Here is a 243,793-nt window from a genome sequence, read left to right on the forward strand (position 1 = left end):
GTGGTCTAGTAATGACATCTTATCTGCTCAACTAGACAGTTTTTCAGGGCCACCACCATTGCTGGGTATGACTGGTTTGTGCTGCTTTCACACACCGGCCATGACAGATTGTGTGCATTAGAAATACACACACATATATACAGACATACACACGACCCGAGTATACCCTGATACTACGAGTTGTGGAGGTCCTCCGTGGGCAGAACCTCTGTGGAGACATTCAGCTGTTGTGGGTTAGTGTGGTCGTAAACACAAACTAGCTAACGCAGCAGGCTGGGACCTACACAGACAGGTGTCAGGGGAACACACACAGAGATATGTGGAAGTGGAGGAGAACGCCTCCATCAGAGCACCAAGGAATGTCCAGCTCACTTACACTATGGAGTGTCAAAACTGGCAATGAATACAATCCCAGTCAGAGGAATTCCACTTGTCTTGTACATTTGGGGTGATGGTACAGAGAGCTTAGCACTGTCTGGGTTATCTATTTCACTTGGCAGACAGTATCTGATGTCATTGATTGACAATAACTGGTCTTGGTGAATTATGTATCGAAATCATGTGTATTAAAAGATGCAGTCAGGGAACTTAAGCATAACAAATGTGTAACATATTGTACGAATTAGATTTATAACGTAGGTTATGCAATGCCTTCGGAAAGTTATATATATGCCGTGCCTTCGGAAAGTATTCAGACCACTTGACATTTTGTTACGTTACAGCCTTATTCTAACGTTGATTCAATTTTAAAAAATGTTCCCTCGATCTACACACAATACCCCATTATGACAAAGCAAAAACTGTTTGTTTTTTTAAATGTCCGCTAATATATTATAAATAAAAAACGGAAATATAACATTTACATAAGTTTTCAGACCCCTACACTCAGTACTTTGTTGAAGCACTTTAGGCAGCGTTTAAAACATTGAGTCTTCTTTGGTATGATGCTACAAGCTTGGCACACCTGTATTTGGGGAGTTTCTCCTATTCTTCTCTGCAGATCCTCTCAATCTCTGTCAGGTTGGATGGGGAGCGTTGCTGCACAGCTAATTTCAGGTTCCTCCAGAGATGTTTGATCGGGTTCAAGTCCGGGTTCTGGCTGGGCCACTCAAGGACATTCAGAGACTTGTCCCGAAGCCCCTCAGGCGTTGTCTTGGCAGTGTGCTTAGGGTCGTTGTCCTTTGGGAAGGTGAACCTTCACCCCAGTCTGAGGTCCTGAGTGCTCTGGAACAGGTTTTCATAAAGGATCTCTCTGTACTTTGCTCCATTCATCTTTCCCTCGATCCTGACTAGTCTCCCAGTCGCTGCTGCTGAAAAACATCCCCACAGCATGAAGCTGCCACCACCATGCTTTACCGTAGGGATGGTGCCAGGTTTCCTCCAGACGTGACACTTGGCATTCAGGTCAAAGAGTTCAATCTTTGTTTCATCCGACCAGAGAATCTGGTTTCTCATGGTCTGAGAGTCTTTAGGTACCTTTATGGCCACTACCATAAAGGCCTGATTGGTGGAGTGCTGCAAAGATGGTTATCCTTCTCCAAGGTTCTCCCATCTCCACAGAGGAACTCTAGAGCTCTGTCAGAGTGACCATCGGGTTCTTGGTCACCTCCCTGACCAAGGCCCTTCTCCCCCGATTGCTCAGTTTGGCCAAGTGGCCAGCTCTAGGAAGAGTCTTGGCGGTTCCAAACTTCTTCCATTTAAGAATGATGGAGGCCACTGTGTTCATGGGGACCTTCAATGCTGCAAAAATGTTTTTATACCCTTCCCCAGATCTGTGCCTCGACATAATCCTGTCTCAGAGGATGGGGGTATTTGTGTGTAGATTGCTGAGGAATTGTTTTTATTAATCAATTTTAGAATAAGGCTGTAACATAACAAAATGTGGAAAAAGTCAAAGGGTCTGAATACTCTCCGAAGGAACTGTATGTATAGTTGTTTTTTTGAGGACGTAAGAGATCATATGAAATGGATGACATAGTACACAAAAACTGGGACCCGTTTTGGCTTGTGAGCACAACTTCCATAACTACTGGCTGAAATTATACAAAAGATCTGGAGCGTCACATTAAGTGCCCTCTAGTACAAATGTGAACAAAAAATATGAATAATAATACGTCAATGAACAGTTACATAATTCCCATGGTTATTTTATACCACGATTACATAAATGTCTAAGCATAACATAAACATTCACGGTACAGTAACATCCCCAGGGTTATAACAGTGTGTCTTCTGCATGGCTGGAGAGCAGTAGGGAAAGAGAGCGTTTGTACTATTGGCCTTAGTTAGGATGATAGGTTGACAGATGCAGAGCCGTCGGAAAACGTGTGGGGAGGCGCCATTTACCACAGCATTTTTCAATTATGTGTGGCAGCGCCACACCACTATTGATTTAGTTTAACAAAATATATTGACGCAAACATTAAAATAGTTGTTTTTTTAGAATGATTTGCCTCATGATTTGTCAACTCAGACACAATTTCATCTGTCCTTCACATCAGAGTGTTGCTTGAGGTTCTTTGCAAGTCGTGGCCAATCAGATTCACAGAAATCGGTTGTGCAGGCCGGGCACAAAGCACAAAGCTCAAGGCGTGCTATTCACTTTCCTCCAGTATTTATTTAGCAAGCGTGATAACACATCACTCCCGACAAACACAAGCAAAAACTTCATACATCTAACACTAGAGATCTGAAGTATGGCATGGAAATGAGACTATTTTTCAGTCTGATCAACTGTAGGCTACTATCAACAGCAGCTGCATAGTCTAGCCTACTACAGTATGCGCCCTGTCCCTCTAGCCAGGGTAAACAAAGCGGTGACGCTGTGTATTTATAGTCCATTTGATTGTGAGAAAATGTGAATGGGATCAAATTTGGTTTAAATTCAAACATGGGCTGACTAGGCAACCTAGACTTTTTCAATCCAAAATGCTTAACTGGAATTAATCAATAATCACAATAGCTGACATAGATTGAGTAAATATTTATTAGGCCTACAGTTGCACAGGGCAGAACTGCACAATGTCAACCTGGATGAAGCAAGCTCAGCCCTGTGAGTTTTATTGTCCAATCATGATGCTTTCTCTGTGTATAGAAAACCCTGTTCTTTAAAATATAATTCATATGTACAAGTACAAAGCTGCTACAGTTTGACAGGGTTTTTATATTCCCCAAGGTGTGGAGTTTTTCTAAACCATGTGACCTGATTCTAAAAACTTTGGTCCCATCATAGCCCATATTAAACCTTTTTACAACAGATTAATCATGTCATACCATATAAGATCCAGGGTTTTACCTGGGTAGATTACCAGATCATGAAAATCTATTGGACCCAGAATAGTTTTTCCGCCACTAAGGCTGTAGCGGTCATGACATTTTGTCAGCCGGTGATTGTCATGCAAATAACTACCGGTCTCACGGTAATTGATCGTTAATTAACATAAACACGTTTAGCATCTCCTGGCTTCCATGCATAGCCTACAAGCCACAGAAGCACACCGTTGGAACATCTACATTTTTTACGTTTTTTAAAAAGCCTACACCATCACAATATATCCATGATTTATTTTAGGTCTAAAGAAACATGATATGAAGAAAATGTTGCCTATTTCAGAAGAACAGAATAGCATATTTTGAGTTGTCCTTATGTTAGGCCCTGATCTGGCTACGCCATATGGCTGTGGGCTACACTAGTTAATTTAGCTGACAAGATTTGCTTAGAATTCTGTGGCATTATTTTATAGTATGAATAATAGAATTGAACATAGCCAAATAAAATAGAAAGTATATTTTCTACAAATGATTTCTGAGGGAATGCGCACATGAGGCTATTCTGTGTTGAGCAGTTAACAGAGAAACAGATGCTGCTATATGCTTAATTTAGAGTTTGTCGTAGCTGAATCAGAATTAGTTAGGTAACATAGATAAATAAGATATTTTATTTACTTTCATACTATGCAGAATATCAGAAAGGGAGAAGGGCTCCACTATGTCTGTACGCTAGTCACTCCCTTCTTTTCCCATTGGGGGGAGGAGTATGGAAGTGTCTGGAATCATTGTATTTCCCGTCTCATACTGTTGAACTTATCTTTCATGGTATATGACCTAGAGAATCACTCCCCTTTCTGAGCTTGTCCAGGAGGGGGTGTATTTGAGATGGGAGTATCTAGAATTGACAATTGATATATGCCATTGGATGAGGTAATGTTTTGGTCCTAAGTGGTACCAAGAACGAGATTAGAACCTCGGTTAAAGAGACCAAACTGAACAATAATTTATAGCTAATGCTATAAATTATGGGATACTCCTCTTTCGAGTAAAAGGTTCTTTGTGAACTGTTCCTAAGATCTGTGTTTCGTCATGTGAGTTGAGATGGGTGTGTCTTGGCTATAAATGATACTAAGAATTGTTTTGTAGGGACTCTCAGAGAATTAATCTGAGGGTCAAAAGGGCTATGGTGAAGCTCATATACTTAAAGATTGACGTTATAATATAACTCTGACTTGTGTGTGGTTTGCTCTCTCATCACATAGTAATACAGGAAATTACCACAACAAGTTATTTATTTAACAAGTTATTAATCCCTGAGCTGACAAGGTAAAAATCTGTTGTTCCGTCCCTGAACAAGGCAGTTAACCCACTGGCTGCATAATGCGACGAGTGATGATTTGAAAAAAGTTGCATGAAAGACATGAGCTCTGCTCTGTTTCTTGTGCAGCCTGAACACCAGTGGAGGCTCCTCAGAGGAGTAAGGGGAGGACTTCTTAGTGAAATTCATAAAAATAAAAAGTTAAACATTAAAAAAGTTATTATTTTTAGATAAAACTATACTAAATATATTCAAGTAATCAAATAATTTTTTACGACACACTGTTTTGCAATGAAGGTCTACAGTAGCGTCACGACTTCCGCCGAAGTTGGTCCCTCTCCTTGTTCGATCCACTTTTCATTTTCCATTGGTTTTGTCTTGTCTTCCATCACACCTGGTTCCAATTCCATCAATTACATGTTGTGTATTTAACCCTCTGTTCCCCCCCATGTCGTTGTCCGTAATTGTTTATTGTAGTGCTTGTGCACAGTATGCTGGTGATTACCGGGTTTTGTTTGACCCATTTCATGTATTGTTCTGTTGACGGTGGTTTACGTTTATTAAACACCACTGTTGTAAATCAGTTTTCGCTCTCTTGCGCCTGACTTCTCTGCCGTCAGTACGCACCTCATTACAAGTAGCCTCAGTAGCACTCTGTAGGGTAGCACCATGGTGTAGTCGGATGAGAGCTAGCTTCTGTCCTCCTCTGGGTACATTGACTTCTATACAAAATCTAGGAGACTCATGGTTCTCAACCCCTTCCATAGACTTACACAGTAATTATGTCAACTTCTGGAGGACTTCAACCTATCAGAGCTCTTGCAGCATGAATTGACATGTCGTCCATCCAATCAAAGGATCAGAAAATTAATCTAGGTCTTAAACCATAAGCTACAGCTGGCTAGCACTGCAGTGCATAAACTGTGGTGAGTTGTTGATTTAAAAAGAGAAATACAGTAGTTAAAAAGTTTGAACAAGGGCCTCCCGGGTAGCGCAGTGGTCTAGGGCACTGCATCGGAGCACTAGCTGCGCCACCTGTCTCTGGGTTCGCGCCCAGGCTCTGTCGCAGCCGGCCGCGACCGGGAGGTCCGTGGGGCGACGCACAATTGGCCCAGATCGCGCTCCAGCGACTCCTGTGGCGGGCCGGGCGCGCTAACCAAGGGGGCCAGGTGCACGGTGTTACCTCCGACACATTGATGCGGCTGGCTTCCGGGTTGGAGGCGCGCTGTGTTAAGAAGCAGTGCGGCTTGGTTGGGTTGTGCTTCGGAGGACGCATGGCTTTCGACCTTCGTCTCTCCCGAGCCCGTACGGGAGTTGTAGCGATGAGACAAGATAGTAATTACTAGCGATTGGATACCACGAAAATTGGGGAGAAAAGGGGGTAAAATTTTAAAAAATATATAAAAAAAATAATAATAATAATAAGTTTGAACAAATTGACTTCTTCCTAAATTAAGGAGAAGCAAGAGAGAAAGAGCTATATTTGGATTTATTATTTTTATTTATTTGTACTTTCACTTAGCTAGCCAATTCAGCTAGCTAGTTTAGTCTACTCAAACACCCAGCTCAAACAGAGAGGGATACTATGTTAGCTAGCTGGCTGTGGCTATCCAACACTGGAACTCTTCCAAGTCATGGTAAGCTTTAAGTTTTATAAATGTATTGCCAAAGGGGCCCGCAGGTGTAACTGAAAAACTGTTTCTTACTGTACACTGTACTGCATGATTGTAGCGGGTTTACTAACACATTAGTTCTAGTAGTTCTAGTTGACTATGATGTGACAACTATGTAGGCTGTGTGTAGCTCTTAGCGGTCATGATATGAAGGTTTGGCTTGGAAAGTTGTTTTTTCGCCTGGTCAAAGATAGCGGATTTGTTGTGCACTGAAGTCCACAAGCGAAGGGAAAAGGTGAAAGGAGGAGAATGTGTAGATAGTTGTGAGAAGGAATTATATAAACAATGAGGAAAGGGATTGTGCTGTTTTTATGTGGCTGCTATGAAAGTGAACTGTTTACGTGTGATCAACGAAAAACATTTCTTAAACGGAAGCAACCGGAGTGAAAAAGGGATAAACATACCTGAATTTGTCTAATAGAAACTCTCATTTGCAACTGTTGGACTAATGATTACGTCCTAGATTAGCAGGCAAGCGTGTGCAAGGCAGTATTGAACATGTCACTGTCTGTCACCTTGATAACTCAAAATTCTCTTGACCTTTGCACCTACATTGTAAACTTTAATTATTAGGCTAGGTCGTAGCAACATCATGATGGGTACAGGGAAAATGTGAGGAACATGTAAGAGCCTAAACCTATTGATGTTACATTGAGAGGGGTGAATGGAATATGAATGACAGTCATTCAATACGCTGTGATAGAAATAAGGCCATGCTCATAAAGAAAATCATCTTAAAAGGCACCGACCACCACCGCTGCACAGACTTCATCAAATCAAATTGTATTAGTCACATGCGCCGAATACAACAGGTGTAGACTTTACAGTGAAATGCTTACTTACGAGCCCATAAACAACAGTGCAGTTTAAAAAAATACAGATAAGTATAAAAAATAAAAGTAACAAGTAATTAAAGTACAGCAGTAAAATAACAATAGCGAGACTATATACAGGGGGGTACAGACTCAATGTGCGGGGGCACCGGTTAGTTGAGGTAATATGTACACGTAGGTAGAGTTATTAAAGTGACTATGCATTGATGATAACAACAGAGCGTAGCAGTGGTGTAAAAGAGGGGGGGGGGGGGGGGGGGGGGGGCAATGCAAATAGTCTGGGTAGCCATTTGATTAGGTGTTCAGGAGTCTTATGACTTGGGGGGATAGAAGCTGTTTCGAAGCCTCTTGACCTAGACCTGATGCTCCGGTACCGCTTGCCATGCGGTAACAGAGAGAACAGTCTATGACTAGGGTGGCTGGAGGCTTTGACATTTTTCAGGGGCCTTCCTCTGACACCGCCTGGTATAGAGGTCCTGGATGGCAGGAAGATTGGCCCCAGTGATGTACTGAGCCGTTCGCACTACCCTCTGTAGCACCTTGCGGTCGGAGGCCGAGCAGTTGCCATACCAGGCAGTGATGCAACCAGTCAGGATGCTCTCGATGGTGCAGCTATAGATCCTCAAAAGTTTCTGAGGACCCATGCCAAATCTTTTCAGTCTCCTGAGGGGGAATAGGTTTTGTCGTGCCCTCTTCATGACTGTCTTGGTGTACTTGGACCATGTTAGTTTGTTTGTGATGTGGACACCAAGGAACTTGAAGCCCTCAACCTGCTCCAATGCAGCACCGTCCTGTAGTCCACAATAATTTCCTTTGTCTTGATCACATTGAGGGAGAGGTTGTTGTCCTGGCACCACACGGTCAAGTCTCTGACCTCCTGCCTATAGCCTGTCTCATCGTTGTCTGTGATCAGGACTACCACTGTTGTGTCATCGGCAAACTTAATGATGGTATTGGAGTCGTGCCTGGCCATGCAGTCATGAGTGAACAGGGAGCACAGGACGGGACTGAGCACGCACCCCTGAGGAGCTCCAGTGTTGAGGATCAGTGTGGCGGATGTGTTGTTACCTACCCTTTCCACCTGGGGGCGGCCCGTCAGGAAGTCCTGAATCCAGTTGCAGAGGGAGGTGTTTACTCCCAGGGTCCTTAGCTTAGTGATGAGCTTTGAGGGCACTATGGTGTTTAACGCTGAGCTGTAGTCAATGAATAGCATTCTCACATAGGTGTTCCTTTAGTCCAGGTGGGAAAGGGCAGTGTGGAATGCAATAGAGATTGCATCTGTGGATCTGTTGGGGCGGTATGCAAATTAGAGTGGGTCTAGGGTTACTGGGATAATGGTGTGATGTGAGCCATGACCAGCCTTTCAAAGCACTTCATGGCTACAGATGTGAGTGCTATGGGTCAGTAGTCATTTAGGCAGGTTACCTTAGTGTTCTTGGGCACAGGCACTATGGTGGTCTGATTAAAACGTTGGTATTACAGACTTGGACAGGGAGAGGTTGAAAATGTCAGTGAAGACACTTGCCAGTTGGTCAGCTCATGCTCGCAGTACACGTCCTGGTAATCCTTGTGAATGCTGACCTCTTTAAAGGTCTTACTCACATTAGCTGCGGAGAGCATGATCACACAGTCTTCCGGAACAGCTGGTGCTCTCATGCATGTGTCAGTGCCATTTGCCTCGAAGCGAGCATAGTAGTTTAGCTCATCTGGTAGGCTTGTGTCACTGGGCAGCTCTCAGCTGTGCTTCCCCTCATAGTCTGTCATGGTTTGCAAGCCCTGCCACATCCGACGAGCATCAGAGTCGGTGTAGTACGATTCGATCTTAGTCCTTTATTGACACTTTGCCTGTTTGATGGTTCGTCGGAGGGCATAGTGGGATTTCTTATAAGATTCCGGGTACGAGTCCTGCTCCTTGAAAGCTGCAGCTTTAGCCTTTAGCTCAGTGTGGATGTTGCCTGTAATCCATGGCTTCTGGTTGGGGTATGTACGTATGGTCGCTGTGGCGACAACATCATCAATGCACTTATTGATGAAGCCAATGACTGATGTGGTGTACCCCTCAATGCCATCGGAGGAATCCCAGAACATATTCCAGTCTGTGCTAGCAAAACAGTCCTGTAGCTTAGCATCTGCTTCATCCGACCACTTTTTTATTGATCTAGTCACTGGTGCTTCCTGCTTAAATTTTTGCTTGTAAGCAGGAATCAGGAGGATAGAATTATGGTCAGATTTGCCAACTGGAGGGAGCGCCGCCTCTGGGTGAGCGTCATCTTGTTTGCTTATGGCGGAATATAGCTCATTCAGTGCTGTGTTAGTGCCAGCCTCTGACTGTGGTGGTATGTAAAACAGCTACGAAAAATACAGATGAAAACTCTCTAGGTAGATAGAGTATCTCATGATAAACTGTAGACCACACTAACTCAGGCGAGCAATAGCTCGAGACTTCCTTAGATATTGTGCACCAGTTGTTATTTACAAAAATACATAGTCCGCCGCCTCTTGTCTTATCATACGCTGCTGTTCTATCCTGCAGGTACAGCGTACAACCAGCCAGCTGTATGTTGATAGTGTAGCTGTTCAGCCATGACTCCGTGAAGCATAAGATATTACAGTTTTGAATGTCCCGTTGGTAGTTTAATCTTCCGCATAGGTAATCGATTTTATTCTCCAAAGATTGCACGTTTGCCAGCAGAATGGAAGGAAGTGGGGGTTTATTCGATCGCCTACGAATTCTCAGAAGGCAGCCTGCCCTCTGGGCCTGTTGCCGAGAAAGTAGTATATCATTCGCGTCGGGCTCGTCAGACTCGTTAAAGGAAAAAAAGGATTCTGCCAGTCCATGGTGAGTAATCGCAGTCCTGATGTCCATTAGTTATTTTCGGTCATAAGAGACGGTAGCGGCAACATGATGTACAAAATAGGTAAAAAAATAAGTTACAAACATCCCAAATAAACAAATAAAAAAACACAATCGGTTGGGGACACGTAAAACATCTGCCTTCTTCTACGGCGCAATTTTATCAGTCTCTCATTCACAATTTGACAAGCACTTGATAATATTCTCACCCATCAGACTATTCTTAATTTAATCTGGTCTTTACATTTAGCCTATAGGTGGAATTATTTTTAATTTAGAATGGCCCACCTCTGGATGGATGAGAGAGCACACTAGGTTGACATGAGTTATGAATCATGGCACGACCCAGAAGACTACCTCTAATTATATACTGGGTGGTTCGAGCCCTGAATGCTGATTGGCTGACAGCTGTGGTATATCAGACTGTATACCACGAGTATGACCAAACATTTATTTTTACTACTCTAATTATGTTGTTAACCAGTTTATAATAGCAATAAGGCACCTTGGGGGTTTGTGATATATGGGTAATATACCATGCATGGCTAAGGGCTGTATCCAGGCACTACACGTTGCGTCATACATAAGAACAGCCCTTAGCCGTGGTATACTGGCCATATACCACACCTCCTCTGGCCTTATTGCCTAATAATAAACTGGGTGGTTTGAGCAATGAATGCTAATTAGCTGAAAGTCGTGGTATTTACCACAAGTATGACAAAACATATTTGTACTGTTCTAATTACATTAGCAACCAGTTTATAAGAGCAATAAAGCACCTAGGGGGTTTATGGTATACGGCCAATATACCACGGCTAAGGGCTGTATCCAGGCACTTTGTGTTGCGTGCATTAGAACAGCCCTTAGCCATGGTATATTGGCCATATACCTGTACCCCCACATGCTTATTGCTTAAATATACCAGTGACTAAACACAACAGTGATGAGAGACAGAGAACAACCATTTGAGCCATTGCAATGAGTCAAGTTCTGATTCTATGCCCATTCTAGAAAATATTACATAAATTAATTTACAAGTAATCCATGTATTGTACTTTATATTCCTTACTCTTCTACAGAAGGACTCAAATGATTACCCTGAGTAATGACTTCTGTTATTTACATGTTATTGTGGTTATCAGAAAAGTACTACAGAGTAGTAGACAAATGGTACATTTTGAATTAGTATAGTGATAAACTTTTTTTTTAAGTAAAATGGACTCCTACCTGGAAGAACAGAATTATGAAGTTATTCCGTCAGGTTTACTAGGGTCCACGGTCCAAGGAAGGCAAGTGTCAGATGAAGGCAGTGGCTGTCCTGAAGTTGAAGTTATCCTCTTGGTATCACCATCGCCAAGTTTGTTTCTCTATGTAAGAACAGTTTTCTTTAGAATTTGAACAATAAGTGGAAAACGCAACAACAAAAAATGGCAGAAAGAGAATTAAACCGCATTTTCTCACTAAAGCCTTCTAAACTATTCTTGTTGTTCAAGAAAACATTATCTTGAGTCTTGACGTTGAAATGTGGTTAAAATTCAATTATTGAAATATGCCTAATGTAAAGAACCTTGTAAATAACCCCAGGTTTCGCTATAAACTCGTCCCCAGACACTTCCGCTTTTCGGCGCAATAGCCTGGGGACGAGGTTAGTTGCACTTTAGTCATGACAAACGCAAACTACAGCATTATTTTGTCAACACCGATACAATGTAATGATAACGTCGAATGATGTTCGGAAGCAACAGTCATACATATCCACGTGTCCGTGCCGTCAAATAATTCAAACGTCCATCAGAAAACAGTTCAGCGGAATTCTCAAAGGAGATTAGATGCATGATGCTTTATCATTCCAGCATCCTCTTCTACTCGATGGGCGGAGCGTTCAGACGTCACCTGGACCTCAATAGAGTCCCGCGGCGGAGGTGTCATAATACCCATAAAACCTAGCAGTCAAACAGGGAAATGGTTCCAATCGTTTTTCCACCTTTAATTTTTCCCATAAGATATTTCAGAAACACTTAAATATAATGTCTGTGTTTCGTGTAGGCTTACCATGGCATGACGTTTTGACAACCATGTACTTCTCTCTTGGACAAGATTACTTTTATCAATATACTCAGCTCTATTTACTCTCAGATTTGAAAATGCTAATTGATATCAAAGTAGACATGCAAAACTACAAATCCCTGCAAGCTCCTGCACATGATCTCTAGCTGACACCTTTGCTAGCAGGTATTGTGTGAATGTAAAATTTGAACAAAACAGTTTACAGAATTGTCCATTTGAAGAAATGTTGCCAATTTATTAATTACTACATTTAGCTAACATTAGATAATTAATCCAGAGATTCTAACCTTTGCCTTGATTCAGCAGTCTCGAACCGATCATCATGGCATTTGTAGTTCTTTATGATAGCCACATTAGCAGCTAATCAGCTTTTCATTTTTGGGGGGTAAATACAGGTGAATATATTGATAAAAGTCACCTTGTCATAGAGAGATTCACACGGTTATCAAAACATCACGCCAGGGTAAGTCTACACAAAACACAGCCCTTATTTTAGTGTTTCTAAAATCCCCTATGGGAAAAATGAGTGTGGTAAAATGATTGGAACCATTTCCCTGTTTGACCACTAGGTTTTATGAGTATTATGAGTATTATTACCAAAATATTATTACCAAAATACTCCGAGTAATATTATTCATGGGCAATATTTTGGGTGGCAGGTAGCCTAGTGGTTAGAGTGTTGGGTGTTGGGCCAGTAACCAAAAGGTATCTGGATCAAATCCCCAAGCTGACAGGGTAAAATGTGTAATTTTGCCCCTGAACAAGGCAGTGTTCCCCGGTAGGCTGTCATTGTAATTAAGAATTTGTTCTTAACTGACTTGCCTAGTTAAATTTAAAAAATATTTAAAAAATTATGACTCATGTTGTGGTACTCTATGGCTTGGCAACATCTCTAATCTCAACGTGTGAGATAACAAGTGATGCAAATTATTTCATTTTAGTAGAACCCCCATTTGGAAGGTTCGATAACAAAAGTAAAAGCGGTTAGAAATGTTGCATATCTTTCCCAATTTGAATAACTAGTCCACATGATCGACAGGAGTCATGATTCATGTTTTTCTGCCTTCCCAAGCTTCGACCTCAGTCATTCGGATCATTTCTGCACATAAATAATCTCAAACGTTCCTGTATACGTCCCTACCATGGTCCCTACCCCCCACCTTCTCTCTTTCTCTCTAGCTCGCTCTCTCTCACTCGCACACACAGACACACACACACACATACACAGTATATGACTCCTTCTCTTCTCACATCAATACACGTACACTGAACAGTTTTCAGAGGGATAAAAGTGCATGTTTTCGTTCCACTCTTAGCAGTTACCTCTCAAATCCCCTTTGATGATCATCCATGTGAAGGGAAGCTTCTCTTCATGACATTTTAATCTAGTGAGAAACCTGAGAGCTCTCCGGTCTAAACGTTTACAACCAATAAACGAAGGGAAGAACTTACATTCGAATAGAAAATACAATCATAAAAATGGAGGTACTGTTGTGGGATCATGAACAGTACAATAAACCAAGTTATTCATGTTATGATATGTCTAATAAAATCTGTATAGTGGTCATGCATCACAATGACCACTAGGTGACAGTGTTAAGCTTCTGACATCGCCCCCTAGTCAGTCAGTCATCTCCCCATTCACTATCTTCAGCCCCCAACAAACTGTGTAAAGTGTGTCCCTTTATAAGGACTGAGGAAAATATTGGATGTTCATACCTAGAAGTTTCTCTGAAAACTGAGAAAAGCAATTGCTAGGGGCATCATATGTTTGTCCATTGTGATTATAACACTCCCAGGACCTCTATACCAGGAGCTGTCAGAGGAAGGCCCTAAAATTGGTCTAAGACTCCAGCCACCCAAATCATAGACTGTACTCTCTGCTGCCGCACAGCAAGTTGTACCGATGCACCAAGTCTGGAACCAACAGGACCCTGAACAGCTTCTACCCTCAAGCCATAAGACTGCTAAATAGTTAGTTAAATAGTTAACCAAATAGCTTCTTGGAGTATCTGCATTGACCCTATTTGCACAAACTTTTTTGACTCCTCACATATGCTGCTGCTACTGTTTATTATCTATCCTGTTGCCTAGTCATTCTATTCCTAGTTGTATATACAGTTGAAGTCGGGAGTTTACATACACTTAGGTTGGAGTCATTAAAACTCGTTTTTCAACCACTCCACAAATTTCTTGTTAATAAACTATAGTTTTGGAAAGTCGGTTAGGACATCTACTTTGTGCATGACACAAGTATTTTTCCAACAATTGTTTACAGACAGATTATTTAATTTATAATTAACTTTAACTGTATCACAATTCCCGTGGGTCAGAAGTTTACATACACTAAGTTGACTGTGTCTTTAAACAGCTTGGAAAATTCCAGAAAATGATATCACAGCTTTAGAAGCTTTTGATAAGCTAATTGATATTATTTGAGTCAATTGGAGGTGTACATGTGGATGTATTTCAAGGCCTACCTTCAAACTCAGTGCCTCTTTGCTTGACATCATGGGAAAATCCAAAGAAATCAGCCAAGACCTCAGAAAAAAAAGTGTAGACCTCCATAAGTCTGGTTCATCCTTGGGAGCAATTTCCAAACGCCTTAAGGTACCACGTTCATCTGTACAAACAATAGTACGCAAGTTTAAACACCATGGGACCACACAGCCATCATACCGCTCAAGAAGGAGACGCGTTCGGTCTCCTAGAGATGAACGTATTTTGGTGCGAAAAGTGCAAATCAATCCCAGAACAACAGCAAAGGACCTTGTGAAGATGCTGGATTAAACAGGTACAAAAGTATCTATATCCACAGTAAAACGAGTCCTATATCGACATAACCTGAAAGGCCGCTCAGCAAGGAAGAAGCCACTGCTCCAAAAGTGACATAAAAAAGTTAGACTACGGTTTGCAACTGCACATGGGGACAAAGATTGTACTTTTTGGAGGAATTTCCTCTGGTCTGATGAAACAAAAATATAACTGTTTGGCCATAATGACCATTGATATGTTTGGAGGAAAATGGGGAAGGCTTGCAAGCCGAAGAACACCATCCAAACCGTGAAGCACGGGGGTGGCAGCATCATGTTGTGGGGGTGCTTTGCTGCAGGAGGGACTGGTGTACTTCACAAAATAGATGGCATCATGAGGGAGGAAAATTATGTGAATTTATTGAAGCAACATCTCAAGACATCAGTCAGGAAGTTAAAGCTTGGTCGCAAATGGGTCTTCCAACTGGACAAATACCCCAAGCATACTTCCAAAGTTGTGGCAAAATGGCTTAAGGACAACAAAGTCAAGGTATTGGAGTGGCCATCACAAAGCCCTGACCTCAATCCTATAGAAAATGTGTGGGCAGAACTGAAAAAGCGTGTGCAAGCAAGGTAGCCTACAAACCTGACTCAGTTACACCAGCTCTGTCAGGAGGAATGGGCCAAAATTCACCCACCTTATTGTAGGAAGCTTGTGGAAGGCTACCCGAAATGTTTGACCCAAGTTAAACAATTTAAAGGCAATGCTACCAAATACTAATTGAGTGTATGTAAACCTCTGACCCACTGGGAATGTGATGAAAGAAATAAAAGCTTAAATAAATAATTCTCTCTACTATTATTCCAACATTTCACATTCTTAAAATCAAGTGGTGATCCTAACTGACCTAAGACAGGGATTTTTAAATAGGATTAAATGTCAGGAATTGTAAAAAACTGAGTTTAAATGAATTTGGCTAAGGTGTATGTAAACTTCTGACTCCAACTGTACATATCTACATCAATTACCTCGTACCCCTACACATAGACTCGGTACTAACCCCTGTATATACCAAAGTTATCGTTACTCATTGTGTATTGTATTTATTATTACGTGTTATTACTTTTCTATTATTTCTCTGTTTTCTTTCTCTGCATTGTTGGTAAGTGTAAGCATTTCGCTGTTTGTCTACTACACCTGTTGTATCAGACGGCTACAGTATCACGGTCCGCTAATACTAGTAATTGTTTTATTCTTCTAATTTTTCTGGTTTTTGCTGCAGCACTCTCAGCACCCCTACTTCCCGCGGCTATTAGGAAAGGGGAACTGGTTCTCATTGAGGCTGGCAGTTCATCACAGACACATACATTTACAGGCCAGAGCACACATGGATTCAGCCAATACATCTCTCTCTCTCTCTCTCTTTACATCATAAGTCAAATCAAACCCCCTAATAAACACTCTCACAACACCTACTGTCTGTCTGAATTGCATTTTCTGTTTTCATCTAATTGATTGATTGACTGACTGACTGACTGAAGGTGCATATATTTTCTCTGAGTATTTTGGTCTGCTGATGTGGCCTATAAACAGGGGGCTATTGTGAACTGAAGATTAAGAGGAGGAGGTAGAAAGGAGGGGAGAGGAGGGGCAGATAAGGCAGGATTGTAAGAATAGGAGATCAAATAAAAGGAGGGAGAAAGTATAGGCAGCAGAACTTAAAAACAGATACCTTTAAGGAACGGGTGTAAAGGAGAGGGAAAGATATGTAGCTGGCAAGACACAGAACAGCAAGCGGAATAGCAATAGAGGATAGAAGCAAGCGAAACTGGTAAGATTTCTGAAGCTGTCTGGGAAAATGACTTGTTCCATATAATGACTTCCTCTGTTGATGGCTAATGTCCTCCTGTCCATGTAACTCAATCTGTCTCCTACAGCACAGTAATTGGAAATGATTGCTTTCTTTTGACTGAGCCTCATTGTTTTTTTCTGGATTATTGGAATGACTGGTGAATAATGGAGGGAAATTACACCAAATAAGAAAATATGTGTATGTTGTCCAAGCATATATTGACAATCTCAAAGTTATATTTCTCTTTCACTCTTCCGTAAGGGTTATTTTACAGTGAATCACATGAAAGGAAATTGTTTTATTTAATTCATTTGATATACAAGTAGTATACATACATTGGCCATGTCACTGAAATAGTTCTGTTTGGTTTATTTCTCCTGCAGGACTGTTAGCAACTCTCTTCTCTCGCGTTCAGCCTGACTATGAACCTGCTCTACCTGCTGGCCCTGGCTTTTCACCCTGACCTGGCCATGGTGAGTATAACCTTTCTCCTCATTACATTAGGAGGCTGGGACCTGTTCAGGAGAGTGCAATGTTACAGAAGGTTCAGACAGAAATGTTACAGAAGATTGTAGAACAGATATAATTGTTTGTCTGTCACAGTCTATGGTCTGTCATGTCGAATAGTGAATGTTGTCAGCTCTATTCATTATATATCTATCTGCAACGTTCTACATTTTTGATCTCGTTAAATACGTCCCAAGTAGGACGGAAAGTTGGGACTTTTATACCTTGAAGAATGTTCATAGACGTCAACGCATACTTTTATATCCGGCCAGGCACCTGGTAAAAGTGTGTGTATAGCTGAGGAAATCACTTGGTATGTCAAAACAACTGAAGGAAAAATAGTAGGGCTTTACTGAAATAGGACAACCTTTCATGTAGCATACACATTGAGAAATTTTCCCACATGTTGGAATGAGTTGGAGATAAATCAACATTCCTCTGTTTGTTATTGAGATGGATTTGAGTTGGAGTTGTTAGGCAATAAATTCATGTTAAAGGAAAACTCCACCCAAAACTAGCTTTTGGTATTTGTGTAATTAGTCCAATGTTAATATAGTAAAAATATATTTTGCATGTCAGCAATCAAGTTTTCAAGATATATCACTTTCAAAATACAGAAATCATATGATGCTAAATGCATCATGCAAGCAGTATTTCTGTATTTTGAAAGTGATATATCTTGAAAACTTGATTGCTGACATGCAAAACATTTTGGGACTATATCAACAATGGACTAATGAAACAATTGGGCTTTGGGAGCTGAAGGAGCTAAAGGAGCTGAGGTCCCAGTATTTTGGGTCACAACCCACTGGGCACAGACGTCAACGTGCATTCCACATTATTTCAACGTAATTTCATTGAAATGACGTGGAAACAATGTTGATTCAACCAGTGTGTGCCCAGTGGGAATGCACCTGTTTCTTATCAGGTGCATTCAGGGCAGATGTGGGTCTGGATCAGACTACAAAGACCATAGTAGTGGATTGAGGATAGCGGGGAATTGGGGGGTTTGGAGCATCCCCCCTTGCAGTGGGGGCTGTTCTATGCCAGTCAGGGTTTCATACACTACAGAGGTTATAGAGGAGACAAGTCATCGATTAACATAGCTTCAATATGAACAGTGAAAGGACTTGAATTGGCTTGAAATTATTTGCTATCAGTGGCAGACTGTCAGGCATGTACAGATTTATCATGGTTGAAGATAAATCTGAAAATTTGGGAGAGGTTCTGACTGTTGCTTGGCCTCTATTTGTCTGAGAACCCAACCACCCAAAATATAATTCAACACAAAAGTCTGTATACAGAACAGAGCAGTTAAGTTGTCTACTCATGTTGAGTGGATAGGCCCTTCTAGAAGAAGAAGAAACGCACACCTATTTAGGCGAGGTGCTGGCTAGCGGAGTAGAACACTTAAAAATAAAGGAGAGCCGCACACTCTAGGAGCTCAGATGCAAAAATGTAATAACCAACGTTTCGACAGACAAGCTGTCTTCATCAGGGTATAATCACAAACACTGCGGGGTGACTCGTTTATATAGTGTCAAACAATATGCTGTACTAATACAGCATTTTCAAAAGAACACAGCATTAAAAGACAAACACATGTTCAAGGTTTATTCCATGTTACAAACTGATAACAGACTGGTCTGTCTCCTTTTGCTGCCGAATTCTATGTGTTTCAGGGTGGCAGAGCCCAGCGCAAACAATGGCAGGCTGAGAGCAGTCTGAGACCATATCTGGGTAGGGTGGACCCAGGTGAGATACAGTTGAAGTTGAAAGTTTACATACACCTTTGGCAAATACATTTAGACTCAGTTTTTCACAATTCCTGACATTTATTCCGAGTAAAAATTCCCTGTCTTAGGTCAGTTAGGATCAACACTTTATTTTAAGAATGTGAAATGTCGGAATAATAGTAGAGAGAACTTATTTCAGCTTTTATTTATTTCATCACATTCCAGGTGGGTCAGAAGTTTACATACACTCAATTAGTATTTAGTAGCATTGCCTTTGAATTGTTTAACTTGGGTCAAACGTTTTGAGTGGCCTTCCACAAGCTTCCCACAATAAGTTGTGTGAATTTTGGCTCATTCCTCCTGACAGAGCTGGTGTAACTGAGTCAGGTTTGTAGGCCTCCTTGCTCGCACACACTTTTTCAGTTCTGCCCACACATTTTCTATAGGATTGAAGTCTGGGCTTTGTGCTGGCCACTCCAATAACTTGACTGTGTTGTCCTTAAGCCATTTTGCCACAACTTTGGAAGTATGCTTGGGGTCATTGTCCATTTGGAAGACCCATTTGCGACCCAGCTTTAACTTCCTGACTGATGTCTTGAGATGTTGCTTCAATAAATTCACATAATTTTCCTCCCTCATGATGCCATCTATTTTGTGAAGCGCACCAGTCCCTCCTGCAGCAAAGCACCCCCGCAACATGATGCTGCCACCCCCGTGCTTCACGGTTGGGATGGTATTCTTCGGCTTGCAAGCCTCCCCTTTTTCCTCCAAACATAACAATGGTCATTATGGCCAAACAGTTCTATTTTGGTTTCATCAGACCAGAGGACATTTCTCCAAAAAGTACAATCTTTGTCCCTAGCAGCAGTGGCTTCTTCCTTGCTTAGCTGCCTTTCAGGTTATGTCGATATAGGACTCGTTTTACTGTGGATATAGATACTTTTGTACCTGTTTAATCCAACATCTTCACAAGGTCCTTTGCTGTTGTTCTGGGATTGATTTGCACTTTTTGCACCAAAGTACGTTCATCTCTAGGAGACAGAACGCGTTTCCTTCCTGAGCAGTATGACGGCTGCGTAGTCCCATGGTGTTTATACTTGCGTACTATTGTTTGTACAGATGAACGTGGTACCTTCAGGCATTTGGAAATTGCTCCCAATGATAAACCTGACTGGTGGTGGTCTACAATTTTTTTTCTGAGGTCTTGGCTGATTTTCTTTTTTTTCCCCATGTTGTCAAGCAAAGAGGCACTGAGTTTGAAGGTAGGCATTGAAATACATTCACAGGTACACCTCCAATTGACTCAAATGATATCAATTAGCCTATCAGAAGCTTCTAAAACCATAACATGATTTTCTGGAATTTTCCAAGCTGTTTATTAAAGGCACAGTCAACTTAGTGTATGTAAACTTCTGACCCACTGGAATTGTGATATAGTGAAATAATCTGTCTGTAAACAATTGTTGGAAAAATTACTTGTGTCATGCATGTTCTAACCGACTTACCAAAACTATAGTTTATGAAGTGGTTGAAAAACGAGTCTTAATGACACCAACCTAAGTGTATGTAAACTTCTGACTTCAACTGTAAGTCTGCCATCATTAACCCTAAAAGCGCCAAATTGGTAATGTTAGCAAAGAGCAAAGAGTCTGTCAAGCAGTAACACTTTCTCTTTTTTTTTTTTTTTTTTTTTTGTTGAAATTTGATGTTTAAAACACATTGACCTTGTTTGTTTAGACTGCAAATAACCCCATTGTAGTTCTGTATCGACTGATTTTATGTTCAAAGCATGAAGTCTCTTCCACCTCCCTCCCTTCCTCCCTCCCTCTCCATTTCTCCATCTATCCATATGCAAGTCCTACTATGTGAGCTTCTGAAGTGTCACAGTCCAATGGGTTCCTGGTGCCAGGTGGTGCAGGACAACGGAGTCCTCTTCCCAAAGTGTGTGTGTCCTAAGACCTGCCCACGGTAGGGCCACACCACAAACGTAATTAAGTTGTATTCAAGTGATAAAGAAAGGTGCCTTGCACTACAGTATGTCATTGTGCTTGTAATGACCTATGTGTGCAGGCAGGGGGCACCAGTGTGCAGTGTTCTGGGAAAGACCTATGGGAACGAGTGTCTGCTGCATAGAGAAGCCTGCCGCAAGAGACGTCACATTGGACTGGCTCATAAAGGGCCTTGTCTGGGTAGGACTCACAAACACACACAGTACTGCAGTACTATACCTACACAATAAGTCTTCTTCAAGACCAGGTTCCACTTCATGCTTGATTATACTTGTTTCCAAGTTTCCAAGGCAAACTGTACAGAGGAGGAGTATGGCCAGTTCCCATACCGCCTCATGGACTGGTTCCTCCTATTGAGTCGCATGGGAGAGTCCTACGCCCCCTACGCCCCGCCTCAGAGCTGCCTGAGCCACGCCCAGCGCTCCCAACTAGCCCAGGTAACAGACAAGACAGAGGAATAGGGCTGGGCTACTCTGGTCCTGGAGGGCTGCAGTGTCTGCAAGATCTACCGCACCTAATTACACTTATCATGAACTAACTTGAGGAGCATGAAGAGCACTTTGATTTGTGTTGTGGTGTGAAATTGTTACAGTTACCGGGAGCAGATGTCATTTAAGGTTTAAAAGATCCTGTGTAGCTTATTGTGTGGTCTTCCACTACTCAGAATGAGGGAGCATTCAGGAACCCCAGTATAAATAGACTTAGTCAATAATCACTAAATGATTCAATAAGAAAGATAACTGGGTGGTAATATTATATCCTCATTCCTGCCTTCCTGACCTCTAGCCCTCCCTTTATTTATTCAATTAAATACATCTTTAACCCAGCTTTGTCCTCCTTCCTCCCTCTCTAGACTCTGTCCATCCTCCTTTTAGGTAAATTGGCATTAGGAGTGCTGGGGTGAATAGCTCATTGTTGTCATTCAATATTCCTCTACTTCGATGTCTCCTCTCTCTCCTGAATTGTATAGCGGAGGTTTGGCCTGCTGGACAAGAACAAGGATGGAAAGCTGAGCCGGAAAGACCTGAGGAAGCTACGCTACAAAAGAATGCCTCTAGAGCACTGTGCTACCTCCTTCTTCCAGTGAGCCCCACTCTGAATACACACTTACACTTAATCTTTCTTGTCCTCTATGCACCACATACAAATGATGACATGTCCAAATCCCATTATGTTTATCCCTGTCTTTATCAGTTGCCAACTGTCAACATCCTTTAATCTCAGTCAATACAGGAAATTAATTCAAATTCAACTGATAATTTGAGAACGTTATGGAAAAATGTGAAATTGGGGGCAATGACCTATTTGTAAAGAGAAGGTCAAATGATGTCCTTAGTGTAAAGGATTAAAATGTCAATCGCCCCCATTCCATGTTGCACCTCCCATCCGCATGTTCTCTCTGCACCCCATCCTCAGCAGACATCCTCTGTGCCAACCCCCTTCCTGTGAGCCCCCCCTCTCCCTCTACTACTCAGCCAACCCACCTCCCCACTCATCACACTCTCCTCTCTATCTCATCCATCCCTCTAACACTCCCTCCTCCATACCCCATGTCCTCATCCCTCTCTTTCCTCCCTACTAAGTCTATCCTCTCTCTCTCCACCCCTCTCCCGCCTCAGTCATAAAGCTGGTGTGTGTTGCCAGTCTGCAGTGACAGGTTTTGTGGGAGTGGGGCTGGCTGGCTCAATGTCAACCTATTCCCAGCAATGATAATGTTTATTACCCACTGTGCTTCCCGCTGTGTGTGGATTAGCACAAATGGAAACGGTACCCTTCAAAGATAATGTTTCTGTGTGGGTGAAGACAAATGTCAGTCTGTTCATATTGTATGCAGATGTGTTTGTTTGCATAAGTCCTTTGTGTTTGTGTGTGTGTCTGCGTGTGTGCATGCATGCATGTGTGTGTGTGTGTGTGTGTGTGTATTTGCAATAGTATATGTTTGTTTGTGTGTATTTGTATTTATTAAGGATCTAAGGCAGCAGCTACTCTTCCTGGTGTGCAGCAACATAAAGGCAGTTATATACATTACATTTCATACCACTTTTCACGACATATTAAGTGTGTGCCTTCAGGCCACTACTCTACTACCGCATATCTACAATACAAAATCCATGTGTGCGTGTGTGTAGAGTGTGTGTGTTATCATGTGTATGCGTGTGTCTGTGCCTGTGTGAGCGTCTCTTCACAGTCCCCGCTGTCCACTGTGTATTTTTATCTGTTTTTGAAATCTGATTCTATTGCTTGCATCAGTTACCTGATGTGGAATAGAGTTCCATGCAGCCATGGCTCTATGTAGTACTGTGTGCCTCCCATAGTCTGTTCTGGACTTTGGGATTGTGAAGAGAACTCTGGCGGTATGTCTTGTGGGGTATGCATGGGTGTCTGAGCTGTGTGCTAGTAGTTTAAACAGACACCTCGGTGCATTCAGCATGTTAATACTTTTTACAAAAACAAGCAGTGATGAAGTCAATATTTCTTCCACTTTGAGCCATAAGAGATTGACATGCATGTTATTAATGTTAGGTCACTGTGTATATTTAAGAGCCATCTTAAATTAAGTTAAACATGTATTGTAAATGTTTATCAGCACAGCATTATGACAGCATTTTCTAAACTGCAGAGCCAATTATAATTTTCCTAAGTCCCTCTTTGTGGCACCTGACCACACAACTGGACAGTAGTCCAGGTGCGACAAAACTAGGGCCTGTAGGACCTGTCTTGTTGATAGTGTTGTTAAGAAGGCAGAGCAATGCTTTATTATGGACAGACTTCTCCCCATCTTAGCTACTGTTTCATCAACATGTTTTGACCATGATTGTTTACAATCCAGGTTTACTCCAAGCAGTTTAGTCACCTCAACTTGCTTAATTTCCACAGTATTCATTGCAAGATTTAGTTGAGGTTTAGGGTTTGGTAAATTGTTTTTCAAAATGGAATGCTTTTAGTTTTTGAAATATATAACTTATTTTTTGCCACCCATTCTGAAACTGACTGCACCTCTTTGTTAAGTGTTGCAGTAAATTCACTCGCTGTGGTAGCTGACGTATAAAGTATAGAGTCATCCGCATATATAGAAACACTGGCTTTACTCAATGTTATAAGTAAATATTGAAAAAGGTACAGAGCCTAGACAGCTGCCCTGGAGAATTCCTGATTCTACCTGGATTATGTTGGTGAGGCTTCCATTAAAGAACACCCTCTGTGTTCTGTTAGATAGGTAACTATTTATCTACAATATAGCAGGGGGTGTAAAGCCATAAAACATATTGTATGACCTTATATACTATATTAGGCCCAGCCTTTTGAACTTTGGTTTTCCTAGATATGGCTACTATATTTTGATCACTACATCTGATGGATTTGGATAACTTTAAAGCAAATTTCTGCAGCATTAGAAAAGATGTGATCAATACATGTTGATGATTTCATTCCTGTGCTGTTTGTAAATACCCTGGTAGGTTGATTGATACCCTGAACCAGGTTGCAGGCACTGGTTACAGTTTGAAGCTTTTTTTTGAGTGGACAGTTTGATGAAAGCCATTCAACGTTAAGGTCACTCAGAAAATATTTCTCTCTGTTGATATCACATACATTATCAAGCATTTCACAAATATTATCCAGACACTAACTGTTAGCATTTGGTGGTCTATAGCATCTTCCCACAAGAATGGGCTTTAGGTGAGGCAGGTGAACATGTAGCCATATTACTTCAACAGTATTTAACAGTAGATCCTCTCTAAGCTTCACAGGAATGTGGTTCTGAATATAGTCTGCAACACCGCCCCTATTGGCATTTCTGTATTTTTTATAACCATGTATTGCTACAACTGTATCATCATCACTGTAAACTCTCCTTCCAGACTCATATTAAACATCTCCAATCCAAAATTAAATCTAGAATCGGCTTCCGATTTCTCAACAAAGCCTCCTTCACTCACGGCGCCAAACATACCCTCGTAAAACTGACTATCCTACCGATCCTCGACTTTGGCGATGTCATTTACAAAATAGCCAATACTCTACTCAGCAAACTGGATGCAGTCTATCACAGTGCCATCCGTTTTGTCACCAAAGCCCCTTATACCACCCACCACTGCGACCTGTATTCTCTAGTCGGCTGGCCCTCGCTGCACACTGGCTCTAGGTCATCTATAAGTCTATGCTAGGTAAAGCTCCGCCTTATCTCAGCTCACTGGTCACCATAACAACACCCACCCGTAGCAAGCGCTCCAGCAGGTATATCTCACTGGTCACCCCCAAAGCCAACACCTCCTTTGGCCGCCTTTCCTTCCAGTTCTCTGCTGCCGATGACTGGAACGAATTGCAAAAATCGCTGAAACTGGAGACTTATTTATTTCCCTCATTTCCCTCATTAACTTAAAACATCAGCTAACCGATTGCTGCAGCTGTACATAGCCCATCTGTAAATAGCCAACCCAATCTACCTACTTTATCCCCATATTGTTTTTATTTACTTTTCTGCTCTTTTGCACACCAGTATTTCTACTTGAACATCCCCATCTATCACTTCAGTGTTAATTTGCTAAATTGTAATTGCTTCGCTACTATGGCTTATTTATTGCATTACCTCCTCATGCCATTTGCACAAACTGTATATAGACTTTATTTTTTCTCTATTGTGTTATTGACTGTACACTTATTTATTCCATGTGTAACTCTGTGTTGTTCTTGTCGCACTGCTTTGCTTTATCTTGGCCAGGTCGCAGTTGTAAATGACAACTCATTCTCAACTAGCCTACCTGGTTAAATAAAGGTGAAATAAATAAAAAATGTAAACATGTATTATTTAAGTGAGTTTCAGAGATAGTCAGAATATGAATGTCGTCAGTTACTAGCAAGTTATTAGTGCCATGAACATTGTTTCTTAGGCTACAGTATGTTAATGTGGGCTATTTTTAGCACTTTTCTGGGATGCTAGATTGTTTGTATTGCTTTACTGGGAAGCCTATCAGCAGTAGACATGACAATGTTATTTATGTTTGAGCTGATACTGCAGGGTGAACTGCACAGTGGGGCAAACCTCCTCAGTGCTGTCAGTATAACTCTGGTTCATAGGCACACAATTACTGTATACAATAGCTGTAGGATCGACAGAGGCATTCAGGGGAGTTAGAGGGACATAAATTAGGTTACTTACATTGTGACTGCCAACACCCCTGGGATAATGTACATTTGCTGCAGCATTACAACAACGACACAATGGTAAGGATTATCTGAGCTGGGCTTGGGTCATTGATAAGTCATTGTCTCAAAGCAGCCTTGAAATGGACAGATTCCAGGGGTCAAGATGATTTGGATGGACTCCGTCATTCCTGTAGAGCATCTTCTGTTTCCAAAAGGTGTCAAAATAAATGTTATTCCAACAGAGCTACAGTAATCCTTTATGTGGTATTGTGTATGTTTATTCTCTGCATACAGGTCGTGTGACCATAACAAGAACAGTAAGGTGACCCTGCATGAATGGGTGTCCTGTCTGGTGGATCGCTCAGAGATCTGGTTCCACAGCTTCATGTGTGGGTCCCTTAACTTCACTATCTAAACTATGCAACATTATCAAATCAAATTGTATTTGTCACATTCTTCGTAAACAACAGGTGTAGACTAACAGTGGAATGAGTACTTACGGGCCCTTCCCAATAACACGTAATAATACAAGTAATAATAAATACACAATGAGCAACGATAACTTGGCCATTACCCTTAAATCCTAGTGAGTCATCTGTTTCGTCTTTAATTGAACTAAATTTGATTACAGCAAATGCTTTGATTACAACAATTGATTATTGCAAATGCTTCTTTCTCTCTCTGACAGCTATGAAAATGGGATCCGGTAAGCTGTGTCCCATGAAGACTGACAACCACCTTTGACCTGGATATGAACACCTCTCCTATCGAATTGTGTATTTATTCCTTGTTACTTCTCATTTTTATCTCTCTGCATTGTTGGGAAGGGCCCGTCAGTAAGCATTTCAATGTTAGTCTACACCTGTTGTTTATGAAGCATGTGACAAATAACATTTGATTTTATTTTAATTTGATTTGTCTACATGTGCATCTGTTTATCAATGCTATCGACATTCTACAATCATCAGCATCAATTAATTATCCACTGCCAGTATCATATTTCCACTACTCCCTCTAACGGTCACACTCAGTACTGCATTTGTTTTTGATTAATGACATCATCTGTTTTGAGAAGTCCACTGTAGATTCGTCTGTGTGGAGAAATGGCCTGTAATAAATGTCTATGAGGCTTGGCTACCCTCTTAGTGTCTAGATGGGGATGGACGGAGGAGAGAGGGGCTCATTAAGAACCAGGAGGACGTGTTGCATGGATCAAGCATTCAATTACTGTGTAAGGAGAGATAGATGGTGAAAGCCTCACAGAGACAATGGGATACTGTGATGGAGGGAGGATGGAGGGAAGAGATAGAAAAGAGATGATGTAAGGAAAGGAAGCTTAGTGTGAGAAGCCGTTACCAGGGAAGGGAACAAGGGATAATAGGGGGAGACAGGGGAAGAAAGAGGAGTGTGGTAATGCACTGTAAACGAAGGAGGGAAATAAGAAAGTGTGTTTATGGAAGGGGGGGTAATGCACTGTATATGGGGAGTAGAGATGGCGGTGGGTAAAGTAATGCATGAAAAATGGATCAGAAATGAGAGAAAGAACAAAAGGGGGATGGAATAGTCTGAGAGAAGTGGGAGAAGAACTGTAACTGAGAAGAGGTTTTATGTTGTAGGAATAGTAGCCATGGCGTATGATATTTGTCAACAGGAAGCAGGAAATGAAGAAATAATGCCCTCTTGTAAGGTCAAAGAGCCAAATCATCAGCCCTTACACAGTCCAGTACATTATTTTGAGATATTTGATCTGATGCCTCAGCTTTTCCACAGCTCTCATTGTGTTTTGTTTCGTCTGTGCGTGTGTGTATTCTAAAAGTTCAATAGGGGATGTGCGTGGCCCGGGGTGGGTTCCTCGGTTCCACTGGTGTCTCTGGATTAATTACCCCTCACATTTTTCTTTGCCGGGAGGAGGAAAGATAGAGAGAGATATTTCAATATTCAACATTAGATACAGATGCTTCTCAGACACGGGGCAACAGAGGCTTGAGATGTGCAATGTGCCCAGATAAACCCCCAAAGAATCAAAACAAGATTTTTTTCCTGATGTCTCAGATTCATTCTCGTCACTTCTGATTAAAACGAGACCACTGGAGGCAGTATCAGAGTTTTAGAAAAGAAGAGAGGAAAAAACAGATGGTGAGAGGAGCTGTAAATGAACAGATATAGGAGCGTGATCGGAGATCAGCCAATTGAGAGCAGGCTGTATGAACTAATGAGTGACCTGCACATCAAGCTGTTAACACAGTCACCACGGCAAGTGGAAAGGAGCTCTGAATACAAATTCCACCCCCCCTTCAATTGCTCCCCATCCCAGGGGACTCGCTCCTTTATCTGTGAAAATGAAATGTGTTGTTGGGGCCACCCCTGGAGGTCCCTGCCTCCCTCCCTCTTTGCGTCTTCATCCCCTACATTAATAGATTCCCACTCATTACCTCAAGACCTCCTGCCCCACCTCCAACTCCACCACCCCCCATCCCCCACACCCAGGGGAGGGTAAAACTGATCCACAGGGCCCCCCTCCTGTCCTGCCCATTGTCTCTCCCCCCTCTATACTTAATCACACTCACCTACAATCTTCTTCTCCTCTTTCTGTTGTCACATGTTGGATGTTGTATAGCTAGATCTTTCACATCCCCCAACCTAACCTTCTCCCCTCCCTGTGGTGATCTGATCTGAGATGGTGAGATAGTGTATGTCTCTGTCTTCCCCCTCCCTCCCTCCCTCTCTCTCTCTCTCTCTCTCTCTCTCTCTCTCTCTCTCTCTCTCTCTCTCTCTCTCTCTCTCTCTCTCCTCTCTCTCTCTCTCTCTCTCTCTCTCTCTCTCTCTCTCTCTCTCTCTCTCTCTCTCTCTCTCTCTCTCTCTCTCTCTCTCTCTCTCTCTCTCTCTCTCTCTCTCTCTCTCTCTCGCTCTCTCTCTCTCTCTCGCTCTCTCTCTCTCTCTCTCTCTCTCTAGGGACCCTCCGCCAGCTCAGGAGCAGATGGGTGGCTGGTGATGATATGTTGTTAAAAATAAAGATTCCTGTTAACCCGTTGTCAGCTAGCAACCTCTCTCTCAATTCAATTCAATTCAAGGGCTTTATTGGCATGGGAAACACATGTTAACATTGCCAAATATCTCAATCTCAAACACTGGCCAGGCAACACTCCACAACACAGTGTGTTGCTACATCCAGTCACTCTACAAACAGTCACCATGCTGTTTGTCCCGTACAACTGAGCCCCCAACCCTAAAAATATTCCATTTAATACATGATCGTCATAAAGACGGTGCCTGCATTATGCATGACTTGTAAGCAGACATAAATAATGAATGAAAGTGGCAATTGTGCAGTTTCTTTCATGCAATTATTTAAATGAAATTTTCTCTCTTGGTTTTTGTTGCTCTCAGCGGACGGAGTTAGTCCAGTGACTGTTCGTTGCTAAATTATTAAGGGCAATATAAGAGAGGGAAAGCTGTGAGATCAAAAGAAATATCCAGGCCAGCTCTGATGGCGCAAACCCCACCAAAGAAAGAGAGAGAAAATGAGAGATGGAGAGAGGCTCTGCGTTTTGTGGGTGTCTGACCTGGTATACCTGTCATAGGCTAGCAGGCAAGCTGAGTTACCTTACAGATACAACGGCGGCAGAGGTGGATTCTGGAACAGGAATACTTACCTGACATTACTTTCGGAAATGCTGATCCATTTCCCCCCACTAAACAGCAGCACTGAAATAAATGTAATATGCATGCAGTCAGTTGTAAATAGGCTATAACCCCCAAAGGTCAATCAGAATCTAGCCTTCAAAGCATCAGCTATATCGTGCTCTGCCAGATTTTCAAAACTTTTAAAACTTCAGAGGGATTCTAAAGTGGGCCAGGGAGGGAGAAATACGGGGAGAGCTGATAGCTTTGAAAGAGTCCAGCAGCGGTGAGGGGTCCTTCCTAAAAAGGGTGACAGATTTTGATACTGCTTCGATCATTAATATTCTCATTAATACATTTGCAGGAGGTATTGCTTTCAGCCCCCATATTGCAGAGGGCTCTGAGGTTAGTGTAATGACAGACAATACCCCCTCTGGGTGAACTGGCTCCATTCAGAACTCCTCAATAGCCTTGCTGAAGTAGCTAAAGAATGGGTCAGAAAAGCCCTGGTGAGGGAAAAGAGAGGGGGGTAGCACACAATGCAAACGATATTGATTAAAGACCGGAGCAAAGAGTACCTACGTGAGGCACTCCATTGTGTGTCTTTGTGTGGAGATGAGAGGGAAGGCTGGGTGGGGTTGGAGAGCCACTGATATCAATGTGCTTCTTGCTCCTCTGAGAGCTGTACTTGTCCCCTACGTGGCTCCGTACCTCCTCCCACCACACCACTCCAACCTAGTTCCCGGCTTTAGACATTGCTTTCCCCACGCTATACTGTGTTGTGCTACTGTCACTGGCTGGTGTGGACACAGTGGTATTTCAATGACATTGTCTTCTGTCTGTTAAGCCGTTATTCTTGTGTTCATAGTCAATTAGAGGAACTCTTGGCACCAAATCAAATGCCAGAACAAGATGTGATCTCATGCTCCCAGTTCATAATCAAGACAGATCTTATCAGATCCTCCAGCGAATGGTTAATGTGGGCAAGTTTTGTATCATCACCCTCTCCCCATCCTCTGCCATTGCTCCTGACAACTCCCCCCCCCCCCCCCCCCCTTCTGCACACTCCCTTCACCACAACCCCCACTCTGCGACCTCACCATCCGTCCCCTCACTCTCACCCACTTACTCACTCAGTCACTCTCAGTCTGAACAGACACACACACACACACATTAACACTACACACGTGTGTCAACCTCTGTTCGATTTTTGCTGCTCACTTGCCAGTGAGCTTGGAACAGGACTGGAGAATAGGGGAGAAAAAGAGGAGAAAAGAGGAGAGGAGAAGAGAGGAGAAGAGGAGAAGAGGGGAGAAGAGAGAGAAGCTTTACTCACGGACTGGCTGACATTCACATAACAATCACAGATCTTCTAGGACACGTACAGAGCAAGGCTCCACGTGTGACTGAGTGGGACCTGCAGATACCCAATACTGTGCCTTGGGACCTGAACACACACATTGGGAGTTGTGCTGTGGTAGCCAGACACCTATTAAAGCAGAGAGGCAAACCCCAAGGAAGGGAAGGGGGCGTCCAACAACAACCTGAGTGTTGACTCGAGCTCCTCCTCCCGTCCGTCTCTCATCCTCCTCTTGTCCATCTCTCCTCTCATCCTTCGTATTCTGCTCTGGAGTGCCCTGTGAGGTAAGGACACGCATGTTGTCGTTGTCAAGTGCCTGTGTCTGCATCATCTTGAAATGTTCACATCGATAAACAAGCCTGGATGTTATTCAAACTTGATTTCTACATCAGAGCCTTTTTTCTCTCAGTCTCAGGAGGTTGGAGAAAGCTGTGTGGGGGTTTGGAGTACTTTGCATTTGTTGTCGGTGGGACAAATAGATGACGCAGATAGTGAAGCTTTTATGTAGTTCTTATTGTTTTTATTTATATCATTTTCTACATAGCTTTCCTCTAAACCATTGTATGTTTGACTATGACTGCTTGCCTGTTAATCATTTGTCTGGCTGTCTGTCCGTCAGACTGCCTCGTTCTCTATGTCTCTCTGTCAGCCTGTATCTCAGGCTGTTCCTCTAGTTCCCCAGAAGAGTTGTTAAGTGTGACTGTGTAGTGGGAAGTGATAGCAGAAAGAAAGATGACCTATGCAATGAAGATCCAGCAAGAATGTGTGTGTGTGTGTGTGTGTGTGTGTGTGTGTGTGTGTGTGTGTGTGTGTGTGTGCGTGCGTGCGTGCGTGCGTGCGTGCGTGCGTGCGTGCGTGCGTGTGTGTGTGTGCACATGTGTGCGTGTGTGTTACAGAGAGAGAGAAGGAGAGAGAAAGAAGGGGTGGTAGATGTGAGGGAGAGCGAGAAGGCTAACACACTCAGACACTAGCAATGGGGTAGAAAAAACAGCCGTAAAATCTTATCAAGGTCCAGCTCCCCCTACCCTCCACCTCCCACCCCCTCGCCATATCATGCACCCCCCCCCCCCCCCCCCCCCCCCATGCCATTTAATCTGTCCCTCCAACCCACTCACAGGAGGCAGATGGGACCCCTGAGTCTAGGACAGAAGGCATCTGACACCGTGTCCCTACTGATAACTTACAGTAGGACTGAGCACTCTGAAACTGACTCCAGGCCTGTGTGCACCAAGACTCAGTGAAGGCTGATTAGAGATAGTGGCTATACAAGAGAAAAGTAGAAGGATTTATGTAAATGTACATTTAGTGCTGAAAAACAAATGAAACAAGCAAAAATAAAGAAATTAGATAGGAGCGACTTACTGTAAGAGAGACAGAAATGAGAGATGGAGGAAGAAAGAGAGACATGATAATAAACGCAATGCCCTGTGTAAAGCAGTGTATTTATAGAGCGCTTTGGTTAAGTTCACTATGCTCTCTCTCTCTCCCCCTCTCTCTCTCTCTCTCTCTCTCTCTCTCTCTCTCTATCTCTCTCTCTCTCTCTCTCTCTCCCCCCCCCCCTCTCTCTCTCTCTCTCTCTCTCTCTCTCTCTCTCTCTCTCTCTCTCTCCCCCCCTCTCACACTCTCTCTCTACACTCTTAGAGAAAAAGGTGCTGTATAGAACCTAAAAGGGTTCTTAGGCTTTCCTCATAGGAGAACCCTTTGAACAACCCTTCCAGGAAATACCCGTTTGGTTCCAAGTAGAACCGTTTTGGGTTCTAACTCTTTCCACAGAAGATTATATTTAGACCCCAAAAGGGTTCTACCTGGAACCAAAAGGGGATTTATCTGTGACCAAAAAGGGTTATCCTTTTGGCTGTAATTTGCTGAGGAGACGTATGCATATTTTATCAGCAGGCACATTTAGAGAAAAAACAAGTCTGAATGAGAGAGAGAAAGACACAGAGAGACAGAAAGAGAGAGAAGGGGTGTGTGAGAGAGAAGAGGACAGAAAGAGAAAAATAGAGAAGGGGACAGAGGGGGGCAGAGGTCTGGTTTATAGTATGCATGTGGCATATTATAAATGCATGTGGCATGTAGTATGCATGTGGCACCAGTTATGAGCCCATTAGACATGGAGCTGTAGTAAACACCACTTAGCTTAATTTGTGTGCCTTCTTCCATCACACTTCTCTTATTTTCCTGTCACAGTCTCTCTCCATTTCTCGTTCTCTATTACTCTGGACCCCATGTCCTTACCCTCCTCTCATTCTCTATAACTCTGGACCCCATGTCCTTACCCTCCTCTCATTCTCTATTACTCTGGACCCCATGTCCTTACCCTCCTCTCATTCTCTATTACTCTGGACCCCATGTCCTTACCCTCCTCTCATTCCCTATTACTCTGGACCCATGTCCTTCCCCTCCTCTCATTCTCTATTACTCTGGACCCCATGTCCTTCCCCTCCTCTCATTCTCTATTACTCTGGACCCCATGTCCTTCCCCTCCTCTCATTCTCTATTACTCTGGACCCCATGTCCTTACCCTCCTCTCATTCTCTATTACTCTGGACCCCATGTCCTTCCCCTCCTCTCATTCTCTATTACTCTGGACCCCATGGGATTCCCCTGCTCTCATTCCCTATTACTCTGGACCCATGTCCTTCCCCTTCTCTCAATCCCTATTACTCTGGACCCCATGTCATTACCCTCCTGTCACGTTCCTGACCTATTTCTGTTAGTTTGTTGTATGTGTTAGTTGGTCAGGACGTGAGTTTGGGTGGGCATTCTATGTTTTCTGTTTCTATGTTGGTTTATGGGTTGCCTGGTATGGCTCTTAATTAGAGGCAGGTGTTTGGCGTTCCTCTAATTAAGAGTCATATTTAGGTAGGTTGTTTCACAGTGTTCGTTGTGGGTGGTTGTCTCCTGTGTCAGTGTTTGTCGCACCATACGGGACTGTTCGGTTTGTTTGTTCATCGTCATTTATGTGTAGGCTATTTTCCCTGTTCGTGCGTTCTCGTGTTTTATTGTAAGTTCGTATGTCCAGGTTTGTCTACTCCATTTTGTTAATTAGTCAAGTGTATTTCGTTTCGTGTTTTTTCCGTCTTGTTTATTAAAATCATGTCTTCACAATCCGCTGCATCTTGGTTCAATCACTACTCCTCCTTTTCGGTTGAAGAGGAGGAGGACCACCGTTACACCTCCTCTCATTCTCTATTACTCTGGACCCCATGGGATTCCCCTTATCTCATTCTCTATTACTCTGGACCCATGTCCTTCACCTACTCTCATTCTCATTCTCATGTCTTTCCTGTCCTCTCATTCTCTATTACTCTAGACCCCATGTCCTTCCCCTTCGCTCAATCCCTATTGCTCTGAACCCATGTCCTTCCCCTCCTCTCATTCCCTATTACTCTGGACCCATGTCCTTCCCCTTCTCTCATTCCCTATTACTCTGGACCCATGTCCTTCCCCTACTCTCATTCTCTATTGCTCTGGATCCCATGTCCTTACACTCCTCTCATTTCTCTCATTACTCTCTCTCTCTCACTCCCCCTCCCTCTGTCATTTATCTTTCTCCCCATCTCCCTCCCTCTCTGTAAAAGCTTTATGGGTTGCTCACTCCTCTACTGAGATAATGAGATCCTCCGTACTTTGTAATGATGCAGCTGTTGTTGGTGTGGAACTTGGAGGTCCCAGGGCCTGATCAAGACTCAGATTCATCTGCCTAGTGCCTATGTACGATTGTCATCTGATCTGCAGGGCACAGCCTTGACGCTGACAAACACACGCCAACAAGAGGATGGTTTTGAAGACTGTGACTTTGAACGAATGCATTTTCTCTCTGGAGACAAGAGCCAAGACCTGTAATCATATCTACAAATCATCACAACCGCGAGAACAGGAAAGAAAAAAAACATCCCAATCTGAAAACGGTTTCAAAGTTCTTGCAGCTTTTTTCAAAAGAATCTGGATTCCAATTGGATTATACTAAAGCACCTCCAGGTGTTGTTTACGTCAATCCAAAGTAAATTGGCTGCTTTTCTCCGATAACATGGGATGTAAAGACCATGAAAACATACCCTATATTTAGAGAACAAACCCATTTGAACTACCTTACTATAAATAGAGATATACAGTAAACTCAAAGGAATCCACTTCTGAGTGATATTTGCAATCCACTTCACACTTTGAAAGTCGTAAAATGAGGGATTTTGTGTCAAGCTGCGCCATACAGATCCAGAGTATTATAGCAAGACAGTTTGCTTTCCTGCATGAATAATTCTGTGTGAACAGCGGAAATGTTACCTCATATTAATGAATCATCTGCTGCTAGACCTCTTTAGTACTTGATGAATGGTAGGAGCAGAACTACGTGATGGAACTGATGGATGCTTTTGACCTTTCCCCTGTTCTTTCAGTTCCTGGGGGACGGCATAGTGGTGTCCGAGTGTGAATGATGGCAGCGATGGCCTGGTATCTCTGCCTGGCCGTGTCTCTCCTCTGTGGCACCCCCTGGCCCCAAGGACACTCAGCTCTGGCTCCTGAGAACGAGGTGCCACTCCGCCCCACCGCCTGGCTGCCTGATGGAAAGGTCACCACCATACATCTGCCCAAAGGACGCACCCGGAGGTACAGCACAGAGACCCCATCAGGGGAGGTGGATAGTATTGCACACTAAATGTTTATGTTCCATGTCCTGGACATAGATTGAAATACTTAAGAGAGGCCTCTGTTGAATATCCTGTCTTTGTCCAACTTTATACTGTCACCACAAAGGGCTATAATTACAAGTTACCTACATGGTGATTTCCTGTGTAATTCTTTATGGGTTTGAGCAACAACAATGATAGCCTTAATCTTAATAGCCATTCCTTTAGTTGCTGGAAAGGCAGCGGTTCAGTGCTGTGGCCCCATGGGCAGGAAGAGCAGCCCACTTGGCCCAGGCTCTGCTGATCAGTGCCAGTTGTAGAGCTCTAACACTGGGAGCTGTAAATTGGAATATGGGCATCCGTGTGAGCTGCAGTCTGTCCATTGATGCATTTGTGCATAATGAAACAAAATGTTTAGAAAATGAGAAAAAAATCTGCTAATGATGATTCTAATGAATCAATCAATTAAACCAAGTATTACCCCTCACAACTTTAGCATGCCACAGCTGTTGAGAAACAGCAGCACAGTAGCAGTTGATCCAGAACATACATGTAAAAGAAGGACGATACTTTTCAAAGGGCAAAGTAAATATTCTGGAGGCTGTGATAACATAGAGGTCAATTACATTACGTCTCGATATTGAATGACTCACCTTGATGAGTGATGTTGGTGATAGTACAAAGACGATCAAATAAGGATGTCAGAATCAGTCGGTGATAATGATGTAATGGTCAGTTGGTGAGTTTGAATCTAATTCTATTGTGAAGATGAACAATAAGCTTGTCGAAGGAGACTATAATGTCTAAGCACATAGATGTGGTGGGTCTAATGTGGAGATGTGAGCAAAGAGATCTCTATCTGTACAGCACAGGTCCATGGAAGCTCATCACAGATTGTTAGGTGACCTCTCCTTGTTAACTGTATGGGTTTATCAGTGTATGGAGAAAAAAGCTGATAGACATTTTGTAAAATTTTTTAATGCTTTGGTGGCTACATGTTACAGTACCTTTCTAAGTGTGGGATGAAAAAGGCATGAAAACATTTGAAGTGGAATCCCTTTTTTGTGTGGTACCTATCTTCGTGCAGGCTGTACTTCACACTGAAGAAGAAGGTTGCGATGATGTCTGTGACCGTCAGTCCCTGTGACCTCCCCATCGAGTGGACCCTTGAAGCCCGAACCCTGAAGGACAAACCGCCTAAGAGTCTGCACTGTGAGTGTGAAACACTGATAGACAATAAAAGCAATTACACACAACACCCTCTCACATGTCATTTCTATTCATATCAATTCGGGTTTCATTACACCACAATCCAATTCAAACTGGAGACATTTATTTTTGACATAGTGGCCATTAAAAGAGTAACCCTGGTCATAAATGTCTACAAGATAGGAGAGACTTAATCAATCCATTGGTCTTGTTCACTCTTTCCACATCTCTGTTTTCCTCTCTCCCTCTCTCTTACTCACACACACAGTACTGAGCCCAGGATACTGAATAAAACCGGTTTAGTTTATCACTGGACAATCTTTCCAAGCATTTTACCTTTTGCTTTCTTTAATTTCAAAGCAAGAAGGACAGTAATATATCTAACTGCCACACTTTTTTCCTGAATGTAAGAGAGATTAGACTGAAGTATTGCCAGTACTTGAGAATGAGAGAGTTAAAACATTTGCCATTTCAAATAAGACATACACTGAGAGCAAAATAGATAGGTTTGTACAGAACGGCATGCAAGTTATACCCTGTACAGTATAAACGGAAATTCAGCTTAAGTTAGACCTTTAGCATTCTATTGAAAATGCATCATATTCACGCCCAAGATCAGACTCTGCGGTTTTTATTTGTGATGCTATGGGCTAAGTGAAACCCGAAATAGAGCATATCTGGTGAAAACCTCTTCAAGAGTTGCAAAGATATAACTTGAGTGACAAAATAAAGAACAGATGAATCTAAGCTACATAACTACATTCATTTAAATGTTATAATAATCTATGGTTGTGCATTAAAAAAAAAGATTTTGTGCATCGATTAAACACAAAAGTTGCCTTTTTAGGCCAGCAATGAACATCCATCATGACCCTCACCAGCCTGCTTAGTTAAAATCAGTGGGTATTTTAGATGGACAGACAGCTTTATGAAGTCAACAGTGACACATACACTGAGTGTGCAAAACATGAGTCTTTTTCTGACGGCAAAGGGGGATGTAACTCAATACTATGAAGCCGTTCCTAATGTTTTGTACACTCGGTGTAAATCATTCAGTGTGTGAACCCAAGGCTTCCCAACCTCTGCCTAAATTATTCAGTTAGATTGTGTAACATTTGGTACCCTTTCATTTCCTTAATAAAAAGTAACTGCCCCTAAGAACCCAGCAATCCCTTTGAAAACAGTATGTGTGGCATTGATGTCAGAAACATTTATTCTAGTGTCAAAATTGACTAAAAAGTGTACATTGGATACATTTGGTAATAAAGTCAGTATCGTCTAAAACGGAGTTTGGAACCTCCGTGCTTCACAAGGAGTAAATGAAGGTTGGGTTTGGATTACGATGTCAACATATCATGCCCCCTTTTTCCAAGCTCCACGTGCACAACGCCCCTCCCCTCCTTGAATGTGGCTTCATTATTTCATCGCCCTCAACGCGTTCTAAAAATCACGGCGTGAAAAGACCAATACGGATTGCACAGCCAACAACTATGGTTTGCATGCCCTGCCGATGGACCCTATCACGCGGAATAGGTGGTTGGAGTTTATTGTGGTCTCCAGTGGTGGTGAGTATACCGTAGCTAGACCATAGACTGAAGGTGATGTATATTTTGATCATCATTATCACTGTGATCTCTAGCATAGCTGACTTTAGCTAACTAGTTAGGTACCAAGCTAACGTTAGCCTACATCAATACAACTCGGATTTGGCTTGGAAACACGATAACATTTCAAAAGAAGGCAAATAATTAGTAGCAACACCTTTTGTAATGATTCTGATGTCACCAGATAGCCAGCCAACTAATATTGAGGAAACCACCATATTTTAGCTAGCTAACGTTAGCATTAGCTATCTTTGACGATCTTTTCTAGTAACAGTAATGACAACATTGGCATCTCTCTAAAGTAAATTTGATGACATCATAATATGGCAAAGTTGTTTCCTAATAATTATTTGCGTACTTTAACAATGTCATCATATTTCCATGCAGCTCTAAATTAGTGTAATTTAGTCGAAACTGTCACATTAGCCTCCGAGGCGAGATGCAACCCATGTAGGGCACAAATAGATACTGAATGCAGCTAGTTATGGTGGTACATGTCTGACAACAACAGTGTAGTGACTAGCAGCAACAAACTCAAACCAACCCAGGGCCATAGCAAAATATGTCATAGTTGGTTGCATAGTGTAACGGCATCACTGCCCTGAATCTGATCCAATCTGGAGCCAGTCAGTTTACATCTGTAAAACATAGAATTACGATCCAAATGAAATGACGTTATTTTTCGAGCTCTGTTTATAATTGAGGGATGATGATAATCCTTGACCCTGTTTTTCTGTTAGATAAAGTGCACAGTTGGGTGCCAGACTGATCCCCTGGTCATGAATGGACCTACCAAAAGGAGCAAAGGTGGGTATCATAAAATGTCCAGCAATGGTTTAGAGACCTCCAAAAATAATTTAGTTCACTTGTTATTTTCACAGCTTGTAAGGTAAGACCTCAGAATAAAAGTTGTCATGCGACACAATTACTCTTGTGACACCTATGTTGCCATTCTCCCTCAACGATGAAAAGGACACGCCATCATGAGGCCTCTGCGTTACTGGACTGATGACACAGTCGGCTTCATCAACAACGACAGGGAATGTGTGTTATGTGAAAAGTTGTATTCAAAAATACACGGCTGGATAAACTAGTAGGCTTTTTTCCCTGACACCCAGCCAAGCAAATACAATTAGTAGAGACATTTTGATTAAGTGCATTAGCAAAAAGCTTTGTCCTTTCTTTAAGAATAAAATGCAATTTACTACTTGGCTGTCAATTATATCACCCTGTCACAGGCCCTCCCTGTCAACACAACCTCATAAGATTGCCTGCTACAGTTGTTCGAGAGCTGTCCAGTTTACAGCCAAACGTGCAGCATAGAGAAGACCAACAAGGGGGCCCTCATCAGCATCATGCAGACATGCCCTGGCTGTGAGCATTCCTATGAATGGAACAGTCAATCACATGTTGGCAAGTATCTGGTTAGCAACCTTCACCTATCGGCGGCAACTGCTTTCACAGGGTCACCTTCTGTACAAATACAGAAGGTAACTTATTTCATTACTTTGATACATTTGATAACCCAATTGTGAAACATAATTTATGTAAACTGATATTATTTGTTGCTTATTTTCTAATTCTTAGATGCATGTAGTGTCCAGGGCATAACCTAGCCTGGTGGAACCAGCCTGATCGCTGTTTTCATCATTCTACTTCACTTCACATTTTATGATATCTGAAGTGAAATAGAAAGGTGAACGCAGTGATCAGGTTGGTTCCACCAGGCTAGTCATAACCACCATTGATAATGTAATCGTGTGTGACCAACCAGTATCTTTGATAAGGGGCCAGGAGCTGTTCTATGCTGCTATGCTCATCAATAGGGCTCTGGCAAAGACCTCACCTCTTGCCTGCTCACCAACGGTCGTCGATGGCAAGACCAGACTCACGTAGGTTTAGTCTGACCTGTTCAGACTTCTACATAGTACCCTTTTGTGTGTCAGATGTGACCTATGTGTTCACAGAAACATGTATGGAGCCAGCACATGTAGACTTGCAAGATTATGTGATGAAGTCCAGACAGGCTTGATACTGATGTTTTTGAATGGAGACCTGGCACTCAGCATTAAAATGTAACTAGACAGAACTTATTTGTATTGTCTTTTTTGTTTGTTATTTAATGCTATCAGTCAATATGGGGAGAGAGAAACCTTGTGTATTTTGCACTGTGATCATGGAACTCCTGTTATATACAGTACAACACACAGGAAGGTATGACTATACTTGACATGTTTGCCAAGGTAACCCCATTACCACCAGACAAAATACCAATAGGCACAGTATCCGTTTCGCCTGGGAATGACAATGAAAGGTGTACATTGTTATGTTAGCTAAACACTGCTTCTATGGCAGTGGTATTAACTTTTTCAGCGGGGACACCCGCTGCCGACCCCATCTCACCCCAAATCTAATGACAACCTTAACAATCTGTAAAATTTGAGTTTCACAACAACAAATAACAAAATTGAGTACTGTTGCATACATTTACTCAATTGTATTTTTCAAATGATCTTCCTCTGGAAGGTTTGTATATTGTCCCATACAATAATCTGTACTCTGAATGTTTTATTTGTTATGTGAAGGGTTGTTTATTCTACATGGGCCTGTTACTACATATGAAAATGATCAAAACTCTTAGTTTAGAATATCTACATAAATTCAGCAATTGCATTCTTCCCATGTCACTCTGTAGGATACTGACCTATTCAAAACTTCCTCCAACATCTGACCATACATCTGCCTGTAGTTATTGAACTCAACCTGCAGGAGGTTTGGTGTGATTGAGTTTTGGGGAAACGGCTGCGGGCAAGGTTCTGTCAGATGGGTGTCTTGGTGGTGGAAAGGATACACCCACATCAAATGACACCTCCAAGCCAACTCATGTTTGGCTTCTGTCATGGCCGTCATCAATCACATTTATTTATAAAGCCCTTATTACATCAGCAGTTGTCACAAAGTGCTTATACAGAAACACAGCCTAAAAACACAGAGCAAGCAATGCAGATGTAGAAGCACAGTGGTTAGGAAAACCTCCCAAGAAAGGCAGGAACTTACAAAGAAACCTAGAGAGGAACCAGGCTCTGAGGGATGGACAGTCCTCTTCTGGCTGTGCTGGGTGGAGATAAGAGTACATGGCTATTAATGCCAGATCGTTTTTCAAGATGTTCATAGTTGACCAGCAGGGTCAAATAATAATCCCAGTGGTTATAGAGGTTGCAACAGGTCAGCACCTCAGGAGTAAATGTCAGTTAGCTTTTCATAGCTGAGCATTCAGAGGTCGAGACAGCAGGTGCAGTAGATTTTGGGGGGGTTCAAAACAGCAGGTCCGGGACAAGGCAGTGCGTCCGGTGAGAGAGATGGCAGAATTAGAGGGAGCATACCTAAGATCACACAAGACACCAGATAAGACAGGATAATTACACCAGATAGGACAGACTGACCCTTGCCCCCCAGCACATAGCCTACTGTAGCATTGATACTGGAGACTGCGAGGGGGGGGTCGGGGGAAACTGTGGCCCCTTCAGACAGGGCCAACCAGGCAGGATATAACCCCACCCACTTTTCCAAAACACATCCCACACCAAAGTGATATCACTAACTTAGTACCCTGAGACAAGGCAAAGTAAAGCCCACAAAGTTCTTCCCCACCGCATGAGCCAAAGGGGACGCAAAACCGGACAAAAAGATCACATCAGTGACTCAATGCCGCCAGCATTTCTTGAGGCGCAAGCCAAAAACCTAGGCCAAATCAGCAGGTGCAGTTCCCCTTTATGTCAGGAGAAACTATAAATGCTTATGGTGAAAAGGGGTTCATATGAATAAGGTAAACTCTTTTTAGCACTTCATTGATTATAGTTGAGTACTGTATGAATTAAAAGTAATCAAGATACATATTGAACTGTAAGACTCTTCAATGACTGTGAGAGCATGTTCTGTCTAGTTAGTGTAAGTCTGTGTGTGGCACTGTGTGCATGTGTGAGGCAGAATATTCATGACCTGTGGCTTAACTGTTTTCTGCACAGGGAGTACCAAGAAGAGTATGCCAGAGGTGTGGTGGAGAGGACCTGGAACTGAAGCCAAGATACACACCTACACTGGCAACGCCATGAACACCTACACAGGTCCTTCGTACGCACCAGTATCTATCTACATCCTCAGGCTGCGGTCCAAGGATCAGGACACCAGGGCTACTGTGTACCTCCATGAGGGCTCTGGGATCTCCTGGGCCTTTCCACAGCTTCCCTCTGACTCCCGTGTCCACACCCTGGGTGTAGGAATGACCAGTGTCACCCTCAGCTGGGCCCCCAGTGCCTCCCTCAAAAGGCTGCACACCCAACGCAGATATGACTACTGTGTCCTCGTAAATCGCAAACACAACTACCGCAACCTTTGTGCCGCCCAGGAGGGCATCAGGAAGGAGCGGGAGAAAGACAAGAAAAGGGAGAAGGACAAACAGAGGAAAGTAACTGTGTGGCCGATTCTCAAAGACTGGTGGTGGCAGCAGTGGGATGCTGACACTGAGCTCCGGTCACTCGCTGCGCTCCGTGACGACTATGGTCATCTCCAATGTGTTTGTAAGGGAACAGAGAGCGTGTGCACTGTCTCTGAGCTCGTCCCTGACACGCAATACTACTTTGACGTATTTTTGATTGACAGGCTAAATGGAACCAGTGCCGCATATACTGGAACATTCGCTCAAACACACGAGGAGGCCCGACCAGCTATCACACCACTTAGGGAAGGGGAGCTCCGGTGGGTGACCTTCCGGGATGGAGGCTCAACCTCTGGGGAGTTCTTTAGCTTCCGCCCCCGGGGCTGGCAACAGAGTGGCCTGCTCACTCTACAGAGCTGCGGAAGCAGTGAGAAGATCAACATCACCGTTTCCAGCAAGGGCAAAGAGCTGAGCTCCCAGGCTGTGGGAGAAAACCTGGCTCAGATCTGGCTCCAGGGCAGCCTTTCCTACCTCATCCACTTGGAGAAAGAGGGAACGGCGGCTCCGAGACAAGCTGCTCCAGGAGTACTGAAGGCCTCTGTTAAGATGCAGGCGTCCTCCACTTACCATCGTCAAGGGATACCTTCGCTCCCCTCCACTCTGCAGATAAAGTCTTTCAACAGGCTCAGGAGCTGTGAATCTGTCACCCTGGCCTGGATGGGCACAGAGGAGAGGAGCCTTTACTGCGTGTACCGCCAGAGGCTGGGTAAAGGGGGGGGTAAGAAGGGAGGCACGGCACCCTGCCTGGGGCCTGAGTCACGGTCGGACACTGAGAGAGTCCTGTGTAAATACTTCCAGGAGCTCAACCCTCGACGGGCTGTCACGACAGCCGTGATCGGAGGCCTGGAGCCTGGGGTGGCCTACATATTTGATGTCTATCTAATGAGACGCTGGGGGATCCCCATAAAGTACAGCAGCAAGACAGTGAGAACCAGGAAGGAGTGCTGAGCTGCTGCCCACTCCTAGTCTCAGTCTGCAGCAGCATTGGACTTAACAAAGAGGTGATTTAAAAAGACTTACCATGACAAAGTCATTCTACTACGAGGGAGACTGTTACGAAATGTGGTACACCCTCTGAAGAGTGGTCACATTTGAACACTGGTACTCATGGATTGGGTAGGAGTAGCAGAGGGGCGACTGCACACCAGCAAAATTCATTCCATTTCAGTAACCTGTGCTTTTTGTCTTTTTGTTTATAGTTGTTGATGTTGTGCCAGTTGTCCAGGTACTAATTGTGTGACCGAGTACAAAGGAGGATATGCGTTTTTGATTAATACAAATTTTCAGTGAAGACTGTGCCAAGAAATATGCAACAGAAGCAGATAGAGATTTGACTATACTTTGCAATGGGGAGAGAGAACTTATGGCAAGAACCTACAGTATATATTTAGTGCTGCAATGTTTTGTTTCAATATTCTATAGGCTTAAAAAACAGATAGGGTAATCTATTGATGCTTAGCGCAAAGTCAATGTGTATCTTGTGTTCTGCTTTCGCATGAAGTAGATCAAATTTGTTAGCGACTAGCTTCATTGTCGTTGATGTATTATTGTGCTATACTTCAAATACACCAATAAACACACATTAGGTATCTGTATCCTGGTATCAACATTCATCACTATCCTCTTTTGGTTGACTTGTCTCTTTGCTTAGTTAGTTGAGAAAACAAATTGAGAGATCAACGCACCCCTACCCTATACTAACTTGCATTTATTTATCTCTAGGCTACTTGGATGATTCCTACAAAACTAAAGAGTAAGACTAAAGATCATAAATGTATCATAACAAATATCTCAAATCTAAATAACATGATTTAAAATACTTTCGATTACAATATTATTGATATAGAGGCAATAATGATTCAGAGATCACTGCACTTCCTGATTTGACCTCATTAAGAAATGCTAGCGGCCATGACTGAATTCAAACTTGAGTTGGTTTTTGGGTGTGGTTTGATGTGGGTGTCTCTTGTGTGTTTTAAGGTGGGAACAGGTAGCCAAATTATATTGCCAGTTAGCTTCAGCTGGCTGGTGTGCAATAGTGTCGAAGTTGTTTGGACATTGGATAGCCTATCTCTGGGGATAGTTAGGAACTGTCAATAAATTACACAATGTAAATGTGACAATATTTTAATGTTGCACAACTTTTAGTTGACTAAATTATTTAAATTCATATATGAATTTCTGGTTTGATGTTTTTAGGTCATTGAAATTTGACTTTAAAAAATATTGTCCCATGTACATTATATAATTTACTTATGGTACCTAACTAGCCCCATAGGAATATCGAATGGTCCATGCCATCTGGAGTACGTCCCTACCCCATTGAAGTTGAAATTTAAAATGGTACGGGATGGTTAGGATTTAGGGTAGGTATGTCCCAAGGATCCCGGATAACACTGACAAATATCAAACAAAATTGACCATGGGCTTTACAATGGCATCGCCTGCAGCTACTCCGCATTGATGATTACTTGGGAGCTGCCAGCTGTGGGCAGGCTTAAATTAATCCAAGCCAAGGAAAACTGTTAGGATATTATGCTTCATTCCGTTACATTTTTTCCCCTATCAATCTCAGTTTTGGACAAGACTGACTTTATGACCAACATTTACCCATTTACACTTTGTAGTCAATTTTGACACTATAATAAATGTTTCTGACTCAATTCCACATAGGCCATTTTCAGAACGAGAAGTTTTGTAGGCTTAGTCGCTCTTTAAGTCACAGTTTTTTTTCACTGTAAAAAAAAAAAAAAAAAGTACTACTTTTTATCCCAAATTTCGTGGTATCCAATTGGCAGTTACAGTCTTGTCTCATCGCTGCCACTCCCGTACGACTCGGGAAAGCCGTGCGTCCTGCGAAACACAACCCAACCAAGTCGCACTGCTTTTTGATACAATGCCAGCTGAACGCGGAAGCCAGCCGCACCAATCGCGTTTTGAACGAAGTTGTTTGGACATTGGATAGCCTATCTCTGGGGATAGTTAGGAACTGTCAATAAATTACACAATGTAAATGTGACAATATTTTAATGTTGCACAACTTTTAGTTGACTAAATTATTTAGTGTGCTATAAGACCCAAACGGCGTTTCATACGACAGAGCCTGGACTCACTCGAACCCAGATTCTCTAGTGGCACAGTTAGCACTGTGATGCTGTGCCCGACCACCCCGCTACTCGTTGAGTCACTGTACCTGCTTCAACAGACAGAATTGGTGTTCATCAACCTGTGCCTGAAATGATTGACACAAATGGGTCGTCACTAGTTACCACGGTCACAAAGACCTAAACCCCGCCCATTAAAAAAAGTATCTTCTTAAAATGAGATTTGAAAGCTAACCTTCACCAAACTGTTAACTGTATGCCTAACACTAACCTTAAATTAAGACATATTAAGCACGTTTTTCATTATATTTTACGATAGACTTTGTGGCGGTGGTAACTAGTGAAAGCCACACAAATGTAACATACACTAAAAAACGTGACCAAGAGAGGTACGTTTACGCTACGTACACTCCGTTGACAGGACAGCGCGCCAAATTTTGTAAACAAAGCAAGTGAAGCTTTCAACCAGTTATCCACCATTTTGATAAAGAGGATTTCAAGGTAGGTAGAGGTTTTAAAACGCTATTACAAATAACGTTATGAATAATGTATGCAGACAATAATTGTTTTGTTATAATTTACAGGGGCTTTTTAAAAAAACAACAAAGGGGCGATATTGCCACTGTTTTAGTAAACAAGAGGGCTGGAGAAATGTAGCCAAGTAACGTTACGTAAGCGAACCACTCAAAATCCATGGACAAACCTAGCTATGCATGCATACATACAGTAACTACAAGGACTGAACATCAATGGGAATAAAATTGCAGTTTTAATCATGTTTTGAGGCTATATAGTGTTAGCCTAAAATGTCATTGTTTACAAACAATGGAGTTAAACAATTATTGTATGTTGGGTTCTGATGGGGTACAGCAGTTGAACTAAGCTCATTAGTGATTTATAATTTATATTCTTCAAGAATCATTGGCTATAACGTTATGTGGTTACATTTCTCCAGCCCTTAGTGTTATATATATATATATATATATAAATACACAGTTGAAGTCGGAAGTTTACATACACCTTAGCCAAATACATTTAAATTCAGTTTTTCACAATTCCTGATATTTAATCCTAGTAAAAAAATCCCTGTTTTAGGTCAGTTAGGATCACCACTTTATTTTAAGAATGTGAAATGTCAGAATAATAGTAGAGAGAATGATTTATTTCAGATTTGATTTATTTCATCACATTGCCAGTGGGTCAGAAGTTTACATACACTCAATTAGTATTTGGTAGCATTGTCATTAAATTGTTTAACTTGGGTCAAACATTTCAGCTAGCCTTCCACAAGCTTCCCACAATAAGTTGGGTGAATTTTGGCCAATTCCTCCTGATAGAGCTGGTGTAACTGAGACAGGTTTGTAGGCCTCCTTGGTCGCACACGCTTTTCCCACACATTTCTATAGGATTGAGGTCAGGGCTTTGTGATGGCTACTCCAATACCTTGACTTTGTTGTTCTTAAAACATTTTGCTTAGGGTCATTGTCCATTTGGAAGACCCATTTGCGACCAAGTTTTAACTTCAATTGTCTTGAGATGTTGCTTCAATACATCCACATAATTTTCATCCCTCATGATGCCATCTATTTTGTGAAATGCACCAGTCCCTCCTGCAGCAATGCACCCCCACAACACGATGCTGCCCTCCTGTGCTGCAAGTCTCCTCCTTTTTCCTCCAAACATAACAATGGTCATTAAGGCCAAACGGTTATATTTTTGTTTCATCAGACCAGAGGAAATTTCTCCAAAAAGTACGATCTTTGTCCCCATGTGCAGTTGCAAACCGTAGTCTGGCTTTTTTTAATGGTAGTTTTGGAGCAGTGGCTTCTTCCTTGCTGAGCAGCCTTTCAGGTTACGTCGATATAGGACTTGTTTTACTGTGGATATCAATACTTTTGTACCCGTTTCCTCCAGCATCTTCACAAGGTCCTTTGCTGTTGTTCTGGGATTGATTTGCACTTTTCGCACCTAAGTACGTTCATCTCTAGGAGACAGAATGCATCTTCTTCCTTAGCGGTATGACGGCTGCCTGGTCCCATGGTGTTTATATTTTCTTGCTATTGTTTGTACAGATGAACATGGTACTTTCAGGCATTTGGAAATTGCTCCCAAGGATGAACCAGACTTGTGAAGGTCTACAATTGTTTTTCTGAGGTCTTGGCTGATTTCTTTTGATTTTCCCATGATATTAAGCAAAGAGGCACTGAGTTTGAAGGTAGGCCTTGAAATACATCCACAGGTACACCTCCAATTGACTCAAATGATGTCAATTAGCCTATCAGAAGCTTCTAAAGCTATGACATAATTTTCTGGAATTTCCCAAGCTGTTCAAAGGCACAGTCAACTTAGTGTATGTAAACTTCTGACCCACTGGAATTGTGATACAGTGAATTATAAGTGAAATAATCTGTCTGTAAACAATTGTTGAAAAAAGGACTTGTGTCATGCACAAAGTAGATGTTCTAACCGACTTGCCAAAACTATAGTTTGTTATTAACAAGAAATTTGGGGAGTGGTTGAAAACGTGTTTTAATGACTCCAACCTAAGTGTATGTACATTTACGACTTCAACTGTATATACAGTACCAGTCAAAAGTTTGGACACACCTACTCATTCAAGTTTATTTTGTACTATTTTCTACATTGTAGAATAATAGTGAAGACATCAACACTTTCATTTTTTTTTTGTTGCTATTTTGCACACCAGTATCTCTACTTGCACATCATCATCTGCACATCTATTCCATCATTAGTCCTTTGTCCTTGTCTTGTCGTGTACCGTGTGTATATATGTATATTTACATATTTCTTCGCATATCTTTTATATATTTTCTTTTCCAAAAACTCAACTTCAAAACATTCCGCCTCACCAATTTAAAAAAAAAATATATATATATATATAGTATTTACCTCAAATCTGAAATCCACAATAGAAGCTAGCCAGTTTACTGGCTAACGTTAGTATTCAGCTAACCACGGTTTGTGGTCATCAGCTATCCTTTAGCTCGAAAAGCTATCGCCAGTTTTGTACAACGCGACTCAGACCGGAACATACTGGACCTATTTTTCTCTCCATATCCCCGGATTTCAACCGCAAGCTCTGGACATTTACACCTGGATATCGCAGCTAGCTAGCTGCTATCAGTGTGACTATTGGCTTACGTCGATCTCGGAGCAAACATCAATTATTCCGGAGCTAGCCAGCTGAAGAGTTCTATCAGCCACTCCTCCCTTATCCTATTCCTCCTCTGTTCCTCTGGTGATGTAGAGGTGAATCCAGGCCCTGCAGTGCCTAGCTCAACTCCTATTCCCCAGGCGCTCTCTTTTGATGACTTCTGTAACCGTAATAGCCTTGATTTCATGCATGTTAACATTAGAAGCCTCCTCCCTAAGTTTGTTTTATTCACTGCTTTAGCACACTCTGCCAACCCGGATGTTCTAGCCGTGTCTGAATCCTGGCTTAGGAAGACCACCAAAAATTCTGAAATCTCCATTTCTAACTACAACATTTTCAGACAAGATAGAACGGCCAAAGGGGGCGGTGTTGCAATCTACTGCAAAGATAGCCTGCAGAGTTCTGTCCTACTATCCAGGTCTGTACCCAAGGTATTTGAACTTCTACTTTTAAAAATCCACCTCTCTAAAAACAAGTCTCTCACCGTTGCCGCCTGCTATAGACCACCCTCTGCCCCCAGCTGTGCTCTGGACACCATATGTGAACTGATTGCCCCCATCTATCTTCAGAGCTCGTGCTGCTAGGCGACCTAAACTGGAACATGCTTAACACCCCAGCCATCTTACAATCTAAACTTGATGCCCTCAATCTCACACAAATTATCAATGAACCTACCAGGTACCACCCCAAAGCCGTTAACACGGGCACCCTCATAGATATCATCCTAACCAACTTGCCCTCTAAATACACCTCTGCTGTTTTCAACCAAGATCTCAGCGATCACTACCTCATTGCCTGCATCCGTAATGGGTCAGCGGTCAAACGACCTCCACTCATCAATGTCAAACGCTCCCTGAAACACTTCATCGAGCAGGCCTTTCTAATCGATCCTGGAAGGATATAGATCTCATCCCGTCAGTAGAGGATGCCTGGTTATTTATTTTTTTAAATGCCTTCCTCACCATCTTAAATAAGCATGCCCCATTCAATAAATTTAGAACCAGGAACAGATATAGCCCTTGGTTCTCTCCAGACCTGACTGCCCTTAACCAACACAAAAACATCCTATGGCGTTCTGCATTAGAATCGAACAGCCCCCGTGATATGCAACTTTTCAGGGAAGCTAGAAACCAATATACACAGGCAGTTAGAAAAGCCAAGGCTAGCTTTTTCAAGCAGAAATTTGCTTCCTGCAACACAAACTCAAAAAAGTTCTGGGACACTGTAAAGTGTACACCTCCTCCCAGCTGCCCACTGCACTGAGGACAGGAAACACTGTCACCACCGATAAATCCACTATAATTGAGAATTTCAATAAGCATTTTTCTACGGCTGGCCATGCTTTTTACCTGGCTACCCCTACCCCGGTCAACAGCACTGCACGCCCCACAGCAACTCGCCCAAGCCTTCCCCGTTTCTCCTTCTCCCAAATCCAGTCAGCTGATGTTCTGAAAGAGCTGCAAAATCTGGACCCCTACAAATCAGCCGGGCTAGACAATCTGGACCCTTTCTTTCTAAAATTATCTGTCGAAATTATTGCAACTCCTATTACTAGCCTGTTCAACCTCTCTTTCGTGTCGTCTGTGATTCCCAAAGATTGGAAAGCAGCTGCGGTCATCCCCCTCTTCAAAGGGGGGGACACTCTTGACCAAAACTGCTACAGACCTATATATATCCTACCCTTCCTTTCTAAGGTCTTCGAAAGCCAAGTCAACAAACAGATTACCGACCATTTCGAATCCCACCATACCTTCTCCGCTATGCAATCTGGTTTCAGAGCTGGTCATTGGTGCACCTCAGCCATGCTCAAGGTCCTAAACGATATCCTAACCGCCATCGATAAGAAACAATACTGTGCAGCCATATTCATTGACCTTGCCAAGGCTTTCGACTCTGTCAATCACCACATCCTCATCGGCAGACTCGATAGCCTTGGTTTCTCAAATGATTGCCTTGCCTGGTTCACCAACTACTTCTCTGATAGAGTTCAGTGTGTCAAATAGGAGGGCCTGTTGTCCGGGCCTCTGGCAGTCTCTATGGGGGTGCCACAGGGTTCAATTCTTGGACCGACTCTCTTCTCTGTATATATCAATGATGACGCTCTTGCTGCTGGTGAGTCTCTGAAGCACACCTACGCAGACGACACCATTCTGTATACTTCTGGCCCTTCTTTGGACACTGTGTTAACAACCCTCCAGACGAGCTTCAATGCCATACAACTCTCCTTCCGTGGCCTCCAATTGCTCTTAAATACAAGTAAAACTAAATGCATGCTCTTCGATCGATGCCTGCACCTGCCCGCCCGTCCAACATCACTACTCTGGACGGTTCTGACTTAGAATATGTGGACAAATACCTAGGTGTCTGGTTAGACTGTAAACTCTCCTTCCAGACTCACATCAAACACCTCCAATCCAAAGTTAAATCTAGAATTGGCTTCCTATTTCGCAACAAAGCATCCTTCACTCATGCTGCCAAACATACCCTTGTAAAACTGACCATCCTACCGATCCTCGACTTCGGCGATGTCATTTACAAAATAGCCTTCAATACCCTACTCAATAAATAGGAGTAGCAGTCTATCACAGTGCCATCCGTTTTGTCACCAAAGCCCCATATACTACCCACCACTGCGACCTGTACGCTCTCGTTGGCTGGCCCTCGCTTCATACTCGTCGCCAAACCCACTGGCTCCAGGTCATCTACAAGACCCTGCTAGGTAAAGTCCCCCCTTATCTCAGCTCGCTGGTCACCATAGCAGCACCCACCTGTAGCACACGCTCCAACAGGTATATCTCTCTGGTCACCCCCAAAACCATTTCTTACTTTGGCCGCCTCTCCTTCCAGTTCTCTGCTGCCAATGACTGGAATGAACTACAAAAATCTCTGAAACTGGAAGCACTTATCTCCCTCACTAGCTTTAAGCACCAGCTGTCAGAGCAGCTCACAGATTACTGCACCTGTACATAGCCCATCTATAATTTAGCCCAAACAACTACCTCTCCCCCTACTGTATTTATTTATTTATTTATTTTGCTCCTTTGCACCCCATTATGTCTATCTCTACTTTGCACATTCTTCCACTGCAAATCTACCATTACAGTGTTTTACTTGCTATATTGTATTTACTTCGCCACCATGGCCTTTTTTTTGCCTTTACCTCCCTTCTCACCTCATTTGCTCACATTGTATATAAACCTATTTTTCTACTGTATTATTGACTGTATGTTTGTTTTACTCCATGTGTAACTCTGTGTTGTTGTATGTGTCGAACTGCTTTGCTTTATCTTGGCCAGGTCGCAATTGTAAATGAGAACTTGTTCTCAACTTGCCTACCTGGTTAAATAAAGGTGAAATAAAATAAATAAATAAATCTATCACTCTAGTGTTAATGCTAAATTGTAATTATTTCGCCTCTATGGCCTATTTATTGCCTTACCTCCCTAATCTTACTACATTTGCACACACTGTACATAGATTTTTGTATTATGTTATTGACTGTACGTTTGTTTATCCCATGTGTAACTCTGTGTTGTTGTTTTTGTCACACTGCTTTATCTTGGCCAAGTCGCAGTTGTAAATGAGAACTTGTTCTCACCTGTCCTACCTGGTTAAAGAAAGGTGAAATATATATATTTTTTAAAAGATGGAATCATGTAGTAACCAAACAAGTGTTAAATAAAGTAGCCACCCGTTGCCTTGATGACAGCTTTGCACAATATTGGCACTCTCAACCAGCTTCACCTGGAATGCTTTTCCAACAGTCTTGAAGGAGTTCCCACATATGCTGAGCACTTGTTGGTTGCTTTTCCTTCACTCTGAGGTCCAACTCATCCCAAACCATCTCAATTGTTTTGAGGTCGGGTGATTGTGGAGGCCAGGCAAGTCTCTTCATATTATTGGGGACCTTTAGTAGTGGTTTCTCTGCAGAAATTTGACCATGAAGGCCTGATTCACGCAGTCTCTTCTGAACAGCTGATGTTGAGGTGTGTCTGTTACTTGAACTCTGTGAAGCATTTATTTGGGCTGCAATTTCTGAAGCTGGTAACTCTAATGAACTTATCCTCTGCAGCATAGGTAACTCTGGGTCTTCCTTTCCTGTGGCGGTCCTCATGAGAGCCAGTTTCATCATAGCGCTTGATAGTTTTTGCGACTGCACTTGAATACATTTCAAATGTTCTTGAAATTTTCCGCATTGGCTGACCTTCATGTCTTAAAGTAATGATGGAATGTCAGTTTAATTGTTCTTCGGTATTTTCTTAGGCACACACATACAAGTTCAAATCCTAAGCTACGCCTTGCTCAGACAGTCTGTTTTTCCACTATACAGATACATTGTTTAATCTAATCCTGACTAAAACTACACACATCATCAGATTATAATTTTATGATTCTAATCAATTATAAGGTTTCAGAGTGGAATTATTTACCAAATAGGGCTGTCTTCTGTATACCTGCCTACCTTGTCACAAGACAACTGATTTGTCTCAAACGCAAAGGAAAGAAATTCCACAAATTAACTTTTAGGAAGGCATACCTGTTAATTGAAATGCATTCTAGGTGACTATCTCACGAAGCTTGTTGAGAGAATGCCAAGAATGTGCAAAGCTGTCATCAAGGCAAAGGGTGGCTACTTTGAAGAATCTCAAACATTAAATATGTTTAGATTTGTTGTACACTTTTTTCGTTACTACATGATTCGATGTGTGTTATTTCATAGTTTCAATCGCAGATTTCCCTTTTAACCTAAAGTTGACAGATAGGGATGTGGCTACTCGACCAGTGTCAAGCACTGTTCAACACCTCCAGCCTCTATGGGGTGCTGGGTGTCTCCAAGGAGGCGACAGACGCAGAGATCCGACACAGCTACTACAAGGTGTCGCTCAGGGTTCACCCAGATCGTGCTCCCGAAGACCTGCAGGCAACAGAGAAATTTCAGGTGGGAAAGTGTCAACTAAAACACCTACTCAAATCTGCAGTTAACCTAGTTCACCTAGCTAACTGGTTAGAGTTGTATTTTACTGTATTTACCTAGCCCCTTTCTTTCAGGTGCTTGGGAAGTTATATGCAGTGTTGAGTGACAAGGAGCAGAGGGCAGTGTATGATGAGCAGGGACTTGTGGCTGAGGAATCTGACTCACTGCAGCAGGGCCAATGCTGGGAGGAGTACTGGAGGTTGCTGTTCCCTAAGGTAGCCTAACTATATAACTATCTAAAGCTGATTAACATCTTCACCATACACTGTATTTACTTTTTAGGCCCTCCTGAGAGAACTTTTCTTTTTCATACCGTAGCCATAAAATAGTCACTAGAAGTGTGTAATTTTGAGTAATGTACCTTAATCATTACAAGACTGTCATCAGCATCACCCAGTACCATCTTCCTCTGTATCTCCCCAGCTTCTTGACTTTCTTTATCTGCCTGGAAGTAAATAACAAACACCCAGTATAATGTCACAATTAGAATTTGTTATAACAACCATCTCTCCTTCATTAGATCACATTGGAGGACATCCAGGAGTTTGAGAGGAAGTACAAAGGCACGGAGGAGGAGAGGCAGGATGTGATGCAGATTTACCTGCAGCACCAGGGGGACATGGACGCCATCATGGCCTCAGCCCTGTGCTGCTCTCAGGAGGACGAGCCCAGGATCACAGCCCTTATACAGACAGCCATCCAGGCAGGGGAGCTCACGGCCTACCCTGCATTCACCCAGGAGAGCACCAGGAAGAAGAAGACACGCAAACAGAAGGTACAGTGTGCTTTATACAAATACTTGTACACACTCACTTCCTCGGTTGGTAATTTTTTTTAGTTCACATTTGTGAGAATACTTTTGTTATTTCCTTCCAGGCTGATGAAGAAAGACAAGAAGCTGAGGAGATGCAGAGAGAGATGGGACTCAATGATGCTGATGACAGTCTTGTACTGATGTTAAAGGTAAGTTGAATCACACAACCAAGATCTTAACTGGTGACTGTTTTAGGCGTTCAGGTAAGGCATTAATGGTGTGTATTTCTGTCTCGTTAACAGCAAAAGCAGAAGTCCAGAGAGCAGAATTTTAACTCTTTCCTGTCTGACCTGGAAGCCAAATACTCCAAGGGAGGAAAAGCCAAAGCAGGAGGGAAAGGAAAAAAGTGAAGACTTCAAACCCTTGAAGTTAAGACAAGGTAGAAGTTAAGGTCAAATTTGTATCAAAACTTGACACCTGCATGCCCCCTAGTCACACATCTATCATGTATTTCTATACAAATTATCTTCCTGATCTAAGCTCTGCTAGCACCTCTGCAGAAAGTAGAATATGGCTTCTACTGCAGTGAGGTGAATTGTCCCAGTACTTAAACAGCCCCTCTAGGGGCTGTTTAAGGTTTGTTAGGAAAACATCTAATACCTACCTTTTAGTTGGCGTCTCTGTAAGGCTTGTCTTTTCTCTTCCTGTTAAGGTATGCTATGTGAAACCCCAAAGTTTTGTGCTTGTCTTTTTTACATGGGAATATAAAAGTCATGTCCTTATAATAGTACAAAGCAGCCAGTCGAAGCATGTCAGTGTTCAAAAGGCTTTTGTTCCTCCCTGTATAGTTGGACTTGCCATTCGGGTCATCCTACGAAAATGGTCTTTCCTGTCCCCTGCCTTAACCACCAGGAAAACACTTATGTTAGATAATGACATGTTATTTTAATTTAAGTGTTTTGTTAATAAAACATATGTAATACAGATATTGCAAACTATTTATATATAGTGCGTTCGGAAAGTATTCAGACCCCTTGATTTTCCCCCCACAGTTTTACTTTACAGCCTTATTCTAAAATGTATTAAAAAACAAGTTTTTCCTCAATCTACACACAATACCCCATAATGACAAAGCAAAAACTGTTTTTTAGACATTTTTGCAAATGTATTTAAAATGAACTATCATATTTACATAAGTATTCAGACCCTTTACTCAGTACCTTGTTGAAGCACCTTTGGCAGCGATTACAGCCCCGAGCCTTCTTGGGTATGACGCTACAAGCTTAGCACACCTGTATTTGGGGAGTATCTCCCATTCTTCTCTGCAGATCCTCAAGCTCTGTCAGGTTGGATAGGGATCGTCACTGCACAGCTATTTTCAGGTCTCTCCAGAGATGTTCGATTGGGTTCAAGTCCGGGCTCTGGCTGGGCCACTCAATGACATTCAGAGCCTTGTCTCAAAGCCACTCCTGCATTGTCTTGGCTGTGTGCTTAGGGTCGTTGTCCTGTTGGAAGGTGAAGCTTTTCCCCAGTCTGAGGTCCTGAGCACTCTGAAGCAGGTTTTCATCAAGGATCTCTCTGTACTTTGCTCTGTTCATCTTTCCCTTTATCCTGACTAGTCTCCCAGTCCCTGACACTGGAAAACATCCCCACAGCATGATGCTGCCACCACCATGCTTCACTGTAGGGGTGGTGCCATGTTTCTTCCAGATGTGACACTTGGCATTCTGGCCAGAGTTCAATCTTGGTTTCATCAAGATTCATCTATAACGTAACAAAATGTGGAAAAGGGGAAGGGGTCTGAATACTTTCCAAGTGCACTATATATACATATAAATGTATATATATATATACATTTAAACTCAGTATTTCACAATTCCTGACATTTAATCCTAGTAAGAATTCCCTGTCTTAGGTCAGTTAGGATCACCACTTTATTTTAAAAATGTGAAATGTCAGAATAATAGTTGAGAGAATTATTTGTTTCAGCTTTTATTTCTTTCATCACATTCCCAGTGGGTCAGAAGTTTACATATATTCAATTAGTATTTGGTAGCATTGCCTTTTAAATTGTAAGCTGTTTTTGAAAAGCACATGGTGAGTCTGCAGTCTCTTCATGTTAGCAATTTGATCATTCATTTGGTAATTTCATGCGACGCTTTAAGATCGGTCTCTGGTGTTAGTTTATAGTATGGGGGAAAGGAAATTTGATTAAAATAATTTATCAAATCACATGATTTAAGTCATTTATTCACAATTTAAGAAGTGTGGTTTGAGCTACTGTGGCCACCATCTTAGATATTCTATTTTTTTTCACTGGTTATTGTTCCTGCTGTTTTTATTAGAACAGTCTGATGATTTGTCACTGGTGTTATAGAAGAATGTGTTTTGTTTAAAGAAAATATTTTTATTTTATCATTAACCTTTTTTGTCTTGGATTATATATGTAAAGTAAATACTCAAATTACATTCTGGAAAGCCTTAATTGTCATTAAAATATAGGGAACACCGGTGACAAAGGCAACACAAGCATTTTAATGTAATATACAACAACAAAAAATACGCTGTCATTTATTTTCATTAACGTTGTTACAGCATTAACTATTATCTGACTAATTTGTAAAAACTTTTTATTGGCTGGTCAAAAAGCCACCATTTTCGTAGAACGACTCATTCCCTGCATAGAATAATTTAAGAGTATAGAGATCAGAGAACATATACATTGACATATATCCATCCAAACATACCAACATACATACAGTTAGGTTTAATAAGACGGGTTACTGTTTTTGGCAGCCAGGTAAACAGAGTTCCAACATACAAAAATAGGGCTCTAGAAAAACAGAAAATAGCATCAAATAAAATCACCTAACAGTACAATGTGGAAATGTTCCTTGTTGTATAAAGTGTTGTTTGAAGGCCCCGTTGGGAGTGGCAGCAGGGCCTTGCATCCTGCCGGGCTGAGGTTGGTGGAGGTGGCCGAGGATGATAACCCAGCCACAAAGCCAAATTCCACTGCCAAAGTCAAAATTGGCAAAAAATGTATAGCTTTTTATTTTTTACTTTAAAGTTAGGCATATGGTTAGCAGTGTGGTTAGGTTTAAAATCATATTGTAAGAAGAGAAATTGTAAAAATGGGTGGGGTTTAATGATAATTATGACTTTGTGGCTGTGTTAACTAATGACAACCGGTTGAAGGTGCTACAACCCAGGTCTGCTACTGCGGGATGTGAAGCCCCCCCGGCTGTAGGAGCGTGCTGGGACTGACACAGGCACCAGTACAGCTGAGAAGAGAGGAGAGCAGAACAAAGATGAGTGTTTAATGAGCATTGATAGTTATTATTCAAATCATCTGTCTGAAAAGAATGACTTTTCTCGTTAGATAACCAGAGGCTACAACCGAATTCTCTCAAACCTAATTAGACCGCAACCCAGCGACATGTTTTATAAATGAGGAGGACCACAGATGGCTCCTACTGACCTGGGGGAGGGGCTTGTGTGTCAGGCTCCTCCTCATCCTTGATGGGGGAGTGGCCCAGAGGGTGGTGGATGAAGGAGTCCAGGAAGGAGGAGCTGCTGATGCCCAGACTGATGCCCAGACTGATGCCCATCACTCCGATGCCCAAAGAGTCTGCCAGTGTACCAGACAGACTCAATGAGTCAGCCACAAAAATTCACGCGTAGAAATTGTGTACAGTATTCAATGTAAAACGAGGTGCCCACCTGTACCCAAAGATTCTCTGCCAGGACGCCCCTGTCCAATGTTGTCCAGCACCGTGAAGGAACGGCGGTAAGGTGTGTCTGACTGCAACAGAACCCAGAGTTAAATCTCACGGACTGGGACGCAGGCAAACATATTCCATTACAATATAAACCTACAAAATATGCCTAAATCATTCTGTAGCGGTATAATAACTTTTACCGTGTGTGACTATAGCCATACCCTGTAGGTGTGGGTGGTGTTGGGGCGGGAGAATACGTCCAATTGATGAAGCCGATCCCGAGGAAGCAAACTACCAGCTTCATCTGTAACAGCACTATGGGCACGACTGGACAAGCCTCTATGCCGCTACACACACAAAATAAAATAGTGTTGTGTTATTAGCAGGTGATAGTATTAAGTGTTGTCAAGTCAGTGCAAGATGTACAACTAGTATGCAGAGTTCTACTCGTCCAATACCTGAGTAGGTCTGAAGTGCTGTCCAGAATGCGTGGGTTCAGCTTCTCCTGTGCCGATGGGGGGAAGGAGTGTGTTCCTGCTCAGAGGTATCAGAGGTGAGGCCAGGCAGTCACTGGCTGTGGGTCTGGAGAGAGTAACAGCCCCGTTCACTTTCCACACTTTCCATAAAGTTACACAAGTCCCTTTAACATGGAGCAGACTGAAATCATTCCACACGAGGGCAAATGATACTGTATGCTTCACACAGATCTTTAACTCAGGGTTCATTAAAAGTTCACCCGTTGGTACTTAATCTCACACAACTCCTTACATCTCTTCCACTTCCCTTCTGCTGAACAGAACGCCACAAGGCAAGAGTTAAACGGCAAACAGCTTTCAAAGTAATCTCTCTGCACAGACGGTTCTCCAGCTTCAGAGCAATAAATAAGACGGGAGTGAGGAGGGCGGCGATGTACATGGAAGAGGACAGGGACCAGATGGAGAATGGGTAACCCCGTTTAAGTTAACTCACAGGCGTGTCCCACGGATGACCTCCTCCATGGAGCCGGCGGCACTGAACTGTGTCAGGCAGGGAACCAAGGGCAGAAGGGTGCGTGGAGGGGGGTTACGGCGTAGCGCCGACTGGGGCGGACGGGACAGGGAGGAGGAGCTCTGCTCTAGCGCCCGGCGAGGACGGGGCTTGCTGGACGGGATCACGCTGGACCCTGGCCGATGGGTCACCACCACCCTCTCCTCAGGGTCCCTGAGAAGGAAGCAGTGAACCTTAACTCAAAGTAACATATGCACAAACCTACAAATCCATAGTTAATAACCGTTCCCTCTTCTCTTATTTAATGATAAGAGGTGAGTGGTTCACGGCTACAGTTAACTCCTTATGCTACACTCTACTAATAAAGATTGTTATAGTATCAGCATGAGTATGATCAGTCTCCATACTGGGCTCTCTCCATCACGCCCAGGTTCCTCTGCTGCAGGGGGATGCCGTGGATCACTATGAGGTCGTTGAGGTTGTGATGCGTCACCGCTGCCCCTACTGGTACCCGACTGGACTGTAGGAGGGAGGGGGGCAGAAGAAGATGCAGAGTTATACTAGGCAAAAGTGGTCATTCACCTAAAAAAGCTACAGCCACATCATCACTACGGACACTTGCACGTCACCACAGTCAGCTCCAACTTAGATTTTCTACATGCAACCGAGTGGAGACGACATACCACCACCCACTTGAGATGATTAGACAAAATAGCAAATTAAAGCGGGAAGTAAATAAAAGCATTCCAAAATGGTCATTATTGAATGAAATAAGAGACGTGTGTAAAAAAAATACTCAACAGTTGGTTAAGAAGTATGAAAGTGACTAAAAGTGGTATGGTTTGTGTTATTCAACAGGCACAAGCACATTCAGTCTAGGAGTGAATAATAACATGCCGCTGTGGATGGCGTCGATCGGCGCCATTTTGGCTCTGGGTGAGAGTTACATACAGTGGATGGCTTTTTCTGCTTTTTGGATTTCCGTCTGGACTTGTGCTTTGAGACCCTTGATTTTGTGGTCTTTGGGGGGAAAACGGATGACCAAATGAGAGAGAGAAAAGGAGAGAGTGAGGTGTACAGATACAAGGTTGTTGTTTGAAAGGTGTGAAACAGACCAAGGAACAAGACAGAGTAGGGGACAAAAAGAAGGAAGGAAAGAAAAAAGGATTAAAGTTAATGAATTGATAGCCTTCAAAACAAGAGTGAGAAGAACTACGGACAGCAGGGGAAAACAATTCAGCATCAGTGTGACTGTTTTCAGTTTGCCGAATTTGTCCTAAACTCTCAAACACATCTGAATGTTATTATGGAGTTCAATTACAGTGCTTATTAACATTTCTTATTGACATAAAACCTACATCCTAGGAGTAGGATGTTCCACTCTCCGAGGAGGTGGTCCTTTAACCCCCTCTCAGGGCACTGACCTGGGGTTGCAGGCTGCCTGTTAGCTGGGGCACCCTGATCTGGCCTAGCCTGGGGAGAAGGGTGGGAAGTGTGGACAGAAGCAGGAAAGAATTCTCAGCATCAGACTGTGATGGGCTGAAGTTCACTGCAGTCTTCTCATCATCTGTCAATAAGAAGGGGGCAGAATACTGTCAATTTGACAATAATGGAGTCAATGACAAGTCTAAAGTGCATATAAGACATAGCCCTGTGGTCCTACTTGAGACATAGCCCTGTGGTCCTACCTGAGACACAGCCCTGTGGTCCTACCTGAGACATAGCCCTGTGGTCCTACCTGAGACACAGCCCTGTGGTCCTACCTGAGACACAGCCCTGTGGTCCTACCTGAGACACAGCCCTGTGGTCCTACCTGAGACACAGCCCTGTGGTCCTACCTGAGACACAGCCCTGTGGTCCTACCTGAGACACAGCCCTGTCGTCCTACCTGAGACACAGCCCTGTCGTCCTACTTGAGACACAGCCCTGTCGTCCTACTTGAGACACAGCCCTGTGGTCCTACTTGAGACACAGCCCTGTGGTCCAACCTGAGACACAGCCCTGTGGTCCAACCTGAGACACAGCCCTGTGGTCCAACCTGAGACACAGCCCTGTGGTCCTACCTGAGACATAGCCCTGTGGTCCTACCTGAGACATAGCCCTGTGGTCCTACCTGAGACACAGCCCTGTGGTCCAACCTGAGACACAGCCCTGTGGTCCTACTTGAGACATAGCCCTGTGGTCCTACCTGAGACACAGCCCTGTGGTCCTACCTGAGACACAGCCCTGTGGTCCAACCTGAGACACAGCCCTGTGGTCCTACCTGAGACACAGCCCTGTGGTCCTACCTGAGACACAGCCCTGTGGTCCTACCTGAGACACAGCCCTGTCGTCCTACTTGAGACACAGCCCTGTCGTTCTACTTGAGACACAGCCCTGTCGTCCTACTTGAGACACAGCCCTGTCGTCCTACTTGAGACACAGCCCTGTCGTCCTACTTGAGACACAGCCCTGTCGTCCTACTTGAGACACAGCCCTGTCGTCCTACTTGAGACACAGCCCTGTCGTCCTACTTGAGACACAGCCCTGTCGTCCTACTTGAGACACAGCCCTGTCGTCCTACTTGAGACACAGCCCTGTCGTCCTACTTGAGACATAGCCCTGTGGTCCTACCTGAGACATAGCCCTGTGGTCCTACCTGAGACACAGCCCTGTCGTCCTACCTGAGACACAGCCCTGTGGTCCTACCTGAGACATAGCCCTGTGGTCCTACCTGAGACACAGCCCTGTCGTCCTACCTGAGACACAGCCCTGTGGTCCTACCTGAGACATAGCCCTGTGGTCCTACCTGAGACATAGCCCTGTGGTCCTACCTGAGACATAGCCCTCCCAATGCCGGCGGACCAGCTCCTCCATCCAGCCAACCAGCTCTCGCCACACGTCGTCAAAGAGCAAGTCCAGGGCCGCCTGTCTGCGACAGCGATAGGGAGAAACAGGAGGCAGGCAGTACCGCCGCCGACCAGCCCCCACCCACCCCCGCTCCCACTCGTCATCCCTGTAAAAGTCAAACCACAGATTAAACCATCAACACAACAGACCTTAAGCAAAATAATGTCAAAGCCTTTCAAATACTAAGCTTTGTTTTAGGTTACTTGGTACAATGGAACCCTTGGGATAATCCTAAAAGTAGGCTACAAGCTCAATCAAGTGCAACATACTTTAAAGTATTTGAAATGCCCCTATAGTTAAAGGGTCCTAAATAGGAGAGCTGGGTGGTGACTCACATGTCCCTGCTGTCAAAGGCCAGGTACTCTTCCATCAGGCCTTCAGCCTCGATCACCTTGGGCCGGTCATGACCTCTGGATCCACTGGGAGTACCAGGGGGGTGGTCAACTGCCACACAGGGCCTGGACAGCACAGCCCTTCTCCCCTGCACACACAGACTGGACACACAAACAACATGATTCACACTGACATCGGTTTCTCAACAGCATCAGTCCAAACTTTTTAGCTTGCCAAAGTAGACTAGCCAGTGCCAGTATGCCTTGTGTTACTTAGTTCACTTGCTGTTTGACAAGCCACACAGTATGTAGGTCACAAAACCACAAAGCTAACGGTAATCTATAATTGATGGGTTAACAGCATCAGTAGCCAGTGCTCACTCTGTGCTGGGGCCGGGCTTGTCCTTATCCTGGGGCTTGCTACTACTGCTGTCCTTCTGTCCAGCTGCAGTGGTGCTGGCGGGTGTCCCGGTCCCCTTCCCTGAGGTGGCGTACCACTGAAAGCCCTCGTCACTGGGACACACCAGCTGACTACCCAGAATCCTGTGGGTTCACATAGTAGGGTGGATAGGAGGTGAAACGGTAATTAGAACTTCAATGAATCCAACCGACAGGAAAATGAATTTATTTGATTAACAATTGAATTTTGTAATGCTGAGCCAATGGTCTAGGACACATTTTCTCATTGTGTATAGGGGCCCAATGGTTTTGGGCAGATCATTATGTGGTAAGTAGTTCCTTCTCGGGTTTGCAAACACATCTAAATCAGATTTATCTTAGGTACCTTTAAGTTAGACTGCTCTTTTTAAGAAGTATTCCTGTACAGCAGCCAAATGACGTTCAGCGATACATTTACAGGTGAGGAGTGGAAGGAGCCAGGCTAGAGTGGCAGTAATGTGTGACAGTGTGTGAGAAGTGAGAGATGAGGGGGTGTAGGGTGAGGACCCACCGTAAGTGAGGGAACCTGAATGCCCACTGATGACACTCCTCTTGCAGCCCCAGTAGATGCGCCCCACCCCGCCCCTCGTAAAGCTCCTCATCAATCTCCTCAAACATCTGCTGCACCTGTCGCGACGCCGCCTTGTCAAACTCCTGAGGGATGGGAAAAAGAGACAGTGAGAGGAGCCCCTACAGAGAGGCACACTATGACAGAAGGTTGTTGCTTTTCAAGCTACTTATCAATTATTAGCAGCACGTTGCTGAGCGCTGTTCATTTCACAGCAGGCTACATGGCTCCCAGGTGACTGTGTGTGAGTGATTGTGCTGGAGCAAGTAATACCATTTGCATGTATATTTCAGAGACTGTGTGTGCGTGCACAGGCGAGTGTTTGTGTGTACTGTACAATATTAAGTTCGTAACTTAGGACTGTAGGGGTATGAGTTCTATGAGGCCTTCTGAGGACATGGCTGTGTAAATAAATCAGAGTTTTTTTGTTTTGTTTCTGAAGGCAAGCTCTAGAAAGCTCAGCATCACGACGAAGCGAAACCATGAGTGAAATGACCTCTGCACACAGAGCAGATTGTCCTCATTACTAAGTCATTACAATACAAACACGATTACTCTAATGTAATCATGTTTGTACTACCGCCCAGTAGCACTCACTTCCGTCATCATGAAGTGCTTTGAGAGACTAGTCAAGGACCATATCACCTCCACCCTACCTGACACCCTAGACCCACTCCAATTTGCTTACCGACCCAATAGGTCCACAGACGATGCAATCGCAACCACACTGCACACTGCCCTAACCCATCTGGACAAGAGGAATACCTATGTGAGAATGCTGTTCATCGACTACAGCTCAGCATTTAACACCATAGTACCCTCCAAACTCGTCATCAAGCTCGAGACCCTGGGTCTCGACCCCGCCCTGTGCAACTGGGTCCTGGACTTCCTGACGGGCCGCCCCCAGGTGGTGAGGGTAGGTGACAACATCTCCACCCCGCTGATCCTCAACACCGGGGCCCCACAAGGGTGCGTTCTGAGCCCTCTCCTGTACTCCCTGTTCACCCACGACTGCGTAGCCATGCACACCTCCAACTCAATCATCAAGTTTGATTACCAACAACGACGAGACGGCCTACAGGGAGGATGTGAGGGCCCTCGGAGTGTGGTGTCAGGAAAATAACCTCACACTCAACGTCAACAAAACAAAGGAGATGATTGTGGACTTCAGGAAACAGCAGAGGGAGCACCCCCCTATCCACATCGACGGGACAGTAGTGGAGAAGGTGGAAGGTTTTAAGTTCCTCGGTATACACATCACGGACAAACTGAATTGGTCCACCCACACAGACAGCGTTGTGAAGAAGGCGCAATAGCGCCTCTTCAACCTCAGGAGGCTGAAGAAATTAGGCTTGTCACCAAAAGCACTCACAAACTTCTACAGATGCACAATCGAGAGCATCCTGTCGGGCTGTATCACCGCCTGGTACGGCAACTGCTCCGCCCACAACCGTAAGGCTCTCCAGAGGGTAGTGAGGTCTGCACAACGCATCACCGGGGGAAAACTACCCGCCCTCCAGGACACCTACACCACCCGATGTCACAGGAAGGCCATAAAGATCATCAAGGACAACAACCACCCAAGCCACTGCCTGTTCACCCCGCTATCATCCAGAAGGCGAGGTCAGTACAGGTGCATCAAAGCAGGGACCGAGAGACTGAAAAACAGCTTCTATCTCAAGGCCATCAGACTGTTAAACAGCCACCACTAACATTTAGCGGCCGCTGCCAACATACTGACTCAACTCCAGCCACTTTAAAAATGGGAATTGATGGAAATTATGTAAAAATGTACCACTAGCCACTTTAAACAATGCCACTTAATATAATGTTTACATACCCTACATTACTCATCTCATATGTATATACTGTACTCTATATCATATACTGCATCTTGCCATCTTTATGTAATACATGTATCACTAGCCACTTTAAACTATGCCACTTTATGTTTACATACCCTACATTACTCATCTCATATGTATATACTGTACTCTATACCATCTACTGCATCTTGCCTATGCCGTTCTGTACCATCACTCATTCATATATCTTTATGTACATATTCTTTATCCCTTTACACTTGTGTGTATAAGGTAGTAGTTGTGGAATTGTTAGGTTAGATTACTTGTTGGTTATTACTACATTGTCGGAACTAGAAGCACAAGCATTTCGCTACACTTGCATTAACATCTGCTAGCCATGTGTATGTGACAAATAAAATGTGTGTATGTGACAAATAAAATTTGATTTAATGGTAATCTGCATACAAGACTGTTGTAGCATTCAGCATGGCTATGCCTAGCTATATATGCACTTCAAAATACTCAGCACATAGGGCATTTGAACTGAAAGATTCTGGCAGCCAGCTGAGAAGGTGAGGTGAGACTTACATCATAGCCCCAGGAGAAGACAGAGCTTCTCTCTGTAGAGATGCCTGTCCCTGTGTAGCTGTGGATCCCAGACCAGGCCCGCGTTGTGTTTCCAGTGGTGACCGTTGGAGAGTCTGATCGGTTAGAGGCTGCAGACGTCGTCTCAGAGCTGCAAAAGAGGACAGACATTGTTTACATGTTGCTGTACGTTACAGTGTTGTGTGTTGAGTGTACCAGTGAGCAGTGAGGTATATTACTGTGCTGTTCAGATTATGTAACTGGCTACCTCCCTCTATTTTGTCTCCTTGCCTTCACTTGTAGGGCTGCTCCCTACAAGTGTACATGGTTTCACCTGTCCGGTTCATCGAAAACAGGTCATACCTGTTGTAAGTGGAGACAGCTTCCTGAAGGTCATGGAGGAGGTGCTGGGGGAGGAAGTCATCGTCTACCTCTTCTGGGAGAGGGTGATGGTCAAGGTGGCTTCGGGATAAGCCACGACTGCAGAGAAGGGAAAATATAGCTGAATAAAACATGAATAAGCAATTGCATTGATAGATATCTTTCATTGTAATACTTTGGTGGGTTGATATTTATTGTTGTAAAAAGACATTGATCCCAAACAAACAAGGAGTGAAATATGAGGTAGGAGTGGGACCCTTACGTAATCAGTTTACAGCATTGAACAACATCATCCTATTGCATCCATATGTGTAATGAAGGCAACTGACCATGGCTTGGTTTGACAAATGGGGTGTCACGTGTGACATGATCACTACATTATCCTTTACGTTGTCACCCGATAATTAGCCAAACAACAATCTAACTTTAGTCAATCAGGTTACCATATTTCAATCTCGAATAACAGAAATTACAATTAACAAAGAATGACAAGCTTGTACACTAGCTAGCAACCATTACTTACATCTCAAGACTGTGCGTTACCGGCCGCCTGGTGTATCGCGAAATCATCCTTTTCTCCGTTTTTATCGCCTCATGCCCCCCCGAGTGTCCTCTCTCACCGTGCTTCCCTCTGATTCATGGCTCCACTTGCTCTTTTGGCAGAGGTTTGTCATTTTCAGCCGCCCACGGTTCAATATCACTTGTACACCCTAGCAAGTTACCTAGCTAGCTTTGATGTGGAACTTAATTGCAGCGAACTTGCTAACGTTAACAAACATTAGCTAGCAATCTAGCTACTAGATTCGCTAACGTTAGCTAACAGAGGGATAACCAAACAGCGCCTTTGTGCACGAAGTGGCCTATTAATATACAATGCAATGGAATACTTCAAATAAAACGCGGCCTAAAAGTATTATGGTATTATAAGTATTATAGGTTGTGTTTCAGGGAGCGCCAGTAAAATAATCAATATAGCCATTTACTACAGCATCCCTCACGACAAGAGAGAATTAGCACTACAACAACAATAACAAGGCTGTCATGGATACCTAACTTCCTTATCCCTATACCTCACGGGAAGTGTATTTTGATCTCCTCTAAAATGACCTTAAGCAAAAATATAAAAGACTACAACTCCCTGTGTTCTGTGCGATGTTCCTATTGCGCTACAAAATTATGTCCGTCTCTCACCTGGAAACATTGTCTACGCATAGAATTCCAAACAATTGTAATTCCACATTTGATGTAAATTGTACAACTTTTCTATTGATTCGTTTTGTGTATCGTAATTTTGAAGCAAAATTTCATCGAAGTATATTATTATTTCTGGGATAAATGCGTGTCATATAGGAACAAATTACAAACATGGTAGTATTATAACCGAGATGGTAGGAGAAAAAACAGTGCCTCTAACGGCATGAGAATGACAGAACTTGACAACTCATTTTATTTTTTATGGGATTCCTTCTTGAAGATTAACGTTAAAACATATACATAATAGACAAGGCAAGATAAGACCTCTCTCAGGACTGTGACTAAGTTAACGTTAATTGATCGTGCGATTAGCTGGCAAAGACACTGACTATTTAGGATGCTAGCTTCATTTTATTGACATGACTTCGTTTGCAAATGTCATGTAATGTTCAGTTTAAAAGAGTAGGCCTATCATTGAAGACTTATAGATCAAGATATCATGTGATCAATGGCAGTTACATATAGTTAAACAATAAGTTTATCGATAAAAGACAAGCGGCCTGTCTGAACAGTTTGGAAGCTGAGCTTGTACCTTATAATTCAGTTATGATTCAAATGTCATTATAGAGATGTCGTATGACCTGACCTACAACAGTCTCTGCTGATTACAAAGCAAAGGAACATAACTTATCTTGTTATTGTTCATATCATAGGTTCATCAAGCCACCGCCACTATGGACCCACTTAGGAGAACAGCTGTGCAAGAGGACATGGTCCAGTACTATTTCTTCTTGGTTCAGCCTAACCTCTTAGACACACAGTCTGATGATCTACGTCTGCAACAGCTAGTGTAGGAGATTTTGGCCAAGGTTGCCCCTCTCCTTGTGCAGTATATCTGGCAACAGCAGCCATTCAACCTCAAGTACCACACTGAGAAAGGTACAGTACTGGTTCTGACCTGGATACAAATGTTCTTTGAAGATTGAAGGATTTGTTATACAAATCATTTTGATGCTTTGACTGAATGAATGGTGATCACGTCTTGATTGTACCTGCAGGGGGAGTTCCTGCACACATTGGAGGCAGCGCTGTGTTTGGGGACAGTGTGGAGGATGAGTGGTTCATCTTATACCTCCTGCTTCAGATCACACAAGCCTTCCCAGAAGTTGCTGCCAGGTAGAGTGGAGCACACGGTCTGCAAAGCTCTGTATTACTTCCAGTTAGTTTCAACTTGCCAGTGATATTTACTTTAACTTGCAGGTTAGAGAACAATGACGGGGAGTTCCTTCTGATCGAAGCAGCAGATTATCTTCCCATGTGGTTGAACCCAGAGAACAGTGGATACCGAGTAAGTTGTCTATGTGTGATGTAGCCCATTTAGCGCCTATTTATGATAGTATTTTCTGTCCAGGGAGTTGTGTTAAGAGCCCTGACACTTGCACTAAAAGTTAACACGCATGTGCCAAATACAACAGATGTAGTCCTTACAGTGAAATGCTTACTTACAAGCCCTTAACCACGATGCAGTTTTAAGAAAATACCTAAAAAAAAGTAAGAGATAAGAAAAAACAAATAATTAAAGAGCAGCAGTAAATAACAATAGTGGGGCTATATACAGGCGGTACCGGTACAGAGTCAATGTGTCAATGTGCCGGGGCACCGGTGTTGAGGCTAATTGAGATATTTATGTACATGCAGGTAGGGTTGTTAAAGTGGCTATGCATAGATAATAACAGAGAGTAGTAGCAGGAGTCTTATGGCTTGGGTGTAGAAGCTGTTTAGAAGCTTCTTGGACCTAGACTTGGCTCTCCGGTACCGCTTACCGTGCGGTAGCAGAGAGAACAGTCTATGACTAGGGTGGCTGGAGTCTTTGATGATTTTCATGGCCTTCCTCTGACACCGCCTGGTATAGAGGCCCTGGATGGCAGGAAGCTTGGCCCCGTTGATGTACTGGGCCGTACGCACTACCCTTTGTAGTGCCTTGCGGTCGGAGGCCGAACAGTTGCCATATCAGGCAGTGATGCAACCCGTCAGGATGCTCTCGATGGTGCAGCTGTAAATTATTTTGAAGATCTGAGCCATGCCAAATCTCCTGAGGTTAGGTTTTGTCATGCCCTCTTCACGACTGTCTTGGTGTGCTTGGACCATGTTAGTTTGTTGATGTTTTGGAAACAAAAGGAACATTTGTACACTTTTTTATAGGGTTAGGGTTCCCACATGGCCATATTTCCATGTTACAGCAGTTGTTTACGTAAAACAGATGGAAGAGAGTCGACCACCTGTGCTAATTAGCTATCTGCGTCTCTGAACACCTGTGCGTAAATGGAAGACGGACACCATAAACGTGTTTTCACTGAAAAATACCGTCGGCTGCAACTGCGTTTAAAACAGTGTACGACCGTGTGTATTTTACATTTGTGAAATAATTGATGTGATATGAAAGTAGATGGCTTTATGTTTCTAGAACCGTACTGCAATTGACAATCGATTCACGTTTACATGGAATGTTTGGGCTGCCAGAGCCAATTCTCCTTTAAACAGAACATGCAAGGTCCTTGAACTATAAGGAGTAACATCAGGCTACATTATTAGGCTATGTGTGATGATGACTACAAATTGTTTATCACTCTGTCTGTCACTCTGTCTGTACATCTCTTCACATAGCTGACTATCCCTTCGTTTGTTGTCTCTGTAGGCCTATATCAGTCTGTCCATCTGTGTCTCTCCCCCTGATTCTGGTCTGCTAGGTGTTCCTCCACAGGGGTGAGCTGTACATCCTGCCCTGACCTCCCGCTCTAGTGGAGTTGGCCTGCCCATGAATGCAGTGCCCAGCGTGAACCAGGCTCTGGTCCTGCTCTCGTCCCACACACAGGCCTGTCTGGCCAGCCCCAAGATCCGCACTACTCTGGGGAAAAGACTGGAGGGGTGAGTGACGCAGCAGAAATAACACTATGAAGTGTTGAAGTGATTGTAAGGTTTCTGTTTGAGGGTAGATTTGAGCCTTATGATTAGGGCCAGGCCTTTGGCTGTTTTCTTTCTAGCCCGCATTTCGATCATCTGACCTCAAGAGGCCGATATAGCGCCTTCTCACACCACATGTGAATTAATTGTCACGTGTGCATACCATGACAATCTAATGTAATTATCCAATTAGTCCAAAATAAATTCCCAACCATGTGGATTGACTTCAAGTCAATTGTTTGCCGACAATTGTCATCAGCAGCCTACACTTTAGACTAATGCACCAAATTATTTCTATCAACATAAATATTTAACTTGTTTGTTATCAACATTATATAGGAATAATGCGCATTTTATCTAAGAAAATGGAGCCTATTGCCGAACAAAGTAGCCATTTTCATTCGCTATAGAAATACATGTAAATGTTGAGGATATGCAAGCGCCAATATCCCAAATGTGCGATTTCATTAACAAGTAAAACCATATAGCCATTTTCCAACCAAGGAGAGGTGTCACAAAAGTCAGAAATAGTGTTAAAATGAATCACTTACCTTTGATGATCTTCATCTGATGCCACTCCCAGGTCTCCATGTTAGACAACAAATGTTTGTTTTGTTCGATAAAGTTCATTTTTATGTCCAAATACCTCTTTTTTGTTTGCGCGTTTAGTCCAGTAATCCAAATGCGCGGGCACTAAGTCCAGACGAAAAGTCAAAATAGTTCCATTACAGTTTGTAGAAACATGTCAAACGATGTATAGAATCAATCTTTAGGATGTTTTTATCATAAATCTTCAATAATATTCCACCTGGACAATTCCTTTGTCATTAGAAATGAAAGGGAACGGAGCTTGTGCTCACGGCCGCGCGCGCATGACTAAACTAAAGGCTTTCAGCCTGATCACTGGTTCAAACAGCTCTTATTCGCTCCCCTTTCATAGTAGAAGCCTGAAACAACGTTCTAAAGACTGTTGGCATCTAGTGGAAGGCTTAGGAAGTGCAATCTGACCCCATAGACACAGTATATTGGATAGGCAATCACTTGAAAAACTACAAACCTCAGATTTCCCACTTCCTGGTTGGATTTTTCTCAGGTTTTCGCCTGCCATATGAGTTATGTTATACTCACAGACATCATTCAAACAGTTTTAGAAGCTTCAGAGTGTTTTCTATCCAAATCTACTAATAATATGCATATCCTTGCCTCTGGGCCTGAGTAGCAGGCAGTTTACTCTGGGCACGCTTTTCATCCAGATGTGAAAATACTGCTTCCTACACCAAAGAAGTTTTAACTTCTTAGCAAGAGCAGTTTCTCCAGCAAAAAAAAATTGAGTGGGGAGGGGAAAACTGAAAATTAGCTGTTATTGGCAGAGAGGTTTGGAACTCTTTCTTATTGGTCTATTAACTAATTAACTGCCAAAACTCCATCCCACCAAAACATGCTGAAATTTAAGGCTGTCTGTTCAAGCAGCTCTTACACTAAAAGGTCATTATCATAATTGTCATAGTATTGTTCCAATCTCATAGTGTGAAAATATATATATATGATATATATACACACACACACACACACACACACACAAACACACAGTTGAAGTTGGAAGTTTACATAAACCTTAGACAAAAACATTTAAACTCGTTTGTTTTACAATTCCTGATATTTAATCCTAGTAAAAATTCCCTGTCTTAGGTCAGTTAGGATCACCACTTTATTTTAAGAATGTGAAATGTCAGAATAATAGTAGAGAATGATTTATTTATTTCAGCTTTTATTTATTTCATCGCATTCCCAGTGGGTCAGAAGTTTACATACACTCAATTAGTATCTGGTAGCATTGCCTTTAAATTGTTTAACTTGGGTCAAACGTTTCGGGTAGCCTTACACAAGCTTCCCACAAGAAGTTGGGTGAATTTTGGCCCATTCCTCCTGACAGAGCTGGTTTAAATGAGTCAGGGTTGTAGGCCTCCTTGCTCGCACATGCTTTTTCAGTTCTGCCCACAAATTTTCTATAGGATTGAGGTCAGGGATTTGTGAAGGCCACTCCGATAACTTGGCTTTGTTGTCCTTAAGCCATTTTGCCACAACTTTGGAAGTATGCTTGGGGTCATTGTCTATTTGGAAGACCCATTTGTAACCAAGCTTTACCTTCCTGACTGATGTCTTGAGATGTTGCTTCAATATATCCACATAATTTTCCAATCTCATGATGCCATCTATTTTGTGAAGTGCACCAGCCCCTCCTGCAGCAAAGCACTCCAACATCATGATGCTGCCCCCCCCTGTGCTTCACAGTTGGGATGGGTGCTCTACTGCTTGCAAGCCTCCCCCTTTTTCCTCCAAACACAATGATGGTCATTATGGCCAAACAGTTCTATTTTTGTTTCATCAGACCAGAGGACATTTCTCCAAAACGTACAATCTTTGTCCCCATGTGCAGTTGCAAACCGTAGTCTGGCTTTTTTATGGCGGTTTTGGAGCAGTGGCTTCATCCTTGCTGAGTGGCCTTTCAGGTTATGTTGATATAGGACTCGTTTTTCTGTGGATATAGATACCGCTTATCTAAATTGTCTTGGGTAGACGCATTCTTCTGAGACAGCGTAATGTGTTTTCTTTTATTTCAGATGGCAGTCTATCTTTTCTTTCCATTTATAATCTAATGGTAAATTGCAGGTTTTGCAGAATATATTGTTGTCATCTGCGATGATCATCGCAGCGGGGTACTGGCACGCTCTTTTTTTCAAGCTATATTCTGATTTTGAATTTTTTATATTTTCTGGTTGGATTCATATGCCTTGTTCACATTGACAGTTTGATGTGACTCAAAGGAAAAACAAATTGCATATCGGATTCAAATCAGTTATTTTTCCAGCAGTCTGAACAGCCCAAAAGCACAGAATCAAATATTTCAAACCACATTTAAAATCACCTTCGTAAGTGGTTTAAAGTCAGATACAAATCAGATTCCTGGCCATGCAGCTTGTCTGAACGGTCAAATATGATTTTTTTTGCCCTCGAACGGGTTTTAGACTGTTAATTGGCATATCTTGTTGCTTGTTTGCTAATCCGTTGACAGTTTGACAAGAACATGTGCTAACTTGTTAATTGATTACAAACAAATGAGGTAATGTTCTAGAAAGGTAAACAGCTACGTAGCTGGCAAAGTGACTGCTGTGGCTAGTCAAAAAGGACTCGTTTTAAAAGTTGGATCATCTTATCCTTTTGTTACACTATGATTCATTCAAAGCAACTAGGAAATGTCAATGGCGGACATTGTTGTCATCTTAGCTCAGTACATAACTTGTGAGTGATAGGAAGCACGAGCACCACTGTCTGAACACACACAACCGATTTGGTCACTTGTAACTTGCTGTTTGGACAGTCCAATATTCCAAAACGGATTTGAATGACATCGTCAGTGTGCATCGTGTGATTTTAACCAATTATTAGTTGACATTGCCTACTAATTGTCTACTAATTGGTTGATGTCATTGGAAACACTTGTCTATTTTTTTAATACATAGAAAGTGCCATTTTCACATGTTGGGGTGGTGCTGGAGATGCTGAATATGAAGTTGAACATGTTTTTAATTTCCCTTTAAGACCTGCAGTGTGAACAAGGCTATATATAGTCTCTCCCCTTTAACTGTCCTAATTAGCCCATTTTTATAACCTCCGATGATCAGAGATTGAGTCTGTTGGAGATGGTCAGCTTAAGCAAAAAATAGGTCTAGAATCACTGATATACAAATAGTATTCCCTGCCAAATAATAGACTTTGCCATTTAAGATTCATAGAGCTTTGCACATCCCTGGCTTAGGCCCCCCCCACCCCACCAAACACATACACACAACCAGACATTGAATGATTTCATTGGAAACAGCTTGTGTCAATTAAACATTTCCTACGATTTTCTACCCGTAGCAAACCTAGTGGATAATGATGGAAATACCAGTAACTAAAACTAAAAAACAACCAAAACTCCTGGCCCTACTTATAATTGCTCAGGAATGTATACAGTACTTAAGAGTATAAAGACTTGTTTAGGTCAAGACACACATTGAAGCCTACTGTCATAATGACCATGAGTTGGGGTGTCTGTGCTTCACAGATATCAAGAGAAGATCCATGCAAACCTTCATGCTCACTGCTTCCTACCCGCGGGCATTGCTACAGTGTTGGCACAGCGACCAGACCTGGTTGCCCCGGCAGTGTCAGCTTTCTACCTGAGGGATCCAGTAGATCTCCAGGCCTGTTGTACATTCCAGACCTTTCCCTCCGACACACGAGTCCTAACCGCGGTACACACAAGTTGACTTTGACTGGTTGACGCATGTATTTATTGTGTGTTATGTAGTGTAGTTTGCAGTGTAGTTTTGTTTCGGTATGTTAGTGCTGTATTTACATGTTGTCTATATGTATTTCCAGGTGACGTTCACCCATTGCCTGTACTCCCAGATGCAGCAGTAGCATTTCACCCCCGACCAGAGGAGGTTTGATTTATTTGTTTGATTTAACATGTATAAATATTTGATGCATGATAGATATTATATGATATACAGTACCAGTCAAAAGTTGGGACACCTATTCATTCCAGGGTTTTTCTTTATTTTTACTATTTTCTACATTGTAGAATAATAGTGAAGACATCAAAACTATGAAATAACACATATGGAATCATGTAGTAACCCAAAAAGTGTGAAACAAATCAAAATATATTTGAGATTCTTCAAAGTAGCCACCCTTTGCCTTGATGACAGCTTTGCACACTCTTGGTATTCTCTCAACCAGCTTCATGAGGAATGCTTTTCCAACAGTCTTGAAGGAGTTCCCACATAGGGCTCCCGAGTGGCGCAGTGGTCTAGTGAAACTCCGTCTGAAAAGTAATCTAGATTCTTCAGCACTTCTGAAGAATTCTGTAGAAATTGGTGTTCAAACAGCTAAATTATTTATTTTTTGCCAACTAACTCTATTTTTTTAAATTCCATTAGTTAAAGTGGTAAATGATCTTAGAGCCAATACAGATGCGAAACCGCTCTCTGTCCTTGTACTCTTGGATTTAAGTGCTGCATTTGACACTGTTGACCATGATGTCCTTCTGGACAGAATGTAGAGATGGGTTGTCCTCTCCGGTCCAGTTCTAAATTGGTTTAGGACGTATTTAACCAGTCAAGAGTTTTGTCACCCTTGGTGAACATAACTCAGAGAAAATACATATCACATGGCGTTCTACAAGGTTCGATTTTGCATCCGGTACTGTTCAGTTTATATATGTTACCCCTTGGCAGCATTATCAGAAATCACAGCATTGATTTTCACTGCTACGCAGACGATACACAACTTTACATTTCTGTGTTATCAGAGGATATTAGCTCCACGGATAAATTATTAGACTGTATTAGTGATTAAAATACTTGGATGGCTCACAACTTCCTCCAGCTAAATTAAGACAAGACCGAAGTATTTGATGTTGGAGCCAAAGCACAGAGAGAGAATCTAGACGCACATTTGAATTCACATGCAATAAAGATAAAACACCAGGTAAAAAACCGAGGTGTTCTTTTAGATTCTGAACAAAATTTCAAATCACACATTAGGAATGTGATCAAAATAGCTTTTTACCACCTGAGGAACATTGCCACGGTGCATCCGTTTCTCTCTCGTGCTGATACAGAGAGACTCTCTGTATCAGAGAGACTCTCTTTTATTACAAGCAGGCTAGACTACTGTAATGCTCTCCTGTCTAGTCTACCAAAAAAATCCTGCAAAAAAAATATAGAATGCTGCAGCATGGGTACTGACCAAGACCAGACAGAGAGCACACATTACACCGGTTTTAAGGTCTGCACTGGCAGAACTGTGAGTTTTAGAATGAATTTTAAGATTATTTTATTGTTTTTTAAAATCAATCCATGATTGTGTATGCCAATACACGTCAAATCAAATTATATTAATCACATGCTTCGAGACTATATACAGGGGGGTACCGGTACAGAGTCAATGTACGGGGGCACTTGTTAGTCAAGGTAATTGAGGTAATATGTAGAGTTAAAGTGACTATGCATAGACGATAACAGAGCGACTCATCCATGCTGATTAAAATGGCTAGACATGCTTTTAAGTTATGTACCCAGTAGGTCCCTCAGTTCCTCTGGCACTGGCCTTTTAACTATCCCAAATCCCATTTTAGTCGTTCAGTTTGTGTCATTCTTTCATTTTTTATCTTATGTTTGTTGTGTAGTAAATATTTCAGCTTTTATTACCATAATTGTAATTTTTTTCTTGTAAAGCACATTGCATTGCATTCCATGTCTGAAATGTGCTGTATAAATAAAGCTTGATTGGATTTTATTCAAGTCACCTGATAATTCCTGTGTGGTTGAAGTTAACAATCAAATCAATCCAGCCCAAAGGTTAGGAACAAAATGCAATCGTAGTAAAAGTCCCAAGCGATGCACCATGGGAGTTGAAGTCTTGCTCCTAGAGTGAATAATACTGCTCTGTAGTAAAGCTATGTATCCTGCTCCTGGCACAGATCTAGGATCAGATTATCCTTGACAAATCCTCCCTTTAATCATTAGGAGGAATGCAAAACTGACTTCAGACTAATTAGTCTCTACGATCAACTTCATCCTCCTCTATGTTGGATCTCTACAACAGGCTGTACAAAGGTCTTGTTAATCCACATGCTGTGTGTAGTAGTGCTGCAGCCAGCGGTGAGAAGGCCAGAGCGGCCATGTTGACCAAGAGATTCTGTAGCGCTCCCAGCAGCAGTATGGCCAGCAGGTACCCCATGAATAGCAGGCTATGCCAGCTACCCTCGCCCAGTGCCCGGGGGCCCTCCGGGTGCAGCAGACACAGGAAGCCCAGCACCAGGCTCTGGTTCACCATCAGGGTGAAGTACAGGTCAAAGGGCGAGGTGTGGGAGCTGATGTGGCGCCGGTGCTCGTTCTCAGCCACCTTGGCCAGCCAGGTCAGAGAGAGGCTGTGGAGAAGGAGGGCCAGTGGGGCGTAGAGACACTCCAGAACCTCCACTGACGGGACACCCTGAGACACTGCAGGGAGAAGGGGTGAGTTAGTGTACTGACACAACAGATGATTGACACACCATCACATTTGAGACTATTAGTCTGTTATTAACTGGTAAATGCTGGTTAGAGAGCCGGCTTTCCCCTCAAGCTAAACACTGTAAACACATTTACCTGTGATAGTGACAGAGGTGAAAGTGATGACTGTGATAAGGCCCGTTAGGTGGACTGACGGGAGTAGTGCCAGTTGTAGGCCATGGCTCCAGCCCACACAGAGCAGGGGCAGCAGGCCCATGGTGAGTGGGTACATGCCAGAGTGGGCACTGGCCTCTGCCCACACACCCAGCACAGCCTGGGCACTCCCACAGATAGAGGGCACCAGCAGGCGCTCTCCCAGAGACAGAGAGTAGGGCTTCAGTGGTGCCAGGCCCACGGCATGGAGGACCAGCAAGTATAACAGAGTCATCAGCACCTGGGAGAGACATGCCATAAACACAGGTAAACATTAGCCATCATTAGCCATTTTAAACATTAGCCATCCTGGAGATTGCAAGAGGTAGCCGATTATATTCTGTGGTATCAAGAAAAAAACAAACTCAGGTGATTTAGGGTATTTTTTGCCTTGGGCCTGGGTCTTCCAATCATGCATGTGCAACACATGTACTGTATCAATTCACCCAGGGTCTCACTCACAGATATACTGTAGATCAACCTCACATGCGCAAGTACAGTGAAATTCTTCACTTGCAAGCTCAACCCAACAGTGCAGTAATCAATATCAAAATAGTATAACTAATAAAAAATGTAATGTATATATATATATTTTTTAAGCACAATAAATAAGAGAAGAAGCTATATACAGGGTCAGTGCCAGTACCACATGTACAATGTGCAGGGTTACTGAAGTATTTGTGGTAGATATGTACATGTAGGCGGGGATTAGGAGAAAGTGACTGGTAGCAGGATAAATAATAAATATGATAATAATAACTAGAAGGCTTGCTAAAGCTCTTTTAAAGGTATTTTTGTGATAGTGAAAGAAGTTTAAAAAGTTGTACTTTGATTATATAACTTGAATAGTGAAATCATTTAAAAATCTATTGATAGTCAGTAGTGATTAGAAGATTTGGTCAGTAGTTGTGTGGTTCAGTAGTTGTGGTCAGTAGTTGTGTGGTTGTGGTCAAAAGTTGTGTGGATATAGTAGTTAGATGTGTGGTCAGAAGTTATGTGGTTGTGGTCACTAGATGTGCTCAGCAGTTGTGTGGTAGTGGTCAGTTGTTGTGGTCAGTAGATAAGTGGTCAGTAGTTGTGTGGTCAGAAATTTTGCGGTTGTGGTCAGTATTTGTGTGGTTGTGGTCAGAAGTTGCGTGGTTGTGGTCAGTAGTTGTGTGGTTGTGGTCACTAGATGTGGTAAGCAGTTGTGTGGTTGTGGCCATTAGATGTTGTAAGAAACTGTTTTTGTGGTCAGAAGTTGGGTGGTTGTGGTCAGGAGTTGTGGTCAGCAGTTATGTTGTCAGTAGTTGTTTGATAAGAAGTTGTGTGCTTCTGGTCTAAATTGTGTAGTTGTGGTCAGTAGTTGTGTGGTTGTGGTCAGAAGTTGTGTGGTTGTGGTTAGTAGTTGTGGTCAGTAGATGAGAGATCAGTATTTGTGATATCAGAAGTTGTGTGGTTGTGGTCAGTAGTTGTGTGGTTGTGGTTACTAGATGTAGTAAGCAGTTGTGTTGTTATGGTCAGAAGTTGTGTGGTCGTGGTCAGTAGTTGAGTGGTCAGTAGTTTTGTGGTTGTGGTCACTAGATGTGGTCAGCAATTGTGTAGTTATGGTCAAAAGTTGTGTGGTTGTGGTCAGTTGTAGTGGTCAGTAGTTGTGTGGTCAGAATTTTTGCGGTTGTGGTCAGAAGTTGTGTGGTTGTGGTTAGAATTTGCATTCTGAAGTTGTGTTGTTGTCAGTAGTTGTGTGTTTGTGGTCACTAGATGTGGTCAGAAGTTGTGTGTTTGTGGTCAGTACTTGTGTGGTTGTGGTCAGAAATTGTGCAGTTGTGGTCAGTAGTTATGTTTTAATGGTCACTAGATGTGGTCAGCAGTGGTGTCGTTGTGGTCAGAAGTTATGTGGTTGTGGTCAGTAGCTGTGGTCAACAGTCGAATGGTCGGTAGGTGTGTTCTCATAAGTTGTGTGATTGTGGTCAGTAGTTGTGTGGTTGTGGTCAGTAATTGTGTGGTTGTTGTCTGTAGCTTTGTGGTCAGCAGTCGAATGGTCAGCAGGTGTGTTCTCATAAGTTATGTGGTGGGGGTCAGTAGTTGTGGTCAGCAGTTGAATGTCAGTAGGTGTGTTATCATAAGTTGTGTGGTTGTGGTCAGTAGTTGTGTGGTTGTGGTCAGTAGTTGTTTGGTTATGGTCATTAGTTGTGTGGTTTTTGTCAGTAGTTGTAGTAGGGAGTTGTGTGGTTGTGGTCAATAGTTGTATGGTCAGTAGTCATGTGGTTGTGGTCACAAGTTGTGTGGTTGTGGTCAGTAGTTGTGTGGTTGTGGTCAGTAGTTGTGTGGTTGTGGTCAGAAGTTGTGTGGCTGTGGTCAGAAGTTGTGTGGCTGTGGTCAGTGGTTGTGGTCAGAAGTTGTGGTCAGTAGAAGAGAGGTCAGTAGTTGTGTGGTCAGAGTTGTGTGGTTGTGGTAAGTAGTTGTGGTCAGTGGTTGTGTGGTTGTGGTTGTGGTCAGCAGTTGAGTGGTCAGGTGTGCTATCATAAGTTGTGTGGTTCTGGTCAGAAGTTGTGTGGTTGTGGTCAGAAGTTGTGGTCAGAAGTTGGGTGGTTGTGGTCAGTAGTTGTGGCCAGTAGAAGAGAGGTCAATAGTTGTGTGGTCAGAGTTGTGTGGTTGTGGTAAGTAGTTGTGTGGTTGTGGTCACTAGATGTGGTAAGAAGCTGTGTGGTTGTGGTCAGCAGTTGAGTGGTCAGTAGTTGAGTGATCAGTGGTTTTGTGGTTGTGGTCACTAGATGTGGTCAGCAGTTGAGTGGTCAGCAGTTGAGTGATCAGTGGTTTTGTGGTTGTGGTCACTAGATGTGGTCAGCAGTTGTTTGGTTATGGTCAGAAGTTTTGCGGTTGTGGTCAGTAGTTGTGTGGTTGTGGTTAGAAGTTGCTTTCTTGTGGCCTGAAGTTGTGTTGTTGTGTGTTTGTGGTCAGAAGTTGTGTGTTTGTGGTCAGTACTTGTGTGGTTGTGGTCAAATTGTGCAGTTGTGGTCAGTAGTTATGTTTTAATGGTCACTAGATGTGGTCAGCAGTGGTGTGGTTGTGGTCAGAAGTTATGTGGTTGTGGTCAGTAGCTGTGGTCAGCAGTTGAATGGTCGGTAGGTGTGTTCTCATACGTTGTGTGGTTGTGGTCAGTAGCTGTGTGGTTGTGGTCAGTAGTTGTGTGGTTGTGGTCAGTAGTTGTGTGATTGTGGTCAGTAGCTTTGTGGTTGTGGTCAGCAGTCGAATGGTCGGCAGGTGTGTTATCATAAGTTGTGTGGTTGTGGTCAGTAGTTGTGTGGTTGTGGTCAGTAGTTGTGTTGTTGTCAACGGAAGTTGTGGTAGGGAGTTGTGTGGTTGTGGTCAATAGTTGTGTGGTCAGTAGTCGTGTGGTTGTGGGCAGAAGTTGTGTGGTTGTGGGCAGAAGTTGTGTGGTTGTGGGCAGAAGTTGTGTGGTTGTGGGCAGAAGTTGTGTGGTTGTGGGCAGAAGTTGTGTGGTTGTGGGCAGAAGTTGTGTGGTTGTGGGCAGAAGTTGTGTGGTTGTGGTCAGTGGTTGTGGTCAAAAGTTTTGTGGTTGTCGTCAGAAGTTATGTGGTTTTGGTCAGTAGTTATGTTTTTATGTTTTTATAGATGTGGTCAGCAGTAGTGTGGTAGTGGTCAGAAGTTGTGGTCAGTAGTTGAGTTCAGCAGTTGGATGGTCATTAGGTGTGTTATCATAAGTTGTGTGGTTGTGGTCAGAAGTTGTGTGGTTGTTGTCAGTAGCTCGGTGGTTGTGGTCACTAGATGTGGTCAGAAGTTCTGTGATTGTGGTCAGTAGTTGTGCGGTTGTGGTCAAAAGTTGTGTGGTTGTGGTCTGTAGTTGTGTGTTCAATATTTGTGTAGTTGTGATCAGTAATTGTGGTCACTCTCTTCACTCTCGTCATCGTTTTTGCCCTCTGTGTCTGTGAGTATCAATAGCAACGGCTGTATTTAGGCTGCTCAATGATGACACAGAGACCTGTTAGTACACGTGAGCTAGAATTTTTTTGTCGCTCTCAACTCTGTCAAACATCTAACTTTTTATTGGTATAGACTATTCCTAATCCGCTCTATCCAGTCAGAGGGGTACACCCCACCCTTCTCTTTAGAGACAGACTAGCCAGTTAAGTTATTTAGAGCACTAAGCATGATCCTGCAAAGGAGCACAAAGCTAGTAAGCATTAGAAACTTCTCTTTATCATTCCAGGTCGTCCAGACCGGGAAAGTATTCTTAATCTTAACGCTAGCTGTTTGGTCTGAAACAGATTGACAAATCATGGGAATTTGAAGAGCTATGGAGGCATTCATTGAAGCGAGTCAAGCATTGCTAGGCAACAGTAGCCTTGGCAACACTGCTGCCTTTTGGCTAAAGCAAGTGTGAGAAACATGCTAACATACATTTAGCATTCGGAAAGAATTCCCTTCCCTTTTTCCACATTTTGTTTTGTTACGGCCTTATTCTAAAATGTGCTAAATAATTTTTTGCCCTCAATCTACACATATTACCCAATAATGAAAAAGCGAAAACAGGTTTTTAGAAATGTTTGCAAATGTATTCAAATAAAAAAAAACAGAAATACATTTTTTTACATAAGTATTCAGACCCTTTGCTATGAGACTCGAAATTGAGCTCAGGTGCCTCCTGTTTCCATTGATCATCCTTGAGATGTTTCTACAACTTGATTGGAGTCCACCTGTGGTAAATTCAATTCATTAGACATGATTTGGAAAAGCACACACCTGTTTATATAAGGTCCGACAGTTGACAGTGCATGTGAGAACAAAAAACAAAGCATGAGGTCGAAGTAATTGTCCATAGAGCTCCGGTACAGGATTGCGTCGACGCACAGATCTGGGGAAGGGTGCCCCAGAAAATGTTGCGCCATTGACGGTCTCGAAGAACACAGTGGCCTCCATAATTTTTAAATGGAAGTAGTTCGGAACCACCAAGACTCTTCCTTAAGCTGGCTTCCCGGCCAAACTGAGCAATCGTGGAGAGAAGGGCCTTGGTCAGGGAGGTGACCAAGAACCCGATGGTCACTCTGACATAGCTCCAGAGTTTCTCTGGGGAGATGGGAGAACCTTCCAGAAGGACAACCGTTTCTGCAGCACTCCACCAATCAGGCCTTTATGGTAGAGTGGCCAGACGGAAGCCACTCCTCAGTAAAAGGCACATGAAAGCCCGTTTGGAGTTTGCCAAAAGGCACCTAAAGGACACTCAGACCATGAAAAACAAGATTCTCTGGTCTGATGAAACCAAGATTAAACTCTTTGGCCTGAATGCCAAGTGTCACGTCTGGAGGAAACCTGGCACCATCCCTACGGTAAAGCATGGTGGTGGCAGCATCATGCTGTGAGGATGTTTTTCAGCGGCAGGGACTGGGAGACTAGTCAGGATCGAGGGGAAGATGAACGGAGCAAAGTATATAGAGATCCTTGATGAAAACCTGCTCCAGGTAACCACGCTCAGGACCTCAGACTGGGGCGAATGCTCACCTTCCAACAGGACAGTGATCCTAAGCACACAGCCACGACAACGCAGGAGTGGCTTCGGGATAAGTCTCTGAATGTCCTTGAGTGCCCCAGCCAGAGCCCGGACTTGAACCCATTCGAACATCTCTGGAGATATCTAAAAATAGCTGTGCAGTAACACTCCCCATCCAACCTGACAGAGCTTGAGAGGATCTGCAGAGAAAAATGGGAGAAACTCCCCAAATACAGGTGTGCCAAGCTTGTAGCATCATACCCAAGAAGGCTCGAGGCTGTAATCACTTCCAAAGGTGCTTCAACAAAGTACTGGGTCTGAATACTTATGTAAATGTGATATTTCACTTTTCTATTTATAATACATTTGCAAAAAAAAAAAGTTTTTGCTTTGTCATTATGGGGTATCGTGTGTAGATTTTTATTTTTTATTTTTTATTTTTTAAATAATTTTTTATCCCATTTTCACCCCAATTTTTCGTGGTGTCCAATCGCTAGTAATTACTACCTTGTCTCATCGCTACAACTCCCGTACGGGCTCGGGAGAGACGAAGGTCGAAAGCCATGCGTCCTCCGAAGCACAACCCAACCAGCCGTACTGCTTCTTAACACAGCGCGCCTCCAACCCGGAAGACAGCCGCACCAATGTGTCGGAGGAAACACCGTGTACCTGGCCCCCTTGGCTGGCGCGCACAGCGCCCGGCCCGCCACAGGAGTCGCTGGAGCGCGATGAGACAAGGATATCCCTACCGGCCAAACCCTCCCTACCCCGGACGACGCTATGCCAATTGTGCGTCGCCCCACGGACCTCCCGGTCGCGGCCGGCTGCGACAGAGCCTGGGCGCGAACCCAGAGACCCTGGTGGCGCAGTTAGCACTGCGATGCAGTGCCCTAGACCACTGCGCCACCCGGGAGGCCATCGTGTGTAGATTGATGAGATTAAAAAAAATCTATTTTAGATTAAGGCTGTAACGTAACAAAGTGTGAAAAAAGTCAAGGGGCCTGAATACTTTCTGAAAGTCAAGTGCACCTATAGGCCTACAGCTGGCCAATCAGATAGCTCAGATCACCCTGTCTGCACATTTTCCTCAAGCTATAGACTGTAAAAACAAATCTTGAATGCACAGCAAGTTGATACAGTGAGATTTCAAAACTTGTAAAACCATGACTAGAGAGAGAGACTCAATGAATACAGCAAAGACCTGCAGTGTTTATGAGTAAGTTGTTATTCAGCACTGTCAACACTTTGTTCGACAATTTATTTATTTTTTATTATATTTTTTTTTCAGGGGGTGGATCAGCTTTAATATTCAATGTAATTGTCTGCATCATTTCCAATCCCATTTGGAGTAAACTGATAAACATTTAGGTTTATATACAGTTTATATACATATTATACACATTTTACAGACACAATCTACTTTACAATAGTTATATTTTGTTTGTTTTTAGTCCTTCCTCTATTTCTGATGTCCATCCAGTTTGATTTCTATTTGTAACTGTGCTATTTCACGACATTTTTAACCTATATACATTTTACAGACCCTGTGTGTTTTACGTTGGTTATCTTGTTGTTATTAGTTCCACCCTTCAGCTCCATTCAACCCCTCCCATCTATCTCTTAACACCATCCATTTTGGATTTCTATTTGCCATATATTTTTCCATTGTGCTGTGATGCTTCACAAAAGTACTGAACCTTTCTATTCTCATAGATTCTACAGATTGTAAATTAAACATTTTTGCTAAAATAATTATTATATTATTGATCGATTGACTATGACTTTTCAAATCACCCAGTGTTGCTATCAGCAGAGTTAGTTAAAGGTAAATGTTGCTATTCTTCAGCCATTCCTGGACCTGTGACCAAAAATGAGCTACATATGGACAGTACCAAAATAAATGATCTAATGACTCTGCCTCCTCACAGCAAAATCTGCAGAGCTGAGAAGATTGTATCCCCCATATATATAACATTCTATTAGTTGCAAGAATTTTGTATAATAGTTTTGAATCCGACATCGTTTTGCGTGTCAAATCATAAACCATGTGCCATGGAATCGGTACATCGAAAATCTCTTCCCAACTATTTTGCAATTTGTATGGCACAACTGTAATTTTTTTGGTCCTTAATTGAAATTGGTATATATTTTTATTTATCACAATTTTCTTTAACTATTTTTGGTCTTTAATGCAAGCCGGACAGACAAGTTCCTTACTTTTTCCCCCTTCCACTTGCCTCTTCCATTTTTGTGTAATGCTGCAATTAGTTACATTTACATTTAAGTCATTTAGCAGACGCTCTTATCCAGAGCGACTTACAAATTGGAAAGTTCATACATATTCATCCTGGTCCCCCCGTGGGAATTGAACCCTGGTCCCCCCGTGGGAATTGAACCCACAACCCTGGCGTTGCAAGCGCCATGCTCTACCAACTGAGCCACACGGGACCACGTTAGTTGGTTGTAATTTTGGGTAGAGCAGACATTTCCATATGTCTGTGGTAGCTGCATGTGTGACATAACTCCACCAGTGCTAAAAACTATACCTTAAAAAAAATATATATTGAAAAATATTTTTTGGGGGGATCAATTAGTATATTTGAGTTTAACCACAATATTTGTTGTATTATTTGTTCTGTCTTCTTAGATGGATTAAACTGAAATTGCAACCAACTTTAAGGCTTGTTTAGTTTAAAAAAATAACATATTTTGGAGATTATTTTGTTTTCAAATAACCGAAAGTGAGCAGTTGTAATCTAAATAAAGGGGAAAAGGCCCTTCTTGAAAATGGGGTGAGACACTCTTACTAATTTATTTAAAAAACATTTCGGATTTAAGTATAACTTTTGTATGACTGATGCCTTTAGTGAGAGGTCTAATGCTTTAATATTTAGTCATTTCTGCCCTCCGAATTCATATTTGTTATATTAATAGGCCCTTTTAATTTTGTCTGGCTTGCCAATCCAAATAAAATTGAATATTTTTTGTTCATGTAATTTAAAAAGCAGGTCACTAGGTGTAGGCAAAACCATAAGCAAATAGGTCAACTGTGATATGACTAAAGAGTTTATCAGGGTGATTTTTCCACAAACAGACATTTTCCTTTCCGTGGTAGCAAGATCTTGTCTATTTTTGCTAACTTTCTATTAAAATGTATTGGAGTAAGATAATTTCTTTCTTTTGGGATTTGTATACCGAGTATGTCCACATCTCCGTCAGACCATTTAATTGGTAAACTACACGGTAATGTAAAATTTGCATTTTTTTGTGATCCAATACGTAATATTATCATAATTTGGTTTTAATCCAGGGAGGTTAGAAAAAGTATCTAGATCCTCTATGAGGCTGTGGAGGAATTCTAATTGTAGTTTTAAAAGAAAACATGAATCAGCGCACAATGACACCTTTGTTTTTAAGCCACGGATGTCTAATCCCTTAATATTATTGTTGGATCTAATTTTAACAGCTAACATTTAGATGGCAATAAGACATTGATATGCCCGATAGTGGACAACCTTGTTTTACTCCTCTTGACAGTTTAGAACTTTCTGAAATGTAGCCATTATTTACTATTTTACACCTAGGGTTACTATACATAACTTTAACCCATTTTATAAGAGATTCTCCAAAATGTAAATATTCTATGTATAAACTCCACTCCTACTTTATCAAAAGCCTTTTCAAAATCAGCTATGAAACCAGGCCTGGTTTCCCCGATATTTCATAGTATTCTATTGTTTCCAGTACTTTTCTTATATTATCTCCAATGTATCGTCCATGTAAAAAAAAACTGTCTTATTAGGATGAATAATATCTGACACTACTTTTTTAATTCTATGCTCCAAGCATTTAGCTATTGTAAGAGGCCTCCAATTTTTTTAACGGACTGGATCTTCATATATACCACTTGGATCCTGTTTGGTATACTTCCACTGGTATGCCATCCAGCCCTGGAGTTTTCCCAGACTTAAAGGCTTTAATTGCATCAAGAAGTTCTTCCTCTGTAATTTGGCCTTCACGTGAGTCTTTCTGTACAGATGTAAATTTTACATTAATAATAGGGAAAAAAATCTATACAATTAGCTTCGGTTACTGGAGATGGAGGAGACTGAAATGAAAACATATTCTTAAAGTACTTCACTTCCTCTTTCAAAATATAATTCGGTGAATCATGCATGACTCCATCATTTGTAACAAGTTTCAATAAAAACATTGGTAGCATTTCTATGTTGAAGGCTGAAAAATAATTTGGTCCATTTTTCCCCATATTCCATCCAGTCCATTTCTTTTTATAATATATTACACTGGATCTTTCTTGAATAAGTTCCTCCATTTCTTTTTCCTCTATCTTAACTTATGCCTCTATAGTACAGTTTTTATTGCTATCAAACTGTACTGTTAGTCCTTCAATTTCCTTTGTTAATATGTACTCTTTTGACCTAAATTGCTTTTGTTTTATAGATGAGTACTGAATTGCATGGCCTCTAAAGGCACATTTAAAAGTGTCCCATACAATAAGGGGAAGATGTACATTCTCCCTACTTCCACTCACACTACAACCAGCACTGCAGTGTCACGTTCCTGACCTGTTTTCTGTTGTTTGGTATGAGTTTAATTGGTCAGGGCGTGAGTTTTGGGTGGGTAGTCTATGTTATGTGTTTTCTATGTTGGGTTAATGGGTTGCATGGTATGGCTCTCAATTAGAGGCAGGTGTTTGGCGTTTCCTCTGATTGAGAGTCATATTAAGGTAGGTTGTTTCACATTGTTTGTTGTGGGTGGTTGTCTTCCGTGTCTGTGTATGTTGCGCCACACGGGACTGTTTCGGTATGTTTGTTCGTTCGGTTTTTGTGTAGTCTGTTTTCCCTGTTCGTGCGTTCTTCGTGTTATATGTAAGTTCTTAAGTTTAGGTCTGTTTAGTTCGTTTTGTTAGTTTGTTAATCCTTCCAAGTGTTTGTTTTCGTGTTTCGTCGTTTGTTTGAATAAATCATTATGTATTCACAACCCGCTGCACTTTGGTCAAATCCTTGCTACTCCTCTTCGGATGAGGAGAAGGAGGATGCCCGTTACATGCAGCTGCAATGAATGAGTGTAGCAAAGTGTTCCGATGAGCTTCCGTTGTTATTATTAGCGGCTTCTGTCTTCTTTATTATCAAGGAATATTTCACTTTCTCTGGTCATAGGAGTAATGCAGGAATAATGCAGTGTGACTTGAGTTTTGCCATCAGCTGGACGACTGTGTCCCCTTTTCTCAGTGGAGGGAAAGTGGAGGGACGGTGAGTTGGGTGAGAGGCAGCCTCACCGCTGCTCCCTCCCTCCCCTCAGACTGACCATCAGATGCAGGCCATCAGCCCAGTAAAAAAAAGCTAATGATTATGCTCACTCAGCTGTGCCTCACAAATTATACAACAAATTACCTATTACCAGTGTGATCATATACTGTACACATTTTTTTTTTTACATGTGTATATATGGATGATTTCAAAATGGTCAGAGAAGAACAACATTGGCAGGGCAATTCAAGCATAGCCAATATGCAGTGATAATGTATTGGGCCTACTGCACAAACGTCATTGCTACAGAACTGTTTTTAATTGGTTAATGTTGCATAAGCTTACGTTGTTTAAGTCATGTTTAAAAGAAATCTGAGCGGTAGATCTCGGTTTGACTCAGAAATGGATCTTGACTCAGAAAAGGTTGGTGACCACTGCTGTAAGTGTACACATACACGGAGACTCCCTAATATACAAGCACACACTCATAACCACATTCTATAAGCACATAAATCAAATCAAATGTTATTGGTCACATACACATATTTAGCAGATGTTATTGCAGTTGTAGTGAAATGCTTGTGTTCCTAGCTCCAACAGTACTAGCATCAGGGGAGTACCCATACTAATCTATGGGAACAGATTGAGAATATGTGACTAGAAGCACATTTCAGGAAATAGCTATATTATTACTTGTAAAAGTTACTACATAGCAAAGGCCTAATGATGATAAGAAACATTATGTTGGCTCATGCAAAATCCTAACACCACAACTCAAAACCCAACACAGATTATTCCTATAATAACCCTGAACAAATGGTGGCCTACCTGTACAAAGGTGATTGGTACAGCAAACGGATAGTGGTACTGGGGAATGAAGATGTCAGCTACAAAGCTGCGGAGCCGATCTGCCAGGGCATATAACACCACGACCACAAGGGTGGCACTAAAGCAGAGTAATGGCACAAGAGGCTTCCATACATCAGATGAAAGCCTCCTCAGTGTACAAGCACTCCTCCTCCATCTCATACACCAGGGACTGCTCAGGGAACACAATGGTACAGAGTGTTACGGATGGAGTGTAGTTCATGAGATTATTGATTAACACATACACTTATTGGAATGCACTGCAATTAACTGCTTATCAAACAAGTGTCTACATTTAAGTACTATTCAACTATTGTCTACTATTATATAAAACAGGTGAATACCATTCTGTGAGGAGACCGCTCACGGTAGTGGGGTGGGTACCCCTGTGGTTCATTGTCATAGTCCAACTGCCTCTCAGCGAGGGGAAGAGGGGCTGGAGTCAAACTATCAGCCCTTTTACTGCAGCAGGTAATGGAGGTAGAGTCATCGTTCCTCCACTCCCTAAATATTGGGTGATCACCGATCACTTTCATGGTACAAATCACATTGATATCTTTATTTCTTTATTATTTTAACTTACCATTGCGGTGAGGTACTGTAGTTGTAATTGCCAAAACACTTTGACAGAACAATAAATGGAATACACCCTATATATACTCAGACACTAATCTATAAGCTCTGAACTTTAGACTCTGTCACTAACCGGCTACCACCTGGTACTCTACCCTGCACCTTAGAGACTGCTGCCCTACACTCTTAGAAAAAAGGTGCTATCTAGAACCAAAAAGGGTTCTTCGGCTGTCCTCATTGAAGAACCCTTTTGGTTCCAGGTAGAACCCTGCAATCAAAAAGGGATCTCCTATGGGGACAGAACCCTTTTTTTCTTAGAGTGTATGTGCTGTACATAGTCATTGAACACTGGTCACTTTAATAATGTTTACATACTGTTTTACCCACTTCATATGTATATACTGTATTCTAGTCAAGGCTTATCCTATTTAACTACTGCTGTACACACCTTTTCTATTCACCTAATGTCTATACTGTCTATACACGTAGCTAATTTCCTGCAATTCTATCCATTTTGCATGGGGTTTTGTACTGTGTATTTATATACTGGATTCTTGACATAGCTCATTCTAATATATCTACACTACATATCATTCTTAGTATATCTTGTGTAAATTCATCCGGTGTATATATGTATAGATTGCATTTGGATTACTGTTACAGTGCTATTTCATTCTAGATATTTTAATTTCTTGTTATTTTAATAATTTTCTATTTGTGTACTTGTTTGACATTTTACTGCATTGTTAGGAGCTAGTAAAAGAAGCATTTCGCTGCACCCGCTATAACATACGCTAAACTGTCTACGCAACCAACAAACTTTGATTTGATTTATAAGAAAATGTTCTGTTGTTTCCTAGACATTTCATATCCACCTTTCTATCTGTAATCTGTAATATAGGGTGAGAAGATTGGTTTGTTTTTACAAAAGGGCATGCTATTAGTAACATTATGAGATTGGAAATGTCATTATGTAAATAAACCATGCATATTGTACTTATTTTACATCTTGGCAAACGGAACTTACTGAAGGGACGATGGTAGTGTACATAGCTAGTGTACATAGCTAGTCTGCATGTAACCTCACACACGACAATCATAAACATGTGACATAGGCACCATATAAAACTCAAATAGACCCAAGCATAAGAACAGCAAATCTAACATTGTTACACTTAATATGTGCACGATGAAAACTGTCAAACTGATGGACTTACCATTGAGTCTCAATTCCATCATGGTGTTTTTACAGTAGGTGTTTATTCCACTTATTCAACATTCCACAATCTCCTCCAGCGTCCCTCTTCTTCCTCTCCTCTCCAAGCAATATCCACATATGAAACAGGTTGGTGGGGTATATTAACCATAGAAGCGTGTTCCATATCAACCAGGTTTAAAACAGTGCCCTTCCTCTGTTCTGTGTGGCAGCGGTGGAGTGTGTGATGGCCAATGGCCTGAGCGGAATGCATTTTCCATGAGTACCTACATGAACACTAAGCACTCAGTTAGGTATTGACATCTAGATGGACTTTAACCTCACAAAGTGTCTCTGTTGGTAGGCAAAAACCACTAACAAATAAAGTATGTGTCTATATATTCTTGAATAGGGAAATATTGTTACATTTGCATTGCATCAAACTCCATCTCTATTTTGTTGAACAGAAAAGGATTAATAAACAGTAGCCCTCTAAAATGAGTGATGAACAGTTGTTCTACACACCATATGTAAATAGATCACCCAAAGGTGGCTGATATAATCCCTAAAAGGAGAGGTGTTTTCAGATAGAACAATCTGACAGATTTTACCCCATGCATGCCAGCTGGTTATATACCCAGGATGCAATTGTAGGCATTGTATACCCTGAAGCTATTTGGAAAATAACTGTGAGCCACATTGTAGATGGTCGTAAACTTTGACACATTGTACAAATATCATGGCTTGGTCCTGGTTTTATGCTATATGCTTGTAGAGCTTATACTGTATGTAGCCTATTGTTAAAAGCACATATACAGTACCTGTCACGCCCTGGCCTTAGTATTCTTTGTTTTCTTAATTATTTTATTTCCCTCAGTCCGGAGCTGCCGTCCCTCAGTCCGGAGCTGTCCCTTATCCTGGTGTTCTTCTGCCTGCGGTTATGGAACCCCTACCTGTCCCAGACCTGCTGTTTTCAACTCTTAATGATCGGCTATGAAAAGCCAACTGAGATTTATTCCTGATTATTATTTGACCATGCTTGTCATTTATGAACATTTTGAAAATCTTGGCTCTCTCTAATTTTCTCCTCTCTTTCTTTCTCTCGGAGGACCTGGGCCCTAGGACCATGCGTCGGGACTGCCGCCCGTGGTGACTCCTTGCTGTCCCCAGTCCGCCTGGCCTTGCTGCTATTCCAGTTTCAGCTGTTCTGCCTGCGGTTATGGAACCGCCACCTGTCCCAGACCTGTTGTTTTTCAACTCTTAATGATCAGCTATGAAAAGCCAACTGAAAATTATTCATGATTATTATTTGACCATGCTTGTCACTTATGAACATTTTTGAACATCTTGGCATAGTTCTGTTATAATCTCCACCCGGCACAGCCAGAAGAGGACTGGCCACCCCTCATAGCCTGGTTCCTCTCTAGGTTTCTTCCTAGGTTTTGGCCTTTCTAGGGAGGTTTTCCTAGCCACCGTGCTTCTACACCTGCATTCTAGCTGTTTGGGGTTTTAGGCTGGGTTTCTGTACAGCACTTCGAGATATTATCTGATGTACGAAGGGCTATATAAAATAAAATTGATTGATTGATTGATTGCTGTCCCTTATCCTGTTGCTGCCCCTTATCCTGTTGCTGCCCCTTAATCCAGTGGGGTTAATGTGGAGGGTGGCCATTTGGAGGAGGCTACGTAAGCGGGTAGTGACTATGGTGGGGTGGGGACCACGACCAGTGCCGGAGCCGCCGCCGTGGACGGACGCCCACCCAGACCCTCCCCTAGACTATGTGCTGGTGCGCCCAGAGTTCGCACCTTAAGGGGGGGGGGGGGGTTTATGTCACGCCCTGGCCTTAGTATTCTTTGTTTTCTTAATTATTTTAGTTAGGTCAGGGTGTGACATGGGGAATATATGTGTTTTTGTAGTGTCTAGGATGGTTGTAAGGTTTAGGGGGTTTATTAGAGTAGTTGGGTTTATGTTTAGTATAGTAGTCTAGCTGTGTCTATGTTTGAGTCTAGGTATCTAGGAAAGTCTATGGTTGCCTGAATTGGGTCTCAATTAGAGACAGCTGGTTATTGTTGTCTCTGATTGGGAGCCATATTTAAGGCAACCATAGGCTTTAGCTGTTTGTGGGGAATTGTCTATGTCAGAGTGTTTAGTGTCAGCACTTCTGTTTGTATAGCTTCACGGTCGTCTGTTTTGTTGTTTTTGTAGTTTGTATAGTGTTTGTTTCGTTTTCGTCTTTCGTTAATAAAGAAGATGTACTTTCCACGCGCTGCATGTTGGTCCTCACTCAGTCCCTTTGACGATCGTGACAGTACCTGTGTGTGTCATGACTGCTTTATATACTGTATGGAAGTTCTGTTCGACCTATGTCTAATCTTTGACTTTCCTTTCTTAAATTCTTAAATAAACTATGTATTTGTCTGATCTATGCTCAGCATTTGTAGCCATACATATTTACCTTATCATTCAACTAGGATACTGGAACACAAATGTGACATGCCATACTGCTTAGTATGACTTCATGGAGGTGTGTCTAATCCTACAGTAACCCTGGTGGGAATCTCATCACTGATCATTCACAGCGTGGTACAGACATCTGCTTGTGACATTGTTGACACCCCCCCCCATTCAAAGGGCCTTATTGGCATGGGAAACATATGTTTACATTGCCAAAGAAAGTAAAATAAATAATAAACAATAGTGAAATAAACAATAAAAAATGTACAGTAAACATTACACTCAAGGAATAGAGACATTTTAAATGTCATATTTCTCTATCCTCTCGCTCTCTCTCTCTCTCTCTCTCTCTGTCCTAACTCTCCGCAACACTGACACTCCTGTGCTATTCCAGCAGAGGAGAACAGCAATTATCAAGTATTTCTGAAAAAAAAAAAAAATTGTTGCCTGAACAAATTACTGAAAATACATGTGTTAGTGAACACAGAACATGCAAGTGAGTGTGTGTACTAGCTGGCCTCTGTATCTCCCTAACAAACTTCACAACACCTCGGAAATGTGTAGTAACCTGAGCCATGCAGCCATCTGGGCAAAGCGCTCAAAGTAAACAGACTCATGTGACTTGAGAAGAGAAGGAGGTTCTCTGGTCTCTGTATTCAAACAGCAGAGAGGGCCTAATGCATAGCCAGGGTACTATAGCAACATGCCTGATCAAACTAGCACACAACACAGTACTTTGATGGAACCTGGAGAGACGGATTCATCAAGATTGGTTGATACTTTATCAGTAACATCAACAGTTCTACTTATTAAATTAATTAATCAAGCTGATGTCCTCACCATTGTGTGGTTGTGTTGTATTGTATAATCATATAAGCTTATACCCCTAATATATTTCAGTGTCTATGACTGCCATAGGTATTCATGAAAAGATCAACAATTGAAATATCTGTTGAACATGTTGGAGGTGTTTAATGGATCTGTCGATTGTAGAATAATATAGAATAATTATTGACAGAATCATTTGATTTGGGAGTGATGGAGTCATACAACAGGGGTCCATGAGGAAAACCTGATTTGGGGTGGTGTTCATGGTCTGACTATATGGTAGAGTGAGACCGAAGGCCGTTCTCTTCTTTCTATCACTCTCCTCCCTCACCTGTCACAGCCAGCACCCATGTGGCATTCTAGAGTACTTATCACTGCTAAGTCGTCAAGGCAACCCGCTAAAATAAGGCCCTGACAAGGAGGTGTGAGAGTGACTGAGAAAAAAGGCAAGGAAAACAACTCTTTTACAACGGAGCCAAGCAAACCAGTTTTGTGGCAATTTGACAGACATTTAACCGTATATATATTTGGTTGGCTGGTCAAGAATTTGCCAGAAATTTTGACTATTCTCACTATGGATGGATATCTCCCTGATTAGGGGGCAGCAGCTGCGCCTCCCAAATGTCTGGCACTGGGAAACAACATGGGCATAGTGGTGTCCAGGTGAGTGTAAGGTCTAACTGCTAGCTATAGGCATCTCAGCTTGTGTCAGTAGTCTAATATGGGTTGCCGTGCATGCATCCCTGAAGAATATAATTCTGTTGGTCAAATATATTGCTGAATAAATAATACATCTAATGTCCTCTGTTAACGCTGGGTAATGCAGCTCTGTCTTTGTGTATTTGTCTCAGAGTGACTAACTGTCGTATAGAACCATCCAGAAAACGCAGAAACGCCTTGCAACCTAAAAACAACACCCCCTACAGGAAGGTCAATGGTACTATCAAATCATCCCAATGTCACACACTGACTCCAGTGCAGAGACAGACCCAAGGTAGGTTATCAGCCCATATTAGATCAAGTGGATATAAGATTAAGTATAAATGTGGATTTAAAGTTGTGACTGGAGTTATCATGAGGGGATTTATGATCAAAAGACCACAGTCTGGGCCTCCCGAGTGGTGCAGCGGTCTAAAGCACTGTATGGCAATGCTAGATGCGTTACTACAGACCTGGGTTCATTCCTGGGCTGTGCCACGATCGGTCATGGCCGGGAGTCCCATAGGACGGCACACAATTGTCTGGGCGAGGGGAGGGTTTGGCTGATGGGGCTTTACTTGGCTCATCATCATCACGCTCTAGCGACTCCTTGTGGCGGGCCGGGTGCCTGCAATCTGAACCCAGTCGCCAGTTGAACAATGTTTGCAATATGCATTTCGGCTCTGTGTGTATGATTTTCTCTGATATGTGTGTGTGTGTGAGGGCAGGTACATGTGTGTGTGCATACTGTTGTCCAGTAGTGTGTGAGCCTGAGGTGCAGGAGGTGTTAATTCCTGCCTTCCCAGAGAGGGTGAGTGTGCAGCGAGGCTACATCACCCCCCAGCAGGTATATAACCTGTTGAATGCAGAGGCTGGACATCCCGCTCTACATGATCCAAATTACATCCTCATCCTGGACTGTCGCAGTGCAGAGAGGTGGGGGCACTCACGCAACACACCTTCAGAACACAAACATGCACACCCAATGTAGCCACTTGATCACTACACCTCACAGACATGTTGTAGATACGTGGAAGTAGTGTAGGGGCCTGAGGGCACAGACTTAATGTGTTGTGAAATCTGTTAAAATTGTATAACTGCCTTCATTTTGCTGGACCCCAGGAAGAGTAGCTTCTGCCTTGGCAGGAACTAATGGGGATTCATAATAAATACTTACTGTAAAAGCATTGTGTTGATATGTGTGTGTTCATTGGTTGTCAGGTACAAGCAGAGTCATCTGGTTACAGCCAGGGCTAGTGTGACAGTGATCCACCCAGATCTGGGCTGTCTGATCAGCTGTGTGCAGCTCCAGGAGTTCTCTATCATATTGCTGTACGCTGAGGAGGGCCACAGCCCAGGTAATACACTGCACACTCCTTTGCTACAACATAGGGAGCATCAGACACAATCAACACAGACACTGTACAACCTCAGCAACACAAAAGCACCCTTCTAACCTTCACTGTGTGGTTGTTTTATGTCTGTCTGTGTGTGTATCAGTGGGCAGTGTGGAGGCTAGGGCAGCCTCCCCGTTCCTCCAGCGCTGCTTCTTCCAGCTCAGTGACCTGGGCATGGACCCTGTCATCCTCCTAGGGGGCTTTGCCGCCTTCCACACCCTCTACCCCTTCCTCTGCACCTCCCGCATGGCTCTTCTAGAGCCCGACAGGTACGCCCTCACCATCTACCCCTCTGAGATCCTGGAGGGGGAGCTCTACCAGGGCTCAGCTGCCCAGGCCTCTGACTACCACATCCTTGAGAACCTTAACATCACCCATGTGGTCAACGCTACGGCTGAATACCCTGATGCATTTCCCAGCACCCTCAGCTACCTTAGGCTGCGGCTGAGCGATGACGCCCAGCAGGCCTTGGTGGAGGCGCTGCCCCAGGCGGCGAGGTTCATTGCTGGGGCCCTGAGCAGCGAGGTTGGGGGTAGGGTGCTGGTGCACTGCAGCATGGGGCGGAGCCGTAGCTCGGCGCTAACGCTAGCCTTCCTAATGCAGCACCAGCGCTGGACACTGCTGCACGCCATCCGCTGGCTGAAGGAGAGGAGAGCATGCACGGCGCCCAACGTGAACTTCCTGCTGCAGCTGTTGACCTACGAGGAGCAGCTGTTCGGACGAAGGCTTACCTCGCTGGACGACATCCGCCTGTGAAGTTATGTGGTTTGCGCAGTGCAGTTTCTGTGCATAATTCACGGAGAGGGAGGTGGACTGTGGACAGAGCCCACTGTGATTCAAATAATGGCGTTTTTAAAGACTCATTGGGAGAGTTGTATGACCTTGATGGTCTTAATAACTTTAAGCTGTTTGGTTTTCTTTGTCATTGTTGCCCTAGGTCTAGGACTGTATTTTATTAAGGGTTATTTGAGGGATGATGTTTTTTCAGAACACTGGGACGCTGATGTTGCAGCATTACAGTGGATAAGGGGAGAGGAAGTGAATGTATTTGCATCAGTGCTGATACCAGCTTATGCAGAGGCCATCTGTGTATTCAAAGCTTGGTTAGAAACTTGTTCAGCTCTAATATTTTGTCTGGGACCTGGTAGAGCTACGAATAATATAAACATATTTCCCTGTTTCTCCTATCACTCAACATAAAACTACTGAACAGTTATGCTTAGAAGAAAGCAGAGTCATCTGGTGGCTACTAGACATTTTGCATTCAAAGTGAGGATGCTCTGTGTATGAAACACGTGGACATAAATTCCAGTTGAAAGGGCCTCAAGTGGTCAAAGTTGGGTTGTTATTGCCATATCGTTTACACCTGTGTCCAGGCCTTTGAATGGAGTAAAGAAAGGCGGAGGAAATGGATGAAGTAACCTACATAATTTGGTACAATAGTGTGTTTTAAAAACTGTGAACAGGTCACTGCAGGGATAAAGAAGAATGGGTATTGAGTTCTTTTTTTCCCAATACAAAACTGGACACACATACAAGAGTTTGTTCACACTGACTGTACCATGCAGAAAGGTACTTTCTTCCAAATTAATAGATGGCTGTTTCTGTACACAGGGCTAACAGTGGATTATCCCATTTGATTCATAAGACTGAATGTCGTCGCCCCCCCCCCCCCCCCCCCCCCCCCCCCCCCCACACACACACACACACACACACACACACACACACACATATACCAAGCTCCTCCCCTGCAGCTCTCTCCAGCCAGCTTCCTTCTAGAAAAACTGGGAAGCAGATCAAGAATCTTCTGGAATGTGGAAGGGCCACATGATAAATGACCCCGCCTCCTACTACTGGGGTGAAATTGGCCAAAAAGTTCTTAGTACCTGTGCCTGTTAAAGAAATAGCCATGAAACTTACAGTAAACAAATCCAAATAGGAAAATTAAGTTTGGTGTGACTATTGCAGCCTGGCCTTTAGGCTAAGGGCCTATAATGGCTTACATTGCTTAACTTATTTGCATACACATATTACATTTTTAGGGGCAAACTGTCAAAGTAAGAATCAACCAACATAAAAGGACAAAAACTTTTTTTAGTAGGGCTTGGGTCTAGGCTTATTGAATGTAAAAGTTTTCAGATGTGGACATAAACCAAACACCAGTGGTCATCCACAATACACACTGTAAACAGTAGTGCATTCTGGAATGCCTAACAGACTAATTCTTCATCATATTTAGGAGTAACATCATTTTATCACGTGTCTGGAGCAAAACGTCCATGCTAATTGTTATATCCCAATAATGACAGGGAAGTAAGGGAACACTTCAGAATTGATGTGGACGCATGCTCAAAAATTCTCCCCTGAAATTCCCCAGTACCAAACTAGGGTTGAGTGCGTGTGTGCGACTCTGCACGTAGCAGTTTCCGAGGATAGAACCTGCCGCCAGATGGCGAGCCGAGGACCGATGACACGCTGAGGATAAGAGCGACTGGAGGTTGGGGCTGTCATAAACGGTACCAAAGCAACGAGCAGGGACACCTTTGGAGAGTTTGCGAGCGGCTGCCGGGAATATATTTTGGCCACCGGAGTGTTTTTGTGCCACCGTTCCAAGACAAGTCTCTCTTATCATTTCGGTAATAATTCATGTTTGTTTGCATGTTGACAATTATCTGTTTGTTTAAACCTAGCCTAGGGTTAAATTTGATTACCATATCGGATGAGACCTGTATTATTAATAGATAACTTTCTCAATAACTTTCTCTACAAACACGTTGCATGTCCAATATGTGATATCAATTGCGTTTAGTCAGTCTATTGTCTCTATTCTATCAATCAAACTCGTCTTGTCATTTATTTATTTGTAGCCTACTTTACGCACAAAACCTAGCGCCAGGCATCCTATTCCAAACCCATCCACTGCGTAAAATTCCGATACAACGTGGGTATGAGTTTATTTACACATGACTGTGCCTGTGAAATCTCTCCGTCTCAATAGACTAGAATGCTATGAAAACGTTCCAGATATTGCTTTATTAGGCTATATTTTAAAAGTGACATACTTATGAATATGCCATGGCACTAGCAGGCTATCAAAAGGAAATGTTACAAGCCTTCCTTAGCTAAAATGAATAAACCTGACACTAAACGAAATCGACAACCGTGGCTGTTACATCGTTGTTAGTGATTGTTACATAGCGGCAAGTCATTTATGCACACGTTGTTACAAAATTAACGTGTTTACTGACCTACAAAGGCAAATTGTGTTTATTGGCTGAAGGGGCTAACTGAGTTACTTACTGAATTAACAAGTTGTCTCAATATCCAGTTTCTTGCCGATTGCAGGTAGTAGAGCAATCACATCATTCACAAACTCACATCCCGAGAAACGTCCTTGCGGGGGAGGGGCGAAGACGTGGCAGTACTCTCCACCTTCTCTCTGACTGTTTCTGGAACTTTCACTCATAACTACACTACCGGTCAAAAGTTTTGGAACACCTATTCATTCCAGGGTTTTTCTTTATTTTTACTATTTTCTACATTGTAGAATAATAGTGAAGACATCAAAACTATGAAATAACACATATGGAATCATGTGGTAACCAAAAAAAGTGTTAAACAGATCAAAATATATTTGAGATTTGAGACTCTTCAAATAGTAACCCTTTGCCTTGATGACAGCTTTGCACACTCTTGCCATTATCTCAACCAGCTTCATGAGATAGTCACATGGAATGCATTTCAATGAACAGGTGTGCCTTCTTAAAAGTTAATTTGTGGAATTTCTTTCCTTAATGCGTTTGAGCCAATCAGTTGTGTTGTGACAAGGAATGGGGTTATGCAGAAGATAGTCCTATTTGGTAAAAGACCAAGTCCATATTATGGCAAGAACAGCTCAAATAAGCAAAGAGAAACAACAGTTCATCATTAGTTTAAGACATGAAGGTCAATCAATACGGAAAATTTCAAGAACTTTTAAAGTTTCTTCAAGTGCAGTTGCAAAAACCATCAAGCGCTATGATGAAACTGGCTCTCATGAGGACTGCCACAGGAAAGGAAGACCCAGAGTTATCTCTGCTGCAGAGGATAAGTCCATTAGAGTTACCAGCCTCAGAAAATGCAGCCCAAATAAATGCTTTAAAGAGTTCAGGGAACAGACACATCTCAACATCAACTGTTCAGAGGAGACTGTGTAAATCAGGCCTTCATGGTCGAATTGCTGCAAAGAAACCATTACTAAAGGACACCAATAAGAAGAGACTTGCTTGGTCCAAGAAACACGAGCAATGGACATTAGGCCAGTGGAAATTTGTCCTTTGGTCTGGAGTCCAAATTGGAGATTTTTGGTTCCAGGCGCCATGTCTTTGTGAGACACGATGTGGGTGAACGGATGATCTCCGTATGTCTATTTCCCACCATAAAGCATGGAGGAGGACGTGTTATGGTGTGGGGGTGCTTTGCTGGTGACACTGTCTGTGATTTGTTTAGAATTCAAAGCACACTTAACCAGCATGTCTACCACAGAATTCTGCAGCGATACGCCATCCCATCTGGTTTGGGCTTAGTGTCGACTATCATTTGTTTTTCAACAGGACAATGACCCAACACACTTCTAGGCTGTGTAAGAGCTATTTTACCAAGAAGGAGAGTGATGGAGTGCTGCATCAGATGACCTGGCCTCCACAAACCACCGACCTCAACCAAATTGAGATGGTTTGGGATCAGTCGGACCGCAGAGTGAAGGAAAAGCAGCCATCAAGGCAAAGGGTCGCTATTTGAAAAATCTCAAATATAAAATATTTTTTGATGTCTCCCGGGTGGCGCAGTGGTCTAAGGCACTGCATTACAGTGCTAGCTGTGCCATCAGAGACTCTGGGTTTGAGCCCAGGCTCTGTCGCGACCGGGAGGTCCATGGGGCGACGCACAATTGGCCTAGCGTCGTCCGGGTTAGGGAGGGTTTGGCCGGTAGGGACTTAAATCCGGAACACTAAATTGAGTATGTTAATCTTGGCATGGTTACATAAGACAAAAGGTTACTTTACACAAATACGAAAGTAGTGTGGCTGGGTAGGCATATAATGAGAATGTCATGCAACATGTTCGAATCTCATCACAGACAAGTTTCGAATTTGTGCTAATTAACAACTTTGCAACTCCTTAGCATGTTAGCTAAACCTAACCGTTTAACATAACTCCTAACCTTATCACCGAGCCTAGCTAACATTAGCCACCTAGCTAATGTTAGCATTAGCCACCTTGGTAACGTTAGTCACAACAAATTGGAATTTGTAATACATCTTATGTTTTTCAAATTCATAACATATTGTACGAATTGCAATTAGTAACATATTGTACAAATTGCAATCAGTAACCTATCATACTAAATGGATGATGGACATCCACAAATTAACACATACAGTACCATACGAAACATAACATATCATACTAATTTGAGTATCCTGGATTTACATTTACTATGTTACGTCTACCCCTGCATCCAGGTTGTTATTCTCCCAAAAATGACTGTAGTACAGTTTGGGGATTTTTTACCTTTCAGGTTAATGTAAGTATGTGGGCTTCAGCAGCCCTCAAATATATGGACTATAGTAATAGAATGAATTGATGTCAGTCGCTCTGGATAAGAGCGTCTGCTAAATGACTTAAATGTAAATGTAAATGTAATGTCACATTTCAAGTTTGTTTTTGGTGTCAGGTTGTGTGACCTTTGAGCCTCCCCTTTAACTGACATTTCTCACCAGACCAGGATAATACTAAACCGGGCCAATGATGTCCTGTCAAATGGTGCATTTTGAGCTCTTGTGTGTTGGTGCCCTTGTATGGCACACTTAATCTAGTGGGGTCTTTTTGTGAAAACCATGGCCACTGTTAAAGAATTACGACTGAGGATAACAATATTACTTTGAAGGTTGTAGCTATCAATTGTCCTGTTAACAATCACCCATATTAGCAAACTTATTTAATTTCAAACTTCACATTTCTCTAGTAGCGCCCTATAGGTTATTTATTGTAATGAACAATATCAGCAAAATCTCCATGATAAGTGGTCGGTTTGGTCGGTGTCGATCATTTCTGGATTATCTTTCCACCTATAGTGTGGGGTCATTGTATCAGGGGCGCAACTTTGGTTTTAGAAGTGGGGGGGAATAATAATAATAATTCGTATTCATTTTTTTTTGATCCAGTCGGATATAACACTCCAAACAGCCTACCCGACCACTCGGAGACGTCCGCATGGTCCCACCGTGGCCTCGTTTTGTATCACATTCCAATGATAAAACTGGGGGGGATAAAAATGCAATTTCAGAATGTGGGGGGGGGGCATGTCCCCCGTTCCCAGTGAAAGTTGTGCCCCTGCATTGTATGGTTTATGTTGTATAAAATTGTAAAGATAAGACCTTTATTAAATGACTTGCGAGGTTAATACTTCTCTTCTATAATATCAGTGCTTTTGTATGTCTAGGATATTGCAGGTTTTACAGAATATCTGTACAGATGGGTGCTCCACGACTCTCCCTGAAAACCACAGGAATGGAGCCTTCATATCTACATTTCAAGTGTGAAGTCATGCAGTCTGAAATTTCTCCATGGCCTACACTCTTAGAAAAATAGGTGCTATCAAGAACCTAAATGGGTTCTTCGGCTTTCCCCATAGAAGAACCCTTTGAAGAACCTTTTTGGTTTCAGTTAGAACTGATTTCCAGAGAGGGTTCTACCTGGAACCCTTTTTTGTCTTTGTGATCATAACAGATCAGTTAGCATCTATCATATCAGGTGATTTTTATTTAACTAGGCAAGTCAGTTAAGAACAAATTCTTATTTACAATGATGGCCTACCAGGGAACAGTGGGTTAACTGCCTTGTTCAGGGGCAGAATGACAGATTTTTACCTTGTCAGCTCTGGGATTCAATCCAGCAACCTTTCAGTTACTGGCCCAACACGCTAACCACTAGGCTACCTGCCACACCCTGTGCTTATAAGATATTCCAGTTGAAGGTGAAACAAAGCTCAAACAGTAGTCTGAATTCAACATCATACAATAAGGATGTGTGCGTGCGTGTGGGTGTGCGCGCGTGCGTTTGAAGTACCAGAATGCTCACTTTGGTCAGACACGGGAAGGTTTCATTCTAATAGTGTAGGATGTTGACACTTAGTCTGGTCATCCAAAGGTTAGTCATGACTGTGTGTGTTTCATCCAGCCTTTGAAATACACTAACAGCCCCTATAACTCCCTTTTAAAGCAAATTTAATACAGTCATTAGTTATATTACAACTTCACTTCACAAATGGCGAAACTGTAACAATGTGAGGCTAATGATCTAAAACTTAAAAAAATGTGATTGACAGACCGGGAAGATTTTTTCATTCACAAGTGATATTCTGTCCGTGGCACTGGCACAATACCTCTATTACCTAATATAACCACCAGCTGCTTTGCCAATCCCTTGTCTATCCCTTGTCCATCCCTTGTCCATCCCTTGTCCATCCCTTGTCCATCCCTTGTCCATCCCTTGTCCATCCCTTGTCCATCCCTTGTCCATTACCTTGTCCATTACCTTGTCCATTACCTTGTCCATTACCTTGTCCATCCCTTGTCTACTATCCCTTGTCTACTATCCCTTGTCTACTATCCCTTGTCTACTATCCCTTGTCCATCCCTTGTCCATCCCTTGTCCATCCCTTGTCCATCCCTTGTCCATCCCTTGTCCATCCCTTGTCCATCCCTTGTCCATCCCTTGTCCATCGCTAGTCAATATTTAATTTCCCCACTGACTTGCCCTCTATTTGCCATGCGTTAGTAACTGGAGGGTAATGACTGACTTCTGTAAGTGTAGCTTGGACATAAGCCTCAAACTGTGAATGAGTGATTGAACCTCATTGAGGTGTGTGTGTTTCCCAGGTAACACAGTGTAATGAGAGAGTTGACGTAAAAGGACTTAACTCTACAGTAGCACTGGATAACACTAACCTCAGGCTTGTTTGAAACAAGTAGGCCCTACAGGCATATGACAAGTACTAACGGATTATTGGTCCAAGGAGGTTAAACCTCAGGGAAAGAACGCAGACTCATTTTGAAAATTGGTTCATCTTTTTTCTATACAGGCAAAGTGATTTCTCCTGGGACTGGTTACTGCTAGTTGAAACCCAGTTACGTACGGGCGTCTGTAGAGCAGCCATTTGAGGTTAGTGGCTCTCTTAGAGGCTTGGTAATTAACAGTAACACTTTACATGCTCTGGCATAACACTTTGAGGCCATTATCATAACAGTGACACTGTCACTACTGTCACTCTGCAATAAGGTTGATATTCTTATGCTGCCAATCTGCTATAAAACTCAAAAGTGAAGTGTTACTGTCATTTGAGCACCAGTGAGAAACATTACTGTAAGTGGTGTAGTACTGTGTAAGACAACTCTGTGTCCCTCTGTGATAAATAGAATTTAACACGTGAACATATAAAGCATTTAACGTGTACACACCGTTTTGCACTTACAGTTCTTGGCTTCTGGCTCTTTCCACTCCCTGTTGACCTTCATAGAAATATCACCTGTATGTGTTTCCTTTGTTTTCAATCAAATCCTCACTCTGTTTAAGAAAATGAGGACTTGCCTAAGCCTGTCCATTGCCTAAACCTTCAGTAGATAGAGTCTCTGTTGGCTGAGTTGGTGCCAGAGGGGGGAAGGTACGTGCAATGACCTTTACATTGGCAGCGGGTTAGTATTTTTTATATATACTTCATATTGGCGCTGCTTTCAATCCTGTCTCTCTTGGACCTCCTTATTCATAATATGGTGAGTTATGCGTAAAGGTAATCCTATATGCCATAATTATAGATATCCAAATATTAGAAATTGTACTTGTGACCTTATCTTTTGGGTCCTTCCTACTTCCTCAGCCTTCATCTCATGTGCACAGTAGAATGCAGATGTGTGTCACCAGCTTGTATGTTTTAGATGATAGTGATCGTCAGTCCTGTGTCAAGTGTCTTCCAAACTATCTTCGAGGTTGCCAGATTGGTATTTCCGTATCAGTGCAGCTAGGATTTAGATGTATGCACCTGTTTTGAGTTATGTTTTGCCTGCAGTATTTAAATAATATAAACTCTTATGCTAGGATGAATTTGGGGTGTGTCAGCTACAGGACAAAGAGTGCTACTGCTTTCAACCAGATCAGCTACTGTTAACACAGAGAGGTTATACTGCAGGCTTTGTCCAATGTTGTCATTCGTTCTTACATGCTTAATGAGTAGTAGGTATGCTAGATAAGCTAATGTGTAGAGGGGTGATTCATTTTTGTTGCTAAATAGAGAAATCGGCTGGATAGTACTGTAGTATTCACGGAACTTCCAGTGTTAAAGTTTCCCGCAATGTGGACTTGTCTCTATTGATGAGGTATTGTCTGTGTGTATTAAAGACCACAGGCTAATAGGGACGTGTGTTTGTGAAATAGAGGTAATGTCTATGTGTGAAGTCCCCTCCTCCCCTCCTCCCATTTCTGGCCCATCCGTCCGCCTCCATGTCCATCCCTGAGGGCAATATAGACAGGCATGTTTGTTCAAACAAGGCCCACGCTACTTCCCTGACACACACACACTGGACGACTAGTGGAGGCTCGCTATGGGGGTAGGAAGAGCACAGTACCACTCCCGCAGGGCTAAGTCATGTCTAGATAGGGGCAGCCAGGCAAAAGCCATGACAGTGCCAACTCCAGAGCTCATGTGCCAAGCTAGGCACTCTATGGCCACATCCAAGGGGTTATATTCATCTCAGTGTGGTGGGTGAGGCAGAGAGGAAGTCATTCAATGTAATACTGTTTTAGAGGACTACTCTCTTTGAAACACACGAACACACGCGCATGCATGCACACACCCACCCACACACTAACACTCCCTTTCTTTTTTCTGTTTGCTATTTCCCTATGGCTTATTCTTCCACGGCCTCACACTGACGAAACCACTCTTTGGGGGTTGAGGATTGAGGCCTTGCTGTGTCAGCCTGCAGACAGCCAGGGTTAGGGTTTGTCCTGCCTTCAAGGAATGTCCATTCTCACTTCTATTTTAAGTATTTGAGAGCCAGCACAGGTATAGCTAATTGTATGTGTTTTCTGACCTGTGTGTCAGGATAGTCTAAACTCTGGGGGAAAAGATGAGTGGACTATGATGCTATAAGTTTCAGATGTATCGGAGAAATTCTGGGAAATATAATTCGCAATTATATTCTTCATCAACAAATTCTCTCCTGTAGATCATTGGACCATTCTGTCAAAAGGGAACGCCCCTGTTGATTATGAATATTTCTAGTACATTAGCTGACAGAGTGTTCGAGTGAGCAAACAACATACGTTCATTGTCCTTCTTTCACTCCTCCTCATTCTGGCCTCCTCTCTTTTCCTCTCTCTGCCACCCCCCCTCTCTCTCTCTCTCTCTGTCTTTCTCTCTCCCAGTATGTCCAGGATGGAGGGACAGTGTTGGTGTTATTTACTGGTGTTGAGCTGCCTGTTCCAGACTCTTTCAGCCCACAGTGACTTTTACACATCCATCGGTGAGACTCCTCCCGTCCCTATGAGATACATAGTCATATGGTTGTGAGACAGGTGTTGGGTCTGCCCTCAAAGCCTGTCTGTCAAGCACATACTGTGCATTTTATCTACCCGGAAGTACGGGTTTCTACCCGAAAGTACGGGTTCTTATTTTTTCTCATCTACACAGAAGTTGAAAGATATAGTACACAGTGTATTCCTTATCATCATGTGTATGATTGGTTTAACTAAACTTAAAATAAAGTTTGATAATGTGTGCATTTTCCTCCCTTAGGTCACATGACAGATCTGTTGTACACAGAGAAAGACTTAGTCACTTCACTGAAGAATTATATCACAGCAGAGGAGAACAAGCTGAAGCAGGTTAAACAGTGAGTGTCCACATGCACACGCGCACACGCACACGCACACAGAGTAGCTGAATTGTGTCTCTTCTCCCATCCCTCTCTTAGGTGGGCAGAGAAGCTGGATGTGTTATCAGCCATAGCCATGCAGGACCCCGAGGGCTTCCTGGGAAACCCGGTCAACGCCTTCAAACTGATGAAGAGGCTGAACACAGAATGGGGAGACCTGGAGAGCCTGGTGCTGAAGGACACCAAGGACGGTTAGATATGATGACACTATGAAGTTCACATTAGAAGAGATGAAAAGGAAGTTGAAAAGTAGTCACAAAGCAGCAATGACAGATACTAGTTTTTTAACATAAAATATTTGCTGCAATGTTTGTTTGTCTTTTAGATGCTCACAGTGAGCACCCTCACTAATGAGGATCTCTGTCCTTCTCTCAGGCTTCATCTCTAACCTGACCCTCCAGAGGCAACACTTCCCTACCGATGAGGACCAGACAGGCGCGGCCAAGGCACTGCTCAGACTGCAGGACACCTACAGACTGGACACCATCACCATCTCTACAGGAGACCTGCCAGGTAATGTTAGGGAGCGCTAGAGAGAGAACCTCAGGCCTTTCATAATTTGTAGGTTTGTAATCACTGACTCATCCACAGGAGTGACACACAAGAGCCCCATGACAGTGGAGGACTGCTTTGAACTGGGGAAAATTGCCTACAGCGAGGTGGACTACTACCACACTGAGCTATGGACGGAACAGGCCCTAAAGCAGCTGGACGAAGGAGAGGAGTCTACCGTGGACAAGGTCACCGTGTTGGACTACCTCAGCTATGCTATTTACCAGCAGGGGGATCTAGGCAGGGCCCTGGAGCTCACCAAGAGGCTACTCATGCTGGGTGAGTTACCCTAATGCGGCTCAGAATGAAAGGAGTTAAACTAGTCACACCGGGAGCGAGGATTTGAAGGACACACTGACAGAGTTAAAGGAGAGCACAGTAAAGGAGCCAAGTTATGGGATGGGTATACTTGGAGGTTAACTGGTAGTGTAACACTGTGAATGTTAATGAGTGCTGAGGGAATATGAGGCCCTCCGGGTGAATCATTGAACAACATTTGCTGTCCTGTATGCCCAGCATAAACTGGTATAGAGGATTACTCATGAAATGTCCCAGGTGGCAGTAGGGTCTGAAGTTAGTGATTCAGATAGATCCAGATGAAAATTCTAAATGGCTCTTCCTTGTCTGTTTACTGTATGAGCATCAGTATTCCATCTCACTGTCCCCTCTCTCACCTCACTCCAGACCCGGAACACCAGCGTGCCAACGGCAACCTGAAGTACTTTGAGTTTCAACTGATAAATCAGAGGAAGGCCCAGGCCCAGGAGGCCCAGAAGGCCCGGGAGGAGGGCAAGGAGCAAAGGAAGAGACTGACGAGTGATGCCTCCAAGAAGAAGAAGCGCTTCAGGGAGCCTGTCCCAGAGAGGAAGATGTATGAGATGCTGTGTCGAGGGGAGGGCATCAAGCTGGTGTGGAGGAATTACTCACTCACACACACACACACACGAAAAATGTATCAACCCCTACAAAAATGTCCATTCATTATAATCAACATAATAATGAATATTTCCTGCTACTGCAGGATTATTTTCCTGCTATAGCAACTGGCTCAAATTAAGATCCTACGTCTGTACGTGTAAATCTGTCTGTCTTACCTCCCTCTATCCGCCCCGTCTCTGCCTTGTAGACCCCCCGCAGACAGAGACGGCTTTTCTGCCGTTACTTTGACAACCACGGTCACCCCAAGTACCTCCTGAGCCCGGTGAAGCAGGAGGATGAGTGGGACCGGCCCTACATAGTCCGCTACCATGACATCATCTCTCACGGCGAGATTGAGAAGGTCAAAGAGCTGGCCAAGCCCAGAGTGAGTTCCACTCTCTGTCAGTGTGTGTGTGCTATATTGAGATAATAAGGGTTCAGAAGGGTGTCATGGCCACACAGATGTGTCTGAGAGAAGGGTTTCATGGTCCTACAGAAGTGGATTTGCTGTGGATATGTTCTGTGGTAATCAGAGAGGCTCGTACTAGTAACTGTCTGACCAGTTGCAGCTGTGTCTGCAGAGTCAAGGCCACTAGTAGACAGAATAAATAGGAAATGTTCATGCTAAACATAAACACTCTTCCCACTGGGCACAGACATCATTTCAACGTCTAGTTTTGATTTACATTTGGTTGAGTTGTCAAATAACATCAATTCAACAAAACATGTCACCATGTCATTGGATTTAGGTTAAAAGACAACATTTCCTTACATTGATGACTTTTTCAATTCCAATCAGTCAGACATGGAAACAACATTGATTCAACCAGTTTTTGCCCAGTGGGATGACAGTATGTATTGATCAATTCAATGAGTGTTGACTTACTTCTAGACACATATTCAGACTATTAGTAGAGGTCTTTGAACTTGATGTTGACCTAGTAGTAGTTGCCAAGAGTCCATGAAAAAAGTGATTTTCAGACAAAGGCCTATTGCTATAAATGGTTAGACAGGACGTATTCCCAGAGGGAACAGCAAGCTTTTAGTGTGTGTGGTGAGGGGTGTATATCAAAGAGCCATGGAAGTGGAGGTAGGTTGAGCCCTGTTAGCCCACGCAAAGCAGGGTCTGGGGGGTGGAAGTGGGTGATGAAGGTGGTGTCAGGGTACCCTCTAAACCCCCTCTCCCTGCCTTATAGCTCCGCCGGGCCACCATCTCCAACCCCATCACTGGTGTGCTCGAGACTGCCCCCTACAGGATCAGCAAGAGGTAAGGTGTAGCCAGGTGCAGGCAGGGGAGAGAAGGGTGTCAAGGGGAGGGGTGGAACAGGAGGGGGAGCACCCATAAACCCTCTCCTCATTCGCACCCCAGCTCAAACCCCTCCTCTTACACCTGCCACTGGCCTATGCCTGTGTCCGGACCGTATTCCTCCCTCCCTCAAACGCTGAAAGACTCCTTTGCAGCAGCACAGAACCATACTTTTACTGAACCCTCCTTCACTCTCTCTCTGATTCATTTTCTTAGTCTAACCATAAATCAGATTCTAGAATAGTTCAGGGGTGTTCTAGAAGTTCAGAGTATAAGCTAATGAATAAGGAGAGATGATTGTATGGTCCTGTCTGTGGTGAAAATGTTTTTCTGCTCAGGAGTTCTCTAGGATGTTAACCCAGTGGAGTGGGAGGAGACAAGGTGTAGTTGCTTTTGGCCAACTAAGGGTGTGTCGGGAGCAGTACTTTTCACAAATACTCTGTTCCTTTCATCACTAATGTAATCACTAGTTCAGCATTCTCCTAAACTAGAGAATAAACCATTAAGTTATACTACCCTTGGGTTAAAGGACTGGCCCTGAAACAACCCCTGGCATACTGCTGGAATAACATTAACCGCTTGTGACCGAATCTGCTTTTCTCTTTCCTCTCTCTGTTTCTTTCACTTCCCGTTTCCCTCTACTTCATCTATCGTTTTGGTGTGTTACCTCTCTCTCTCTCTCTCTCTCTCTCTCTGTCTGTCTGTTTATTCTTGTGCCCGGGCAACTAGCTATGGCAGCCACAGTACATGACCCCCTAACTGGGAAACTCACCACGGCCATGTACAGAGTCTCCAAGAGGTAAGGGGTCAAAGACCCCCCCCCCCCCCCATCCCCTCTGGTCTCCCATCCCATACCACCTGACCTGCCCTGCATCCCCAGGATGTGCTATCCAGGTTTTGGCATGTCTTTGGGTCAGTAGGGCCACCTCACCACCTTTTTCTGCAATGAATCTATGCTGCTCTCTTACAATCAGATGAATGAGGTCATTCTGGCTTCTCTCCTCCTCTGTGCTACTGTGCAGACAGGGCCAATTACACCTCAAGTTTGTGCACACCACCCACATTCCCTCTCTCTCGCTCTCTCTCTCTCAGTTCATAATTTTGATGAATAGTGAGTGCCCACTTGTGTAGATCTAATACACCAGACAACCCCAATCTATGGTCAGACTGCTGATTGTAGGGGAACATGCCAATCTTTAGTCATAGTTACTTTAATAACTTTCATCTTCTTAAAAATAGAAATGCTCATGCCACACCCATACCACCCCACATCACTTTGGTTTTACTGCCCCTGCTTATTACTGTGTATATTGGAGTGTGTATTTGTGTGTGTGTTTGCTAGGGTGTGCACGTGTGTCTGCATGCAAGTGTAGATGTGTGTGTATCTGCCTGTGTTTCTGGGTCTGTGTCTTCGTGTTGAAGTATGTGCAACTGTGTGTGTGGTGAAGGGTTAACTGAACTGAGCGTGAACCTCATTTAAACTGACAATGAGGTCAAAGTGGGAGAGTAATCACAGCAGGGGAGAGAATTTGAAGGAAGAGAAACTTTTTGACCTAACCAGCACTCTATCATGTCCAATTTATGTTTTACTGTCTTCACTTCCCTAACAGCAACTTCTAATAAATCACTTTACTCACACACACATAGACTAACACACATCTTAGTTTTGAATTCGGCTAACCTTACAAGGAATTTCAGTATTAAGTAATACACACAGTATATTGCACTGGGAAAGAGGAGTCATCTTATTGGCTGAGAGATTCAACAATGTATCCAATAAAAAGGGATGGTGTGTGTAGAGCAGATGGCTGAACTTGAATGGACCTCAAACTTTAGCCCTCTCGCCGTGAAAACATTACAGCCACAACTGCTACAACTCTCACTTTATGCAGTGTATGGCAAATCTATTAAGCATTTTAATGCTATTTTCTGTGGTTTGACACTTTTCTATTTTCACACTGTGCCTCGTGGTGCATGACCCAGAAAAACGACTGCAAAATAATCTTGAGGTCCATGAAATGACAGATAAGTTATTGTGACGTCTTTATATGATATGTGAAAGAAGCCATGACTCCCAGTGAGAATGGAATGCTCCCTGTTGGAGGGGGTGGTTTAGACCACTGGGCCAGGGTGGATGGTGAAAGACTGGTAGTGTTCACAAAAAGCATTCAAAAAAATCTCCCCTCTGGGCCCCTAAAGTAAACTCATCAACCACCAAAGCCCTTGTGACCTCCAGAACTCTCCCAAGTCACGCGATGACTGCAAACTCAGAGCTTCAGCCTATAGAAGGCTTACATGATTGAAAAGTACATAAATAATACACACAACTTTATTTAGTTACTCCTAAACTTCACTCTGACCAATGTACGCTGAGCTGATTGGAGACTCTGTCGGGACGCTTTCTAAAGTCCTTCCTCTTCCTGTCTCAACGCTCCTCCCACTTCTCATGTATCATCTGCACGTAACACATGAACCTACTGTAGTATATATATTTCATCTTCAGCAGTAGCTTGCAGCATGCTTTGTCTGTTCTCTCTCTCTCCTAGACTGTTCATCCGTAATAACTACTACACAAAATAACTTAATCACAAAAAAACAAAGAGCTCTTTCACAACAACTGCTCTTCCACGTCATAAAACTATTCATAATCACAATTACATTTTTTCCTAACACAATGTAAATGTAGACATGCGTTAGAATTCTCCCTTGTGAATGACAGCTGTATAGTGACTCTACCACCCCCCTGTGACGATTTACACACCCTGTATTTGACCTGTTATCCCTGCACCCCTGTCCCAGTGCTTGGCTGACAGCGTATGAACACCCAATGATTGACCAGATAAACCAGCGGATTGAGGACCTCACAGGACTGGAGATGGACACTGCGGAAGAGTTGCAGGTAAAGTGTGTGTGTTTGAGTGTGTGTCGTTGTTTGAGATGGTTGACAGTTACATTTCCAATATTAATGATCTCACTGTTGCTTTGCAGGTTGCAAACTATGGTGTGGGTGGGCAGTATGAGCCCCACTTTGACTTTGGACGGGTTAGTATTGCCCTGCAGCCTTGATTTAATGACTGCACACATTATTGCTGTAAGACGTTTTTGGATTGCATATAGCAGGGATCATCAACTAGATTCAGCAGCTAGACAATTTTTCTCTTGAGCAGATGGACAGGGGGCCGGACCATAATTACTAATAATTTGTAGACTGCAAATTGACCGCAAGAAGCCCAAACAGATATACTGTATGTGATTGCACACAAATGTTAGCAAGGCTTGAAATGATTATGTTTTAGTCAAATTATATATCTCTCTATTATGCGTGGGATTACTTTGGAACAGAATTCCAAAATTCAAATAACTCTGAGCTGTTTTGATGGTGTTGTTAGAGTCTTTTATGTAAACAACAAAATTGAATGGGCAACAGTGACACTTAGGATGTGGCATTTCTGCTCATAATGATCACGTGATGTCATGATAACTTGTGTTTCTCGCTCTACAGAAAGATGAGCCTGATGCCTTCAAAGAGCTGGGAACTGGAAACCGCATAGCCACCTGGCTTTTCTATGTGAGTGCTCTGTATTCATGAGACTGCTTCCTTCTTTGCCCCCTGCCCTAAAATAAATACTATTTTTTTGGTCTCTTGAAGAGTCCACGGTGATAATAGTTGATGACTAGTTCCTGTTTTCTCGGTTCTAGATGAGTGACGTGGCAGCAGGAGGTGCTACAGTATTCCCAGATGTGGGTGCTGCAGTATGGCCCAAAAAGGTGACTAAATGCTTGTGAGCAATGAGCATGTGTATTTGCAGCCTACAGTATGTGTATGACTGTAGGTACATAGTTCCCTGTAACCTGTCTCTACTGTGTGTGATGTATTACAGGGGACTGCCGTGTTCTGGTACAACCTGTTTCCCAGTGGGGAGGGAGACTACAGTACAAGGCACGCAGCCTGCCCAGTATTGGTGGGCAACAAGTGGGGTGAGTTGTGTGTTGAAACGACCTAAATGTAGCTGTGTAAATGTCTATGACACTGTTATAACCATAGACATCCTATTAAATTACCATTATTACTAGTATTGTAATTCCTAAATCTGTAGTTATAACTCCCACCACGGTCATTCCTTTACTTTTCTCAAGTGATCATTGTTGTGGTCTTCACCAAGTTCTCTGATATAAACTGAGTGTACAAAACATTAAGAACACCTTCCTAATATTGAGTTGCCCTCAGAAACAGCCTCAAATCGTCGGGGCATGGACTCTACAAGGTGTCGAAAGCGTTCCACTGGGATGCTGGCCCATGTTGACCCCAATGTTTCCCACAGTTGTGTCAAGTTGGCTGGATGTCCTTTGGATGGTGGACCATTCTTAATACACACGGGAAACTGTTGAGAGTGAAAAACCCAACAATGTTGCAGTTCTTGGCACATACTACCATACCCAGTTCAAAGGCACTTAAATATTTTGTCATGCCCATTCACCATCTGGATGGCACACATACATAATCCATGTCTCAATTGTCTAAAGGCTTAAAAATCCTTCTTGAACCTTTCTCTCCTTCATCTACACTGATTGAAGTGGATTTAACAAGTCATAGCTTTCACCTGGATTCACCTGCTCAGTCTATGTCATGGAAAGAGCAGATTTTACTAATGTTTTGTACACAGTATTGCAGACTAGAGTACTGTAGATTTTACCAGACTAGGCTATGGTACAGTAGCTAACGTCTTTCTCTGTTCTCCTTGTCACCCTCAGTATCAAACAAATGGATCCATGAAAGAGGGCAGGAGTTCCGGCGACCCTGTGGCCTGAATGAGACTGCATGATGAGGGAAGGCTTTTCCCTTCCATGCCCTCTTCCTCTACCTCTCTCCTCCTCTATCCTTCTCTTCCTCTACCCCTCTTCAACCCCAGGGTCTGAGAGCACTGCTGTGGATGACAGGCCGTGAAAAGGGGGCCATTGGCATCCCTCCTCTTCCTCCCTCCTTCATGTCATCCGTTCCTTACCCCCGCTCTGTACCTCTGAGCCCAGGATGTTTTGGGGCTTTCAGCTTGGACAGTATTAGTGGTGTTCTGACTGACATGGTGCTCTCATGTATCTTTGATATGTCTCAAATGAACACGTGTGTTCACCCTTATGTCTTTGTTTGCACTTTTTACGGGCTCTGTACACAGCAAAAAATTGTCATTTCAGAGCACAGGTTCTGCATCTTGCTCTGTTCTAATGTAAATAATATCTCCTCTCTAAGTGCATGTCCATAGTATTCCATGGACTGTTTTCTCAATTCAGGTCAAGTGTTTACTCCATCTCTTATTTCAACTCTGATGTCACTCCAGTTTATACTAACATATCTCTCTCAAAAACACACACCACACACACAGACATACACTCCCACGTACAGCACAGACAATCTTATCTGACGTTTAACTGTTTATAGCTGGGGTATCATTTGTTTTTTAAGATCTGGTTTGGTATTTAACTGACTTTGGATTTGAATACTCACTCACGTTTTTAACAGAACATTTGATTCTTTGGCCATACAGATGAGTTACGCTTCCCCATTTGTGTGATGGAAAAGAGGGAGGGAGAAACATTGGACATGGTGTCTTTAAAATCTTGGAAAATTCACTCAGATTCATGCAACCTTACAGTGTATAGATGTGGGCCCATCCATGAAAAGTAGTGGTGTTTTTTTTAGAAGGCAAGACAAAGAATTTCTGGTGTTTTCCCCACTGAAAAGTATTGTGAGGCCTGTTTCTTTATGTAATACTATCTGGGGGCCTCAAGGAAGAAACATGATATTTATATCTGACAAGATTCACCCATTGTGTGGTTTGTACATCCTTTCAAATATGCAGGAATATTTTTGGAAGTGTGAAATTAATATTTTCTATAGAAATAAAGTCTAAATGTCATTGCTACCCACCTGAGTGATGTTGTTTTTTTCCCTCTCTGTTACGTTCGTCGATGGAAGGATCGGACCAAGGTGCAGTGTGGTAGGCGTACATCTTTCTTTATTTAATGAACACCGAAAAAACAACAAATACAAAACGTCTAGTAGGGCTAAACAGCACAGTACCAAAATCAAGATCCCACAAACTACAGGTGGAAAAAGGCTGCCTAAGTATGATCCCCAATCAGAGACAACGATAGACAGCTGCCTCTGATTGGGAACCATACCCGGCCAACAAAGAAATAGAAAACATAGATTGCCCACCCTAGTCACACCCTGACCTAACCAAATAGAGAATTAAAAGGATCTCTAAGGTCAAGGCGTGACACTCTCATCAACTACATTTTTAAAGCCCTCAGCTATGACCCCTACATTTTCAGGTGGGTGTTTTGTAGGCCATCTTCACTAAAATATCCAATAGGAAGTACTGTAGTCTATGATGGTTTATAAAAGCTACAATGGATGTGAGATGCTATGTACTGTTTATGTGTGAGGAAGGAAGAGAAAGTGTGTGTGTGTGTGGTCAGCTGTAGACACACGGGGCCATATCAGAACACTGGCCTGGCTCCAGATTGATTGGAAGGGAGGAGGCCTCTGTCTGTGTTGGTGAATGAAAGAATGTGTTTGGTATCATCAGAAATACAATATTGTGTGGGTGGGTGGGTGGGTGCAGACGCGCCTGTTAAATCACTGCTAGGACCTGATTGCTGTCACACCCCCTTGCCTTATTAGAGTCCAGAATAACATTCCTAAGGTCTGCACTGTTGGAGGGGACAGTGTCCAGACCTTGGAATTAAATTCCAAGAGCTATCTGCGGCTTCTCTCCCTAATCACTTCAATTATCCTATGGTGTCCTACAGTGCCTCTGTGTGTACACAGATGGGAAAGCACTTATTATCTCCAAAGTTATTATCACTAGGGACATTTTATTTTATTTTTTTACCTGGTATTTCCAGCATTATCCACTAGGTTTGCTGCCTGTAGAAAATATGAAGAATAATGATATAATTGACACAAGCTGTCTCCAATCAATGAATCCGACCGGGACTCAAACCCGGGTCTAGCACCTGTCAAGCCAACAAAATGAACTATAGAGTACCACAGTATGAGTCATAAGTACTACTACTGCAACCACATCAGTTGAAATGATACTGTCAATGCTTTGGATTGTAACGGTCCTGACCTGTTTTATGTTGTTTTTTGTATGTGTTTAGGTCAGGGCATGTGTTTTGGGTGGGCAGTCTATGTTATCTGTTTCTATGTTGGTTTTGGTTGCCTGGTATGGCTCTTAATTAGAGGCAGGTGTTTTGCGTTCTCCTCTAATTAAGAGTCATATTTAGGTAGGGTGTTCTCACTGTTTGTTTGTGGGTGATTGTCTCCTGTGTCGTCGAATGTATGTACCATACGGGACTGTTTGGCTGTTCGTTTATTTTGATGTCGTCTGTTTCCTGTCCGTGAGTTTACGTTTAGTTATGTAAGTTTATGTTCAGGTTTCGTCAACGTCGTTTTCTTGTTTTGTATATTTGAAAGGGTTTCGTTTTTCGTGTTGCCATCGTCGTTGTAAATAAAAAGATGGCTTATTTCCCGAAAGCTGCATTTTGGTCTGATGATCCTTCTCTCCTCTCCTCGTCCGAGGATGAGGAGAGAGACAGCCCTTACATGGATGCTAAGATGAATTGTGCTGCTCTATTTCTAGATTTGTCAAAAGCTTTTGATGCAGTTGATCATTCAATCTTAGAGTAAGCTGTCTGTTTTAAGCCTTGGCACTGATGCCTGTATGGTTTCAGAATTATCTTAGCGACAGAACCCAGGCTTTTATGATAGACGGCGTTAACCTCTTAAATATGTTTAATATTGTGTATTATGTGTTTTATTATAGTGTGTTTTATTTGTAATGTAAACAGTGCATTTGGAAAGTATTCAGACCCCTTGACTTACAGCCTTATTCTAAAATGGATTCAATTGTTTTTTCCCTCATCAATCTACATACTCTACCGCATAATGACAAAGCATAAAACAGGATTTTAGAATTTTTGGCAAATTAATAAAAAATAAAAAAATTGAACAATCTCATTTATAGAAGTATTCAGACCCTTTACTCAGTACTTTGTTGAAGCACCTTTGGCAGCGATTACAGCCTCAAGTCTTCTTGGGTATGACGCTACAAGTGTGGCACACCTGTATTTGGGGAGTTTCTTCCATTCTTCTCTGCAGATCCTATTAAGCTCTGTCAGGTTGGATGGGGAGTGTCACTGCACAGCTATTTTCAGGTCTCTCCAGAGGTTCAAGTCCTGGGTCTGGCTGGGCCACTCAAGGACATTCAGAGACTTGTCCTGAAGCCACTCCTGCTTTGTCTTGGCTGTGTGCTTAGGGTCGTTGTCCTTTTGGAAGGGGAACCTTCGCCCCCAGTCTGAGGTCCTGAGCAGAGATGGAAAAAGTACCCAATTGTCATACTTGAATAAAATTAAAGATACCGTGATAGAAAATGACTCAAGTAAAAGGGAAAGTCACCCAGTAAAATAATACTTGCGTCAAAGTCTAAAAGTATTTGGCTTTAAATATACTTTAAGTATCAAAAGTAAATGTAATTGTTATATACTTAAGTATCAAAACTAAAAGTATATATTACATTTCACATTCCTTATGTTAAAACCTCTACGGGATCGGGGTCCCCCCCGTCGGACGGTTGAGCTAACGTAGGCTAATGTGATTAGCATGAGGTTATAAGTAACAACAAAAACATCCCAGGACATAGACATATCTGATATGGGCAGAAAGCTTAAATTCTTGTTAAATCTAACTGCACTGTCCAATTTACAGTTGCTATTACAGTGAAAGAATACCATGCTATTGTTTGAGGAGAGTGCACAATTATGAACTTGAAAATGTAGAAATAAACCAATAAGGCATATTTGGGCAGTCTTGATACAACATTTTGAACAGATATGCAATGGTTCATTGGATTAGTCTAATACTTTGCACATACACTGCTGCCATCTAGTGGCCAAAATCTAAATTGCACCTGGACTGGAAAATTATGGCCTTTCTCTTGCATTTCAAGGATGATGGTCCAAAACAATCAAAATAAATAAACGTATGTTTTTTTTCTTTGTATTATCTTTTACCAGATCTAATATGTTATATTCTCCTACATTAATTTCCCATTTACACAAACTTCAAAATGTTTTCTTTCAAATGGAATCAAGAATATGCATATCCTCGCTTCAGGTCCTGATCTACAGGCAGTTAGATTTGGGTTTTTGGGTAGATTTTAAGTAAAAGGGTCGGATCCTTTAAGCCAGGTATTCCTAAAATACATTTCTTCACATTTTCAAACAGTCCATTTATGAGTAGCCTCGTATCACTGCCCAAAATTTTATTAAATAATCGTGTGTTCTGCGAAATAACAACAATGTCAATTACAGGTAGCCTAGTCAAATAATTAACATCCAATCACATTAACCGTTACTCTCTCGTGGGAATTCCACTAACGGTCCTTATGTAGCCAAACGTAGCTGCTGCTCATTTCATTTGCTCGAAAATTGATGAATGGTTAAAAAAAGTGAGGCCCACGTCCATAGAAACACATACCAGCTCTACTGGTAGTATTGCTACTACCAGCAGTGCTACCAGCAGTACTACACCTGCACCTGTCGACGACACAAGTTGTTCTTCCACAAGCACATCCAATGCTAATTCTATATTTGTTGTTAACCCAGCTAGCATGGACTCTGACGGTTGTGAATCTGATGCAGCCGAAGAGCTACTGCCCCCTTACCTGGGAAAGCACTGAACAACAGACAGGGACGTTGGACCATCGAAGAGGCGCAAATATGATGAGAACTACATTGTTTTGGGGTTCACTTATATTGGGAGTAGTGCCTTTTCTCAGCCACAGTGTGTTATATGTGCAAAAGTACTATCTCACAACTAGATGAAACCACTCTTCAGCAGGCATTTAGAAACAAAACATGCCAATTTGAAAAATAAGCCACGGGAGGTTTTATTGCGAGAATTAAGACGACTTTCAAGTAGTAAGACATGTAAAAGCAACAGATACCATTAATAAGAAGGGGCTAGAAGCGTCTTATATGGTGAGCTACCGAGTGGCCAGGACAGGCAAGACCCATACTATTGCGGAGGACTTAACTCTTCCTGCTGCCGCGGATATGGCTGGGGCAATGCTGGGGGGAAAGGACAAAAAAACTATACAGGCAATGCCTTCATCAAACAACACTGTTTCACGATGCATCAGTGACATGGCAGGAGATGTTTTGAAACACTTACTGCTTCGCATACAAGCCAGTGAATTATATGCGTTACAGCTGGATGAGTCAACAGACGTGGCGGGCCTGGCATAGCTTCTGGTATATGTCTGTTACGTTTATGAGGGGTCAATTAAGGAAGACATCCTCTTCTGCAAACCACTGGAAACCAGGACAATGGGAGAGGATATTTTTTAATTATTGGACAGCTTGTGACATCAAATGGACTTTGGTGTTCAAGATGTGTTGGTATCTGTACTGAATCATGCAAAAGCCATGACAGGGAAACATAGTGGAGCAGTAACACGCGTGCAAGCAGTTGCTCCCGACGCCATGTGGGTACACTGCAGCATCCATCGAGAGGCTCTTGCTGCCAAAGGAATGCCTGACATTTTGAAAGACGTTTTGGACACTACAGTGAAAATGGTTAACTTTGTTAAAGCAAGGCCCTTGAACTCTTGTGTATTTTCTGCACTATGCAATGATATGGGCAGCGACCATGTAACACTTTCACAACATACAGAAGTGTGCTGGTTATCAAGGGTAAAGTATTGACACGTTTTGAGAGACGAGCTTAAAGTTTTCTTTACTGACCATAATTTTCACTTGTCTGAACGCTTGCATAATGACGAGTTTCTCACACGACTGGCCTATCTGGGTGATGTTTTTTCTCGCCTGAATGATCTGAATCTAAGATTACAGCGAAGGTACTTTCCAGAAATGGATGACACTAACGATCTTCTTCATCTGAGGAAAAGGAAAGATCGGACCAAAATGCAGCGTGGTAAGTGTCCATGTTAATTTAATATAACTTTTGCATCTGAGCTCCTAGAGTGTGCGGCTCTCCTTTATTTTTAAGTTTTCTACTCCACTAGCCAGCACCTCACCTAAATAGGTGTGCGTTTCTTTTTATTCTAATTTAATATAACTGAACACGAAATACAAAAATAACAAAGTGAAACAACAAAAATCGAAACAGTCCTGAAAGGTGACACAACACAAAACAGGAAACAACTACCCACAAACACCAGGTGGGAAAAGGCTACCTAAGAATGGTTCTCAATCAGATACAACGATAGACAGCTGCCTCTGATTGGGAACCATACCAGGCCAAACAAATAGAAATGAAAACATAGGGGAAAAAACATAGAATGCCCACCCCAACTGACGCCCTGACCAAACCAAAATAGAGACATAAAAAAGGAACTAAGGTCAGGGCGTGACAGACACAAACAACTGGATTCGTTATCCCTTTCATGCCCTGCCCCCAGTCCACTTACCAATATCTGAACAAGAGAGCCTCATCGAAATTGCAACAAGCGGTTCTGTGAAAATTGAATTAAATCAGAAGCCACTGCCAGATTTCTGGATTGGGCTGCGCTCAGAGTATCCTGCCTTGGCAAATCGCGTGGTTAAGACACTGATGCCCTTTGCAACCACGTACCTATGTGAGAGTGGATTCTTAGCCCTCACTAGCATGAAGACTAAATACAGGCACAGACTGTGTGTGGAAAATGATTTAAGACTGAGACTCTCTCCAATACAACCCAACATTGCAGAGTTACGTGCATCCTTTCAAGCACACCCTTCTCATTAACCTGTGGTGAGTTATTCACAATTTTCGATGAACAAATAAGTTTTTATATGTAAGATGGCTAAATAAAGAGCAAAATTATAGATTATTATTAGATTATTATTTGTGCCCTGTTCCTATAAGAGCTCTTTGTCACTTCCCACGAGCCGGTTGTGACAAAAACTCACACTCATTCTTATGTTTAATAAATGCATCGTATAGTGTGTGGCAGGCTTACAATGATGGCAAAAAAACAACATTTGAGAGTGTGCTGACCTTGGTGCTAGAGGGGGTACACAGCTGGAGGTTGAATGTTTGAAGGGGTACGGGACTATAAAAGGTTTGGGAACCACCGCTTTAAGCAAACCAGACGACACAATTACATTTTTTATTTATGGATATCCAGGGGCACAATCCAACACTTAAACATAATTTACAAACAAAGCATTTGTGTTTAGTGAGTCCGCCAGATCAGAGTCAGTAGGGATGACCAGGGACGTTCTCTTGATAAGTGTGTGAATTTGACAATTTTCCTGTCCTGCTAAGCTTTTGAAATGTAAGAAGTACTTTTGGATGTCAGGGGAAATGTATGTAGTTAAAAGTAAATTATTTTCTTTAGAAAAGTGGGGGAGTAAAAGTAAAAGTAGTAAAAATATAAATAGTAAAGTAGAATACAGACACCCCAAAAAACTACTTAAGTAATACTTTAAAGTCTTTTTACTTAATTACTTTACACTGGTCCTGAGCGCTCTAGAGCAGGTTTTCATCAAGGATCTCTCTGTTCATCTTTCCCTCAATCCCGACTTATCTCCCAGTCCTTGTTATTGAAAAGCATCTTATTAGCATGATGCTGCCACCACCATGCTTCACCGTAGGGATGGTGCTATATATTCTCCAGATGTAACACTTGGCATTTAGGCCAAAGAGTTCAATCTTGGTTTCATCAGAACAGAGAGTCTTGGTTCTCATGGTCTGAGAGTCCTTTACGTGCCATTTGGCAAATTCCAACTGCGCTGTTATGTACCTTTTACTGAGGAGTGGCTTCCGTCTGGACACTTTACTATAAAAGCCTGATTGGTGGAGTGTTGCAGAGATGGTTGTCCTTCTGGAAGGTTCTCCCTTCTCCACAGAGGAACTCTGGATCTCTGTCAGAGTGACCATTGGGTTCTTGGTCACCTCCCTGACCATGGCCCTTCTCCCCCGATTACTCAGTTTGGCTGTGCGGCCAGCTGACAGGTGTGTGCCTTTCCAAATCATGTCCAATCAATTGAATTTACCACAGCTAGACTCCAATCAAGTTCTAGAAACATCTCAAGGAGGATCAAGGAAAACATGATGCACCTGACCACAATTTCGGGTCTCATAGCAAAGGGTCTGAATACTTATGTAAATAAGGTATTTCTGTTTTAGTTTTTTTTATACATTTGCATTTTTATACATTTTCTAAAAAACAGTTTTTGCCTTGTCATTATGGAGTATTGTGTGTAGATTGATGAGGATTTTTTTTTATTTAATCCATTTTAGAATAAGGCTGTAATGTAAGAAAATGTGGAAAAAGGAAGGGGTCTGAATACTTCCTGAATGCACTATTGTGTTTTATTTGTAAACATATACAGGGCTCTCTTGTAAAATATTTTTTTATCTCAATGTGAATCCGTTTAAATAAAGGTTTATACAAAATAAATAATACCCATTAAACCTAGCGGTCAAACAGGGAAATGGTTCCAATCGTTTTTCCACAATTAATTTTTCCGGTAGGGGATTTTAGAATCGCTTAAAATAAGGGCTGTGTTTTGTGTAAGTTTATCCAGGTGTGATGTTTTGGTAACCATGTAAATCTCTCTAGGACAAGGTGACCCAAAAATGAAATGCTAATTAGCTGCTATTGTGCCTATCATAAAGAACTACAAATGCCATGATGGTATGGACGAAGCTGCCAAATCGAGGCAAAGGTAAGAATCTCTGGATTAACTATCTAATAGATAGATAAATGTAGTAATGAATAAATGGGAAAATGTCTTTAAATGGACAATTTTGTGAACTGTCTTGTGCAAGTTTTAAATTAACACAACACCTTTTAGCAAAGGTCTCAGCTATAGATGACACGCAGGAGCTTGCAGGGATTTGTAGTTTTGCTTGATGTCTACTTTGATGCTGATTAGCATTCTCGAATCTGAGAGTAAATAGATCTGAATATATTGATAAAAGTCACCTTGTCTGAGAGAGATTTACATGGTTATCAAAATGTTATGCCAGGGTAAGCCTACATGACGCACAGCCCTTATTTTAGTGTTTCTAAAATCCCCCCTGGGAAAAATGAACTGTGGAAAAACGATTGGAACCATTTCCCTGTTTGGCCACTAGGTTTTATGGGTATTATGACACCTCCACTATGTGACTCTATGCCAAGAGCTCTGAACCTCTTGAGGAGCCTGAGGTCATTACATTATCCCTTTCCTAAAGCATGTCTTATGCTTCCCAGCTGAAACATTTCACGCATATATTTTGACAACATTTCGTGACGTTTTTGTTTTTGGTCTTAGTCCCCCCAAAAATGTGGCTGTTTGTGCACAAGTCGAAGTCCAGTAGTCAAGGTCTAGGCCCCTTCGTTGGTGATTGATCAACAGTAATACTCCTAGTTAAAGTGGAAACATTAAGTCATTAAGTGTTTGTTGTCATCCAACAATAGATTACTAATTTTCATGAAAAAAATGTCACTCTCCGAAATACTGCACCAAACATCTTAGCTAGATGTAAAATTGCAAGACTAACCTCTGCAAAAACCTCAACATTAATGACAGACCTCTTTATTTATCTTAAATTAAATCAGACACTATTGAGATAGTGTTTTTGAATATGTTGTTGCTACGGTGGCTCAAGAGGGACAAACAACAGTAATATTGCAGCTTTTTTCTTGTTTTTCAAGCGAAGGTCTTTCGGGAGTATGCATTGCCTAGCCGAGTTCTGCCAGGAGCAAACCGAACCTATCTATGCGCACACTATAAGGGGATAGCGTTTCTTCATTTTTCTCTATACCAAGCCTCTCACTTGTACACAGCTCTCCGATGACCTCTCCGATGACAAGACAGTCAAGCCAACACATGAACCATTACGCCAATAGGTCGGACATTTTGGCTTAACGGTTAAGGTGTTGGCTGGACAGTCACTGGGTTCGAGTCCAGGTCCTGCCTACTCCTCGAGTTCGCCACAACATGGTTTCATTGTCTCAACTGCCCCTAATTTACTACAACTTCCGAGTGCTTAGGAGAGGGTCAGCTTGAGCAAAGTGAGGTGTAGAATCACTGATCTACAAATAGGATTCCTTGACAAATTATAGGCTTTGTCCAATTAAGATTCGTAGAGTGACGCCTCCCCTGGCTTTTTAGCCGATCCGCCTACCGATCCCACACAATCATGATGGGGCACACTCTTTTCACGCCACTTCGATACAAAGTGATATTCGTAGCAGGTTAGGGAAGCATTTTCACTAACCCTTTCCCTAACTTTAACCTCAGTCTCCTAACCTGCTGCATACGTTTCCCTAACCTGCTACATCGAAGTGGCGTGATAAGAGTGTTTCCTCTGAGTGTATAGCGCCCTGCGCGCCTGCCATGTGACCTGTCAGTACTAATTGCTATCAGCATTTGTTCCACTGTGGCAACTGCGGCCAGACCGAACACCGGCAAGCGTGTGAGAGAGGGAGTCAAATAGAAAGATAGGGAGACAGAGTAAGTTACCCAGCCCAGAAAAAAATATTAAATTATCAGAGTCTAAATAGATAAGGATATTGGAGGACAAAAACGATTTGAATTTGGGGGAATACAAAGACTTAAGACGCAATGATGACCCAAATAGAGACGACAGTGCATTATAATAACGGATTCGGGGATGAGGAGGACTACATGATACAGGAGGATGAGTGGGACAGGGACATGTTGCTGGACCCTGCCTGGGAAAAACAGCAAAGAAAGGTAAGTCAAGAGAAGATGACCTGCAGATAACCAATTTAACAAATTAACGTTACGCAGTACAGTAGGACTACTTTACGCACGGGATTGGGAGTTCATATGAGAGCAAATTAACATTTGTTTGCATTTCCATTGTTTTATTAATTTAATATTGAGTTATTCACGTTGAGCGCAGGCTCAAAACTCTGTCTCTTGTTCCTGGTATTTGGTTCAGCCGGAGCCGGGGGTCTGTCTTGGCTCCAGTTGACGGGAATATTGACGGACGGATGCGGTGGGTACCAGCTAACAATAGCTCAATGAGCGGCTCTTAAGACTGTTGCCATTCCACTGATACGCGAGGAATGAGAACTGTCAACAGATGCTTCTAACACATGATGACGTCCTTGGGATTAGAATGAATGCTATATCTAATTTTAACTTCGAGACCAAAAGGCATTATAGTAGGTTAATCCAGTATCCTTAGTGTGGAACTATTTTGTTTATAGAAACCACAAAATACTGTTCCAAGCATCTGAATATTAGGCCCCCAACTCAGTATCCATCAACTGGTCTCAAACAAAAGGTTATTATGTCTTCCTTCGAAATGCTCATCGCAGCGGGAAGAAGGGGTGCTGAGGGTGCTGCAGCACCCCTGATAAATCACAATTTGTAACCTTTATTTAACTAGGCAAGTCAGTTAAGAACGAATTCGTATTTAAAATGACGGCCTACACCGGCCAAACCCAGACGATGCTGGGCCAATTATGCGCCGCCCTGTGGGACTCCCAATCACGAGTGGTGCAGTGCTCTAAGGCACTGCATATCAGTGCAAGAGGCGTCATATATGTGATATATATATATATACACACCTGCTCATTCAAGGGTTTTTCTTTATTTTGACTATTTTCTACATTGTAGAATAATAGTGAAGACATCAAAACTATGAAATAACACGTAGTAACCAAAAAAGTGTTAAACAAATCAAAATATATTTGAGATTTGAGATTCTTCAAAGTAGCCACCCTTTGCCTTGATGACAGCTTTGCACACTCTTGGCATTCTCTCAACCAGCTTCACCTGGAATGCTTTTCCAAAAGTTGAAGGCGTTCCCACATATACTGAGCACTTGTTGGCTGCTTTTCCTTCACTCTGCGGTCCAACTCATCCCAAAACATCTCAATTGGGTTGAGGTCGGGTGACTGTGGATGCCAGGTCATCTAATGCAGCACTCCATCACTCTCCTTCTTGCTCAAACAGCCCTTACACAGCCTGGAGGTGTGTTGGGTCATTATCCTGTTGAAAAACAAATGATAGTCCACTAAGCGGACACCAGATGTGATGGCGTATCGCTGCAGAATGCTGTGGTAGCCATAATAGTTAAGTGTGCCTTGAATTCTAAATAAATGACCAACAGTGTCACCAGCAAACTCCCTGCACACCATCACACCTCCTCCTCCATGCTTCACGATGGGACCCACACATGCGGAGATCATCCGTTCACCTACACTGCGTCTCACAAAGATAGGGCGGTTGGAACCAAAAATCTCAAATTTGGACTCATCAGACCAAAGAACAGATTTCCACCGGTCTAATGTCCATTGCTCATGTTTCTTGGCCCAGGCAAGTCTCTTCTTATTATTGGTGGACTTTAGTAGGGGTTTCTTTGCAGCATTTTCGACCATGAAGGCCTGATTCACGCAGTCTCCTCTGAACAGTTGATGTTGAGACGTGTCTTTTACTTGACCTCTGTAAAGCATTTATTTGGGCTGCAATTTCTGAGGCTGGTAACTGTAATGAACTTATCCTCTGCAGCAGAGGTAACTCTGGGTCTTCTTTTCCTGTGGCGATCCTCATGAGAGCCAGTTTCATCATAGTGATGGTTAGTTTTTGTGACTGTACTTGAAAACTTTAAAAGGTCTTGACATTTTCCGTATTGACTGACATTCATGTCTTAAATTAATGATGGACTGTCATTTTTCTTTGCAAATTTGAGCTGTTCTTGCAATAATATGGATTTGGTCTTTTACCAATTAGAGCTATCTTCTGTGTACCACCCCTACCTTGTCACCTCACAACTGATTGGCTCAAACACATTAAGAAGGAAAGACATCCCACAAATAAACTTTTAACAAGACGGATCCCAGGTGACTACCTCATGAAGCTGGTTGAGAGAATGCCAAGAGTGTGCAAAGTTGTCATCAAGCCAATATACTTTTTTGGTTACTACATGATTCCATATGTGTTATTTAATAGTTTTGATGTCGTCACTATTATTCTACAACGCAGAAAATAGTAAAAATAATTAAAAACCCTGGATAGAGTAGGTGTGTCCAAAATTTGACTTGTAATGTATATACAAAAATAATAATATTTGTGCACTAGGCCTTTATTACTACTGTATGAGTGGGTTGAAAAATACTCACCATTTCACCATTTCCCCAAACTTTATTGCTATGGAAGAGGTTGAACTGTTCCTCAAATATCTTGGTTTAATGAGGCAAAACAAATATTTATTTTAGGTGCGTGCTAAAGAAGACCTACAGTTGAAGTCGGAAGTTTACATACACTTAGGTTGGAGTCATTAAAACTCGTTTTTCAACCACTCAACAAATTTCTTGTCAACAAACTGTAGTTTTGGCAAGTCGTTTAGGACATCTACTTTGTGCATGATACAAGTAATCTTTACAACAATTGTTTACAGACAGATTATTTCACTTATAACTCACTGTATCACAATTCCAGTGGGTCAGAAGTTTACATACACTAAGTTGACTGTGCCTTTAAACAGCTTGGAAAATTCTAGAAAATTATGTCATGGTTTTAGAAGCTTCTGATAGGCTAATTGACATAATTTGAGTCAATTGGAGGTGTACCTGTGGATGTATTTCAAGGCCTACCTTCAAACTCAGTGCCTCTTTGCTTAACATCATGGGAAAATCAAACGAAATCAGCCAAGAACTCAGAAAAAAATGTGTAGACCTCCACAAGTCTGGTTCATCCTTGGGAACAATTTCCAAACTCCTGAAGGTACCACGTTCATCTGTACAAACAATAGTACGCAAGTATAAACACCATGGGACTACGCAGCCGTCATACCGCTCAGGAAGGAGACACGTTCTCTCTCCTAGAGATGAACGTACTTTGGTGTGAAAAGTGAAAATCAATCCCAGAACAACAGCAAAGGCCCTTGTGAAGATGCTGGAGGAAACAGGCACAAAAGTATCTATATCCACAGTTAAACGAGACCTATATCGACATAACCTGAAATGCCGCTCAGCAAGGAAGAAGCCACTGCTCCAAAACCGGCATAAAAAAGCAAGACTACGGTTTGCAACGGCACATGGGGACAAAGATTGTACTTTTTGGAGAAATGTCCTCTGGTCTGATGAAACAAAAATAGAACTGTTTAGCCATAATGACCAGCGTTATGTTTGGAGGAAAAAGCGGGAGGCTTGCAAGCCGAAGAACACCATCCCAACCGTGAAGCACGGGGGTGGAGGCATCATGTTGTGGGGGTGCTTTGTTGCAGGAGGGACTGGTCCACTTCACAAAATAGATGGCATCATGAGACAGGAAAATTATGTGGATATATTGAAGCAACATCTCAAGACATCAGTCGGGAAGTTAAAGCTTGGTCACAAATGGGTCTTCCAAATGGACAATGACCCCAAGCATACTTCTAAAGTTGTGGCAAAATGGCTTAAGGACAACAAAGTCAAGGTATTGGAGTGGCCAGCACAAAGCCCTGACCTCATACCTATAGAACATTTGTGGGCAGAACTGAAAAAGTGTGTGCGAGCAAGGAGGCGTACAAACCTGACTCATTTACACCAGCTCTGTCAGGAGGAATGGGCTAAAATTCTTATTGTGGGAAGGCTACCCAAAACGTTTGACTCAAGTTAAACATTTTAAAGGCAATGCTACCAAATACTAATTGAGTGTATTTAAACTTCTGACCCACTGGGAATGTGATGAAAGAAATAAAAGCTGAAATAAATCCTTCTCTCTACTATTATTCTGACATTTCACATTCTTAAAATAAAGTGGTGATCCTAACTGACCTAAGACAGGGAGTTTTTACTAGGATTAAATGTCAGAAATTGTGAAAAACTGAGTTTAAATGTATTTGGCTAAGGTATATGTAAACTCCCGACTTCAACTGTATGTGCCTACTGAGGTATAGTTGGATACCAACTGTATGTGCCTACTGCCTGGTATAGTTGGATAGCAATTTTGACCACGTGGGATTTGTTTCAGTTCTCAGTATCTTCTCTGGCGTCTTAAGTGGGACTCTATATTAGCTTTCCCTAATAATTTCCCTTAACTTTAATCCTATTACCCAGTAAGAGCCACAGGGGAAGACAGGGCTGCCCTTGAATAAGACCTGCTGACACCCTGAACTGTTCTTACCTTTATCCTAACATGCCCATTAGGCTACAATGTTGTAGCACATGCTAGGTGTTCCACCTGACACAACCAGGTATGCCACCCACTGATTTGGCCTGGTGTCGTGAAAATAACCTTGGCACATAAGACATTCTTGGAATCAAGACTGAAAACAATGAAGAAACAGCCTCAGGTGTTTGAACAAGTTTGAAATGATCTAGTAAAATCAAATTTTTCTTTTATATAAAAATAAATGTAGGTTTCTTAGACACCTTACAAAACATTATTGAACTTAGATTCTTTACCTCCGGAACACACCCCATAAAGTCACAAAGGCTCAGCTACTTCAATGACGGGTGGTCCTCATTGGACATGATTCATAAATATATTTAGCTCTGATCGTCAGGGCTGATGGAGGGGGGAAAAGGGGTGGGGGGGTCGACAACTCTGGCGGGATCGGGTCTGGAGGGCCAGCCATGTTCTAAAGAGGAGGCAGCCGTTCAATGTCACATACACTTTGGTCTCTTTTGTTATGTGGAATGCAGCCTTTGTTTCAAAGCCTCTAATATTCCTAATTAGGACAGTCATTCCCCCGGGCAGCCTCTCCAGATGGGTGACATTAACCCACAGCCTCTGGGGGACCAGGCTATGTGCTATAAGAACTTAAGGGCCAGAGGATCACTCTCCCAGTCATGCTGTGTGAACTGGAATGGCTTGAAAACACAGCATGTCAATAAAGCCTACAAACATTCCCTGTGTTTACACACAGTACCGTCAACACTGTAGATGGAAGCTGGAGGCAGATTTAGAAATCACATTCCTGGTTGTTGTAAGGAGTCTAATTGAGGCTGATCCACTGAGGCCATTTGAGAAGAGATGTTCAAAGTATCCAATTCAATTTACTTTAGATCACTCCCAGTTTGTGACACATCCAAGAAATTACATATTTAGGTGTTTCAATTTAGTCCCATAGCCCTCCACCCGTTTTAGCCTCTGCCCTTTCGGTATTCACATACCTGGAAGGGCTGGATAGATTGGGAAAGCAATATGGCAATAGCTCCACTTAGCATTTTTTATTTACCCAACAGTAGTTAACATTTTAGTAAAAGTGTGTCTCTTTTCTTTGCAAAGAGAAACAAGTGAGAGAAGAATGCACTGTTTGCATGTGGTATTTTCATCTCATCTTGATATTCAGTGAAAATGTTTTCTCCCTGTCTCTTATCACTAGGACCACGAGAGCATGCTAAATTGAACACCTTATATCCTCTGGAAAGTGAGCTGGGGTCTGCTCAGGGCTTTCAACTGTACAGTGTAGATTGCCTTTGCGTTCTGGTTGCTGTTGTGAGATAACTTAATATAAACATAGCAGGAGAGAGTGCTCATGTTGAAGTTTTGCATAATAATACAGTACAAAGCATGAACACATAATTCAAGTCAAATTCCTGTGTATGTGGGAGCACAAATTTTTGTATCCTTTACAATAGGCGCTAGGTTGGTTGGAGGGAAGGTGTTATTTTAAACCAAGGGGTTTGCTGACCATCAACAAATAGGTTAATCTCAATATGTGGCACTTGCCATAGGTACCAGAGTCATCACAATTTATGACCTCCGGCTAAGTCCTGCTAAGCTGTTCTCTTGTATGTTTACAACCAGGCTATATACTAGAGCTGGGCGATATGGACAAAAATTCATATTGTGATGAAAGAAATTGGGGAGGTAGCTACTTTCATAACGTTGGTTGGCAAACACTTTCAAATGGGAAGCGTATATGATCCTTCCAATTGGAAAAGGTCATGTCAAATTCACTTTTCAAGTTTTAAAACGTTGTGGAACATTCTACTTTAGATGAATAAAACCATTAATGGAAAACTCACTCAAGGTTCACTGATGAGCTCACAGGAAGTCTCTATCATCATTGCTCAACCCCATCCTAATTTGAAATCACTGCATCAAAGTTATGTGAAGATTAAATTGTACTATTTGTATTTTACTCACCAAAATAAAATGTCCTTTGTAGACCTTCACAGCTTGGTGTAACTCCCACCTGAGGAAAGCAGGAACACAGATTGAGAACATTGAGGACGACTTTAGGAATGGCCTCAAACTCATGCTTCTCTTGGAAGTTATTTCAGGTAATGTTTGTTGAATATATAGTTGAATACATTGATTGGTAGTCATTACACTTAGAGTTAAATGCTCTTTGTTTCTCCCAGGTGAGAGGTTACCCAAGCCTGACAGAGGGAAGATGCGTTTTCACAAGATTGCCAACGTCAACAAAGCCTTAGATTTCATCACCAGCAAAGGAGTGAAACTTGTCTCTATTGGAGCTGAAGGTGATGTTTTATTCAGGCAGTACTTCATGTTCAGGCAGCTCAGTATCTTTTGATTTATTTGATTGATCCATTCATTATTTTATATTTTAGTCATTTAGCAGACACTTTTATCCAGAGTAATTTACAGGAGCAATTAGGGTTAAGTGCCTTGCTCAAGGAGACAACGATAGATTTTTCACCTAGTTGGCTCATGGATTCGAACCAGCGACCTTTCAGTCACTGGCCAATCACTTTTAATCGCTAGCCTACCTGCCACCCCATTATCTTTTTGCAGTTCCCACTCTAATTATGTGATGGATCTGATGGTAATTGGATGTTTTCCCCTCAGAAATTGTGGATGGTAACATTAAGATGACACTTGGAATGATATGGACCATCATCCTCCGCTTTGCCATCCAGGACATCTCTGTAGAAGGTAAGATACAACAATTCAAACAAAATAGGATACTTAAAAATATGCCTTTATTACCATTGTATAATAGATTATGTCCTGCATATGGATTCACAGTGTTTTTATACTGTAGCTACCTTCTTGGCCAGGTCTCCCTTGAAAAGAGATGATCTGTATTGACTTCCTGGTTTAATTAAATAGAGATCTCACTGGGGAATAGCGCTGTTGAAGAACTATTTATCTCTCCTCTCAGAAACCTCTGCAAAGGAAGGCCTTCTCTTGTGGTGCCAGAGAAAGACTGCCCCCTACAGGAACGTCAATGTCCAGAACTTCCATGTTAGGTGGGAACACTTTATAGGCTTTGACTAATATGTCTTTTTTCTATTTTATTATATTCTGTACTAATGTGTTAGTACTAAGTGATAAGACAGGCAAAGCTTGCAAACACTGTAGCTCTCTAGGACCAGCACTGGTAAACTCTGCTTTACTCAGTTATCATACCACTCTGACTTCTGACCTCTGACCTGGTTATCTCTGCTGCCTCCTGGTGAAGCTGGAAGGACGGACTGGCCTTCTGTGCCCTGATTCACAGACACAGGCCTGACCTCATCGACTACGCTAAGCTCAACAAGGTCTCTTGTGTGTCCCAAACACTAACCATGATGGTGTCAAGTGCCTCCCACATACTAACAGAGAAGGAAGGGTTCCCTATGTCCAGAGTAATAACTCCAGTCTTTTCACACAGCGTGGATTAACAGAAAGTTATTGACTTTAGAGAAGCAGATATTAGAGTGCTTTGTTATGTTTAACTCACCCAATTTCTCCTTACTGATGTCTGCATTCACTGTCTTAATGACATGCTCACCTGGCCCACCATTGTATAAAGCTGGAAGGACGGTTTAGCCTTCTGTGCCCTGATACACAAACACAGGCCAGATCTAATCAACTATCACAATCTGAAGGTATCGTATGTGTAAATAAAAAGTAGACGATGTTGTGTGTAGAATTGCGTGTGCACTGTGTAGTTATATGCTGTTCTAGGCTCATCCTTTGGTAGACTGGGTCACTGTAGTGCGTTCATTAGAGTTCAAGAGTATATTGGTGTATCGGTGTTCAGGTGTTGTGTATAGACACATTTTGTCAAATAAAATGTGTAAGTGTAAAGAGTAGGCCACAGTGTGGAATATACATGTTTCTCCTTACACCTTGTAAGCTGTGGTCTTTTTAATAGTGACTGACATTTAAATCTCCATCCTGAACTGACTTAGTCCTGACTGGGAATAGACAGAGAAATGTGAGTCACATCCCAGGAGAGCCCAGGGTTTACCTCAGCTGTGGCTGGCAGATACCTGTGCCTGGTAATGCTCTTTATAGGGCAATCAATCTATTCATGGTTGTTTGGAAATAGACAGATCTGTGGAACCCAAATCTTTTGGAAAGCCAGAGGCTTTGGGTTTCAGTAGAGGTGTCCCCCCTCTCTCGTACATATGCACACACACACGCGCGCACGCACACACCTATATCAGAATCACCTTTATATGCCCCTCTGCCCCCCCAACATTCCCACGCGTGCATTGAGCCTAGACAGACCCTGTCAGCTGTCATGTCTGGCTCCAGGTGAGCGGGCTCAGTAAGCCCTGAGTGTTAGCTTGCTGAAATGTCTCCGGGTGGGGAACAGGCTCATGGGTATCTGCCCGCCCTGGATCTCTGCAGCTGCCACTGTCCTGTAACAGGCCTTTTCCCCTCGGCCGGCATTAGTGGAACAGACTTAGGACAATAGCAGCAGCATGAGCCCTCTCCTCCCACTAAACACACTGACTCACCCTACCCCATTAGTGAGGAGGCACTTACTGACTGTCTGTCACCTGTTTGGTTAATTCCATCACTGGATACACGACAGTTTGTAAACTGGTTTCAAATACTGTACACATGCACATGTTTTCTCATATAAAAAGTAAATGAGAAGATGACTTTGTTTATTAGTTTAATTGGAAAGTATGTTTCTATAATATTTATACTTTTCTAGGATGATCCTATGGGGAACCTGAACCTGGCATTTGAAATAGCAGAGAAGCACCTGGATATTCCCAAGATGCTGGACGCAGAAGGTAATGTCTTCTAAGGAAACAACGTTTTGAAAATCGCCATTAGCTATAGGCATGTCATTCTGCTCATTATGAAAACATAAAGCATCTTATCTGGTACTGTAATGGTGGGAGTCAGACTGTGGGTTTTGTTACAGGATTGCCTGGAAGAGATTGCCAGGAAGATTGTCTGTACTTGTATGCACATTGTAATGATGAAGTCCTATGTGCCTGGTCTCCCCACACAGATTTTATAAGCGCAGCCAGGCCAGACGACAGGACTGTTATGACCTATATGTCCAGTTTGTATCACACATTTGCTATGGTACAGAAGGTGAGGGGACATTGATGCTGTGTAGTCCTAGTGTCAACGTGACCTGGTCCTTGTTTAGATCTCTTTGCCATAGACCACCCCACCTTCCCTCCAGGATAGCCCTGCGCTACGATGTTCAGGTTTGGAGTCGATCTGTGATCCTTTTCCTCTGTCTGTGTTCTTGTGTTTCCTGTCTCCACCTTCCCTATCTTCCTCCTTTTGTACTTGTTGTCTGTCACCCTCTTCTGTCCCTCCCTCCCTCTGTAGACATCATCAACACCCCCAAGCCTGATGAGAGAGCTATCATGACCTATGTGTCCTGCTTCTATCATGCATTTGCTGGAGCCGAGCAGGTATACAGCTTGCACCATGAACAGTTTGAATTGCGTTTGTGAATGCAATGTGTTGTGGGTACAATACCTCCAAAACCAATTGATGATGATTACCATATGTCAATCACTCCTCTCTAGCCTACGAGTTGTTTGAGGTCATAATTCTATTAAGTTGGCAAATTGTGAGTTTCACTTTGAAATTAATGTTTTTGGAACGATGCACACAGATTGCGTTAAAAGTATGACTTAAATGGTGTGCGTGTTGGGGGTGGGGGGGTGTACTGTATGAGGAATTGTATTGCATGAGGAATTGCATTAGATATGAGACAAGAACCACCTCACCTCTCTTTCTCACCTCACCTCTCTTTCCCCCTCCCCTCACTTCTCTTTCCCCCTCCCCTAACCTCTCTTTCCCCCCTCCCCTCAACTCTCTTTCCCCCCCTTCCCTCCCCTCACTTCTCCTACCCCCCTCCCTTCACCACTCTTTCCCCACTCCCCTCAACTCTCTTTCCCCCCATCCCTCACCACTCTTTCCCCCCTCCCCTCACCACTCTTCCCCCTTCCCTCACTTCTCCTTCCCCCCTCCCCTCACCACTCTTTTCCCCCTCCCCTCACCACTCTTTCCCCCCTCCCCTCAACTCTTTCCCCCCTCCCCTCAACTCTTTCCCCCCTTCCCTCACTTCTCCTTCCCCCCCTCCCCTCACTTCTCCTTCCCCCCTCACCTCACTTCTCCTTCTCCCCTCCCCTTCCATCCCCTCACCTCTCTTTCCTCCCTCACCACTCTTTCCCCCCTCCCCTCACCTCTCTTTCCTCCCTCCCCTTGGTAGGCTGAGACGGCGGCTAACAGGATCTGTAAAGTGCTGGGTGTGAACCAGGAGAACGAGAAACTGATGGAGGAATACGAGAGGCTGGCCAGCGAGGTAAAGCAACACAGAAGCATACATTTGGACATATGCTTTCATATTGGTAAACTTTCTTAGGAGAGCTACTTCTACCCCAATCTGAATACTCAAAAAGTCCATTGTCTTACACAAACTTGTAGGAATAGAATTTCCCAGTATTTAAATAAAATTCAATGTCGAATTCCTACTTAACTGAATTGAGAGGAATGACAACAAATGAACCGCAAATGAAGCTCCAACCCATCATCACCCACTGTGTTCCGTAGCTACTGGAGTGGGTCTGCCGGACCACCCCATGGTTGGAGAACAGGACTGCAGAGAAGATCATGGTTGAGATGCAGAGAAAGCTGGAAGATTTCAGAGACTACCGCCGCATGCACAAGCCCCCCAAGGTGCAGGAGAAGTGCCAGCTGGAGATCAGCTTTAACACCCTGCAGACCAAGCTGCGCATCAGCAACCGTCCCGCTTTCATGCCCTCGGAGGGAAAGATGGTGTCTGTAAGTGTAAACACCCAGCATTCAATGATACATCATATCAAACTGATGAAACAGTCATCAGTCAAATCACAGTAGTTGTAGATGGTATTTTGGATGATCTATATCCAAAGCTAAGGTAAACACCAAGGCACTTTTGCCAAAACGCTGATAGAGTTAAAAGCCTTTTTAATAGCATATCTACTGAGCGTGGTGCTTTGCTGGTTTTGACCCATGTCTTTGTGTCTCGATGTGGCTGTAGGACATAGCCAGTGCATGGCAGGGGCTGGAGGGGGCAGAGAAAGGCTACGAGGAGTGGCTTCTGACAGAGATCCGAAAGCTCGAGAGACTGGACCACCTGGCTGAAAAGTTCCGCCAGAAAGCCAGCACCCATGAGACCTGGGCTAATGGTATGTCTGGGATATGATTGTCTGTCTGTCTGTGGAGGGTTTACTTATGTTTCTGGTTTGTCTAGAGTTTGAAGTTTGAATGTAATTGATTAGCTCCAAATCCTTAGAGATATGTCAATGGGAAAATGTCAGTAAATCTTCAACATTTGTTTTGGCTAATGTCTCAGTTTCTCTCGCTGTCTGTGTGTATGACCCAGGTAAAGAGCTGATTCTATCTCAGAAGGACTACGAGACGGCCACCCTGACAGAGGTGCGGGCGTTGCTACGGAAACACGAGTCGTTTGAGAGTGACCTGGCTGCTCATCAGGACAGGGTGGAGCAGATCGCTGCCATCGCACAGGAGCTCAAGTATGGATCCTTCCTTTAATCTTCAGGCTAGGCGTCCCGCTAGCGGGACAACTTCCGGTGAACCTGGAGGGCGCGCAATTCAAATAAATAATCATAAAAATGATGGATGTTAAACATTTAGGTACATACAAGTGTCTTATATCGGTTGAAAGCTTAAATTATTGTTAGTTTAACTGCACTGTCCGATTTACAGTAGGATTTACAGCGAAAGCATGCCATGCGATTGTTTGAGGATGGCGCCCCGCATCAAAATATTTTTCCACCGGCACAGGTTTCATAAATTCACAAATAGCGATTAAATATTCACTTACTTTTTGAACATCATCCTCTCATTTGTCATCCAAAGGGTCCCAGCTATAACATGTAGTCATTTTGTTAGATAAAACCCTTCTTTATATCCCAAAAAGTCAGTTTAGTTGGCGCCATCGATTTGAGGAATCCACTCGTTCAACATGCCAAGATAGGAATCGGAAATCTACCCCTAACCTTTGTTTCAACAAGTCAAAATACATTTCTATTTAATCCTCAGATACCCTAAAATGTAATCAAACTATAATATTTCATACGGAAAGTAATATGTTCAATAGGAAACCAATATTAGCAGGTGCGTGTTCTCTTCATGGCGCGCTCACACACGGATTTCCAAGACTGTGTCCCTGTAGTTAAACTCAGTATTCTTACTCGTTTTGGAAGAAACAAGCCTGAAGCCTTGAACATTGAGTGCTGACACCTAGTGGAAGCCATAGGAATTGCATACTGGGAGCTAGATTTAATTATTTCCCTATACGTTCCATTGTAAGAGCATGGGCTCTCAAAAAAAAGATTTCTGGTTGGTTTTTCTTTGGATTTTCTCCCACCATATCTATGGTGTTATAGTCGTCTACATTATTTTAACATTTCTACAAACTTCAACGTGTCTTCTTTCCAATGGTGCCAATTATATGCATATCCTGGCTTCAGGGCCTGAGCAACAGGCAGTTTACTTTGGGCACGTCAGTCAGGCGGAAATTGAGAAAAAAGGACGCTCTAACCCTCCTAACCATCATCCCAACCAAGTCCTATTCCTAAAATCATGGCTTTGACAAGGACTACGACTGGAATTCTTCTTAAATAATACCAAACAGTCTGAAGTTGCTCTTCATTGACCTGTATGCTTCCTGTGGTGTTGTGCAGTGAGCTGGACTATTATGATGTGGCTGCTGTCAACCAGAGGTGCCAGAGAATCTGTGACCTGTGGGATCAACTTGGTACACTGACCCAGAAGAGGAGAGAGGCTCTGGAGGTGAGTGAAGGGGCTTGAAGTTTGGGACATGACATGTTATTTTCCCAGCTAAGGTAAACTGTCTAAGCTGCTGTGCCAAGTGAAAAGTAAGCCAGCACAGTACAGCTTGGTAGTGTGGGAATAAGAACCAGTTCCATCAATCCAGAAGAGAGCTGAAGAGGTAAGGCCATGAATGACGTTACCTTGGGGTGGGGTGGATTGTTCACAGGACAACTTAACCCATAATAATTCTAAATCTCATGTATATTATATTGAGATAGCTACGGGTGAGATATGAATACACAGCTGATTGAGGAGGGTGGGGTAATGTGTCCACTTAGTCTACTGATGGCACATTTGCAGTGCCTTCAGAAAGTATTCACACCCCTTGACTTTTCCCACATGAAGTTGTGTTACAGCCTGAATTTAAATGATATTATATTGAGATTTATGGTCACTGGCCTAAACACACAATAACCCATAATGTCAAAGTGGAATTGTGTTTTTAGAACTGCTTACAAATAAATAAAACATGACAAGCTGTAATGTCTTGAGTCAATAAGTATTAAACCACTTTGTTGTGGCAGTCCTAAATAAGTTCAGGAGTAAATCATTTTCTTATCAAGTCACATAATAAGTTGCATGAACTCGGTTTGTGTGCAATAATAGTGTTTAACAGGATTTTTGAATAACTACCTCATCTCTGTACCCCACACATTCAATTATCTGTAAGGTCCCTCAGTTGAGCAGTGAATTTCAAACACAGATTAAACCACAAAGACTAGGCCGGTTTTCCAATGCCTTGCAAAGAAGGGAACCTATTGGTAGATGGTTAAAAATGTAAATAGCAGATATTGAATATCCCTTTGATCATGGTGAAGTTATTAATTACACTTGGAATGGTGTATCAATGCTCCCAGTCATTGCAAAGATACAGCCTTCCTTCCTAACTCAGTTGCCATAAGGCCAATGGTGACTGTAAAACAGTTACAGAGTTTAATGGCTAAGGATGAATCAACAATATTGTAGTAACACAATACTAACCTAATTGACAGAGGGAAAAGAAGGAAACCAGTACAGAATAAAAACATTCCAAAACATGCATCCTGTTTACAACAAGGCACTAAAGTAATACTGCAAAAGTTCTGTCAAAGCAATTCACTTTTTGTTCTGAATAGAAAGTGTTATATGTTTGTGGCAAATCCAATCCAATACATTCATAAGTACCACTCGTTAAGGACTGGGTAGTATTTTAGGATAAAAAAGAAATGGAATAGAGATGAGCACAGGCAAAATCCTAGAGGAAAACCTGGTTCAGTCTGCTTTCCACCAGACACTGGGAGATGAATTCACCTTTCAGCAGGACAATAACCTAAAACACAAGGCCGAATCTACACTGGAGTTGCTTACCAAGAAGACAGTGAATGTTCCTGAGCGGCTGAGTTACAGTTTTGACTTAAATCTACTTGAAAATCTGTGGCAAGACAGGAAAATGGTTGTCTAACAATGATCGACAACACATTTGACAGAGCTTGAAGAATTTTATAAAATAATGGACAAATGTTGCAAAAGCTAGGTGTGGATGGTTCTTAGAGACTTATGTAAATTAGGTATTTCTGTATTGCATTTTCAATAAAACATGTTTTCACTTTGTCATTATGGGGAATTGTGTGTAGATGGGTGAATTCAGGCTGTAACACAACAAAATGTGGAATAAATCAAGGGGTATGAATAATTTCTGAAGGCACTGTATGTAGATATGGTTACCGGTCCAGCATCTGGCTGGCAGGATGCCCACAGTCCTTTTCCTCTGATCCACACTGGGCACTCATGACCTACAAATGTGTCAAGAAAAACAGCCAGGCCTGGGATTAGGGTGACTGACATGGGCTGCTGTCTGCCCCCTCTCCCTGCCCAAAGGAAGGGGTCTAATATGGATTAGACCCCTTCCTTTGGGCAGGGAGACCACCTTGCCAATTCAGCGGTCAATTGGGTCATGTCAATGTGATGCATCCTGGGATTAGCAGTCCAAACAGGCAATGTTGATGAATTGTCAATGAGATTAATGACGTTTAATGAAGTGTTTTTTCTCTCTCCTATTTTCCAGAGGACAGAGAAGTTGCTGGAAACCATTGATCAGTTGTTCCTGGAGTTTGCCAAGAGATCAGCACCCTTCAACAACTGGATGGAAGGGGCCATGGAGGATCTGCAGGACATGTTTATTGTACACACTATCGATGAGGTTCAGGTACATCATTTTTATTGATTTAACTAGGCAAGTCAGTTAAGAACAAATTCTTATTTTCAATGACGGTCTAGGAACAGTGGGTTAACAGGCTTGTTCTGTGGCAGAACAACATATTTTGACCTTGTCAGCTCGGGGATTCGATCTTGCAACCTTTCGGTTACTAGTCCAACGCTCTAACCACTAGGCTACCTGCCACCCTATAATGCTCGCTATAAGTATTTTAATCATTCTATGGTTGTTACAACTGTTACGTCATTTTGACACAGTGCCCATTACTTGCCATGTTCTTGTAAGTACAAGCCAACATGGCAACTTCTCCTCTCCTCCTTCCCTGCAGAGCCTGATCTCTTCCCATGAGCAGTTCAAGGCCACCCTCCCAGAGGCAGACGGAGAGAGACAGGCCATCCTGGGGATCCACATGGAGGTGCAGAAGATCTCCCAGAGCTACGGCATCAAGGCCAACCTCATCAACCCCTACAGCACCATCACCACCGAGGAACTCCTCGCCAAGTGGGACAGGGTAGGACCTCTAAATTCACATACGTACACTTGAGACACGGATGCATATACTCAGTGACTTTCTATGTCAGGTTGATGTATGTGTTGTCGTCCTGTTGCTGACCAGGTGAAGAAGCTGGTTCCCCAGAGAGAAGGCTCCCTCCAGGAAGAGCTAGCCCGGCAGCATGCTAGCGAGAGGCTGAGACGGCAGTTTGCTGTCCAGGCTAACCTCATCGGACCATGGATACAGACAAGGATGGAGGTCAGAGAGTCAGCCATCTGTTTATTGTCTAGTTCAGGGGTCTCTAACACTGTTCCTGGAGAGCTACTCTCTGGTTGTAACCTACAGGATGGTAGCTCTTCAGGAACAGGGTTGGAGAGCCCTGGTCTAGGGGTATCTTTGAAACTGGAACAAAAACCTGAATTGCTCATATGTGTGGTTCTGACAGGAGATTGGCCGCTGCTCCCTGGAGGTGGGTGGTACCCTGGAGGACCAGATGACCCAGCTGAAGCAGTTTGAGCACGTCATCGTCACCTACAAGCCCAACATCGACAAGCTGGAGGGAGACCACCAGCTCATCCAGGAGTCTCTGGTGTTTGACAACAAGCACACCAACTACACTATGGAGGTACTGCAGAGCACCACAGAGAGACGGTCTCTGCATGCAGTCTATTAAGATTAGATGTGGTCATGGGGATAATGATGATGGATGTCTTTGAGATTTCATTGGCAGCTGGTTAATCTGCCTGTCTGTGTCTATATCTGTCTTGTCATCATGGTAACAGCACATCCGTGTGGGCTGGGAGCTCCTCCTCACCACCAACGCCCGCACCATCAACGAGATCGAGACCCAGATCCTGACCCGTGATGCCAAGGGCATCAGCCAGGAACAGATGCACGAGTTCCGCTCTTCCTTCAACCACTTTGATCGGGTACAGTGCTCCTTCCGCTTCCTGTACTCCCGGTTCTCTGATTCATATATTAACATTTAACCTGAATGGCATAATGTATATGTCTATAAAAAAAAACAAAGTATTTTGATACATGTTATAGACACTTGCATGTGTGTGAGAGAGAGACACTTCTGAGTGTGACTAACACCCCCTCTAACACCTGGCCCCAGGAGAACACAGGCAAACTGCATTGTGAGGAGTTCAAGGCCTGTCTGATCAGCCTGGGTCATGTGGGCAATGACCATCAGGTACTCAACCCTACTGACCTCTAACCTTTCATGATCCCTGACTGACCTCTCGCTGATGACTTGGGCTTCTTCCCTCCCTTCTAGAGTAGACCACACCTGCTGCTACCTCTCATATTTTTTTAGTTGTATCGATATTTTGACAGTCGGGCTCTACAGCATGACAATGTTGGTGGCAGCAGCTTTGGCCTATTATGACAGTTCATTTAGAATTGACTACTAAAGTATTTATTGTCTCTCTCTCCATGTCTTCTAATGTTACTGTCTTTGTCATGGTGTCCATCTGTCTGGTTGTGTCTATGTGTCAATTTCTCTGTGTTAGCTTTGGCCTTCTCCCATTCCTGATCTCTACTGCTCTGCCATCCACCTTCTCTTGGTCTCCCTTCTCCTCCCTGTCCCATCCCTTCTCCTCCCTGTGCTGTGACCCACTCCCAACCTCCACCCTACGACCCTTGACCTCTGACTACAGAAGAAACACGGGGCGATGGACACTGATGACTTTAGAGCCTGTCTGATCTCCATGGGTTATGATTTGGTAGGAGTCTCAATATGCTTATGCAGAATTACAGTATGGAAACAATGCATAATAATACCAAGAGCTATTGATAATATACTGTATGTGTAATGACGCAATGACGAATAAAGATATGTGTTCTTTTCTCTGATTTCTCTCTCCCTGATCTCTGTCTCTCTTTGACTGTCAGGGTGAAGTGGAATTTGCCCGCATCATGATGCTGGTAGATCCCAGTGCCACTGGCATGGTGTCTTTCCAATCCTTTATCGATTTTATGACCAGAGAAACCACTGACACAGACACAGCCGACCAGGTCGTGGCATCCTTCAGGATCCTGGCAGCCGATAAGGTATGTGTGTGCGAGAGAAAGAGAAAGTGAATGGGAGTGTGGAAATTGAGTGGACCATGTCAATCACACAGAAGGGGTGAATTCAGTATAACAGTAAACAGGCATATTATTCTGTCAGATTAGGAAAATTTGGTAGAGCGGACTTCTCTAAATGAGCCCGTTCTCTCCCCCCTACCCCTTCTCCTCCCCCCTCCACAGCCCTACATCCTGGTTGATGAGCTGAGGAGGGAGCTCCCCCCTGACCAGGCAGAGTACTGCATCTTGAGGATGGCCCCCTACAGTGGTCCAGGGGGACCCGTGGGAGCTCTAGACTACACTGCCTTCTCCACTGCCCTCTACGGAGAGAGTGACCTCTAACTCTGCAAGATGACCCCCAAGATTGACCTTTTGACTCCAGCCAAAACTTCTGGATGAAATCCCCTTTAATCTACTGTAAAAGCAAGGATTATGATTATTTAAATGTTGGGATATCTGTTTGCTGATTTGAGAAAATAGATCTGGACTATTTTAGCAAAAGCTTGATTGAAATGACAGTAAAGTATGCCATTTAAGTATCATAATAGGTTCTATGATAGCACACTGATAACAGTGTAAGGTTATCAAGTGTGCCTCTCATACTCCATTCTAAAAAGTAATGACACGCATGTTGTTTATGTCAACAAAATGTACTTGTGATATAATCATAGCACATGGTGCCTGCTCTATGCTAACTTTTCTCGCAAGTTACCCAATATAAATGAAGAAGAGTTTGGCTAAAGGCTATGAGTGATTGATTGAACAATACGTTACACAGTTCACACAAAATATATACATCTCAAACCCAAAGCTAAGAGCCTCTTCACACACTTACTAGACATTTTTCGTAAACATGTCGGCTACACGTTACTCAAATGTAAACCTCTGGAGGTAGTGCACAACACTCTCTCAACAGCTGCCCCCCTTGAAGCAGTGTAAACAGAATTGTCTTGTTAATTGAGCCAACACACCTACAGTATAAATGGTAATAGTAGAGCAATGTTTTTCAAACAGTTGAAATGTATAGACATTTTCCTAATATTTGAGACTGAATATTGCAGTAACAGCCAGTTACATTCTGAAACTGTTGCAATAGCTGTCGGCTGCACTGAGCCAGGTAAAACTATGGAAGCCCATCCTCACCACCAAAAACATGTCAAATGATGGCTATGTTTTTTGTTTTTTTTGTAACATTGTGTGTTGATTTCAGAGGTGGCTCCACAGGTCCCAGAGTGGTGGGAGAAAATTGTTTTCCTAAGGCCCGTTTTTCATGATCTGGCAGTAGGCTAACCTAACCAACTCTGTACCCTAGTTGTAGCATTTGACATAGTAATAAATCAGCTGTACAAAAAAAAGGTTTTATATGGGCTATGATGGCATCAGATCATTTTTCTAATCAAGTCATATGTGTTTTTTAAAAGCCCCTGGAAAACTCCTGGCCCTAGAGAGGATGGAAACATTAAAACCCTTTACACAGACAAAGAAAGAACAACTGCGATTGGACAAAAACGACAAAAAATGAACAGATCTGAGCTCGCTGTATGCAGGATTGCATCATTTAGGCCTTTGCATCTGTAATTAAAAAGATACTCATACTGAATGTCATCACTATTGTGTTGATTCATTAATTCCAGTCAATACTTGTTTAAAAAAAAAAAGGCATAGGTAGCCTAGCCACCCGAAGTGTGAATATAAACCAAATATGATCACATTCACATTTTCCCAAAATGTGGGATATTTTGGGCTATATATACATGTCTTATGCTATAAAATCATGATGTTAAGTTTTCCCTGGCCAGGCCCAGATAGGATCAGAGCACAAAGGCTGTTTCTCTAGGCTACCTGCAGCTGTCGTTATCTGTAGGCTACAGTTGAACAGACGAAAGCACAGACTAACTGTGCTTGTTGGCAAATCACGATTCATACAATTAAATACAATTGGTGGCGTTTATGGGCTTCCATATAAAACAGCTCATCACGGTAAATGATCTTATACCCACGTTTTCAGTCGCAATTATTTGCTTCTAACATGTAATGATTTGCATGATTTTTTATCAAAATTAAGCCTGGTTTGTTGTAATACTGTAAGGTAGTCCTTCTGTACTTTTATATTCGTGTGAGAAGGTTAATCGTTTGTTTTTGATAGGCTAACGTTACACTACTTGATGAAGACATGCCATTATAGCAACGCCGTGATTTTGTCTTGAAGCTCAAATGTAATGAGTGTAGCCTACAGACGAGAAAATAAATGCCTTTAATTTTTGAATTATTCAAGATTGTAATATGATTTGGTTGCATTATTCAATAGTGTAATATGTTTTACAAGAAAGGTTTCTGTCATTGTTGAATAGTTTGTGCTTACCGGCTAATGGATACAGTGATATTTAAGGTCAATTTGAGCTGCGGTCTCGGACCAAGAATGTTCCGTTGCCAGCCACAAAAAGGGTAAGCAAAGATTATTGATATACTGACAAGACACTTGTCTCTCCTCCCTAACAATGAGAGTTTTTGTCCAGTGGCACATCGGGCTGTCTAGCTCCCGCCTATCCTTTCTTTGGATTGGTGCATACATCTAATTATTTTAATACTTTAAAAAATATTCGATGAGGGTTGTTGACGTCAACCACATGTACTCAATGGAGAGCGATGCTACGCTACTAGCTTTATTTCATGAATATGCATAGGCATCTCAAGACAACTCCAATATAAAGTGTTTTTTCTCAAAGTTACCATCACGTGTCCTACTTATCAATAGAGTAGTAACAAACTAAGCATGACGTAACTTCAATTTGATCAAATAAACCTCACTTAGCAAATAAGCCATACATTTTTTCCGACGCTCATTGACGTCCATACAAAAACTCATTGGTGGGTGAAAAAAACGCCACCTGCTGGAGGGAGACAGATTTTCAGCCGAGTTGGGCCTCTTTGCCTGCTCTCTGAGGTAAAGCAAGGATTTAATGTGAATTGAAAATTAGAATTCTCTTTGCCACACACCATTTTCTTATTTGCGGACAAAAGGAGTTTGGTCACACCAAAATGAATAGCTTTGCCTGTTTGATGATATTGCTTATTGCCTTGAACAATTCCTATCAAATTCCTACATACTTTGTATCAAACCTCAGTGGGTTTAGCCAACTGGATTTCCCAGTTGAAGAGGGGGAGGGAGGAGATAATCACTGTACTAAATGTGTGACTGTTTGAGACACTGTAATGTTGACAAGAGTAGTATACTTTGCGCTTTGAAGTGAATTGATTATTCAATAAACCCTTATCACTTATGTTTATTTTACTTTACATATTAAGAGAGCACAGTTAAATACAACATTGTGTTTCTCTCTTTGGGGTAGAAGTGTGGAAACTAGACTTTTTGTAGGCCTAGACTGTAAAAGCCATATTTCCGTTTCTTACAGTTGATTAAAGTAGGCTACTGGTATAAGAAACTGAAAATTAAATTCACAATTCAAACATATGAATACAGATGTAGGATCTTAATTTGATCACCCAGTTGCAGGATAACTTTCCTGTGATGCAGGAAATGTCAAAAGTTTAAAAGTTTAAATAAGCTTCCACTTTGACATTTGAGACTTGATTTTTACCTACGAAAGATGTATCAACCCCTACAGAAATGTCAATTCATTGTAATCCACATAATAAATCACATTTCCTTTTGCTGCAGGATTGTTTTCCTGCTGTAGCAGACTGGCTCAAATTAAGATCCTACATCTGTATAATCAAATAAAAATTGTCTGTAAAATCCGATGTGAATATGTCCTACATTTGATAAGATTGGCAGGGCAAGGGCTGTCAATGGTAGCATTCCTGTAGGTAGGAGCTACTGTATGCTATGCAAATCAATCTAGGCCTAGATTTATGTGGTAGTGGAGTATGGGCCTGAGGGCACACACTTAGTGTGTTGTGAATTCTGTAATGAATGTATTGTAATGTATTTTAAATTGTTTAACTGCCTTAATTTTTTACGGACCCCAGGAAGAGTAGCTGCCTTGGCAGCAGCTAATGGTGATCCATAATAAATACAAAATACAAAATACTGTATGAGTGTGATTATGAGCCCAAAGAGGGCCATCATCATCTGTGTAGTGGTGCACCATTTCCGCTACATACAAACTATTTAATGTTGCTAAATACAGTTAGACATTAACTATAAAAATATGTGACCCACACTGAAAAACATTTTCTTCAGCGTTTATTGATGCGAATGTCGCGTACAGCGACAGTTGTTAACATATTAATATCTCAGACATATTTCCTGTAGCTCATTAAAATTGTTGTCAATATCTTCCTGCCTTTTGAGAAATTTTTGTTGTCAATAAAGTAATCAAGAAAAACTTTTCTTACCTGTATCTTGTCTATGTTTCCCAGGGGAGGGGTATGTTGCTTATGTGTGCATGCACCCAGTGGAGTGCAGGTAGTAGTTTATGAATAAGCGTATACATTGTCGTGTTGCGATGGGGTGTTTACTTTGTAAGACACATATTTATTTTTTGAGTACTTTTGTGCCAACATGGCAATGTCCCACTAGGCACAGACATCAATTCAACGTCTATTCCACGTTGATTCAACGTAATTTCATTGAAATTACATGAAAACAACATTGATTCAATCATTGTGTGCCCATTGGGGTAGGACAAAAATTGTGATAACGTGGTCTAGTTACCTGACGCCACATGTTTATACAGTGTATGGGGATAGTAGGCCTATATTCCACAAGCACATGCTTTCTGACAAAGAGGAGTATTTAAATCAGTTAATTGGTTTCAGCTCTTCAGATGAGAAGGCCGGGAACAGACAGATGTATGGTACGATATGTCATGTTTGGTCCAATTTATTTCGCTACAGGTTATTTGCAACGTCACACTGAGCCCAAGTGTCTTTCTTTGGAATACATTTTTTTTCTCCTTTAGTATTGAGCACACAAATGCAATCTGAATGACTAGAAATGTAAGTTTACATTAAGTAAAATATTGTGACTTGCTTCAGCTCTTTAAAAGTATTTTTGTGTTAGTTGAAGAAGTTTAAAATGTTTTACTCAAGTGAAGCAGTGAAATATATAGTTAAAGTTAAATATATGAAAATATCTGGTCTGATTACTTTGACAGACTACTATATCAACCTTGGTGTCTCACCTAACTATCTTAAGTTGAATCCACTAATGTAAGCTCTGCTAAATGACTAAAATGTAAAAATGTAACCTTATAATTTTTGGAGTGTTGGGCAGTTAGATCACATATTTCATCACAAACAACTACACTCAGAGTACTACACATTTAATCAAAAGGAATTAGAAAAGGGGCACTTACTCTGGTACAGTTTCATTGCCATGGCCATTCATACTGTACTGAATACTGAATATCCACTGTTAATGTGGATATATTCAATAACAACCCATTTGTACTCTTTCTCTGCTGCTGATTAATTTCCTAGTATTTTTCTCACTTCCCCTATGTCAGATTGTTACAGTATTACTGCTTCTCTACTTACTGTATGGTTTGAAACTTAACGTATACATTTCTAATTATAATACACTAATTATTCTGTAATAATAACCAGCAACATACACAGTTAAATTATTCAACTTTTTATTTTTAAAGGTCAAACTGACACAATTATCCCAAATAAAATATCATCATGGCTGCCTCTGCATGCATGCAATACATCCTCCAGACTTATGCTGCAATCATTTCATCAGAGATTATATATCAGTCCCTCCGGGATTTTGCAGGGATTTTTGTTATATTTGCGGGCAGAAATGCTTGATTTTGCTGCTGCAATTCTGAAATTTTGCATGGCAATATGCAATGATTTTATCCAATTGTTGCGAAAATGTGCTGACGAGGGAAATAGTTTGTTGACGTGTGGCTTGATTGAACCATATATGATTGAACCATTATTTTTGTACTGCGGTGATGGGTCAGTTTTGTGCAATAATATTGAGATGATTTGACTGTTTTATGCAGAAATAGTGTAAAATTGGTAAAAATTTGCAAGCCCTCGCATTGAGATCGCAGAATCGCAGAATCCTGGTGGCACTGATATATGATAATTCCGATTGATTCATACTATGACAAATCATCATTCTATGAACTCTATGGGTTTGGAGAGGCACTTCTCACTATCATGCCTGTTGGTTTGTGGGCTCTCTCTCTCTCCCTCTCTGCCTGTTTGTCTGTTCATGATAGCAACTAACAAAGTCTTAACACATGGAACACACCTTCATGACCCATAATTACTGTGATGAAGTTAAAGACCTTTAAAGCACTCAAATTATCTAGATAGTTTGCCAGGAGTGATGTGCAGGCAGTTTCCAAGAACCTTACTTACAGTCATTTGAACTTCTTTGAATAAAACTCTTGTGCCCTCTTTCTTTCTGTTCTTGACTGGTGGCACATTAATTAGACAGTGATTGTGCAATTAATTCTGTAGCTAGCAAGTATTATTGGCTTCAAAATATTCACTATCAGTTTTTCACACAGTCAGAACTACCCAGCGTTAGCGTTAGATGGCCATTGCTCTCTGTTCTATTGGGGAATGTGCAATCACTGGAGAACAAACTGGATGAGCTCCTGTTCGAGGCTATCCTATCAACGGGACCTGAAAAACTGTAATATATTATGTTTCTTGTGGCTGATCGAGGAAATGAATATACCAGTCAAAAGTTTGGACACACCTACTAATTCAAGGGGTTTTCTTTATTTTGACTATTGTCTACATTGTAGAATAGTAGTGAATACATCAGAACTATGAAATAACATATACATAATTATGTAGTAACCAAAAAAGTGTAAAACAAATCTAAATATATCTTATATTTGAGATTCTTCAAAGTAGCCACCCTTTGCCTTTATGACAGCTTTGCACACTCTTGGCGTTCTCTCAACCAGCTTCATGATGTAGTTACCTGGAATGCATTTCAATTAACAGGTGTGCCTTGTTAAAAGATAATTTGTGGAATTTCTTTCCTTCTTAATGCGTTTGAGCTAATCAGTTGTGACGATGTCTCGCTGGTTTTGCTATGCATTGTCAAGACCGAATGGAAGACTCTGGTAAGACGAAGGGAGGAGGGGCGTGTCTCTTTGTTAACAACAGCTGGTGTGTGATCTCTAATGTTTATAAGGAAGTTTAAAGTTTTTGCTTACCTGATTTAGAATACGTCCTAATAAGCTGCAGACCATACTATTTACCATGAGACTTTTCATCTATATTTTTCATAGCTGTCTGTTTAACACTACAAACTGATGCTGGCACTAAGACCACACTCAAAGAGCTTTATAGGACCATAAGCAAACAAGAAAATGTACATTCAGAGGTCGCATTTCTCATGGCCGGTGATTTTAATGCAGGGAAACTGAAATCCATTTTACTACATTTTTACAAGTATGTCACCTGGTGAACTAAACAAAACCTACAGAGGACATTGACACAACATCCCCAAAATGTCCAAAAAAGTCCTCTGGGACCAATCAGTAACTAGACAAAACTTCTAGGGGACCATGACATAACGTCTTTAGGCAACCATTTTGTGATGTGCCAGGGACGTTGCAACGACTCATTATTGCTTGCAGGGTATCGCCCGTAGCACATGTTTATAGCTATGAAATTATTTGAAAGGCTGGTCATGGTTCACATCAACACCATCATCCCAGACACCCTGGACCCCCTCCAATTCGTATACCACCACAACAGAACAAGAGATGACGTAATCTCTATTGCACTCCACATTGCCATCGCCCACCTGGACAAAAGGAATACCTATGTAACATGCTGACCAGACCGGACACGTCGCGTGCGCGAGCGTCGCAAAATAAATTTAGAAATCCATGTTATTCAATTATTGCTCCCACACTGCTCGCGCGCGCCAACGAGTGCTAAAATAGAACTCATTCCTATTTCTGACGCAGATCGCGCTGCAAGTCCTGCCTCTCGCTTCTCCTCAGTGGTTTATAGAAGTAGGTACCCACGTGCCATCTCCTCATTGGTTTATAGAAGCAGGTACCCACGTGCCATCTCCTCATTGGTTTATAGAAGCAGGTACCCACGTGCCATCTCCTCATTGGTTATACCCACGTGGGTGATAGAAAGACTGTTTTGCCGGTAGTCGTGGTAATACAATGAAAGTTTAGATGCGATCCCCATATAATTTAAACGATGAAAAAGCCTGGAAGGAGGAGAGATGACTAGAAATTATTCGGTTGGCCGTATTATGTGTGGATTAATTGTCGGAGTAGAGATCCTTGTGCATTTCAGGTAAAATAACAACTCAATGTTTATATCCCAGGACAAATTAGCTAGCAACAGCAAGCTAGCTAAATAGGACAAATTAACGTTAGCTAGCAAGTGCAAGCTAACTAGCTAAATTACCATACATGTTTAATGCTTTTTGACCTGTCCCCAAATTAATGTCATTGGTTCAGAGTTTGTTTTGATATTTTAACCTGCGTGTCGTGATCGCGTTTGGTGTGGGGGGGGAAATACATTTATGCACGATAGCGCACGATGGCGCACGCGCGCAGCCGGTTTGGGCAAGGTGTAAGAATGCTGTTGAGCTCTCCCCGTAGATTTTGCGGTGACGTAGTGTCCCCATGAGTGACAGAACACTGAGCCAATCACTGAGCAACTAGAGAACATTACCAACTCTTACACTGTTTTTTCTGCTGGTTGCCCCACCACCACAGAAAGCACTGAGCTAGGCTGGAACACCTGCATTTTGAAGCTGCTTAACTCAAGAAAGCAAAAACGAGACCATATTTGTATGCGACTTTATTAACTCAAAAGTTTTTTGTATTTTTGTTTTGTTTACATTGTTTGCAAACTGATATGTGACATGTATTAATTCAAAAATAACATGCAAAACAGGCCACAACAAAAAACAACGGTGGGGCTCAAACAGGTGAGGTCACCCTGAAGGAAGGGTTGCTACTGATAACAATAAATCATTTTTACAATGTTTAAAGTGGGAACTCTTGCTGTGGCAAGTCTTATTCATTAGGCCTACTCTGCACTATTCAATAAATCGTCTTGCCTCATGTGGTATATATATAGGGCTACCTGTCCTATCACCTCTATTGGCTGCCTGTGAGATATTGTGCGCCTTGACAATGAGAGATGTGGGTGGCCAAACTATTGAGCAACAGTAAATTTAGCAGATTGCGCTTTTAATGCACGGAATTGCGCAGGTTGGTCGTCGCATGTGCGTGGTCGTGGACAATGGTAGACTGTAGCCTATTTTTACCTGCCAAGCGCGCGCTGGGTCAAAAATGATAAAGCGCCATCCAATGAGTGTTGGTCAATCTCACAGATTATTTTTCAACTAGGCCTTCTACAGACAGTGAACTGCTTTACATATTCGGACATGGCTGAATCAGGAGAAAGCGAAGATGAAATCCAATTTCTACGTACGGTAAGTAGGCTAATGCTACGGAGTATTTAACTTTGGTGGTGGCATTTGCGGCAAAATTGGAAGAAGGTTGGGTTATGCAGGGCATCGATACGGTAGCCAGAAATTGAATCATTTACAGGTGTATAATAATCACTGGTACATTCGGCCACAATTGTCAGGTGTAACGTTACATGCTTTTTTACTTGTTAACTTTTTCCCACGGTCACTCACTTGTTTGAAAACTTCTTAAACAAATAAGAAAAGCCAAACCTTTGTTTTCATGATAGAGTTTAGAGTAGAAACTGTTAATTTTTTGTCTATTTGAAAGTTACTAGGCTGTATTGAATGGCCATTACTTGTCTTTAAAACTAACTGTGTGTTGGCTACCATGACATGTTTTGTTTGCTAATGAAACAAGAGTTACAGAATTGTTACTCTCTCTATTGCTCTCCTCTCATTTGAGCGAATAACAACAACCATTTATTTTTATTTTTTGTCACTGACAAATTAATTGCTAACCTTTACTCCAAATTCAAACTCATTAACCTATTTTTGTAGAAATATATTTGTTTATTTATTTTTTCTGTGCAACTACTTGGGCTACAGTAAATTGAGCTTAAGCATTTGTTCTATTTTTAACTGTATTTTCAACCACAGAGAATGATGGAGGCCTATCATTCTCTGTGGTTGTGAGTCCTCTCAGGGCTTGGTATCTCAGCTCTCTGATAAAGACATGTCACTAGTGGAGTGCTGGTTGATGCTGTGTGGGACAGTCACATGCTTCGGTTGACTGGTGAGGGCCGTGGTGACAGGTACTGGTTCAGGCATTATGGTCTCTCAGACCATACTAAAAGTTTCTGAAACTAAGTAACTTTATGCAGTTCATTTTCAGTGTTTCCCCTATGATTTTTTTCAGCAGTGGTGGCACAGTTGAGAGAACATTTGCCAAGGGGCTGAAAGAACATGTGCAGTTTAAAGCTAATTTCCTGCAATTCTACACATTTTGTCATGGCTTACGCGGTGTTCTTTCAGTGCCTTCAAAGTATTCCAACCCCTTGACTTTTTACACATTTTGTTGTGTTACAGCCTGAATTTAAAATAGATTAAATGGAGATTTTTTGTCACTGGCCTACACAATACCCCATAATGTCAAAGTTGAATTATGTTTTTATAAATTTGTACAAATTCATTAAAAATGAAAAGCTGAAATGTCTTGAGTCAATAAGTATTCACCCCTTTGTTATGGCAAGCCTAAATAAGTTCATCATTAAAATGTGCTTAACAAGTCACATAATAAGTTACATGGATTCACTCCCTGTGCAGTAATAGTGTTTAACATGATTTTTTAATTACTCCCTCATCTCTGTACCCCACATCTACAATTATCTGTAACGTCTTCCAGTCGAGCAGTGAATTTCAAACAAAGATTCAACCACAAAGACCAGGGAGGTTTTCCAGTGCCTCGCAAAGAAGGGCACCTATTGGTAGATGGGTACAAATAAAAAAGGCAGACATTGAATACACCTTTGAGCAGGGTGAAGTTATTAATTACAATTTGAATGGACTATCAATACACCCAGTCACCACAAAGAGACAGGCGTCCTTCCTAACATAGTTGCCGGAGAGGAAGGAAACTGCTCAGGGATTTCACCATGAGGCCAATGGTGACTTGAAAATGACTGTGATAGAAGAAAACTGAGGATGGATCAACAACATTGTAGTTACACCACAATATTAACCTAATTGACAGAGTGAAAAGAAGGAAGCCTGTACAGAATAAAAATATTGCAAAACATGCATCCTGTTTGCAACAAGGCACTAAAGTTATAATGCAAAAAATGTGGGAATGCAATTCACTTTTTGCCCTGAATACAAAGTTATATGTTTGGGGCAAATCCAATACAACAGATTACTGAGTACCACTCTCCATAATTTCAAGCATAGTGTTAGCTGCGTATGCTTGTAATTGTTGGGGAGTTTTTCAGGATAAAAAATAAATGGAATGGAGCTAAGCAACAGCAAAATCCTAGAGGAAAACCTGGTTCAGTCTTCTTTCCACCAGACACTGGGAAATGAATTCACCTTTAAGCAGGACAGTAACCTGAAACACAAGGCCAAATCTACATTGGAGTTGCTTACCAAGAAGACAGTGAATGTTCCTGAGTGTCTGAGTTACAGTTTTGACTTAAATCGACTTGAAAATCTGTGGCAAGACAAGAAAATGGTTGTCTAGCAATGGTCAACAACCAATTTGACAGAGCTTGAAGAATTTAGAAAATAATAAATGGGCAAATGTTGCGCAATCCAGGTGTGGGAAAGCTCTAAGAGACTTACCCAGAAAAACTCACAGATGTAATCGCTGCCAAAGGTGCTTCAACAAATTATTGACTCAGGGGTGGGAATACTGTATTTCTGGTTTTAGTCATTTAAGTTTACACTGAAGACATTTGACCAACTATTATATTTTTTTACAATGTTTTTTGGAGTGGTGGCAATAATTTAGAAGTGGTGGCCCGCTGCTGTTAAATTAATATGGGGAAAACTGATTTGGCTGTGGCCGTTATCTCTGTTCGTAAAGAACTTGTGACGGGCCATGTTAGCCTCTCTGCCCTGACCTGACTGACTCTGCAATGCATGATTGAGGTCAGGATCCAATTCAGACCCTTTGAAAGCTTATGGGATATTGACCTTTTTTTATTTATGGCCTGAGTGGAAATGGCATTCTTGACCTCAGCCAGCTCTGAGACCTATTCCTTATTCAGTTAGGTCCCTAAGTGGTTCTACTGTGCAGCGGGACTGATAAAGTCCAGAGGTTGCTGATAGTAGGGTGGAATGGAGTGTGAGGCAGGAGTCATTCAACAGTGACACCTCAGTGGTGGCATCATGCCCTGGGCACTGAGAGGTGTTCCAGTCTGGCTGCTAGTCCCTCCTCTCTCCACAGTCTCTCAGCTCTCCTTATATGGCTGTGACCTGATTCCCTTCGAGTGCACTTTAAAAAGGAGTTAACCACTCACTGTTATACATTGTTGAAGTACTGTCTAAATTCATTTTACAGCATGAAATTATTTCTGTCAGTTTCATTGAATGTTTTTCAGATGAAAACAACTAGCTCACAATATTTATTAACATCAATGTGGTATACTATGTGCCCCTGCCTCTGTCAGAATGATGAGGTGGTGCTGCAGTGCATCTTCACATCCCAACAGGAGCATCTGAAACTGTGCCTGGCTGCAGAGGGCTTTGGCTGCAGACTCTGCTGTCTGGAGTCCACCTCCAACTGCAAGGTATAGCTTCATCCCACAGCATGTTCTTTGGAATCAGAGAATGCCAGATCAGAGGATTGATAAGAGTCTGATTAATCAGGAGTATGTGCACTGTGTTCCCCAGAATGTTCCTCCAGACCTGTCGGTGTGTTCCTTTGTGCTGGCCCAGTGTCTGTCTGTCAGAGCTCTGCAGGAGATGCTGGCTAACAGGGAGGACCAAGCAGCAGGGGTGAGCTAACAGCTTGGGTCTCATTCTAGCCTAACTATAATGGATTTCTGTGAAGTCATGGTTCATGGTTGTGTTCTAATAAGAGCTGTAGTTATGTTGTGTTGTGCAGGCTGGTCAGGGAGGTGGTCATCGCACCCTCCTCTACGGTCATGCTGTACTGCTCATACACTCCTACAGCAGGATGGTGAGCTTTCTCAACCAATCACAGTATCTGTCTGGAGAACTAAGACTTTTCATTTTGTTTGAGTAAATCCCATGAGGAAACCTGTGTGTTTGATTATGCCGTTTATTCCAGTCATAAGGGGTTGTTCAAGGTTTAACTGGACCTTTCTACGTTTTCTTCTTCTTCAGTATCTTTGCTGTTTGTCCACATCCCAGTCTTCGACAGATAAGCTAGCGTTTGATGTTGGTCTGCAGGATGATAAAACAGGTATTTCACATCATTTTAAAGATGTGTTCCAGTGCTTGGTGGAACATCAGAAAGTGCTTGTTTTGATGATGTTTAGATATCAATTCAGTAGGCCTATGAGTAGTATGCCCTTTGTTCTGGCAATCAACCACATTCCATACAAATTACCTGTGTGTCCAGGTGAGGCATGCTGGTGGACCATTCACCCTGCATCCAAGCAGAGGTCAGAGGGGGAGAAGGTCCGTGTCGGGGACGACCTCATCCTGGTCAGTGTGTCATCTGAGAGATACCTGGTGAGTGACCAGAGAAGTGCATGTAGAGATATAATGAGATGGCAGACAAGGCAGGTACCCTTCAAAGAGGAGATAAATAGCTAACGTGCTAATGTTTGAATAAACTTCAATAGTGTCTGAAATAGACCCCAGAAAAATAGCAGGCACTTTATGGATGGTTTATTTAGAAACGGTTTCCATTATGTGAAATCCTTGTAAATCCTGATCTCTCTTGATTCTCCATAACTGTCATGATCTTGTTAAGGCTCTTGTCTTGGTTGTTTCCCTGCAGCATTTGTCCTATGGGAGTGCGATAGACAATACGAGTGAGAGTGGCAGCCTCATTGTGGACGCAGCCTTCCAGCAGACCCTCTGGAGGGTCGCCCCCATCTGTTCTGGGAGTGGAGTTGCTCAAGGCAGGTTGCCTCTTTCTGTCAATACAGAGAACACAACCTAAATGCACATTACAACCCTGCCATTTTGGGAGTGTACTGTATATTGGACATTATTACGTGTTGTTTCTTGATTGTAAATCCTTGACTTTCCTTTGTGTGCTAATCGTAGGGTATCTGAAGGGAGGGGACACGTTGAGGCTGCTGCATGGACACACAGACGAATGTCTGACTGTCCCATCTACAGACCAGGGGGAGGAGTTACGCAAGTAAGTCCCAGAGTCACACCCATACACACGACCAAGCATTTTGATTATTTAAATGCTCCCAATCATTCATTCATGCAAGCCTGTGCTCTCTCATCGCTCATTCTCTTGCTCTCTCTCATGTCCTTAGGGTGGTGCACTACGAGGGTGGAGCAGTCTCCAGTCATGCCCGCTCTCTCTGGAGGCTCGAGATCCTGCGTGTTGGGTAAGTCTCTCACATCTTTTTCCCATACCCTTCATACACTGATTTTCCAAATCCACCCCATAAGATGCAGGCATGTGTATCTGTGGTCGTTAAAGATACGCTCACTTGTATTTGGTCAGGTAGAGTGGTAACGGTAAGATGAGGCAAAAATAATTATAGGATTTGAGTGAGGACAGCATTCCTCCCTCTCCTTACCGCTGCTGCCATAGCTCCATGCACTTACTGCATACTGACTGAGCTCTAACTGACTGAGCATAACAACTATTTCCAACAGCTGGAGTAGTAGCCACACACGCTGGGGTCAGCCATTCCGGCTCCGCCATGTCACCACAGGGAGGTACCTGAGTCTGACCGAGGAGAGAGGCCTTCACCTGGTGGACAGGGAGAGGGCTGACGTGAAGTCCACATCCTTCTGCTTCCGACCCTCCAAGGTCTGAGGTCAAATGCCAAATTCATTGTTTTTTTTGCCTACCCCAAATACATAGACCAAATCTGATAACCAGCGATGTCAATTGTTGATGGTGATCAGAATTACATTTCCACATCACTCTTTAGGAGAAGCTAGAATGTGGCCCAAAGAAGGACATTGATGGTATGGGTGCCTCAGAGATCAAGTATGGAGACTCCATGTGCTACGTCCAGCATGTGGACTCTGGTCTGTGGCTCACCTATCAAGCCATTGATGCCAAGTGTGCCCGCTTGGGAGCAGTGCAGCGCAAGGTAACATAATGTATTTTTCCAGTACTCATTTCTGCTGAACTTCATCACACTGTAGGCTTACTCAGTATTTGAGTCATTGCTTGGACATATGCGTAGCTTTTAGTTGTTTACTTTTTTTCTGTTAAATTTGTACTGTATTGTGTTTTATTGTCACATTGTCCTACGACCTTTTCCCCAGGCCATTATGCACAGTGAGGGTCACATGGATGACGGTCTGAGCCTGTCCCGTTCTCAGTGGGAGGAGTCCCACACGGCCAGACTCATCCGCAGCACCGTCCTCCTCTTCACAGGCTTCATCAGGTAGGCCATCACACAGCCCTCTAGGAACCTGGCTAACTGGGTTCCCCAAGTGAGGGATTTAGCTGAGGTAACAGTGTGATTGGTTGAGAGTGCAGAGTGTAAATGATGGAGCCATTGTGTAGTTTGTGGACATTTGGGCTCGTACTAGCAAGGCCTGGACAAAAAGTCTTGGAAAATCTTGGAAATGTTCTATCTTCTCTCAATCTCCTCTCTTGTTTTTAGGAGACTTGATGGTCTCAGTCAGCGAGCGAACACCCCCTCCTTAAACCTGCCACTAGAGACAGTGGCCCTAAGTTTGCAGGATCTGATTGGCTACCTCCAGCCACCTGGGGAGGGGCTAGGACATGAGGCTAGGCAGAACAGTGTGCGAGCTCTGAAGAACAGACAGAATCTATTTCAAGAGGAGGTAATAGTGATTTCTTTAGCCTTGGGGCCCTTGAATCTATTGTCCCCAGAAGTGGCATGACAAAATACGTTTTCTGCATCTGTATGGTTCAAGGATGTTTTTGTTCGGAAATGTGCTATTTTATCTCTTGATATCTCTTTCTCTTTCAGGGGGTCATCGGTTTAGTTCTTGACTGTATTGACCGTTTACACCTATACAGCAGTGCCTCTCATTTTGCTGCAGCTGCTGGGAAGGAGGCAGGAGATGACTGGGAGAACATCCTCAACTCCTTCTATGAACTACTGGGTGAGAATGACCCACTCAGCATTAAATACTCTGTGTATAAGAACTTCATGCACTACTACCCCACATTCGACTGACTATAAAAATGATGCATGGGAAATCTGTATAGATCTACAAGTAAAAAGTCATACTTAGTTTCATCCTTTGATTTCTATTCCCCTCCAGCTGCTCTTATCAGGGGAAATCGCAGGAACTGTGCCCAGTTCTCAGGCTCCCTGGACTGGCTGGTGAGCAGGCTGGAGGGACTGGAGGCCTCCACTGGTAAGTGCATCATTTTGGGGTTCTACTTTTACCCATGACCTCTTAGGACAAGAATGGTCCCTTTCAGAAAAACCCCATGATTTCACATGTGGAAAATCACATGATTTCACTTGAAAACATGTGTTTTTGGAACACTTCACATGTGATCACGTGAAATACATGTGGTTTTTCCGTAAAGGGGTGACACACATTAGATTTTACATGTAGATGCTGCGACTAAGTTGTGTCTGTTGTGTAGGTGTCCTGGAGGTTTTACACTGTGTCCTTGTTGAGAGTCCTGAGACTCTCAACTTTATAAGGGAAGGACACATTAAATCCATCATCTCTCTACTGGATAAGCATGGGCGGAACCATAAGGTACGTACACTCTCAGTACCTTTTCTCTGTTAAATAATTGTGTTTTATTGAAATATTAACCTGATTTCTTGACATATTAACCTGTGTATGGTTTTATCCCAGGTCCTGGATGTGCTATGTTCTCTCTGTGTGTGTCATGGTATGGCAGTGCGTTCCAACCAGCATCTGATCTGTGATAACCTGCTACCAGAGCGAGACCTGCTTCTCCAGACTCGTCTCGTCAACCAGGTCACCAGGTACACAACCATTATCCACCCTCTGACTCACACTGACATTTCCATTCGTTAATACATACAGTTGAAGTCAGAAGTTTACATACACCTAGCCAAATACATTTAAACTCAGTTTTTCACAATTCCTGACATTTAATCCTAGTAAAAATGCCATGTCTTAGGTCAGTTAGGATCACCACTTTATTTTAAGAATGTGAAATCTCAGAAAAATAGTAGAGAGAATGATTTATCTCAGCTTTTATTTCTTTCATCACATTCCCAGTGGGTCAGAAGTTTACATACACTCAATTAGTATTTGGTACCATTGCCTTTAAATTGTTTAACTTGAGTCAAATGTTTTGGGTAGCCTTCCCACAATAAGAATTGTGGCCCATTCCTCCTGACAGAGCTGGTTTAAATGAGTCAGGTTTGTAGGCCTCCTTGCTCGCACACGCTTTTTCAGTTCTGCCCACAAATGTTCTATAGGATTAAGGTCAGGGCTTTGTAATGGCCACTCCAATACCTTGACTTTGTTATCCTTAAGCCATTTTGCCACAACTTTGGAAGTATGCTTGGGGTCATTGTCCATTTGGAAGACCCATTTGTGACCAAGCTTTAACTTTCCGACTGATGTCTTGAGATGTTGCTTCAATATATCCACATCATTTTCCTGCCTCATGATGCCATCTATTTTGTAAAGTGCATCAGTCCCTCCTGCAACAAAGCACCCCCACAACATGATGCTGCCACCTCCGTGCTTCACGGTTGGGATGGTGTTCTTCGTCTTGCAAGCATCCCCCTTTTTCCTCCAAACACAACGCTGGTCATTATGGCTAAACAGTTCTATTTTTGTTTCATCAGACCAGAGGACATTTCTCCAAAAGGTACGATCTTTGTCCTCATGTACAGTTGCAAACCGTAGTCTGGCTTTTTTATGGCGGTTTTGGAGCAGTGGCTTCTTCCTTGCTGAGCGGCCTTTCAGGTTATGTCGATATAGGACTCGTTTTACTGTGGATATAGATACTTTTGTACCTGTTTTTTTCCAGCATCTTCACGATGTCCTTTGCTGTTCTTTTGGGATTGATTTGCACGTTTCGCACCAAAGTACGTTCATCTCTAGGAGACAGAACGCTTCTCCTTCATGAGCGGTATGACGGCTGCGTGGTCCCATGGTGTTTATACTTGCGTACTTTGTTTGTACAGATGAACGTGGTATCTTCAGTTGTTTGGAATTTTTTCCCAAGGATGAACCAGTCTTGTGGAGGTCTACAATTTTTCTTCTGAGGTATTGTTGGATTTTCCCATGATTTTCCCATGATGTCAAGCAAAGACGCACTGAGTTTGAAGGTAGGCCTTGAAATACATCCACAGGTACACCTCCAATTGACTCAAATTATGTAAATTACCCTATCAGAAGCTTCTAAAGCCATGACAATTATCTGTAATTTTCCAAGCTGTTTAAAGGCACAGTCAACTTAGTGCGTGTAAACTTCTGACCCACTTGAATTGTGATACTGTGAATTATAAATGAAATATAATCTGTCTGTAAACAATTGTTGGAAAAATTACTTGTGTCATGCACAAAGTGGATGTCCTAACCGACTTGCCTAAACTATAGTTTGTTAACAAGATATTTTTGGAGTGGTTGAAAAATGAGTTTTAATGACTCCAACCTAAGTGTATGTAAACTTCTGACTTCAACTGTACATTTTATTCCCAAATATTGCCACTGTTATTTAAAAGAAAAACAGCTTCTGTGAAAGTGTCACCAAAACACCTTAGTTCGTTACATGTAAATTGTGACTAGTAATTTGACAGGATCTCAGCTGTCAATGATTTATGGAGTTAGTGAACCCAAATCATGACATTCTGTTGATTAACCATTTATAATTCAGAAATGATAAGGGATGTTTTTGTGGTAGTAAACTACTTTATATTTTAAAATATATACACTGCTCAAAAAAATAAAGGGAACACTTAAACAACACAATGTAACTCCAAGTCGATCACACTTAGGAAGCAACACTGATTGACATTTAATTTCACATGCTGTTGTGCAAATGGAATAGACAAAAGGTGGAAATTATAGGCAATTAGCAAGACACCCCCAATAAAGGAGTGGTTCTGCAGGTGGTGACCACAGACCACTTCTCAGTTCCTATGCTTCCTGGCTGATGTTTTGGTCACTTTTGAATGCTGGCGGTGCTTTCACTCTAGTGGTAGCATGAGACGGAGTCTACAACCCACACAAGTGGCTCAGGTAGTGCAGCTCATCCAGGATGGCACATCAATGCGAGCTGTGGCAAGAAGGTTTGCTGTGTCTTTCAGCGTAGTGTCCAGAGCATGGAGGCGCTACCAGGAGACAGGCCAGTACATCAGGAGACGTGGAGGAGGCCGTAGGAGGGCAACAACCCAACAGCAGGACCGCTACCTCCGCCTTTGTGCAAGGAGGAGCAGGTGGAGCACTAACAGAGCCCTGCAAAATGAACTCCAGCAGGCCACAAATGTGCATGAGTCTGCTCAAACGGTCAGAAACAGACTCCATGAGGGTGGTATGAGGGCCCGACGTCCACAGGTGGGGGTTGTGCTTACAGCCCAACACCGTGCAGGACGTTTGGCATTTGCCAAAGAACACCAAGATTGGCAAATTCGCCACTGGCGCCCTGTGCTCTTCACAGATGAAAGCAGGTTCACACTGAGCACATGTGACAGAGTCTGGAGATGCCGTGGAGAACGTTCTGCTGCCTGCGACATCCTCCAGCATGACCGGTTTGGCGGTGGGTCAGTCATGGTGTGGGGTGGCATTTCTTTGGGGCGCCGCACAGCCCTCCATGTGCTCGCCAGAGGTAGCCTGACTGCCATTAGGTACCGAGATGAGATCCTCAGACCCCTTGTGAGACCATATGCTGGTGCGGTTGGCCCTGGGTTCCTCCTAATGCAAGACAATGCTAGACCTCATGTGGCTGGAGTGTGTCAGCAGTTCCTGCAAGAGGAAGGCATTGATGCTATGGACTGGCCCGCCCGTTCCCCAGACCTGAATCCAATTGAGCACATCTGGGACATCATGTCTCGCTCCATCCACCAACGCCACGTTGCACCACAGACTGTCCAGGAGTTGGCGGATGCTTTAGTCCAGGTCTGGGAGGAGATCCCTCAGGAGACCATCCGCCACCTCATCAGGAGCATGCCCAGGCGTTGTAGGGAGGTCATACAGGCACGTGGAGGCCACACACACTACTGATTTTGTTGTCAGCACATTCAACTATGTAAAGAAAAAAGTATTTCATAAGAATATTTCATTCATTCAGATCTAGGATGTGTTATTTTAGTGTTCCCTTTATTTTTTTGAGCAGTGTATATATATATTTTTTTATTCCTTCTCACCACCCCTCTGTTTCTGTCAATTCACCATTACTTAGGAAACCACCTGGTGAAGATTTTCCCTTTCCCTTGATATTCTCGTTTTCCATTTCAACACTTGACTGCTCTTTATCTTCTGAGCTCTCAAAGGCAGATTCACGAGCAACGTCTCTGTCACTCCCACAGCTCTTTATATTTTCACCGCTCCCCTGCTTCTTCTCTCTGCTCTTTATGCTCCCACAGCACAGTCAATCTTCCTCTCCTTAAATGTTGTCCTGCTTTGCTTGGTCCACCTATCTCCTCTCCTTAATTTTCATTACTTTTTCTCCATCCCTGCAAGGCTCAGATGCTCCCTCCATCTCTCTCACCATCACTTATTTCTCTAGAGGTCCCAGCCTCTTCTTCTCTCATCTCCTCTGCCATTTTCTCCATCTCCAACCTCCTTTTTTCTTCTTGTACCCTTTGATCGAGGGAACTCTACATCTCTTTCTGGAGATCATCCCTCTTCCTGCCCAACTCCCTCTTTATCTTCTTCTCCCTTTTTAGTTTCTCTCTCTCCATTTCTGCCCTCTGTCTCCCTGATCTCGGCAATAGTCTCCATTTCCATCATTCTCCTGTCTTCTCTCTGTCTCTTTTCCTCTACCTTCCTCTCTCGTTCTGTCACACTTTCCTCCTGTCCCACCAACTCCTTTCTCAGCTCGTCCACCTTCTACAACCGTCAGGGAGCACTCACTCTCGTAGTGCTATTGCTTATATGTTTTCTAGTCTCTATAAAATTAGAATTACATTGTGATATTGCACTGGGTCGTGTTGCCATAGACACTTTTATTCTACAGTTACTTTGTCAACAATCTCATGACGTCATTCTGACATAATGTTTGATAACCATGACTATAGTTCTGTGCAGCGGTGTACACGTCATACAAATATTTAAGGGATAATCAACAATGGTATTTAAGGGATAATCTATGCGTTCTCTGGAACATAATGAATGAGGTGGAGTGGAGCCAACCTTCCACGGAGTTGTATTATTTTCCAGAGAACGCATAGAGCCCAGAGTTGATTAGCCCTTTTATACCATAGCTATAATTGAACACATTTGCCACTAGCAATGTGTTCAATTGCAGGTAGAAATGTGTTCAACATCCACTGAAGTAGCTAACAAGTTTCTAGATAGTGACAGTTGTTGCCTTGGTTACCAAACAAACAGACCTGCTAGTTTAGCTAACCATCAATCAAATGGCAATAATGTTTTCAGTTTTACTTTTGCTTTCAAAAGCAGCATAGAACATGTATGAACTATAGCCATTGAATTGTGCCGTGCAAATATACTGTGCGTTATAGGGAAATAATGCACGCTCCAAAATGCCTTCAAGCCAATCAGAAACGAGTATTCAACAATACCATGTTATAAAATGATGATATTATATGGTACACATATCAGAGATGTCGTTAAAGTAATGATGACCATACCAATAAAACCAATGCCAGTGACCACATACTTACATCCTTCACCATCAAATATACAGAGAAGATGAGCATTTGATTGAAATTAGTTATCATATTTTTATGATCATTTCAATATGATAATATGAAACCACGTGGCTAAGGCAATAGAAAATGCCATCAGGAAGAGAGCAGAACTGCTGTTTTCCCGCGATTAGAAGAATTGTTGTACATTGAGTGCTTGTCAGAATGCATATTTCCCTCCCTATGGCACTCGTAACTTGAATGCACCTCGAGAGGAATATTTCTCTCATAGAACACACAACAAGCTGACTAGGTAAATAGATAAACTATTCTACAATGGGGTTGTCAGATTTCTTTTATTCATTACTCGTTTTGTTTGCAGAGGAAAGGTCAATTTGGACTGTTGTAGCCACTTCAAAGCGCCTCAGCAAAAATATTAGTTAATGTTCTATATTTTTTTGCCATGGTGTCAATGATTTTGCAATGGCGCAGCGCCACAGCTAAATGACTGCAGCGGAAACACTGATTTTAGTATTATTTCACACCAGTGTTTGATAGTTAAATACTTTTTCAGTACCAAGTTAAATACTTTTTCAGTACCAACATGGAGCGTTTCGCTAAATATTTAGGAATGAGAGCTTACTCTATTACTCTTTGTTGCTCTGTACTGGATATTGCTAGGCTATGACAATCAGGATACATAGGTATCTTTATGGTTTCTGATCTCTGTTGAAAGAACTGACAGAATGCCGTTTCAACTGATGTTCTCCTGAATTAGAATCTTCATTCTCTTGTGATGGCATGGTTCTTTCTAACATCATCAACTGTAATGTCATAATCAGTTGATATTGAGGTAGTGATTAAACAGCTTTATGGCCAACAGTATCACATTTAAAATGTAAGAAATAACTATTTGTATTTCATCATCAAAAAGACCTGGCTCAGTATACAGGAATAAGAAGTACTAGCCTACCACATTCCACTACACATCAACATTAAATCATTCTGATAAAAAAATCTATCTAGTTTCATCTTGCCATGTTTTTATTTAAGCCCTCCACATCTGATTGCTTTTCGTCTTTAAAGTTTTTAATGTTTATTGAATAGGGCGCTAACAGTATCACCATTACCCCTTTATTCATCCCTCCTGAACAAAAAAACAAACAATTCCCTCTAGCAAAACAAACAAACAAAATAAGAAACAAACAAACAAATTAAACTAATATCTGTTAGACCAGTCACTATAAGACAAACAAGTGCTCCAGTGTCATAAGTCTTTTGTCCAGTTGCTGAAAGTAATGAGGAACTTCAACAAGCATTTCTCAACGGCTGGCCATGAATTCCACCTGGCTACTCCAACCTCGGCCAACAGCTCCCCCCCCCCCCCCCCCCCCCACAGCTACTCGCCCAAGCGTCCCCAGCTTCTCCTTTACCCAAATCTAGATAGCAGATGTTCTGAAAGAGCTGCAAAACCTGGACCAATACAAATCAGCTGGGCTTGACAATCTAGACCCTCTATTTCTGAAACTATCCGCCGCCATTGTCGCAACCCCTATTACCAGCCTGTTCAACCTCTCTTTCATATCGTCTGAGATCCCCAAGGATTGGAAAGCTGCCGCGGACATCCCCCTCTTCAAAGGGGGAGACACCCTGGACCCAAACTGTTACAGACTGATATCCATCCTGCCCTGCCTATCTAAGGTCTTCGAAAGCCAAGTTAATAAACAGATCACTGACCATCTCGAATCCCACCGTACCTTCTCCGCTGTGCAGTCCGGTTTCCGAGCCGGTCACGGGTGCACCTCAGCCACGCTCAAGGTACTAAACGATATCATAACCGCCATCGATAAAAGAGAGTACCTCAGACTCAGTAGCTTCGGTTTTTCTGATGACTGCCTTGCCTGGTTCACCAACTACTTTGCAGACAGAGTTCAGTGTGTCAAATCGGAGGACATGTTGTCCAGTCCTCTGGCAGTCTCTATGAGGGTGCCACAGGGTTCAATTCTCGGGCCGACTCTTTTCTCTGTATATATCAATGATGTTGCTCTTGCTGCGGGCGATTCCCTGATCCACCTCTACGCAGACGACACCATTCTGTATACTTCTGGCCCTTCCTTGGACACTGTGCTATCTAACCTCCAAACGAGCTTCAATGCCATACAACACTCCTTCCGTGGCCTCCAACTGCTCTTAAACGCTAGTAAAACCAAATGCATGCTTTTCAACCGTTCACTGCCTGCACCCCCCCGCCCGACTAGCATCACCACCCTGGACAGTTCCGACCTAGAATATGTGGACATCTATAAATACCTAGGTGTCTGGCTAGACTGTAAACTCTCCTTCCAGACTCATATTAAACATCTCCAATCAAAAATCAAATCAAGAATCGGCTTTCTATTTCGCAACAAAGCCTCCTTCACTCACGCCGGCAAACTTACCCTAGTAAAACTGACTATCCTACCGATCCTCGACTTCGGCGATGTCATCTACAAAATAGCTTCCAATATTCTACCCAGCAAACTAGATGCAGTTTATCATAGTGCCATCCGTTTTGTTACTTAAACACCTTATACCACCCACCACTGCGACCTGTATGCTCTAGTCGGCTGGCCCTCGCTACATATTCGTCGCCAGACCCACTGGCTCCAGGTCATCTATAAGTCCATGCTAGGTAAAGCTCTGCCTTATCTCAGTTCACTGGTCACGATAACAACACCCACCCGTAGCACGCGCTCCAGCAGGTATATCTCACTGATCATCCCAAAAGCCAACACCTCATTTGGCCGCCTTTCCTTCCAGTTCTCTGCTGCCTGTGACTGGAACGAATTGCAAAAATCGCTGAAGTTGGAGACTTTTATTTCCCTCACCAACTTTAAACATCTGCTATCTGAGCAGCTAACCGATCGCTGCAGCTGTACATAGTCCATCTGTAAACAGCCCACCCAATTTACCTACCTCATCCCCTTACTGTTTTTATTTATTTACTTTTCTGCTCTTTTGCTCACCAGTATCTCTACTTGCACATGATCATCTGATGATTTATCACTCCAGTGTTAATCTGCTAAATTGTAATTATTCGCTCCTATGGCCTATTTATTGCCTCCTCCTCATGCATTTTGCACACAATGTATATACACTAATTTTTCCCCCTACTGTGTTAATGACTTGTTTATTGTTTACTCCATGTGTAACTCTGTGTTGTTGTCTGTTCACACTGCTATGCTTTATCTTGGCCAGGTCGCAGTTGTAAATGAGAACTTGTTCTCAACTAGCCTACCTGGTTAAATAAAGGTGAAATAGAAATAAATAAATAAATAAAATCTCCCCTCTCCTCTTTACCAAAGCATGAGGCCCAACATCTTCCTGGCCCTGGGTGATGACTCGGCCCAGTACAGGAGGTGGTACTATGAGATGACTGTAGACCAGGTGGAGCCCTTCCTCACGGCTGAGCCCACTCACCTGCGTGTGGGCTGGGCCAACACTGAGGGTTACAACCCCTATCTCACGGGTGGAGAGGCCTGGGGGGGCAACGGGGTAGGAGATGATCTAAGCTCCTATGGCTTTGACGGGCTGTACCTCTGGTCAGGTAAGGGAACACTACGAGAAGGGAAGATTAATGAATGTTCGCTGGTGTTATTATGTGCTGGATAGGAGCAGTTTCATTGAAAAAGTCTTCACAATCATGAAGCAAATGCATCTGTCATTTCTGCCATGAACTTTTTGTGATTAGTTTATTATGTTTTATTACATACTCAGGTTACAGGGGAAAGCATTTCATACAGAATCTACGTCTGCCAACTATGAATGTAAAGTCTGGCACTCTATCTGTCCTTTACATCAGGCTGTGTTGGCCGGAGAGTGAGCTCTCCCTATCACCACCTTCTGAGGGAGGACGATGTGGTCAGCTGCTGCATTGACCTCGTTGCCCCCTGCATCTCCTTCCGGGTCAACGGGCAGCCGGTCCAGGGCATGCTGGAAAACTTCAACACTGACGGACTGCTCTTCCCAGTGGTCAGCTTCTCTGCTGGTGTCAAGTGAGAGTATTACCTATGTGTTGTTGGCATACTTTCCGTTCTTTCAATGCATCTACCTATATTTCTGGAGTGCTTTTCTGAAAACACAATTTCCCATTTCTCTATGAATGTGATCTGATTCTGTTTCAATGTCCAAGTAATAAATGTGTGGCTCTGTCTGATCAAATCTATCTGTCTGTCTGGACTGTGTGACCACAGGGTGCGTTTTCTGCTGGGTGGGAGACATGGAGAGTTCCGTTTCCTGCCCCCTCCAGGCTTTGCCCCATGTTCCGAGGCTCTGCTCCCCAGGGTGAAGCTGAGGGTGGAGCCGTGTCAGGACTTCACCCAGGAGCAATACCTTCTGGGCCCCACTGTACCCCTCACCCCAGCAACCTTTACCCCTAGTCCAGTAGACATCAGCCAGGTACCAAATCCAGTAGTACTTTGACCTCTGTACTGTCTTTGCACATTTGTCCATGGCCTTTAAAGCATGTCGGTGCATACAACCTACTTTAGCTAAGTGAAAACAGACCTATCTTTCTTCCATCTTTTATCATATACCCCAACCCATGTGGTTCCTTAGGTGGTGTTGCCTGTTCAACTGGAGCATATTCGTGAGAGACTAGCAGAAAACACCCATGAGCTGTGGGTCATGGACAAGATTGACCTTGGATGGACCCATGGAGCTGTGAGTGATGCAACTACTGAATGGGTTATGGCCTTGTATCCAAATCCCTTACATACATTCCGGGTTTCTTGGTCTACTGATTGTATGGTTTCCATAGCAAGCTGCTCACAGCTGTTCATATCAACAGTGTATATGTATTTTGACAGATGTGTATTGTGATGTAGGTTAGAGATGACAGTAAGAAGCAGGACCCCTGTCTGGTGGAGTTCTCCAGGCTCCCAGAACAGGAGCGGAACCACAGCCTTCAGATGTCCCAGGACACTCTCCGGTAAGCCTCCTCTGTCATTCACACATTCACATCAAAAGGACCTGTCAAGACACTTATATTGTCTTTATTCTACTTCTTTGTGAAGGACTCTCGTTGCCCTTGGTTTGCATATTGGACTGGCAGATGGCCGTGCTGATGAGGGAGTGAGATACCTGAGGCTCTCCAACAAGTATGTAGCTCTACTCTTGAGACTCTTTATGAGTGAGTGTTCCTCCTGTCTTTTGTACTAAATTAACCCTTCCTCTCCTGTCTAGGTATGAGATGCCTAGTGGGTACAGACCAGCCCCGGTAGACCTGAGCCACATCATCCTGAGTCCTGCCCAGGAGGCGGTGGTGGAGCTGCTGGCTGAGAACGATCACAACGTGTGGGCCAGGGACCGGATCAGGCAGGGCTGGACCTACAGCTCACACCAGGTAGGCTTTGATACAAGGGTAGACCTAGTCAAACTACAGCAGCGGGATTAATTAAATATCTGCTTTACCTAGAGCCTTGAAATAGAAGTCCATAAAAATGTTAGCTGGTCTTTTGATAGTGGTAAGCCTGGTTTGTAGTTGTGGATGAGATGACCTTCCTGATATGTCTTGATGAAGGATTTGAAGTAGCAGACTAGTTTGGTCTGTACAGTGAGTGTACAAAACATTAAGAGCACCTTCCTAATATTGAGTTGCACCACCTTTTGCCCTTAGTACAGACTCAATTTGTCTGGGCATGGATTCTATAAGGTGTCGAAAGCATTCCACGGGGATGCTGGCCCATGTTGACTCCAATGCTTCCCACAATTGTGTCAAGTTGGCTGGATGTCCTTTGGGTGGTGGACTGTATTTGATACACACAAGAAACTGTTATTTAAAAAAAATCAGCAGCGTTGCAGTTCTTGACACACTCAAACCGGTGCGCCTAGCACCTACTACCATACCCCATTCAAAGGCACTTAAATATTTTGTTTTTCCCATTCACCCTCTGAATGGCACACATACACAATCCATGTCTCAATTGTCTCAAGGTTTGAAAATCATTCTTTAACCTGTCTCCTCCCCTTCATCTACACTGATTGAAGTGGATTTAACAAGTGACATCAATAAGGGATCATAGCTTTCTCCTGGATTCACCTGGTCAGTCTAATGTTTTGTACACTCAGTGTATGTGATAGTAATATAGCGGTAATGAGTGCTAATTCATTCTCTCTGTTTTTTCTAGGATGTGAAGGCAAAGCGGAGCCCCCACCTGGTGCCCTACAGCCTGCTGGATGAGAGGAGCAGACAATCTGGCAGAGACGGTGTGAGGGAGGCTGTGTGCACCCTGCTGGGCTACGGCTACAGTCTGGAGCCCCTGGAACAGGACAGAGGTATGGATGATTTCACGTTCCACTTTAGCAATCATTTTAATCATTATTATAATCTTGTGCACCTCTAATAATTATTCAAAGGTTATTTAAATGTGCTGTGTGGTGGAAAATTTGTCATGCTATCCCGTGTTTTACTGCTTAAAGTATTGTCTCTTGTTATATGCTAGTATTTCTGTGCTGTTACTCCTTTGGATTTCAGCTGTGATGCCAGACCCATGTCACACAGCGGCTGAGAAGTTCAGGGTCTTCAGGGCAGACAAGTTGTATGCTGTGACCAGGGGGAAGTGGTACTTTGAGTTTGAGGCGGTGACGGAAGGGGACATGAGGGTAGGCTGGGCTCGTCCCCACTGCACACCGAATGGGGAACTAGGATCAGACATGCAGGCTTTTGTGTTTGACGGCTCCAAGGTGAGAAGACTGAAATGACTACTGGTGACATGCTGTCATCAATAATATTATTTAGGATACATAGATAAGCTCCCACCGTTAGAAGCGAGTCATGGATTGAACATTACACACAGCTAAGCGTGTAGCCATTGGTAAGTTTTCTTGCAAATGCTCACTTCTGTCTCTCACACACAGGCCCAGTGGTGTCACCAGGGAGGTGAGCCCCTGGGTCGGCCCTGGCAGAGTGGTGATGTGGTGGGCTGTATGGTTGACATCGGTGAATGCACCATGATGGTCACTCTCAATGGAGAGGTGCTTTTGAACGACCGCGGATCAGAGCTGGCTGCCAAGGACTTTGACATCAACCAGGGTTTGTTAATTTGGTCAATCTCTTCTATCTCATAAACACCAACTTGATGTGTTAACCTGATGGTTTTCCCTCCTTCCCCTGTTCCTGTCATTGCTAGGCTTCCTCCCTGTGTGTAGTCTCGGGGTGAACCAGAAGGCCAGGCTGAATCTGGGTCGTGACGTGGCCTCACTGTGTTACTTCACAGAGTGTGGCCTACAGGAAGGTTATAAGCCATTTGCTGTAAACATGGCCAGAGACCCAGCCCTGTGGATGAGCTGGAGACAACCACAGTTCATCCCTGTACAGACAGACCATGATAGCATACAGGTTAGTCACCACACATCCACAAGCCAACCTGACCTGAACCAGGGGGTACACTACAAAGCAGGATCAATGAGTCAGCCAGCTAACTTTGGTAAACAACCAGAAATAACTATTAATTTGATTAGGGCTGACCCCATTTAGTCGACTGGTCGATTGTTTGGTCGATAGGCTGTTGGTCGACCCAGGTTTTTTTGTTGTTGAGCAGTCTAAAATATCAGTTTTTTATGGCACATGAGACACCTGTCTTATTCACGCCTGTCTCAGTGGACTTTAAAACTTCTTATGGATCAAATCCCGTTAGCGGGATCGATTTGACAACATCCGGTGAAATGGCAGAGCGCGAAATTCCCCAAAAAATATTAGAAATATTTAATTCATACATTCACAAGTGCAATACACCAAATTAAAGCTTAACTTCTTGTTAATCTAGCCACTGTGTCAGATTTCAAAAAGGCTTTACGGCGAAAGCAAACCATGCGATTATCTGAGGACAGTACCCCATCAAACAAACACATGACAATCATATTTCAACTCGCCAGGCGCGACACAAAACTCAGAAATAACGATATAATTCATGCCTTACCTTTGAAGAGCTTCTTCTGTTGGCACTCCAATATGTCCCATAAACATCACAAATGGTCCTTTTGTTCGATTAATTCCGTCGTTATATCCCCAAAAGGTCAATTTATTGGGCGCATTTGATTCAGAAAAACACTGGTTCCAACTCGCCCAGCATGACTACAAAATATCTAATAAGTTACCTGTAAACTTTGTCCAAACATTTCAAACAACTTTCCTAATCCAACTTTAAGTATTTTAAAAGTATTTAAAAAAAAAAAAAAAAAAAATTAAGATGGGATAAACTGTGTTCAATAGAGGATAAAATGAAAGTGGAGCGAGCTTCAGGTCACGCGCCCCAAACAAAAGAGTACACTTGGCTATACACCCAGAAAGGAAAGGGCTACTTCTTCACTACTCAAAGGAAAAACATCAACCAATTTCTAAAGACTGTTGACATCTGTTGGAAGCCATAGGAACTGCAAGCATATTTCTATTAAAACGGGCTTGACATAGGAAAACAATGGAAAACAGATTGACGTAAAAAAAAAAAAATCCCCTGGATGGATTGTGCTCTGGGTTTCCCCTGACAAATCAGTTCTGTTATACTCACAGACATTATTCAAATAGTTTTAGGAACTTCAGAGTGTTTCCTATCCAAATCTACTAATGATATGCATATCCTAGCTTCTGGGCCTGAGTAGCAGGCAGTTTACTTTGGGCACGCTTTTCATCCGGACGTGAAAATACCGCCACCTATCCCAGAGAGGTTTTAAACCTTGCGCAAATGGCCTACAGCTGTGTCTGTCTGGAGCTCACTGGAAGAGAAACTCTGAGGGCACAGAATATCTTATACAATGTTGCAAGTTTGCTTGCAGGAGCTTCAGGCCTGACCAAAGTTAATAGTTGATACAATATTTCAAGTTCCGTGCAGACAGTCCATGCATAGCCAATGTGATTCATAGCATGTTTATTTTTATCAGGATATTTTCAACCTGCAGGCTGCAATGTTTTTTTTGTTGGCTTTATGTAGGCTATTTTTACATAGATGGCAATAAAAGTTACTTTTAGAATTTTGATTAACCACATGATAGTGATGTTGAAATATGAAGACTATTATAAATGAAATGAAACTGTTCCACAAAAATGTTAATATAAAAGTCATAACTGGTACGCAGATCGGTAGAAATGGTAAGATAAATTGGCACTCCAAATGGAAAAGGTTGCCGTTCCCTGGTGTAGCTTATTAGGAGCGTAACAGCAGGAGCGTAACAGCAGAAGCCAGCAGCAGTGGGAGGAACAGTTTTTTTTTCTTCTGGTTAGGCTATCTTGATCTCTGGCTCCCTCGATTCATTTGTGTTTCTTAATTATTTAATCACAGTGTGCTTAAGGCATCAGACTTTCTCAGTAGCCTACATATAGTTGATTTTATTAAAACACATAGGGTTTGTCTATATAGGGAAAAATACACGTTTAAACATTTTGACCAATCGATTGGTTGAAAGAACAAATTACTCTAGGTCAACCAAGATTTTTGGGGGTTGGGGACAGCCCTAGATTTGATACCTACTTACTAAAGTTAAACTTAAATACTGTATGTGTTTGGTTTTTCAGTCAATTAGACCATGCCCATTTCAAGCTTATCGTTCTAAAAAATGTAAAGTTATTTCAGAATATTTATTCAAGTCATTGATCTTGCTTTGTAGTATACCCCTCAGTACTGTATGGGTCAATCTCTCAACTACAAGCATGTACAAGGGAGTTTAATCTTACCATTATATTTAGTAGCATAGGTCTTATTGTAGAAATGTGAGTATAATTCTATAAGTTGTCTTGTTTTACAAGGTGACAAGAATCACTGGGTCCACTGAGAGCCCACCGTGCCTAAAGGTAACACAGAGGTCATTGGGGCCCCAGAGTTGTGGCAGTGACATGGGGTTCTACAGACTCAGTATGCCTATAGAGTGTGCTGAGGCCTTCTCCAGACCAGTAGGGGCTACTTTACCTATCAGCAGCAGTGTCTCCACAGCCAGGAAAGACCTGCAGGAGTTTGAGGTGGACTCTGACTTTGAGATGCTGCTGAAATCAGCTCATGTTTACACTGGCTCCAGGGATGAGCTTAACCACAAGGACTACAGCCATGATAAAACATCCAAACTCAAACAACGGTATGGAGAAGAGACCAGGCTATGACAAACAATACATATACTGTATAATGGTTTGGGAACATTTTCAGAGGGAAAAATGCTCGCATTTCATGGTGTTGATATGCATTTTTAAATAAAAGTAAATCTGTGTATGTGTGCTCCTAGGTTCATGTTGAAGAAACCCAAACCAGAGTTGAACAAAAGCCACTCATCTGCCCGTCTACTGCAGGAGGTTCATGCTGACAAAGATGACTATGACCATCTGGCCCAGTCCACTACGGTAATACTCTTCAACAATTTTTTACCCATTTCAGACAGAATATGTGGTATATTACCTGTACAAAAATATAAGGCAATATTTATATGATTCCCTTTCAAACAGCCCCTCATGAACCACTTTCTTGCAGGTATACCCCTTTAATAATAATAACTTTATTTGTGTAGCGCTTTTCAATACAGGTAACAAAGTGATTCACATCATAAAATAATACAATAAAATAAAAAATACTAACAAAGAAACAAAAACAAAAGGAGAAAAAAAAGATATGTAATTAAAATCATACATTGAAATCCAGCATCTTCATAAAAGTGTCTTCAGCAGGGAGATTAAAAGAGGCACTGAATCTGCAAGCCTGATCTCCTCTGGCAGACCATTTCAAAGTCTAGGGGCCCTAATGGAAAATGACAGGTCTCCTTTAGTTTTCACACAGGCCTAGAGGTGTCACCAGGTTGGTGAGCCCCTGGGTTGGCCCTGGCATAGTGGTGAAGTGGTGGGCTATATGGTTGACATGAGAGAATGCATCATGTCATGGTTAACAGTGTCCTGGCTCGTAGGGAGATAACAGATCTGAGATTTAGGATGGAGCTAAACCAAGCCTTAAACGTGATTAATGACATTTTAAAATATATTCTAAAAGTGACTGGTAGTATAGAGCAGCTAAAATAGGTGTGATATGGTTAAATTACCTGGTGTCTGTTAAAAGCCGAGCAGCAGCGTTTTGAACTAATTGTAGACGTTGGAGTGAGTTTTGACTGAGACAGGTATACAAAGAGTTACAGTAATCCTGGCGTGAGGAAATCAGTGACTGAGTGACTTTTATACATATCAGTGGGTAATTGGCAAATTGGGAGGGGTGGGGGGTGTTGTTAAACCATGGAGTCTGTTTGCATTTGAAATTAGGGAGGTGTTAAACAATGAAGGTGTTAATGAATTTACCTGCAGAAAGCAGAGAACCATTCACACAACCCCAACAGCTGTATTTTGGTAACCGGGTCTGTGAAAATGAAGGAATCATGACTAGGTCTTTAGGTGGGTATTATTTTTCCATGTTTTTTACCCCCTACCGCTTTCTGATGTACAAATGGTAAAAAGAAGCAGGCATGGTAAAATAGTTAGATTTTTGTCTGTGTATGGAAGGGGTAAAGATAGCAAAGTCAATCGAGGGCATTTGTTAAAGGAAAATCAGTAACTCCCTGTAATCTTCCACAGTACTATTACTCAGTGAGGGTGTTACCTGGTCAGGACCCCTCCACTGTCTGGGTGGGCTGGGTCACCTCTGACTTCCACCAGCACCAGCTGACCTTTGACCTGGAAAAGATCCGCACAGTGACCGTCACCCTCGGAAATGACATGGGCAAGGTCCATGAGAGGTCGGTTCAATAAGGGACAAAGCAACATCATTTTGTGTCTACATTTTCTCTAGACATGTTTTGATCATAATGTTTAAAAATTGTTTTACAATCACTGTATTATTATTACAATAATGCTTTCAGACTAAAGTTCGATTTTGACATTCCCACCTTGTATTTCTGTATGTCAGTGTGAAACGTAGTAACTGCTACATGGTGTGCGCCGGAGAGAGCACGGGCCTGGGGCAGAGCAGGAGGAGTGCAGGCCTGGCCATAGGCTGTCTGATAGACACCACCACTGGACTGCTAACATTCAGCTCCAACGGCATGGAGCTGGGAACCTTCTTTCAGGTAAAGTCAACTGTTAAAGGCAACTAACAATGTTGCAAAGACAATGTTGCTGTGACAAAGAGAAGAAGGCTCCGAAAGCAAATACATATTAGTCATTAGTATTTCATGTGAATTTGTGTTTTTCTCAATAGGTTGATTTATAAAGAGAAGTTATTACCAGTTGGGATATGATAGAATGTGTCTGAGCTATTCCTATTAACTGACCAAACTGCTATCAACCAGGTGGAGCCCAGCACTAGGCTGTTTCCTGCAGTCTTTGCCAAGGCCAACAGCTCCAATGTGTTCCAGTTTGAGCTAGGGCGCGTAAAGGTAACCTAAATGCTTTATTCATTGGTCACACTGTGATGACTCTCTCAGTTTGTCCAATTTCAAATGTGTTGTTTACAATACTATACAATCCCCAATGCATGTCCATACTGTTTAAAAATATATACATGTATATATTACCATAATGGCCCTGCTACCGCATCCACAGGGCTACTTAACATTGTCATGAATGAAAAGCCTTGTGTTATTCTCTGTTCAGAACATGCTGCCCCTGTCAGCGGGTCTGTTCAGGAGCCAGAGGAGGAATGCTATGCCCCAGTGTCCCCCCAGGCTGCAGGTGCAGGTGCTGTCGCCCATCCTTTGGACCCGTGTACCAGACCACACCCTGAGGGTGCAGGCTGCCCACCCTGAAGACCGCCTCGGCTGGAGGGTCCAGTGCTTAGAGCCCCTGCAGGTCATGACCCTGCTCATCCCAGAGGAGAACAGGTCAGAGGTCAAAGGTCATATTTACTATTGCCTCAGAGCTTTCCAGGAGGAACGTATTGAGTCAGGAATGAATTTACTGTCAAAGCAAAGACACATTGTAACATTGCACTTAAAAAGAAATAAAGTTGCACACTAAATATGCTCCCAACAATTTAATGGGTAAACCTGAGCTTTTTTTACATTGCATTTAGGTTATACTATTTATCTCTCCCCCTGTAGGTGTGTGGACATCCTGGAACTCTCTGAGTTAGGTGACCTTCTGTCTTTCCATCACCACACCCTGCTCCTCTACTCTGCCCTCTGTGCTCTGGGCAATACTCGTGTGGGCCACGCCCTCTGCAGCCACCTGGACCAATCACAGCTCCTCTATGCCATCCAGAGCCCCCGCCTCCCCGGGCCACTGCGCTCCGCCTTCTACCACCTCCTGGGCCAGGTGCACCTCAGCACCCACGCCACGGCCCGCCTCGCTATGAACCACGAGTACATCGTCCCCATGACAGAGCAGACCAGGGCCATCACCCTCTACCCCAGCCCCAGGGCTAGTCGAAGCCCCCAGTGGGTTCCCAGAATGGGCCTCGGCACCTCCCTCAGACCCCGTATGCACTTCACCTCCCCCTGCTTCATCAGAGGAGATGGCATGGGAGTCAATGGGGATACTTGTGGTGATGGCGTGGTTCCGTCTGGGGAAGGCATCCATATAGACAGCCCAGAGATCCCACTGGAACTTCTGAAGGACCTGACAGGGAATATGCTGACTGAGGCTGTGTGGGCTGTGGGGCAGGGTGTGAGGGATCCTGAAGGGGGCAGCATTGAGCTGCTGCTGGTGCCCCTAATTCGGCTGTTCCACACCCTGCTGGTGATGGGGTTGTTTGGGGACGAGGATCTAGGGAAAGTGCTGACACTGATCGAGCCTGGGGTCTTCTCCCGACCTGCAGATTGTTCCCAAGAAGAGGAGCAGGAGGAGGAAGAGGAAGAGCAGGAGGATGAAAATGTGCCAGATAGTGATAGGGAAAGTGTGATGGAGAGGGAGGGGGATAAAAGGAGGAAAATTCCAAAGCTTCCAACAAAAGGACTGCTTCAGATGAAGCTACCAGAAGCTGTCAAACTTGAGGTACACTTTAGGAAGAAATACCTTGATTTTGGATATGATGTTTTCCTTTGTGGTACATGATCTGTCTTCTTTGTCAATAGAAAAATTGACTGACTTGACATGAGCTCACCCCCCTAACCTGGATGTTCCTGTCCCTCTCTGTCCAGATCTGCCACCTGTTCCAATACCTGTGTGACTGTCAGGTGCGTCACAGGGTGGAGGCGGTGGTGGCCTTCTCAGACACTTTCGTGGGGTACCTGCAGGAGAACCAGCGCTTCCGCTACAACGAGGTGATACAGGCTCTCCACATGTCTGCTGCCCTCACCGCCCGCAAGACCAAGGAGTTCCGCTCCCCGCCACAAGAACAGGTCAGGGTTCAGAGAGGAGACTGCTAAGGGAAATGTACACATCTGGCCTAAGTGGCTAGGATTATTGGAGGGATTAAATAACTTGAATATAAAATAGACACAGAGAGAGGCTTTTTGTTCAAATCAAATCACATTTTATTTGTCACATGCGCTGAATACCGTGAAATGCTTACTTACAAGCCCTTAACCAACAATTCAGTTCAACAAATAGAGTTAAGAAAATATTTACTAAATAAAATGAAAAAGTAACACAATAAAATTACATATACAGGGGGTACCGGTACCGAGTCAATGTGTGGAGGTACAGGTTAGTTGAGGTAATTTGTACATGTAGGTAGGGGTAAAGTGACTATGCATAGATAATAAACAGTGAGGAGCAGCAGTGTAAAAACAAGGGGGGGGGGGGGTGCTAATGTAAATAGTTGGGGTGGCCATTTGATTAATTGTTCAGCAGTCTTATAGCTTGGGGGTAGAAGCTGTTAAGTAGCCTTTTGGACCTAGACTTGCCGCACTGCGGTAGCAGAGAGAACTGTCTGACTGGGTGACTGGAGTCTGGAGTCTTTGACACATTTTTTGGGACTTCTTCTGACACCGCCTAGTATAGAGGTCCTGGATGGCAGGAAGCTTGGCCCCAGTGATGTACTGGGCCATACGCACTACCCTCTGTAGCGCGTTACGGTCGGATGCCGAGCAGTTGCCATACCAGGCAGTGATGCAACCGGTCAGGATGCTCTCAATGGTGTAGCTGTAGAACCTTTTGAGGATCTGAGGACCCATGGAAAAGGTGTTGTTGTGCCCTCTTCGCGACTGTCTTGGTGTGTTTGGACCATGATAGTTTGTTGGTGATGTGGACACCAAGCAACTTGAATCTATCAATCCGCTCCACTACAGGCCCCTCGATGTTAATGGGGGCATGTTTAGCCCTCCTTTTCCTATAATCCACGATCAGCTCCTTTGTCTTGCTCACATTGAGGGAGAGGTTGTTGGCCTGGCACCACACTGACAGGTCTCTGACATCCTCCCTATAGGCTGTCTCATCGTTGTTGGTGATCAGGCCTACCACTGTTGTGTCGTCAGCAAACTTAATGATGGTGTTAGAGTCGTGCTTGGCCACGCAGTCGTGGGTGAACAGGGAGTACAGGAGGGGACTGAGCACGCACCCCTGAGTGGCTCCAGTGTTGAGGATCGGCATGGCAGGTGTGTTGTTGCCTACCCTCACCACCTGGGGGCGGCCCTTCTGGAAGTCCAGGAACCATTTGCAGAGGGAGGTGTTTAGTCCCAGGGTCCTTAGCTTATTGATGAACTTTGTGGGCACTATGGTGTTGAACACTGAGCTGTAGTCAATGAAGAGCATTATCACATACAGTAGGTGTTCCTTTTGTCCAGGTAGGAAAGGGCAGTGTGGAGTGCGATTGAGATTGCGTTATCTGCACATCTGTTAGAGCGGTATGTGAATTGGAGTGGGTCTAGGGTTTCCGGGATGATGGTGTTGATGTGAACCATGACCAACCTTTTCAAAGCACTTCATGGCTACTGACGTGAGTGCCACAGGGCGGTAATCATTTAGGCCGTTTACCTTCGCATTCTTGGGCACAGGGACTATGGTGGTCTGCTTGAAACATGTAGATATTACATTTTTGGTCAGGGAGAGATTGAAAATGTCAGTGAAGACACTTGCCAGTCCTGGTAATCCGTCTGGCCCTGCGGCCTTGTGAATGTTGACCTGTTTAAAGGTCTTGCTCACGTCGGCTACGGAGCGCGTGATCACACAGTCGTCCAGAAGAGCTGGTGCTCTCATGCAGGGGGGCATTTGTAGTTCATAGTTGTATCTATGTAAAATTATATAATAAGATCTTTATCTACTGGAGCATTACTGTATCTCCTCTACTCCCATCCACGCAGATCAACATGTTACTGGGCTTCAGAGAGGAGCAGGGGGACTGTCCGTGTCCAGAGGACATAAGAGAGCAGCTGCTGGACTTCCACCAGGACCTCATGACTCACTGTGGTAGGTACCAGATCAATCTAGACTACTGTGCTTCTGTCCTCATGACTAATTGTGGTTGGTAACCAGATCAATCTAGACTACTGTACTCCTGTCCTCATGACTCACTGTGGTAGGTCATAGAGAATAACCTGAACAAGTGGGGTGTCATACAACAGTGTAAGCTTGTGTAAGAGAGCATACAGTTACTAACTTATCCTACTATGCTTTCTAGAGACTTTGAAAGGGCATGGGATGGTACCTGGAATGGTACGTCCTGGGTTTTTGTTTTTTTACATGTATTTCTCCAATGCCTTATACAATGATCTGTTGGTTGGCTTACTACAGTGGCAAGAAAAAGCATGTGAACCCTTTGGAATTACCTGGATTTCTGCATAAATTGGTCATAAAATTTGATCTGATCTTCATCTAAGTCACAACAATAGACAAAGGCAGTGTGAATAAATTATTAACACACAAATTCTTGGATTTTTCTTGTCTATATTGAATACATAATTTAAACTTTCACAGTGTAGGTTGGAAAAATTATGTGAACCCCTAGGCTAATGACTTCTCCAAAAGCTAATTGGAGTCAGGAGTCAGCTAACCTGGAGTCCAATCAATGAGACGAGATTGGAGATGTTGGTTAGAGCTGCCCTGCCCTATAGAAAACACTCACAAAATTTTGGTTTGTTATTCAGAAGAAGCATTGCCTGTTGTGAACCATGCCTTTAAGAAAAGAGATATCAAAAGACCTAAGATTAAGAATTGTTGACTTGCATAATGATGGAAATGGTTACATAAGTATCTCTAAAAGCTTGATGTTCATCAGTCCACGGTAAGACAAATTATCTATAAATGGAGAAAGTTCAGCACTGTTGCTACTCTCCCTAGGAGTGGCCGTCCTGCAAAGACGACTGCAAGAGCACAGTGCAGAATGCTAAATGAAGTTAAGAAGAATCCTAGAATGTCAGCTAAAGACTTACAGAAATCTCTGGGATCTCTTTCCGGCGCCACCTCCCCGCCCCAACCCAGTACCACCAGTGCCTCCTCCACGCACTAGCTATATGGTGCGTGTCTCCAGCCCTTTACCACCAGTGTCTAAACCACGCACCAAGCCTCCTGTGTGTCCCCAGAGTCCTGTGCGTCCTGTTGCTGCTCCCCGCACTAGCCCTGAGATGCGTGTCCCCAGCCCGGTGCCACCAGTCCCGGCACCACGCACCAGGCCTACAGTGCGCCTCAGCCGGCAGGAGTCTGCCGTCTGCACAGCGATGACTGAACTGCCCGTCTGCCAAGCGCCATCTGAGCCATCCGTCTCCCCAGCGCCATCTGAGCCATCCGTCTCCCCAGCGCCATCTGAGCCATCCGTCTCCCCAGCGCCATCTGAGCCATCCGTCTCCCCAGCGCCATCTGAGCCATCCGTCTCCCCAGCGCCATCTGAGCCATCCGTCTGCAATGAGCCTGCAAAGCCGCCCGTCTGCCATGAGCCTGCAAAGCCGCCCGTCTGCCATGAGCCTACTGAGCCGTCCGCCAGACAGGAGCCGCTAGAGCCGCCAGCCAGACAGGAGCCGCTAGAGCCGTCCGTCAGACAGGATCTGCCAGAGCCGCCAACCAGACAGGATCTGCCAGAGCCGCCAACCAGACAGGATCTGCCAGAGCCGCCAACCAGACAGGATCTGCCAGAGCCGCCAACCAGACAGGATCTGCCAGAGCCGCCAACCAGACAGGATCTGCCAGAGCCGCCAACCAGACAGGAGCAGCCAGATCAGTCAGCCAGCCATGAGCAGCCAGATCCGTCAGCTAGCCATGAGCAGCCAGATCCGTCAGCTAGCCATGAGCAGCCAGATCCGTCAGCTAGCCATGAGCAGCCAGATCCGTCAGCTAGCCATGAGCAGCCAGATCCGTCAGCTAGCCATGAGCAGCCAGATCCGTCAGCTAGCCATGAGCAGCCAGATCCGTCAGCTAGCCATGAGCAGCCAGATCCGTCAGCTAGCCATGAGCAGCCAGATCCGTCAGCTAGCCATGAGCAGCCAGATCCGTCAGCTAGCCATGAGCAGCCAGATCCGTCAGCTAGCCATGAGCAGCCAGATCCGTCAGCTAGCCATGAGCAGCCAGATCCGTCAGCCAGCCATGAGCAGCCAGATCCGTCAGCCAGCCATGAGCAGCCAGATCAGTCAGCCAGCCATGAGCAGCCAGATCCGTTAGCCAGCCATGAGCAGCCAGATCTGTCAGCCAGCCATGGGCCGTCCCTCAGTCCGGAGCTGCAGTCCCTCAGTCCGGAGCTGCAGTCCCTCAGTCCGGAGCTGCAGTCCCTCAGTCCGGAGCTGCAGTCCCTCAGTCCGGAGCTGCCATTCCTCAGTCCGGAGCTGCCATTCCTCAGTCCGGAGCTGCCCCTTACCCTGGTGCTGCCCCTTACCCTGGTGCTGCCCCTTACCCTGGTGCTGCCCCTTACCCTGGTACTGCCCCTTACCCTGGTACTGCCCCTTACCCTGGTACTGCCCCTGACCCTGGTACTGCCCCTGACCCTGGTACTGCCCCTTACCCTGGTACTGGCCCTTAGTCCGGAGCTGTCCCTTAGTCCGGAACTGCCCCTTAATGCAATGGGGTTAATGTGGAGAGGGGTCATTTTGAAGAAGCTAAGGAGGTGGTTAGGGACTGTGGTGACGTGGGGACCACGACCAGAGCCAGAGCCGCCACCGTGGATGGAAGCCCACCCAGACCCTCCCCTAGACTGTGTAATGGTGCGCCCGGAGTTCGCACCTTAAGGGGGGGGTTATGTCACGCCCTGGCCTTAGTATTCTTTGTTTTCTTTATTATTTTAGTTAGGTCAGGGTGTGACATGGGGAATGTTTGTGTTTTGTTGGTTTTGGGTGTTTTTTATGGTAAAGGGGTTGTTGTATAGTATATGGGTTTGTGTGGAGTACATGTGTCTAGTGTTGTCTATGTATGTTTAGTTGTCTAGGAGAGTCTATGGTTACCTGAATGAGTTCCCAATTAGAGACAGCTGATTTCGGTTGTCTCTGATTGGGAGCCTTATTTAGGGTAGCCATAGGCTCTCATTGGTTGTGGGTAATTGTCTATGTCAGAACGTTTGTAGCCTGTGTGTGTAAGTGCACAACGTTATTTAGCTTCACGGTCGTTTGTTGTTTTGTTCGTTTTGTTAAAGTGTTTCGTGTCGTGTTTATTTTTCGTCATCTTTTAAAATAAAAGAAGATGGCTTATTTTCCAACTGCTGCGTTTTGGTCCGTCAATCCGCCACACGATCGTGACAATTCCCAAGTTTATCAAGACATTTTGCAGGATAATGTAAGGCTATCTGTCCGGCAATTGAAGCTCAACAGAAGTTGGGTGATGCAACAGGACAATGACAAAAAACACAGAAGTAAATGAACAACAGTAGGCTTCAACAGAAGAAAATACGCCTTCTGGAGTGGCCCAGTCAGAGTCCTGATCTCAACCCGATTGAGATGATGTAGCATGACCTCAAAAGAGCGGTTAAATAACTTATAATACAGAGGAATGGCCCAAAATTCCTCCTGACCGTTGTGCAGGTTTGATCCACAACTACAAAAAATGTTTGGTTCACGTTATTGCTGCAAAAAGGAGGGTCAACCAGTTATTAAATCCAAAGGTTCACATACTTTTCCCACCCTGCACTGTGAATGTTTACACAGTGTGTTCAATAAAGACATGAAAACGTCTAATTGTTATTTCTTTTAATTTTCTTTTTGGGGGTGGATCAGCTTAATATTGCAGAAAGATTGTTGCTTCCATCAATGTAATTATCTGCATAATTTCCAAACCCCCATATATATATATATAGACATACATACTTTTTTTTGAATATACCTTTATTATTCCCCGCAAACCCTACCACCCTTCCCCCAATTGGAGTAAACTAATAAACAATAAGACTTAGGCTTCTACCTTCAGTATATACATCTTATACACATTTTACAGACACAATCTATTTTACAATAGTTATATTTTGTTTGTTTTTAGTCCTTCCTCTATTTCTGATATCCATCCAGTTTGATTTCTATTTGTAACTGTGCTATTTCACAACATTTCTGAACCTATATACATTTTACAGACCCCGTATGTTTTACATTGGTTATCTTGTTATTAGTCCCACCCTTCAGCTCCATTCAACCCCTCCCATCTATCTCAACACCATCCATTTTGGATTTCTATTTGCCATGTATTTTTCAACTGTGCTGTGATGCTTGACAAAACTACTGAACCTTTCTATTCTCACAGCTTCTACAGATTGTAAATTAAAAATAAACATTTTTGCTAAAATAATTATTATATAATTGAGTGATTGACTATGACTTTTCAAATCACCCAGTATTGCTATCTGCAGCGTTAGTTCTAGGCAAATGTTGCAATTCTTCAGCCATTCCTGGACCTATGACCAAAAACGAGCTTCATATGGACAATATAAAAATAAATTATCTAATGACTCTGCCTCCTCACAGCAAAATCTGCAGAGCTGGGAAGATTGTATCCCCCATATATATAACATTCTATTGGTTACAAGAATTTAGTAATAATAATTTCAATGTAAAAATGTGAAGTTTTGAATCCGGCGTTGTTTTGCGTATCAATTCATAAACCATGTGCCATGGACTGGATACATCGAAAATCTCTTCCCAACTATTTTGCAATTTATATGGTATGGCACAGCTGTCAGTTTTTTGGTCCTTAAATTAAATTGGTATATGTTTTTATTTATCAAACTTTTTATCACAACGAATAATTCTTTGTGTGTTATTAGTTTAAGCAGAGTGTGTTTGTCTATTGTTGTGACTTAGATGAAGATAACATTTTATGACAAATCTATGCAGAAATCCAGGTAATTCCAAAGGGTTCACATATTGTTTCTTGCCACTCTATGTGCAGGAATTGAAGTTGACCATGACACAGAGGTTGTGGAGGATTCCAATCGCTCCATCAAAGATCGTCTCTTCAGCTTGGTTGGGAGAGTAATCAGCTTGAAGAGGAGATCTGCAGATCCTGAAGAGGAAGACAGAGCACAGAATACCAGTAAGCCAAGCTCCACAATGGGGGATGGGGGGGGGGGGGGGGGGTGGATCTTACGACACAACATTAAGGATGATTTTTTATATTGTCAAGCTAGAAGTAGGCTACTAACAGTGGTCTTTGTGTCTCCCCCATAGTGACTCTTCAGCAGCTCATCTCTGACACGGTGGTGCGCTGGGCCCAGGAGTGCGTGATAGAGAACCCAGCTCTGGTCAGGGCCATGTTCTCTCTGTTGCACCGGCAGTACGAGGGCTTGGGGGGCCAGATGGGCACTCCCCTCCACAAGGCCTACACCATCAGCCAGGTGTCAGTGGAGGACACCATGGCCTTGCTGGCCTCTCTGGTGCAGATTCGCTCTCTGCTCAGCGTCCGCATGGGCAAGGAGGAGGAGAGACTCATGATCCGGGGACTGGGGTACGAATGGAGAACTACTGCTGGTTCTCTGTTAGCTCTACTCTTGCCTCTACATAAATGCCAAGCTAACCCGTGTCTTGATTCATAATACAAGCTCTGTTTTGTGGAAATGTTCAAATGTAATTGAATTTACTTCTAAAAATGTGATCGCAACATTGAGCCCAAAAACACATTCATAATATCTGTTCACCAATCTTCAGCCCTGGCGCTGAACCCCTCCATTGTTTATTTCCTGTGCAGAAACATAATGAACAATAAGGTGTTCTACCAGCACCCCAACCTGATGAGGGCTCTGGGGATGCACGAGACGGTCATGGAGGTGATGGTGAACGTCCTGGGGGAGGGAGAGTCCAAGGTGAGACTGATGTGATATGTATCGAAAAAGAATGAACGTGAGAAAAGTGAATTAAGTGTGAGTTGTTCTCTCTGCTTCTTTAGGAGATCACCTTTCCTAAGATGGTGGCCCATTGCTGTCGCTTCCTTTGTTACTTCTGTCGCATCAGTAGGCACAATCAGGGATCCATGTTCGAGCACCTCAGCTACCTGTTGGATAATAGCAGTGTTGGCCTAGGTGAGCTGTGGAAGACTATGATTACTATCAACAGTAACTTGAAATGCCATTCTCTCTGTATGTTTCCCAGTGTCAGCAACAGCAAATCAGCAACACTGTAAGCCTTATACTTATTATTATTTTGAATTATCCCAGTGAGGATTTAAATATGTTTAGTACTCTCCTTAGCATCTCCGTCCATGCGTGGAGCAACCCCTCTGGACGTGGCAGCTGCCTCTGTCATGGACAACAATGAGCTGGCCCTGGCCCTGAGGGAACCAGACCTGGAAAAAGTGAGAAAGATCTGTCCCTCCTTCTTTATCTCCCTCAATCTTTTTTCTGTCCCTGACTGCATACAGTATGTTATCCTCTTTTGTCTGTTCAGCTCTCTCCTTTAACTTTATTCTCTCTCTCTCTCTCTCTCTCTGTCCTCTGTGTCTCTCTGTAGGTGGTGCAGTACTTGGCAGGCTGTGGTCTACAGAGTTGTCCCATGCTGGTGTCTAAAGGCTACCCTGACATTGGTTGGAACCCTGTGGAGGGGGAACGCTACCTGGACTTCCTACGCTTTGCTGTCTTTTGCAACGGTAACCTGTTACAACTGACTATACAGATACTCTAACTGTAGATGTAGTTCATGACTCATAACAGCTAGACTACAGAGTAGAAATTAGGCTAATAATCATTCGATTCCTGACAGGGGAGAGTGTGGAGGAGAATGCCTACTCGGTAGTGAGGCTGCTGATTCGCCGTCCGGAGTGTTTTGGCCCCGCCCTGCGAGGTGAGGGTGGCGATGGTCTCCTGGCAGCCATGGAGGAAGCCATCAGGATCTCAGAGGACCTGACTATGGACGGACCCTCCACGACCTACGAGTCCAACAGAACACTGTGAGTTAGAAAGGGAACACTGGAAGAACAAGTCTTTTGCCCTAGTAAACCAGTGATTTTTGGTTTTTCCTACTGGTCAGCCAGAAGATAGGCTTCCCCACACACAATTAGAAGACAAATACTATATATATATATATAATATATATATATATATATATATATATATATATATATATATATATATATATATATATATACACACTATATTGTGTGTACTGTAATTCTATGACCGTCCCCTCTTCAGCTTGATTCAATAAGGCATCTAGTTATGTCAACTGACCTTTAAACATGAGTAAAATCATTATGTTGCACAGCACCTGAGTCATGTAAACGCTTCTCTCTTCCCGCCCACATAGGAACGTGCTGCAGGATGAGGAGGATGACATAATCCACATGGGCCACTCCATCATGACCTTCTACTCCGCCCTCATCGACCTGCTGGGCCGCTGTGCCCCGGAGATGCACGTTAGTCTGTTTCACCTCCTGATGGGACCCTGTCAATAGTCCAATATACTAGTGCTCTAATGTAGGACTAGAAAAAGCTCCCCTGGGGCTACATTGATTGGCCATGCAGTGATTGACACTGTAGAATAATCCAAACCTTATGGGTTAATAAGCTTTATTTGTGTCTGTGTCATATGTGTACCTTTGGCAACTGTGTCATTTGTGTCATGTGTCTGTCATATGCTGCACATTACCTGACAGCTAGATCATTTGACGTTGGCTGTTTCTCTAAAGTCTTTGAAGACATTGGAATGAATGGCAAAGCTTAAGAATAAAAGACCAATAAAGCTGATCACTTTGACTTGATTATGTTTGTCCAGCTGATCCATGCTGGGAAGGGCGAGGCCATCCGTATCCGGGCCATCCTGCGGTCCCTCATCCCCATCCAGGACCTGGAGGGAGTCATCGGCATCCCCTTCCAAATCCCCTCTCTAGCAAAAGGTCAGTCCTCTGTGAGAAGTCACTATAGTCTTATGTGGTTGTCAACCCAATCTTTGTAGCTTGTACAGTACTGTTTACATTTTTTTTTACAGATACGTTTGTTCTAGTCTCATCCTCCCACTGGTGCTTTCTCTGTTATATGGTAGCAATTAGCCTGGGGTTAAGTTGGCTCAAGTTTTGAGACGGCTCGCCAAGCATGTATTACAGAACCACCATCATTTAAAATTAGCCAAAATATAATGTGGTGAAATGATTGTCCAAATCTCCTTCTGTGCCTGTCATTTATCCAGATGGCACCATAGTCGAACCAGACCCATCCACTGTGTTCTGCCCGGACCACAAGGCAGCCATGGTGCTGTTCCTGGACCGTGTGTACGGCATCGAGGACCAGAACTTCCTGCTCCACCTGTTGAAAGTGGGCTTCCTGCCAGACCTGCAGGCTGTGGCCTCTTTGGACACAGTGAGGGAGACATTGACCATACTGACACAGCACCACTGGAATGATCCACTGGACTTGAGGGACCTACAGGAATGCCCACTGGAGTGATTCACTATAACCCCATTGGAGTGTTCAGCCACTGCACATTGTGGGACACAGAGTGAGACTATCACATCACAAGGATTACCCTGTAACGCAAATGACGTGCACCATTAATACATTCATGAGATTTGAGTTAGGGTTAGTGTTGGAGATCTAGGCTTTGTAGTGTCTACTAAAGAACACGGTGGGGCAGTGTTACCTTACTCACTGCATCTTTCCTCACTCACTCACTCATTCACTCCCCCTTCCACTCATTCTTACTAGTCTTCAATGTCCTATCCCTCTCCATTTTTGACTCTGTCAGACTTTTATGGATCAAATCCTTTTTTCTCTCTGTCTCTTTTGCCTCCCCTAGGCTAAAACTGCCCCTCTCTTTTTGGTCCTGACACTTCTGTAAACAAAATTTCACCTGGCTGCTCCTCTCCCTGCAGACTGATCTGAGTGCCACAGACATGGCCCTGGCACTGAACAGGTACCTGTGTACGGCTGTGCTGCCCCTGCTCACTAAGTGCTCCAGCCTGTTGTCTGGGACAGAGGGCCAGGGGCCGCTGGTGGATGCTCTCCTCCAGGCCGTCTACCGCCTGTCCAGGGCCCTCAGCCTCACCAAGGCCCAGAGAGACGCCATCGAGGACTGCATGCTGGCCATATGCAGGTGGGGACATGGAGGAACTAATATTATTATAGTCACTCCACACAGCTCACTTCTCTCCTCTATCACTTGCACACCTTCACACCATAAAGGCAGAACGGGAGCAGTTATTTAGAATCAGATATAATTCAAAGGGAATTGTCGGTGCATACTCTATTTCTGTGTATGTGTTCTGCTTGTGTCCTCAGTAAGCTCAGGCCGTCCATGATGCAACCTCTACTCCGACGGCTTGTTTTTGATGTGCCCCTTCTGACAAATCACACTAAAATACCACTCAAGGTTAGTTATATAATAGTAGTCACACACATACACAGGCCATGTAATGTATGTGTGTATTTGGACATTGACTTTCACCACTCCCTCCTTCCAGCTGTTGACCAATCACTATGAGCAGAGCTGGAAGTACTACTGTCTGATTGGAGGTTTGGGGCACCTGTGCTCCGCCTCAGAGGAGGAGCTTCACCTCTGCAGGAAGCTGTTCTGGGGAGTGTTCAATGCTCTGTCCAGGAAGGTACAGTTGGACCAACTCTTCAGCCTGTCTCAAAACAACCATTTGATGTTAACAGAGCTAATGGGATGAGTGTAAGCAAAAGCCTGCAATGGGAACTCCCAAAAGCCTATTTGAAGGATAGGTCATATTGTAATTGGATCTCTTCACATCTATAAACATCTATTGGATAGGGCATGGGGTTTGTTTTCAGACCAAGCGTTAATGCTACTGCCCACACTAACCCACCCAGTCTATGATTTATATTACGTATGTATTTTCCTATGTAGCCCCAAGGCATGTGTTTGTTCATCTCCCTGTCTCCTCTCCTAAACAGCACTATGACACTGAGCTCTCCAAGCTGGCTCTGCAGTGTCTGGCAGCTGCAGCTGGAGCCCTCCCTCCTGACCACATGGACCCTGGCTGTGTAGCCTGGATTAAGAGACACCCCTCCATGGACGCACAGGGACACTTTGACCCCCAGCCTGTAGACACCTCCAAGTGAGCCTGTGGCTAGAACCTTAGTGATACCATTATTCATCTCCTCTCTTGTGGAAATGCTCTTTAAATGGATATATATATAATAATAATTAAGTGGGTGCTTACATTTGTCCTATTTCACACATGTGAATTGGACATTTGCATATCTTACTTCTCCTGAGAGTGGGGTCAGAGCCAGGGATCAGCCATTATTGATGGCGACCCTGGAGCAATTAGGGTTAAGTGCCTTGCTCAAGAACACATCGACCGATTTTTCACCTAGTCGGCTTGGGGATTTGAACCAGCGACCTTTCGGTTACTGGCCCAGCGCTCCTAAATGCTAGGCTACCTGTCGCCCTCTATATATATTATAAAATATATATGTCCATTTAAAGAGCATTTTATATATGATATTGTTCTGATATGTGTTATAAAGTTATTATTTTTTCCCGTTATTAGTGTGTCAGTACCAGAGAGACTGGAATTTGTGGTGAATAAATATGCAGAACACACCCATGAGAAGTGGTCAATGGACAAGGTAACTGAGCTTTGAGTTTACTATGAGTATATTAGTTTTGAGTTTAAAATATGTATTGTACAAGAACTCTGTGGGCACTGTCATTCTATGTAATGTGTGAACTGCTGTGTATGAAGAAGATTATGCTGTGTGTGTATAGGAATATCATACTGTATATGATTAATTATGTATGTTTATCTTTCCTATGTCTCAGTTTGCCAATGGCTGGGTCCATGGGGAGCTCTGTGAAAAGACCAAAGTACACCCTCTCCTGAAGCCTTACAGAGCTCTGGCTGAGAGGGTAGGTCTAAGCTACAACATACAGAGTACTGTTTGTTTTAGGATTTGATTGATATTTCGAATAAAATATCGATTTGTCTAATATTTGTCTGTCGTGAACATATTGCAGTTCAAAAGTTTTATCATCCTGCTACTGTCACATTGGTTTTCCTCAGGACAAAGAGGCGTATCGCTGGTCTGTAAAGGAGACCGTGCGAAGTATGTTGGCCTTTGGCTGGACCATAGAGAGAACTAAAGAGGGAGATGGCCTTGGCCTACTCACCTGCTCACGCCGCTTCTCCCAGGCTGGACAGGTAAAGTACTACAGTATTATAGGACCTGGATCCATAAGACCTCACACAGTACTGTTGGCATGATCTTGTCCAAGTTCTGCTCTGATATGAACCTGTTGACTTTTTCCCATTTTTTGCATTTCTTCCTTCCTTGCTTTCTTCTTTGAAACTGACCAGCTGTACTGTCCATATTGTTGTTGTAGATGTTGTTCCCATTTGTTGTTGCTGTTGCTTTCATTCACACTGAATTTACTGAACTATTGCAATGGATGCATAAAAAGATGTAAATGAATGCATGTCTCTGTCTCTGAGGTTTAGCTGTCGTTTGAAGGAGCATCAACTTTCACCCCCAAGCCAATGGACATGAGCAGTGTGACACTCTCATGGGACCAGTGTGTAAGTCAGGACATAGACATACTGTATTCATATACAATTAGGATTGTTATTGACTGTATTGACTGATTGTTTTATACTTTCCTTCAGTCTGTGACTGAATTGCTGGCTGAGAACTACCATAACACCTGGTCCAGGAAGAAGAAGCAGGAAGTGGATGCTAAAGGTAGCATTTCATCACAAACCATGATGAATTAAGCTCTAACAGGGTTTTTGCCTCTACTATAGGTGATTTCGTGTACCTCTGGCAACTTGAAACCAGGCCAAAAAGTTACTCAGTGGTTCTGAAGCAAAGTGCTGTGCAGAATGATTCATCTACATAATGACTTTTCATCTCAAAAAAATGCTTATGTGAAAAAGATTGGTAAATTGTCTTAAATGCGCTGGCTATCCTTTCTGAATTTCATATACGTTAATCTATTATACTTTGATCTAATTTGTTACTCCAGGGGGAGGGGGTCATTCTACGCTGGTGCCCTATGATACCCTCCCTACCAAGGAGAAAGCCAAACTGAGAGAGAAAGCCCAGGATGTCCTGAAGTTCTTCCAGCTGAACGGCTACACAGTGTGGAGGTGAGGAACTGGCTGTCAATGACTATGACAACTGATGCTAGTGGTCATTGTTCTGTAGCCCTTTACACTTGTACCTGTATACAGGTTGATAATGGCAGATTTGGACACTGTTGGAGCTAGAAACACAAGCATTTCGTTACACCTGCAATAACATCTGCTAAACACGTGTATGTGACCAATAAAATGTAATTTGATTTGATAAGCGCCTAAATTGGAACACAGTGAAAGTACAGTAACATGCTATACATGACATCAGAGCTCTGGGTCTGCACTTCACAGTGCTGAATGGGTTTTGACTGACAGCCATTCTGAACTTGAGCACCGCAAGCATCGAGAAGTTGCCCCTATCCTTCCTGCTAATTGTGCATCTTTTGCAAAAAATAATTGCTGTCATTTATTTTCAAAGATGAGACGTTGAGGATTATAATGCATTCCGCTTTGATGTCATACAAGCAAGCCAAACACCCGTGAATCTGAATGTGCACTTCATATTTCCATATCATAAACCTCATAATGTTTGATGTACAGTTTCAAGATGACATGACGTTATACCCTGGGTTGTTCTGACCATGAATGAGCCTATGTTTGTTGTATTGTGAAGAAAATCTCCTGCGGACCGCGCATCTGAAAGCACTCATGACTCCATTCTATGCATATGAATTGCTTAGTGAAAGCCTAACACTATAAGGTCGTATTTTATAATTTAGCTATTCACGTTGGCAATAGAAGAAGCTTTCAAATTAGGCCCACCTGACCCAGATTGCAATTTATAATGGACCGTTTTTGGATTGCGTGAACAACAACACTAATTTTGTGAAGGTGGGGATGCAGAGATATGTTCCAAAGAAAATAACTACAAGTGTTTCTGCTCTAGTTCCTCAACGGCACCGCTAGGAGTGCTAAGAAAAGCACCATATAGTTGAAGACTCTTCTTTGAGTCATAAAAGTGCTGCGAATTTACGTAGGAACTGTTCACACTTTGGAGAGGTGTGTGGCCACTTGGAAATACCAGTTAGACCTCGCACTCAAACCCTTGTCATTTTTTGGTCTTATGTTGCGCCTACCCCAAATTTTTCAAGAATATTCTTATGTTACTTAATGTATCCAGAGTATTTTCTGATTTTGTTGTCAACAAATGCAGCGAAAAGAACAGTAATGCACATGAAATCAACAGTGTAACATTTGGATTCAGTCTTGTGTCAGGTGAACTGTTGTGTCCTCACCTTTTAGTCTAATCATTTTCCCATAATCTCCAAACTGTTACTTTTTAATTGCTACAATATGTATGCATATGCTATCCATATTGTTTCAATGTAGCCATATCAATATAGTCCAATTCCCACCAGTGTAAGGGTTTAATCATTGTCGTGCATCCTTAACCTAAAACGTTCATTAAATATCGAACTGTTATGTGCCTTACTCAAATGTATTCAGTAAACCTCTATTAGCCTCAGTGTCCAGACAATCTGTCTTCCTGACTTCTTGATGACATCACTGTGCTGCATCTCTGCACAGGGACAGAAAGGCAGCAGAGATGGACTCACCAGCCATAGCAAACCGTTTTGCCTACACTTTCCTACAGCAGCTCCTCTCATACACAGAGGAGACCCAAGAATACATGCAGGAGCTGGGTAAGGATGGTAGCCATACATCATCAGACATCTTTCCTTTTACAAGTGACGTCAGAAGTTTCACTCATCTCTTACAACACATAGCATGTAATTGGATATGTTGTGTTTTTCCTCAGAGCTTATGCAGACAAGAGGTCAGATGCCAATAGAGGCTCCCCACCAACAGCAGGTTGACTTTTTCAGCAAGGTTTGTAAACGTAAAACCACTTTTATTTTCCAGTCCAACAACTGAGATGGGCATGTACTGTAGGTGGATGTGAAAAAACAGTTTCCACTCTGTTGTCCTGCTTGATTTGTCCCTGGCTATTATTCATTTCTTTACAACCACACACTGATATAGGCTAATTCGTTTTGTTGGGAGGTTGCCATGGGCAACTCAGTAAGTGAAAGCTATTGTGGCTCCAGGAATTGATACAGCCATTTTGGAAACCCATGTGGGCGTGTCGATTGCCATCAGACCGTTGATTAAGCCTCCCACGCTCCCTGTAAAGAGACAGAAAATAAAAGGGTCTAATTCCCACTGATGGGACCGCTGATTCATGCTGCAGCCAGCCATGTATCTCTGCAGTCTCCACACAGAGAACAATGCTAAGACATAGCAACAAATACAGCACAACAACTATGACTTTTCCATAGGAAATAACTCAAAACAGACACAATGGGTAAAAACAGGGTCAATTTACCAAACTACATTGATAAAGTGATATGAATAGTCCATATTGGTGTGCTGACACAAATAAATAGTGTGTTAGGTTTATTGGGCTAGATTTTCCTAAAAACACGTCTCCCACAGGTGGCGTTACCCCTTCTGGAGCAGTACCTGAAGAACCATCGCCTCTACTTCCTTTCCACCGCAGCCAGATCACGAGGCAACGGAGGTCATGCCTCCAATAAGGAGAAGGAGATGGTCACCAGGTATCGGTCATTAACATATTACAATAATAACATGTTAGCAGCATTTAGCTTTTAAGTGTTTTTGTCATAACTGTCTATGCACTTTAAAATGGGCATTTAAGCCAACTTGGCTTTAAATGTGCCCAGGAACATAGAGGTGTCCTCTGTCTTCTCTAACTTTTACATTCTCATCATATTTCATTTTATATTCCTCTTCTCTCCATCCCTCTCTCTTGTCCCATCTTCAGCCTGTTCTGCAAATTGGGAGCTCTTGTCAGACAAAGGATCTCTCTGTTTGGTAAGGATGGTGTAAAGTTAACATGAAGCTTATTTACTCAAGATCTGTTTGCATCTCATGTCCCTGTTCATGTTTTCATATTGCTACTGTTTGCGTTCATCTGCATATACAATAGAAAATGATTTGGGAAGGGTGTAACACGACTCAGGAGATGGGCGACACCTGGAGGGGGGTGGAGACTAGCACAAGACAGGTGAAACGGATCAGGGTGATGGTTTTATGTGGAATCATACTGCCCCACAGAACCCTTCCAGCCCTTCAATGGTTCTTTGCAGTTCAAAAAATGTTTCTTTCCTCTTTTAGTAATAATTATAATGTAGGGCCGGTGGCTTATTCAGATATTTTGGGGCATGTATTTTTATGCAACAATGAATGAAAGTGTCAGTTCAGTGTATCTAATCTATTGTGTTATGCTATTGCATGTTAAACATAACTATGACCAGTGACGGTGTCTTGTGAAAGACTCACGTATGGCCTTGTGTAATTTGAGAACTGTTGACTAAGTCAGTAGTTCTCAATTCTCTCCTCAGGGACTCCCAGCTGTTCCAGAGCTAGCACACCTAATTCAACTTGTTAATACACACACCTATAAACACAACCTGTAATTGTAACTATTTAATATGGCTATTACAAAAGAATAAAAAACCTTGAATGGTTCAACAAAGAACCTTTGAGATTGAGCAAGGTTCTTTATTGAATGTTATATAAAGAACCATAAAAATGGGTTCTATATAGCCCTAAAAAGGGTTGTAACTAGTGGAATCCTTTTTTGGTTCTTTTTTAGCACCATACATGGGTTCTTTGTAGCACCATACATGTTCCATTTAGAATCTTGAGCATGGTTCTTTATAGAACCTTCAAAAAAAGGTTCCATATAGCACCAAAAAGGGTTCCGCTATGGTTACAAGCCAAATAAGCCTTATTTGGCACTATATAGAACCATTTGTTCTTAGTGTGTACAAAGACACATAACCTATCCGTCTCCACACACCTAAGCCCCAGATCCTATTAGCAGTTTATGAGATTGTGATCCCTATGATTTTGATTTCCCCTGTGTGTGTTACCTCAGGGAGCGATGCACCTTCCATCGTCAGCTGTCTTCTCATACTGGCCCAGTCTCTTGATGTCAGGTAGATAACACCGTCTCACTGTTACCCAGATCGGCTGATCTGTTGTCACTCAGGCACTTGATGTTATCTGATATCTGTTGGTATCGCTGTTGGTGGCAGGGCTGCATTGTAGGATTGCGATCTCAATGGAACTCACCTGCTTAGATAAAGGATTCAGTTGATAAATTAACAAATAGTGTTGCCAATAGCTAGAGGACTCATGTGTAGTAGTCTTTCTTTAGTGAGCAGATATATTTGATGAGGAAAAAGACTATATAAAAATGTTCTTCATTCATGTTTGCAAATTACACTCTTTGACATTATAAACAGTATATTGCTAATTTAGACCAGATGTTATATATGAGCCAATAATGGCATTCAATTCATTCAATAATATGGGTAACCTTTTTCAGGACTTTGATGAAGACTGCTCCAGAATCAGCCAAGGTCTCGCTACGGTCCTTCTTCGAGGCTGCAGCGGTGGACCTGGAGATGACCGTGGAGAACCTCTCTATGACCCAGAGCTGGACCCAGTCCAGAGGGGTGGCCCATATCCTGGACTACACCAATACCACCCTGCTGCCGACTCTCACCTCCATTTTTGAACACCTCAGCCACAATCAGTATGGAGAAGACCTCTTGGGTATGTGTGGCTCTGTATCCTGGGAGGTAGAATAATATGTGTGGTGTTATTATGAGAGTTTGTCAGTTTGGGGAGGCCCTACATCAGAATAATCATTCATCCTCTCAAAGTTGAGTAAGGTATTTATGGTTACTGGTGGGATAAATGGATGTCTTGTGTATTTTCCAGGTTGATGTTTATTGGAATGAGTCTTGTGCTGGAGGCAGAACTGAGTGATTTCTACTACATAGGCCAGCTGGAAAATTGGCAATATTGTAAAAATGTATGAAAACGAAAATGAGCTTTTTGGTCTTAATTTAAGGTTAGGGTTAGGCATTAGGGTCAGCAGTGTGGTTAGGGTAAGGTTTAAAATCAGATTTTATGACTTTGTGGCTGTGCCAGCTAGTGACAACTGCAGAGCTGACTCCAGAACAAGATTCATGACGGAAAATGCTAATCTGCTGGCTGTATGAGTCACTCTCAAAACCTACAGTATCAATAGTGTAAATACAATCATCCAAGTCAATCTGTAATCACAACCTCTTGTCTTCCAACCACGTTGTCCACAAGAGCCCATCTTCCATCATACCGTACATTGTCAATGTCCTCCATATGTCTGGTAGCGGGTGAGATGCCAGTGAGCAGCTGGATTTAAGACCTCTTAAATCATTCAGAGATGCCCTCCCCTCTCAGTCAGCTTCCATTCCTCATCTCATTAAATCTCAGTCATTTACATGGCGAGGTGGCACATTCTCTCTGCCACTGATCACGATTGCTATTCACTAATTATTTATTACATTAATCAAATCTCACCCACTGTGAGCCCTCGTTGTCTCTACATATCAACTTCCCTCTAGCCTTCACACTGTAGCCACTAGCCAACACTCAGGAAGTTGTCTGGAAATCTTAAGCTTCAGAGGGATTTATACAGCGAGTCTCACCTTCTCCTTTACAGTGGACAGTGTCCAGGTGTCCTGTTATAAGATCCTCAACAGCCTCCACTCACTTGGCATCAGCAAAAGTTTCTACGTGGAGGGGTACTTTTTGTCATTTAGCTTTGTGTGATGTAGCATTCCAGTATTTGACAGTTAATGTATATGTTTGTAAATGCTCCAGATTAATACAGTCGTAAAGTATGCACGACTTTGTACACATCAATATTCCTCTCTCTCCGTGGCTTAATATGGCTGTGTTGTCATGCACATGGTGTATTGTGTGGGAGACAGAGCATTCAGCAATCTGTGCGTGTGTTTGTAGGCAGAGGCCGTCAGCAGGAGCGTGTCTGGCAGCACTGTCAGGGGCTTTCCCTGTGTGTTTCCTGGAGCCAGCTCTGAATGAGGACAACCCGTACTCCATCTACAACACCATGAGCCCCAAAGAGCGAGAGGGTAACCGTACACACACCTACTACTCTGTTTAGTTACACTCTAAGAGAAAAAGTTGCTATCTAGAACCTAAAAGGGTTATTTGGCTGTCCCCATAGGGGAACCTTTTGAAGAAACCTTTTTGGTTCCAGGTAGAAGAACTCTTTTGGGTTTCTTGTAGAGCCCTTTCCACAAATAACCCTTTTTTTCTTGGAGTGTAGCTGACGTGTTTGAATCTGTCCCTTCTCATTTGTTTCAGATGTGGGAGTTCCGGACGAGGTGGAGGAGGTGTGTCCTCTCTTGCCATCTCTGCAGCAGCTTCTGGGGGAGGTGGAGGAGCTGGCAGGGGCAGGCTCAGGGGCACGCCAAGCCCAGTACAGCCATGTCACCGAGATCACCCTACCCTTGCTCTGCAGCTACGTGTCCCGTTGGTGGCAGCACGGTCCCGAGGGCCAGCTGGAGAGCCCGGTCTGCACCTCAGTCACCTCCCAGCATGCAAGCACACTGCTGGGCAACATCCTCCGCATCATCCACAACCACCTGGGAACAGGCCAGGGAGACTGGATGAAGCGCCTGGCAGGTAGCCCTATACTGCTCTCTTTTCCATCTGCATCTTCTGTCCACCCTAAGGATGATATACTAGTTGTCATCACAGCCCTTCACAGGATCCAGTTGTCTTCAGTCCATATGTTTGCCTCATAGCCTCAATCACTCACTATTACTCATTGTTTGTGGCACCATGAAACAGTGTTCATTTAAACACTTTCAGGCCTAATTTCCCAGTTGTTTCATCTAGACATGCCTTCCACTCATGTCATGATTGTATCAATCAGTTATCTCATTCTAAAGCACTAATTGTCAGTCTCTCTGAATAAAAGCGTCTGCTGAATGACTAAATTAATTAGACTAAATTAATCATTCCTTTCAGTTTTCTCTCAGCCAATCATCTGCCAGGCCCACCCCCAGTTGCTGAGGAGCCACTTCCTGCCTCTGATGGAGAAACTGAAGAAGAGGGCAGAATCAGTGCTTCAGGAGGAGGAGCAGATAAAGGCTGAGGGGAGGGCCGATGCGTCTGAGGCGGAGCTACAGATTCAGGAGAAATTCATTGTGCTGGTGCGAGACCTCTACGCCTTTTACCCTGTCCTCATCCCATTCGTGGACTACAATAGGTAAGGCATCCTGCCCAGGGGATGGGGATATGGGAGGGAAAATTATAATGTTCACTGATCATTATTGAATACATAACAAACCAGTAATATATCAACATGTGACTAACAGTCAAGGTTATATTTTGACAACATGGAAAGTGGTGATTTCTTATAATTTTTACATCTGAGATTCTGACAATATTATACTGAACAAAAATATAAACACAACATGCAACAATTTCAAAGATTTTACTGAGTTACAGTTCATGTAAGGAAATGAGTCAGTTAAAATAAATGAATTATGCCCTAATATATGGATTTCACATGACTGGAATACAGATATGCATCTACTGGTCACAGATACCTTTAAAAAAACAGGTAGGGGTGTGGATCAGAAAACCAGTCAGTATGTGGTGTGACCTGCCTCATGCAGCGCAACATCTCCTTCGCATAGAGTTAGTCAGGCTGTTTGTGGCCTGTGGAATGTTGTCCCACTCCTCTTCAATGGCTGTGCAAAGTTACGGGAACTGGAACACGCTGTCGTACACTTTGATCCAGAGTATCCCAAACATGCTCAATGGGTGACATGTCTGGTGAGTATGCAGGCCATGGAAGAACTGGGATATTTTCAGATTCAAGGAATTGTGTACAAATCCTTGTCATATGGGGCTGTGCATTATGCTGAAACATGAGGTGATGGCGGCGGATGAATGGCACAACAATGGGCCTCAGGATCGCGCCACAGTATCTCTGTGCATTCAAATTGCCATTGATAAAATGCAATTGTGTTTGTTGTCTGTAGCTTATGCCTGCACATACCATAACTCCACCGCCACCATGGGGTACTCTGTTCACATTGTTGACATCAGCAAACCCCTCGCCCACACAACGCTATACATGTGGTCTACGATTGTTAGGACGGTTGGACGTACTGACAAATTCTCTAAAACAACGTTGGAGGAGGCTTATGGTATAGAAATTAACATTAGAGTCTCCGGCAACAGCTCTGGTGGACATTCCTGCATTCAGCACGCCAATTGCACGCTCCCTCAAAACTTGAGACATCTGTGGCATTATGCTGTGTGACAAAGCTTCACATTTTAGAGTCATTTTATTGTCCCCAGCACAAGGTGCACTTGTGTAATGATTTATGCTGTTTAATCAGCTTATTGATATGCTACACTTGTCAGGTGGATGGATTACCTTGGCAAAGGAGAAATGCTCACTACCAGGGATGTAAACAAATTTGTTTACAAAACTTGAGAGAAATAAGCTTTTTGTGCGTACGGAACATTTCTGGGATATTTTATTTCAGCTCATGAAACATGGAACCAACACTTTACATGTTGTGTTTATATTTTTGTTCAGTGTAGAATGTGTTGATGCATTTTGTTTACAGCTCTCACAAATTGTTGTTTCAGAGCAAGTTGGCTACGGGAACCGAACCATGAGGCTGAGAAGATGTTCGGCATGGTGGCAGAGATCTTCATATTCTGGGCCAAGTCTCACGTGTGTGAAATAACAAAGATTTGGATGTTGCCTCACATCTTAATGATGTTCTCACTTGTAACCCGTCTGATTTGCTATTGCAGAACTTCAAATGGGAGGAACAGAACTATGTGGTCCAGAATGAGATCAACAACATGGCTTTCTTGGTCAATAATAACAATCACAAAATGTCCAAGGTGAGAACCTTACAGATTTGTTTCTTAACTACCACAAACAGCACTGGGTGTCCATTATGTGTGCTTTGTGGTTGCGTAAAACATATTAATAAATAATTTACATTCTAACCATGCAAAGTGAATGATTGAAGTATAAGTCAACTATGTATTTCTATTCATGCTTTTTAATGAGCAGGTGTCAGACCAGGAGAGGAGGAAGATGAAGCGGAAAGGGGATCGCTACTCCACACAGACCTCTCTCATCGTAGCCTCCCTGAAGAGATTGCTTCCTGTGGGACTGAGTGCGTGTTCCCCAGCAGACCGCGGCCTTATCACACTGGCCAAGAGCCGCTTCACTCAGGTATGGTATTTGGTATTTTATTAGGATCCCCAATAGCTGTTGCAAAAGCAGCAGCTACTCTTCCTGGGGTCCAAACAAAACATGAAACATAATACATAATACAGAACATCAATAGACAAGAACAGCTCAGACAGAACTACATTAAAAAAAATGTGAAAGGCACACGTAGCCTACATATCAATCCTTTGTTTAATCCCAGTGGCAGGTCATTGGTAAAAATAGAAACGAGAGCTGCCCTGTGCTACACCACACTTTACATGTTTGACATTAGAGAAGCTTCTATTAAAGAAAACCCTTTGTTCTATTAGATAGATAGCATTGAATCCACGATATGGCAGAGGTTGAAAAGCCATAACACATACGTGTTTATTCAACAACACGTATGTGTTATGGCTTTTCAACCTCTGCCGTATTGTGGATTCAGAGCTATGTGTACTAAACACACACCTTCGTCTTTCACTGCACAGTGAACTACAATGGAATTTTTTGTTTCACCTTTATTTATACAGGTAAGTCAGTTAAGAACAAATTCTTATTTACAATGACGGCCTGTCAGGTAGCGAGTGCAGCACGTAAATGACATGTCACCTGATACTGCTCAAAGATGTTTTGTCACTGTATGTCATGTAATGGCAATGTGCAAACCCCATGTTTTGTGTCTCCAATCTGCTATCGTTAATAATGACAGCTCACTGCTTTTCACAGAAGGACACAGAGGACGAGATTCGAGAGAGCATTCATAATGGCCTGCTACGTCTTCAGAGCAAAGTAATTGCAATCATAGTACATATGATTTAAACCCCATGGTTTTCCTTGTCGTACTCATAGCACACAGAATACACAGGAACCATAGGTCCAAACCATCTATTAACTTGCCCACATCTTATGTAGCTATTACAACGATTCTTATTTTGCCACTTCAATTCTCATATGACATAAATGAACTGAATATATCCATGTATAAAACACACATGATCAGCTCCAGTAATCTAACCCCACTAACTAGAACTGCCAATGATGTCTTTTGAGCATCATGTGAATTGAAAATTTCAAGTCATGCCCCCCCCGTCCTTGACTTTTCCTAAATAGTCTATTTAACACACTGATGTTGTCCTGCGGGGGGGCAGTGGATGGGGTCTTCCTGGGGCATACATTAACACTTCATTATAATTACATTTATAAAACATTTTTGCAGTGGAGCTGTTAAATGCATATATGGGAAACACTGAATGTGTATGTGCCAAGTCCCAGCGATGCTTGTGCTAACAGTCTGCTCTCTGTGTTGTACCAGCGGGAGGCCCCAGGGGCTCGGTGGCAGGATGTCCTGTTCAGGGACTTCCCAGGCCCCACACGGGACACCTCTGACCCTCTGAGGACAGTAGAAAGGGTCCTGGACATTGCTTGCGTCCTTTACCACCTGGACCAGGTGGGCTTAGAGAATGCTGCTCTCTTACCCTATCATATGCTATTAGTAGAGCTTTTAGTAAAGCCTTGAATCACAGAAGTTAGCTACTCTCTGGCTCCCAAAGCTATTTAGACTTGGCTATGGTTGTGTAACAAAATACCTTTTGAAAAGTAGCTAAAAACGCAATTTGATTGTTATCTGAATCTGAACATTTGCCTTTGTCTGTAGGTAGAGCATCCCCAGAGGAAGAAGGCAGTGTGGCACAAGGTGTTATCCAAACAGAGGAAGAGAGCTGTGGTGGCCTGCCTTAGAATGGCTCCTCTCTACAACCTACCCAGGTATCCCAGAAACCTCAGCTAGTGGATGATTGGTGTCAGGTTTTATTACCTTTCTGAACCACCCATCCCGGTATCGGGATAATTGTCATCAGCAATGCTGAATAGCATAGCGCCACAGTCAAATAATATTGCTAAAAAATATTCATATTCATGAAATCACAAGTGCAATATTGCAAAACACAGTTTAGCCTTTTGTTAATCCACCTGTCGTCTCAGATTTTGAAATTATGCTTTACAGCGAAAGCAATACAAGCGTTTGTGTAAGTTTATCGATCGCTCGACAAAACATTAAGTACACTTAGCATCAGGTAACTTGGTCACGAAAATCAGAAAAGCAATCAAATTAATAATTTACCTTTGATGATCTTCGGATGTTTTCACTCAGGAGACTCCCAGTTAGACAACAAATGTTCCTTTTGTTCCATAAAGATTATTTTTATATCCAAATACCGTTCGTTTTGCGCGTTATCCTCAGAAATCCACAGGAAAGAGCGGTCACGACAACGCAGACGAAAATTCCAGATAATATCCATAATGTCCACAGAAACATGCCAAACGTTTTTTATAATCAATCCTCAGGTTGTTTTTCAAATATCTATTCGATAATATATCAACCGGGAGTGTTGGTTTTTCAATAGGACCGGGATAAACAATGGCCGCCTTTCTCTGTTGCGCAAAACTCACTCTGAGAGCCCCCACCTATCCACTTACGCAATGTGATCGTTCTCGCTCATTTTTCAAAATAAAAGCCTGAAACTATGTCTAAAGGCCGTTGACACCTTAGGGAAGCCATAGAAAAAGGAATCTGGTTGATATCCCTTTAAATGGGTGATAGGGATGCATAAGAACAGAGAGGTTTCAAAAAAAGAGGGACTTCCTGATTGGATTTTCCTCAGGTTTTCGCTTGCAATATCAGTTCTGTTAAACTCACAGACAATATTTTGACAGTTTTGAAAACTTTAGAGTGTTTTCTATCCTAATCTGACAAATATATGCATATTCTAGTTTCGGGGGCTGAGAAATGGGCAGTTTCAAATGGGTATGTTTTTTAGCCAAAAATGAAAATACTGCCCCCTATACTTTAATAGAAAAGACATGGCTGTTGATCTCATGTTTCCGATGCGTACAGGAACGGAGGACAGTTTCATTTACCAATAGACCACAGTAAGCAGTGGTCCATTTGGTAAGTACAGTGAGAATATGAAACGGCAGTGCAGGATATTGTAGTAGTGTGGTGATTGGGATGCACTGTAAAACCCCGAGATGACCCACTGGGCACAAACTGTTTGAATCAACATTGTTTCAGTGTAATTTGTCAATGTATTGTGACGTGGAAACTATGTGTAAAATGCATTTGATTTGAAAAAAGTTATCAAAAGTAATCAACCCTCAACTGTTGTTTTGATGGTGAAATTTCAACCACAAGATTGTTATCCTGGTAACCAAATTTCAACATAGACAAACCCTTTAGAAAATATGTCAGATCTTTAATGTTATATCCACTATCAGAAAAAAAACTATAGGCTGGACAGTACCTCCTACTGGACAATTGATTTACAGCTACCTTTTGGTCTCCCGTCCAGGGTTTTAACCAAGCCCAGTTTAGCTATGTTTGTCACTGGCTATTACCAATGTGCTATCGTGAGAATGATTGTAAAGAGATCTCCACAATTAATAGATTCATTGTTGTTATCAAAGTCATTCCAAAGAGTAGATTTAGCAGAGACAATCAAATGTGACCAGACTTTATCACTCAAATATCATCAATGATGCTATTTATGCCTACAGTATATAGCATCTGCAAAGTAATCAACAGCTATTGTTTCAATTCAACCCATAATTAAACTAAAAATAGACAATATAATAGGCCTAGTGTTTCAAGCTCTGGTTGATTTCAAATGTAATGATATTTTGTGATATTGAATTGTGTTTGGTTGTCAACGCAACCAAATATCAACATTTGAAGGAGATGTACAGTATATTTTGCTTGGATAGTTCCATCTGTGCCACTGACTTAGTCTGGCTTTAATTTCAGTTTGTCTGCAAATTAATAATTGATATGTTGGATTCACATCTCCATCTCAACCAGAAATCTAAGCTAAACAATAGGACTAAATCAAATCAAACATTATTTAAAGTATGTTTAAGGTTTGATTTGATTTAGTCATATTCTTGATGTGATTCCAGCATATCAATTATTAAAAGTAATATTAAATTGTAATAATGAAAAGTGATATTGTGTTTGGGTGACAATGCAACCAAATATCAACATTAAAAGAGATGTATCTACTGCTTGAATAGTTCCATTTGAGCCACTGGCATAATCCCATTCTTTAACTTTTTTGAAATACCTTTTAAAAAGCATATTAACTTGTTAACAAATTATATGTTGGATTCACATCTCCAACTCAACCAAAAAAGTTAAAGAATGGGATTATGCCAGTGGCTCAGATGGAATAATCCAACAATCTCTTTTAAATGTTGATATTTGATTGCGTTGTTAACCAAACAATTCAATATTACTTTGTAATACAATAAATATCCCTAAGCTAAGTCTATTTTACAAACGAATGTAACATTAAACCTTAAAATGAGTAACATCCATGGCCACATTTTGAGGTTACTGTAACTATTAATGTCTTATGTAATTATATAAAACATGAATGTTCAAGATAGCATGCATAGGTCATCGCAGGTCTCTGGCAGGTCTCACAATTTCTACGTCTGTGCAGAATCTCCAACAGCATTGATCACTTGCACCATGTACTTTTAATGTAATCTCAACATTAATCCAGGTCATTTGGTTCTGCTATTAGTTGAAGCACAGTGATAAGACACTGATCTGTTGTATAAATAAACAAATATATATCTGACATTGTATTTTGAACTTTCCTGTTCTTTTAAATTGTTGAAAGTGCAGTGAAAGACATTTGGGTGACAACTAAACCAATGATCTGACATTGTTTTCCATTGGAATTTTGTTGTGCTTTAAGATGGTTGAAAGCATAGTGATAACACATTGTAAATTCAACAACATTTTGGCTGTCTTCTTGAGTGGGTGAATATAGGTTGTAATCTCATTGATCAACGTCTCAACCAAATATTACCCAATTATCCACGTTGAAATGGCGTGGTGTTCTCAGTGGGAAGTCCATATAACCATACCCCTGTCAGGCAGGTTATATGAACACAGCAATGTTAGCATAGTAAAAGGCTTGTGGGTTTGTACAGTGATATAACTTCTAGATTTACATACAAGATTAACATATAAACTAGCAGCCCCAAGACAGTTCTCCACCATCTGTCCAATGTAAAGGGATCCTGAGTTAGATTAAATAAGAAGCCTTGAATTCATGAGTCTAATCACAACTCATTCCTATAAGCTATTCCTTCCTGTGTCTCGATTCTCCCTCTCTCCCTCCCTCCCCCGCTTCACTTACCTCCTCTATAGGCACCGGGCTGTCAACCTTTTTCTACAGGGCTATGACAAGTCCTGGATATCTGCTGAGGATCACTCCTTTGAGGAAAAGTTGGTTGACGATTTGGCTGTAAGTGTCAGTGTGAGCATTCTCAACCAACAACAGTGTGAAAGTTTAATTCAACTCATTACTTCATCTTTGTACGTCTCTTTCACACGGTCTTATTATAGCTATCCATTCATTCATGTTTTCTGGTGTTTCATTACTACTTCATTCATTGTTTGATTGGAAACATTTGCCATTGAGTTTTACCTAGTGATTATTTGTGAGGGCTCTTATATTTGGGTTGTCACCCTTACGTAAAAAACACGTGATTTTCAACATTTAAAATCATGTTGTTTTTCTGTGAGGGAATTGTTACTCTGGGTTCAGTTAGAACTTTGTTTCTCTCCATGGAAGTCGGATTGAGGGAAATAACATGGCAAAGTTCAATTCCCAGACACTTCCGGTACTCAGTGGGCTTAACAACTAAATGGAGTGCTAAAAAGGGTGTTAACTCTATCAGTCCCAAGGCCCCAGCAAAAATTGGCTTTTCATTTATCTGACTTTCATTTATCTGCATGTCCAGCCCTTATATTTAGCCTCACAATAAAGTGTTTTACCATTTTATTTTCAGGACAACCAGAGCACAAAACAATTTGACATTAACAGTTGCATTCATAAGTTTAAAGGTCCACCAAAGCAAAAAGCTAATAAAAAATGAATTTATATTAATGCTGTAAGTACAGACATGGTTTACTCAGTGGGAAATTAATATCCAACTAGTCAGGGATAACTGTGTGGAGTTTGGGGTTTGTGACAGCAACTACAGTGCCTTCAGAAAGTATTCATACCCTTTGACTTATTCCACATTTTGATGTGTTACAGACGGAATTCAAATTGTATTAAATAAAACATTCTCACCCATCTACACACAATACCCCATATTGACAAAATGGTTATTGTCCTGCTGAAAGGTGAATTTGTATCCCAGTGTCTGTTGGAAAGCAGACTGAAAAATGTTATCTAGGATTTATTCCATTTATTTTTATCCATATAAACTTCCTAGGCCTTACCGATGACAAGCATACCCATAACATGATTCACCATGCTAGAAAATATGAAGAGTGGTACTCAGTACTCAGTGTTGTGTTGGATTTGCCCCAAACACAACGCTTTGTATTCAGGATATAAAGTTAATTTCTTTGTCACAATTCTGTAACCATTTAAAGTCATTGGCCTCATGGTGAAATCCCTAAGCGGTTTCCTTCCTCTCTGGCAACTGAGTTAGGAAGGACACTTCTATCTTTGTAGTGACTGGGTGTTATTGACACACCATCCAAAGTGTAATTAATAACTTCATGCTCAAAGAGATATTCAATGTCAGTTTTTTTTACCCATCTACCAATAGATTCCCTTCTTTGCGAGGCATTGGAAAACCTCCCTGGTCTTTGTGGTTGAATCTGTGTTTGAAATTCACTGCTCGACTGAGGGGCCTTACAGATAATTGTATGTGTGGCGTACAGAAATTAGGTAGTCATTCAAAAATCATGTTATACACTATTGCTCACAGAGTCCATGCAACTTATTATATGACTTGTTAAGCTCATTTTACTCCTGAACTTATTTAGGCTTGCCATAACAAAGGGGATGAATACCTACTGACTCAAGACATTTCAGCTATTCATTTTTTATTAATTTATAAACATTTCTAAAAACATCATTTCACTTTGACATTATGGGGTATTGTGTGTAGTTGGTCAAGTCCTAAATCACGTCAGCGTTACGGTGGGACTCATTGGGTTAAGGGATGGGTGACTGGATTTATGTATATGACATTGGGTCTGAGGGGGGGTCAGGCATGGGCGCCTATACTGTAGATAGACGGTCAGTGTGACGCACATGTACAGAGTGGGTGTTGTGGGTGTTGAGCCAAAAGGCTCCTTAACAGCTTATACCTCCAAGCCATGAGACTGCTGAACAATTAATCAAATGGCCACCCAGACTATTTGCATTGACACCCTCCCCTTTGTTTTTACACTGCAGTTTATTATCTAAGCATAGTCACTTTACGCCTACCTATATGTACAAATTACCTCGACTAACCTGTACCCCCGCACACTGACTCGGTACCCCCTGAATATAGCCTCATTATTGATATTTTAGTGTGTTATTTTTTTTTTTTTTTATTCTTTTTTACTTTAGTTGATTTAGTCAATATTTTCTTATCTCTATTTTCTTAAAACTGCATTGTTGGTTAAGGGCTTGTAAGTAAGCATTTCACAGTAAGGTCTCTACACCTGTATTCGGCGCTTGTGACAAATAAAATTATATTTGATTAGTGGTGTGTTTACGTTGCAGAGAGCTGGAAAGCAGGAGCGTTCTGAGAGAGAGGAGGAAGGAGAGGACGATGACGAACAGATTGATCCGCTCCTGCAGCTCATCACACTGTTCAGTCGGAGTGCTCTGACCGAGAGGTGTGTGTGTGTGTGCGCGTGTGTGTGTGTGTGTGTACATGCCAGTGTTATTCCTGTATTAAGGACAATCAGAGGTAAAACATCAGAATATTGGGCCTCCCAAGTGGGGCAGCAGTCTAAGACACTGCATCGCAGTGATTGAAGCATCACTACAGCCCGGGTTCGATCCCAGGCTGTGTCACAACCGGCTGTGACTGGGAGTCCCATAGGGCGGCGCACAATTGGCCCAGCGTCGTTCGTGTTAGGGGAGGTTTTTGCTGGGGGGGCTTTACTTGGCTCATCAAGCTCTAGCGACTCCTTGTGGCGGGCCAGGCACCTGTGGGTGTTTCCTCCGACACATTGGTGTGGCTGGCTTCTGGGTTAAGCCGAGCGGGTGTTAAGAAGCGCGGTTTTGCGTGTCATGTTTCGGAGGACGCATGACTCGACCTTCGCCTCTCCTGAGCCCGTTGGGGAGTTGCAGTGATGAGAAAAGATCTTAATTGGATTGCAATTGGATATCACAAAATTGGGGAGAAAAAGGGAGTAAATAAAAAATAAACATCAGATTATTAAACTTTCTAGTTTTATTGAATTAGAAACATTTGCCTTATCCGTTTTTTATACGGGGCAATATAGTTTAATCAGCTGTGCAATGAGTCATTATCTTTTCCTATACTTAGTTGCAAAGGAAAGTTAATTGAAATGTTTATTCAAATTCTAAAGCAATTAGCCTTGCCTGCGCTGACATTTCTCTGCCACTTCCCATGTCCACAGTAAGCTTGGCGATGACAGTCTTTACATGTCCTATGCTGCCATAATGGCAAAGGTAAGACAGAGTATACAGTAGCAGTGTGTATTTCTATACTTGGGAATGTTCTTATTCATCACTGTTCATCTGAGATTCTCAACTTCTGCTCAATCCATCTTTCTGTCCAATCAAATCTCCCCAGAGTTGCTGTGGTGAAGAGGATGAGGAGGTGAAAAGCTTTGAAGTAAGTGACTCAATTCCACCTTTCAATACAATCTCATGATGGAAATACAATCTCATTATGGAAAGATAGGCACTTACACTACAGAGGAAGAGAAGGTGAAAAGCTTTGAAGTAAGTGACTCATTTCTCTCCTATGTAGTATGTTTTTCTATATTTCATTTATTTTGATCATTTTTATCATGAGATTGTATTGGTTTATTAATGAGTTGATAGTTAGTTCATTGAGTGGTCTGTTGCTTTGTTTGCAATTGGGTCATTCAGTCCAATATTGATTAACTGACTGACATCAGATTGATTTGATTATTTTGTTGGATGGATCTATGAATGATCAGGAGAAGGAGATGGAGAAACAGAAGCTGTTGTATCAGCAGGCCAGGCTGCATGACCGTGGAGCTGCTCAGATGGTCCTCCAGACTATCAGTGCTAGTAAAGGTAACCTGAGTACCAACTGTTTTTGAATGTGGCTTTTTAGATATCACTAAAGTATTCTAAGTTACCTATAATCCAAAATACAGTAATGTTTAAACATTGTAAGTAAATTGAAAAATGGCTTGATTGTTGCAATTTGTGACATTGAGTTGATGTAATTATTTATTTCACAAAGGTGACATGGGGTCCATGGTGGCCTCCACTCTGAAGCTTGGTATTTCTATTCTGAATGGAGGAAATACCACTGTTCAGCAGGTACGGGCAGTCTTTGATAACATAATTAGTTATCGGTTTTAGCTACAGATGAGGACACTTTGTTCTGAATGCTGGTTCAGGTAAACACCGTTCAGGCTAAGAATAAACTGTATTTGTTACTTTTCCACACTTTCTCCAAGCATTTTTTTCACTCTATATAAATGTAGGATCTTAATTTGAGCCAGTTTGTAACAGCAGGAAAATAATCCTTCAGCAATAAGAAATGTGAATTATTATGTGGATTATAATTAATGGCCATTTTTGTAGGGGTTGATACAAAAACATGTAAGGGAAAATCTAGTCTGAAATTTCTAAATGGAAATGACAAACTTCAGAAACCTCAAATACACTACAAGTTTTACATCTCCTGCAGGACAGTTCTCCTGCAACAGGGTGATCAAATTAAGATCCTGCATCTGTACTGCAAGTTACATGGCTGTTACATACATGGTACACCATCATGGTGATATTCACAACAAGAGGAATATCCTTTCTCTTTGTCATGCAATATGGTCTCCTCATCCTATATACAGCTAATTGTTTGATGTTTTGTTTCACAGAAAATGTTGGATTACCTGAAAGAGAAGAGGGACGTAGGTTTCTTCCAGAGTGTGGCAGGACTCATGCAGTCTTGTAGGTGGGTACATACGGGGCCGGCTCCAGGCATAAGTGACCTAAGCTGTTGAAGTCGAAAGTTTACATACACTTAGGTTGGAGTCATTAAAACTCGTTTTTTTAACCACCACAAATTTCTTGTTAACAAACTATAGTTTTGGCAAGTCGGTTAGGACATCTACTTTGTGCATGACACAAGTAATTTTTCCAGCAATTGTTTACAGACAGATTATTTAACTTATAATTCACTGTATCACAATTCCAGTTGGTCAGAAGTTTACATGCACTAAGTTGACTGTGCCTTTAAACAGCTTGGAAAATTCCAGAAAGTGATGTCATGGCTTTAGAAGCTTCTGATAGGCTAATTGACATCATTTGAGTCAATTGGAGGTGTACCTGTGGATGTATTTCAAGGCCTACCTTCACACTCTGTGCCTCTTTGCTTGACATCATGGGAAATTCCAAAGAAATCAGCCAAGACCTCAGAAAAACAATTGTAGACCTCCATAAGTCTGGATCATCCTTGGTAGCAATTTCCAAACTCCTGAAGGTACCACGTTCATCTGTACAAACAATAGTACGCAAGTATAAACACCATGGGACCACGCTGCCGTCATACTGTTCAGGAAGGAGATGCGTTCTGTCTCCTAGAGATGAACGTACTTTGGTGTGAAAAGTGCAAATCAATCCCAGAACAACAGCAAAGGACCTTGTAAGATGCTGAAGGAAACAGGTACAAAAGTATCTATATCCACAGTAAAACGAGTCCTATATCGACATAACCTGAAAGGCCACTCAGCAAGGAAGAAGCCACTGCTCCAAAACGACATAAAAAAGCCAGACTACGGTTTGCAACTGCACAGGGGGACAAAGATCGTACTTTTTGGAGAAATTTCCTCTGGTCTGTTGAAACAAAGAAAGAATTTGTTTGGCCATAATGACCATTGTTATGTTTGGAGGAAAAAGGGGGAGGCTTGAAAGCCGAAGAACACCATTCCAATCGTGAAACACGGGGGTGGCAGCATTATTTTGTGGGGGTGCTTTGCTGCAGGAGGGACTGGTGCACTTCACAAAATAGATGGCATCATGAGATTGGAAAATTATGTGGATATATTGAAGCAACATCTCAAGACATCAGTCAGGAAGGTAAAACTTGGTCGCAAATGGGTCTTCCAAATGGACAATGACCCCAAGCATACTTCCAAAGTTGTGGCAAAATGGCTTAAGGACAACAAAGTCAAGGTATTGGAGTGGCCATCACAAAGCGCTGACCTCAATCCTATAGAACATTTCTGGGCAGGACTGAAAAAGTGTGTACGACCAAGGAGGCGTACAAACCTGACTCAGTTACACCAGCTCTGTCAGGAGGAATGGGTCAAAATTCACCCAACTTATTGTGGGAAGCTTGTGGAAGGCTACCCAAAATGTTTGACCCAAGTTAAACAATTTAAAGGCAATGCTACCAAATACTAATTGAGTGTATGTAAACTTCTGACCCACTGGGAATGTGATGAATGACATAAAAGCTGAAATAAATCATTCTCTCTACTATTATTCTGACATTTCACATTCTTAAAATCAAGTGGTGATCCTAACTGACCTAAGACAAGGAATTTTTACTAGGATTAAATGTCAGGACTTGTGAAAAACTGAGTTTAAATGTATTTGGCTAAGGTGTATGTAAACTTCCGACTTCAACTGTATATACTACTGGTCAAAAGTTTTAGAACACCTACTCATTCCAGGGTTTTTGTTTTTTACTATTTTATATATTGTAGAATAATAGTGAAGATATCAAAACTATGAAATGACACATATGGAATCATGTAGTAACCAAGAAAGTGTTAAACAAATAACAACATATTTTATATTTGATATTCTTCAAATAGCCACCATTTGCCTTGATGAAAGCTTTGCACTCTTGGCATTCTCTCATCCATCTTCATGAGGTAGGCACCTGGAATGCATTTCAATTAACGGACTTGCTTTCTTAAAAGTTAATTTGTAGAATTTCTTTACTTCTTGAAACGTTTGAGCCAATCAGTTGTATTGTAAGAAGTCCATATTATGGCAAGAACAGCTCAAATAAGCAAAGAGAAACAACAGTCCATCATTACTTGAAGACATGAAGGTCAGTCAATACGGAATATTACAAGATCTTTGAATGTTTCAAGTTCAGTCGCAAAAAGGCAATGCAAATAGTCTGGGTAGCCATTTGATTAGATGTTCAGGAGTCTTATGGCTTGGGGGTAGAAGTTGTTTAGAAGCCTCTTGGACCTAGACTTGGGACGCCGGTACCGCTTGCCGTGCGATAGCAGAGTGAACAGTCAGAGTGACTAGGGTGGCTGGAGTCTTTGACAATTTTTAGGGCCTTCCTCTGACACTGCCTGGTATAGAGGTCCTGGATGGCAGGAAGCTTGGCCCAGGTGATGTACTGGGCCGTACGCACTACACTCTGTAGTGCCTTGTGGTCGGAGGCTGAGCAATTGCCATACCAGGCAGTGATGCAACCCGTCTGGATGCTCTCTATGGTGCAGCTGTAAAACCTTTTGAGAATCTGAGGACCCATGACAAATCTTTTCATCGTCTCCTGAGGGGGAATAGGTTTTGTCGTGCCCTCTTCACGACTGTCATGGTGTGCTTGGAAAGTTGGATCAGCCTGTAGTGTGGTTTTCCACTTTAAATTTGAGTGTGACTCCAAATCCAGACCTCCATGGGTTGATAAATTTGATTTCCATTGATCATTTTTGTGTGATTTTGTTGTCAGCACATTCAACTATGTAAATAAAAAAGTATTTAATAAGAATATTTCATTCATTCAGATCTAGGATGTGTTATTTTAGTGTTCCCTTTATTTTTGTGATACAACCAGTCAAATGTTTTAGAACATTCAAAGGTTTTTCTTTATTTTGTTGCATTTCATGTAATGGACATACACAAGTGAAGTGAAGTTAAGAAAATATCTTGTTTAAAAAATAAAAAAATAAAAAAAAACAGAAAAGTGATGCGTGCATATCTATTCACCCCCTTTGCTATGAAGCCCCTAAATAAGCTCTGGTGCAACCAATTACCTTCAGAAGTCACATAATTAGTTAAATAAAGTCCACCTGTGTACAATCTAAGTGTCACATGATCTCAGTATATGTACACGTGTTCTGAAAGGCCCCAGAGTCTGGGGGCACCACCAAGCAAGGGGCACCACCAAGCAAGCGGCACCACCAAGCAAGCGGCACTATGAAGACCAAGGAGCTCTCCAAACAGGTCAGGGACAAAGTTGTGGAGAAGTACAGATCATGGTTGGGTTATAACAAATACCTGAAACTTTGAACATCCCACAGGCACCATTAAATCCATTATTAAAACATGGAAAGAATATGGCACCACAACAAACCTGCCAAGAGAGGGCTGCCCACCAAAACTCACAGACCAGGCAAGGAGGGCATTAATCAGAGGGGCAACAAAGAGACCAAAGATAACCCTGAAGGAGCTGCAAAGCTCTACAGCGGAGATAGGCGTGTCTGCCCATAGGACCACTTTAGCCGTACACTCCACAGAGTTGGGCTTTACGGAAGAGTGGCCAGAAAAAAGCCATTGCTTAAAGAAAAAAATAAGCAAACACGTTTGGTGTTTGCCAAAAGGCGTATGGGAGACTCCCCAAACATATAGAAGAAGGTACTCTGGTCAGATGAGACAAAAATTGTGCTTTTTGGCCACCAAGGAAAGAGCTGTCTGGTTCAAACTCAATACCTCTCAACACACCGAGAATATCATCCCCACAGTGAAGCAGGGTGGTGGCAGCATCTTGCTGTGGGCATGTTTTTCATCGGCAGGGACTGGGAAACTGGTCAGAATTAAAGGAATGATGGATGGCGCTAAATACAGGGAAAATCTTGAGGGAAACCTATTCAGTCTTCCAGAGATTTGAGACTGGGACGGATATTCACCTTCCAGCAGGACAATGGCCCTAAGCATACTGCTAATGCAACACTCGAGTGGTTTAAGGGGAAACATTTAAATGTCTTGGAATGGCTTAGTCAATGCCCAGACCTCAATCCAATTGAGAATCTGTGGTATTACTTAAAGATTGCTGTACACCACGCGAACCCATCCATCTTGAAGGAGCTGGAGCAGTTTTGCCTTGAAGAATGGGCAAAAATCCCAGTGACTAGATGTGCCAAGTTTATAGAGACATACCCCAAGAGACTTGCAGCTGTAATTGCTGCAAAAGGTGGCTCTACAAAGTAGTATTGACTTTGGGGAGGTGAATAGTTATGCACGCTTAAGTTTTCTGTTTTTTTTTTGTCTTATTTCTTGTTTGTTTCACAATAAAAAATATTTTGCATCACCATAAATCCATTTTAATTGCAGGTTGTAAGGCAACAAAATAGGAAGTATGCCAAGGTGGGTGAATACTTTCGCAAGCCATTGTATATACAGTGGGGCAAAAAAGTATTTAGTCAGCCACCAATTGTGCAAGTTCTCCCACTTAAAAAGATGAGAGAGGCCTGTAATTGTCATCATAGGTACACTTCAACTATGACAGACAAAATGAGGAAAAAAAATCCAGCAAATCACATTGTAGGATTTTTGATGAATTTATTTGCAAATTATGGTGGAAAATAAGTATTTGGTCACCTACAAACAAGCAAGATTTCTGGCTCTCACAGCTTTCTGGCTCAAACAACTGATTGGCTCAAACGCATTAAGAAGGAAAGAAATTCCACAAATTAGCTTTTAAGAAGCCATACTTGTTACTTGAAATGCATTCCAGGTGACTACCTCATGAAGCTGGTTGAGAGAATGCCAAGAGTGTGCAAAGCTGTCATCAAGGCAAAGGGTGGCTACTTTGAAGAATCTCAAACATAAAATATATTTAGATTCGTTTAACACTTTTTTTGGTTACTACATTATTCCATATGTGTTATTTCATAGTTTTGATGTCTTCACTATTATTGTACAATGTAAAAATAAAGAAAATCCCTTGAATGAGTAGGTGTGTCCAAACTTTTGACTGATACTGTATAAATATCGTCAGTTTTTCTCTTATGTCAGTCACTGACAGTCACTCAATTAGCCACATCAGCTAACAATTTTTTGATTTGATTGGTTGTTAGTCTTGCCAGCTATCTAAACTTGTAGTAATCAAGGCCGAAAACTTATCCAGGGCCCAGGGGCCCTGACCTCCAGGTGGCCCCCATTTGATTTGGTTAGTCATTCTCATTGAGATATCATATTAACATGGCATAAGTCATAGCGAAATGTGTAGAATTGAACAAAAAAATGCATGAAATGTGTTGTAAAATTGCAAAATGTTCTCTACGCCCCATGGCAAAATGTGTAGAACTGAAGCAAATGAACATAACATTTTCGGTGGCCACAAAAATGTTTTGCCGCAAGGTGTGGGACCCACAAAAGGCTAGGGCTGTCCCTGTGTACATGGTAACATAATCCTCAATATCATCTGTCACAGGGGCTATACTTGTTGAACATGACAGGACTGACATGCAGGCATCCCTTTACGTCTTTTGTTGTCTTTTCTGACTCAGTGTGCTGGATTTGAATGCGTTTGAGAGGCAGAACAAAGCCGAAGGATTAGGGATGGTCATCCAGGAGAGCTCAGGTACATTATGGAAATGAAAAATCCACTGACCGCTAAGATCTGACTGCTGAAGTGAGTTCAGATTGAATGTAAAGAACCTTTGCTCTGATACCATACTCATGATCTTTCATTCTGTACATATCTATTCTCTCTCTCTCTCTCTCTCTCTATCCCACTCTATCCCTCTCTCTCTATCCCACTCTATCCCTCTCTCTCTATCCCACTCTATCCCTCTCTCTCTATCCCACTCTATCCCTCTCTCTCTATCCCACTCTATCCCTCTCTCTCTATCCCACTCTATCCTCTCTCTCTATCCCACTCTATCCCTCTCTCTCTATCCCACTCTATCCCTCTCTCTCTATCCCACTCTATCCTCTCTAACTCTATCTCCTCTATCCTCTCTCTCTCTATCCCTCATCCTCCTCTCTATCTCATCAGTCCTCTCTCTCTCTCCTCTCTATTCCTCTCTCATCTCTCCTCCTCTATCCTCTCCTCTCTATCCCTCTATCTCTCTCTCTCTATCCCACTCTATTCCTCTCCTCTCTATCCACTCTCTCTCCTCTCATTCATCTCCTCTCTATCCTCTCTCTCTTCCTCCTCTCCTCTCTCTCCTCTCCTCTCTATCCCTCTCTCTCATCCTCTCTTCCTCTCCTCTCTCCTCTCTATTCTCTCTCTATTCCCCCCACTCTATTCCTCTCCTCTCTATTCCTCTCCTCTCTCCTCTCTATTCATCTCCTCTCTATTCCTCTCCTCTCTCCTCCTCTCCTTTCTATTCCTCTCCTCTCTCCTCCTCTCATCTCTCCTCCTCTCCTCTCTATTCTTCTTCTCTCTATTCCCCCCACTCTATTCCTCTCCTCTCTATCCCTCTCTATTCCTCTCTCTCTATCCCCTCTCTCCTCTCTCTCTTCTCTCTCTATCCCTCTCTCTCTTCTCTCTCTCTCTCTCTCTCTCTCTCTCTCTCTCTCCTCTCTATTCCTCTCTAATCCTCCTCTCTATTCCTCTCCTCTCTATTCCTCATATCTCCTCCTCTCCTCTCTATTCCTCTCCTCTCTATTCCACTCTCTCTCCTCCTCTCCTCTATCTCTCTCTCTCCTCCTCTCTCTCTCCTCTCTATCTCTCTCTCTCTCTATTCTCTCTCTCTCTTTCCCCCTTTCTATCTCTCTCTCTCTCTCTCTCTCTCTCTCTCTCCTCATCTCCTCTCCTCTCATCTCTCCTTATCTCCTCTCCATTCCTTTCCTTTCTATGCCTCTCATCTCTTCTCTCCTCTCCATTCCTCCTCTCCACTCCATTCCTCCTCTCCTCTCTATTCCTCATCTCCTCTCTCCTCTCCTCTCTCACCTCCTCTCCTCTCTCTCTCTCTCTCAGGGGAGAAGGTTATGCCTGATGAGAAGTTGACCTGTGATCTTTTTCGCTTTCTACAGCTCCTCTGTGAAGGACACAACTCAGGTGCTCACCCTTAACCGTTTTAACCAAAGTGCACTTCTCTCTGTGTGTTATGGCAGAGGCGTGTTATTGGGCTGTTAAAAACTGATTACGCTTGCAAATTGTCCCATAGATTTTCAGAATTATTTGAGAACACAAACAGGAAACAACACGACTGTGAACATCATTATATCCACTGTGGACTACCTTCTCAGAGTGCAGGTTAACAATTTGATCTACGAGACATTATCTGTATAATACATTTTGATTGATTTGGCCTGTAACCTGATTCAATATAATTTACAAGCCTTTTAAATATTTTGGTACTATCATAATTTGAATCTCCTTCCTACTAATATGTCTCCAGGAGTCGATAAGTGATTTCTACTGGTATTACTCTGGGAAGGATGTGATTGACGAACATGGCCAGCGTAACTTCTCCAAGGCCATCAATGTGGCCAAACAGGTCTTCAACTCTCTCACAGAGTACATCCAGGTTGGTTGAGCCCTAGGTGCTGATTCATCCCACTGGGCACACTGTTGAATCAACATTGTTTCAATGTCATTTCAAGGAAATTACGTTGAACCAATGTGGAATAGACGTTGAATTGACATCTATGCCCAGTGGGATGGGTGTCATTTTCTCCACTGAGAGGTTGACCCATTTCAAAGGGTATTTCATGTATTTAACTATTGTGAATGATGTTATGTGTGTTTTTAAAGTATGTGTGTTTGTCTCAGTTCTGGCTATTGACAGTTTACCCAGCTGGGAAGCTAACTGGCTCATTGTATTACTGTCCTCTCCAGGGGCCGTGTACTGGTAACCAGCAGAGTCTGGCCCACAGTCGTCTATGGGATGCAGTGGTGGGCTTTCTCCATGTCTTTGCTCACATGCAGATGAAGCTGTCTCAGGTCAGTGTGGTGTAGAACTCAAGAGGTGGAGGACCAGGGTCAATAAGACCCATGAATATTCCAGTCATGTAAAGAATGCGTGTAGAGCTTAACAAGCTTTCCCTTTTTCCCAATGGGCCATTTCATTGTTTAGGTTTTACACTTAATCAAACTAGTTGTTACATGTTTTGTTTTGGTGTTTTGTCATCTATAGGATTCCAGCCAAATTGAAATTCTGAAAGAATTGATGGATTTGCAAAAGGACATGGTTGTTATGTTGTTGTCCATGTTAGAAGGTAAGATTCAAAATAGTTGAGTTGTTTACATGGTGAATATATTTGTGAATTGCAACAGACAAAGCTAAACTTGTGAACTCATCTCACTTTTTTCTCTAGGTAATGTGGTAAATGGAACAATTGGCAAGCAGATGGTGGACATGTTGGTGGAATCATCTAGCAATGTTGAGATGATCCTAAAGTTCTTCGACATGTTCCTCAAACTCAAAGACCTGACATCCTCTGACGCATTCAAAGAGTATGATCACGACGGCAAAGGTCGCATCTCCAAAAAGGACTTCCAGAAGGCCATGGAGGCCTACAAGCGCTACTCTCAATCCGAGACCCAGTTCCTCCTCTCCTGCACGGAGACGGATGAAAGCGAGCTCCTGGATTATGAGGCCTTCGTGGATCGCTTCCACGAGCCAGCCAAAGACATTGGCTTCAACATTGCTGTTCTCCTAACCAACCTGTCCGAGCACATGCCTCACGATTCACGTCTTGGTACCTTTCTGCAGCTTGCAGAGTGTGTTCTGAGCTACTTCCAGCCCTACCTGGGCCGTATTGAGATCCTTGGCAGTGGCAAGCGTATCGAGAGGGTCTACTTTGAGATCAGCGAGTCCAGCCGCACGCAGTGGGATAAGCCTCAGGTCAAAGAGTCCAAGAGACAGTTCATATTTGACGTGGTCAATGAGGGCGACGGGAAAGAGAAGATGGAGATGTTTGTCAACTTCTGCGAAGACACCATCTTTGAGATGCAGCTGGCTGCCCAGATATCAGGGACAGACACTGGGGAGAGGACCGCAGGCAAAGAGGCTGAAGAAGAGGAAGAAAAAGACAGGGGGAAGAATGACGAGGAGGAGTTAGAAAGATCCAAAATGGGATTTTTCTCCATGTCCACAATATGGCTCATCGTCTTCGCTCTACCTTATGGCTTGATGATGCTGATGTCTATGCTCTCTGTGAAAAACCTGAAGAACCATATTAAGAAGACAACTCTGAGGAATTTAGTCATGGTATTTGCTTCCTTCTTCCAGGCCATGATCATGGGTCTGGTCCACTTTGTCTGTTCTGTAGTTCGCTTCTTCTTATATGTACTGTACATTGTTTTTGTAAGTGGAGGACTCATAGAGGGGGCCAAGAAGATAAGGGTGTTCGACCTTTTTGGAGGCATCCTTGACCCCACACTCGATGAGGTCACAGGGGGGTCAGGGGGTTACAGGGAGAGGAGATACAGCACAAGGTCCTCCCGGGACGAGCTGAGGGGGCTGGGCCAGTCAACAGTTTCCTCCAGTGACACCAATGTCCTGTCAGACATTTTCGGTCTGCGAGTGAGGAGAGAAGGAGGTCAATACAGACTAATGACTCATGACTTAACAGCCAGTCTGACTGACCTGTTCAACACAGCCACTGGCCAACAATCCCCTGCTGAGCCCAATGGGAAACAACAGGTATTATTGCAGTATTTTTGTGACTGTTGTCCTTCGTGAGCTAGATATGGCATGCTTGGTTTGTTGGTGCTGTAAAACCATACTGTATTTATTCCATAAAATCTTTCCCTTCAACATTTTGCTCAGTTTAGGTCGAAACCTGTTGACAGTTTGTCCAAACACTATTGTGTGTGATCGAGGTTAGTAATTTACTCTTGGGTCATATTTAATGCATATCCTATTAATGGCTTCAGGTTGAGGGTGCCAGAGAAGAAGATGGTAATGAAGGAGAAGAGAAAGAGTCTGAGTTGGAGAAAGCAGAGTGAGTATTTTTCAAATTCACCTTTAAAGACCTGATTACATTCTGACTGTAATCCTGACTCAGAATAACTACAGGCAAATTGAAACTAAGAAAATGACTGAATATTTTGTTGTGTTAGCGTAATTTGTTTCCATCACAGGATGGAAACAAATGAATATAATACAGTTTAGGTTGACTTTGAGCTGAAGTTTAAAACTGACTTTGCAGAAGGGAAGATTCTGAGAAGAAGGAGGCAACGGCTAAACGGAGAGTTAGGATATGCTCCAGCAAACCTGAGGAGCCAGAGCCTCAGGAATCAGCCTTCTGGGAAATGATAACCACTCACCAGAAGAGACTGTTGGTTAGAAACTCTATCACACAGACATACACACGCACACGCACACGCACACGCACACACACACACACACACACACACACACACACACACACACACACACACACACACACACACACACACACACACACACACACAAACAAGTATTTTCTCCCTCTGAATTTGACCATATCTCATTTCTCAGAATTACTTTGCGAGGAATTTCTACAACATGCGGATGCTGGCTTTGTTTGTTGCCTTCTCTATCAACTTCATTCTCCTTTTCTACAAGGTGAGTTACTGTGTGACTGCCAGTACAAATATTTAAATTGACATTTCCGGCTGGTCTGTGAAATTGAATGATTGTCTCACTGTCCTTAACTGTCTCATTGTTACTGTGTCCCAGGTGTCATCATCCTCTTCTGTAAGTGAGGAAGAGGAGAAGGTGGCAGTGCTTTACGACAGCTCAGGGGACCTGGATGAAGAAGGCACCTTGGTCAATGACAACACCTCAGGCATTACGCAGTTTGTCCTGGAGGAGAGCACTGGTTACATGGAGCCCTCTCTCCGCTTCCTGTCCATCGCTCACACCCTCATCTCTTTCTGCTGTATCATTGGCTACTACTGCTTGAAGGTACGACAGCTCACAGGGAACAGACAGCCAATCAGTCCACTGTGACAGTGCATACCAATGAGTGTTGCGGCAATCTACATTACATCATATTCTGTCTTTAGTTTATAGTAGCTAGTAATTAGATCCATTGAGGGCTACACATCTTTGGTTTTCCAGCACCAACTATACTCTTAGAAAAAAGGGTTCCAAAAGGGTTCTTTGGCTGTCCCCATAAGAGAACACTTTTTGGTTGAACGTGACCCCTTTTGGGTTTCATGTAGAACCTTTTCTACAGAGGGTTCGACCTGGAATCCAAAAGGGTTTTCCTATGGGGAACGTTTTGGTTCCAGGTAGAAAAAAAGTTCAAGGGTTCTCCTGTGGGGTCAGCCGAGGTACCCTTTAAGGTTCTGGATAGCATATTTTTTCTAAGAGTGTAAGTGTGACAGGTTAAAGGAAATACTAATAGCCTGTTATGCATTAAAAAGTATTAGTAAGTTCATAGTATGTGAGGATCTTAAAACATCTAAGGTTAAGAAGATCGTGCATTCAGTATTAGTTGATAGATTGATAACATTTATATAATTGTGTTAAAATCCGTCAAGCGTACAAAGGGTACGAATTGTGAGAGGAATGTGTAAACGGTATGTTGATTACTTTATTTTGTCGTGGGTAAAATTGTTAATCTGTGATCAACTAAATGCTCTTAATCTATGAGCCTGAGATCGATTGCTCTGGTCTCCACTCAAGGTCCCGGAGAAATCGCGGCCTTTTCTCATTGCACTAAAAGTTTCAATGAGTAAACAATACCGTACCACTCTCATGATCATTTCTCCCCTTTTTCAGGGGCGTAACATAAGGAGCAAATGTAGTGCATTTGAAATGTGAACTTTACAAGTAATAGTGTTTTTTCTACTTACTGCATCACTTTGTTGTTTGTGATTGGCTGCTACTGTAGGTCCCGCTGGTTATTTTTAAGCGGGAGAAAGACGTGGCGAGGAAGATGGAGTTTGACGGCCTCTATGTCACTGAGCAGCCACCTGATGAGGACATCAAAGGCCAATGGGACAGGCTTGTCATCACCACACAGTCAGTCCTCTCATAGGGCCTTTATAGCTGCTTAATAAACCCTGTCTATCGGCTACTTTGGTTGAACTACAACACTTTAAAGTCCTACATTCATCTGATCTACAGTTCCGTGTAGTTCAGTGAGGAGCAGGCTGAATTCTGTAATGACATACAGAACCAGTGTGTCAGATCTCAGATCTCTCTCATAGACTCTCATAGACCGTTACAACTTTTATTGTGATTTATTTTGATTTATTCTACAAAACAAGAAGTTGTGTTTTATGATGCTCGATTATGTTTTTTGTTTCAGATCATTTCCCAGTAATTACTGGGATAAATTTGTGAAAAGGAAGGTAGGTACAGTAGCCCTATTCACCTCACATGATTCTCTGTGTATAGTTGCGTCAGCGTCTACACATATATCACAGCACAGTCTAGTGTAATAAAAAGAGACTGGAGATCTATGAACCATGTAATGGCTTAAGCAATTATTCTCTCTCCATAGCATTGCCGTTAAAGTCAATCACCCTCAACCTTTCTCTTCAGGTGATGGACAAGTATGGGAAGTTTTATGGTTGTGACCGCATCAGTGAGCTGCTGGGGCTGGATAAGGCTGCTCTCGACTTCAGCTCCGAGGGACAGGAGAGGAGAAGGCCCAGGAGAGAGGGAGCCTGGACTGCTCTGTGAGTGGATATGTGTGATCCCTTAAATCCATGTACTGTTTACTGTACTATACTGTTCTGTACTGCACATACCTCCTGTGTGAGGCTAGAGTCTAGGTCTATTAGTCACTGACTTACATCGCTGAACTAAGTCGGCTGTAGCCACGCCCTTCACTAGCCAGGATAGATAGACGGGTTGGTTGTTTAGCATCAAAACCGACTCGTGCATAATTGTGGGGCAAAACAGACAGGGTTGGCTTAGATTGTTGACAACATGTAAACTATATTTCGTCTCCAATGTTTATTGAAAACATAAATTTGCACAATGAGCACTTGTTGTCTCTCAAATGCATCGTTTCAGTTGTTGGTTAGCTAGCTAGCAATTTTTTTGCCATATTAGCATAGATGTGATATGAGTCAAAATGTCTCCAAAACAAGACATGGTATCAATAAGAAGTTAAAACTATCTGAATCAAGCCACCTACGATTCCCCACAATGCAGCTTCTTGTCGTTGTTGCTAGCTATCTGACCGTTCAGAATCATAACACTACACGGACTTCTGCCTCAACAATGTGCACCCATCATTTTCGTGACATTGCCAGCCAACCCATCTATAGAATCCCCACAAATGTTTGTCTCTAAACTAAATAGAATATGTCATTCAATGACAGTGTGAAAGGTACTTTACAAAGAAAACATGATCTTGTATTCAGCAGCACTTTGAGCATTATCGGCTAAAGCGACAGCACTGATGTCAGGCGTGGGTGTGTCTGTGTCTGTGTGTATCACTTACTTGAAGAAATGAGAATAAAACAGAATGTGCAGTACTTTACATTCTGAAGTGTCTTGACAGAAGGTGGCAGTAATGTGCAGTTTGAATCAGGTTGTATTGCAATAATCCAATGTGTTTTGTAAATGGTTATGACAAATTATAAAACAGGACGTGTGAGTCCTTTTGGTTACATATCTGAGTAATATGTGGTTATTCAAACTCAAGGAGTTCTATGTTCAGTACAATATACAGGTAACTGCCTAAATAAAGGCCAGAACAGCTTCAATGAACCTTGGCATATATTCTACAAGTGTCTAGAACTCTATTGGAGGTATGCGACACCATTATTTCACGAGAAATTCCATAATTTGGTGTTTTGTTGATGGTGATGAAGAACACTGTCTCAGGCGCCACTCCAGAATCTCCCATAAGTATTCAATTGGGTTGCGATCTAGTGACTGAGACATACACACACCCTTTAAACCCCTTATGCTCCTTTGAGACCCCTCTGATCTCTTCTAGCCATGGTAGCCAAAATAATGGGCAACTGGGTATTTTTATACATGACCCTAAGCATGATGGGATGTTAATTGTTGCTTAATTAACTCAGGAACCACGTGTGTGGAAGCACCTGCTTTCAATATACTTTGTATCCCTCATTTACTCAAGTGTTCCTTTTATTATGGCAGTTACCCGCATGAAGAAAGCTAGTATAAGGGTTTGTGCTCAGGCTGGAATGAAAGGCGGCCGTTGCGTGGGAGAGAAAATATGTGTAGAGTTAATAAAGTACTCACTCTCAAAACCATGAAAAGGAATAACCCAAGGAGGCCGATATGCTCCATTCCTTTTGAATTTTTATATAGCACCTTGCACTTTCACTTTTTGTATTCTTTTGAGCATGAATTAAATCAGTGATATTATTTTTGCATTTCGGCCTCCTTGGGTTATTCCTTTTCATGGTTTTGAGAGTGAGTACTTTTTGAACTCTACAGTTACCTGTATGGCTCTCTTATTTGTATTGAGGGTGTCCCCTTAACTGAAGAGACCAGACAGGGATGTATCCATGCCTAAGAAGACTGACTAGATATGTCTGTTTCAGATTAAACTCAATTGATGTCAAGTATCAGGTGTGGAAACTAGGAGTAGTGTTCACTGACAACGTAAGTAAAGCAGCCGTTTACTTTATCGTCCTACTGTGTTCTATATATGATGATGACTCATCCTTACATATGTGTTTTTATAGTCATTGTTTTCCATAGATAATAATGTAGATCATATGATGATAGCTGCTATAGTGTCTGTGATGTACCCAAGCTGTCTTCCTGTCTTATCTCGTGTGTGTACACAGTCCTTCCTGTACCTGGCATGGTATATGACCATGTCTGTCCTGGGCCACTATAATAACTTCTTCTTCGCTGCTCACCTGTTGGATATTGCCATGGGCTTTAAGACCCTTAGAACCATCCTGACCTCTGTTACCCACAATGGCAAACAGGTACAGTATAGACAACTATAAAACCCTGTTGCCATGTGGGGTGGGGGGGGGGGGGCTTTAGAGAATATTACATTTCCATAATGCTGTATATGTTTGTCAGTTGGTCCTGACTTTAGGGCTGCTGGCAGTGGTGGTGTATCTCTACACCGTTGTGGCCTTCAACTTCTTCCGCAAGTTCTACAACAAGAGTGAAGATGGAGTAGCTCTGGACATGAAATGTGACGACATGCTCACTGTGAGTTTAGCACATGTAGTAGCACATGCATGCAGACACACTGACACATAGTCTAAACTAGCCACGGAGTCTGAGAAGCCAAAGAGAAGGATTTCTGACAGTGATGCCCATAGTTGAGGTGAACATAGCCTTTGCCTTAATGCCCCTCATTATCCACCCTAGATTGATGGACACTTGGATTAAGATAACCCTCTCCAGCCTGAGCTGGGCTCTTTGTCTCACTGGGAATGAATTCTCCACTTTAATATGGTCTTGTCTGTTTTATTCCAATATGGATTTCACTGTCACTCACTCAGGACAGACAGACTTGTTATGCTTTAGAAATGCATTGCATTACAATACAATACACCAGACTTGAAGGTTCACCGGTAATGTTAGTATGACACGCAGATAGTATGGCCGACTAAGATGGCGCCGACCGAGATGGCCGCCTCGCTTCGCGTTCCTTGGAAAATATGCAGTATTTTGTTTTTTTATGTGTTATTTCTTACATCGGTACCCCAGGTAATCTTAGGTTTCATTACATACAGTCGGGAGGAACTACTGAATATACGATTAACGTCAACTCACCATCGTTATAACCAGGAATATGACTTTCCCGAAACGGATCCAGTGTTTTGTCTTCCACCCAATACAATGGATCTGATCCCAGCCGGGGACCCTATGTGACGCCGTAAAAGGGGCAAACGTAGCGTTCTCTTGGTCAGGCTTCGGAGACGGGCACATCGCGCTCCACTCCCTAGCATACTACTCGCCAATGTCCAGTCTCTTGACAATAAGGTTGATGAAATGCTCTGCTTCACGGAAACATGGCTAACTCAAGAGACGCTAACGGAGTCGGTGCAGCCAGCTGGTTTCTTCATGCATCGCGCCGACAGAAACAAACATCTTTCTGGTAAGAAGAGGGGCGGGGGGGTATGCCTTATGATTAACGAGACGTGGTGTGATCATCATAACAACACACAGGAACTCAAGTCATTCTGTTCACCTGATCTAGAACTCCTCACAATCAAATGTCGACCGCATTATCTACCAAGGGAATTCTCTTCGATCATAATCACAGCCGTATATATTCCCCCCCAAGCAGACACATCGATGGCCCTGAACGAACTTTATCTGACTCTTTGTAAACTGGAAACCACACACCCTGAGGCTGCATTCATCGTAGCTGGGGATTTTAACAAGGCTAATCTAAAAACAAAACTCCCTAAATTCTATCAGCATATCGATTGTGCTACCAGGGCTGGAAAAACCCTAGATCATTGTTATACTAATTTCCGCGACGCATATAAGGCCCTCCCCCGCCCCCCTTTCGTAAAAGCTGACCACGACTCCATTTTGTTGATTCCAGCCTACAAACAGAAACTAAAACAACAAGCTTCCGCGCTCAGGTCTGTTCAACGCTGGTCCGACCAATCTGATTCCACGCTTCAAGACTGCTTCGATCACGCGGATTGGAATATGTTCCGCATTGCGTCTAACAACAATATTGACGAATATGCTGATTCGGTGAGCGAGTTCATTAGGAAGTGCATTGACGATGTCGTACCCACAGCAACGATTAAAACATTCCCAAACCAGAAACCGTGGATTGACGGCAGCATTCGCGTGAAACTGAAAGCGCGAACCACTGCTTTTAACCAGGGCAAGGTGACCGGAAGCATGACCGAATACAAACAGTGTAGCTATTGTCTCCGCAAGGCAATCAAACAGGCTAAGTCCCAGTACAGAGACAAAATCGAGTCGCAATTCAACAGCTCAGACACAAGAGGTATGTGGCAGGGTCTACAGTCAATCACGGATTACAAAAAGAAAACCAGCCCCGTCGCGGACCAGGATGTCTTGCTCCCAGACAGGCTAAACAACTTTTTTGCCCGCTTTGAGGACAATACAGTGCCACTGACACGGCCCCCTACCAAAACCTGCGGGCTCTCCTTCACTGCAGCCGAGGTGAGTAAAACATTTAAACGTGTTAACCCTCGCAGGGCTGCAGGCCCAGACGGCATTCCCAGCCGCGTCCTCAGAGCATGCGCAGACCAGCTGGCTGGTGTGTTTACGGACATATTCAATCAATCCTTATCCCAGTCTGCTGTTCCCACATGCTTCAAGAGGGCCACCATTGTTCCTGTTCCCAAGAAAGCTAAGGTAACTGAGCTAAACGACTACCGCCCCGTAGCACTCACTTCCGTCATCATGAAGTGCTTTGAGAGACTAGTCAAGGACCATATCACCTCCACCCTACCGGACACCCTAGACCCACTCCAATTTGCTTACCGACCCAATAGGTCCACAGACGACGCAATCGCAACCACACTGCACACTGCTCTAACCCATCTGGACAAGAGGAATACCCATGTGAGAATGCTGTTCATCGATTACAGCTCAGCATTTAACACCATAGTACCCTCCAAACTTGTCATCAAGCTCGAGACCCTGGGTCTCGACCCCTCCCTGTGCAACTGGGTCCTGGACTTCCTGACGGGCCGCCCCCAGGTTGTGAGGGTAGGTAACAACATCTCCACCCCGCTGATCCTCAACACTGGGGCCCCACAAGGGTGCGTTCTGAGCCCTCTCCTGTACTCCCTGTTCACCCACGACTGCGTGGCCATGCACGCCTCCAACTCAATCATCAAGTTTGCGGATGACACTACAGTGGTAGGCTTGATTACCAACAACGACGAGGCGGCCTACAGGGAGGAGGTGAGGGCCCTCGGAGTGTGGTGTCAGGAAAATAACCTCACACTCAACGTCAACAAAACAAAGGAGATGATTGTGGACTTCAGGAAACAGCAGAGGGAGCACCCCCCTATCCACATCGACGGGTCAGTAGTGGAGAAGGTGGAAAGTTTTAAGTTCCTCGGTGTACACATCACGGACAAACTGAATTGGTCCACCCACACAGACAGCATCGTGAAGAAGGCGCAGCAGCGCCTCTTCAACCTCAGGAGGCTGAAGAAATTTGGCTTGTCACCAAAAGCACTCACAAACTTCTACAGATGCACAATCGAGAGCATCCTGTCGGGCTGTATCACCGCCTGGTACGGCAACTGCTCCGCCCACACCGTAAGGCTCTCCAGAGGATAGTGAGGTCTGCAGAACGCATCACCGGGGGCAAACTACCTGCCCTCCAGGACACCTACACCACCCGATGTCACAGGAAGGCCATAAAGATCATCAAGGACAACAACCACCCAAGCCACTGCCTGTTCACCCCGCTATCATCCAGAAGGCGAGGTCAGTACAGGTGCATCAAAGCAGGGACCGAGAGACTGAAAAACAGCTTCTATCTCAAGGCCATCAGACTGTTAAACAGCCACCACTAACATTTAGCGGCCGCTGCCAACATACTGACTCAACTCCAGCCACTTTAAAAATGGGAATTGATGGAAATTATTTAAAAATGTGCCACTTTAAACAATGCCACTTAATATAATGTTTACATACCCTACATTACCCATCTCATATGTATATACTGTACTCTATATCATCTACTGCATCTTGCCATCTTTATGTAATACATGTACCACTAGCCACTTTAAACTAAGCCACTTTATGTTTGCATACCCTACAGTACTCATCTCATATGTATATACCGTACTCTATACCATCTACTGCATCTTGCCTATGCCGTTCTGTACCACCACTCATTCATATATCTTTATGTACAAGCAAAAACATGTTTAGTTAAAGAATAAGATTGCTCAACTCGTTCATAATAAGAGTTGTGAATTCCCCATGGACTACCCCAGCAATGTTAAGTAGCAAAGTCAATTGGCTACTCCTCCTTGTTCTCCAGTGCTATATGTTCCACATGTATGTGGGCGTGAGAGCGGGGGGTGGCATCGGTGATGAGATTGAGGACCCGGCCGGGGACGAGTTTGAGGTGGTCAGGATCATCTTTGACATCACCTTCTTCTTCTTCGTCATCGTCATCCTCCTGGCCATCATTCAGGGTGAGACAGAATGTAGACGCTACACACACATTCTTCTCCATTGTTCACCAGTGAGTCAGCTAGATTTGTTGGTCTTTATGAATATTTCATATGTGATTGAGAATTTAGCAATGCTAATGTATCGGTTTATCCCTCTAGTGTCTTAAAGTTCTCCTGTAACCTGTCAGTTAATCATGCACAAATACTTGTGACACTAACACTCAAGTTTGTGTTTCCTGTAGGTTTGATAATTGATGCCTTTGGGGAGCTCCGTGACCAGCAGGAGCAGGTGAAAGAGGACATGGAGGTGAGATAAGTTTTGTGCTTTCTTTAAAACATTCACACACACCTATGTAATTATTTGAAGAACCTTCCGCACCTGTAATTCTCTCTTTCGAACATTTCCTAAAACATTATCTGTAAAAGTGACTTATCAAAGGAAGTTATCCATAGCGCACTTTTGGGTGCAGTAACAATATTGGTTTTGCGATATGGACTATCTTGAGGTCAACTCTAATCAGTGTGTAAATTGATGAGACTGTGGCTCATGTTTTAAGCGGATTCAGAGAGTGTTGTCAGAGCGTGTTATTCAATCAGTAGTCTTAATGAGGATACACTTATCTCTAATGAGATGGAGATAATTAGACCATGTTTTGAAAAAAAGGTTGTAAATTGCATATGCAGATAACCTGGGCTGTGGTTTATCAGAAAATACATATTTGCATCTGTATATATCTTTAAATTGAAGTAGATGGGAACCTTTTAGAGACTACACTCAGATGCATGTGCATGTGCACGTGCACACACCACTTTAAGGAATAATGTGTTCTGAAAGTCGGAGAGTGTATTTGCGGCATAATGAATTGATCTTGTGAAATGCAAATGTGGTCATTTCTTCATTTGATTACTAGTGCTGTCAAATGAAGAAAATAAATGTAGGCAAGTCCCGTGTGGCTCAGATGGTACAGCATGGCACTTGCAACACCAGAGTTGTGGGTTCGATTCCCATGGGGGACCTGTACAAACAAAACAAAAAAATGAAACTGTATCCACTCGCTACTATGTTGCTCTGGATAAGTGCGTCTCGTAAAATGTTAATTGTCAGATGGGCTGTGATTAATCGCGTTGTTGAGAAGCACATTTTAACCTCAATGTCAATTTGTTTTTACATCACATTGTAGATTTTAGGTATATACACTGCCTTCGGAAAGTATTCAGACCCCTTGACTTTTTCCACATTTTGTTACGTTAGAGCCTTGTACTAAAATTGATTAAATCATTTTTTCCCCTCATCAATCTACACACAATACCCCATAATGATAAAGCAAAAACAGGTTTTTATACATTTTTGTATTCAGACCCTTGACTCAGTATTTTATTGAAGCACCTTTGGCAGAAATTACAGCATCGAGTCAGCATTCTTGTGTATGATGCTACAAGCTTGGCACACCTATATTTGGGGAGTTTCTCCCATTCTTCTCTACAGATCCTCTAAAGCTTTGTCAAGTTGGATGGGGAGTGTCGCTGCACAGCTATTTTCAGATCTCTCCAGAGATGTTCGAACGGGTTCAAGTCCGGGCTCTGGCTGGGCCACTCAAGGACATTGAGACTTGTTCCGAAGCCACTCCTGCGTCGTCTTGGCAGTGTGCTATGGGTCATTGTCCTGTTGGAAGGTCCCGAACACTCTGGAGCAGGTTTTCATCAAGGATCTCTCTATACTTTGCTCTGTTCATCTCCCTCGATCCTGACTAGTCTCCCAGTCCTTGCCGCTGAAAAACATCCCCACAGCATGATGTTGCCACCACCATGCTTCATCGTAGGGATGGTGCCAGGTTTCCTCCATACGCTACTCTTGGCATTCAGGCCAAAGAGTTCAATCTTGGTTTCATCAGAACAGAGAATCTTGTTTCTCATTGTCTGAGAGTCTTTAGGTGCCTTTTGGCAAACTCAAAACAGGCTGTCATGTGCCTTTTACTGAGGAGTGGCTTCCGTCTGGCCACTCTACCATAAAGGCCTGATTGGTGGAATGCTGCAGTGATGGTTGTCCTTCTCGAGGGTTCTCCCATCTCCACAGAGGAATTCTAGAGCTCTGTCAGAGTGACACCTCCCTGACCAAGGCCCTTCTCACCCGATTGCTCAGTTTGGCCAGGTGGCCAGCTCTAGGAAGAGTCTCGGTGGTTCCAAACTTCTTCCATTTAAACTTCTTCGGGATCAGTGTCCCTTCCACGGGACGGTTGAGCTAATGTAGGCTAATGCGATTAGCATTAGGTTGTAAGTAACAAGAACATTTCCCAGGACATAGACATATCTGATATTTGTAGAAAGCTTAAATTCTTGTTAATCTAACTGCACTGTCCAATTTACAGTAGCTAAAGAAGAATACCATGCTAATGCTTGAGGAGAGTGCACCATTTTGAACATGTAAAGTTATTAATAAACATATTAGGCACATTTGGGCAGTCTTGATAGAAAAGTTTGAACAGAAATGCAATGGTTCATTGGATCAGTCTAAAACTTTGCACATACAGTGATGCCATCTAGTGGCCAAAATCTAAATTGCACCTGTGCTGGAATAATACATTATGGCATTTCTTTTGCATTTCAAAGATGATGGTACGAAAAAAATACAAAACAACTGTTGTTTTTTTCTTTGTATTATCTTTTACCAGATCTATTGTGCTATATTCTCATACATTCTTTTCACATTTCCACAAACTTCAACGTGTTTCCTTTCAAAGGGTACCAAGAAAATATCCTTGCTTCAGGGCCTGAGCTACAGGCAGTTAGATTTGGGTATGTCATTTTAGGCGATAATTGAAAAAAATGGGGCGGGTTCTTCTGGAAGGTTCTCCCATCTCCACAGTGGAACTCGGCGGGTTCTTGGCCCAGGCCCTTCTCCGCTGATTGCTCAGTTTGGCCGGGTGGCCAGCTCTAGGAAGAGTCTTGGTGGTTCTAAACTTCTTCCACTTAAGAATGATGGAGGCCACTCTGTTCTTGGGGACCTTCAATGCTGCAGACGTTTTTTGGTACCCATACCCAGATCGGTGCATCAACATAATCCCGCCTCAGAGCTCTACGGACAATTCCTTTGACTTCATGGCTTGGTTTTTGCTCTGACATGCACTTTCAACTGTGGAACCTTATATATACAGGTGTGTGCCTTTCCAAATCATGTCCAATCAATTGAATTTACCACAGGTGGACTCCAATCCAGTTGTATAAACATCTCAAAGATGATCAATGGAAAGAGGATGCGCCTGAGCTCAATTTCGAGTCTCATAGCAGGGTTTGAATACTTATTTATATAAGGTATTTCTGTTATGTATTTCTAATACATTTGCAAACATTTCTAAAAACCTGTTTTTGCTTTGTCGTTATGGGGTATTGTGTGTCGATTTAATTAGGATGTTTTTGTGTTTAATCCATTTTAGAATAAGGCTGTAATGTAACAAAATGTGGAAAAATACTCTGAATACTTTCCAAAGGCACTGCAGATGATGATGTATTCAGTGTATTTTCAATTCTTTCAAAAGATTGTGCACTAAAATTACAAAAACGTTAACTCGAGTTAACTGATTAACAGCCCTAATGATTACCCAGTCTACAATGAATGACCTTTTACAATATTACAAATTACTTCCAGAATACAGTACGCATGAAAACAACTAAAGCAGAGTTAGAATTAAGGGAATGCATTCACTATCTTTAACACAATAAGTACTTGTCGTGTTGGTTGTCTCTTTATGTTATTCACATGGAACAATATGCATGTGCTATAAATGTGTTATGTAAATGTGAGATACCTCTCTCTTCCTTCCCTGTAGACCAAGTGTTTCATCTGTGGAATCGGGAATGACTACTTGGACAATGTGCCCCATGGATTCGAAACACACACTCTGCAGGAACACAACCTGGCCAACTATCTGTGAGTTGATACCTGCTGTCTAGTTTCAGTGATATGTAACACTTTACTTAAATAAACCTGCCATCTGTAGCCTCGTGTGCCTGACGTCTAGACTTTGGACTAACATGCTCTCAACACTGACATCCCACAATCACAGGAATGACATGCCTGTCATACGATGATTGCTGACATATCATACCTCCCCCTTACACAACTTGTTAAGCAGAACATTTTCTTTTAGTCATTTAAAAAAAACTTTTGTGTGAAATTAGGTATTTGCTTGTCATGTACTTCCATCAGATATTTTTACAGATGTAATGTAGTTTTGTAGGCAGTAATATGACCATGATTAGGTATAGCCATTTAAAAGATCTGCTCTGTGATTAGTCAATGATTGAAGGAATCATTATCATGTCCACATTTGATTGCATCTCAATTCATGTGGAGCTTCACTTGTCCAACGGGAAATGTATATAGATGTCAATATATACTATTACATTAAATGTGGTGCTCAATGCTTAAATGGCCACTCTTCGCTCTCTTCAACAGTTTATTACTAATGTCAATATTAATGACCCGTTTCATTATTTAGGGTGTTTTATTTTAGCACTATTGGTTGATATGCATCTCTAATCATGTAAGCTGAGACTTATTATTTTATTATGAGTTGGAAATCACTGACATCGTTATAATTGGCGAGTCAATTATACCGGCCTCCCCATCAAAATTAGACGATACGTCCACAATAGTTTACTAAGGCCAGCTAACATTGCATGTGGTTATGTAACAGTCGTCACTGCTGCTTAGCAGTATTGCTTCCTTGCTCACAATATCCTTGCCAGTACTTGTGCTCACGCTAGTAATGCACGGGTTGACTCCTAAAGTTAACGTCAATCCACAGAGGCAAAAAGGACAATGTCAGAGTTTCGTTCAATAGGAGAAAGCTGTGAAATGGAAAGTTGAAAATAAAGAGAAGGGAGGGCCAGAAAAGTAATGTTTGGGAAAGATTTTGTGAAGTGGTAAAAGAGGATGATACTGTGCAAATGAATGGCGCTGATGGGTAGCCTACCCAACTTGCTAACGGCCCTCACTAATGGCCTGGCAGTCCCTCTAATCACTCTAAACACTTCATGATTGCAAAGGATTTTTTTATTTAATCCATTGTAGAATAAGGCTATAACGTAACAACTTGGAAAAAGTCAAGGGTTCGAATACTTTCCGAAGGCACTGTACACTCTTAGAAAAAAAGGTGCTATCTAGAACCTTGTCACGCCCTGACCTTGGAGATCCTTGTTATTCTCTATGTTTGGTTAGGTCAGGGTGTGATTTGGGTGGGCATTCTATGTTCTCTATTTCTTTGTGTTTGGCCGAGTATGGTTCCCAATCAGAGGCAGCTGTCTTTCATTGTCTCTGATTGGGGATCATACTTAGGCAGCCCTTTTTCCCTCCTTCAGTGTGGGATCTTGTCTTTGTTTGAGTGCATGTAGTTTGCACAACGAAGCTTTTTGTTCGTTGTATTGTTTTTTTTTCTTGGTGGAACATTTAAATAAAAGAATGTACGCCTACCACGCTGCACCTTGGTCTCCTTCCGACGACAAACGTTACAAATCTATAATGGTTATTTGGCTGTCCACATACAATAACCTTTTTAAAAACCCTTTTTGTTTCCATGTAGAACCATTTTGGATTACATGTAAAACCATTTTCACAGAGGGTTCTACATGGAACCCAAAATAGTTTTACCTGTAATTAAAAAGGGTTCTACCTGGAACCAAAAGTGGTTATCCTATTGGGATAGCCGAATAACCATTTTGGAACCTTTTTTTCAAAGAGTGTAGAGGTGCTATCTTTTTAAGCATCATAAAAGCTGCTAATATTTAAACTCCATAAAATATGCATCCAAGCCAAACTGAAACCTAATCAGAAACATGTTAGGTTTTCCTAGCTTTTTATTTCGTTACATTTGGTCAAACTGATGTCATTTGGGAATTTTGTAAAGAAAAGTTATTGCATTTTCTCCACGGTCCCTAAATGTCTTTGCTCCTCAAAAAAAGCAGAGATGACAGAACTTTACCGTTGTCAACTAGATTTAAGCATTCATTCTATCATTTCTGACATTATTCTGGTGAGCAACAGTTTATTTAGTGTTCTAGGACAACATATAATGACAGAAAGGAAGCTGCATGTATCTAATTATAGACAAATAGCCTACCAACATGTATAAACATGAACTAAATCAGACAAAAAAAATCCTGCACCCCCTGTCAATTCCCGCTGTCTCTGACTGAAGCCTACAATGCATTTTTGTATATTAGCGGGTTAGGGTTGGGTGCGGGTTATTAGCAATTGCAGGCGGTTGCAGGTGAACAAACAGCTGACCCGTGCACCACTAGCTCAAGCCTTCTGCCTCGCCAACACGTGACTGTGCTGCTTTAGAACGTACTAACTATTTGCCCACTAAAAATGATTAAATTCATTGGAGCCATTTCAAGCTGTGGGGTGAGTTTATCCGGTACGATCTGACTCCATTACACTTACTGTTATTGTGTACTGTAACTTTCAACATGTGTTTTGCTACGTATACCATACATTTTCAATAGAGTAGAATGAGATTCCATTTTTTTGTTGTGAAAGCCTCAACCCTGTTTCCAAATCAACCATGTTCTACTGCCTGTATCAGTCACATGTTGTTAGGAGTTTCTCAATGTGTCTCTCAACCTGTTCTCTCCTGACAGATTCTTTGTGATGTACCTCATTAACAAAGATGAAACAGAACACACGGGCCAGGTAATACTGCTGATATCCACCTATTCTGTGCATCAAGTTACATGAAAGATCATGATGTAGCCTAATATATGAATTCCTGTTGCCCTTGACACTGTTGACTTGTCCTTGACAGGAATCCTACGTATGGAAAATGTACCAGGAGCGATGCTGGGAATTCTTTCCTGTCGGTGACTGTTTCCGTAAACAGTATGAAGACCAGCTCTGCTGAAGGGATGAGGGATATCTGATGTGTGTCATGATAACATCATCATATAGGATGACACGGTGCCTTCAGAAAGTATTCACACCCCTTGACTTTTTCCACATTTTGTTGTCACAGCCCAAATGTTATATTGATTATTTTGTGTCACTGGCCTATACACACTACCCCATAATGTAGAAGTCTAATTATGTTTTTCAACATTTTTACACATTAATTACAAATGAAAAGCTGAAATGTCTTGAGTCAATAAGTATTCAACCCCTTTCTTAAGGCAAGTCTAAATAAGTTCAGGAGTGAAAATGTGCTTAACAAGTCATATAATAAGTTCCATGGACTCGCTCTATGTGCAACAATAGTGTTTAACATGATTTTTCAGTGACTACCTCAGCTCTGTACCAAACACATACAATAATCTGTAAGGTCCCTCAGTCGAGCAGTGAATTTCAAGCACAGATTCGAACACAAAGACCAGGGAGGTTTTCCAATGCCTCGCAAAGAAGGGCACCTATTGGTAGATGGATAAAAATGCAATAAAAAGCAGACATTGAATATCCTTTTGAGCAGGGTGAAGTCATTATTACCGTTTGGATTGTGTATCAATACACCCAGTCACAAAAAATATACAGGCATCCTTCCTAACTCATTTACCAGAGAGGAAGGAAACCGCTCAGGGATTTCACCATGAGGCCAATGGTGACTTTAAAACAGTTACAGAATTATGGCAAGAAAATGTACTTTATGTCCAGAAAACAAAGTGTTATGTTTGGGGCAAGTCCAACATAACACATCACTGAATACCACTCTTAATATTTTCAAGCATGTTGGTGGCTGCATCATGTTATGGGTATGCAAGCACTATGGAGTTTTTTATGATACAAAGAAACGGAATAGAGCTAAGCAAAGGCAAAATCCTAGGTTTTTGTCCTGTTATTGACCTAGTTACAGTTTTGACTTAAATCTACTTAAAAGATCTATGGCAAGACCTGAAAATGGTTGTCTAGCAATGATCAACAACCAATTTGACAGCTTGAGGAATTAAAAAAATAGTAAATGGCAAATGTTGCACAATCCAGGTGTGGAAAGGTCTTAGAGGCTTACCCAGAAAGACTCACAGCTGTAATCAATGCCAAAGGTGACTCAGGAGTGTGAATTCTTATGTAAATTAGATATTTCTGTATGGATGAACATTTGCTAACATAAAAAAACAAACATGTTTTCACTTTGTCATTATGGATTATTGTGTGTACATGGGTGAGAAAAATATATTTAATCCATTTTGAATTCAGGCTGTAAAACAACAAAATGGAGGAATAAGTCAAGGGGTATGAATACTTTCTGAAGGCACTTTGGAATGAGGCTCAAACTCACCTTAAATATGGTATGCACTGAAGTCAACTACTGAATATTATCAACTGGGTGGTTCGAGCCCTGAATGCTGATTGGCTGACAGCCGTGGTATATTTTATTTTTATTTTTTATTTAACCTTCATTTAACTAGGCACGTCAGTTAAGAACAACTTCTTATGTACAATGACAGCCTACCAAAAGGCAAAAGGCCTCCTGTGAGGACAGTGGGCTGGGATTAAAAATAAAACAAATACAGGACAAAACACGCATCACGACAAGAGAGACAACACTACATAAAGAGAGACCTAAGACAACAACAGCATGGCAGCAATACATGACAACAACATGGTACTGTAGCAACACAACATGGTAGCAGAAATGGTACAAACATTATTGGACACAGACAACAGCGACAACAACGTGAAGCAGCCGCAACTGTCAGTAAGAGTGTCCATGATTGAGTCTTTAAATGAAGAGATGGAGATAAAACTGTCCAGTTTGAGTGTTTGTTGCAGCTCGTTCCAGTCGCTAGCTGCAGCAAACTGAAAAGAGTAGCAACCCAGGGATGTGTGTGCTTTGGGGACCTTTAACAGAATGTGACTGGCAGAACAGGTGTTGTATGTGGAGGATGAGGGCTGCAGTAGGTATCTCAGATAGGGGGGAGTGAGGCCTAAGAGGGTTTTATAATAAGCATCAACCAGTGGGTCTTGCGACGGGTATACATAGATGACCAGTTCACAGAGGAGTATAGAGTGCAGTGATGTGTCCTATAGGAAACATTGGTGGAAAATCTGATGGCCGAATGGCAAAGAACATCTAGCCGCTCGAGAGCACCCTTACCTGCCGATCTATAAATTACGTCTCCGTAATCTAGCATGGGTAGGATGGTCATCTGAATCAGGGTTAGTTTGGCAGCTGGGAGTGAATCAAATCAAATCAAAAAAGAGGAGCAATTACGATAGAGAAAACCAAGTCTAGATTTAACCTTACACGGAACCCAAACTAGATGCGCGCCATAGTGCATAAATGTATTTTGTCCCCCCCCACACCGAATGCAATCACGACACGCAGGTTCAAATATCACAACAAACTCTGAACCAATTACACTAATTTGGGGACAGGTCGAAAAGCATTAAACATTCATGGTAATTTAGCTAGCTAGCTTGCACTTGCTAGCTAATTTGTCCTATTTACTAGCTTGCTGTTTCTAGCTAATTTGTCCTGGGATATAAACATTGAGTTGTTATTTTACCTGAAATGCACAAGGTCCTCTACTCCAACAATTAATCCTCACATAAAACGGTGAACTGAATCGCTTCTAGTCATTTCTCCTAGGCTTTTTCTTCTCTTGACTTTATATTGCGATTGGCAACTTTCATAAATTAGGTGCATTACCGCCACTGACCTCGTTCGTCTTTCAGTCACCCACGTGGGTATAACCAATCAGGTGATGGCACGTGGGTACCTGCTTCTATAAGCCAATGAGGAGATGGGAGAGGCAGAACTTGCAGCGCGATCTGCGTCACAAATAGAACTCTATTTTAGCCTTTGGCAACGTAGATGCTCGTTGGCACGCGTGAGCAGTGTGGGTGCAATAATTGAATAATATAGATTTCTACATTTATTTTGCCAAGCGAGTGGTGTAGTCATCCTGTTAGCCTGCAGCTTTGATATGTGCTGATATATGATATATATCAGACAGTATACCACGGGTATGACCAAACATTTATTTTTACTGCTCTAATTACGTTGGTAACCAGTTTATAATAGCAATAAGGCACCTTGGGGGTTTGTGGTTTATGGCCAATATACCACGTCTAAGGGCTATGTCCAGGCACTCCGCGATGCGTCGTGCGTAAGAACAGCCCATAGCTGTGGTTTATTGGCCATATACCACACCCCCTCAGGCCTTATAGCTTAATGATCTATATATTTTTTGTCACACTGCATCTGTTAACAGTTTACCACTCATTTAGTAGATTTCCTATCTTCCTATGTATAATCCAGAGTGACGAATGTGGACTGTCAAATGGAAAAGGATGATATCCACGTTTATCCCTGGTCTGAAAGCATAATGTATGTGTTTTGTGTGGAGAGAATTAGTCACTTAAATACACCAGCTCTGGTTGTTCTGAGATGACTGCCCTTACAAAAAAAAATTGGAAAAAGACGTGGTTTTCGGGCACGTGTGTGAACACGTGTAAACAAATCATGGAAAAATGTTCACGTGATGAAAAAATATTTTTTTAATCTTCACATGAGTCAGACAAATGTTTTTTTTGAGTTCACATGTTATTTTTCATCACTCCCGGCTACATCTGGTTTCCCATTCAGGGACCAACCACGACCAACCCTGCTTAGCCTCAGTGGCAAACCATCAGTGGGATGCAGGGTGCTATGTTGCTGGAATGAATGTGCCAAAACCTACAACTGGAAAAAAGGCAGGAAAGGCAAAGGCCAGGGTAACATCCAAAGATAGGGAAAATTCCAGGAAAGAAGGACGTGTTTATTTTAAAATCGTGTTACCATAAAAACAATTTGACTGAAAAAAATGTTTAAGAAAATAAATTTAAAATGTATTTCTTCTCGCATTTCGAAATTATTTCCTTGCAATGATTTCATAAGTTTGGCTTGATATTAACAGCACAAAAGTAACTCACTCACTAGAGGATTCCACCATATAATAACACTATTACTCTATTAAAGGTGTTTAAAGCAGCAATCCTTAATTGAAACATTAACAAAGTTGACTCCCTGCCACAGTTGTGGTAAAAAGCTGAGGGACGGTGCTGGAGAAATGCAACCCCTCTGAAATCTATAGACGACACTATGGATTACATTTAACATTTTAGTCATTTAGCAGATGCTCTTATCCAGAGCGATTTACAGTTAGTGCAGTCATCTTAAGACAGCTAGGTGGGACAAACACATATTACAGTCATAGTATGTACACTTTTCCTCAAAGTAGCTGTCAGCAAAGTCTGATAGCTACTAATGGTTGAGATAAG

The 243,793-nt window shown here is 42.6% G+C and overlaps 10 protein-coding genes, 1 long non-coding RNA gene and 1 pseudogene across 24 annotated transcripts in view; 8 read left to right on the forward strand and 4 right to left on the reverse strand.

Annotated features, from left to right (window-relative positions):
- ccser2a (coiled-coil serine-rich protein 2a) overlaps positions 1-11,813 on the reverse strand; it is an 86,490-nt gene extending 74,677 nt beyond the window's left edge. For 2 of the 3 annotated variants that reach the window (XM_055902514.1, XM_055902513.1), the window contains exon 1: positions 11,176-11,813. The gene's annotated coding sequence lies outside the window, so the exon portion shown is untranslated. The remainder of the gene's footprint in view (positions 1-11,175) is intronic. The other variant, XM_055902512.1, reaches the window with a different exon arrangement.
- The window catches only part of LOC129835939 (SPARC-like), a 44,094-nt gene extending 15,377 nt beyond the window's left edge, over positions 1-28,717 (forward strand). The window contains exons 2-9 of the mRNA XM_055901634.1: positions 17,037-17,094; positions 18,811-18,883; positions 20,721-20,832; positions 20,935-21,053; positions 21,156-21,310; positions 21,844-21,956; positions 26,313-26,407; positions 26,707-28,717. Coding sequence (XP_055757609.1) covers positions 17,037-17,094; positions 18,811-18,883; positions 20,721-20,832; positions 20,935-21,053; positions 21,156-21,310; positions 21,844-21,956; positions 26,313-26,407; positions 26,707-26,762 — 781 coding nt within the window. The 3' untranslated portion in view covers positions 26,763-28,717. The remainder of the gene's footprint in view (positions 1-17,036; positions 17,095-18,810; positions 18,884-20,720; positions 20,833-20,934; positions 21,054-21,155; positions 21,311-21,843; positions 21,957-26,312; positions 26,408-26,706) is intronic.
- A 2,025-nt stretch (positions 28,718-30,742) lies between these two features.
- Positions 30,743-44,533, forward strand: LOC129836404 (protein NDNF-like). 4 transcript variants are annotated; one of them, XM_055902521.1, is made up of 4 exons: positions 30,743-31,283; positions 35,400-35,610; positions 36,718-36,842; positions 42,469-44,533. In XM_055902521.1, the coding sequence occupies exons 2-4, from the start codon at positions 35,435-35,437 to the stop codon at positions 43,884-43,886; spliced, it is 1,719 nt and encodes a 572-aa protein (XP_055758496.1). In that variant the 5' UTR covers positions 30,743-31,283; positions 35,400-35,434; the 3' UTR covers positions 43,887-44,533. The 4 variants fall into 4 exon arrangements, with proteins under 4 accessions (XP_055758496.1, XP_055758497.1, XP_055758494.1 ...); XM_055902522.1 differs by lacking the exons at positions 30,743-31,283; positions 35,400-35,610; positions 36,718-36,842 and adding exons at positions 36,849-38,404; positions 39,184-39,250; positions 39,682-40,335; XM_055902519.1 differs by lacking the exons at positions 30,743-31,283; positions 35,400-35,610; positions 36,718-36,842 and adding exons at positions 36,849-38,404; positions 39,184-39,250.
- A 1,742-nt stretch (positions 44,534-46,275) lies between these two features.
- LOC129836406 (dnaJ homolog subfamily C member 9-like) lies at positions 46,276-57,178 on the forward strand. 4 transcript variants are annotated; one of them, XM_055902525.1, is made up of 7 exons: positions 46,276-46,543; positions 52,786-52,838; positions 53,977-54,156; positions 54,267-54,407; positions 54,713-54,967; positions 55,069-55,155; positions 55,249-57,178. In XM_055902525.1, exons 3-7 carry the CDS (start codon positions 53,983-53,985, stop codon positions 55,354-55,356), a joined length of 765 nt encoding a protein of 254 aa, XP_055758500.1. In that variant the 5' UTR covers positions 46,276-46,543; positions 52,786-52,838; positions 53,977-53,982; the 3' UTR covers positions 55,357-57,178. The 4 variants fall into 4 exon arrangements, with proteins under 4 accessions (XP_055758500.1, XP_055758502.1, XP_055758501.1 ...); XM_055902527.1 differs by lacking the exon at positions 52,786-52,838 and having other exon boundaries at positions 53,970-54,156; positions 55,249-55,385; positions 55,795-57,178; XM_055902526.1 differs by lacking the exon at positions 52,786-52,838.
- LOC129836403 (protein FAM149B1-like) lies at positions 56,923-67,719 on the reverse strand. Of its 4 annotated transcripts, none has more exons than XM_055902516.1 (16): positions 67,177-67,717; positions 66,636-66,752; positions 66,276-66,423; positions 63,826-63,968; positions 63,258-63,419; positions 62,880-63,038; positions 62,469-62,650; positions 61,080-61,222; positions 60,607-60,675; positions 60,063-60,175; positions 59,638-59,868; positions 59,127-59,250; positions 58,890-59,015; positions 58,670-58,751; positions 58,428-58,577; positions 56,923-58,230 (listed from the first exon to the last, which is right to left on the reverse strand). In XM_055902516.1, exons 1-16 carry the CDS (start codon positions 67,221-67,223, stop codon positions 58,148-58,150), a joined length of 2,079 nt encoding a protein of 692 aa, XP_055758491.1. In that variant the 5' UTR covers positions 67,224-67,717; the 3' UTR covers positions 56,923-58,147. The 4 variants fall into 4 exon arrangements, with proteins under 4 accessions (XP_055758491.1, XP_055758490.1, XP_055758492.1 ...); XM_055902515.1 differs by having other exon boundaries at positions 60,553-60,675; XM_055902517.1 differs by lacking the exon at positions 60,607-60,675.
- Positions 67,720-67,830: 111 nt separating this feature from the next.
- LOC129836405 (protein ecdysoneless homolog) lies at positions 67,831-77,156 on the forward strand (annotated as a pseudogene).
- A 92-nt stretch (positions 77,157-77,248) lies between these two features.
- Positions 77,249-89,747, reverse strand: LOC129836407 (uncharacterized). Its single transcript, XM_055902528.1, has 3 exons — positions 89,651-89,747; positions 78,008-78,305; positions 77,249-77,860 (listed from the first exon to the last, which is right to left on the reverse strand). Exons 2-3 carry the CDS (start codon positions 78,297-78,299, stop codon positions 77,457-77,459), a joined length of 696 nt encoding a protein of 231 aa, XP_055758503.1. The 5' UTR covers positions 78,300-78,305; positions 89,651-89,747; the 3' UTR covers positions 77,249-77,456.
- A 26-nt stretch (positions 89,748-89,773) lies between these two features.
- LOC129836410 (uncharacterized) lies at positions 89,774-91,565 on the reverse strand. The gene is made up of 3 exons (XR_008756655.1): positions 91,480-91,565; positions 90,034-90,193; positions 89,774-89,861 (listed from the first exon to the last, which is right to left on the reverse strand). It is a non-coding gene; the product is annotated as an uncharacterized LOC129836410 (long non-coding RNA).
- Positions 91,566-95,057: 3,492 nt separating this feature from the next.
- On the forward strand, positions 95,058-98,451 carry LOC129835959 (serine/threonine/tyrosine-interacting-like protein 1). Of its 2 annotated transcripts, none has more exons than XM_055901651.1 (5): positions 95,058-95,403; positions 95,592-95,734; positions 96,168-96,375; positions 96,661-96,797; positions 96,940-98,451. In XM_055901651.1, the coding sequence occupies exons 1-5, from the start codon at positions 95,384-95,386 to the stop codon at positions 97,590-97,592; spliced, it is 1,161 nt and encodes a 386-aa protein (XP_055757626.1). In that variant the 5' UTR covers positions 95,058-95,383; the 3' UTR covers positions 97,593-98,451. The 2 variants fall into 2 exon arrangements, with proteins under 2 accessions (XP_055757626.1, XP_055757627.1); XM_055901652.1 differs by having other exon boundaries at positions 96,246-96,375.
- A 766-nt stretch (positions 98,452-99,217) lies between these two features.
- Positions 99,218-116,500, forward strand: LOC129836411 (prolyl 4-hydroxylase subunit alpha-1-like). Its single transcript, XM_055902529.1, has 15 exons — positions 99,218-99,472; positions 107,298-107,395; positions 107,668-107,764; positions 107,846-107,997; positions 108,182-108,319; positions 108,398-108,637; positions 109,043-109,266; positions 109,485-109,661; positions 110,473-110,543; positions 113,382-113,481; positions 113,571-113,624; positions 114,085-114,150; positions 114,282-114,350; positions 114,464-114,560; positions 115,335-116,500. Exons 2-15 carry the CDS (start codon positions 107,299-107,301, stop codon positions 115,403-115,405), a joined length of 1,653 nt encoding a protein of 550 aa, XP_055758504.1. The 5' UTR covers positions 99,218-99,472; position 107,298; the 3' UTR covers positions 115,406-116,500.
- Positions 116,501-126,005: 9,505 nt separating this feature from the next.
- Positions 126,006-145,981, forward strand: LOC129836412 (alpha-actinin-2). 2 transcript variants are annotated; one of them, XM_055902531.1, is made up of 22 exons: positions 126,006-126,341; positions 132,721-132,835; positions 132,917-133,036; positions 133,365-133,451; positions 133,681-133,768; positions 133,981-134,059; positions 135,454-135,535; positions 136,092-136,177; positions 136,984-137,076; positions 137,325-137,555; positions 137,794-137,941; positions 138,139-138,289; positions 139,463-139,571; positions 141,658-141,798; positions 142,136-142,318; positions 142,424-142,558; positions 142,746-142,925; positions 143,083-143,229; positions 143,370-143,498; positions 143,965-144,030; positions 144,200-144,358; positions 144,557-145,981. In XM_055902531.1, exons 1-22 carry the CDS (start codon positions 126,210-126,212, stop codon positions 144,713-144,715), a joined length of 2,820 nt encoding a protein of 939 aa, XP_055758506.1. In that variant the 5' UTR covers positions 126,006-126,209; the 3' UTR covers positions 144,716-145,981. The 2 variants fall into 2 exon arrangements, with proteins under 2 accessions (XP_055758506.1, XP_055758505.1); XM_055902530.1 differs by lacking the exon at positions 143,370-143,498.
- A 7,683-nt stretch (positions 145,982-153,664) lies between these two features.
- LOC129836413 (ryanodine receptor 2-like) lies at positions 153,665-243,364 on the forward strand. Its single transcript, XM_055902533.1, has 102 exons — positions 153,665-153,791; positions 156,935-157,054; positions 157,158-157,262; positions 157,372-157,446; positions 157,614-157,692; positions 157,852-157,964; positions 158,236-158,367; positions 158,489-158,604; positions 158,732-158,806; positions 159,081-159,237; positions 159,362-159,526; positions 159,705-159,826; positions 160,049-160,232; positions 160,382-160,517; positions 160,680-160,775; positions 161,014-161,132; positions 161,235-161,368; positions 169,519-169,760; positions 170,016-170,208; positions 170,407-170,611; positions 170,771-170,875; positions 171,040-171,143; positions 171,229-171,312; positions 171,398-171,557; positions 172,342-172,489; positions 172,689-172,897; positions 173,072-173,246; positions 173,344-173,552; positions 175,953-176,275; positions 176,420-176,534; positions 177,744-177,904; positions 178,075-178,234; positions 178,457-178,543; positions 178,761-178,987; positions 179,207-180,098; positions 180,245-180,445; positions 182,348-182,453; positions 187,335-187,478; positions 187,613-187,889; positions 188,130-188,244; positions 188,328-188,460; positions 188,629-188,732; positions 188,888-189,023; positions 189,137-189,323; positions 189,680-189,788; positions 190,148-190,268; positions 190,559-190,728; positions 191,241-191,461; positions 191,647-191,737; positions 191,829-191,969; positions 192,283-192,446; positions 192,885-192,963; positions 193,157-193,243; positions 193,398-193,535; positions 193,833-193,910; positions 193,998-194,073; positions 194,357-194,480; positions 195,996-196,111; positions 196,228-196,298; positions 196,905-197,026; positions 197,254-197,303; positions 198,373-198,433; positions 198,826-199,055; positions 199,990-200,071; positions 200,292-200,422; positions 200,658-200,978; positions 201,327-201,567; positions 202,968-203,055; positions 203,139-203,231; positions 203,407-203,571; positions 204,277-204,339; positions 204,863-204,997; positions 205,205-205,314; positions 208,766-208,862; positions 211,134-211,249; positions 212,003-212,054; positions 212,179-212,220; positions 212,552-212,651; positions 212,824-212,903; positions 213,464-213,540; positions 219,065-219,138; positions 220,483-220,563; positions 220,673-220,761; positions 220,907-221,035; positions 221,347-221,451; positions 221,645-221,726; positions 221,826-223,156; positions 223,390-223,457; positions 223,665-223,797; positions 223,976-224,062; positions 224,177-224,404; positions 225,339-225,469; positions 225,759-225,801; positions 225,995-226,131; positions 227,983-228,043; positions 228,232-228,378; positions 228,479-228,613; positions 232,410-232,566; positions 232,788-232,852; positions 236,370-236,470; positions 239,185-239,236; positions 239,349-243,364. The coding sequence occupies exons 1-102, from the start codon at positions 153,744-153,746 to the stop codon at positions 239,442-239,444; spliced, it is 14,952 nt and encodes a 4,983-aa protein (XP_055758508.1). The 5' UTR covers positions 153,665-153,743; the 3' UTR covers positions 239,445-243,364.
- Positions 243,365-243,793: the final 429 nt, after the last annotated feature.

This window comes from Salvelinus fontinalis, chromosome 37, assembly GCF_029448725.1.
Source record: "Salvelinus fontinalis isolate EN_2023a chromosome 37, ASM2944872v1, whole genome shotgun sequence".
In the NCBI taxonomy this organism is placed as follows: Eukaryota; Metazoa; Chordata; class Actinopteri; order Salmoniformes; family Salmonidae; genus Salvelinus; species Salvelinus fontinalis.

What these genes read in the sequence shown, in the direction of transcription:
- LOC129836406 (XM_055902525.1), top strand. Translation starts at nt 53,983, where the DNA reads ATGTGGCTACTCGACCAGTGTCAAGCACTGTTCAACACCTCCAGCCTC. An exon ending in AGGCAACAGAGAAATTTCAG is followed by an intron (nt 54,157 to 54,266) that starts GTGGGAAAGTGT and finishes CCTTTCTTTCAG; the next exon opens with GTGCTTGGGAAGTTATATGC. An exon ending in GGAGGTTGCTGTTCCCTAAG is followed by an intron (nt 54,408 to 54,712) that starts GTAGCCTAACTA and finishes CTCCTTCATTAG; the next exon opens with ATCACATTGGAGGACATCCA.
- LOC129836407 (XM_055902528.1), bottom strand. Translation starts at nt 78,299, where the DNA reads ATGACTCTGTTATACTTGCTGGTCCTCCATGCCGTGGGCCTGGCACCA. An exon ending in CACCTCTGTCACTATCACAG is followed by an intron (nt 77,861 to 78,007) that starts GTAAATGTGTTT and finishes TTCTCCCTGCAG; the next exon opens with TGTCTCAGGGTGTCCCGTCA.
- LOC129835959 (XM_055901651.1), top strand. Translation starts at nt 95,384, where the DNA reads ATGGGCATAGTGGTGTCCAG. An exon ending in ATGGGCATAGTGGTGTCCAG is followed by an intron (nt 95,404 to 95,591) that starts GTGAGTGTAAGG and finishes TATTTGTCTCAG; the next exon opens with AGTGACTAACTGTCGTATAG. An exon ending in GACTGTCGCAGTGCAGAGAG is followed by an intron (nt 96,376 to 96,660) that starts GTGGGGGCACTC and finishes ATTGGTTGTCAG; the next exon opens with GTACAAGCAGAGTCATCTGG.
- LOC129836413 (XM_055902533.1), top strand. Translation starts at nt 153,744, where the DNA reads ATGGCTGAATCAGGAGAAAGCGAAGATGAAATCCAATTTCTACGTACG. An exon ending in GCTTCTCCCAGGCTGGACAG is followed by an intron (nt 193,536 to 193,832) that starts GTAAAGTACTAC and finishes TCTGAGGTTTAG; the next exon opens with CTGTCGTTTGAAGGAGCATC. An exon ending in CCAAGAGCCGCTTCACTCAG is followed by an intron (nt 203,572 to 204,276) that starts GTATGGTATTTG and finishes TGCTTTTCACAG; the next exon opens with AAGGACACAGAGGACGAGAT.
- LOC129836411 (XM_055902529.1), top strand. Translation starts at nt 107,299, where the DNA reads ATGTCCAGGATGGAGGGACAGTGTTGGTGTTATTTACTGGTGTTGAGC. An exon ending in TGACTTTTACACATCCATCG is followed by an intron (nt 107,396 to 107,667) that starts GTGAGACTCCTC and finishes TTCCTCCCTTAG; the next exon opens with GTCACATGACAGATCTGTTG. An exon ending in AAGCTGAAGCAGGTTAAACA is followed by an intron (nt 107,765 to 107,845) that starts GTGAGTGTCCAC and finishes TCCCTCTCTTAG; the next exon opens with GTGGGCAGAGAAGCTGGATG.
- LOC129836403 (XM_055902515.1), bottom strand. Translation starts at nt 67,223, where the DNA reads ATGATTTCGCGATACACCAGGCGGCCGGTAACGCACAGTCTTGAGAT. An exon ending in TCTTCTCCTGGGGCTATGAT is followed by an intron (nt 63,969 to 66,275) that starts GTAAGTCTCACC and finishes CCCATCCCTCAG; the next exon opens with GAGTTTGACAAGGCGGCGTC. An exon ending in GTCATCCGTGGGACACGCCT is followed by an intron (nt 59,251 to 59,637) that starts GTGAGTTAACTT and finishes TACTCTCTCCAG; the next exon opens with ACCCACAGCCAGTGACTGCC.
- LOC129836404 (XM_055902519.1), top strand. Translation starts at nt 38,159, where the DNA reads ATGAAGGTTGGGTTTGGATTACGATGTCAACATATCATGCCCCCTTTT. An exon ending in TATTGTGGTCTCCAGTGGTG is followed by an intron (nt 38,405 to 39,183) that starts GTGAGTATACCG and finishes TTTTTCTGTTAG; the next exon opens with ATAAAGTGCACAGTTGGGTG. An exon ending in ACCTACCAAAAGGAGCAAAG is followed by an intron (nt 39,251 to 42,468) that starts GTGGGTATCATA and finishes TTTTCTGCACAG; the next exon opens with GGAGTACCAAGAAGAGTATG.
- LOC129836412 (XM_055902531.1), top strand. Translation starts at nt 126,210, where the DNA reads ATGATGACCCAAATAGAGACGACAGTGCATTATAATAACGGATTCGGG. An exon ending in GGGAAAAACAGCAAAGAAAG is followed by an intron (nt 126,342 to 132,720) that starts GTAAGTCAAGAG and finishes TGTCCTTTGTAG; the next exon opens with ACCTTCACAGCTTGGTGTAA. An exon ending in TCCTCGCCAAGTGGGACAGG is followed by an intron (nt 142,319 to 142,423) that starts GTAGGACCTCTA and finishes GTTGCTGACCAG; the next exon opens with GTGAAGAAGCTGGTTCCCCA.